A 288,358-nucleotide genomic window follows, 5' to 3' on the forward strand; every position below is an offset into this window, starting at 1 on the left:
CCTGTTAATTTGTTATCTAGCCCTTCAAAATTGTGCAAACAAGGTAAATTCCTGAGCTGTTTCTCACAGCGCTCCCCATTCCACATGAATCTCTGTCCTTTTTTCCTAAGTGGAACAGGTCAGAAGTAAAGTCCTCTACTCTCATGTACAGATCCGCAGAGAAGCATAAGTGACTGTAGACCAACACCTTTCATCCACAAAGGTAGCTCTCAGATCAGATTGAGAGGCAGCAGCCTGGGTAGGACAAGGCTGAAGCATTACCCTGGAAAAGGCAGGAGCATGCCCTGTCCATGTCCATGTCCATGTCCATGTCCATGTCCATGTCTTTGCTGTGTGCAGTTTCTAACTTGGTAGCAGGTCATGAGGAGGAGGAAGAAGGACTCTTTATGCTTAAATTCATCATTGTGGTGAAGGTGAGGAAGTGAGCCTTGTGTCCTTCAGCAGCCATGAACAGCATCCCACCTTCTTCCCACGGTCTGTTGTGAAAATTAGGCATCTGTGTCCTCAGGGACAAATTTCTAGTACCTTTGACACCAGGCAAAGATTGGAGCTAATAGTGTCTGCATCTTCAGGCCAGCCAGACCATAACTCCTGTGGTTCTTATGTCAGTTAAGTCTTGTTGGCTTTGGGATCATAATCAATCGTTGAGAAATAACTTAATAATTTTCTCAAGCTGATGAGTTCTTTTTCCCCCATGCATTACTGATTTGTACTGTCAACCATCACCATAACTTGCCATGGAGTAAGACCTTTTAGAGGTCACACTTCAGCACAAAGATGACTCACAAGTTGATACAGGTCAATAAACTGGGTCCTTGGTGCAGAGCCAGTTCTATTCCGTGCCCTGCAAAACTGTATATGTTGTAGTTTCATAGACTTGGTGCTTTTTTTTGGTCTTTGTGTGCATTTCGTATCTATTGGGGTCCAATAGCAAAAGGATGCAAGGATGGATATCTTGGGCAGTGCAAGCTGCTATAATCTGTGGTGATCTGCAGTAAAGGTTCATCTTCTAGCAGACCTTCACATTACAAACTGTGCAAGTCATTCATGGCAGAGAATTTAGGGCTGGTAGCAGCTGAGCTCATGATGTCAGCTTGGGTCAAAATTACTAATATTAAAGGCTAAAATCTACAACAGAAAAATGACATAAGGTTCCAAAGGAGCTAACTAACCTAAGTACTTCATCTCTTATTACATTTATTTATTTTATTACAGAGTAACAAAGCACCATATTGATCTCACATATTACCACAGGGCAGTAATTTATAGCATAGTCATTTATAAACTACTCGATATATCTATTACTGGGCCTTTTCTCTATCCACAACCCCACTGTCCATTGGTAGCTTGTTTTCCACTGGTACTGGTGTTAGGAATGTAGAGCTGAAAAGCTGTACAGGAGACACAAGGACTGTAGCTCCGGGGGCAGTCCCACTCTTGCACACTCAGGATAGCAGCTCTGCTGGAAGTGTGTGTACAAACATTCCAGTTAACATTTCCCACCAACAGACCATGTTTTATTTTGTCTGAGCTAATATATCAGTATTCAGACATACACTCAACAAGGCCCACCTTCACCAAACTTTATAATGGTATGGTAAGTACCCTCCAAATTTTTGTATGGCCTTTTTAGTTTGGAGATGTTGCTAGCACTGTTCTGCATGGCACACAGAATGCAGTGTTGTCTGGCCACAAAAGCAGATTCACCAAACCCCAAAATACGATGTTAACAAACCACCTTCTGCTAAAAGCAGTGGTAAGAAGCCACTCCAATGCATTGGAAGCTGACCAGCTGTCTGCATGAATGTCACAATCAAGACAGAGGAGCTGCTCTAGCAGTGACCAAACCCCACCTGACTGACAGTTGTTTTCACATTTAATTTTCCACAGCAATTTTCTTTCACGTGGACTCCAGGTGCAGTAAGACTTTTCTAACTGCCTTACCAGGAAAAAAAATCCACTGCCTCTTATAAACAAATCAAATCCTACACAAGACTTAAGTCTGAAGACTACGTGGTTTGAAAATTGGTTTTTCCATGGATTAGGACGTTCCTGACTGGCAGGTTTTGCTGTAAAAACAAAGCTATTTTTTTCCTTACAATTATATATCTCCATATCTATTTTATCTGCAATGATCATGGCAGGGGCAACTAATCAATTCATAGTAATAAAGCACAGTAATAATATAAGCACAGTTTTTACAGCACACATTAGATGCTACAGGAAGCAAGGATATTTGTGGCAAGTTGAAATGCAAGTTTTTCCTGTTCCCTGATTACAAGCGAAGAACATGATGGCGCGCCCACTGTTCCCTGTTGCACTTATTAACTTCTTTTATATGATCAGCTGTGCTAGAAAGATGAGAGAATTTCCTTCAGTTCATGGGATGATGAGAACCATAAGCTACAGCTTCAGACATTGCTATAAATATGCTTGAAATATTCCCGATCCTGAAGTAGTCCTCAGGTCTTCTCATATAGACAAAACTTTGTATCAGGCTACAGGGTTTGACTCTACTTTTCAGTCTTTGCACCATATTGAAAGGAAAATCAGGGTTCAACTAACAGGAAAAGAAGGTTAACATAAATCCAAACAGTTGATGGTTTATAGGAAATAGAGCTTGGCAACTAGGGGGTTTGTTCCTTTTTCTTTTCTTTTGTTTTGTTTGGGTTTGGGTTTTTTGAGGTTTTTTTAGGGAAATTATTATGGAAATTATTTATGAGGTTGCCTAATCTGGTACGGTCTTTCTTCCTATTTTGTTAACCCCAGGACTTTTTAAATCACAAGCTGAATTCAACCAAAATTTTTTCAGCCGTATCACGAGTTTCTTGAAAACAGCTTTTCTTCAGTGTTTTGACAGCCTGATTAACAGCCCCTTGAGTTTTGGGCCAAATGCAAAGGAGTGGCCCTGACTGCAGTTAGGTGGATATTTCTGCTCTCTGAAGGGAAAATAGAGCACAGTGCTAATAAAGCCAAGGTTGTGGGTTTGATCCTCATATGGGCCATTCACTTCAGAGTTGGATTTGATGATCCTTGTGGGACTCTTCCAGCTCAGAATATTCTGTGATTCTGTGACATTGTTTGTCTCTTGTGGAGGTCACATGGAATCCTAGAATCATTAAGGTTGGAAGTGACCTCTAAGATCATTGAGTCCAACCACTAACCCAGCACTGTCATGTTCATGACTAAACCATGTCTCCAAGTGCCACATCCACAGACCAAGAGGGCAGAAAGTGCAAGAAAGGTTTGGGATTTTTTGCTTTCTTCCTACAGAGGGGACTGATCACCTTGCAGACAGCTGCACACTATAGGGTGTATTTGCTGTTGGTAACCTGTCTAAGAGGGTCCTGGTGATTCAGCTTTAAACATCTATAGGCCTTTACATCTAAAACCCTGAGGCATCTCTTTGTGTAGTTGTGCTGCAGCACCAAGTGGACCAAGCCCTGAACAGCCCATCCAACCCCAGAGCTGCCCGGCTTCGTCAGGAGGTTGGAAAGGAGACTCCTGTAGGGACCCTTGCAGCCCCAGCAGCACTGTGAACCTGCAGCCACATTCCAAGTCAAGAGATGGGACCAGAAAAACAGAATTAGAAGGAGGCTAACATGGGGTCAAGCAGTCCTAGCCTTATGGGACATACAGCTTACCAGACTAACTTGATTTTTAAATTGGGTTTCTTTTAGCAGGTAGGCTGTATGCAGCCACATTGTCATATGCCTGCCTCTCCTCCCATCATATCTTCTCTTTCTTCTCAGCAGTTTCTGAATACAAGCTAACTTCCTTCTAAAGTCAATAGGGAGAAAAGAGCACATCTAGCATGCTGATTGAATAACCTATTTCAGGTTGGCTCAGAGACGTAACTGCTACCAAAATTTTCCAACAGGTTTCCACCTCCTGGAAGCCCTTCCTTAGGACACCACATTAATAAAGACTCACATTACAGATTCCCTTACTTTTTCAGTGGAATGATCATGGTCTTCAACCTCACTTTTTTCCTGCTGCTTATCTCTTTCCTTTTTATTGATGATCATCTTGGTGAGGAAACTCAGTCATCTTTGAAAATATCTGCTTTCCTTAGTACAGTCAGCCAAGGGATGCAAAAAGCTCTGCCTCATACATGTTCTTTTCCAAACCTGCTTTCTCCCACTGGAACCTGAGATCTGCCAAGACTACGCCTACGACTTGGGACACAAAGCTTTTCTTAGCTCTGGTGTTGAGGAGCACAATAGGGTTGTGTTCCAGACCTGTGTCAAGGTAAGATCCAGCCATGCACACAAATCTCTATGCTTCTCATTTCTGCACAAGGAGTTTGAGCAAGTCCCCTAATTTGGACAACTGGGAGAGAATAACCTCAGGACAGAGGCATCCAAAGACACTAAAATTTTTTTGCCAGTGACAGGAAGTGTGATAAATTTAAAACAGTCACGTGTGATGGCTCAAAGTGGCACTGCAGTAAGGCAACTGCAGGGAAGTGAGACAGCAAGATTCCACCATGCTGGAGACAAAAGCTAGCGGCTGGAGAGCAAGAAGACAGCTAAAAGTGAAACATGGTTCTGCTGACTCTGCATTCACGTTTTACCCACCAAGTGGACTACTGAGAAAGGAAAGTGCTGGTGCCACATTCCTACTATTTCAGCTTGAAAGCAGGTTATGAGGCCATTAGTTAAAGCTGTGAAATCACTGCCGGGCTGGGTGAAGGGGAAAACAATGGCCCTAAAAGGCTAAACTTTTTTCTGAGAACATATCCATGAGGCATCCAAATATGTGAAACTCATTCACTCTTCACCCAAAAGTCCTATCCTCATTTTTAAAATCAATGTAAGCAAAAAATCCCCAGATGATTTCAGGCTGGCAGCTGTTAGCATGAGGTTGAGAAATGCAAGTTCCTTTGCTCTTACAGTCTCAACTCCCTTTGCTCTCACAGACAGCATTTAGGAGAGGCTAATTTTAGAGGAAATGTAGGATACAGCTGAGCAAGCACATTTATGCAGAGTCTGTGTTCCCTTTCTTTGCCTTGCTTATCAGAGTGTGACTGCCTAGAGAACTGAGATCAGTGATATGCTTGTGTCAAAATGCTTGTGTACAACAGGAGAACGTCTACTTGCAGCTTACCTTTGCTCAGGTGTTACTTATGGTCTCTGTGTACCACCCAGATTCATCCTGATAGCAAGCACTGATGGTCAGGATGTGGTTCTTCCCTCAGTTCCTCCTCTGTGGGCTTTCTACCAGTGTTTTCAAAGAAGAGCCAACCAACAGTGATGCAAAGAGACAGATAAACAGACCTGCTGTCCTAATGTCATACTTAGTAGAACCTGCCTAACAGCAGAAGTCCCCAGCTTGCATAAGGCTTTGGCATGATAATGGCTAAGCAGAAGTATTTGCATGGTCTCCAGTTACTATTTAATCCAACACCTTGGGCGAAATGTCAGGCTATTGTCTTGCAAAAGTGCAGAGTGATGTCAAGGGCCATAAAATTTCTTATACAAGCTTTCTCAATTCAGGCTCAGAAAAACACAAATAAAAACATGACTCATACTCTGACAGAGCAGCTGAGGCTCAGCCACCACTTGAGCAGCTCATGAATAGGCATGTCCCTGCATATTCCTATCCCTCTCATCTTGACTACAGCAGGTCTTGTCCAAAACAAAAGTCAACAATTTTGCTTGCTACATAAGAAACCAGGGCCGGAGACCCTGTTTCTTTCTACACTCTTCTTAAAACCTTATCTCCAAAGGCTAGCCCATGGGCACAGCTTCACTTTGAAACACGTGCAGACTGATAGGAGCACAAACAAAACATGGATTCATGTATTTTCCCACAGTTACTCAGCCTAGAAGTCTCTAGGGAGTTTCTTAAATACACACAAGCTGTGTGTGCAGGTGCCCCCAGGGGAATGGAGAGGAAGACAGATACCTCCTAGACAGAAAAATCTCAAGTGCTTAGTCCTATTATATGTGCAGACAGCAAAGGAAAGCTCCTCATTACTAGGACAGCTGTAATTCACATAGCCACCTCGCACTGTCTTCCCTCCCTACTCACAGTCTTCATTTTCCTGAGGATATCATGCTCTTTAGCAGCATTTTGATTACTTTATCCATCACATAGTGGTCTCACCTATAGTTTCATCTAAACCAAACCTGGTTTGCACCTGGGAATCATTCCCACCAGAGGAGGTTTGGAGCCACACGGCAGAGGCTGCGGTAGGGAGCAATCTCTAGAGAGTAAATCATCCCATCCCAAACTAAAATCAGATTACAGCCTAGGAATGTCCATTTCTATCCACCAGGTGCCTTTAATGCTTCTGGCAACCAGCTTCCCTGACAAACCATCTCCAGGAGAGAAGCAGCTCTAATTGGACCTAATTGGTGACAGTTGCTTCAGGGTATTGCAGAGAAGAAGTTTGTTGGCACAAGCCAACACTGCATGAACAGGTATGTCTGGTGGGTCATACTGGATCAACATACTACAGGATGATGTGGCAATACGAAACAGGCTGGATTCAGGCATGGGCACACCATTCACCTTTAGCCAGAGCATCTGACAGAGATGATGTGCACACTTTTTCTTTGCAGCCTGGCTTTATGTCAGCCACAGAAGGACAGACAGCCTGTACCTGGTCCATCTCAGCATCTGCTTGTTCAAAAGAAATGACCCAGATCTTTTGGCATATTTAAAACATCTGATTGAGAGGTTTTTAGGAAAACAACACCATGTGTCATTATGTCTAAGAACTGTGAATTGGTTGAAGGGTCTCAGCATCAGATTTTCTGTACTTTTGGAATATGGCTACTGATTCTGCCTCAGGTCTTACATCATCTATTTTCTGGAGTATCAAATTCAGCATTTAAAAGGAGTTTCAGTAAGAAAAGATGACACCAGCAGAGGTCAGCACATCACCACACTCAATCTCCCTTAATCTCATCTGGTAAAAAAAGGTCAACTTGTAGATCATGGAGGGTTTTTTTAATGGGGGAAGTGATTTAAAAGATATTTTTAAGTAACATCTTTTAAGAGGAATCAGCCTATTCAAAAGGTCATCCTGAGAATAATAACAGAAGAAGAATGAACAAGAGAACTCCCTATTTTTAAAGGAAAAGAAGGAACTTCAGTGAACCTAGCACTTTTTGACATTAATTCCAAAAACCAAACAAACATTTAAAGCAGATGCTGAAAATAAACCGGAAGTTTATGAAGTTACCCTATGTAGTTTAAATTTTAAGAAAAGTCACTAACACAGTGGGAAATTTCTTTATGAATGACAATTCACTTTAAGACATTGTCTTCACACGAGCAAGCAACTGCACATGGAAATGCGGAGTTGGAATGGATAAAGCCATTTGCTAGAGTAATCAAGAAGTTTGCTTTCTGACCTACTGAGAAGTCCCTAGTGACAGCCTGCAGAAAACAGCAACTCTTTCTCAGTGACCTACTTCTTACGGAAAATCAAGAGCAAATTCCTAGGACAGCCACCCCAAAAACCGCCCCGGCAGCTTTGATGGCTGCATGCTGAGCAGAGATCACCTACACTGAAGAAGTGGCAAGGAGCTGACTCAAGTTACTCCCACTCACACTTGTGAAAGTGGGTGCAAACAGACATCATTGGCATTGGCATTGGCATTGGCATCGAGTGGGAGCAGGATGGAGCAACAGCAGCAGCAGCCAGAGGAGGAAAGATAGTGTCTGAAAGGCTTGCTGTCAGCTTTCCTGGGCACTAATTTTTGCCTGCCCTTCTTTCAGCGGTTACTCCCACTAATTCCAATTACCAACCCCTACTGCAGTACCCACGTCACCAAAACTCACTAGGTGTTAGCAGAGTAGGAGGTAGCAGATGGGGTTCTGCTGGGGCCCTCCAAATCTTCTGGAGTTCTTAAACAATCCTGTTTGTGCCTCAGTTACCCAAGAGTGGAGATAATAGCACAGATCTCTCTCTCCAGATCTTCCGGGAAGATGATCCTCGTGTATCTGTACCAAGCTTTCTTTGACAGGATACACTCAGAGAAGTTGTAGTGATAGGACAAGGAGTAGCAGGGACAAATTGAAAGAGGAGAAATTTAGGTTAGATATTAGGAAGAAATTCTTTACTGTGAGGGTGCTGAGATACCAGAACAGGTTGCCCAGGGAGGATATGGATTTCCCAATCCTGCAGAGCTCAAGTCCAGGTTGGATAAAACCTTGGGCAACCTGGTCTAGTGAAAAGTGTCCCTGCCCGTAGCAGGGGCAGGGTTGGACTAGATGGTTTTTAAGGTCCTTTCCAACCCTTAACCCTTAACATTCTGTGATTCTGTGCTAAATTGTGGGTGCCCCATTCACACTCACAGTGTTCAAGACCAGGTTGGATAGGACTTTGAGCAACCTCATCTAGTGGGAAGTGTCCCTGCCCATGGCAGGGGTATTGGAACTAGAAGATGTTTAAGGACCTTTCCAATCCAAATTTTTCTATGCTTCTCTAATCAACCATCCTTGGTGTCCTTTACACCCCACTCTTATACCAGCAGTGTAATGAACATCATGAGATGCAGAGAGGGTTATTAATCATGAAAAAGGAAGTTCTTATCAAATGAGGGGAAACAAACAGAGCAATGTCAGGCTCCAGCACCCCTTAACTGGGATGACTCCTGTGCCAACCTACATAAATCTCTTCTTGAGAACAGAGTTTAGAAAAGTCCTCCAAGCACTGGGAAGGAAAAAGTGACCACTGTCACTACCCAGCCTCACTGCCCAAAGGCACAAGCCTACGCCATCACTCAGTGATCTCACAGGTAATGTTTTAACCTTTTGGACAATGCCACCTACATCTGAGAAACAAGTCCAGGTCACCAGAACACTAAAGTGGGATTCAGTTCAATCAGCTCCATGGATACTTGCAGTGTGGATGTCTACTGATGCACTGTCCAGCTAGGACTCCTTTTACAATCAAAGGGAGTAATTAATTAAAAGGTACAATTCACCAGCCTCGAGTAGACATCTAAAATCAGTCTGCTGAGTTACACCCTAGAGCTACCTGTTCCTCTTCTCCATACAACAAAGATTTTGTTGGTTTCAAAGCAATAACCTTTCATCAAAGGTTGCTGGGATCTGGAATTGTGTCTTCCAGAGAAAAGAACCCTGGCCCAGGCAGAAGACTGTCAGAGCACAGCAGAAGTCAGGACTGGCCAAAGTTAGTCTACCTTTACCCTGTCACGCAGAATCTGGCAAGGCATTCAGGAGGCGGCTCAAAACCCACCCACTGCTTGCATTTACAGCTCTCGTGAGTCTTATTTTGATGCAGGAGGAGAACCTGACATCAACACCAACTGTTTCTTTAACTTTCAGTTTGTCAATACTGCAACACACAGCACAAACAAACTCAATAATCCGATACTTTAGGCAGTGCATACAGTCTACAGTCTTAGGCAAATTTAAGCTACAACTATTTCTGCCCTTCACAAGTGGTACCTACAGTGGCAGAACAAAGAGGTAGCTGCTCTTTTGATGTAGCATGGCTTTGCATAGTTCTCAAATCCTATTGTCCTGTTTTAGGGAGAAATAGCATGGATTTGATAATTTTGTGTTGGCTGTTGGTCACATCCTCACTGTCTTCCAGTATTAACTAACAAATAGTTTGCTTTAGCAGTTACTCAAAGCTTTTCTGAAAGCAGAAATAAAGCTAGTGGCTGAATCATACCTCAATCTTCCTTTTTCCTTATTTAAAGACAAGCACTGGTTTTTTTCTTCATGAACCTTTCAAGATGTTACCTGCCCATCACGCACTTCAAGTAAAACATTTGTATTCAATATTTCATTATGAAAGTCTTTAATTTGTTCATCAGAAAACGCATAATCCTTAGCTGATTGGAAAAACTCCAATCTCTAAATTTTTCCTTTCCCATTCAAAGTTAATATCTTTACTGATATCACTGGTATGAACTATAATACTTATCAATTGAAATTGATAGTTTTTGTAAAGACTGAGGCAAAAGAAAAAAAAGTTAGCACACAATTTTACTGTCTGAGTATCATCTAGCAATATCTTTTCCTCTTTTATGAACAGCTGACTAATTCACCCTTTCTTTTACCTTCCCTCTGCGACAGTGGCACTTCTAAAATGATTATAATTATTTACATCTCTTGGCAGACGCGTCTTGTTTTGAGGTTTGACTTTTTAAGATTTTGTTCCTGTATCTTCATGTTATATTTATCACTTGTCCTCAGTAGAATGACCTAGTTTCTGCTTCCACCTTGATTATTTCTTGTGTTTAAGGTTCATGCACAGTTCGTGCTTTAATCAAGCCCTTACTGCATTTTCTCTCTTTTCTTCACAGTGGGGTAGTATACACCTGTGGATGGATATTATGTTACTGTGTGTATTTTTTGTAAGGCACTAACCCTTTAACAGCATTTTTCTTCACATGAGATCTTGCTTACCCATTCTGTGAATTTATTGAAATCTACCTCCTATCGTCAGCTGCTATTTTTTCTTATGGCCACGCTTCAGTGGACCCTCTAGCCTCAAATTCTCAGCCATTCCTCACAATTGTCAATGAATATAAAAGTATCTCTATTTTGCTTGCTTTACTTCTTGAATCAGAAATATTTTTTCTGATGCAAACCAAAATTTTCCAAGCAATCTGCTGTATTTCTTTCCCAGCAGATATTCTTCATTATCCCCAGTAACCTTGTACCAAATATAAGGATTACTGCCATCTTCTTTACCCCATAGTTCCTTTCTGTTTATGTTGCAAACCTTCTAAATAAGATTTAATTTAAAGCTGTACCTTGCATTCAGAGACTGTGTTTTGGGAAATTTATGTCTAGTACACGTTTTTTTGACAGGAACACGAAAGTCGGTTTCGGGACAGCTTCAGTCATTGATAGCACAACACAGAACACATGAGATTTTGCAAGTAAGGTCATTTCACGTGCTACTGATGTGGCATCAGAGAGTGAATATGACAGCAAGCAAGTCTAAATAGTCCATGTGTTTGCCCACAGTTAGTCTGGAGTTTGCCTGCAGGGTCTGAACACTGGAAATCAGTGGATCTAGGAGAATTGCCAGGCTGCTGGCTGCTCATGTATGTCCTTTTTAAACTCATGATAACATCAGTGAAGCACATGAAAGGCAGAATACTAAGGAGACCTGCTACAGTAAAAGAAAGCCTTTTTGAATATGGCTGGACATTTCCCTGGAAACATGACAGTTCTTAATATCAAAATCCCAGAATATACCAAGTCTAGATGATTGTGTTAGCTTGAGTGCTATGAGCAGAAAGAACATTATATATATGAAACAATGTAAAAATGAGGTAATTCCATAACACTAAATGTTAATTCCAATTTGTTTAAACAAGCATGAATGACTTTTCAGTTCATTAAAAATACAACATAAGAATAAAATAGTTATCTAATAATATTATATTTGTCACGTACCAGCACACAGGCCAAATGTCCATAGCAGAGGCAGGTGTGGAATTTGTCATTTCAAGTTGAATAATTACTGGTCAAACATAATGCAAATGATAAAATGTAAAGCTTGCAAGCGGAAGTTAGATCCTAAGCAGATTTCTTGCATGCAATAACATAAACAAGATATATGATGTAAAACCAGGTTTCCATGAGGCATAAGGATTTTAATAGCATGAATTTAAAATTACCCTATTGCAGATTTACAAGAGATCCACCAATAAAGTGCCAATGGACAAGGTATTTCAGGGGAAGGCAATAACACCTCTCAAGCAGAAGGCAATGATGAAGAGTTTTCCTTTCCTTATTATGTATGTAGCACAAATCAGTTTTATAGCAGAGCCCAGAAGAAGCCTTATTCTCCAGCAGATCATACATAGGCCTATGTGATGATGTAATCAATATCTTGATTTCTCTCTTCATCTTTAAAGATCTTGAAGGAATAGATTTGAAAAACACAAACACCTGTAGCATATCCAGCTCCTTGCTCTTTTTGTAAAGCTCCCAGAACCACCCTGAGACTGGATTCCATCAGCTGTTGTACTCCCTCTGCACTAAGTAAAGTGCCCATCCCCATTGCCACTACCAAACACCTCAGTAACCTTTCCTTTTTTATTACTTGTTTATTTATGGCTTAAACACAATAAAGTCTTTTAGTGCCAAGAGTAAAAAGCAGAAGAGCAATATGGCTTTAAAATGGCTTTAAACTCTGGGTTTAGATTAGATATTAAGAGGAAATTGCTCACTCACAGTGAGGGTGGTGAGGCACTGGAACAGGTTGCCTGGCGAAGCTGGGCATGCCCTATCCCTGAAAATATTCAAGGCCAGGTTAGATGAGCCTCTGAGCAATCAGGTCTAGTGGAAGGTGTCCATGTCCATGGCAGGAAGTTTGAAACTAGATGGTCTTTAAGGTCCTTTTCAATCCTAACCATTCTGTGAACCTATGATTCAAAATGTGAATATCTACCCAGAGAATCAGCAAGCAGAATTGCCCAAAAAAGCCATGCTGATAGATAAAACAGTTAAACACAGGAAAGGAAGCATAGGAGTGAATAGGCAGAGTATTGTAGCTTGTCTCTTGGATAGGTATTACAACAAAATATGTCCCTATATAATAAGGAGCAAATTGATCCTTCTGTTCCTATGCTCAGAACCACACGTCTTTTACAAGTAAAGAGCTTAAGAAGCATAGTTGTTCTATAAGCAGGAAATCAAATGAAGCACAGGTCTATTAGAAATGGACAATCTTGCTCCCAGCTTCTCCTCTGTCACAAGAGCCCCAACACTTCTCGACATCCCCAGTGCATCCCAGTGAAACACAAGACAGCACTGGCGTTGCTGTCCTAAACAAACATCTGCTGAGGCACCAGCCAGATCCTTCACTTTCTCTTAGCTGGGCCACTAGCCTGGACCTCCTTTCTACCCAGGCAACAGTATTCATTACAAGGGTGGTAACTTAGCTGTCTTTGAAACTTCTGCTTGTTTTCTAGTTGGGATTGAGGTGGGTCAGCAGACACAAAACTTAGCAGGTACAACAGCTAGTAGTTTTTTCTTTTAAAAAAGGGCTAAAGTGTTCACTAAAACTCTTAAGCTTCCCCAAACACTTTTCTAATATCACAGATAACACAAACATACAGTACACAAGTACATGTAGTACAGAAGGAAGGAGTATTTTAGCACTGTCTAGAGATGGTTACCCTCAGGTAATGCATCGCTGGAAAATCTTGTTGTCAGGCTAATATTAAAAATTATACCATTAAATATTTTCTTCCATTCTTTCTGACCATTCTATGCTATTCTCAGAGTTTTATCTCTGAGGTACATGAGAAAGTTTTGATGTTATACCCTCCAGCATTACTTGGCTCTTTGGTACCTGATCTGGTCTTATAGCCTGAGAGAAATTAAATTTTGCAGGAACAGAAACAATTATAAGAGGTCTTTGGCATTCCAAGGAGATTCAAGTAGAGATGGTCAAAAGTATATGATAAATATGGTTTGTCATACCACACAGAGATATAAAAATAAAGGAGCTATCCCACATGCAAAGAATTCTGCCTTTGTTTTATTTGAGATTTGGGGATTTGATTGTGTCTAATGGCTAAGCATCTACCTTTGATCTAAGGATCAAACTTCCTCACGCAAATGAGTCAGCAGTAGAAGAAACAATGTGTTTTGAAGATGTACAAAAAGAGTTCCAATTTACCAAAAGTAAGCACTTAGTTATTGACATTACAAAATTTAAAAATTCATTTTAGTTAGAGTGGATCTCCCTCTGGAGGCCTTCGAAAGCACCTAACCTTTCTCATACATCTAGGAAGGGAAATTATTTAATATAAAAATGTGTTTGTGTATTTATTTATTTATTTGCAGAGAGAGAGAGAGAGAGAGACTGAGGGAATCACCAGGCACCTAGGATGAATATACAAATGCTGGAGCTATATAAATGGGTCTCCATGCACTATCCTTGCTTTGGGAAAGCAGAATTAGTGAAAAGTTTTTTAAGAGAAAATGGAAACAACAAGCTAGCACCATTGTGGAACAAAATAATCTCCCACTACTTTATTTCTAAACATTCTTGTCCCTAGAGATATCACTAGGACAGCAAAAAATGAAGGCAACATTAATACATTTCCAATGTTAAAGACTGATAAATGAAGTCCCAATTAAAGACAATGGTATTTACATATTCTTTATCTGAGGGTTTGCAGAACTTCGCATTTCTACTCTTATATCCACGTAAGAGAGCACCCTAAATTTTTTGTGTTAATGTTATAATACAAACAAGAAAGACAACTAACATGTTAGTCTGGCTAGTGTACATGAGCAGAGAAAGGGCTGACAAAAAACCACAGTGCCTTCAGGCAGTTTCTATAGCAGAAAATAAATGCTTGGCCTGAACTCATCTATACAGACATAATGTCGAAAATGAAGTAACTCATGTCTTTAAAGCTCCTGAAAGTCACTGGAAAGCTTCCCCAGACTTCAGATTACACTGCAGTTTATTTTTCAGTGATTCTGTAGTGAGTAAATCACTGAACTGACATTAAGGAAATGGAGCTGGTTTCCTGTTCCTGATGCAGATTACCTGCGAGAGCCTGAATCGGTCATAATGCAGTAACCAAGAGCAGCAATGCCAAGAGAGACTTGGGGGTGCTGGTAGATGAGAGGCTGGATATGACCTGGCCATGTGTTCTCCCAGCCCAGAAAGCCAATTATGCCCTGGGATGCAACAAAAGCACCATGGACAGTGGGTCAAGGAAGGGGAGTCTGCCCCTCTACTCCACACTCTTGAACTCCACCTGGTGTACTGTATCCAGCTCCTCTGGGGGTCCCAGTACAGAAAGGGCACAGACCTGTTAGAGTGAGTCCAAAAGAGGGCCATGAAGATGATTAGAGGGATGGAGCACCTCTTCTATGAGGAAAAGGTGAGAGAATTAGGATTGTTCAGCCTAGAGAAGAAAAGGCTTTGGGGTGACTTTGTTGCAGCCTTTCACTACTTGAAAGGAGCCTAAAAGTTCCTAAGAGGAACTTTTTACAAGGGCATGTAGTGATGGGACAAAGGGGAATGGCTTTGAACAGAAATAGAGTAGGTTTAGATTAGATATTAGGAAAAGAATCTTGACTGTGAGGGTAGTGAAGCACTGGAACAGGTTGCCCAGAGTAAATTTAAAGTCCCAAATGTACAAGAGAGAACACTGTTTTTTTCTAAATTGTCACAGACATCCTGTAGTGACAGCACCTCTTATGGTTATCAACAGGAGCTACAACTGTCTAGTACATACCAGGACAGAGCCCAGAGAGCTGCTATTAAAAAGTCATAGACATAAAGTCTAATAGGGTAAGAGAAGGCTATCACAACTTGTATAAATCATAAACTTTAAATTCCAAATGCTGTACTAATGTCTATTCCACCACAGTTTGCTGTATTTCAAGAACAAAGTTAACCAATAGCTGTTTCTAACTGGGGGCTTGGACCAACTTTTGCTGCACTCAGGTAGAGAATGTCACAACACCAGTCAGTCAACATCACATTTTTTATATGTTTCACAAATTGAGCACTTAACCATCGAATGACTAACTGAGAAGACTATTAGATTAACATCACCTTATTCTCCCTGTCCTGGTAGCAACATTTTCTACAGAAACAGGCCAGCCTATAAGAGGATAGACATTGAACTTTGAACCTCTATTCACATGAAAATATTCTTGGAAAATGAAAAGCCACTTGCCCCATAAACAATTAACTGGACCGCTGGATGACCTGTGGGCTGCCTTCTGTCAGCAGATGGGCCTGACCTTTTAAAGTCAACTGCTTTGTCTCTGCCCCCTCTCTCACTAGTAAAGAGGCCATCTTTACACTTTCTATAATGAAGTAGATAAACACAACAAGAACTAGATAAACATTATTATAGAAAAATTATTATATCTTCTTATCCATGATTAAGAAGTATTTTTACTTCTTTGCTACCCAGAGTCCTAGCTACAACAGTACAAACCAGTGAAGCAAACCTTAAATCCCTGTATTTACCAATTCCAGACCTGTTGAGAGCACATGGGATGCAGCAGCAATGTCAGCAAAACTGTGATGTTTAACCAGCTTCATTAACATCCAGGCTGCACTTATGAATATTTGGAGACCCTTGGTTTCAACTGAATAGGTTTTCTCAAAGACATGTCTTTTTAGAAAGGCAAGAAAAGGCAGTCAGGTTCTTCCCAGTTGAAAACCTATTCCAAACACGCACAAGGGCATGCAAGAGAAGTAAGATTTATCCAGCAAGGTATAGGTTAAATATTCATACAACATAGTAAATACTTAGAAAAGCTTGTAAAAGGCAGGATGTTCAGACCACTCCCTTAAAAGGGAAGCCAGCTCCCATCAGTCTCTGCTATCTTGTTGACTAGCTGGTTTGTGTTCTGACTGTGATCCATCAGCAGGTTACCCCTCGACAGCATCCTTCCTGTCATGCTTCTCACCATGTAGGGCTGACCCACCCCAACCAAGTACTCAGCCACCCAGTAACCACCTCAGACTCTATCCTCAGCAAGGACTATAGATACCATATTGTTCCCTACATGCACAAAAGGAATGGACCCAATCCTGTACCCCCTTCCTTCATGCTTTTACTCTCTGCCTCAAGGCAAAGGGTCTTCACTTTGGTTAAGTGAGGCTGCAGAGTAGCCCCAACGTGGTTTTCATCACCACTTAGATGTGCTAATAGTGAAAGTGAAATCACAAAACAAGGACTTCTGAAATCTGAAGAGAAGAAAAGTAGTGGGCCTTTAGGTATCAGAAAGAAATTCATCTTCAAACCATCTGTAGCTCGAGAAGCTGTGCTACAAAGAAAGAGTTCCCAAAGCACTCAGACCTTGGAGTTTGAGAGCAGCACACACCGTGTCTCCCTTTAGAGATGGAGGAAGGAGTGGCTGGAAAATTGCAAACCAGCAACCCTGGCTTGCATGCCTGGGGAAGCTCTAGAAAAAAAATTATGAGGGTATTAAGGATTTCTCAAGTGTAAATTGTTTCAAAATTATCTACTTTTCTGGCAGAGCAGAGCCTGGCAGATAGGCAATTTTGCAAATAAATGGATATTTTTTATTAAACAAGATATCTGCACTCACTTCCTACTTTTTTTTTTTATTAATTAAAGGTTAGGACACTTGACTTGACTCCAAACATCCTGCCTTAACATTCCTCTCCAGGTGGGGTAAACAGGAAATCTTGCATAATTGTCAAGGTTCCTTATACCAGTTTGGCATTGACATAGTGCCAAAGGGCATTTAACACCTTTGCTCTTATAAACCCTCAGCAGATTAATTACTATTGGAATTATGACCAGGAAAAAAACAACAGCCCAGATGCTGAGCAAATATAAGGAGTTGAACATTTTATTTCTCAATCAAATTGTCTTTGTGCAGCTCTCTGGACTCACCTCTCTTCCAAGACAAGGTAGAAGTGAGGCAGAACAATGGGCCACGACCCTTTATCTTGTTATACCAATTATCTAGTCAAGCAGCACAGAAGTAAAGTGCTTGCTAATGGCCTAAAGTAGTCATCTGGAGTAAGTGTCTAAAAAGTGTCTAAAAACCCACATAATGTGTGTTTTACAGTAAACTTCAGGTAACTGCTTTGAAATAATGCATTTTGGAAAATCCTGTTCAATGGCCAAGCATATTCAATAGTACTTAGTAAATGAAGCTCCCTTCTCAGACCTCTGGATCTCACATTTCTTTCTGGACTGTAGCCCAGTTCAACTGGAGGGGCCAAATATACCACCTAACTTTTCCCTAACACACCTACCTTTGAAACGGCTAGGGCATTTTCCTGGGATGTGTGGTTTGATCTGTCCTCTGCCTCATCAGAGCTCAGAACCAGATCTGCCTGTCAGCAGGCCAGAAGGCTACCACATAAGAGAGTTGGGCAATATGGATATTTTCAAACAAAGAAGACAACCCAGCTTGGTTCTTTCAAAACTGCCATGAGGGACCCCTGACCGGGAGAAGGATTATGGTTTTGGAGAAAACAGCTAATTCTAGAGGTAAGCTGCAAACAGCCCCATGTAAACTGTGTTTAACATTTCTGCTCAGCTAACCACAACTCCTCTGCTCCTCCACTTATGGGTTAATGGGGAGATCATCCTTGTGAGGCAGTGAGTATTTTCTCCCTGCTCAAAGAGTCTGAGGGCTAACTCAAGGCTTTGAATAACAGGGGTGAACAGGTCAAATACCTCAGAGGACAACATTGAAACCTCTAGTCTGGTAGATGATGCACGTTATTGACTTCTTTGTAACATTGTGAAGTGTCAGCATTAAGGATCTGAAAATGTATTATGTTCTGTGTATTTTTCCAGGCAGTAAGAAGATAGCAAATTCAATGCAAAGTCTAGATTTCACTGCATATCTACAGGTCTCAAGCATTCTCAAACACTAAAAGGATCGCAGTGGTTCAGTGAATCCAGGATGGGGTTGGGTCATTATTTGAACAGCCTCTGAAAATACACCTTGATGTTGTGCTTTCTGGAGGAGAGAGGAGGGGAGGATCTACAGGGAAAAAGGAGGAAGATACTTGAAACAGGAGAGGAAGAGCACAAGAAGAAAGGTGAACAGGAAGGAGGACCCATGCATGCAATAAGAAGACACATAAAGCAAAGGTAAGTCCGTGTGTATGGGTGTAAATATGACCCCCAACAAAGCAACTCTACTGAGCATCCTCTTTTGTTATCCTGGTAGCTCACAGCCTGTTCGTGCACTGACTGTGTGTGGGCAGTCAGTGTTTTCATGGTAATATCTGAATGCAGAGAAAAAAATATCTGTAAGCACTGTTTTAAATATAGTTGCGTAGTTTATTTTCAGCAGCCTAAATGGTGTCTTAAAGACAGGACAGCCTGGAAAAAGGCTAACAAGGATCTAAAAATGGAACCTGGATACTACAGATAGGTCTGATCATCAAAAACAAAAACCCAGGGGGAGTGTCACAGCAAAAACCACTCCAGTTCAAGTCATCACTCTTAAAATGTTTATTAAAATCTGCTGTATCATTGCTGGTACATCACTGTAACATGAGGAGTCAGATTCTGCTTCGGAACTGCACAGACTTGAAAATCCAGAGATAGTCGTCAGAAAGTTCAACAAAACTATGCTTCTGCATTAAGAGGTTTATGGTAAGTCACAAGAGCTATCAAGCTGTAACATAGATTAACTTTACCTCTCTAACCTATTGCATCAAGCCATGGGCCCACAGAAGAAGAAATATCTTCAATTCCAAACAAGCACACTCCTAAATGTGGGCTTAGAAATCCTCACACAGATAAATTCTGTAGTTCATTTGACTTGTCCTGGTCAGAGTTACTACAAGATGCAAGCATTTCGTCTTTGCTATTTAGTGTCAATGGTCAAGCAGCATAGAAATTCTGTGGGATCCCCTTCACACCCAGGCCTGTTATCTGTTAATAAATAAATAAACAAACAAATAACATAATAAAAGAAATTAAACAGATAAATCTACAACTGAGTATTATGAAAACATTCAAATGTTGTAGAACAAATATTATAGCAACCAACTCCTATGTGTAGGGTCCTCTGCTTCAGAGGAGCCCAAAACTAATCATTACATGGAGTTTTTTCAAACTCCTTAAGGTTAAGATCACTAAGATTATCAAGCATCACTCAGTAAGTTTGCTAATTTAACAGTTATCTGCAGCCTTTACATGTGGTCCCTATTTCCAAAACAAGTCATAGTAATTTTTAACATGCTTTGCCCATTCAAGACAAATGTGAGTGTGGTAAACACCAACACACTCTCAGAATACGAGGCTTGGCAGGTCTGATGTATATAAAGAAAGAAAGAAAATCTGCTCACCTTGAAAATCTCTCCTGCATGAGGTTCCTTAGCTAAGGTGGCCTCGTCCAGTCCATCGTATGCAGAAGTCACGTACATTTCTGAGTAGTCTTTTCCCCCGAAGCAGCAAGAGGTGATCCTCGGAGTAGGCAGCCTCACAGTTTGGATTCTTTTTCCTGGGAAAAACGTGCAATTGTTTTCTAATGTCCATTTCCTAGGAAGCATGTAATTATGAATGTACTATGAATGTAATTATGAATGCACTGTGCACAGCACAGATGTGGCACTTACTCAGAAGGCATCTCCCCTTCAGACAGAGACCATATTCTAAAGGACAGTTTGTGGGGAAATCAAATTCTTTCATCTGCCTCATCTCTAACTATTTTTCAGGCTCTCCCCCATATCTGCGAGGCTTCACTTCCATTTCTCAAAATGCAGTAATACAGTATGTGAGGCCAGGAAGGGCAGGAACATGTGGTCTGGGATGGCCATCATTCCTTAACAGCATTTCCCAGTAAAACATTTCAACACTAAGATTTTTTTTTTTTTAAATTGCAGTAGGTATGCAGTACACCTAGGGGATATTTTTAGTGATATTATTAAGAACAGTTTGTGCTGCATCAGCAAACCATGGGAGCAGGGTTGCCTGGCACTGGGAGGCAGCACAGGGAGCTGCACTCTTTAAATGATCGGGGCCTGAACCAGCGATGTTCTTGGCAACCCAATGGGGCAGAAATGGGCAATAAATTACACCTTCTTATCTCGCCTCCAAACCATTCTTCCTGGCAGCCATTCCTCTCATGTCCATACGCACATGCTGGTGGAAGTCTTACCGGTCTCCGGGTCTATACGAATGACTCTGCCGCCATCAATACAGGCCACCCAGAGCTTCCCTTCTGCGTCTATGCACATCCCATCAGGCATTTGCTCCTCCTTTTCTAGATGGTACAAAAGTTTGGGGCAGGCTGCAGGAAGAATTACAAAGCTGGTGTTATGTGGGCCGCTACTGATTCTGTACCAGATTCCAGTCTAACATCTTCCATGCTCTTGCAAACAGCTACGTTTGTCTTCTGTGAGAAAGACATGCTGCAAAATGTACATCACAGTCAGGTTAAGAGCCTGACTTTCTCGGGCAGAAACAAGCCCCCAGCAAAACCATTGCAGTTTGGGATTGTACTGAACTAGTGTTCCTATTATTTTACCTAGATAAGAGAACAAAATCCCCCCATCTCCCTTGCTAACACACATGCTGCCAGCCATAACGTGACCACTGCCAGTGCAATAACTTTTCCTGGACTTTCATTGGTCATGGCAGCCTGGATATGTCACATAAATAATGACCTGCATTTAAACATCAGTGATAAGCCATTGGTCCCAGCTAAAGATCGAGAACTTGACTTTTTAGTGGCCAACCAAGTGACCAATTTTGATTAAGCCTGAACAACAACTGCTAGTGGTCTAGGATTTAGTGCAGATGGATTGGAGGGCACGTGCATGGTCCATGGAGCGGGGCCAATGGGCAGTGGACCACCTGCACTGACCCAGCACCTTTCTGGCCATCACCCAAAAACAGACAGTCACAAGCCTAACTAAGGCTAGGAAGATCAAACACATTACATTTTTGTATTTTCAGCAGGGAAAGTTGCATTAAATCTTATTTAGAAATCTTATATCCTAAAATCTGTAGAAATAGGTGTTCTCAGCAAAATGAAATCTGAGTGAATATAGTTATTTTGTGTAATTTTCAGCTGTGATTACACAAAGTTCACGCTCATTAGAGTACAAAGGCAGTTCAGCTTTTTAAATTCCCATGGAGCATATCAGGCTGATACTGCACAAAAATATTTCACAGAATTTTGAAATAAAGTTATATCCATTATTCTTGCACCTAAATTTTCCTTTTTTGCAGATAGAATAAAAAATGTTTACCCAGAAGGTGAATTTAAGTGAAATTTGCCAACATCTGAAGGCAATTTTAATTTCAAAATTGTGAAACCTCAGTCACAATGATGACTTGATGCTCCAAATACCTTTCCGTGGTATGCATGCACGCACATTCTCCATCTGCATTTATGGAGCTAGTACAACCCAAGTGTTCCGGTAGATGGCACTCAAGAGTAAACAGCATCCTGCAAACTCTCATTCTGCAGTATAAACGGCTTGTTCCCTACAACTCCTTGAACGGGTCTCCAGATGAAAGTAAGCTGAAGGACTGTCAAAAGTTTGTTCACCAAATACACCTGATAAGTGACTACATTTGAGGAATATTACAGTCAGCCTGCTGACAGGTTGTAACCAGAAGATATGAGATCTGTCAAATAAATAACCACATCTCACAGGCCCAGGTCTTGCTGCAGAAAGAGCAATAGCGCTACTTGTCACCAAATTTTAAAAGCATGTGTACCGATCTTTCCAGTGTGCACATCATAGCTGAAGGCATGGACAGCGTATGTCAGGCTGTCAATGTGAAAGAAGGTCCTGTGGTCCAGGGACCAATCCAGACCATTGGAGATGTCCAGCTGGTCTAACTGTTTTATTACTGAGTGGTCAGGGAAAAGGGTATAGAGGGCCCCCTGTCGCCTCGCTCGGACCCCTGGGGCTGTCTCTTCAGCCATCGTACCTGAAACGGAAATGGGAGCACAGTTAGAAGAAAGTAGAAGCTTGTTCATCATGTTTGATCAAAATCCTCCTCTGAGCCTTACCAAGAGGTCCTAGGGAGAATCACAGCATTGTGATTTATTTTTTTTTCCCCTTCCTAAAAAGAAAATGTTTCCAGGAAGGAATTCTTTGCTGTGAGGGTGGTGACACACTGGAAGAGGTTGACCAGAGAAGTTGTGGATTCCCCATGCCTGGCAGTGTTCAAGGTTAGGCTGGACAGGGCTTTGAGCAGCCTGGTGCAGTGGAAGGTGTCCCTGCCCACGCCAGGGAGGTTGGAACTAGGTGGTCTTTATGGAACTAAGTGGACTTTAAGATCCCATTCAACCCAAACCATTATATGGTTCTACAATTTTATAGCTCTATGATGAAGAGTCTAACCAGGCCCTGAGAGGTTGATGAGGAGGAGGAAAAGGAGCACATCAGAAGCAGCTGTCTCCCACAGAGCTTATCCCAGCCAATAAAAGGATGAGTTGCTGCATTGCCATGAGGTTTAAGTCACAGACTCCAAAGACCCAAAGGAGCACCATGACACACCAGGGCTTCAGGTTTTGCTCACAGCAAAAGCCGAGATGCAGGCAAGCACCACGTGCCCTTTTTGTTGTTGTTCTTTGTAGGCCACTTTCATCATTTAAATGGTCTGTGATCATAAAATACAGGTGCAAACTATGTGCCTGAAAGCAATGTCCAAGCACTTCTTGAACTCTGGCAGGCTTGGGACCATGACCACTGGGGAGCCTGTTCCAGTGCCTGACCACCCTCTGGGTGAAAATGCTTTTTGTAACATTCAACCTAAACCTCTCTCTTGCCTTCAGGAGGCTGAGGATCTCTCCCCACATCCCTGTTTCCCACAGGCTAACCAGGAGAGGCTGCACATGAAGGGTGCACACTGCAGCTCATGTTCTATTCTAGAATCACAGAATATGCTGAGTTGGAAGGGACCCACAAGGATTACTGAGTCCAACTCCTAGCCCTCCACAAGACCATCCCCAAGAGTCACACCATGTGCCTGAGAGTATCATCCAAATGCTTCTTGAACTCTGTCAGGCTTGGTGCTGTGACCACTGCCATGGGGAGCCTGTTCCAGTGCTCAACCACCCTCTGGGTGAAGAACCTTTTTCTAACATCCAACCTAAACCTCCTCTGTCACAACTTTAGGCCATTCCCTTGGGTTCTGTCACTGATCATCACAGAGAAGAGATCAGTGGCTGGCCCTCCTCTTCTCCTCAAGAGTAAGTTGTAGACTGCAATGAGGTCTCCCCTCAGTCTCCTCCAAGCTGAAGCTGCATCCCTCTCTATGCCACCAGAAAACTTCCCACCTACATGAGCCTTTCCTTGGCTTTTCACCTTCCACGGATGCAGGTGTTTGGCAAACACCATCCCCCAAGTAGCAGAGCCTTCCTGTCGGATGGCTCTTGCCAACAGCCTCTCTCCTCATTTAGGTCAGAGGATGTTGGGTCCCTTGTCCTCCTTCATCAGGCAGTAACTGAGCAGAGCATTCACAAGACAGCTCATGCTTTTGACAGTGGGTTTTGTAGGGAACTCAACTGAGGAATCAATAAGAGGGAATAAAATGCATTATATAAAATACACTGTAATAAGTTTCCCTTTGCTCTGGGGGAAATTTCTACCAGGAACTTACCAGCAAAAAACCTCCCCTTTGGATCCACTTTCCCATCATTGAACCTGTTGTTGGGTTTATCCTGCTCAAGCTCAAGGATGGTGGTGACTGCCTGGGTGTCCCAGTCCAGAAAGGCAAACCTGGTTCCCAGGGCAATGACGTAGCCGCCACACTGCCGCAGTGCCACCGAGCCGACACGGGCATCTGTGGGGGAGAGGGAGCAGAAGGTGACAGGTAGCTCTGAGGCCATCAGTCAGCACTCACCAGGGGCATCTGGGCTTCACTGGGACATCCCTGACCCAGAAGGTGCTGAGCTGATGCTAGGATCCTTTTCCCCTGGGATTGTTAGCACATCTGGCTGGTGGCTCTATGTTCCAAAGATTTCCCCACCTCCTGTGCAGACACAGTCATTAGGACTGTACGTCTTCATCTGCAGGTCCCAAATGAAACATGCATTCCCATTTAGGCTTATCAAGGGCAACATGCACATGGTCCTCCACACCTGAGCACAGTCCCCTCTGCTCAGCTGGCTTGGGCCACACCATGCTCAGCAACACGCTGCAGGAGGACAGGGCGTGTAGCCCCATGGAAAGAAAGCGACACCACCATGCTGCAGGACTTCTACCAGGAGGGATGGATGGGGCAGACAGAATAGACTCTCAGGATGAAGTGAGTAGAGACTCTTACCCACAGACACGCTCTGCACCTCATTGGTGATTGGGCTCCAGCGGCAAACTTTCTGTGAATTAATGTCTACATAGACAAGTGCGTTCTCCCTTTCTTCCCAGACTGGGCATTCTCCCATCCGGTTCTTCTCTTTCACAACAGATTCGATTTTGATGGAGGAGGACATGGTCTGAGGGGAAGAGAGAGTTAATAATGGATTTAATGAAAAGCTGTCATGTTTATGTCTGTGATGCTTAAAAGCAGAGTTTGTAAATGGCAAAGCACTCCAAATCCCACGTGACAGAATAATTTAGGAGGTTTCTGTGGCATTTCCACAACCTCATGGCTGGAACTGAGCTCAAGGCACCAAAGCTTCTCCTTAGCAAAACTTTCCTAAACCACAGCTTCTGATGAGGCACCTGCCTCCTGGCAAGGGAGTGCCGGGCCATGGCCCTGAGCTGGGATCAAGCTGTTGTCTGGGGATCAGTGATCCCAAGGGTCTCCCAGAACACGGGGAACAGCACCAATGAGTCAGAAGCCTTTTTGTGGGAAAACAAGGCTCAGCCCTACCAATGCAGAAGCACTGGCTTTCTCCATGGGAAGATATATATGCACCCGCTATACCAACTGCTGTTTGCCACCAAGGCCAGACCAGGTACATGTTCCCATACCTAGTCAGTGTGAATATGCAAACTCCGAGGAAGGCTCCTGCCTTTGAAGTCCTACTGTTTTGCTTTCCCTCCAAGCATTTCATCTTCATCACCCCCCTCACCACCCCTGCTTCATCTCCAACCCCTGCTGCAGACTCTGAATTTTGCCCCATGCAAAGCCTTCAGGGTATAATTACTGCACTTGTTGCTGTGGGGGCAAAGCCTCCAGTGAAGCTCCCGTTCCATGCACCTGCTTCTGCCAGGAGTTGTTTGTTCCCTGATTACTCCATCATCCTGTCCCCACTGCTGCAGGGTGACCACGGGGACACCAGTCAATCAGCCACAGCCCTGGCATGGGGTACACAATCCACCAGGTTTGTGTCCAGAGCCCACTGATGCCAAAATAGGGATCCTGGGTTTGCCCTGCCCTTGCTGTGGAGTGGGATGTGAGCAATATCCTCCACCATTCAGCTCTTACAAAAGAAAGAGGCCCACTCGCTGCCTCAGTCACCGCTAATGGAGCCGCATCCACTACTGCACCCACCAAACTCAGCACATTTTTTTCCACAGACTGGGGAGATATTTCTTGGAAGGCAGCCAATCCCTGACATAACACTAGTCCTAGGGATTACTGTCTTCAAGCAGGCATTGTTTTCTAGTAGGTGAGCTGGTGATAAGGTTTACAGATAATTAATTAGCCCTAATGCACTTCAAAATACGTGGGAAGAGCCAGTCAATCACTGTGAGTGGAAACGCCACGGCTGGGGACACACAATCTTTCCTGCAATCAGTCACACCACCAAGGCAAGGTTCAAACGACCCATCTATCAAATATATCCCTCTCCCCAAAAAAATGGCCACAAGGGCCTGGGCAGCAAGCTGCTCCACACAGGCAAACAGCATCGGTCTAAAGTGTAAATGAGGATTCATAATAAAATGCCAGGTTTTAAACCTCCTTAAACCTGTTAAACCATGCTCGAGCTGGCAGAGTGAGTTTCTCTTGGGTTAAAGCTTTGTGTCATGTGGCTGCCATATGTGGGACCCGAGGCTTGGAGACACAATGCTGACTTTATTGTATCATGGTCTGGAAAACACAGAGTTGCTCTCATCCCTGTGGGAAAACAGCATTGAGCAGCAGCTCCGCAGCAGTGCCGTTCCCACAGAGGCAGAAAGCCTCCAGATCTGCAGCAGCCAGTGTGTATTTGTCTTGGCCATTGTTCCATTGACCCAACCAAGCCTTATTAAAGCTTTCTTTTCCCACCAGCTCCTGTTTCATTTACATCCTCCTTCTCCAACTTCTGTAACACCAAAATAGGGGCCTGGCAGATAAGCTGTGGTGAAATACTGATTCACAGCTCGTCCCACATGCCACATGAGGAGTACGCAATCACACTGTTGCCAACTGTTTCACAAGGCACAGGCAGGGGAGAAACCAACGTGCCTGCTCACCCCTCTCATGCCTCCCCAGCAATCCTGCAGAGACCTGCCCTGTCCCACGGAGCCTCCGTGTGTGTCCTCCTTCCCCAGCTGCACATCCAGCCTCAGCATCTATCCCCTTCACCAAAGAAATAGCTCCTGTGTGTCACTCCAGCTGTGGAGTTTTTTCATACTGCTGAATATTTTGGTTCAAATCTTCATCAGCCCTCCCCTTTTTTTAAGAAGAAGGTAATTGGAAGGGAAGACTTGTGCTTTGCTGGCTGAGGTTTCACTGGTTTTTACAAGCAGATGAAAATGGAGATTTTTAACAGGAAAGGTCATCATACCGTAAGAGGCAGCACTGCCCTGCAAAGGAGTCCCCACAAACTGGCAGGGATGCAGCCCTGGTTTCATCCTATCTGTCTCCCCCCTCCACCCAGTGGTCCACCTCCTGTCACACCCTCCCTGCCTGCACCCTATGGAACTTTGCAGCAGCAGTAGCAGCAACATTTCACCAAACACATTATCTCAGAGGGGAAAATGAGGTAATGACCCCAAAACCCCCGGTTCAAAACATCCCAGTGTAATCACTTCCTAGGCATCCTGCCACCTGGCACCTTTTTCTGTGGCACCTCACACGCTGCTTGGCACAACACTAACCCATCAGAGATGAGCATGCAAGGAAAGACAAGAGAAATTCCAATCAAAAAGCATCAAATCCCACTATATTCTCCAGAAACAAAATTCCTGCAGAAAAACACGTCATGTTCACCCTGCCTATATCCTCTCTCCAATATTTTGTTGGCTTTCCAGCCTCCTGGACTCATGCATAAACCCCTTATGAAGACTAAGGGGCTGACGGGTGACACCGAAACATTTTCTGTTTAAAGTTAAGCTGTTTAAAGTTACCAGAATTTGGAGACCATAAGAAAAATTTCCTGTTAGAAATGAAAAACTAATGTAAAAACATCCTGTCTGCTCTACAAACTAAATCCTCTCTCTGGTAGCTATTTGAAAATAGCCTTTCTAACCTCAGTCCATATCCCTTTTCAAATTATCTGGACAAAATTGGTCATTTCAGTACCCCCAAAAAGGTATATGTAAAGTACAAATGAATGACTGGCCTTAAAACATTCCTTTGCTGTTTCCCTCCCGCTCTCCCCCCCCGTGCAAAACACACATTTTGGTTTTCATGTCAAGCTGAAGTTTGAATAAGCAGGCAGACAGCTAAAACTTTTAATACACAAACAATTATCTGCATAAACCAAAAAATTTTAAGAACCCTTTTCCCCTCAGTCAAACAGCTGAATATTTTTACCAAGCTGGAGGACACCTATGCGAAACTCTGCAGTTCATCACATCAACGCACCTGCTGAGGACAATATTGCAAGACCTGAGTTGGTGACTCTTTTCCAGCACTGGTCCAATGAAACTGGCTGCTGTTTTCGGCGACGGTTAAAAATGTGCAACAGTTGATGTTATCTGCACGGAGCAGGTAACCTTTTACATTTTGTATTCAGTCAGCAGTCACATGAATGATGAGGCAGGGACCAAAGCCTTTCTGAATGGTCTGGTTTGCAGTGCCAGCAGCAGGACATGTGATAGGGAAAAATCCTTGCTCAGTATTTTTCTCATGTCAGGAGAGCAGGAGAGGAAAACTGAGGCGTTGCACCATTAGTTGCCCCAAGGGCTAGCCCAGTCTTCCCAAATTTAGGGTGATAAAAGGGAAGGTTAATGAAAGATATATGGGAGGGTTTTGTAGTACTCTGAGTGATAAAGAAAAAAAATATTCTCCTGATTAGGGCTTATTAGCATCACTAAGACTTGACTCTTACTCCCATCTGTGCCACAACCTTCTTGTGTGTGAAGTCACCTGCTCTCCTCGCAGGGCTCCTCACCTCGAACGTGCACAAATCCTGATCCCACAACAGCAGAGCTCCAGACTGCTGCCTGTAGCACATGTGGGGAAGGGCTTTTACCAGGGAGCCTCAGCAATTGCCATGGATGCTGCAGAACGGCAATGTCTTGCTTGTCTTTCCAGAAGATGGTCACTTTAGGAGGAGACACATCTCAAAGGCTTTGTGGATGTTGTTGATGAGTGGTGCAACCCTGCAGTAGCAGGTGCATGTATTTGCTAGGCAGCCAACTATTGTCTTAATTGTTTCCACAAAATAAAGAGCCTGGTCCTGCCATGCATTTTGTTTGTTTCTAATGTTGCTGCTTTGCAAAGCAGAAGTTTCTAGTGAAGTTGGCCAAAGGCAGCCACACATCCCTGTACCACTGGCTGACACCCCACTGCACTGTCTCCTTCTGGGGTGGCTTCCTCTTTCCCACTGCTCTGGTCTCCTCTGATGCAACTCTTATGGCTTCTTTTTATAGTCCCTAGTTTTTATCAACATAGAGTAGTTGGGAGAGTGCATCAGGGCATTAGCACAACACATAATGTGGTATTTAAGTAACTGTAATTGTCTTCTGTTACCCACAGGCACGTGCTCAGATAATAGCTCAGAATTTGTTCCTGCGGCTTTGCAAATGTTTTGTCAATGCATTGCTCCCTTTTTCCTCCCCCCCCCCTCCCCAAAATATACCCGTGTTGCTTATTCCCCTTGAGGATCCATCCCATCTTTCAGTAGTCTAGAAACTTGAGTTTCCCTGTTATTCCATTGTCCCCATCTCTTACAGTTTTTATGCACCTAGACATAGGCGCATCCTCCCTCTTGGAGATGACAACAGGCATGGTTAGAGTTAATGAAGACACAGGTATTAAAAACCCCAGGCAGATACAGGTATAGCTACTCACCCCAGCGATACCCCACTCGACAGTGTTGTTCAAAAGTGAAGCCAAGGCTTATCTTTTCGTGGCTTCTCCCTTTTGTAGGAAGGGCCTGGTCCCTCCCCTGTGCTTGAGATGGGAAGAACAGGAGCTCCCCAGGCAGTCAGTGCCGCCTGCTTTTATTTCAGCAGAGCTATTTTGCCAGCAAAGGATTACATGAGCTTTCTCCAGCTTGGTTGGGAATAACTACGTTTCACCTATGACTATAGATTTTGGTCATGAGGGTGAAGAAATCCTTCAGGGCACAGCAGCTGCTCCTCCTGATACAGCCTTTCCTGTCACTGGGTTCTTGCTCAACCCTAATTGAAATCAGTGCTGGTCTTTGATCAAAGAGGTGAGCGCCATTAATAAGCAAGGGATTAAACAAAAGTGAGGAAGCCTTCCTAATTGAGGGAACCGGCAACCGCTCAGTTTGCCAGATCCAGTGCTCTGTCATGGGACTCAAGTCAAAATATGCCAGCAGCACCAGTTTGGGCTCCTTGGGGCTGGGGCGCGGAAAGCAGCTGCAGCCTCTGCACTGGAGGCTGTGTTGAGACGCGCTCCCAGGGCATTTCGGCAACATTAAAAATACAACTCTCCTGGCAGAGTTGGCTCTTCCTGCTCATGTGAAGCATAGGAAACCAGCACGACAAAGCCCAGCAGGTGATTTTACAGAATGGGGAGGTGGCATTCATTTGTAAAGTGTCTGCAGCAGCTTATTTTACCTGCCTCTGCTCTCACGCACAGAGACATGTGTCATTCAGATGTTTGCCCAGTGCCATCCACTCATACACAGCATGGAGGATGAGGGGCTCCAGCAGCCACATCCTCCCTTGTGTCTCATGGGTGCCTCCTGGCCAGCTGTGATAAAGTAATCTTTGATCAAATCTTTCATGCCTGTACAAGCTATTGCTCTACTTTTCTAGTGCAGCAACAGCAACAAAAAAATAGATTGGCATTTTTTTGTGTTGTGTGGGCAATCAGCCTACTGCCACTGCGATGGTGTGAGGGTGAGCACAGGTACAAAACCTCAAAAGCGACAGCAGAGGGAGCTTCTCTGTGTTTATGCGCACTTACCTTCTGCTGCCTCTTCGGATCTCCATTAGCCATCAACCACAGCAGCCCTTCGGCACGGTTCCTGAGCTGCAGTGATCTCAGTTATCTCAGCACTTCAGTGAAATCAGAGCCACATTCATAATCACCCTCCACTCTAACTTTCTCAATAATGTGCTTCGAAATTGCCTTGTAGCGCAAAGTAAATGAAGGATGGTGGACATTCAAAAAAACAAGTCCCAGCTTCCTGCACTGTGTCACTCATCTGCCCTGAACTGGGGCTGCTTAAATCTCCTGTTTTTCCCAGCTGCCAAGACATACCCCTGCCTAGTTTCAAGAGGGGAAACAGTGATGTTGAACCCTCAGTTCAAAGTAGCACGGAGGCCTCAGTGTGATCCAGGGGCCAGGCAGCTGAGTTACCCACTGCACACTCGAGGACACAGCTGGCAAGCCCATCCATCAGAACCTAACTCCAACTCCGAGGCCTGCAGAGATGCACTGGCAAACCACGGTGTGATGATTCTTGGAGCTCCCTGGAGAGAGAATACACAGCCACTGGCCCTCTTTGGCAGTCAGTTGCTGGGTTACCCTCTCAGAGCAGGATGGGCACAGAGCAAAAATACAGTTTAATTTCTAACTGAGATACACAGCTGTTGTTACAGCACACATAGGCCTGAAGTTACCAGCAAAAGAGCAATCCAATATATAAGTTTTTCATTTACAACACGTGCTGTGAATAATTTGTAATAAAACTCACTTTTCCTCCACATTTGTAGAAACATTTGGGCATACAGGCCCACCTTGTTTCTCTGTGTGCTCTGGGGGAGTTTGGTTCAGGAGGTATATGCAGATTTATGCACAAATGGTCAAGAATGCCTAATGTTTTCCTCTCATCATGGATCTCCCCAGAACAGGCTGAGATCTTTAAAGGATGGACAAAGATATGGTTCTTGACCCCAAGCCTGGGTTTATATTTAACAAAATGAGCAACATAGTGACATGCACTGGGAAGAGATGGTGATCAGTTCCAGACAGTTAATTTAAGCACAGCCACAGCTGAGGGCTCTAAGAAGAAAGCTGCAGATGCGCAGTGATGGGTATTAATGTTTCAGTTGTTGAGAATACCATGGGACAAATGAAGTTACATTTAAAGCAGTGCTAAGACCACCAAAAGGTATTCTATAAGTAACTTCAAAAATGTGTAAAAGAGACAGTACAAGTAGTTTAATCAAAAAATCAATATAGCATAAGTTGCAAATGAGAAGGAAGAATAAACAATTAAAAGATATTAAAATATTTTTAATCATAAAATAAAATTACAATAGTAGCTTATTAGGATGAGAATCTTTTTAGCACAACAGCAAAAAGTACCATCACATACTTAAAGTAATTTTAAAGGGAGAAAAAAGATCAGTTTTATTCCACATATTTCAGTAGTTTTTCATGCTTTCTTAATGAAATATTATAATGGTGTTATGGTTTCAAAGCAAAGGATGCTGAACACCAGAATAAAACCTTCAGACTTGTGCTGCTTGCATTAGTCTTCTCCAATACGTTCTGAAGAGTGTGTATTTAACCTGCAAATGGATATGGTGGGACTCCTTTCACCCCCAGTCCTGTTATCTATTAAAACAGAGAGAAAAAATATTAGAACAATAATCCACCATTATCAGACACTCACTTTCCTTGCACAACTGGACATGCTTTGATTTGAACAGGACTGTGTACTCCAATCTGCCCTCCTACTTTATTTTGCACACATCAGCTCATCACAGCCAGGAATTTCAACACATGCTCTTTCTCTAAAGCTCAGTAATCTCAGGTCAGAGTCCATCCCCCAAAGGTCTCTTCTCTTAGATACTACTAAGCCTTAATTCTACAGTTCACAATGTAACCTTCAGCATGCACACACAGAGAAGAGCAGGCCTTTAAAACAAATCCCGAGGTAACAAATTTTTAAAGAGGCAATTTAGTTATATTTAACTAGAATGTAAATAAAAGAAGATCTGTCACTGATTAAGACACATGAGTATTTACCCATTCTTTCCACAACAAACAGAAAATGCAAACAGTGTTGGAAGAGTGATAAAGAGGTGATGGCACAGAAAATTTTACACTATCAGCATTGTTACAAAGTGTAAACCCCAAAGTATTTTCAAATCTCTAAATGCACTTAACTTTGTCATACTGCAACTAAAAATACAAACAATAGCTTAATGTACATGACCAGTGATGTAACAACCACCCTTTTCCTGCTTCCTACCACTCCAAGTGGCTTGCTGCCTGAAAAATGCAGGAGCAAAAAAATTACATTCTAAAATTACAGGAAAAAGCATTCACCTTGAAAATCCCGCCAGCCTGAGGTTGTCGTGAAAGCTGCTCTTTATCCATCCCATCACTGGCAGAAGTCACATACATTTCTGAATAATCCCTTCCTCCGAAACAGCAGGAAGTTGTTTTGTCAACTGGAAGTTTCACAGTCTGGAGTCTTTTCCCTGGAGGAAAACATGCATGATGTTTCCCGTTTGTCTACTTACAACAAGAAATTCAAACAAATTATTGTGAATAACCATCGTGGAGCCAAGTATTCCGCAGAAGGGGGAACCAGGGCCAGGGGAGGTCCCACGCTGACTTTCAGCATACTGATGGAGCACGAGGGCAGGGAGAAACCAGATTTCTGTGACAAAGTTGTTATGATGTATCATTCGACAAGTTTCAGTTTCAGTTATCACAAACAAATCCCACCCCAATCCCAGCTGGTTAAACACAAACATCCATGGCAGAGACCCGTATCTGAGTTCATCACCTAGACTGCCCATGGAGTCAATGGAAATGCGATAAAATTCCTTTCTAAAACAGGTCACATGAATCACACCCTAGACCTGCTGACTTTTCTGCTTTTAACTACAAAGGCAGCCTGGAGGGAGCAGACCTCGTGCAGCATTGCGGAGGCGTACCTCCTGCTACACCTCTAGTGCCTGCAGTTAAGGAAGATTAATCCCTAGAAGTTTCTCCTGAAATTTCAATAGCCTTTCAAATCAAGCTTGCATAAAATAGGGATCATGGGACATGTCTGAAGTTTACAAGAAACTAGTCCTACCATAACTAATATTACTCATTTATTACACCAACAAATAGCTACTGTCTTAATTACAGTAGTAGTGAACAGATTGCCTCCAGCCCTAACCAGAAGGCTGTCAAGACATCTTACAGCAGATTATTCTAAAATTCCTGCTAATACTGGAGTGCTTATTCCCATCAAGTTTATTTTATTTACCTACCACTGAATTTCTCTTTCTAGAAATACAGCTAAAGCATATGAATCTCCTTACAAAACACGTAATTTCTCTACTACCCCAGCTGCATATATAAAGGGCTTGGTCCCCTTACAGTAACTAACTTTACTGATGTGTTGAAATAGTAACTTTGATGTTGGGAACTCTAGAAATTGGCTGACCCCCATTCTGGGAGAAAATGGGTGGGAAGCGCATTCAAAAGGCAAGAAAACATGGACTGTGGGAGAAGAGGTGTGAGCCCCAAAGACAAGGGGAGAGACCATGATGTGTCTCAACAGATAACAGCCTGGAAGATATAATTTACGAAGCTCTGAGATGAGCAATGTCTCCATGGAGATTCAAGAAAATCTGCACCTGGATGCTCTACAATCTACCTGAAGTATTCCTCTGTGCTTAGTAGCTGTGAGAACTTAGAAGAGAAAAACTTAGCAAATCTTTTGGACACTAAAATTCAAAGGATATTAAAAATATTCACTAGAAAGAACTATAAAATATTTGGTTTAAATTGGATATTAGGAAAAATTTCTTCACTGAAAGGGTTGTCAAGCATTGGAACAGGCTGCCCAGGAAAGTGGTGGAATCATCACAGAGTCACAAGAGTATTCTGAATTGGAAGGAACCCACAAGAATCACCAAATCCAACTCTTAAGTGAATGGCCTCTGTGGCAATCAAACCAGTGACCTCGGAATTATTTAGCAGCATGCTCTAACCAAGTTAATCTCATGTTCCCTGCAAGGTTCAAAAATGTAGATGTGGTGCTTAGAGACATGGTTTAGTGGTGGACTTGGCAGTGCTGGGTCAATGGTTGGACTCAATGACTTAGAGGTCTTTTCCAACCGTAATGATTCTAGGATTCTAATCAAAAGACACAACTGCATAAGAATAGCAGGTCACCAGAAGGTATGACAAGGCTTGCCACATACAAGTTAGACGTCCCTTTTGAGCCCTTTGCAAACTTAGTGGGATCAGCCACTACAGTCTTTCCCTGTAGCATATCCTGGGTCTAAAGGCAGCAGCCACTTTGCTAAAGAATCCCAGACCTGAAAAGCTGCTTCACCCTGAACCTCAAAACCTTCACTTAGGTGAAGATGCCAAACAAACAAGTTTCCTCATCCTGTCCCACTCAAAAATCTCTCCTAAGGCTTTATCATCTCTAAAACTTGAAAATTCCTCATGTGTTTTAGATGAGCTCTTCATCACTGGATATATCTGCAACTGGCTGTCAGACATTCAAGCCACACTTAATAGCTCTTTTGCATTCAAAGAGCGGCTTTCACAGAATTCTCTTCATACCTGTCTTGGGTATCTCCCCTGACTAATTGCAATTCATTCAGAATTCAGCAAATCGCAGATTTTTAGATATCACTTTAAAACGATAGCACGAGAGGGCAGGTAAGCATGAGATATCCACAAAGAAGGTGGCTCTTTTCAGCATGGACACCGAACCTGTGAAACTTTGTACTACTATTACCTGCAGATGCTATGAGTTTTACATGGGTGAGGGGAGACTGACAGGTTCCCAAAAGACAAATCCACTGGTACCTATTAACACATCAGTATGTCATCCAGCTGTGAGCACAGTCAGAGACTGGGAGTGCACTAGGGGTATGTACTCTGCTGTCAATATTCTTAGTATCCCTATGCATCTGCTTATTGCCACTGTTCCCTCTAGCTTTCCCATAACAAAACACCTCCAAAAGGAAGAAGAGAAACAAGTGAAAAAAGGAAGAAGGTGAAGGCCAGTGAGGAAGAGGATAGAAACAGTGAACCAGAGAGGAAAGATGATAGAGTCCGCTGCTTCAGGAGGGTATTCAGAGGGCTGGAAGATGTCACCAAGGAGTGCTCTGCCCACCAAAGGGGAAGGATGTGGGACCAGAAACAAGTCCCAGAGCCACTGGTAACTCCCAGCTGGAGCTTCCTTTTCCTAGAGCTGGGATGCAGACTCTGCAGAACAGAAGTCAAGCAGGTTGGCAGGACCTTGGATGGGTAGCGATCAAAAGGTGAGGGGGAAAGCACAGCCTGAGACTCAAGTAAGAGCTTCCAGTACAGTCAGAAGTGAGGCTGCAGCCTGACCTGCCTGGTGCACATGTGCCAGTGCCTCTGTACACTGCAGAGGCAGGATGCATCAAGGATGAATCTGCAGCCCCACAAAACCCCAAGCCTTCTGCTAGACTGCAGCCCAGCACAGTTGCTCCTCTGCTGCATTATGCAAACTTGTGTTTTCTGGGATCCGTCAAAATCACACTCCAATTCTCATCCATTGGCCCCTTGCAGGCAGTGGGGTTCACTTTCCCTTAAGTGCTTTGCATATGTTTTTTACCCATAGTAAATCAACCCTGACACACCACTAAAATCCAGATGAGAGTAGGAATGAACAATAGGCTAAGACAATGGGTACACTCAAGATGTTACTGTGTGAATGACAAAATGCTGTGGAATTAATTAAATATTTTCAATTATTTCAATTGAAAAAATTGATCATGTAAACAATTTTCAACAATAAAAAAGATATTGTTGGCATCAGTGTTGTGCAGGAATTCTATTAAACTCAGTAGGCTGTCCAAAATAATACAATATGCTGAAGAAACAAGGCTCAAAAATGGCTTTAGTCATCTTTGATATTTCATGGCTTACTCATTTACATCATTTATCAATGAGGTAAACACTGGTGTTAAGTTTGGAGGATGTAAGAGAATGCTAACTCAAACAACTCACAAGTATTATGATGATCTCCTTAGCAACTTTACCTTTTCCGAGTCAACAGGTGCTGGGAACAAAGGAAGTTCATTTACAAAGGTAATTTTTGAGAGCAGGGGCATGAAAATGTTTAAAATAATAACAAAAAAAAAGTGTTGTTTTTAAAAAGAGTAGATATATAATTTCTGGGGAAGGGGGGACACCCCCTCATTCTTTGCTCTTTTTATTTCTTCTTTTTCTTTTTTCATTTAAACACAAAATCCCATTCCACCCTTTGCAAGGGCTTACCTGTCTCAGGATCAAGACGAATCACTCTCCCACCATCATAACAAGCTACCCAGAGTTTGCCTTCTGTATCAATGCACATCCCATCAGGAATGCTCTCCTCTTTTTCCAGTTTGTATATACTCCTACGGTTGCCTGCAGGGTAGAAAAAAACCACACAGCTGAGCAAGACAGTTGTTAAAATTTTTATCAGTCACAGCCCAGCAAGTTATTTGTACTATTATTTTCCAAAGCTGTGCTGAAGCCCTGAGTTTTTTTCTTATGAAAGAAATAGACTGTGTCTGCTGCTCTGTTCATTTCTCGAGATAGTTGTTTCTCAGCTGTGAAAGCCTGTGGATCAGTTTCTATCCACTGAAAGTATAATCCTTTTTTCTGGTATTATTTTCTAGTGCACCACTCATGTTCCCTACTTACAATATTAAATGAGTAACCGAATAAATTAACATTACATATGTTAATAAAATTAATTACTTGTTCTAAAAGTAGTTTGGAGCATTTCAAGTATGAGTTGCTCCAACTGGAGACTTTTCAAACAGATAGCTGCAACATGCCAATAATCACTATTCCAACAAAAAACTGACCTTCAGATCTATAAACGCAAGAGTTTATATAAACACAGAGTTAGGAAATGCATCAATTTCAAAGGCACAGTATCAACCTAAAACCAAACAGATCTATCTGAACTTTTGTCCATTGTTATTAAAGAAAATTAAACACAAGTTTCCAACATTGTTTATTTTATGCTCTGACAACTTCAATGTTTCTCATATGCAGCAATATTTTTAATGAACTTCCTTTTTGCTCCTGGGGATTGTCAGATTGCCACAGAAGAGAGAGTGAAAGAGGGAGAGAGGAAAAGCACCCTAAAGAAAAATTCAGTTGTAAGCCATAGCAGGGAGACACTGGGACAAGATGCTATGCCCAAAACGACCTTAAATTCAGTTTTAAAATTCAACATCAAATTGGCCCAATTCTTTTAAAGTAAAATACTGCAGTCCATGTACTCAAAAGCAAATTATTAGTCCAAGTCATTGGAATTTTTCTTTTGCCCAAGCTTGCAGAAGCCCTTAAGGCGTTGTTTTGTTTTAAATAAATGAAGGAAGTTTTGAGTTACTGCTTTCCCATTGTTGCCTAGTTCTTTCTGCAGAATCTTCATTTAAAAGCTTACATTTTAAAAACCAGACAGTGAAAAGTGAAAAAATATCTAGAGAAGCTGGCAGAGGTTTTCTACAAGACTACAAGATCACCTATGCTCTCAGTAGCAAGAAACATACAGCCACAGAAACCCAGACAAATGAGAAACACTTTGCCCTTTTTACACTGGAAGATCAGATATGCCTCGTGTTTCGTAACAGCAGGAGAGATCACTACTCAAACTGCCACGCAATTTAAATACTTTACAGTGCTACCAACAGACCCTGACTGGTTTGAGCCAGGAGCCTACTCAGGCACAGATGGGTGTAAATATGACTTCTGTTATTTTGCTCTGAAGAGGTTACTGAAGAAGCACTCCCAAAGCTCTGATCGTCTCTCTACAATAACCAGAAGAGGAACAAACATCACAGTCTTTAGGCACAACTAATTATTTTAGAATACAGCCATTCATACCGATTTTTCCAGTTTGGAGGTCATAATCAAAGGCATCCACCGAATAGGACAAGCTGTCGATGTAAAAGAAGGTTTTGTGATCTAATGACCAGTCCAGCCCATTGGAAATGTCCACCTGGTCAAAGTGCTTCACCACTGAGAGGTCAGAGAAAAGTGTATACAGAGAACCCTGGTGTCTTTCCAGCACAGCAGGACGAATCTCCTCAGCCATTGTACCTGTGCAGAGCCAAAGGGGAGAAAGCCGTTTCAGAGTGAATGGACTCTCCTCTGGGTTTGGTGGCAGCCCCTTGCAGTGATGATAATCACAATGTAGAAGGGAGCAGCGCAGGGGGCTTCTGAAATTTGAGGAAGAAACTGAGTTAAAAGCAAAGGAAAGTTAGATTTCCAAAGTGCTTGCTTTTAGCAAAAGATGACAGAACATATTCTTTGCGTTTTTGTTGAATTGTGGCAGAAATAGCGTACAGTATGATTCCTGCAAAATGTTTTATTCAGTCATTTGTATATTAAGAAAGGTGTGGCCAGCATTTAACTTCCACAAATCTTAATGTCTTGTAGAGCTGAGAAAACAGAAAAAAATTACCTCCTCCCTCAATGAGTCTTGCATTAAAGCCTCTTCAAAAGCAAACCTCATCTTTGCAACTTGAAGTTGGCAGCTGAGACTTGTTCCTGAGAGGCTGGGTAAATGTAAGCTAAGGTAAGCTTGGGGACTCAACTATACAGCAGATGCACAGAACAGTGTTTTTTAAAACAGGAGGACAAGATCACAGACAGCTGAGGCAGGAGGGCACCTCTGGAGATTATCCAGGATCACCCCTGCTCAGAGAAGGGTCAGACACCACACATTCCTCATGCCAGTGTTGGATCTTGAAGATCTCCACAGACCCTCTGGACAACCTGTTCCACTCTTTAATCATCCTCAGTAAAAGAGTTTTCTTACATTCACACAGAATTTGCTGAATTTCAGTTTGGGCTCACCCCCTCTGGTCTCATCAGTGGCACCACTGAGCAGAGCCTGGCTCCATCTTTTTTACTCCCTTGTCACCTCCCAAATCAGGTACTTACACCTGGGTAAGATCCCTCTGAGCCTTCTCTTCTCCAGGATAAACAGTCACATAGTTTTTAGAAATACAATCTATAAATTCTGATTTATGAAGAACAAAACACACAATATAATAACTCGCTCACTGAAAAAGTATTTTCTGTTGGCACCCTGACAGTATTGAAAACAAGCAGCCAACAGTGAGAAAGGCAAAGCTAGTGTCTTAAACTAGGCAGACTCCAAATAGTGTGTCTCTCTTTAAAAAAACAGTCCTGATTAGATGGTGCCCAGGTGACACAAATAGATTTGTAAGTGGGATTAAACTCTGAACACACACAAAAAAATCCCCACCACTTAAGTATGAAGGAAAACTTGCTACATCTACAACTGGTCACTGCATCTTATCACCAAAACCTAACCAGCACCAGAGGGAAGGAACTGCCCTCTGCAGCATACCTGCGAAATACCTCCCTGCAGGATCCACCTTCCCATCATTGAATCGGTTATTCGGTTTATCCTTGTCCACTTGAGTAAGGGTGGTTACCTGCTCCTCTTTCCACTTCAAAGCCGCAAACTTGGTTCCCAGGGTGATGACATAATCTCCAGATTTCCGAAGAGCCACAGAGCTCACAGGAGCATCTAGAAACAGAGTGAAGCGGAAAAGAGGGATGTGCTAAGGAGAGACATTTCTGCTCACTTTAGACATGCAAACTGAACTCAGTGAAACCACAGGCAAGAGAAACAACCTACTTTTCTACCAAACACATTGAAGTCCAAATACATAGAAACGGATTAGGTCATACTTAATGCATACAGCAAATTGCTATGAAGGGAATCACAATTTATTAGGACACATAAACTCAGGGAACTTAAATGTTACCACTGCTCCCAGGAGTTATAATCATTACCAGCACCTGGTTCAGCCAGGTGCTTAAAAAAAAAAGCAACCCAGGCATTAAAAGGGGAACGGGGATTTTTACAACAGGTGGGTTCCCCACACACACAAAGGAAAAATCAATTGCCAACAGAGCTCTGGAGCAACTGTGTTTGTTCAGCACAGCTCCTGCATAAATCAGCCCTACACTGATGGAGGCAAGAGTATCTCTGCACTGGGACAGGCCACACTGGGCAGGAGAGCCACCCTCCTGCACCACACTCTGCTGTGCAGTTCAAACATGCCTCCAGCAGCACCAAAAACACACTAAAGAGTGGCAGAGCTTCCTAAGAGTTAAAGGGAAACAGAAAACTCGTATATACTCCATGGTTAATTTACACTCACTTGAGTTATTATGCATAAAACCTCAATTGCAGGTTCTTATAAAGGAATTAGTAAAAAAACCCAGTGAGTGTGAAGATAGCATTTCTGTAAAAGCCTACAATCAGATGCAATATAAGGAATAATAACTTTAGGCAGGGTAATAAAGTCTGGCATAATATTTTATATACATAGGACTAATCACCAACTTACTAATTAAAAAAACAAACCACATTTCTCATATTTATAGCTTTGCAGGGATATAATTAGATAACAGTTTCACAAATACTTACTTATAACTACCACCAGCCACCACTGCTGCGAAGAGGAACTGGTACTTTCTGGCTGTTTGCTCATGGCTCAGGATACCCCTTCCCTTTGCAGCCCTGGCAGTGGTACCACCAGAAATCTGAATGCTATTTGCTGCCAACACCTGATGGCAAGCTCAACTCCAGCAGCTCCATCTCCTAGAGGTGTGTTACCCCACTGCTGAGGCTGCTGGTGGTCTGGGCTCATTTACTCTGGGTGAGTGGGTGCCACTTCTTCCCGTGCCAGCACAGAAGTCAGCAGAGTCCCCTCAGCCGTGTGTGGCACCTGCTACACGTAGTAATTTTGCTGCTCTTTGGATTGCCAGTAACCACACCAATAAAAGTGCTTTTCTGCCAGTACCAGCAGCAGGGCCTTTGCTATCAGAATGTGGGAACACAACTCTCCATCTGCTTTCCTAGGAAAACACATGGGGCCATGGCTCACATAAGCCCTTTCACCTGGGCAGCCCCCAGGGCCTTCCTCCTACCCAGGGCGTAGCAGCCCCCAAGCACAGCAGTCCACACACCCTTGACTGGCTGTTCCTGGAGGTGTCGGCTCCCCAGATGCCCCTACACAAGAGCAGTCCCAGATCTTCATGACAAAGCACCGCAGAGGAAAGGGGTGTATCAGGACACAGACACCCTACTGTTCACTGCAAAAATACAGGGCAAGCGAGCATCTCGGCCCTTGCAGCCAGCTCAGTCCACTGCGACACTGCAGGGCTTTGTTAAAGCAGCATCTGCAGGAACTGGTTTACTTGTAGCATCATTTTATGCAGAAAAGAAAACTGACCATAGGGTCTCCCCTCCAGTCACAGTTATGTGTGTAGCGGTGTTCTCCCTGTGGAGTTAAAAAGAACATTTGACATTGTTGCTAAGTATGTGGTTGTTGTAATTCTCTGTACACTTTAGTAATGAGTAATTTCTCTCTTAGTTTCCACTTTGGAAACACACTACTTGAGTATGACATTCTTTGGCTGTTTGGGGAGGGGGTGTTGTGTCTTTTAGCCATGGTATTCCCAAAGGCACAGCTATTAACAATAACTATTTTACTACTAAAGAGAGGAAACAATTTAAAATTTTTAAAAAAGGAGCTACTTCAACCTCTATCCCTTCCACATCTCCAGAGAGGCTACATGTAAAAGACTACACCTTTGAGAGTAGGTCAAGGTGAGGGGAAAGACAAGGAGAAGCACACTCCCTCAGCTAATCTAAGAGGAAATAAGTTTGGGAAGAAACATTTCCCAAATTATTATCAGGCCTTCTCTCACCTTAAAACTGCTAACTACGTAATTTGAAAGGCAGAGAAGCCCAGACCAATTTCTTGTGAATAATGAGAGCAGCTTATGGGTAGGCAAAATTGATTTTCACCAAGTGTTACTGAACATGAGAAAAAAATTGTACTGAAACCACTTAAGGAGCTGTCCTCGGCCAGACAAATATTTACATTACCACATCCAGCAGTAAATCTGCAACTCCTTCTTTATGAGAGTTAGCATATCTCTTCCTTTCTGGAATAAATACTTAGACTGCTGAGACTCTGGCTGGTGATACTGTTACCTTAAAAAATATCAACCTCTTAATTCACTATTTGGAAATCTTTTACAATACAGAGAGTGTTACAAGCATTGCTCATTCAAGTCAGAACAAAACTACCATAGAAACCAACAGCGGAACTTTACTTCTGGGACAAAGTGGAACAAAAGAGGACTTTTGTCCAACTTGCTAGCTGTGGACAACTTACAGGAAAAAGATGTAGATCAAACATAACCCAGTAGCACAAACCCATAAAGACAGTCCCCAGGACTAAGTCTGGCCTTTATCTAGTATCTGTGCAAAGGCCCAGTGTCCTCTTGGCCGAGGAAAGTGAGGTTGTAGGGAAAGGTCTCCAGAAGATGAGCACCATGCAGCTGCCGAGGGACACGGCGCCAGGTCGGAACACAACTCCCGCACGCAGCAGAGGGGTTTCCAGCGGCTCCTTACCCACGGGGATGGCCTGAGCTTGCCTGGTGACCGGGCTCCAGCGGCACACCTTCCTGCCCGAGATGTCCACGTACAGGAGCGCGCCTTCCTTCTCGTCCCACACGGGCGACTCCGCGATCCCGTAGCCCCCGTTGGCAACGCACTCGATCCTGACGGACGACATGCCTGCGGAGGGAAGGTCACTGACCCTCAACGCGAGTTCCACACCCCCTCCCCCGCACCGGCCTGCTGGGAGGAAAGAAAAAGAAAAAGAAGCAGAAGAAGCGGAGGAGTAATAAAAGGGAGGCAAAAATTAAATCGGAGGTGCGGGAGGGAAAGGCCAAGGCCGCTCCGCCGGCGGGCCCGCCCCTGCACGCCCGGCTGCCCGGGCAGAGCGCCCGGCGCGGCGGCATCGCTGCCGAGGGTGCCACCGTGCAGTGCGAACACACGGACGTGTGTCCACCGATACGTCTGCCTATGGATACGGGAGAGAAGCGTAACAATCACATAATTAGCGGTAATTAATAACAACAACAAATAATCGCAAAACTCGCGGCCACCCGCACGCCGCCGGCCCTACCTGCTCCCAGCCGCGCAGGAGAAGTCCCGCCGCCGCCGCCGCTCTTATAGCGGCGAGGGCAGAAGGGCGGCGGCAGCGCCTTGGGTACCCTCGTCTGGGCGGGGCCCCCCCCCCCGGCCGGGCCGGGCCGTCCTGCCCGGCGGGGAGGGCGAAGGCCGGGCCGTTCGGGAAGCTCCATCTCCGCTCCGTGCTGGAAAGCCAGCGCGGGGAGCCGGGAGCGGCGGCTGCCTGAGCAGCAGCAGCGGCTCGGCTCCCCCCTCTCCAAGAGCTGCAGGGAGGAAAAATAGGGAGAAGAGGTTTCTCATGGCGGTGGGAAAAGTTTCTTGGCTCCCCGAGAGGCTGATTCCCAAAAGGCCTGGTTTCTGTCTGCCTTCTTGCTGTGCTTTGGCCTTGGCCGCAACTTCCAGCACTAGGGATCTTTCTCCACAGCTCTTGCAGCATTTCCCTGGTTATCCAGAAATCCTGGGCCTGCTTTGTGCCATGCCTTCTTTTACTCCCTGTGTTCTTAAGCCCCAACGACTTCCAAGGGCACAAGGCAAACAGCTGGAATCAAAATTTCCAGATGCAGTTCTCTGTTGCACCTGCTTATCTCTGTGCTATGACCACTCCAGCTCCCAGGCCTCAAATCATAAAGCAATCCCAGCTCTTCTCTTCAGCACTCCATGACACACTGCCTTTTGACTTGGATTCGGTCATCACTGCAGGGATCAGTGATGTCAAGTGACTTCAGTCTCACTGCTCCATGTCTTGTGTGTCTCCTCCTGGCAACTCAGGGTGCACCAGGCAGGCACAGGCTGGCTCACCACTGTCCCTGCAAACGAGAATCGACGTGGCTGCTCCAAAAGTCGCTTCTCCCCCATCCAGATTCTTGTATCGAGCTGGCACGTGTAGCAGCCCCATTATTTGAGGGGCACTGCTCAGGAGCGATTGCATAGCACCCACCCTGGTCTTTTAGCAGATAAGCCGCCTGCACAACTCCTGTTACAGATTTTATCTGTTCCTTAACATACACCCTCCTCTTGGCAATTATCTCCTGTCAAAGATTTTTACTCAGTTGCCTTTATTCATAAAGCAGGTGCTCACAGCCCAGGCTTCACTTGGTCACACTTTTTTTCTTTTAGTGGTATATTTGGAAAGTTCACGGCCTACATGACCTGACCGTAGGCTTCTCTCAAGGGACAACTACTGTGATATTCATTAACTTATTGTCACCTTACCTGAGCAGCTAGGCTTCTATTTTACAGGCTTGCATGGCATTACTTCAGTGCTCAGCACTGAATTTTCTCTTTCTGTCTCTGTTGCTGTCTCTACTGACAGAAGGATTTCATCTCAAATCTGAGGCAAGCAAATTATCAGCAACTGCCAACACAGAAAAACATCCGAGAAACAAATGTCACATCCGTCCTTCTTTCATACATATTTACAACTAGGAAAGAAGATCCAGAGGTTTAAAAAAATGTATGCAAAGAATTCATTAAGTACAATGAAGCACAATTATCGATTCTTATGAAGCTTAGCCACGTTTGCTGCTCTCCCATCATTCTTGCACTGTATGAGGTCGTTTGGGATACTTGAACAATGCAACAGCTTACTGAATCTGATAGCAGCAGGAGATACTCACACCCTCAACCCACCTCACCAGTCTCTCTGCTCCTTGCTGACTTACTTAGGCATTTGCCAGCATGGTTTGGAGGCATCAAAACAAGCTGTGTGTTGGCACACACCTGGGGAGAAAATTAACAGCTTCAGCGAGCACCAGGCTACAACACAAACTGTGCCACACATTTTGAGCTTGGATCTCTAGTTACACAGGACAGTACTCCTGTTTTGTCTTCTCTGTAATGGCTAATCCAGGCTTGCTGAAAGGTAGGAGCAGGGAGGAATCCATGGAGGGGGGTGCCTTCACAGAAAGCAACAGCTGAGGTCTTCTGCCAGTACAAGTTCACTGTGGGAAAGACGAGCACAGAAGAGATGGTGCCAAAGGCTGTGCTTCCTTGAGCCTTCCCCACTGGGAACTTCCCACTGTTTCATTGTAGTCACAGTGTCTACTCTGCAGCTTCCAAATCTGACTGATAGGGAGTACACACAGTACCTCCGTGGCTTCCAAAGGAAGTGGTTGGTAGGTCAGCATTTATCCCACGAGGTAGGGCACATCATATACTTGCTCCTCCTGCTTTGCAGGGAGCAGGGAAGTGGGATCTTAACATTAACAACCACGAAGAACAGAAAGAGTAGATCTGTGATGCAGGAGGCCCTGTAAGGTGAAGTCACAACCCTCCCCCAGCCTACAGGTTCCCTGAGCCTGCCAGAAGCCATCACCCTTCTTGCCAGTCAGGAAATGCTCAGCAGTTCTGGAGAACAGCCCAGTGTGCCACAGAGCTGGAAAAATCCCCCCACCCTTAAGGACTGTAGACGAAAAGAGGTGGTGGATTATTTCAGGGGCTATAAAGAGATTGTTTTGTGCATATGGTCATTCCTGAAAAGTCACAGTTGTTCTTCTCTCCTTTTATGAGCTTGATCCTGCCGTTTCTTCATCTTTAGAGTATTCTTTCTTCTGTCACCTTCAGTCTTTTTGTTTTAATACTGTTAGTCCTCTCCTCGCTGCTGGAAGGTGAGAGGGCTTAGGCCTAGTACGAAGTGCAAATGTCACATATCAGATGTCTGTATCTTAACAGCTGCCTCTGAACAGGGAGTCTGTCAGCCCTTCTCTTCAGACGGACAAGGTGCAGCCGAGAGCAGGGACTGTGCAGCCGAGGCCAGTGGAGCCCAAAGAGCCACTACCTCAATGTAAGCCTGTTAAATCCTGCTGTTAAATCCATTTGGGCACATGAGAATTCACCACTAGCAGATGATACGGCATTTTGGGGGGGGGTAAGAGGAGGAGAACAGATGGACAGACAAACCAAACCAAAAAACACCAAGCAAGAGCAGAGGCAGAAATACAAAATCAGTCACTGCAATCAGTTGGCTGGAACGCAAGAGTTAGCACTGCCATGCACTTGTTTGCTGCCAAGTATAGTTCTTGGAATTGACTTGCATGTCCAGATCAAGTTTTTATTTGTTAGTAAGCAATAAGTAGGTCCAGGAGAAATCAAAATGCTGAGAAGTCTCAACTGTTTACTAGTCTGGATGATCACAATTGTGTGAACACTCATAACAGTCCAAACATTTGCCAAAGTACTCCCTTTTCCTGTTTGCAAATGTCTCCTTGGGAGAAGGTGGCAGCAGCAAACTTGTGCCATTGACTAATTTATGTGTCTAACACCGCTGTCACACAAGTTAATGCAGAATGGATTCAGAATCTCAAACAGGGAATCTTAAGAAAGATTGCACCAAATTACCATGAAGTCATATTGAAGTATTTAGCCTTTAAAGTCCAGTTTCTCTCACAGAACCAGCAACGGTACCCTCTACTTATCACAATTTATTATGCAAATTCTTTCAGCATAACTTATGTACTGGCTGGAAGCTCATGAAAAAACATCTCTTACTTGAGAATGTAATGTTATGAGCAAACATCACGACTCCTTCCAACGCAGCCAGTCTCTCAAGTCTCTCATGAACACCCTCACACTGTCACACATGCACCTCCAGCTTCTTTTGTCACAGAAGCACCCACAAGTGCCAGATCCTGCCACCTGAAGCTGCCTCACAAAGCTCAGAGTTCCCAGTCCGTGCCTGTGCAGGACTTTGCTCTGCACCAGGAGCAGTCGGGCAACAGGGCGCTTCAGAACGCTACTCTTCAGTGGAACACAGCCAAGATATTTTTTCATTAATGCCTTACTTTTCTGCATTCTATACCCCACATGACCTGGATTTGCATTTTGCTTGCCTCAGGTTAAAAAAAAAAAAAAAAAAAAGAGCATTGATTTGTGCTACAGCAGCTGCAGAATCACAGTCACAACAGAGGCCATGCAAGAGAGCCAGGACTTCAGGGAAGGCAGCATCTTTCATTCAGGTAGCTGATTTAGCAACAGTGCTTTCAGTGTTTGTGGCTTACAGGCATGCAAGTTGTCCTAGTCCAAATCAAAAATAATCAAATTAACTGCAGGTTTAGGGTGACTGTTCAGAGCTTAATTTAGCACATACAAACAGACAATTTGAGGAAAGTCTGGTTTATGTATTAGCCATTTGTAACGAGTGTAAACTACAACTTGCTTCTTAGTATCTTAAAATCACCTGGCTCATCAGCTTTTAGGCCTCTGTGCTTCTTTAAGCCAGGAGAGATGTCTGGCTTGTTCTAGAAGGAATAATCAGGAAAAGAATAAGACAGTGCCCCTAATCCATTTTAGAGGAGACAACAGAACAATAGCTGAGCCATCAGTTCTAAGGAAGGAAAATACCTTGGCCAGGCTTTATTCAACCAGATGCAAATGGAGCCTAAAATGCCAGTGACAGGGATTCCCAAACTACTCAGCACCGCCCTCCCTTCTGAGATAAGGGAGATGGAACTACAAAGGAATGCAACCAGACACCGTGGCTTCAGATGAAGTGGGTGGGCTAGTTTAGGGATGTTTTTCCCCCTCTGATGACTCAATCCCTCACTAGAGCCTGCACTTCCAAAGGTATAACCAGAGCCATTTTCCCAAATGGCATATAACACCTTTTGTTTTTATAGGTACTACTCCAGTGGACTCCTTGCAGTTGCTGAGAACACAGAAAATAAAGAGTGGCATATCTTGAGGATGGCGAGACACTGGAACTGGTTGCCCAAAGAAGTTGTGGCTGTCCCATCCCCAGAAGTGTTCACGATGAAATTGGATGCAGCTTTGAGCAACCTGGTCTAGTGGAAGGTGTAGGGGGATTGAAACAGGATGAGCCTTAAGGTCTTTTCCAATTCAAACCATTCTGTGATATCTTGATGTCTGTGTCACAGGCTCAAGACCTTTCAGATGACCAGGAGATTTTCTGACAGCACCTTCCTTAATGTTGTTGCTGTGCTAGGTTTTAAATCTTTCCTCAGCACACTAATTTGTCCACACTAATGTGTCCTGCCTTGCCCAGCGCTCTTCCCTGGCTGGGGTGAGAGCAGGTGGGGCAGCACCTGGGGAAAAACAACAGAAACCGGAAAAAATGTCTTCAGGATGGTTAAGCCAAAAGAAACCATAAAGGTGTCATTATGGAGCCTACCCAGAGATTTAAAACAATGTATCAGATAAGGCAGCCTAGGCGAGGCAGGTACCCAGCTCCAGGGCTGCTGAGAAAGCAATAGGAAGGCAGGGAGGGTCTGCCCAGCCTGAAACAAAAGAAGAGTCCCAGAGAAAGGGCAGGGCAAGGTGGATTCAGGAGGCTGTCCCACACAAAAGAAGCCTACTGGAAAAAGAAAGATTTTGTGGAAGCTGTATGCACAGAGGCAGAAAAACTAATGAGCAAATATCTGAGGCTGTTTCTCCTTAACCACGGAGTCACAAACCTATCGAAGCCATCTGCAGAAGGGTTAAATTGAGGAACAGAAATAGGCATGCACATCTGCTATTTTCAAACAACTTACCCCCACTGCTATGTAACATTTTCTTTCAGAAAGCTGTGCTTGCAGTCACTTTAATCCACTTCTGTCACATCCCTACGGATGTGCTGACTTGGTCAGGAGCAGAGCCTAGCAGCAGTTATCCCAGGATCAACTCTGCAAGAGGGATATGTTGCAGAACTGCACCCCAGGAGGGGCAATAGCCTGTTGAGCTCTGAAGCAGGCACAAGGTTCAGAAGCAGCAGTAGCGCAGCATCTGTCACAAAACCAGAACCCAGAATTCTGTGAGTCTTCACTTCTTCCTAAAGAAGCCGCATTGAGGCACTCCATTGTTTTCCATCTCTGCCCTTCCCCGGTGTTTTTCCCTCGCATGCCAAGCTCCCAGGTTGTGCAAGCAGCTTCCTTTTGTTCCTTAATTCGCATCAAAAGCATGTTTTCCTACTAGATGTGTCAATTCCCTGCAGTGCTAAACCTTTACAAGCACTGGGATCATCAAAATTCCCAACGATCAAAACGAGTGGTTTCGCTGGATTATCTTTGCAGCTCACAGAGGCAGGCTTTGAACACTTGGTAACACTCGGTCCCTCCCAGTATCAGACACACATCATGCGTCTGCAGCACAGCCTGTACATCCAGGCCTAGTCATCAGCAGTGCCACTTCAAAATCAAGTGAATGTTTCAGGCTTACATTTAATATCCAAACGTTTGTAATTTCTCCTTCCGTGGTTTGGAATTCACGGTGCAAAGAAAACATTCTACAAATTACATATGCAAATTCTAACTGAGAAACATTTCTCTTAGGACAGAAACACAAATGCAGGAATGACAGTGCTGGGAATCACCACACTGCCCCTGTTAGTGCTTGGCCCAAGTTTCCATCACCCAGGAACCACATTTATTTGAAAAGACTCTACAAACCAACAGCGACTGTTTCCAAAATAATGGGTATACCAATTTCCTTCCTTGGCTCTTGTCTTTCCCACTTCCCAACCACAAGCAGACTGTGTTTGCATAGGAAATTAGAAGCTGCCAATCAGAAAGTCAAAAAAGGAAGTCTGTTGCTGGAATCTGTTGCAAGATTGCCTTCAGGGAAGAAGAAATCCTGGTCCTGAAAAACAGCTGACAGTCCAACACTTACTGCTTCTTCCTAGTGCTGATTTTTCTTCTCTTCTGTCTGAATCTTTACCCCCTTTTCCCCCTTTTTTTGCCTCCTGTTTGCTTTTCAGCTGATGGACTTGAGCTCCATTTCACCCAGCCTATTTCCAGCTCCAGTCCCAGCCCGCCTGGGGCACCTGCTCAGTCACTCCTGCCCGTACACCAGGCCACAAGCACGTTGGCTGCTCAGCCTCCCACTCACTCTGCCGCTGCCAGACCCATTGCTGGCAGGGAGGGTCACTGCTGCCTGCAACACCCCGATTGCCAATTCCCCATCTCTCTTTTGGATGCTGCCGGTTGCAGAGCCGGTCAGAGCACGAGGGATGCTATGGGATCAGTTGTGCAGCTACACCCACTCCTTTCTCTCCACCTTCCTCTTCCCCTTGCCTTCTTCCCTGCTCTAGCACAGGGAGCAGCTCCTCTCTGCCAGCAAGGTACATCACAGCACCGGCCTGTGGGAGCAGGGGGAACTACAGCAAAAGTCCATGTAAAACCGACATGAAACATCAACCCGGGAACTTGCTGGCACTGATTTGCCCTTTGCACACACAGGGCAATAGCGGGCTGTGTTTAGCTATGCATGTCTGCGGGTGTACAAGAAGAGGGATCAGACAGAAGGCCTGGCTACGGCTCTTCCTCTATAACTCACTTTGTCCAGCCAGGGAAAACCAGCCATACTACAGCATAAGCAAATACATTGAAAAGTGAGGCCAGGGCAGCAAATAGTCTGCTACATTTGCTCAGCTAGGCAGAAACAAAAGCCAGGCTTGCACTATTTGCTATACACAGCAAATTAATGCTCAGCGACTCTTTTTTGGGAGGCTGAAGGGGAAGGGTTTTCCTGGATACTTAACTTGTTAAAGCATTGCCAGATCTGCAGAAATAATTTACTCCTGATGGACACAGTACTGATGAGTTTCACAGCCTGCCAGACATAGAGGGAAAAGCCCTGAATAAATCACAACAAATGAAAATATTGTTAGCAGTTTCATAATTTAATGAAAAAGTACTTGTAAAAAGGGGACATCTGAAAAAGACCGAGTCCATCTTGGAAAATTGAATATATATATATTTATATATATAAAACAAAATGCAAAAACACAAAAAAAATTGACAAATAAGGTTAAGAGGTAATACTTCAAACAGTTAGCCACCGAACGCACAATAAAAACTAGCAAATGCACTTTGGGGACAATACTTGAGAACTACATAACCAAGGGCTCCTTCATATGTTTATTAAGATCATGTAAAAATTAGCAAAACCATTGCCCAGACTGGAAACAACTGAATTGATAACCCCAGAAGAGCAGAAACGCTGAGTTTTGCTAAAGCACCATTTTCCCTCTCTTCTGTCATATGATTCCAGCCACAAAATAATATGAACACTTTGCTGACCTCCCAATAAGTGTTCCCAATAAAAGCTTCGTAAAATTTCAAGACCAGTGAGAGAGGATTACTAATAAATATTGAAGGAGAACTAAGAGAATCAGAACCAGAATACAAATTAATAGATATTTGTTTACTTTTTCTGAATGACCCATGGCTTAGAACACAAAGCATTTCCCATTAAAATAAAATATGTGGAAACCTAAAATGCTACTGCATATTTACACCAAAAGAAATAATTTTGAAGATACAGCTCTAGAAAGATCAATTACACAAATATACATAAAATCAAAAAGTAAAAAAAAAAATTAAGATGCATGAAGCAAACAGAGCAAGTTTGCCAAGTATACTTTTTTTTAATTATCTCACTACTGAAGAGTCCTCCAGCCCCTGACCTGCTAGTCCTATTGCAACTAGGGAGATTTCAAAGTTTAAAACAAATCTGAAAATGTCGTTGCCATTTCCCAAGCTAAAAGCAATAAATTAAAACCATGAAGAAAAACAATTTGCTGTTTGGATTCTGCATAGTCATCTTCACACTGGGTGGGGAACACCTTTTGTTTCCAGACAAAATTGAACCCTCAACAGAAAGGAGCTGCATGACACGCCCTATACAACCTATGGGCCATTTCAGCCAGTGATGTGGGGACAGAAGATGTTGCGTATTTATGAAATGTACAGCATTTCAGAGAAAAACAGTGCAGTTACTTTGTTGATCAACACAACATCATCTGGAAAACAAGAAGTTAAGTTTGCATTTAAACAAAAATCCCCCTGTCATTGAAACAAACAGAAAGGGATTCCCTTCCCTTCTCACTTCCTCAATACTGGCTGAAATTTAGTCACTATTTGACAATTGCTGATTTTAAAGGGCACACCAAAAATGTGTTAGACTGGGAAACAGCAACTGATCCAGAGGTTGAAAAGCAGCTTAATAAAATAGTAGATTTTCAGCAATTAAAAAACCCATATTTCAAATGATGATTGGCTAAAATTTTACAGACCTAGATGCCAGAAGGCTCCTATGCCTGTGTTCAGGCAACTAGGGTTGAAAATTTGCACCTGCAAAAAAAATTCAGCAAAAATTATTTCAAATTCTGCCGACTTTAAAAATACCAGGTAAAAACACCTCTGGATAAGAAATCTCAGTTTCAAGAGGAACCTGGCATCACCGGTGATTGCCTAAATGTAAGTGTCAAATAGCATTTTTCTTTGAAGTAGTACACCTACTTTTGTAAACACTATCCACAAAATTAGCCATCTGTACTTGTTAGCTGGGTAAAATATTTACAAGTGCATCCCACAACAAGCAACTATGTACAGAGATTAAAAAAACTGAAATACTAGAAGTTTTATATTTACAAAATAAGCGCGTTATTGTGAAGAGAAACAAAACCTTCAGCAAAAGCAGGGAACAGGGGCATGTCTAGAGGTCAGCAAGTTTGGCAGCGCCAGCGACGCCTGCTTCCACCCTCCGCAAGGAGCCTGCAAATGCCACTGCAGTTCAAAGCCTCCTGCAGAAGGGGATCCTCACTTAGTAGTCACTTAGGGCCTGATCCAGCAGAGCACACCGGCATGTGCTCGGAGATCTGAGCACAACCGTTCCCGGGGAAACCAGCAGGACTTTTCACATGCTTAACCTCCTAACACATCCGCAAGTGCATTGCTGGATCAAAGCCATGCTGCAGGTGCTGTAAGGATGCAGTGTCAGTGTGTCCGTTTGCAGTCTCTTGCAACAAATTAGAGCAAGGCAAGGACTTCTTTAAAATCTGTCCACCATCACAAGACTGACTTCACATGAACACGCTGCCTCACACATAAGCTGGCAAGGGGAAGCGGGTTCCTGAATTTATGCAAAGATTAACCGCTTCGTGCTCTCCCAGATGTTACCCTCTAGTAAAACACGTGATTTCCACATGGCTTCGTGGACAACTGAGCTAACCTTGCGAAGACTGCAAACCAATTCACAGTTGAACAGAACTACTCTGATTTCTCTCCCCTCCCCCCCATTCCCTACTGCAGCTCTTCTTAACATAGGTCCTAGAATATTTTCTGGAACCCTTTGATAACGAGCTTTGCACTGGTACACTGGACTACATAAAGGCTGAATTACCCCGTGGGGGCTTCTAATCACCTTTGTACCGAACTGTGAGAAATCATATTCTTTTTGTTTCTATTGTGACAATCTCTTCCGAAGTCCTTACTTGGGCTTTCTCTCTCTGAGCTACTTCGTCTTAACCTCACTTGCTCTTTGTTTTCATCACTTTCTGCTTCAGAGTCACTCAGCTCTAAGTCAGGACAGTACCCATCATTGTCCTGGTATGGAGCACCTTCAAGCGTCTGCTTGCTCCACAAGCGATCTTTTGTTGCAAGTCTTCTTGTTGGCTTTTCACAGCACCGGAGATCTTCCGTGGTCCTCACTAGACTATTGGTAGCCTCTTTAAAGGACCGGCTAAAATGTTCTATGGTGGATTTTCTGAAACCGCTCTGGCTGGCCAAGTGAGCTGTGAGCATGGACTCTTGTTCGTAGGGTGTCTGGCTGGAGCTGTCTCTCTGGCTCACGTCTCCAGCCCTGCCCATCAGACCGTTGGACTTGGCCATCAGCCTTGAGTTCTCCTGCTGCACCCGCCCATTCCCAATGGAAGACTGTCCATGCAAGGCAGCCTGGAGCGCTAAAGGCTTCCCGGACGGCTGACCCCGATGAAACTCCATCATCTGCGTGGGGCCACAATCCTTTGCCTCGCTCCGAGGCTTGCCAATCCCTGCCAGCAACCCATTACTTCTGCTGTCGTGCTGATACCTGGTGTAGGATTTTGCTTTAATTTCAAATGATTCCTTTGACATCGGCACGCTCCGTTTGCTGTAAACAGTGCTGTTGTTGTCAGGAGAAAGCGGTCTGTTGCCAGGCTTCAGCGAGTTATTTTTGCAGTCTCCTAGTGCTGATTTGGGCATTTTTAACTTTAGGGTGATCCTGGGAGGTGGGTAGAACAGTGTGTTCTCTAGTGCACTTGTCAGGGTATGGCCTACAGGAGAAAGAGATGAGGGAGCAGGAAAAAGAAAGGCATTTTTAAAATGGGTAATTTGGGTTTTTATCCGTAACAAGTTTTATAGTCCATTATAAGGTCATGCAACAGTAAGAAGCATTTGCAAACAATTAGCGTGAAATTATTTTAGGATATTAAAGAGAAGCTGGGGTAACAAAAACTGTACCAAATTAACCACCACTTCAGAATTTAGGTAAGCATTTAAGCATTTCCATTAAAAACAACAATGTGCCCTTTTTACAGGGCTTTCAGCCAGTGAATTAAACTAGTTTTGAGATAATGACTGAAGTAGTTCCAACAAAGCTGTAAAAAAAGGTTCATATTCATTTTTGGACGAAGAAAAAACAATGCTTCAAACTGAGCTTCTATTTGGATTTAGTTCAACTCTCCGCTTTGTATTATAAAATTCTCTACACTTGAAAAGTCTTTTCACTCCAATATATTAGTCGTTATGATATTATGCTCATACGGCACCCATTGCAAAGTAGTTATCAAGCTTTTGTAATAACCATTAAAAAAATCACTTGTGTTTGTAAAGACATAAAATAAATTTAGTAGACATTTCTACTAAAGTACATTAACACAAAACCAAAGTGCTTCAGAGTACTGGGGCTTCCACAGCGTACTAGTCTGATTTAAAACAGATCAAAAAACCTACCTTATCAGTACTAATGAAACCTATCCATGTTTCAGGGGTAGAGAAAAAGCACAAAGACTTCACCATAAACTGGTCATTAAAAATACGTTTTTTGACAGACCAGAGAGATCTTAACTGGGCACAGAAAAACAGCTGCCCTCCCTATTAAAAACCCCACAGTAATTACACTATAATGCATATTCTCCTCTTGTGAAGTGTTGTGCTCCTTATTTCAAAAAGTTGCTATAAAAGTGAAGGGCAGAGTGGGGTTTGGCACCTCATCATTCCTGAACAGTTGCTAGTCACTATTAATAACCAGAGTACTTAAACTCTTTTTGAAGGAAGGAGAGCAACTGTAGATGGTATGCTAAGAAATGCCTCTTTGGCTCATGAGGCACCATGAGAACAGTAATGATTCCTATCAGTCACTCTTCTCTCTTGCCTGAAGGAAACAACTTCTGACAGCAAGAAAAAAAAGTTTTCTCAGCTGGAGAACTAAGTACCAATGCAGAGCTTGCTGTGAGGAACCAGTGCCAGCGACCAGTAGCCCAAGGAAGGAGAAACCTAAGAGATCACCACCAGCTCCTTTCTGCTATCTGGATACCACAGTGACTAATAAGCAACAGGCATATACCAGAATCAGCCAAAAAATAAAGAAATATTCAAGTAAATATTTTAAGAGATTAAAGAGTTCTCTGTGTGTTGTTACTTCCACTGATGGAGTACTTGAGGAAAGCTTTTCAAGGCAGTTTTATGTGTTAAAAACACTACGCAGGAACATACAGAGAACACACTGTTTTAGTTTAAATACAGGCAGAATTTGTAAATATTTTACATTTATATGATTACCTGCAGCGATTTCCTGATTAATGAGTTGGACTTGCAAATTGAAGACCTGTTCATGTACTTTACTGTGGGACAACTTCAGTTTCTCTCTCCTGCTTACCATGTAGCAGAGATTTCTTACCTACGGAGGAATAAGAGGAGACTTAATAGGCAATAAGAAAATTAATCCTGACATAGCTTAAAAAGTGTATCATAAACAAAATCAAAACAACAGTATGTGCAAAATCCCTTGGCAAAGTTCTTGTGGATATTACTTAACATACATAACCATCAATTTTTTAAAAAATCCTTTTCTTTTTTTAATAAATTGTCAATTCAGTGCACACCTTGAATACATTTCACAAGACAACAGAATATATTTTCATTTTGGCTGACCCATTTACCAGTTTCTTTTTTGACTCCATTGCACTGACTCTTAAGGTTCAACAAGGCCAAATGCTAGGTCCTGTTCCTGGGTCAGGGCGATACCAAGGATCCATGTGGGCTGGGGGTGAATGGATAGGGAGCAGCCCTACTAAGAAAGACCTGGGGATAACGGTCAGTAAAAACATTGGACAGGACTTGTCAATGTGCACTTGCAGCTCAGAAAGCCAAACCTATCTTGGACTACAGCAAAAGCAGAATGGGAGAAGGTCAAGGGAAGTGATTCTGTCCCTCCACTCTGCTCTGGTGACACTCCATCCGCAGCGCTGCATCCAGCTCTGGCATTTCCAATGCAAGATGAACCTGTTGGACCAGGTCCAGAGGAGGTCCACAAAAATGGTTAGAGGGCTGGAACTTCTCTCTTCTGAAGACTGAGAGAGTTGGGTTGTTAAGCCTGGAGAAGAGAAGGCTCTGGGGAGACCTCACTGAAGCTTTCCAATATACAAAAAGGGATTATAAGAAAGAGAAACGAGAGTCTGTAGTGACAGAGAGAGGGGCAATTCTTTTAAACCGAAGGAAGGTAGGTTCAGGTTGGGCATAAGGAAGACATTTTTACAGTGAACATGGTGAGGCACTGGAACAGCTTGCCCAGAGAAGTTGCAGGAGTCCCATCCCTGGAAGTGGTCAAGACTGGATGTGGCTTTGAGCAACACGGTCCACTGGAAGGTGTCCCTGCCCAAGGCAGGGGGTTGGAACTAGATGGTCTTTAAGGTCCCTTCAACCCAAACCGTTCTGTGATTCAGTTCCACATAATTCTACTTTTACTATTTGTTTGAGTTAATAGCAACATTTTCATCTAATGTAATCAGAATAGGAAAAGGCACTGAAAATTCTTGACAAACATCTAAAAGTGCTTTCAAAACAGAGAAACAGTGTAAGGATTGGTTCAAAGGTATCTGCCAAACGTTCTTTCCCCAGCATTCAGTTCCATCTGTTCAGAATTGGTACCTCTCTACCCCAAAACAAAATTCCAAGATTCCCAAATTTATATTTATCCCAAAATAAAACAGAGTAGAAATATCTTATAACATGGGAAGTTCAAAAACTTTGAGACAGGCATTTTAAACTGTGAATCACCTCCACAAGGGCATCAATTTCAACAAGATTTGATACAAAGCAAACATTTATCAAATAAAAGCTTGAAATGGTCTCTTGAAAAATAAAAAATGACCCACCCCAAAATACCAACCCTCCATCTGAAGTACCGTATGGGATTTTAATTCTTTTTTAAAATAAGGTTCCATATCCAAAGTAGTCCTGGAAAAGATCTGAGATTGATTATGACTAGATTCAAGACAACAGTTCCACTGACAAGTACAAATCTTGGCTCCAACACTCATCTCCCTGTATTTTCATGTTTTTCTCTCCCCAGTACTGTTTCCCCTTTTTCTTACAACGCTATTACCTCTCTCCTGCTTTTGCTACTCCTCTCCTCATCACATTTAGCACATCTATTTTATTTTTTACACTTCCTACCTATCTCTAAGCACTTGAAAACTGCAGCTGACCACTACCCAACAGGCCAACCTAATTGGTAGCCTCTGAGAGGTAACAAGTCTGGCTTCCTCCTCCATCAGCTGCCAGAAAAATGCACTCTGTACACCTTCCTAATATATCCCTGCTCTGATTTTTGCTGATGGATTCCTTATTTCCAAACTACCGTCTAGCTGGCAATCTGGTAAGAACCCAGCCAGCTACTGACAAAAAAAATAACTTCCTTTACCTCCTTCTCAGTAAAGCCATGAGCAGCAGCAGCAGACACGGTGGGTTATGTTCAGACCGCTAATTATCTGTAGGACCTAAGGCAGTGAGAACATCTAGGTCTAGAGAGTGAGGAGTTACTCCGTCTGCCTGCTACCTGGGACAACCTGACACCAGAGGAAGAGATGTGACTAAGACTCCTGAACCAGATGTCATGGGAAGTGGTACGAGTACAGGCCCAGCATTCTGCTTCTGCATGTGTGGAGTCAAAAAGTCACCACAGAATTTAACCACTTAGGATATCACCTACTTGACTCCAAACCATGCAGGTGAGTGCTAAAAGACCTCATTTTTTTTAAACATTAACTCAATTGAAGTTGAAATCAGAGAGTCAGTTATCAAATATGTACATTGTGCACAGAAACATGCATCTTAAAATATATAAAGGAATAACCTCTAAGCAAATCAGGAAGCACTTCTTTCACACTGAATCTCAATGGACTCAGAGGGACAACTTCTGAAAGTCTGCAGCAGGCAGTGCAGCATATCAAAAAATGGAAGTTGAAGGCCTTACCTTTTTTAAATCTTTTAAATAGTTATTTTTAAAATCATCTCCCTTTGTTTTCCCCACTCCCACTTTCATCCACAAACAAAGACCTTGCTCACCTGCAAATAGTTTTTCAAAATTTTACCAGTTAATTTCTTACCCTCTCTAGGTCCTGCCTCAAATGCATGAACATCCTCATGCGGGTATGAATGCTATCTTCTTTTGGCTGCACCAAGCCATTTTCTTCATCCTCCTTGGGAGGAAACAATGGTTTGTTAAAGTTACTTTTTCGCTTTAATTTCCAGTAATTGTAGATGAAGTCTACAGCAAGTTTAGGAAGGCCCAGCTCTGCTGCAACATCCTCCACTTTAACTAGTGAGTAAAACTCTTCTTCCAGCTCTCTGAGTTTTTGGGCTCGTAAACTCGTTTTCTCACTCTCTGTTTGCTTCTGCTCTGACACGGTCTTGGGGTGCTCCTCAACATCAGGCAACGAATTCTGTTTGTTCTTGCTGTGCTTTAGACAGTATGACTTGAACTTGACCTCATCCCCATCATCCAGGATAGTCTTCATTTCTAAGCTATGCTCAAAGGCACAGGTGACATGAAAGGCAGTGATGCAGCTTTTCACAGAACACTGCAGACAAAACAAAACAAAAACCCTCAATTACTAACAACGAAACAACAAACCAGAAAAGAAGGACATAATTATCTTAATTACATGAAAGTCCATTCCTACAAAACCCTATTTTCTACACAGTCTTAAAAATATCTGTTGATGCCTTTGATGTTGGTTTCACCAAATTTAGTATTTTCTTGTTTGCAAAGTGTTCAACAGAAGGAGTTTTCTGTCCACCTCTGATGCACATAGCAGTGGCTCTTAGACATCTCAGCCTCATTCAAAAGAAAAGCAATCCAGGCTAATTCCTAAATCTCTGTGCTAGTCAACTAATTTGATAGAAAAGAACTATGAAGAAGTAGATATCTACTCAGTGGTCATCTGCATTGTAAAGCACCTCTGAACACAAAACGCAATACCCAAACAGCCCTTGTGACATAGACGTACCCTGCAGAGTCACTACAGGACAAGTACATACCTGAATGCAAGCACCAGTTTTCAGTTTGCATAAACTACACACTAGAGCCCATCGACTTGGTGGAATGTGAGACACCTTTGTGATTGGCTCCATCCTTTCTGGGCAAGCAATACTAACCTGTAAACAAAAAAAATCATCACGGAAAACAGTTACCAAAGCAATAAAAACAAGCTCTCTATTAATACCAGAAGAAGCAAAACACCCTCACATTTCTCTTGCTGCAAGATCTCCATGTGCTCACACTTGTCAGCAAGGAACCTCAAAAGATCTCACGTGCAAACCATAGTGTGGATGATACTAATTTAACCTGGTGGCTCAAAGTTGCAATTCTTCAAAACACTTGAGTCATCTACATCATTCTTTGTTATGAACCAGTGTCCTGGTTCTGGTAAGGACAGGGTTAATTTTTGCAGTAGTTAGCAGGGGACATGGCTAGGATCCAGAGGTTATTCTATACCACCCTCACATCATTTTCTGGGGATAGGGGGAAGGGCTCTCTTCTACTCAGGGTAAATGTGGTAGTCAGATAGCGCGCTGGTTCCTTCTTTTAATGATAGTATAGCCATTTGTTTGTTTTTCTTATTCCATTGCTGCTTCCAGTAAATTGTTCTTATCTCACCCTGTAATCTTTACCTTTGGTACCTCCAATTCTCTCCAGCCTGCTGCAGGGGAAGGGGAGCAGGAAGGGGGAGTGAGCAAGTGGCACATGGTTTGGAGTGTTTCAGTGGGAACACTTAATTGGGGAATACCATTCCTAAACCGTGACAGCCTTTATTTGGCACCCAATGTGGGACACAGAAGGTTGAGACAACAACAGATCTGCCCAGAGTGGGTTGGAAACAAAGTTTATCTAAGCATTTGCTGTATTAGGTACAGAATCACTGGTCACAATGTTGCCTGCTCTGTTCATGTGGGTGTGGTACCTAACCCTGTATATGTTTCCATATATGCAATATGAGCTCATCGCAGTGCTCTTTTTGAGAGCAGGGAGAGGGATCAGGATTGCTTTGTTGCTGTACTGTGTGATATTAGCCTATGTCAAGATAACATCAAGGACAAGGAGGGTTGTTTGGGATGTGTCTTCAGTGTTGCTCTCCTGCCCCTACCTTAGGCGCTACCTCTTGGAGTCCATTAATAATTGTACCCAGTCTGTGGGGAGAACAGAGCAGGATGATTTTTCCCAGCTTTTCACCCCCTTTTTACCTCCTTCAGACCTGTTACAACAGCTTTTGAGAAATTTTAATTTTCTTTGGATGTTAAGGAAAGCATTATCTTGTTGCTAAGTCTGCCAGGTCTCCTCAGCCCAGTCCACACCATGTTTAGAGCTACAGAAGTTTAGGAAGGTCTTTTAGAGATCTGCCCTGAGGGTGGATAGTCATAAGTGGCATGAAATGTAGGAGGGCATGGGCCAGTATTTGGAGGACTTCTCTCCTCCAGTGGTTTGAAGTTCACTCTTGACCAACTACAGGACCCTGTTAAAGTGATAAAACATGTGAAAGAAAAATGCCGTGGCAAGTTCCAGAGAGGTGCAAAGCTATGCACTGTGCTGGGCCCTGTTTACTGTTTATTAGGCACTGCTTGTTACTAGACAGCACCCTCAGAGGGAGGAGGAGGAAAGCAGACCAACAGCCACCAAAGCCACTCAAACTGCAGCTGAACCAGAGAAACAACCCAAGCTGGTAGCAGTCGCTCCTAGAAATCCAAGACCAAATCAGTTTGCTGAGTGAGGGATGAAGAGGAATCAGAGCCCTCAGAACAGGAGGAAGAGGCAGGGCCAAAGATAATCCCCCCATCTCTATCCCTGAGTGAGCTGCAAGATATGCAAAAAGATTTCAGCTGCCAGTGGAGTGAGCCCTTGGTGATCTGGCTGCTCCCATGCTGGGATATCATGGCCCACAACACAAGAAAAACAGTTAAGGCTGAGATTAGAACAATTATTTTGTTTTGTTTTTTTTAAACTTTAAGAGCATTATGCTACAGTAATTTTCACAGATTATCTCCACAGTAGGAGTCATGCAGGGACATCCAGGTTATATGAATTAGTTTAACACATGATAATTAAAGCGGTGACTTTACAAGAGCTAGTAGACAAAGCGGAACTTCCCAGCTTTTCTTTGGGGGCACATCATCAATGACTTGACGCACATATTCATTTTAAAACCTGCTTAATCCCTCAGGAGGAAAGGCTCTTCTTCAGCAGACCTCCTCAGTGAGGTAGACTTACCCAAAGATAGCAGTGCTAAGTCATAGTTGCTATGCTCAAACAGAGTATTTTTGCTACTCTCTCCTTATCATGCACTGCTTTAAAGATCATTTCAGTAGCTGGAAGAAACAGCTTTTCAAGAGATAACTTGGTTCATCATTTCCACATTTAAAAAAACAGTTGATCAGCAGTTCATGAATTAATGAATAAATTGACTCAAATAAGATACATGTTTGTTACAGTACTTCACCCTCTCATCTTCCAACTGCAAACCCACATCTTTTGGAATACAGTCAATCTGCTGTGTGGCACTTCTGAAAGTCTTCCTTAGGAAGACAGTGAGATGCTTTAGAAAGGGTTCAGGTTTTATTAGACAAGAAGGAGAACACTAGGCAATATGTGATGCCCTCATCAGGTAGAGATGAGAAGCAATTGAACCTATTGTGGCCTTCCTGTAAATTGGTGGAAAATTGACAAGGCTATCCCTGAAATGCCTATAGTTCAACAAATCATGTCCAGCACTTTTAAACATCATCAAATGTAGCTTTTTTGCTTCCCAAAGGAAAGAGCCTTTCATGAACCTAACTTCACCTTGCTCAAAACACAGCTGGTTACAAGTCATGCAGGTGTTTCTGAAACAATATTGTACAAAGACTGACTGTTACCACTACACTAAGAGGCAAGACTTCCTTTAGGAATTAAGGGATTTTATCAACTTGTCAGGTTGTCTACATTCTTTTCAAAAAGAAACCAGAATCTTCAGTGATTTTTTTCTGGAGACTGAGTAATACCAGCTTTCCACTGTGCTTCCCAGCAGGAGTTGGGAATTGACACAGATCTCTTCCCTGTCCCTCTCTGCCTCCTTAATGCTCTCCCTGCTCCTTCCCCAGAGGAAACTCATGAGGTCAAGAAACATTTATACTGGAAATACTGCCCATTCAGCTTGTAATGCTGGCTGTTTATATTACCCCACTTTGTAAAAGCACAAAGAGGCACTTACTGAGTCAGGTGCAATTTATTTATACTGGCTTCGTGCCATCTGCATGTTTCTGATACTCAGAGAAGTCAAGGCAAAGTCTGTTTGAACTTTGCTACTCAGAAGGGATCCAGGGAGCAAACAGGCCAACTTCTTCATTCCCCAAAAACTCCCACCCCAAGGCAGAAACTATCCATCTGCCATTAAGATGTAGCCGTTTTCTCTATTTCTTCACCTTGCATCAGGTTACATCTTGACTGCTATACTCTGAAGAAGTTTTAAGAGTGTGAGGAAGTGAAAACAATGGGTTGTGAAGTCTGCTATCTGCAACTGTCATGCACACGATTGTCCCCCTGCTGTCCTCTGCTTCCTTGCTAACCTGTCACCAACAGGTGCACCAGTGCACAAAGATCCACGTCAGTGGCTGGGAAGGGCAGGTCAGTGCCTTGAGTATGGCCACTCACAACAGGATAGGCAATTTTATCTTTCCTCTATCATTTTCTGCTTCAGCTAACACCACACTGACTGACAGAGGATGTAACTGTAATGGGTTATCTAAGGTAGAGAAGGACTTTGAATTTCAAAACACTCAGTATAGGTTTTCTGGTATCAGTGTTTCCTTTTCTTAAATAGAAGAATGCCTTTTAAGAAAACATGAAATAGACCACACATTTACACTAAAGGACAGTAAAGGCAGAAGAATAAATGGTTATAAACCAACAATGAGTACACTTTGGAAAGTAAAAATCTTCAAACATCCCAATCAGTAAGGGTCAAGAAAGTCTTTAAATACCACTAAATCACAAGGAAGGTAGGAAGGAAAAAAACATTTTAAGACAGTGCCACATAAATTAATGAAGGAAAATACCTGCTGCAAATGACTGCAACAATGCTAGACTACACTTGGTGACTCACAAAGCCTCTTTGAACCTTTTGGTACAAGATAGATATGTTTTATAGCCCCTTCCTTTCTGCATTCTGCCTTGTTCCACTTTGTTAGGGTCACAGGAAGAAAGGACAACTTTATAATTCATCTGTTTCTTTTGGGGAGTTCCAGCATGATACTATCTTGAGGAGGGGAAAAATATGAGAATATACATTCTCCCCTAAAGCATCCATACATAGGTCTCCAGCCTCTAGGTCTTTCTTCCCCCCTGCAGCACGTAAAGCCACACTGACTCTCCAGACAGGCACTGGCATGCCATTTTAGCAGAGATTCACAAAGGTTTCTCTGGTGACTCAATTGTTTTACAAGTGACAATGCACAAGCCTGAGAGATAGAATGAATCCAAGAGGCATCTCCCATCCCTACTGGCAGGTAGCACCTCCTCACTACATCCAACACACTTGGCATTGGTGTGAAGGGGAGGAGGTGCCCAAGGCTTGGGAGTCACTGAATGGGCTATGGAAGCAGCTGGATTCAAGTTCTTCCACCTGGGTGCTCTCCCAGCGGCTTCTCTCCCTCATCAGAAGGAGGTGGGCAGGCAGGAAGCCAGTGTGTGCTTCCTGCCCTGCTGTCACCTGCTTCTTAAACCTCACTGTTCCTCTTCTGCTAGCAAGAACAGCAAGGCTGTTCACAGGCAGAAAGGACCTTTTAGGAAAAACCAGTCTGCTCAGAGCCAGGAAAGCTTCCAGTCAAGTCACGTCCTAAGTGCAGGAGGACAAGTGATATTTTTTTTTTTTTCAATTTGAAAATAAATCTGTGGGTTTTCTTTTTCAAATTCTTTCTCCTTGAAGGTGGAAGACACGCCAGGAACTACAAGGAGGCCCGAAAGGAAGAGTGTAACTTCAAAGACAACCTCTTTAAAAAGCAGATATATACCCAAGACAGCTAGGAATTACAGATTGCATCTAGTTGCTAAGTTAAAAAAAAATACCCAGAATCCAAACATCTTCCTCAAAGTTTTACACGCATGAGGCTTGGCTGCACTTAGGAACAGAAGGTTCAGAAAATACGGTATCCTTGATGCCACACTGCTGACATATCTGGCTACTGCCTCACACCCAAATGGATTTGTGAATCTTACCAGAAAGAAAGCATAAATATTCCAAGTGCAAAATAAAGCGCAAACTCCATATACCCAAGTGAGCATTCCATTTTACAGGATTATACTGTGATGCTAAACTTGATTCAAAATTAAGTGTAAAACTTCATAATGAAGCTCTCCATATATGTATACGTAAATATATCAAAAAGGCCTTTACTTATAAAATATAACAGATAAAAAGTCACATCTCCCCCACTGTTCAGAAAAATTTTAGTTCAAAGAAACCTTAACTACAAATCTTAGCATGCGTCCTATAGAAATAATGCCAAAGGGGTTCTTTAAATAAATAATTAAAACAAAAAAAAATAAAAAAAAAAAGTAGAGGTATTTGTGCAAATTATATGTGTATCTGAGCACACAAATTTATCAAAAACAAGAGAGAATAAAGCTGCATTTTAAGAGGTAGCTTACATCAGTAACCCTTTCTCACAGATCACTCAGGTACCATAATGACACCAAGAAGTGACTGCTGAGTAAATCGAGGTGACAAAGTGACTCATTAATGGAACATAAGCTGGTCTCTCTCCCAGTCTTCACAGAGTGTGGAGACCCATCAGAGTAAAGTCCAGTATTATGCCAGACAGATACCTTAAATCACGAGAACACAAAAAAGCAGAGGAGGGAACGAGAAAGGAGGAGGACAGAGACAGAAATCAGGTTTTTACCTCTGGAATCCAAAGAGCACAGCTCACGTGTGCCCACTTGGTCCCTGTCCTGGTAGCTTTCATGGCACCTCCTCTTTTGGGACACAGGAGGCACTGAGGATGTATTCCCAGGACACAGGTGCGACACAGCCAGCTCCCTTCGGGTACTTTTAAGATTCCATAGCACGCCTTGGAGAACAGATATTGAAATCATTATGCTGAAATTATTTCACACACAAGCATTAATATTCATGCAGAGCAAAGCTTTCAAAAAGTAAAGGCACAATCTGGCCTTCACTTAATCCTTTTGTGATTTCTTCACCTTAAAATGAGTCAAGTGATCAAAGAGATCAAAGTAATCTTTTTATTTTTACCCTGGTTTCTTTTTAGAACATGTGCTGGTATTACTTGTTTACAGTGTAAAGCATATCCATTGTGACTGCACAACAGCCCCGGTGTTAAGAACCTTCTCTTTTCCTTTTAGTAATTTTTAAATTTCCAAAGCAAACAACACTGACATTTCTTTAAGTTACCTTCTGCATCTAGGAGTTTTTAAAATCACAATTTCCTACTGCTAAGAACTTTACATTCTAACATAGTTCTATTTAGATGTGAAGGCATATAAGCTGTCGGACTGAAGGAAGTTTCCTGCAACATTAACTTACTTTTGTGTTTACAGTTCCATGCATTGTTTGTTACTTCAAATATTTATATAATAATTCAACAAAAATTACAGCATGTACTGAAATTATGAGGTGTTGTGTTTTATGCCTGTTTCCCAAGTATTGCTCTTAACCATGTGGAAAATGAGAAATTTATTAAGTTTTCCTAGGTTTGAGAATGTAAAAAATTCTTTCCAATTCAAATTCCTCATGGTTCTTAATGGAATCACGATGGATCCTACTGTACATACACATACACCTATTAAGTTGAGTGTATCTGAAACAAGTGGCTGCCACCAAGGCCTAATTCCAAATGCTCCAAATACAACTTTTATCAAAAGGGCGGATTTCAGAGGAAACCTCACCATCTCTGGGAATGGTAACACTGGAAGACTCAACAGAAAAGGATCATTAGTTGTAACAATTTTTCAGATTAAATCTAGTATAAAATTTCCACACTTGCCTTCTCAGCCTTCTAAGATCTCAGTATTTAAGTATTTAATATGAAGCAATATCATAAAACACTGCACGTTTATGTCAGGCTTGTGGAAAGGGGGATTTTCCTGAATTAAATTTCGACAAGACTAACCTAAATGCTTTTTTTATGTGACAACTCTTGTAAAAGCCCAACAGGGGGAGCTGTAATCTAAATTTTACAAGTGTTTTTTTCCTCTTCTGTGGCACATTCCCACCAGAATTCTTTCTATTACTACAGCAGAAGTGGCATTACACCTAAGATCACATTTAGGGGGTTGGAAATGGACTGAAACTATTTTCTAATTTAAATCAACTAATAAGTGGAGGATGCCCAGACTACCAAACCAGTAATTTCACAACGTGTTTGAGCCAGCACAAGAAGGTACCACAAAGGAGGAATTTTCTCACACTCCTCCTGCCCTCCACCTCCTAACCGTGTGATGACAAACAGACCTGAGGCCATTTGTTCAACCAAAACTGATCCAGATTAAAAATCAAATGAGTTGTTGTTATTGTGAGGATTAGCTCTAGCCCAGACATGTTCCCCAGTTGGTTTCAGGCAGATTCAGCGTGGGGAAGAATGAGGGGCAAGCAGACCAACAGCTCAAGCTCAGCTGTCAGCAGGCAACCACGACCCTTTGACTGCAAATCCATCATTACTTCTAAACAGGCACGAGCAAGGACTGAAGCAGGCAGCCCAGCTGCCAGCCGTACTCCTGTCACTAGCCACCTTACTGGCAACTCAGGCACACGTGGCTGCTTCACACAGTGAATCAGATCAGGAAAGCAGCTGGGCTGGCAGCCAGCCACTGAGAGTAAGGAGATGACAGGTCCTTTTTCAGCCAGATATGTTTTCCGAGTACTGCTTGCAGTCAGTAGAAAAAAAAAAAACCTTCTTGGTCTCTTTTGAATTTATAGCAAAACCCCCTTGCAGAACAGGATGCACAGAAACCACAGGATTCATATCCCTTTTCTGATACCTCTGCCTGACTACACTGAGCTCAGTCAGTGTAAAGTTTTGGCTACTTCTGAAACACTATAAATGTGAGCAACATTCAGATCAAGAGCATGGTTATTGCAGGTGCTGATGCCGTCTGAAAAAAATCACTCTGTGGTTTAAGATGGCTAAATCTGGACAGTCCTGAAACAAGTGGTCTTTAGGTTTCTCACAAATAGGCAAGCCAGTATTTCCTGCCCTGTTTATCTTCATTAAGCAGGTTTAGTCATAATGGGAAAAATTGCTTATGGTCACAGAGGAAGTACTTGCAAGTCCCAAAAACACATTTTGCATTCCTGTTAGACTGCAGCTGTCCACTTATTAACTATGCTAGGCCACTTAATCTACTGTAACTGTTAGGGTCCAAAATTTCACCTCAGTATTGCGCGATCCTTCATACGTAGAAAACTACAAAGTCCTCCAATTAACATTTAATACCGGTTCAAATTCCACACTTGCCTAGGTAAACTTAGACCATGGGATGGTGTCAACATTTCTTGCAGGCACTAACCTGATGGACACAAATATTACACTTGTCACAAAACACCATGTCATTCCCATCTTCACTGTCGGGGGACCGGCACACATCACAGATGACATCTTCATCATATTCGATACCCAACCCCTCTTCAGTCTCAATGGCATGATTCATATTCTCATGACAGTGCCGTTCCAGCACTTCAATTGTCTTTTCCATTGTGTTTTCATCCAGGGGCCCACATCCTAAAACACCAAAAAGGAGACAGTCAGGTGCTTCTGATTAGTCAGAGAAACAGGAAGAGAAAAAGGACAACTTCTAGCAACTACTGTAGTAGACACAGAATCTAAAAATGAAAGAAAAATAGAAAAGCTTTTTCACTCACAGTCTAAGTGTAGCATTGTTTTATAAATATAAGCAGAACTACTACTGCAGTAAAAGTTTAAATTGTACATAAACCACAAAATCAAACCTTGAAGAAAACACCACAACATAAAAGACAGACAGCAGTTGCTGTAACTGGTAGAGACTCCCATACAGCCCTTCCTGCACCTCCATCACTTTAAGAAACACTAACGACATCCAAAACCCACACACTAAGTTCTTCTGAAGGCTAACTCCCTAAGAAATAAAACTTACCAAGAATACTTCATATCTTATAACAATACAGAAGTCGCACCACCCAGTGCTATCTAGTACACTACTTGAGTGATCAAAGTATGACAGTTATGAAAAGTGCTTCTATTTTTTTGGTCACATTTTTAAAAATAGAATAGCAGATAAATATACTGTTGCAATCCATACTATCTGTTCACTTGAACACTAGACATGCTATATACACTCACCAGTAATCAAACTTAGCATAACCAGGACCACTTAGAAAGGATTTGCTGTGAGACTGGTCCTCGGCTTGCAGTTTCAGGACATACGCTGAGGAAGAAACCCTACAATGCTCATAGCTACAAGAAATCTCCCAACTGCACCTTATGAAAATATCCGTCAAAAATAACAATGATGCTCACAGCACACAATTTACTCAGATTTTTGAATGCTGGGACATTCATGAACCATTGATAGCAGAGGCTAATATTATAACTAAGGCTACTAATTCTGAATCCTCATTACAAACAATAAACATGGAGACAGAAAAGATAAATGAATGCGGTTAAAAAGTGCCTTCTGCTCTTAAACTGTTCTCTCTCACGCCCCAGTATTTTCTCACTTCCAGAATTAAAAGAATTACAGAATCATTCAGGTGGGAAGGGTCCTTTAGAGGGCTTCAGCCCAGTCCCTGGCTCCAAGCAGAGTCAACAGTAAATCCAGCAAAGGTTGTTGCTCAAGAGATATGTCTAGTCAGATCTTGAAAATCTCCATGGACGGAGATTTGCCCCACCGAAAAGCTGACAGCTTTTGCTAACAGCATTCCTGTATGCCTGGGAAGTTTGTCCTGGCTTTTACTTCTTACATCCACATCCTTCCATACTTCAGAGGTGCCTCCCAGAACCACCTATCAGTTACCTGAATAAGTCCAGGACCAGAAAAACTACTTCCTCTCCTCACTCCCCTCAGGATCTCAGTCACCACTATTTTATAGCTATTACAGATAACACTGCAGTTGATTATCACATCACTACAGATTCTTCCTTTTTTAGTAACAGCAAATCCAGGTGATGTAAAATATTTCCCTCTTTTGTCTACCTGTCCTTCCTAAAAGATCTGCAATCACCCATGGAAGAATATTAGACATATAGGTTATTACACCATAGTTTGGTTATTCTAGTGATAATTCCAAGGTTATTTTACATAGCTCACTCCTGCTCATAGCCCTCTATACCAACAACTTGCACGGAAAAAGAATGTTTACTTAGCTGATTCTAAATGAGCTAACAAGTGTGAAACTCAATTACTCTATTGAGAACCCAGCATGCAAGCTCCTCAGAACTCTGAGTTTGTAGCAATAATGCGTTCAAATTGAAGAAATTAAAACATCTGCTTTCCTTAAAAAAAACCTTTAACTTTTGAAGTCTTAACTTCACCTGGTGTGGGCTTTTTCCCTCCCGCTTCAATCTGCAGAAGTTGCACATGATTTTGGATGCAAAGAAGTTTTTAAGCCCAACAGGTAAAATATAAAACATTAACAGATCAAGCAAGAAATTTACTTTAAGCATTTTTACCTCCTGTTTTTCTTAGCATTTGCATTCAATTCTCATTCAGCAATGGTTAAAAGATCTCACAAGCAGACTACAATTCGAACAACAGAAATTAAGGGCTGCTTTTAAAATTAGAACGTGTTGTGAAATTACCCATTTCTGTAAGCTCTTCATTTAGCTCCTGAAGCCAAAAGATGTCCATGTCATCCAAGTCATAGCGGCACACAGACTCTGCTAATTCCAAAATGTTGATGTAACCTGGTTCTGTGGGCTCTTGGCTGGAACAGTGGATGTATTTCCTCGGTCGTGTATACAGTACTTCTTTCACTTTTTCTGCTACAACCCTAGAGTGAAAATAAAACAAGAAATAGTTACAGCTTTTTAAGACCTACCCTCAAAAGACAGGAAATATTGGCTATAAGTGCAAAGAAACCTGGTGTTTCACAGATTTTAAACTATTCAGTAAGTGTAGCCAGGCTAAGGAGACAAGATTCTGTAAATGTCATTTTTTTCCCACAAAATGTTCTAAGGTTTGCTACAAACACAGAATCCTTTTTAAAATGTAAGCCTGTGCATATGATTTTCAATTTAACAAATGCTACTATTGCAATGAAGCAAGTGTTTCTGAAACCCACAGAAAGTATTATCACAAAACCCCTACAATCTTTGTTCTATATTCCTCCTAAATGATAGAAGGAAATCTCACCAACTGATTTCTTGAAAATACCAGCTTTTTCATGAAAGCTAATTTATTCTACTGTAGTGTCTGTGTGTGTGGGAAAAATCCTTGGTCTCCATTTGGGATACACAGTCTACACTTCTTTTGTAAATAATGCTTTATCCACATTACAATCCATTATTTTTGCTATGCAAGAAACATCATGATGCCAAGTAAAAATGTAAAGGGGAAAGTAAATCATCTAAGAAACAAGGCAGAAAAATATTTGTATTCTCAATCTCTCAATTATTCTCAGAGATAAAACTCAGTGTTTGACTAGTTTGATTTCGGCATGCAAAAAATAAACTAGACAAGGTCAATCTTTCTCTGAATTCAATGTAAAAGGCCCTATATAATGAAAGGAATCCAGAGAGATACGGAATGGAGTGGTGCCATGCAAGAGCAGCTCTGCATGATATCTGGAGCTAACCCTCCACAGGACAAGGAAAAGAGAAAAACTGTGGAAAATAAGGCAGTAAAGAGGACGAAGCAGCAGTCAAGCTGTATCCCACATAATTCTTACTGGACAATGTGGGCTGTCAATGTTAATACAAACAATGTTCTTCTGCCATTCTTCCTCCCCCTTCACCCTGCTCATTTTTTCCTCTCATTCCCTTGTGAGCTTTTCTTTTCTCTAGTCCAGCCAAATCTATAGCAATTTTTTCCTCTAATATAATACTGCTAGTATGAGATGCAATATATTTATTTTTAATAACTTGGTACTGACAATGGCCTCAGTGGAAATTAAATTATGATGGCATCAGCGCTTTCACTGGACAATTCATTCATCTTTGTCTTGAAGACCATGCTGGCAATAACATTTCTATGTTGAAACATGCACAGAAGGGTTGCAGGTTTACATTGATATGTTTTCCTAGTCTAGGTACAGTGTGAGAGAACAAAAAATTATTAATCTATCTCCTGAAACTGAGATTACTGAACTTCTACAACGTTAAGGAGCCACTTGTGGTGAGAGAAGGCAGAAAGTGTTAAAGCTTTGGCAACAATAGCCTAAATTAAATTATATGAACAAATGAGTAACTTTAGCAGGTCTCAGTAACTACTGCATGCCTAGTGCTCTATATTGTCAAGCTTTATAGGGAAACCTTTTAAGTAACATGTACAAGATATGGGTTTATTTGTAATTTATTCAACTCACCTTACTCAAATGAAAAAAGAGCTTTTAATCTGGAAAAAGAGATCTTTTTAAATTCACAATGTAGATACTATAAAGTGCACAGACGGAACAAGATCTGTGGCTGAAGTGCCACAGACATGTTTTCCAAACTGGCACTTGTGTGGTTTAAGAACATGTCTGAAGGCTGCTGCATTGAAGATTTAAATATAACAACAGAGAAAAGCTGACTGCATTTGGACAATCTGCTTTTGAGAGACCATCTCCTCTGAGTTGACGTTTTGTGCACATGATCTGTGTCTGATCACCATTACCTGAGAGAAGGCTGTGGAATAGTTTCGGGACTGGCTGGAACTTGAACCCCTTTCTCCCATTCTTGTTTCCACGTGTCCGCAAAGACATAGTATTCATCAGGGTTGACATGGTGAGAATCTGGTAGTTTCATGGCACTAATGAGATCCTTGCGGAACACCTGCAGGAAACACGAGAGGGAAAAGAGTGATTTGAGAAAGAGCATTGTGCTAAAGAAAGCAGTATGCATTTTTTTAATCTACGTAGAAACAATGAACATACTTGACAATTTTTTTAGAGAGTACCAGCACAAACAGGTCAATTTGAAACTACCTACATTATTAACTCTAAGCATATTAGGTGCAGTATGACAAGAAGTTTATGCTAATTCAAAACCATGCTCCTGCCCGACAGCTAATCAGAAGGAAGAAGGCTGTAACAGGTAACCAGGAAAAGGGGAAAGGATGCCTACATCTTAGTCAAGACTCTTCACCCTATCACTTTCAATTAACTTATCCTACTTGCCAGACTGTAGGCTTTAGCCCAACTTACTTACAAGGTAGCATATCCTTTTCTTTCATTCAGTTTAGCTACTTTAAACTGTCATATTCATCACGGGCTACGAGCAGTTGCCATGGTAAAACTGATGCACAGACACTTGTTCATTTATTAAAACCACTTGAAGTTTTAGTGGTTGGGATCTCCAAGATCAAAGATGAAAAGCTGCCTTTGCTGAAACATGAAACCTGTGTTGCTCTGTGCCTAAGCAGTCCCAGTGCAGGCAGAGCGACACAACCCAGCTCCAGTATCCTTTAGCAAACCTGTACAACGAGACGCCACCCTCAAACAAAGCAAACCCCCCAGTGACAAATCTCCAGCCATAACATTGGACTCTTGTCTCATGAGGATTAAGTTTTTACAAGCACATAAACATGATTATCTGTCATTTCAAGACTTATTTAGTGGTCTGCCTACTACAGGTGCATACGATTTAACTAGAGGGCATATGCATCCTTTGTGGGTTTTTGATTTTTTTCCTCCACTGCTACCCTGCACGAGCTTAATGTTGATAAAAGCAAAAGAGTGACTGTGGCTTGGTGTTAGGGAGACATCACAACTAATTAACTGAATTATCGTAATGAGAAATCATATCCTCCAAGGGCAATAAAATGAAATGGAAAATATCCCTGCAATAAGCTGTGACAGGTTGAACTCTCTTCTTACTAATTCAGTTTTATAGCCAGAAGAGTAATAAAATAATCTCAGAGCCAAATATCTTCGTGTACCCTTTTCAATTTGACAGCACCAGACCGGTTATGCCTACTGCAAAAATTCTCAGCTGTTCTTTGAAATCATCAAGTAAATATTTTTTTAAAAAGGCTCTGTACTAAAAACAGGTATTGAAATAGGCTGGTGGTGACCTGGAACTCAGTGTTACTTCATTATCTCCTACATCTCACATAGGCTGCCAGGAGAGCAAGCTGACCAAGAGAACTCAAAAATCACAGACTCAAGGCTCTCATATTTGGTACTAATGTGTTATCTGCCTTGGTTCATAATAGACTGTTCACTGCTGCCTTCTGTGTAAAACTCAGGTACTTAGGAGACCTGTATTACAATCTGAATCACAAGAGCAAATGTATTAGGACTACAAGAATCCTTTTTTTTTTCAAGCAATATGTCTACACACCAAAAATAAAACATGAAATTATTTATGCCACTTAAAAGGCATCTTACTTTTCTATGTTACAGGTACAGAGCCATGATTATGAGAAACACTAACGTGGCACAATTCCAAAGAACACCAGAAGGAAAAAAAACAGTCTGATAAATGGGAAGTGCAATGACTGGTTTAGTTATCAGAAAAGATATTCCTCAGAACTTATCTGAGCTAAGTGCTTTACAAACTACCTTTTAAGCCACTGACAGAATATAGAAGTGGAGTACTTCATATCAAATCTACTATTTTTTAAACACTACATGAAAAGTGCTATTGAAGGCGCCAGTATTCTAACTACACTGCTTAGCAGCAAGTCTTCTGATCATCCATTATGTATGTGAACTGTATCATCTCTATTTTTAGAGCACAAACTCCCTGGAGCATGGACTTCTTTTGGGTTTTTTTGACTGTTGTACAGTAGTGACCACACCATCATGACACCGCAATATTAAGTTTTCCACTTCAAATTTATAAAATTTACAATACATGAACCACTTAAGGTCAAAAATTTAACCATTAAACACATAACTGCTTATACCTTAAAGGACCCAAAAACTCAACTTAGGCTTCCTAAGAATTGCCTACCCGTACTTGTGACAAGTCCAATTGAAAATTTCTTGCAGACACTTGGAATCAGCACAATCTCTAGCTCTCATCATTCATCATTTCTTCACATGTGGCCAAGCAGGATCTTCCAACAGTAAAATACTCTCACAAGACAATGTATGAGAATACTCACTCTGTATTTCCTTTGTTGTGGAAGTAAATCAAAACACTCAGGAGACCCAAAAGAGTTATCTGACAAATCAAGTAAATTATACTTCAGCAGTCAGCCTCAAGGCTGTGAACTAAGCCATCTACACAAAGAGCAGACACACACTTTAGAATTTAGATAGCCAGCTTTTCCTCGTGGTTGGTTTTTTTTTGGACAGTTCTTTGAAAACAATGCAGCTCCTTTACTGTGCACACAGAACAGCTAGTCCACTCCACAGCTCGTACTCTCCTCTTGGCAAGGACCACCTTCACTTCCAGTGAGGCCATGAAATGTGGTTGTCATTCAGTCACTCAAAAGCAGTTCTACTTCTTACCATAACAAAAGCACAAACCTTCAACTTTAATACCTGTAATATCACACATATTGAAAATACCTAAAAAATGAACACGCCAAGTCTACCTAATAAGGTATTTCCATTCAGACACATCACTCCTCAAGAGCAGACTCAGCTCTTTACCAGGACAGAGAAGAGCCTTGCAGAGCTGAGCTACAACCAAGCACAGCTAGCAGAGCCAGCTGCATACACACAGAAGTGGGAAACACCCCACCACTGTGAGCATTCCACTGTAGTTACAGTTGTGACAGTGAGATTTTTTTAAAAATACTTTTAGCAATTGAAAGCATGAAAAGTCAGAGTTTTAGCCTTGCCTACCATTCAAGACTGCTTGGTCTGAACTTGCCATTTCATTTTGCTGCCAGGAATTTTTAGTTTCAGCTGACAACAGTGCAGCACTCAGTGAATGACATCAATCAGAAATGTGTTTGCTTAAGTCATCATTGTCATCATCATCTAATCTTAACCATTTCAACGAGAACTTCTATTACTTATTTCATGCTTTAGAACTGAGGCTTAAATCTAGAAGAGAAGACCTTGCCATTTAGACAAGATTGGCTTTTTGCTAAGCAGTAAAAGTCTGCCTGGATTTGCTGAGGAAATGAGAACTTCCTTGTCACCTCTACAGAGACACACTGCTGTCTCTAAAGCCTCTGAAAGCTAAATTCAACAAAAATTTTCCAGAAATATGCTCCCCCCCACAGCACTAACACACCAAGCAACAATGATGATCATGGAGCTGTGCAATGAAGATACGGTCCATATGTTTTATTTGTTTTTCAGACTTCTGAGTCCTATTTGGAAATTATGTTAGAAGAGTATGTGCAAGGAAAATTAACTTCTTAGAATCCATTTATAAATGCTTCACCAAAAGCAGTCTGACTTGAACTCAAACTCCTTCTGGAAGCACTCTATAAAAATCCAACATATAATCTTCCTCATAGGACCCTGCTGTGCTTACTCTGTGAATAAATCAAGACTATGAAACAAAGAACGCTATTTATAGCGTGAAGTATCCTTATCCACTAAAGATCTCAGAGAGAATACAAGTAAAGCTGTAGGGAATTACAGTAAAATACTAGCATTGAAAACAAGAGAACGGGTCTTGATGGTACAACAGCCTCCTACAAACCCTACCTTGAGCAATTCAAACATAAGATCTGCACACACTGTCAGGCACCTTTTGCTCATGACTACTGCAAAATTGAAACCACATTAAGAGAAGAAAAAAATATGAGTCAAGTACCTTTTCCAATACCCCTCTGCAAGTTTTTACTGAAGCTGACTGATGTCACTACTCATTCACCTTGTCTTGCCCAAATGCATACGTAAGGAAAAATACATGGATTGTGCCATCTTTTAAAAATGAAAAGAAAACTTGTATTTCTTCCTGTGACACTGAGCTTTCCTGTCCTCTGACCAACTGCTTACAAACTCCCAGTAAGGATAAGCCACTTGCCACGGACATCTAGGCCACGACTAGGAACCACACCTCCAAGGCTTAAGTAATGATGCGTTAATTACTCTGTTGTTACAATCAAAGCACGACTCCTGGATTGCTTCTAATTGCTTCAGTCCTGAGGCTTTCCCTGCACCCAGCAGAACCCCCAGCGAGTCAGCAACAGGTGTTTTCAGTTCCTCATGCCCACTGCTTAGGGACCAAGAAGGCTGACTACTCCAGAAACAGTAAAGTGTGAATTACACATGAGTTTTTTAACATGTTGAGGGTCAAATCATCTTTTTTTATTCTCCTTCTAAAGGATCTATTAACTTTTTATTCCTGTAAGCACTTGCAAGCATTAAAGCTTAGTCTACTATTGTAACTCTGAAGTACAGGTCCTCGGCAAAATTGTAACACATAGAGCAGCGGGTTTACACCTCAAATCACCTTTTAAATAACAAAAGTTAAGTTCTAATATAACCTATTACAAGTGTAATATAGCAACATTGTATCTGAGCAGAGTTCAATCTTTGTACGGATGTTTTACACTTTGTGCAAGAGACTGCCCATTTACAGGAGATGAAGCTCCAAAAACTGAATTTGGTGGGGTCATCCTGGAGAGGTAAAGTTTTTTCTTGTTAATACATTAAAATCTGGACATGAAGTTTCAGAAATAAGGCACCTTACTACAGAGAAGTGTGGAAACTTAAGAAAGGTTTGTTTAGGTTTTATGTTGGTTGAGGGGGTTTTGGCAACAAAGTAAATAAAAAGCAACAAAATTTTAAAATGGAAATGAAATTACAGTTCCAGGCACATATACCAACTGGACTGAAAAACTTCAAAATGTTAAAAAAAGCTGTGATGGACAGGAATAAGTGTAGCATTAAATTTGTACTTCTCAAACATTCACACAATAGGGACAAGCAATGCCGTAAATCCTAATGTTAAAATCCCTACTCCCTAAAACTACTTTTATGGATTATCCAGGACTCAAGCAAATGAAATATTGTACTTTTCTTTTAAGTAGCCATGAATCTCCCTAGCCTCCTTTTACAAGCATGTAGAGGAAAAGCCAGGAAATTGGATACTAAATCAACCCTACCTAACATCATGTCTCTGACAGTATCTCATGAGCCAGAAGAATGTGCAAGAACATGTCAAGTTTCCTTCTGCTTGCTAATCAGACATAAGCTTTGGATTTTGGGATTAATCCTAACAATCAATTTTTAAAGTGGGTATTAATTTATACAGATATTTAGAAAAATCTGTACTTGCTATCATCTGTCCAATTCCTTTTTTAATCTTGTTTAATTCATAGTCTCAACAACCTCCTGTAGCAGACGAAATTCACAGTCTAATTACATGATGCATGGAAAGGATATCCTTTTAATTGCTACAGATTTTCTAACTTTTGGCCTCATTTATCAAATCCTGCCCTGCCTCCCCCCACCAACGCCTTTCCTCCCAAGTTCCTCCATCACAAGGACAGGCAGGACTGAAGCTCTGTAGCTCTGCTGTTTCCAGACCATTCATACTTTACAGTTATGCCTGCTCATTCACTTCAAAGATAAAATAGCTCACCCTTTCACATGCAAGCTCTTCCACACCCTTCTGCATTTGGGTCACCTCTTCCTAAAGAGTTCAAATAGCCTGAGACAGTATCTCAAAATAACCAGTGAGTTTGAACCTCTCACTTACATAAAAGTATTGCAATTTATTTTTTTAAAATTGACTAATCCAATCAGGCTAAAAAGCAGCTCATGGATAAGGCATGTTCGCCAGAGGTCCTGAGAAGACTGTACACAAGTTAGTTCAAAGTTTTCTAAGCTAAGCATACACAAAAAAAGTAGCAGTCTCTTATTCTGCATGGTACATGCAAAGCAATATGATTTAAACATGTCATCCATTCATTCACAGACCAAAGACAACCACTTTCAAACTGCAAAAAGAATCCATTTCCTGCCAAGAGTCTAGTCTTCCAGGGTGCTCCTCAGAATCAAGACGTATGATTTCTGTGGTAGTTAAATGCCACTAAAAAGAGTTTCACATACCCAAGTAATGAAAGCAGACCATTTACTTCTGGAAGACAAGCTGCATTTCACATGATAACACAGCTGTCACAAACGGCAATGAGGGATTAAAAACTACTCTTGCTGTGAGATTCAGAACCCCATCTGCAATGAGAGGTAAAATACTGGCATCTTACATGGGAAGGGTTTAAAATAAAAGCACAATACTACTTCTTTACAGCTTCAAGAGGGAGACAGGACCGAAAAAAAAAGTATGAACTGGAGTGTCATTAAGATCTCTTACACTTTTGTGACCCCACTAGCATAAGGGAGAAGAAATGGTCAGTCAATCATAAAAGTCCAGCTAATAGGTTTTCCCTGCAAAAATGATTCCCATTACTCTGCCATCATTTTCTGCTGCAGCTTTCATAGAGACAGGAAACTGTTAAGTAGAGGCCTCATGCTGAGCCAGACATCCAAATGCCTCCTATCCTGCTACTCCTACACAGTCTACTGCTTAGGCTTGCAAGCCCCCCCCCAGTCTACATTTTAATACACTGAGGAGCAACATCACAAATGGCATGTGGTCAACATCTTCATATAAAGGTCTCAAAAATGACTATGACTTTATACTATTGGTGTGCCTGTAACTTTAACAAAACTTATTTATTCAAAGTAAGCGCTAAAGGTAACTGGATAACAAAATTTTTAAGTCACCATCTCATTACTTAGTGATAGATTGTAATCCAATAAAGAGATGCAGCCTTGCTTTTGACATTACGCAGAGAAGCACCATGGTCTGCAGAAGCATCATTACATATATATATGTACATACATATAGCCTTATTTTCACCTTCTTCTCCAAGGAGGAGATTGGAGTAAGTGGATGCCAGGTCCAACCCAGTAACATCCCTTCTGGATATGCTTTAGGCTCTGGGGAACAGTCTTTGACATTTGCACTGTAACACTGCACTTTTTGGCCTGGCAGTAACACCAGATGACCTCGTGCCCCACTGAGGCCATTCCCACACCCATCTCGATTCTAAAGCACCTGGAGGCAATTCAAGGCAGAGTGGTCCTCAGCTGCAGCCAGCTGTCACTTTTTAGGGCCAAGCACAAGACCATGGCATATACAGACAAGTCCTGTGAAGCAAGTGACACATACACTCACCACTTGCTTGTTGGTCAGAGTACCAAACACAAGCTTTTATTTGGAGAGGAAACCTCGGTACTCGGGTTGGGCTGGTTATGGCTGAGGAAGGGGGAAAAAGCCTATGTATTCATATGCAATTTAATTGAAAAGGCCAGGCTTGCTGGCATGAAAGAAAAATTAATGTATGAAGACCATGAACAAAAATATTCCCAAACAGCTATTTATAGCTTTGACCTTCTAGATTTTCTGCATCACTAACTCAAGAAACAGCTTGCTGCCTGGCAAGCAGAGGTGAATGAAAGGAGAGCAGCGCCAACTTGTTAAAGAGAGGCCTTGCTAAAGATGCTGTCAGCCTGAACTTTTTAATTTCTATCTAATAGATATTAACACAGCTATTACTACAAAAAGCTTGTGGGATTACAACATGAGTTTTGGGATGGTGTGTAGTGGGGTCCCTTTTCGGTCTTCGCTTTACACCCTTGTTACCACTTGGTGCATAAATAGTCAATTCAATGCTCTGCTGACAACAGCGTTTGATGCAATACACTCTCCAGCATAGGCTTTTCAAGGGGTTGGAAGGAGTGCTTGCTGATAGCCACAAGTCTTATAAGGAACAAGGGGTACAGATTATTACTGTCACCTTCCCTTCCATTTGTTTCCTCAGAGGACTTTTTTTTTAAGGGTTTTTTTAAATATTGTAGGCAGGACACTCCTCCAGAAGAGGACATATTCTAAAGTTTGAGATTTCTTTCTTTCTCTCTTTTTTTTTTTTTCCTGGGAGGTGGATCTTAAATGAAAGATGACAAAGAGATTCCAGTATTACTGAAAGGATTATGTTACGAAATACACTTTCTAAATTTCAAATGTGTATTCCAGATTTTGTTCTCCGAAATTTCTTATTTCCAGGCATTAAAGGGATCAAGATTCTGTCTTGGAACAGAAGAATAGAAAGTATCAAAGATGATCTCAAAAGGAGGAACTGAAAACACTACTAATTTTAATTGCTAGAAGGTATGTAAAGTGAACATTTTATGCTACATGCATGGACCGCATCATAATTATTGTTTATAAGGTACATATGCACACAGAGACAGAAAGCAGCATATTCAAAGAAAACTGTAACAGGACAATGCCTAAGATGAAGAGATACAAGAAGAAAGCTGGATGGCTGGGTAGAAAGGAACGATGGGTAAGGGACTAGCACTGAGGTGTATCTGAAACAGCAAGAAGTCTGGCAGTGTATGTGCTTCAATTCCCATTTGCATAGCTTGGCTAGTAACAAAGCCACTGCCTAGGCACACACGAGCAACACTTACAAGACCTCAGTAGCCATAAGTTCTTTTAAGATTAAAATTTTTACAGAGCCATAATTCTCATACCGAACATTTTAAAGATAAAAAGCACGGTAGGCTTTTCTTAACCTTCTTGGTGGTGCAAATAAAACACTATGGAGCTAGTTCTAGCCAATTTTGCCTTTCTGAAACACTCACGTAAGATTGTACTTTAGAAATGAATCAGAGAGTTTTCTTCAATTAACCTGTAAAAAAAATTAAGCTTCCAAAGAAAGGACATGTTCTGTATCATTTTCCTTGTTCTTACCAAACCAAGCCCATCTAGTTAGCAGCATTTAGAAAAGAAGAATGAAGTATGTTTGCTGAATAGGTTTCACTATATGAGCACAATCTATATACAGTTCATGCAACCTTGCACAGCAGTACCCACACAGGTAGAAAGCTTCTGGTATAGTACACAAAATAATAATTTCTGGGACTTAACTTTAAATTCTACAGAAACAAAGTGGATTTTGTCAGTCTTTATTCAGCAACCTCAGGCACCAACAGTTATACTAAAATTTTGAAGGACTCCTTCAGAGGGAATGTGACAACAAGTAAGGGGAATTAGCTACAAGAAATACTTATCCTATTTGTAGTTAGTGTCTGACTTCAGCCCTTAAGAAAGCAAGCATAAAATCTGGAGAAGGCAGCCAAGAAATCTTCCACAAAGAGAGCCTACCAGTGGAATAGCTAACAGGAGGTCTTTGAGCACTGCACTGCGCATAAATGCAAATTTATTAAATGGGTCAACACAGGTCCAGTGACAGGGGTGATAGTTGTTGGGGTTCTTACAGGTGGAGATGGCAGAGCAAAAAGAAACTTTACTGAAAGTAAAAAGTCAAAGTAAAAAACAAAGTAGCAGAAGCTGAGCCAGCACTACTTATACATATCCTGCCCACTTAAGTGTCTTGCTGTTTCATCCTAAAGCAGAAAGAAAGTATTCTTCCCAAACACAGACACACGAACCATTTTTCTGTGCCATGTTCTCAATCATAAGACCATTCCATCTTTTGCCACTTTCAAAATGATACTAAATTTCAGGGGAAGAATGAACTATATGTTACTGTCTGTAAATGCCATAAGTCATTTTGGACATCAAACACCAGAGCTCCTATAATATTCACACAGTGGGGGAAATACAGGTTCACAGAGACTTTGACAGGTGACAAAAGCAGTCACCAGCACTAGGTTCAAATCTCACTACTTCAAGGCTTAGAAACATGAAAATGACATGACTAAAAACTACCAGTAATGAACCTTTGTCCCCAGTTCTTACCTCAGCAGGCTTCTTTTGTTCATTTGCTGGTGTTTTTGACTTGCTCCTGTATTTAGAACAAGAGGAAAAGGAAGTGGAAGGACCTGTTAAAATAAAATAAAAAAAAAGAAATAAAAAAGGACCATTATAGCTCAGTTCAATTCATTTAATTTTTTCAGTAAAACACAAGGCATTCCAATCTCTTGAATTATAATTTTTTGACAAGACGTGGGCAAAAAAACTCTTAGGCAGTCTGTAGGCTTAATTACAGCTCCTCCTGTTCCACTTGTTCTTTATAAAACCACAGCAAACTGAGTTTATGGGTACATTCTGCTCTGCCCAATACAAGCAAGAGTAAACAGAAACAGGCAGGCAGACTGCTTTCCTTCATTTAGTACCCTTCTAACAAAGTGGAAGGAGGAGCAACAAAGAGGAGAGAGTTTGCAACTACTCAAAACAACCGCTAAAGAACAAAACCATTATAAAGTGTGCTGATGAGAAATGCAAAAAACCAGCGGGATATCTAGACGTTTCTGGCAAAATGTTATTTCAGTAGAGGATCCATTGATGACTCGCAGGGAATATGACAATGAATCATCATTATGTATGGAGCTGTTGGATAGGCCCAGGTCTATAAGAAACAAACAAGACCCCGCCATACAGGGTTGCTCTGCTTTGGGTTTTTTGCAGATACAAAGGGAAGATCTTCAGGTAGATTTGTGCCAAGGAACACTTAAAATGTAACTTTACTAAATTGTTTAACAGACTAAAGTGAAATAGATCAAGAACAAGTAGAAGATAATGTAACAATCAATAGACTGATTATAACTCTAACATATCAATGCTTTAATAGCTTGCCACCCCCACCTATTTTAAAGTTGAGGCTCTGCACAAGACAAGACAGCAGGATTCTTTTTAAACAATAATTACAGAATAGGATCCTGGACAGTAAAATTTCACTTGAATTACAAATTTCTCCTTGGCAACTCTGAATGGCAAGATATACAAGTTTCTCTTGAAATTCTACATAGACTCAAAATAACCCTTAGATTTGTAAGATCATTTGCCTCATTTTCCTCCTGTAACACAATTCAGAACACCAAAGACCACAAATGCAAAAAGAAATCAAGCAAAAAACGTTTGGGTGTTTGTTTTTTGTTTTTTTTTTTTTTTAAGTTACAAGAGGTGAAACGGTTTTCCCTCAAACCACAGAAGGAAACCACAAGGGGGTGACAGACCAAAGAAAAACTAGCAGGTATTACTTACTCTCATTGTCTGAACTGTCACTGGTGCTTAGATGCCTGTGGCGTTTCATCCTGACGCATCCTAAAGAGAAAAAAAAAGTTGATGGTAACCATTCTACCAGAAAACCACCGGCTGCTGGCTGACGCCAAGTAGTTCTTCACACTAAAGGCAAAGCTCCTCTGAAGAGCTCTCAGGCATAGAAATAATCCCAGTTCAGTCACAATGTTTCACTTCTGCAAGCAACTACTAGACGATGGTATTATTTGTGTAACTGAGCACCCTCAAAACGAGCATGCCTCTGCTGGGCAGAGCTTGCTTTTAATTTTGCAGAAAGAAGTGCAACCTGCCAGCTGATTCCCGGCAGGGCGTGAGCCACGCTCTGCTCTCGGAGGAGACTCAATGTCCCATCTGTTCAGCTGGAGGAAGAGTTGCCATGGTGGCAGTCACTAGCTGAGAGACGGGTGGAGGCCAGGAAATAAGGTGGATGCACAGCAAGGCAAGGATTTAGAAATATAACCCACCTTAAAAAGCAAACCAAAAAAAACACAAACCAAACCAAACACAAACCACAAAAAAACCCCCTAAGGCATCCATGCAAAGCAAAAGGCAGATTTTAAATAGGGACAATCATAGAAAATAGTGACTGATGCCATTTAATTTAATCATCTGATTATCATTTAGTTCACAAGAAATGTGGTTTTCAGAAGTTTGGGAAGTGATCAACAGTATCACTGAGAAATATTTCCGTGGCACATTTCAGCTGCATTAAAAAAAAGATACTGAAATCTGAAATTCATTTTTGAACATGTAATGTATTGCTCCCTCAAAAAAGAGTGGGGAAGAAGACATTTCTGCACCTCTACTTAATAAAACAAAAATCAAAAAAGCAATCAGTTATATATACTCTAAACAAGTGCCAACAGAAATCCACATACATTCTTATCAGTCCTGCCATTTGATAATATTCTACATTACATTTGTTAAGTAAGGTTCAATAACTGTTTACAATTAATTGCAGTAAAAACACCTCTGTTTTTAATAGTTTGAATGAGAAAACCAATAGACAAAAGAAGTAGAAAATTATTCTGCAAGAATAGATGAGAACTCTATCTTCTTTGTTTGTTTTTAAGCAGAAGATGCACACAAGTAGGTTACAGACAGCTGAACCTGAAATGCCTGCAGGACTGAGTGCCAGTCTGGCCACACCTGAAATGTAAGCAGCTTCACTTCTTAAACATAACCACATGCCATGAAAAAAGCAACACAGCTAAATATCCCATTTGGTAAAACCTCCACATTAGTTACTGTACAATGGGTCTTGAGATTATACAAATACCATGGGATAAACAAGATTTTCAGATAAGAGAAGCCTGCCCAGAAGGCTTTGAAGAAATCGAAATTGAATTGTTTGCAGCAAAAGTGTTTAATTTAGTGGAAAATTTCAGCAGTCTTTGTATTTAAGAGAGTGAGTTTGCAGAATTTAAATGCAATGATCACTCAAAGTTTAAACCAATCCTCTTGACCTGTTATAAAAAAGACATTGCCCACACTCCTGAAAGCTGAAAAAGGAAGCAATACATGCAGTTTTCAAGGAAGCAGATACAGAACTTCTGAATCAGGTATTTAAGCTGGAGGAGAAGACAGACAGAGAGAGGACTTTGAATGAGACATCAAAAGATGTCATTTGCACCACTTAAGCAAGATATAAAATTCCATTACATAACCATTATTTTCACATCAATTCACCTTCTCACAGCTCAGGCAACACAGGGGAGGCAAGGCAGCCATGCTGTATATGAACACCACTGTCCAAGAAAAGAGTGACACTAAAAATGAAAAGCCTAAAACACCACAGGACTTCACTTCCAGCTAGCAATGTAAGGTGGCTTGTGCAGATGAAGAAACTTCCATGAATCTATTGGACAAAAGCTGTTTTACAGGTAGAAGGCACTTGGGTCAGAAGGACTTGTCTTTGTACGTGTTTTGGGGGCACCAGACTTGAAGTTTACTGCAGGGCAGCAAGGGGAGGTCTAGAAGACTACTTTCATATTACCAGCTCATGACATTTAAAGGCATGGATTTTAATCAAGAGCAGATAAAACAGTATTGCCTATTTGAGAGCTTCTACTCCAGCAGACAAACTCAGCCCCCTGGAGCATACAACTTTCCCTAAAAAGACAAGGTTCTGCCCATGGCAACACCTTCTCTGCTGGCAGCCTTCAGTGCCAAAAAGCCTGGCTTACAGACCATTAGGCATCTTACGAGACCTTGGGACACAACAAAAAGATGCATCTAGGTGTGCTGAGCAGTATTCTCCACTTCCATTTCTTAGCAAGAAACACAAGTGCTTGCTGCTTGATTTGTTCTTATGTTCAGATGAATTTTTGAGCAGTTGTTAAAAGATGCTGAAAGCTTATGGCAGGTGATTCCCATCTCTTATGGTCCATATAAACATGCAGCAATAAAACCTTTTAACTCTGCACTAAAGACAGCTATCTTTAGAGCACAACATGAGCATTCAATTAAATTAGGGTCAAACATGAGGTTGAGAGAGACAACTGCAACAGGGAACACCCAGGAAGCCTGGACTTCTGCCTGGGCAATTGGGAAAAAAGAGCAGAGATGGCTACTTCAAAGACAGCTTGCTCAGAAATGGCAAGTGTAACAAAAATCTCAGAACAGAAAGCACACCTCTGTGAACAACTCCATAGGAGGGGGAAAAAAAACCCAAACCAAAACTAAACAAAATTAAAAAGCTGTTATTTCAGAACCGGATTTGTAGCAGCTCAGGAAAGAGATTTACACCTCCATCATAGCAGACAGAAGCAGAAAAAGCAGTCACTCAGAGTAAAAAGCCTTGAATAGTAATAACACTGGATTCCAGCCTGAGTTTTTTTGCAGCAATATTAACCACAATAGGAGTGAATAAAAGCCTACAGAGCTACAACAAATCACAGGTGTGCTGCATTCATCAAGACAGGTTATTAAAGTGACCAACAGGATACAAGTTCACTGTATGCCCCCACATGATGCAGGAGGAGTAAGAGCCTCAGGGCCATTCAACAGGACTGTCTCTGCAGGGGGGTTCACTTTTAACAGGGAACCCTTTTGCTGTCCCCTTGTGTACAGTGGGACTCTCGCACAACTCCCAGCTTGCTTCCATCCCAAAGCATGAGGGCTCATCAGAAAGGCTCACTGATAATGAATGATGTTTCCACTCCTAGCCACTACTGAGGGATCCCAAAGTAACATCCATTCTGTTGGTAAAGGTCCCGCCTCACTTCACCTGCCCTTGTAGAATGCAGAAGAATCAGCAGCCTCTCAATTCAGGGAAATGGGAGATGCAAAGTCAGAGCCACCCACACTGCGAAAATTGATTTCAACCTTTCCCATCTTCAGTCCAACACCCTCAAAGAGGTCTAGCACCCTTCAGTTTACCCAGGTATTTTCCAAATGTGCATGCTGAACTTCTTGTTTGAATTTCCAGAACTCAAGCTTTAGCACCTAAACGTTCTCGCAGTTCCAATATAAAAGCTACAAAAACAGAGAGTGTAAAGCAACTCAACACTGAAATGTTGTTGCAGAGCAAAAGAGGTTAAGTGGCTCCAGCCTCCTCAAAATGCCCCAAGAAAATCCTTATTTCTCAGTCACGGATTCGTGACTCTCACTACCTTAGAAGGTAAGGAGGGGTGGCTGCTTCAGCTGTGGATTTGAAGAATGCTCAAGCCTTACAGTCAAGCACAGATTACCTTAAAAATTATGATTAAATATACAAACATAATATACCTTGATCTAAAGTACTTTTTCCCCCCTTTAAAAAAGAAACCACAAAAAAATCCTCAGGGAGATTAACAGTTTATCAATCACTTGTATGACAACATATAAAAATTTCAAAGATGCCTACCTTCAGGGATTTTGTACATGAAAATTGAAATACAGAAGTGACATTAGGAAATCATCATGTCCCAAGGAAAAAGATGCTCAACTCTCCAGGCAACTACTGCAATGGAACATTTGCTGGCATCATTCTTAATATCAATTACTAGAGTTATTCCCAAACTTGAACCATATTCAACACCTGTTGCACTTCTGACTTGCCCAGCCATGGCTGCGTGGTTATCCCCAACCTGCTTGAAACAGCTTAAGACAAGAACCACAACTTGGAAAAAAGAGAAATCGACCTCATTCCCTGCTGTCACCTAAACACACAAATGCAGCTCAAGATGCCCTGAACACTTTCAGACGTTCAACTGAAAAACAATCCCAGGAAAACCTCAGCTACAGACAGCAACGTTGTGCTGCCAGCTTTCCCTGGCTTCTGGAAGGCTACTGTACACATTGGGAATTTTGCCCTGGAGCCAGAACCAATGCTTGTATCCAATATATCACTGCACTTTAAAGGAAAGCCATGAAAAAGCAACGCTGCACTCACCTGGCTGAAACTAAACATGGATCCGAAGCTAAGGGTAATCAATATCTTTGCCAGCACGTGCAAGAATCTGACTAAGAGCGCTATTTCCAAAAATCTAAGGGATATGTTGTATAATTAATGATTTCTGCAATGTTTTCTCCTTTCTGCTTATTCACAGACATCTGCACTGCTGAAGTGAACAAGAAATAGCCACCAACCTCTACCACCATTCTCTCCTCGAGGAAAATCAATGTTGTACTGACTCAAGGCACTTTCCATTCCTGAAAAGCTAATTACCACGCTTTACTCAAAAAACAAAACAAAACAAAACAAACCAGTCAAGCACCATACATAAACAGCAGATAGTTAACAAAATTTCAAAGCCAAACCCTATTTCAAATACCTGCAGAAACAGCCGCAGACTGTTCCTCTTTTCAGTTTGCATCAGAATAAACAACTAAATTTACCAAATAACTATTAAATTTAGCCTCTTTTTCTGACACATTCCTCAGGATAGCTCATCAGTTACAGCAGAAATAAGGATGAGATATTGCAGAGTCCAAATCTGTACAGCATATTAGGCAAGACATCAGTGACAAGTGCACAAAATGAATCCTTAAAGCCAGCCAAGACTTCTGAACAAAATAGTATCTCCAAGGAGTAGCAGTCCTTGCTGGCTCCAGTTTGTTGCAGAGAAAGGTTAAACATATCCATATGCTACTCAGTACCTGTTAGGACCTATACAGAAGGAAAAAGGAACGAAGAAATTCAAGGAACTGTTAAAGCAAATATATCCTAGACCTGTGAGATTTTATTTCTTCACATCTTAAAATAGCCTGACAAAAATGGAATTGGCCACAGCACTATGGAAATTTTCAAGTGGGACAAAAAATAACCTACTTTCTTTATCTTGTTAAAAAGAAAAACAGCATCTATGTATGAAAACCAAATGACAAGCTACATGCAAATCTCAGATTAAAATTCTGTACTTACATTTTTACAATATGGCTTTTCTACAAAAAAAAAAAAAAAAAAAAAAAAAGGCAGTAGGTAGCAATTTCCAAGCCTCCAAAATGTGGTTTATGTAACTGTTAAATTTAGATTAGGAAGCAAATTATCTTGAAAGGTCTCCAGGAAATGTAGTACAGTAAAACCATTTAAATAGGTCAGATTTCATAGTCAACTGCCAGGGAAATTATGAAATATGAATAGAGTTAATACAACCTTTCAAATAACTAGAGGAAGAGAGATCACTTGTGTTTGGGGTTTTTATTATTATTTTTTAATATCCTATCCAATCTCACAAAAAGGCTATATAAACTGGAAAAAACACTCACTTGGAACCTGGTTTAGCAATATTTGCGGCACTGAAAAGGCTTGAAAGGTTAAACAATTCAGAGTAAATGATGTTCAGCAAAAGGAGTAACAACCCTAAGCATTCTGTGATTGCTTCTTTATTTCATTCTAACCAGAAAATTTAAAAAAAATAGTAATATACTCCTACTCTATTCAAGAACCCTATAACAGTGACCACAACTATCGTATCCTTTCCTCATACCCAAAATCAAATATTCAATTATTCTCTGAAGATTGTACAGGGCCTACCACAAAATAAAACTTTTCTTGCTACTATTTCATATTAAGTCTCGATTACTATATTAATCTGTAATTCAGCAAAGGAGGGATGCACCAGGTTTTAGAAGCAGCAGTAACCAGCAACAGCCACTTCCGTTGTCATTAGGCAATAAATAATTGTAGCAGGCAAGGAAGCACACATTACAGAAATCTGGCTAATAACATGGATCTGTATGAAACGCAATAGCAACAAGACATAGTCTTGACCTCTATATTCCTCATATGTTACCTTTTTGTATAAAGTAATATGGCTGCTACCACAAAGGTACTGGGGGGTTAAAAATGAGAAGGAAAAAAAGTCCAAAACATCATTTTCTAGCTTAACTTATAACCTGAGATAGTACAACCCTGGACTGAAGTCAGCTGATAGATCATAAAAGCAGGATGAAGAAACTCCAGATATAATCCCCCACACACATTCATTCGTGCATTCTGGGCCAGAAGGGAATCCTGACAATATTTTGTGTACCCTTCTACCACAATGATCCATCATTCAGTCTACTGCAAAGTGCTTAATGCCCATCATTTTACCTTCTGAGTATAAAAAGAGGGTAAGTGATTCTACTTCACATTTATAACATGCTTTGACAATACAATAAAATACAGCACACCCCAAGTTCAACTGCCTATTTTTACCTCGAAAACAGAAGCGTAGCTCTTAATTTCTGGTGTTGTGTCCATGCATTAACTCACTGCGAGGGCAGGAGGGCAAGATTTACACCAGAGGTCTTCAGCTAAATTGCCTCATGCCAAGCTGCTTGTTAAAAATCAGAAATCCTTCTCAGAATAGCAAGTCACCAGCAACACGTGCAGTGCTACCATTACCTCCACAGAAACTCTCCAAGAGGCCTGAAAGAATTTAGATTGTGCTGTCTTCCCGGTGCTTTCCTGACACCCAACAGTGAACCAGCAGCACTATTTTTGTCTGAAGGAAACTGCACATGTTGGCCTGCACACAGAGTGGCCAGGTGGGCCAGGCTGACACGTAAATACTTCTGCTCATTAACAATTGCAGCTTTAGCACTAGCATCCCAAAAAAGACACTGATCTGGGCAGAATCAATTTAAAAAAAATATAAACAACATCAGACTGTCATTAATTCAAGCAAATACACCACTGAATGTGTGGTTCTAAGCTACTCTGCTTCAGTCCTCATTATCAGTTTTCTAGTCCTGAACACAGCACTGGTTTTATACCAGCTGTTTACTAACAGGACTATCGCTTTCCTAAAACAGCAGTAGAGATTTGGACACAAAAAAAAATTATTTCCTTCAAAATACCATATTGAATTTGAAAGAAAACCTGCTTTTAACATAGAAGAAAAAAGCACTTCCTTCCCTAGAACCACAACCAGTCTGGTCTCGCCTGGCATCACCACACTTGCAGTCTGAAGTGTGCCTGCCTGGCTGCAGCCCGGTGAACACTCCTCACCCACCTCCCAGCTCCTTGCTCTCCTCCTGGCATCACTCCCAGGCAGGGAAAGTGTTGAAATGAGGGCACATCCCTCAGGCAAGGGAGCCATGGCCCTCAGCAAGGTACTGTGCTCAGTATGGCCACCTGCACACCAGCGGAGTGTCGCACCCTTTTCTGCTACTCCAGCGAGGCCCATCTCACTGCCATGGGCCTCTCCCTGGGACAGCAACAAGGTCCCCAGCGTGATGAAACAAGGAGCAAGTTCCCAGCAGGAAAATCACAGTGACATTAAACACACAGGCACCACCATCTCAGTTGTCACACAGCAGTCAGCGCCAGAGGTCGAAGTGGCCGGCAGGGCAGTCAGACCCACAGGGTAGGGAGGAGCGCCATGTTGACAGAGCGAAGCCATCACAGCTCTCACTTCCTCAGGTCAGCATCACACAAACTGTCTCTTGTCAGGCTGTTGGAAACTCCACGGCAGATACATGATAATGCCTGAAGGAAATGCCAAGGAGGCAGGGGCCAGCTTGTATAAGGCCCTCTAACTATGCACCTGCACCAAGCACCAGAAAAAAGCTCCTAAGTCAGTAACAAGTGCTCAGGGTGTTTGTCTGCTTGAAAGGGCCCTCAGCAGGAGAGACAGATACTGACTGCATGTTTCTGTTTTACAGGGCTTCCTCGGAAGAAATCTCATACCAGACTTAACACTGAGGCATCCAATAACAAAGGACAAAAGAGAAAACCCCACAAGCCCACTTACTCAACAAAATGAAGCTAATGACAATGTCTGCTTTGAAGAAAGACTGATGTGGATGCACTGCTACTAAAAATGGACCAGCACCAGGTCATCACACCCAGTGTGACAAGTAGCTGGCTGCCAGGCGGTTCGAAGACTGCCGCGTGTCCTGTATCTGCAAGGAGACTGCAGTCATGGGCGCACCAGGCAGGAGCAGCACACGCTTCACCAATATGACTGAGCAGAGAAACCTCTGAGCGTTTAGCTGGGCTTTCTATTTTAAGCACTGATATGATTCACGTTACCTTGGCTCTAAGTGTTTTGCAGTCTTTACCGTATCTACCCGCACGATAAGCTCGAGTTCAGCAAGCACTGCAAGCCCTGACATTTCAGAGCTGCAGCACAGAGCAGCCATACATCACGCAGGGAGCCTCCGGCACAGCAGGCAGCTGCATCCAGGTCTCCCAAACACATATCCTGTGACCTTGCCACTCACTGCCCTTCCTGCTGATGCACATGTGGAAACAAACAGAAGAAAAATCAGAAAAATCCCTGCGATGCACTAAGTATTGTCCTGTTGTTGCACAGTGATGAAATTGTGGGAAGGAAGACAGGGATTAAAAAAAAATTCACAAAAACAAACACAAAAGTGTCATTACTTAGTTGAAAATTAAGCAATAACCAGTATTAGACTAGTTCAAGTGAAGCCCCACTTTCCTCCATCCGCTTGATGCTGCCAGCAGTTGCCCACTTGTATCTGTTTCTCTGCTCTTCAGCTGTACGAATGCATGCCTTCATGACAAAAGACAGGTAAGGAACACAGGCAAGAAGTATTATCAAAGAAGGAAGGATCTAGAAATGTATGCCCCTATCTGGGATTATGAAAAACAACTTTCCTATTAATAGCATAGGTAAAAGTTCTCATACCCTACAAGATGCTTCCTTAAAATAATCAGTTAATGTTCACTGTTCTTGTTTTGTTCTTCCCAAATCTCAAATAATAAAAAAATCAACAACGGTAGCCTGCATTAAATATTTTATGTGTTTTGACTCATTTATTTCTTACTTACAATGCTTTGAAGAGGCTAACCACTTTACTGCAAAATTTTGCTTCACTAACAAAACCTGAGGATTGTGAAAGGCAGAAAATATCAAGATGCATCTTTAGACTCTACTCAAAGCAAGAAGACAAATATTTTCACATAGGAAACATTAAGTTGATAATTTCTTTCCTTATCTGACAAAAAATTATTTTCATTTACAAGTTGAAATAAGCAGCCTGGATACTAAACTTTTCTTCAAGTAAAAGGAGTGCACTGAGGGTGCACTATCATTGGATAGAAACAATTAAAGGAAATGAACTGTCACAGCCACAACTCTAAACAGTATTTTAAATACTTTAAATCATTGGTTGAATACTAAGATACTACTATATTTTCTAGCATTTCTCATAATATGTATATATGTGGTTGCACTATTATTTTGGTTCTCCATGTCAAAACATCACGGCATGAGCAAACATTTACTCTAAGATTTCTTAAAATACTTCTTAGTTTAAAAAACTTTTTAAAGAGACAGCAAAATCTGTCCTAATAACTAATGAATTAAAATTAATTTTAATATCTGGCCAATTAATTTAATGTTACATGCTACAATCTGTAATATGCAACATGCCAAAGGACGCTGAGGAGTCTTTTAGTCAAAGATACTTAAAATGGATTTATAAAAACATAAATACCACTCCAGGTTTCTCTAAATCACCAAACTGAGATGGGAAAAAACATTATGAAAGAGATACTGTGGCTGACTGATGTTTGGCCATTTTTATGTAAAGACTAGGGGCAAAAAAATTAAATTACTATTTTTCTCTGTCATAACACAAGGTGCAGCATTGGCTAAATAAATAGCAAACTTGCCCACTGGGGATGACACCGCCCTGGAAAGAGGAACCAGAGGATGATTGTATTTGCCCAAGGTTTCTAAAATATCATGTCTTGTTTGGGAAAGCAGTCAAGAGATGCATCTTGAAAACCACATAAGGTTCAACTTCTCATCAAATGGCAAAGTTGAATTCATAGCACTTCTTTATTTTTTTAATGAGGGGATGCACTGATCAGGACTATTAACATTTCCTCTAAATTCCTCTCTCCTCTTCCTTCCTGTTGAAATAATAAACAATTTAAATGAGTAAGACTAGATTACCACTTATCTACTGTTCCTAGTAGAAAGTACGTCCTTCTTAAGCTGTGTTGAAGCTGAGTAAGTAGATGGAGGTGGCTTTTGCGGCACAGGAGAAAAGGTGCCAAACCACAGGGTGGATCACAGAGCATGGGGACTTTAACAGGTGGAGTACAAAAGTACAGGAGAACACTACCCTTTCCATCCTGTGAGGACAAGGAACTATCACAGCTGACCTTCCAAAGCAGCTGGGGTGTGAGATAAGGAGTCTGACCCCAAAGCAGATCTCTTTGTCCACTCTGCAGTCCTGTCCTGGGAAGAATGGAAATGCCTGCAAGCCACAGAAGTAGGGAGGTATTTCACCAGGACACCTATGTGTATTCATAGGTAAGAGCTACAAGATGCTGCAGCTGTTGCAACTGAATCTCGTGTTGTCAAGAGCAGTAATAAAACCTCTGCCAAAAAACAAGGAGAGAAAAGAGATTCCAACTGGAAGTACAACTATAAAATTGAACAAAACAAACCAAACTACCTCTACAGGAGTGTCACTCTTAAGACTGTGATGCAATCCAAAACCCACAGTTGATGTTTTCTACATGCAACTCTACATGGTCAGTGAGGTTTTCATAAAGCTGTAAAGAAGCTTCCTTCTCTGCAGGTTCTTACCTCACACAGACACCGGACATGGGGCAGGCTGCAGCTCTGTGAGTTATCAGGGGCTCTGCAATTGAGAGAAGGCACAGCCAACCCTGTGCTCAGACTGAGGCAGAATAAAGGCACCCAAGACTCTTCTTCTGCCATCCACCTCCCCAGCTCTGCAACAGCACAAGTGGTAGGTTGTTCACACTGAAGCTGCAACGTGGGAGCAGGCGCTGTCCATCTGCTCCCTGGGACATCCCTGCCAGGAAGGCCAAGTGCTGTTGCCTATCCCAACATGAACTATGGCTTCCAGTTAACATGTACACAGCTACACCACAGCACCCGCTACCTGAATGCCTTTAAAAATACTCGGGCATTGCCAAAATCACCTGTAGCAAAAACTACCGTAGGAAGAGAACAGCACAGACAACTGTACATTGCTGCAAGAGAGGTATCCTTCTGGTAAGGCCCAAGAGGAAAGGTGACAAGCACTAATACAAGTACTGTCTGGTTTCATTTGCTACACCCACTTGGCTACACCGAGAAAGCTTTGTGGATGAGTAACATGAGGGGATCACTCATTCGAGTGGATCACTCATTCGGGCTAAGAGCAAGGGAGCATCTTGTAGCTCCCCTCCACACCACTAGAGAAGTATTTGCAGAATGTGAACTTCCAACTACAGCTGTAAGGCAAGCATGCCATGGCCTTAAGGTAAGAGATTAAACAGACTGAGACTAGCTGAAAAAAGCAGGGTGCAGAATAGGAGAGATCTGTCATAAGTGGTAAAGAGAAGCAAACAGGATTAAGAGACTGCTCACTGCTTTTCATGGCCCAGAAGACAAGGAACACAAAAAGTTACAGAACAAACTTCAAAGGAAAGTAATCAAGTGAAGAAAAGAAAAAAAAAAAGCTGTATTGTACAAAATTACTTAGAGAAACTGCAGGCTACAGGGTATTGCAGAGGTTGAAAAGCAAACAGATTGAAGAAAATTAGGCAACTGGAGAACAAGGGCTATTAAACACAACATGTCATGCCAATCTGCTGGAAATCCCCAAGTCAAAATTTTACAAGAAACTGAGTCTACAAGAGCTTTATAATGCTTTCTTTCCCTAGGTGTCCACTGTGGACCATTATCAGAGACAGCAATTGGCCTAGTGCAATAAGGGAGCTCATCTGAAACCAGACATACTGGTAACTCCTAACTCATCTCTGTGGGATGGATTTTACTGTTCTTTAATATATCACTTCCTAACCTGACCTGTGTGGACTACAGATCAGATAGGTGGTCTATAGGACCATGATAAATACTGAAATGAGTATATTTTGATTATGATGAGCACAACTAGCAGAGATTCTGACAGTTGACATACTGTTGCCCTGAAGAGTTTGTTAATTGCTGTTCACTGTAAAGTGCTATTTTGGTAAAAACTATTAAGTAAAAGATGAGATCACTCCTAATGTGCTCGAGTTGATGATTTTTTTTTTAAGAGAAACCAAATAAACATGTTGTAAAAATATATTCTACATGCAACTTAGGGCACTACTCATTCAGGATTTTCTTTTGAGTTCTTTTCAAATCTGCAGATCTTCAATCCCTTTAATAACTAGGCTACCAATTCCACATCTAAAGTTTAAGAATCAACTACACTTTCATTTTCTTCCTTTTTTCCAAATCTGGATAACTAGCACAGTGTTCTCATGTGATTCTTACAGGTTTATTATCTCAAACCTTTCCAAGACACACATCTGAAGTTATTCTGTCTCTCTCCTCCCTCACAGGGAAATAACCCAAAACCTCCAGCCAGCATGTTGCACTTCTGCACACTTGAATTCTGCAAGATAAACTCTTAAAAACATACTTAAACTACTCAGAAGAATGTAACCATGTAACATCAACTTTTGCCTGTAAAGCCCAAACATGACAGTGATCCATCTCATCTAAGCCATTGATTTCCTCTGTCTGAGGTCATACTTTCCAACTGCAATGGTAACGCACAATGCATCGCAGAATCAGGTGGGAGGAGAGGCTGATGCTGTTTTGTGTAGAAAAGAATTGCTAAGCCCTGACCCCTTGAAGACAAAGAGATGGTGCAAGAGTAGTCAAGGCCAAAGCTCTATTTGCAGAAAATCAATGGGTTATGCACAATAGCAGCTGCACTCAGATGTTCACAGCTCAGCTGGAATCTGTAGATCTGGTCTCTAAATTCAGAGTATCTGACACTGAAAACTAAGAAAAAAAACCCAAAAACAACCCAAATACAACAAAAAACCATCCCCTCCTCTTTTTTTGTTTTGTTTCAGTTTAAACAGTCAAAGCAGAAGCAAGCTTTGAAGGAAAAGTCTTGAAATTGAGATGACTGCATCCTTCTCTTTGCCACTCCTTATGATCTTTGTTAGCCAGCCAAATGGCTCAGCTTAGCTTCACTTTCCATATCACTCCAAAAGTCGAATAAGTAATAAAACTCGTATCAGGAGAGGGCTTTATAATCACATTAGAGACATGTAAGGGAGACTGGTTACCTCGGTTCACCGGACAGCTTGAACGAGGCTTCATAATGAGGGACAGGTGTTGGCACCAATTAGGAAAACCCAGCTTACCACTGACATCGGCCCCTCAAAGCAGTGACTGCACTTTAATCCTCTAAGCCACATAAAAGAAAAGCAGAGAGTGGGCAGACAAAAAAAGAAAAAAAAGAACCTCTGAAAACGCCTCTGCAGAGGATTGAAATATTTTTGCTTACTTTAGGGAAAAAAATAGAAGTGTCACAAAGCTGCAGAAAGTTCACTATGAAGTGTCTTGAGTACATAAAAGACTCTAAACCTTCTGCACAACTAGACTTTTTAATTTTAGGAAGGGTATCACTGTGTATATTACGCATTCATCACAACTACCAGAATTTATATCCAGAAAAGAAGCACAGGATAAAAAGGAGTAGAAGCAGCACATGTAAATATTGTGGTAAGATAAAATTATTCCATCTATGCCTACCAGCCTTCCAAGTATTATTGGATACATCAAGGTAGATTTTGAGATTATTACACAGAGTTCTGCAGGCTGAAATCTTAATGTTAACAGCTTCTTTTACGACTTTCTCCCCTTTAAAAGACTTTTTATTTCTTTAAAATTCAAAAAGCTTTCATTTAAAAGGAGATATCTGAAAGCTGAAGGTACATAGGTTCAATTTACACATTGTAAACACCAACACACACATTTATTTATTTTTAGATATCAGTTCCTCCTTCACTTACATGCCAGGTCATGAGGTAGATGTTTTCGCTTCAGCTGATGACATCACAAGCTCCTAAAAAAATGAAAGGAGTGCTATTTAGGTAGTAGGAGTGACACCAGGCATTTCAAGTTTGAGCTACAACTTAATTTTTGGCAAGTAAGTGAAGGGTGTATTATCTTTTTATTGCAAGTTTCATAAGTAAATGACACATCCATAATATAAAGCTTTAAATTCCATAATTCTCACTTTAATATGTAGAAAAACAAAGTGGATCAGCCGTATTGTGCGCATACTACAATATAAATGCTTTAAGTACTACAATTAAAAATTAATTTGTAAGAATAACCTCAAAGTTGATTTTGCCACCCTCCTAACCTGAACGGGAACCAACTTTACCAATACGAACAAAATGAAACTTTAATTAGTATTTTCTCTGCCCTGTTTTGAGAACACAAAAAAAAAAAACACCAAAAAACACCAAAACCGAAAACACCAAGCACGTTCAGATAGCTGAGATAGCTGCACACTTATTCAGCTGGCTTAAGGTGTCGATTTCTCCAAATACACTGATGCTTTTGTCATTCAAGAGGGTCTTCTATGAATCAAGCATGCTTATAAATGCATAGGAGGACAAGCAAAGTAAGTAAAGACGGAAGGCTCCATGTGGCTCTGGGTTTAATTCCTCACGACATTCCTTCAGACCTCTCCTTGACAATCCCAGATAGCTCAGCTTCCCTGGCAGGGATTCTGCTTACTCACCCTTTTTAATCTAGTCCAGAGCCTTGAGCAGTATTAATTATGGGAATAGAAGGAATTTTTGCCTCCACCAACTGCCCCATTCCCTTCCTGCAGGATCCAGCACATTTATGTTTTGTGCCCTATTGTAATGTACATGGCAAAAGCATTAAAGTCGTTACACCCAACAGATTAGTTGCAGCTCCTCAGAGATGTCAGCAGCTCGACCAGGGTCTGTCCTAGCAGGCAGTCTGCCCCATGCCTTGGAGTAAGAAGTTAAAAAAACAGGACAGCTACGAGGTGGAGAAGAAAGTATTAGAGAGCAAAAATTCAAGTAAAAACCAAGGAACTGATCACTGCATATCCCACCAAAAGAAAAGGAATAAAAAACGGGGAAGATGACAATATTTTTCTAACCAAAATCAGGCAGTTTCTGGCCAGAGTGTCAGCACCATGCCCTAACATTTGTGCTTCTCCACCCATCTGCAGTACAAGAAAAGGATACAACCACCCATCCACTGAGGAGTGGCACAGATCCCATTACTTATTACAACTATTGTTGCTCAACTTAAGCTGTGGCATCAAAGGAAAACATTTCCTTACAATCTGAGGTGGGGGAGGGGAGGAGGCAGAGGGAGAAGGGGAACACACAATATATTATATCTCCTGTTTGTTGACTGTACAAAATTTTAAAGTTTTGGCTATATTAATTTTCTTTGATTTAATTTTGTCTTTGGGGGTTTTGTGTTTGTGTGTTTGTTTTTTTTCTTTTTTGTAGGGAGGCAGGAGGTGTTTGGTTGGTTTGGGGTTTTTCATTTTGTCGTTTTTTTAAATCATCCTAGATTCCTCTTCCCATCTCCTTGACACTCTCTATACACTCGCTATACCTCACATTAAGCAATTAAGTTTGAGCAATGCAAGAAGATCTGTAGATCAAAGCAGTACCAGTGCCAAGGTTGCTGAAACATGAATCATGCTACGTGGGTCGGGTTTTTAACTTGAGATAAGCACTCTGCCACCACCACACACACCGCCTGAAGCAATCCTCAGGGCCCACAAGCAGGAAACAGCAGTGCACTTGGCACCAGCATCGATGGGAGCCTCCAGGTTCCATCCAGAAGGACCCAGCTCATGTGCAGCAGAAAGACCGTGTGCCCAACAGACCCACGGGGAGTGGGGATGACCAGAGGGACTCGCTTTAAAGGCCAAACTGCTGCTCTGCCTGGCATTACTCTGCCTGGTACTCTGCCTCTACCCTCCAGCTAAGAAATGCCAAGAGCCTCACCCACAAAATGCACTGGGGAAGGGAGGGCAAGCGAAGAAAAGAAGTAAATAATTAATAAATGGCTGGCTAAGTTTCCCAAACGTGACTTTGAACAAATTTTTCTTACGAGGTGTTTGATTACGGGATAATTCTTTAGTGTTCTGATTGAACCCGTTTAACGTACATTTTCTATAGAAACACAGGCAAAGCCCTGGTTGTGGCAGCTCAAATGGCATCATTAAAATGCAACACAGCCTACAACTTTCAAGTGTGAACAAAACCACAGCTTTTGCCTCCCAGCTGAACCACAAAACTAATATATTTTTGAACTCTTCATTAAAAACACATTTATTTGCTCCGTTAAATGCCAAGATGAGCTCTGAAATACTGAAAGGTTGAGCTAAAAATTTTTTTCTTCTCTAATCCTTACAGTATACAGTCATAATCTTCAGTCCCAACTTTGCTTATTTCACAAGCATGAAAAAATATACAAAATAGGATGAAAAAGTATAGTTTCCCCGACAAAATACCATTTTCCCCCTCCCTTTTTGAAAACTAGTTTTAACATATCAATTGGGAAACATTAAACTAAATTACCTCAAATTAATGATCAGAGGGGTCTTCCCCAGTAGACAAAAAGAAAAGGAAAGAGTGCCCCCCAGCCTGGAATGGTACCAACCTCCCCATGAAAGCAAGTTCAGAAGCAGGGTAAAGAATGTACAGGAGATGCTCACCCTTCCCTCCACACACACTGTGTCAAGAGACACCACACTTGTACTCTCCAGGTGCATTTGAAAAAGTAAGGGGTCGGCAACAGAAACTGTGGTATGAAGAAACAGAAAAACAAACAAATAAAAAATCACAGGAACTAATGAACAGCGTAGACACAGAAAATAAAACGTAGAAATGCACAGTAGCTTTTCATAAATACTGCCTGGAAACTAAGCGTCACCAGGGAAAAAAGCATCAGCAAGACATATTTCTTAAAATACAACTTTTAACAACAGAAGGCCATTTGGAACACAGATCTATTTTTGCAGTTATCACTACTGTTATACTATCACTCTCTCTGTAATTTACCATAGTACTTACCAACAGCCAAGCCACCAAAACAAGAATTGTGCTGGTTGAAAACAACACTTCATGTTTTTCTCTTCAAACCGTCCCACACACTATGCTGCGATTTTCAAAAAACAGAGATGGTCACAGAGAAAAGATCTGCCAGGGTCCTGGAAAAGGGCAGCTAGATAGGATCAAGAGCTCAGACTGTGCATAACAGAGGCTCCACAGACTCTCAACAGGAGCCCCCTTCCACTCTGCGCAACCCTTACTGCCAGAAAGCTTGTCCTGGCACTTAAAGTACCATATCTCCCTCTGTGCAGCTCAAGCCCTTTATCAAGTCTCCCTCTGCACTGGACTCTGAAGAAATAATCCTTTTCTTCTTTCCACAGTTATAACCTCATGTTTGAATACTAATTCGTCAGTACATCCCTGTCTTTTCTCCAGACTAAATAAAACCCAGTTCTTTCACGCTCTGCTTAGATGGGTTTTAGAGGCTTAGATGGTTACTTAGGTGTAGTTTTCTACATTTCTGATTCTTCTAGTTGCTACTCTCCACACAAAACCAGTACGAGGTGATGCCCAAATCTGGACAAAGTGTCGCAGCTGAATCCTTCCCTACACGGAAAAGACTATTTTCTTTTTACAGAAGAACATCCTTTACTCTTCCATGAGTCACAGATAATAATCCTACATACAAACTCCAGTGCATTTGCTTTTGCAACAGGATGACTCTTGCTTCATGTCCTGGCTGTGAGCAGTGGTTGCTGCTGGGCCCACTGTGTGCAGTCTGCAGGCATACAGCCAAAACTTCCTGCCCCAGAGCTGCCCCTCCACCCCGCCCAACCCCTCCTTCCAGCCTCCTTCTCCAATCTGTCAAAGTAACTAAGTTCAAAGCATCTTCTCAAATAGACACGCAGCTCCACCCATCTTCATCGGGTATTGAAAGAACAGAGTTCTCATTCCTTCACCTACATCAAATAATAGCAAGTATTAATTCTCCTGTCTTATTTGAAACTCATTAGCAACTCTCAGTTTTTCTCCGACTGCTCATTTAGCAATCCTCTCAGTTTTTCTCAGCAGCTGCAAACATTCCTGAGAGCATTTCACGTAATCCATATTTCCTTAGCTTGATTCTGATAACATGTGTTGTCTGGTAACTCGAATCATCTACTGTGCAATTCCTACCTCACAAATGACTTTGAAAACTGAATTAGAAAGCTGGTCTTGTGATGTTTCACATCTCCTTCCCTATAAATAATCCCATGGATATAAAACTGCTTATGTGGGAAAGGTTTAAGAAAATAATTTTATTATTTCCATTTTTTTTCAGACTGTTTCAGATATCTAACACATACAGACAGCTCCCTGTGGACTACCAGTAACACAAGACAGACCTCTTACAAAAGACAGATCAAAACTTAATACTACCAAGACAGCATGGAAATAAAGCCAGAAGGTTTTGACATTACAAATATAGTATGAAGCAGGGAGGTAATGGTACTCTTCCCTTATAGTTCTGGAAAAAATCATAATAGCAACAAGTATCCAAATACCAAAACAGTATCCATCATATTTAACTGAAGAGTTATTTCCAGGCCATACTTATCCTACAGGGACTAGAAGAAGAAAAAGCCTAAGCTTTAAGAAAAGTCTTCTAAAATCCTTACTAAGCCTTCATTGCAAATAGTGTTGGATTCTTCCTTGTAATAGACTGGGATTTGTTGCTTCTTCACCAACTTCTAACAGGTCTAACTACAGTGACTACTCTGCAGCTTCATGATTTTTACCTCGCTTGCACACTGTCTTAGCCAAAAAAGAAATTCAATATAAATTCACAATTTCACTGTAAAAAATCTAAAGATAGTCCACCTCATCTTCAGGTAAGTCAGAGACATGGAAAGCACCTAGTAAAGCCTGCAACTCTCTAGCACCTTCACTTCTTCCCACCGTCACAAAAATATGTCATTATACCTTTACACAGCAACAAGCCTTTTCTTAATAATAGCCAGTGATTTAGTAATTCCCAGCAACCAATTAAAACTTGCTGGGAAAACAATTTCCCACAGCAGCTTACCCCACTTTCAGACAAACAATGCAGCAGGATGTCTAGAAGGATAGGTTTCATAAGACGACTAACAACTGACATCAAGACGTTTTATGAAATACTCTGAAGTCCTGGGCCCCAGGCATTCAGATCGTGACCCAACACAGCAGTAGTTATTTAGCGTGAGTGTAGTGCCAGCCATCCTGCAAAATACTCCAAACTTCTTATTCATTGCTTGAAATTGCTTGTTACACAACATAATTAACATATACACGCAAAAACGTGAGTTGGGGCTGAAACAACTACCCTTACAAAGAAAGGCTACCAATACCAACATACACGCAGGACTTAAACACCTAACCTAAGGTGTAAAGTTGTTAATATTCTTCATATACCAGTAGGATATTAGCATTAGTCAAAACAAAAGCATGGGTCTGTAAGAGCTGAGATGTAATGGGATAAATTTAACAAAAAACAGAAAGTTTAAGGTTAGCATTAAGGAAACGTCCTGAGAGTCAGAACTGCTGACCCACGTCCCCAGGGGAAGGATTGGAGGCTGCAGCTCTTGACGTTTAAACAAAGATTGGACAAGAGTCCTGGTTGCTGCACTGCCAAGACAACATGCTCCGTGGAGTTCAGCTTTTCTCAAACCAGCCAGAGGGCAAGGCAACAATAAATGGGGCTTGAGTATAAAGACGACTGCACAAAGCGGTTTGTTCAGCCTGTCTGCACTGAGCACTGCACCTCACTATGCAGAAGTGTTGCTGTGGAGCAGCAAGTACTGTGCCTCAGCTACTCACACAGCACATGCACATATTGCTGTGCGCTGGTGAGAGCAAAGCAAACCCAGGTAGCTATTCCACTGCTGTGTCTCTCTTTTCTGCACTAGAAACTGAGGGATTTATATCCTGACGGATGCTATGGTGTACAGCTGCATGTAAGGATAGCTAGTTCACACCAGCTCAGGCACCTGCTCCTCTTTTTAAGGACAAAATGTTAAGGAGATGTGTTACTTCACTCTGGTGCAGGGTGCATCTCTCTCTGAAGAGGGGGTATTCCCTGCAGCAGGTTGCATTTCAGGGCAGAATAATGTAACAGAAAGAGACCACGAATGGATGTGACAGAAGGCTGCAGAAGGCCTAAATTGACATAAAAATATCAGGAACTGGCAAAATGCTTCCTGATCCACAAACCTGGAATGAGGTACAGGCAGAAACAACAGAAGTATTTTGGTGATACCTACTACCAGGACTTTGAAAACAGGTCTGTGAGCCACAGAGCAGCAAAACCAAGGTATTTATGAGGAACTGGAGCAAAGAAAAAATAGATACAGTTCTTGAGGAAGGGGAACATTATGTGTCCTGCTGTTAGCCACAGCCACATGTTGGCCAGCTGGATTTTAACTATCAACCCACCTCATTCCAATTGTACCACCTGTACTAAACAGATGTGCTCATGTGCATTTCCTGCAGCTCAGTGATAGCAGTACTATGTCATGCTATTTTCTGAAGGGACGTTCAAGTGAACATTTCAGAAGCCATAATCTAGATGACCTAGAAGCATCTTTTTCCACAGCTAAATTCCATTATTTAATGCAACTATATTTGTGCAGCTACAGACCTTTAGTGGAGCTCTTAAAGTAGAAAACAGAACTATTCACCAAGTGTGAGAACTTCTAAAGTACGATATGATAATAGATCTTTCTGATGGCACAGCCATGCCACTCTCATACTCTACATAGAATGTCCCATGATCCCACCACAAACACAAGAAAGTCACAAATGCTAAAAGCAGTGTGTGGATCCTCCATACACTGACAAAATATGAAGGGACAGATTTAAACTTCAGACTGAAGTAACACCAAACTGTGCACTTCAATGCCTTCAAGTTAGATCTCTGGCTCAGGAACAAGAAACAGCAAACCCCATAAGGCTTTAACTCCCCATGCATCAGATGGAAAGGTCTTTACAGTGAGATTCCAAGTGCCCAGTACGTTCAGGACAGACAGCTCACAAACCAAAGAGGGAATGATGCCAGAAATCTCTCCTCTCACAGATTCAACTGCTGATTTGCAGCCCTGTAAATGGATACCTTCAGGAATCAGATACGTGCTTGGACCTTTCTTCCTTCTCTCCTCACATGCACTCTTCAGGCATCAAATTCAGCATCACGTCAGTGGCTGCCACACGTGCAAAGGTTGTCTTTTTTCCACCTCATCTTCCCAGCCCTCTCCCATCCACAGAGATTCAGCCCCAATGCTTTTTCCCTTCCCCTCAATCCCTTTCCATCACAGGACTTTGCTGCTGCCTACCTAGAGCATACAAGCACCTATGGTCATTCCCATCACTTCCGCCAGAAGACGGGTCTGTGCAAGCTTTTCCTATCTATGTTGTGCTATTTTCCTTCAACCACTTACTTGCAGAATGGCCACCAGCTGCTGGGTAGTGTCAGGAGCAGCTCCTGCCTCAAACCACCACCAGCTTTTACAAAACAAGTGAGCCTTCTGAGCTTCTGTTCCCATCACGGTCAATGCAATTAGGAAAAAGAGAAAACTACAAACAAAAGCAAAAATCCACAAAGCAAACAAACAAAAAAAACCCACCACACACACACACACACAAAAACCCCAAACCAAAAATGCCACCTACAACTGATTGACACCTGCTACCTTAAAAAAAAAAGCATTAAGAATAATATATGTCTGGATTACAGAAGGACAGTTTTATCGCACAGTTGGATGACAGTAATCAATAAAAGAACTTGTCTCCTTTTCTGGCTATATTAAGTTGTTACACTCACCAATGTACAACACAGGGATTCACACAGACCACAGAGCATGCAATTTCAAGTTTCTTCAACTGCTTTGGCTATGCAGAATTTGAGTAAAACAGTGTGGATATACTGAATATTCCTGGCCCTGAAGGGAGTCTCAGTGACCACAGAAAAATAACCCTCATTAACAGTTCACCTCACACCAAAACAGTTCCCAGAGAAAAAAAGCTACAGGGCAAGAAAAAAGTAACAATGTTAGCTTCACTTGCTCATTGCAGTGATTTAAAGTACTATTGACATCCTTTATGAAACTTGAGACATTGATGTTCGTGAGATTTCATAAGGAAAGTTCCTCTGTTCCTTCTTGGTCAGACATCACACCAAGACTCAAGCTGTCACCTTCCCCTGCAAAGAAACTCTATAAATAAATAAAGCATCCAAGCTTTGCACTTAGACCATAAAACACAAGGTTTGGAGTACAATTAAATGACAATTAATAAAGCAGCAGACATGAAAACACAGTAAACAAGATTTCATCAGCTTCATCCTTTGTGGCTGCCAACTCCATAGCAGCAACCAAAAATGATTTCTTCCTTGAAGATGATCTTAAATGGTTGGAAAGGGTTGCAGTTTTTTTATTGCTATGAAAGAAAAACCTGCATCAACTAACTAATCCTTTTCCAAAGCCATTCCCACTCAGTCAGACAAAACACATGACAAGCTCTGAGAAACAAGCAGACAAACTTTGGTCTTGGTGGAGTCAACAGGAATTAAAGTCAGTGCCAAAACAAGGCCAGAAATCAGCAAAGCATTTATCTGATGAATTTGTGAGCAGAACTTTTAAATTACAAAACTGAGTTTATTTCTTCTCAAAATTTCCTGATGAAAATATATTGGGGAAGAGTGAGGTGTTGCAAGATTAAGTTGTATTGTAAGAGAACTATTCCTTTATAAAGCACCTGCTGCCAGGAAAACTTACTGTCAAAAGGAAAAACATGACCTTTAATAGAATAGTCTAAAATACTCAGACCTTTATGATTTCTTGTAGTTTATTAAATTAAGACTTCTACTACATAAAGGTGATGCCTTTATGGAGACAAAGCTTTTGACACTGTTTAGCAAGGGGTAAAAATAAGATTCTGCCACTCACATCATTATGGATGGGTTTCCACCAGTTCCAAGGAGGACAGCAGGTAACGCTGCCTCTCACAACACACTGGTATTTAATGAAAAAACAGAAGAGAAAACTTACTTTAATAGGTTTGCACCCTGAGAGTTTTACATTACTTCTGCTTACCTGAAGCACAAAAACCTCTATAATCCTCTCAGACCTGGAAAACTTGAAAGCAAAAATAAACAAAGGAGCTGAGCTTTTTTTCCTTCGAGATTTGCCATCATGCACTTACACCCACAATTCTGACTGATTAAACTTTTACAAGACTGTAAGAGACCTCGAACAGGCAGAGGTGCCATAGAACACCCTAATGTGGCATTAAAACCTCTGAAGATAGATCTAAAGATGCTTTATTATGATCAAATGAGTCTTGAACAGGAGTGAAGCAGGCTCAACTTCTACAGTCCTTGTGCAAAGACCTGGTACTAACACCATTTCTTCAGAATTAAACATATAGGACCACTCAGATCATTATAACAGTTACACCAGAGCAACACCTTCGAACTGTCATAAAAGCTGGCTTCTTTGATAGAATGAGCTTAACATATACTCCCTGAAATTATTTCAAGGAGGAAAGAAACAAAAGCATTTTGTCAAAAAAATTATCATAAGAGTATCAAATGGCTAAAAAAAGATTTGATAAAAGTAACCAGGATGCACTTAAATGTTTCAAAATCCACTAAACCAATGCTTTGTCACTGTCTTGCTTTTTCCAGCAGTTCCTGGATACATAAAAGTAAGTTTGCTTTTGAAACATACTTATCATTCGTACAAAAATAAATACAATTGATGATGTGTGTTTGAGTCAGACACAGATTCAACTTACTTAACCAAGCACAACTTACATATGTATAGGTATACTAACACAGAAGTTTTTTTGTTAAACACTAGCTAAATAGTCATCACACCAATATCAGCATTCACCAGAAAAATACATGTTATATCAGGAATACTTTATTTTTATGAATATTAAAAATACAACCTAATTTTTCAGTGGATGATGCTTTTATATTTACACATATGTAAACTTCCACAAATGTACCAGCCAGAAAAAAATAAACCTCACATAAAAACACCAATGAAGGAAAAGGTTCCCTTCATCAGACTGAACAAGCCTACACAAATCTTATTAAAGAACAAAACCAACCCAAAAAGTCCGCCAAAATACGTTCAGGCCAACTGCAAATGATGTAAAGTCTATACTGTCTGTAGTCTGGTATAGGAGACAAATTTAATTTGACCTAGCGGATTTATTGGGTCCCGAGGAACTCACTAGAAATGCTGTTTTCTCCAATAACAAGGACAAAATTGAAAAGTTAAGGCAAAAAGAAGAGGGGACAGCCAATGGGAGACTACAAAGGCATCAAAGACAGGGCTGGGAGAGATAAGTAGGAACTACAAATCACATTCAAGTTATCATCTGCAATTTAGGCTTTTTTTCTTTTTTTTTTTTCCTTTTTTAATTTACTTCAGAGGTTTTCTTCCAACTCAGCCCATTCATACCTCTAAAATGGACTGTTTGAAATGTGGAAGTCAAGCACACAGAAGTGAACGCACAAAAAAAAATTTGTTTCAATAATCTTAAAAAGAGAATAAAATAACATCTTCAAAAGTTATTCCACTTCAGTAACTTAAATTAACACACATCCCTGTTTGCTGCTACATATAGAGGCTTCTGAAAATCTAAAACAAGTACACAGAAGATGCTAAACAAAGCATCTAAGACAGCACTTAAGTCAGATTAATCCATTTAATGGGAGTCACGGGGCTCTGACTGATACTGAGCTGATTCGCAGGAGTGTAAGCTTTCTAATAACTTATGTCCCACCTCTTGAAGTTTTATGGCTTTTATAAAGGAAGAAAAATGAAAACACCACACATCAAATCTAGCAAAGAACCATATGTATTCAGTTTTAAGCAACAGAGGAAAGACATAATACTCAGTACTGAAACAAAGTAATTTTTAATCTCTTTCTCTTCCATAGAGCTCAGGGCAGAGTCTTGATATTCTACAGTACTTGTACCACAGCTATTCTGTCTCTGTGTAAGTGTATACAACCAAATAAGACAAGTCAGATCTCTATCAAAACTGCAGAAACATACATGGATGCAACCTGCCAGTCACTGGCAAAATCTCATTCAATTGCCACTGTAAGTAAACTCTTTGTAGCCAAGGTGTATCAATAAGCATCTGCATCAAAAATATGCTTATTACTAACTTCAACAAACTTAGGCATCTGAAAAATACCTGAATAAAGAAAAATTTTAAAGATTTCCACAACTGTCATAGAACGTCACTGGAAATCACAGTATATTGTAAAAAGTATAAAAACAAAAAAACCCAAAATGAAACCACCTAAATTGATGGATACCAGTTGCAAAGAATACACAAAATCATCTTGCTTCATTTCTACTTATATAAAAATATGGAATTATTTTATCCCACAGGTTTTTTTCATCTTTTTTCCTTTCTTTTTTGGCCCAGAAAGGTGAAAAAGCACTAACCAAAGAAAGTGAAGAAAATTAGTATCTGTAACCTGGGCAAAATATTTTGAAAAAATAATTTCCATAAAAGAATCAATACCATTAAGCAGGAGTGAATTTTACTTCCTATATATGCCAAAGTCATTCCAATATTGTTTTTCCATAAATACGCACCTTGTGTTAAGATCAACTTTTTGGTTCCTCCCTCACTCTTAGCACATTCTGTTGCAAAGCTGCAAGTTCAAATTTGTCAGACAAAATGCTTCACTTACTTCTTAAGATTGCTCATTTCATGCTACGCTGGAAATGATTATGTTGTTAACATAAGGAAGACTGCAACTTCATTATCAGGTTTAAGTATTTGCCTTTCAGTTGCCTAAAGGACAGGCAATTTGATTTTTGTAAAAGAACACAACTGCTCTCTAATTAGGCCAAAGCTGAAGAGTTTCTAGAACTCCCCCAAATAAGGTTAATGCTATCAAAGCATAGCAGCAACACTGACAACCAGTAACCTTTCCCTTTTCAGAGAAATGGTGACTCCTAAAAAAAAAAAAAAAAAAAAAAAAAGCTATTCCTGTGCTTGAAATGAGCATTTCTTCTCCCTCCTGTCAAATAACATCTAACAAGATTTACATTGCACTGCTGAGTAATCACCATATCAGTCACTACTTTCCTGCTGGGAAAAAGTCTATTTGTATGAAAGCAGGAAGAGAAGTACCAGTTTATTACTCCTCTTCCCATGCAAGTACTAGTAAAAGTGATAGAGGTATTATGCTACCTCTCCTTCTGCTTAGGCTCCTCCTCAGCAGATAGTTTGCTGAGCCTACAGTTTTCCTGTGCGTCTCTAACTCGCTCACATACCGAGGATTTTAGCTCCACAAGGTCTTTGGTTTGGATTTTTCTTCATTAAAGCCAAAACCTGGGTGGGACATGGCACTATTTCCAATGATGGGTCCTCTACAGCCAGTTTGATATCAAAGCCTACAGACTGCCACTGAAAGATTACTAAATAAATACAAGCAGTTAAAAGCAAAACAATAAAGAGAATTAACACAAGTAATCCCAATAGGGCTGGTTTCTTCCTCCCTTGGAAGGATACAGATTTCTCCTGTACATTTTCACATCCTGCAGTTCAAGATGTCAGGTTCTGTACACATCAGCAGATAGAAAATACTGCCATTTTATACTGCTATACTTGATACATAGGGGAAGACTTAAATATTTGCACACTAAAAGTAATAATTTTCTCAATACCACCATGGTCTTCAGAGAAAGCATTATTTAAAAATTGTCTGGTCTGTTAAGCCAATACCTATATTTTTTTAAGTAGAATGAATGAAAGCTCATATCTTAGTTATAGTTTTCAAGCACTTGTGAACACTCATGTTACTGTATCAGCCTACCAACCAAACTGCAGCGATCTAACAACCAAAATATCACCAGCAAAAACCACTTCGGTCTAACATTTGTAGCAATACATAATTTATTTGCATATTTAAAGAATTTCAGTCATCCAGTATTATGCGATAAACTATACAGCACAATTAAAAGCTAGTTAGCACACAGGCAGAACTTCTCCTGTGCAGAAGTTTTCCTCTCACTCTTCTGTCAACAACCCAACAGCATACTCCAGATCAAGAACTGCCCGAAAATTTAAAACACATCTTGGAAAACACTTCGTAACACAGTCGCACAGAACTATTTCCCATAAATGTTCCTAGTCGGTTGTTTCACTTTGCAGAGCTTCATATGTGGGGCACCACCCATTCCTTTGGAGGATCCCAAGCATTCCCGCCCTCTACTCACCCACTGCACACCGCTAACCCTCAAAAGCTGTTGGACTTGCTGTGCATCAAACCACTTGTGCAGGCGTGAAACTGCTCTCTAGGACATGAGCAAGAGCCTGAGCCTTTCACCAGCAAAGGCTACCACACAGTCAGGACCTTTAAGCAGGTAAGACAGACCCTCAGAAAATTCAAGCAAGAATTTCTTAGAGTGAGGTGAGAAGAAGGTTTAGAGCGAGGTTGAGAAGAAAGAGGCCTTGGGGAAGCCCTAGACAGTAAATTAGCAAAATACTACACAATTCCCTCAAGACTGTGTGACAAGCATATTCAGTTTAGCAACCAGTCAGGCATGTGTATAAACCTGTTTTTTAACATCTCCCTAACAGCTCTAATTAAAACACAAGGAGGCATTAACATATACGGTATGTTATGTTCAGCATTCAATTCAATAAGCAAGAAACACAGCTCCATAATCTAATGCTGTAACAGGTGCACTTTAAAGAAAGAAAGCACTCCAAAGTTTTCAAAGTTTTACAAGCTAAGGCAAGCATCCCAGCATTTAATCCCGGAGAAAGTTATAACAAATAGAATCAGCAACCATGAGATTATCCTCCCACCTTCTCCTACTCCTCTGAAGAGGGCAACTTAGCAAGTGCCAGTGGAGCCTCCACAGTCATGCTCACAGCTCAGGGCCTCTTCCACTTCTTTACATCCAAGTAAAACTCACATTATAGCTCTACAAATGCAGGAGCTTTTGTTAGGTCCAAGATCACACATCCCAAACTGCTCTAATCCCCAAATTCTTGGTCTCCTACACACTGAAATAAAATATTAAATGCTGGAAAAGTTCAGATGTCATCTAGAAAGAGCAACTTGGAAGCAAATAAATACGAAAGTGTGAACAGCCCAGGAAAACAGGGAGGTGCTTGGTAATTACATCAGCATCTTTACACAGAAGGCAACACCCGGCCTGTCACACCACACTTCCAAAACTTCTTTGCCAGAAACCTTCTTGTAGCCAAAATAAGTCAAAAATACTATCTATAGACACACTTTTTAGGGGTTCTGAACATCAGATGTGCAGTTGTAGCTAGAAGATGCTATTAAGAAAAGTAATTTTAAAGTGACAGGTGTAATTGATTATTCACCATGAATAAATATATAAGAAATCAATTATCACACATTTTAATAGCAGTGATTAATTAAAATCAGCTGTGTGCTAAAATGCAAAATTTCATATAGTTATCTCACTTTCCATCAAGCCCTGTAGATCTCTGGCATCTCCCACTCCCACTGACCCAGCCTCTGCCAGCACAAAACCTGCCAGGGCACTGATATAACATTTTGTACATCAGCTCTTCAAGATGCAAATAACATCTGTTGGCTTCCATTATATAAATATCCCCGATAAGAGCTATTATTAACTTCTGAGTTTCCATTTTAAGTAAAGTATGTAAAAATTGCATTTATGTCTCCAATTACACAAAGCCTCAAGTGCTATAGGCACTTCAAGTCTTCAGAAAAGAGAAACACCACATGATTTCAGAGGAAGGGTTCCCCTCTCCATGGAATTTGAAAGCCCCCACATCCACTTAGCTGTAGCTCCCACAAAAATCGTAGGAGTAGGGAGAGATTAGGCAGCACATGCAAATAGTGAGTCTTGGCTTAGTCTATTTCTGTTCATAATGCAAGAAGTCACCAATCAAAACGCAACACCACCACTGATCTAGACAAAACAGCAAGTTTTTAGTTATAAAATGCATTGAGAGAATGACACCCATACTTAACAAAACATTAACTTTTAAATTTCAGTTGAGTAAAACATTCTTTGCTATTAAATTGCCTGGTATTTTCTGAAAAGTGGGTATAACACTGCACTACCAAACCTATTCGGGTAATAGCGCCTCAAACCACACACCACCTTCTAAAGGCGACTTCTAAGGACTGAAGGAGAAAGACAAGCTACAGAAACAGACGTTAACATGACATTTTCATCCACAGATCGTAAAAGGTGCAGTACAGAAATGGGTACACATTCTCCAGATACATCCCATGTCTTGCCAAGCTAACCAAAGATGTCCAGACACCATGCCACACTCCTCACCCACTGGGCCATAATGGCCAGAGATTAATTTCGAAGATTGAAATAAGCTACCTAACAGACCCCAGGGTATCAATTTCAAGTTCAAGGTAGCCTGTACAGGCTTTAACTTCACTTCTCATCAACAGGTCTAACAAATCCAGCCATTTTCCCCAAGGCCTTGCACGCTTGCCGTCACACCAGCCGAGTTCAGGTCACCAGGCAAGACACCTCCAGGCCACCTGCACCAAACTCTTTGGGAAAGTGCTCTACAGCACTCAGCACACGGTACCTACTACAGTGAGCACACACGTGTGCCTGCCCATGTATACATATATAAAGATGGACACATAAAAATAGCCAATTGGAGCTTAAGAAGCCTTTGTAAATTCTTCTCCGTTAGTGAATCACCCAGTCCTATGAAAACTATGTGTATTTTGAAAATCAAAACAAAAAGCCCACAACAACCTCAGGTATTCCAATAAAACCCAAACATAAACTTCCTGATTTTCTGCTGCTGAGAGGAAGTCCACAGAATGACACAGAAGGAAAAAGCTGGGTTTATTCTAACACTACACTGAGATCCTCTGTCCCAGACTTTTACATTCACAGTGGGTTTTCATGGTTTTAACAAGATCCCAAATGAACGTGCATCCTTACCAATAAATGCCACTGCCTGTGTTCCCACATCAGCTCTCTAGCAAACCTTTGCGGGTATCTGCTACACGTACATAAGCAAATAAAACATAAAAAAGACCTACAGTCTGACCTAACTCAGAGGAATTTTTCCTGCTGGTGGAGGGAGGGAGGCCTGTTCTGTAACAGGAACTTAAAAAGATGAAACATCAAACGAAGGACAGGTAATAGAAACAGTTCTCATTATTTTGATTACATTTACTGCATCTAAAGTCCAAGTTTTGTAAAGAAAGCTTTCTTCTCCTCCTCTTTGCAATAAAAACAGGGCATGTCACGTCTAGTCTGGAAAGAGGTCAGAAGTTCAGTTAAAAAAAAAACAAAAACACAAACTTTGGATACTAAAAGTACTAACTTGACTTTAATTTGAAAAGGAACTTTCTCAACTAAAGCAACTTCAAATTGCATTTTCTCCCTTTGGTAAAGTACAGGTGAAGGCTCTTCTGATGTCTCCTTAAGGAACTCTCTGGCAAGCCTAAAAGTTATGAAAATGTGCCTTCCTTCATCCAGGCTACCCTTTCCTCTCTTAGGCCATCCAGCTCTTGCGCTTTCAGGTTAGCTCTCTAACCATCACTTAGATACAGTCTCGCTGTGTAGAGATGAGCAGGTGTCTTCAAGATGCTCTACAGGAACAGCTCACAACAAGCACCAACGTGACGTAAAAAGTTGGCTTCTGATAAACATTTTGCAAGCACCATGACAAAATATAGTTCTCCTAATCTTTCAGTTTTAGTGCAAAGGCTCTTTTACATTAATAGAGAGGCACAACACCTTTCAAGTATCTAGTGTATCTTAATCACAGGTTTTCTAATCACAACTGGATGTTGTCTCCAGCACCCCATTCCTCCTGAACATGAAAAAAACCATAGGGCTTTAAAGTACAGTGCTAATTTAGTGATATTTTAATTAAACTACACAATCACTCATTATAACAATTTGCAAACAATAGCTGAACTCCTCAAATAACTACAAATGCCTTTCATAAAATAACTGTCGTAAAAAAAAAGGAAAAAAGCGGTGATTATTTACCTGCTAAGATGTATTTTAAGGTGCCCTGTACCCAGTTCTCGCATTAATCATTCACACTGTTATTTGCAAGTGTTACTTATGCCACATCCCCGGCCGCTGTATGTCCGTAGGACGAAGTCATGCCGTTGCAGAGAGATGTGCAGCATTAAAGCAAACAGGATGCGATTGAGGAAGGTTTGATTTGGAGAACTGAAGTCGGGACCTTCCCGTTCCTCTCCCTACAGGCACAGGGGGCACTGGGGCGCCATCCGCCCCCGCTGCCCAGGATAAAACTTACCTTGGCGGCGCGGCGGGCCGGGCCGGGCAGGCGGGAGGGCTGCGCTAGAGCTTCATTGTCAAACTCAGTTCTAGCAAGTTCCTCGACACACACCGGCGGAGCGGTGCTCGGCGGCGGACGAACACCCAGCTGTCTGTCTGTCTGTCTGTCTGTCTGTCTGTCTGCCCGCCCGCCACGCCCAGCCGCGCTCCGCAGGGCCCCGCCGGCTCGGGCACCGCCGGGTCGCCGCCTCTCCGGGCTGTGGCGAACAAAAGGGCGCTTAGCCGGGGGCCGCCCTGCTCCTGCCGCCCGCCGCGGGCGCAGCGCCCGCCCTGCTCCGGAGCCGCCGCAACTTTTCCCTCCGGACGCGGCCGGGGCCGCAGCGCCCACGCCGGACGGGCTGCCCGCCGCGCCGCCCGGGGAATGCTGCCCGCCCGCCCGCCGCGCTCCGCCGGCGCTCCACGTACCCGCAGCACCCGCCGCCTCCCCGCGCTCGTCGCCGCCGCTTCCTCCTCCCTCCTGCCCGGCCTTGGCGCCAAACGCCGCCGCCGCAGGCCCGGCGCCTCCCCCGCGCACAGGCCCGGCGCGGCGGCCCCGGCGCCCGCCCCCCGCCCCGCCTCCATGCGGGCGGCCCGGGCCGCACTCACCTCCGCCGCCGGCCCGGCCGGCGCGCCGCCGCCTCCTCCTCCTCCTCCCCTGCTTCTGCCGCGCTCCCCGGCGTGGGCGGCCGCGGCCGTCAGGGCTGGCGCTCCCGCCGCGGCAGTGGCGGCGGCTGCTGCGGGTGCTGCTGGTGCCGTCCCCCGCCGCCGCGCATCGCCCCCGCCCGCCCGCCCGGGCCCGTGGCCGGCGGCGCCTCCCGCCCTGCGTGCCGGGTGCTCGGCGCGCCCGCAGCCCGGCCCGCTCCTCCTCCGGCGGCAGCGGCCGCACAAGAGCCCTATTGTATTATTGACACTGCTGGGCTCCAGGCCCCGCCTCTTCCCCTTCCCTCCTTGCCCGCGCCGGGCCTTCCTGCCAGCTGCGCCGGCAGAGCCGCCCCCTGCCCGGGGAGCGAGCGGGAAGCGGCCCGAGGGGAGGGAAGAACGGCAACAGAGCTGGTGGAGGGGCTGGAGCACAAGTCCTGTGAGGAGCGGCTGAGGGAGCTGTGGTTGTTTAGCCTGGAGAAGAGGAGGCTCAGGGGTGACCTTATCGCTCTCTACAAGTGCCTGACAGGAGGTTGTAACCAGGTGGGGGTTTGATCTCTTCTCCCGGGCAGCCCGTGGCAGGACGAGAGGACACAGTCTTAAGCTACACCAGGGGAGTTTAGGTTGGACATCAGGAAGAATTTCTCCACAGAAAGGAGGATTAGATATTAGAATGGGCTGCCCAGGGAGGTGGTGGAGTAACTGTCCCTGAAGATGTTTAAGGACAGACTGGACATTCCACGTAGTGCCATGGTCTAGTTACATGGTGGTGTTTGATTATAGGTTGGACTCAATGACCTCAGACGTCTTTTCCAACTTAATTCATTCTGTGAGTCTGTGAAGATGCCCCAGGGGAAGGCCCCAATCCCAGCCTTTCCAGTGTACATCAGGGCTGAGGAGAGGGAACCGCGCCTAGAACTGGGTGACAGGCTGGAGCTGGCTCCTGCTGCGCCTGGGTATTACTTCTCACTTCGAGCTGCCCAGCACAGATGATGAGCCAAGGGGCAATGCCTGATCTGCACCCCTGAAACCACCAGCTAGCAAGACCCAGCTTTGGGCTGGGCAGCTGGCAGCAGGGGCAGAGATGGTTAGGCACCTCACCACATCCCTCCTGCCTTCCAGCAGCTTCCAAGGGCACAGCACACCCATCTCTGCCCAGTCCAGTATTAAACTGAGAACATTTTGTGTAAGTGGCACAACTTGTAAAATTATGAGAATAAAGCTTATCTTAAGGCAGCTTTTAGCCAAACATCAATGTTAATCATCTGGCCTATGACAAAGTTTCTCATTAAAACAGTGTTTGATAGAAAGCACAGTAGGCAGCATCAGAATAAAGGAAAAATTCAGCAAACCTCCTTTATTACTCCCCACACCCACATTCATTTCCCATACTGCTATTATCAAGTATCACTTGTGTCAAACACACTGGAAACCCCTTTTGCTTTCCTTCCCAGAAAAACTGCTGCAAAAAGATTTAGCTGCAGATGACTCTTCAGCTGCTGCAGCCCCATTTCTCTATGCACAGAGTTACTGGGGCATGGAAGGGCTATGGAAACTCGGCAGAGAAAAAACGGAACCCAGGGACTCAAATGTGGGGTACATTCTCTTTAGGCCAGGCACAGAGAAGAAACAGTGAGATTATAGTAAGGAGTACAAAGGAAAAAGAATGAAGAGATGAGCAGCAAGCATGGCAGGGATAGTTTGGCATGCCTGAGCTGCACTTCCGTAGTGTTTCCAGACAGCATCCATCAGATGAGGAGAAATAGATCATGAGAAAGGAGGCATTGCTTCAGGCCAAATGTTCCATCTAGCTCCTACCTGTTCTACCAAGTCACAGACCCCCTGCACTGACTTCCTCCTGGTCCAAGTGGGAATTCACAGTAAGATGCTTCCCCCAAGTACTCTACAAACCTCCAACTACTTAATCAGATTTTTCAAACAGGAAGTGATGCATCTGCTTAGTAATCCTCAACAGATCACTTCTCCAAGTTCTTGTCCAAGTCAGCTTCTGCCTGTAAATCACTGTTAGCAAGGACTTCCATACATCTACTACCTGCTGCAAAAAGAAGAGTCTTTTTTCTTTTGAATAACTGGTTAATATTCCTGAGTGTAATATGAAATGTAGCTTTCTACAAATGCAATTAGACCACAACCAAACAGCAATGCTGACATGTATGACTTCCTTCACACACCAGCAATCACCTCATTTGCCTTCTGTTCATTAATACTTACCTGCCAAGAAAGCACTCTGAGCAGCATCAGGAAACCACAATATCGAGTAAAATACCAAGAATGCTCGCCCTACCACCGCCACTTGTGGAATCCTCTACATCAAACTAGATGGACCAGGCAGCAGGGCAGGCAACACTGATTTTTAGACAAGAGATTTGAAGTCCAAAATGAAGGGACTTCAGGGTGATAAAACCAAGTTCATGCACTAAAGATCTGTTTTTTACTCATAAAAGAAATAATCTCCAATTGATTTAAACTAAGCAAAAACCATTTTCAAATACCAATATCTTCGATACATTCAGATTTTAAAACAGTTGCTATTTTTTTGTGTGTCCATGAAACGTATGGTGTTTAAAGTCTCCATGATTCAGAAGCACAATAAAGAATGTATATTCCCATCAGTGAAGGAAACATTCCTATGAGAAGTTTCCTGCCAGATTACTTTATATATGAATGACCTCATCAGGAGCAGACACAGCCCAACCCAGGAAAGGTGTTTAGCAGCTATCTTCATTTCCCATGCCTGGGATCACACACACCCTGCCCTGGCTCACACATGTCAGAAGACGACGACACCCAAACCTCTAATTGTATAGTAAATCCACAGCTGCACACGGTGGGCTCATAGCCAAAAGATAAGTGACATAGGAAAGCCCATGGCAGGAAGTCGGTGAGGCTACAAATTTTAATAAATGCTTTATTTTTACTGTGCATTTCTATAGGTTCACCAAGCAAGATGAATAAATAGGAAGCAGATTGTACACTTTTGTTCTTTTTAAAGACATATGCAACACAGTTTCCACATTTGCTCCCGAAAGGATGAACTACAGATGCTCTTATGCACCTGGAGAATATAAGGAATTTACAAAGCCAGATGTTAACATGTTGATAAAATATAGCATAAACAGTAAGTCTTCCCAAGGGTGGAATGCTCTGGAAACTAGAAGAGGTATGATCAGGGTAAAATATACACGTATGTACACGTACACCATACCCAAGCTGTACTAAGTCCTTATGCAGCTGCACAAAAGCTGCCCGTGGTATGTTGGGATATTAAGAAAGTTACACTGAAGTAGTGTTTAACATTTGCAAAGTAGGGTCATGTAGAGTTTAACATGGATCTGAGCCACAAAAGAAGCATCTCTAACTGAAATATCTGAAGTATTTCAGTGGATTTCAACAACAACAACAAAAGTATTTTTTTCTACTACTTCCTCTATCAATGATCAGATGCTAGAAAAGCAAAGGAAAACAAATACGCCGTAGTACCAGAGAGGAGCAGTAGGGGGAAATAAGCACTGCAAAGGCCTGGGAGGTTAATTCACATGCCTTACCTTCAAGTCTTTGTGGCATTCCCAGCCTGCATGTAGAAGCCTCCACGGCCAGCAATTCTAGTTGACTCTGATAAAATACACAGGGACCAAACCCTCCCATACCACCTTTCTTTAAAATGTGTAGCTGCTGCATAGAACTTCAACAGCAGAGAAGATACCACTGAGGAAATCTTGATACAGCGTCCTTGAAACCAGACCAAGCACTGGCAGCTACTGGCAAGAGACAGGAAACCTTAACTCCCTTATTTTCCTTTTGCAGTGAGCAAGGTTATTGAAGTGTTACCATAAAGCACAAACACGCACCTGCAAACAAGAGCGCTAATTATCACCGCTGAGAAACTTTCATTCTTCTGCAGAAAAAAATGCAAAGCAGAATCTCAAATAACTGACTAAAAACGTTACTCACTATTAGAAATAGAAGCAAAGAGCACTCAGAGCTTCAAAAGATTTTCTTCAACACCGAATCCAGTCCTTCAGCACCTGTTGGGGCAGCTATCAAAAGATGCCCCCGGGTCATAGCACAGCCCTTCCATTTAATCTCCAGGACCCTTTAAAAAAAAGCCCCTGAAGTGGTTTTGTTTTTTTTTTTTTTTATGTGAGGGACTTCAGAAATGGGGGGGAAGGTCTACCTTCATAAAAAGATCAGCACATTCAGACCAAAAAAAAAGTACTTCCACAATTATGAGCCATTTACACTCTTAAAAGCAAAATGTGCCAGCTTCACTTCCCAGGATCTGACAAGTTCAAAGTTTAGTGCTTAGGGAGATCTTTGATTTATCTTTCTCCTTCTAAGACAGTAGCACAGAATGGAGAGGACTGCCAGTAACTTTCAAAACAGATTAGTATTATAGCTCTGTACCTTAAATGCATGGAAGGAAGTACCTAAAAAAAAAAAAAAAAAAAAGGAATCAGAGAATACATTTTATGCTTGTATTAGTGAGAAAAAAAACTGAGTATCTTGCCTAAAAGACCTGGTAAGTTACTTGCCTCTATGGTTCTGTACATGCAGTTTGGGGGAAACTTCTCATACAGCACACAGCATCCATGTAAGTAAGAGGGAGTAGGGCTGCTGCTCCCTTCAGTGCCCAGAAATCACAGCTCAATGGTCACTCCACCTTTCCCCATTCCTGAAAAAGTGGAAGTGTGCATTCCCACATGACTCTATGAACTGGGATTTCATTACCACAGTATTTGTGATAAAATGGAGTTGGAAAAGCAGAGACACACATACCCCTGTCATCTAGACACAGAATCCTTTGAGATCCTACTACTCCAGAGATGCCTAGCCTTAAATTTAGCCTCATCATTTGGACAGAATTTTAAACATCACATTGCTTTTAGCCTTTGCAATTTGGGAACATCAAACAAACACACATTTAAACACTGTCCAAGAGCCTCTTAACCTCACTGTAATTTCCTATCTATCAACTTTACCTTATGTTTTAAGGACAAACTTTCTTTAGCTGTTTTAGCTGTTTTAACAGTGAAATCCCCATGTATTTCAAAGATCTCTTAGACTCTTGCAGCACTGGCAATTCTAAAGCCTTGAGCAATCCTTCAGAAAGAGGATGACTTGTATCTGACAGATGCTGGTCACATTTTTTAATACACATTCTGGGAGAGTACTCAGATACTCTCCCTGGCCATGAAATTGTACATAGCTGTGGATTATCAGTAAATGCATAAAGAAAAAAAAGGAAAAAAAAAAAAAAAGGAATGAGCAGTTGGACATTTTTCTTTATGTACTCAGAAAACTTCAGAGCTTTTTTAACAACTTCTCTCACTTCCCCCTCCTTTTCTTCTCTCTTACTCAGAAGCAGTGGTGAGTACCTGTGCACCAGGAAGACTCTGTGACCACAAATACTAGCAGCAACAGCCTTACGGAATGCAGGCATTCTGAAGACATGAAAGCAATGAAAGGCATTCTTCTATCAAATGGGACACACACCGTGACTCTCAACCATTTAGTTAATCCTCCTGTATATCCTGCTTTTACCAGGTTCAATGCTTGCAAAGTTTGTGTTGAGAGACAGAGCTCAGACTTGATAGCTTTAAGAAAAACTCCCAGGCCAGCAATACAGCAAATGATTATTTTTCAGAAATTGTTATCCTCAGAAAATTACTATAGCTTTTACTGTGAGCTCTGCAACCAATGTCCAGGGAAAGGGGTGGACCACCAGAGATAGCTGCCTTCCAATATATATAGCAGCAAAATGCAGTATTCCAACGTGCAGCTTAATGAAGTGCTACAGCCAGTTGCACCATCCCACTCAAATCTACGCATACTAGAGACAATACTTATAATCAGAACTTATTCATAGCTTTTAAAACTGTTGGACTAGAATTTACATGCTTTGGATCAGATTTAAACATACCTTGGAAGAGCAGTTCCTGCAGACCTCCAAAGACTTGTGTCACCCTTACGGATTCAAAAGGCTTGCTCATTAATTCGAAAATCAAATGGCACAAAGATCCAAAGAAGTCAACATGGAACTTGATAGCAAAAGACACAGAATTTTAGAACTACTCAGGTAAGCACCTAGGTTGCTACTAGGTCTTAAAAAGATTAATTTCACAATGATTTGCATTAAATCTTAAGGAAAAAAAGCCTGTGAAATCAACACCTTCTAGAAGATATTATCATCAATGCTAATTTAAATTTGTGCAGAAAGCTGAATTCTGTATGGATAAACCTAAACACTTAAAAACCATCCTTTAAGAAAGTATTCATCCACAGAATTTTTACTCATGCTTAAAAAAGTGTAAGTCATTTGTTCGCTTATTAGTCAAAATGACTGATGCACATATTTTGTAACAAAAAGTTTCAGGCTGCTTTTAGGAATTGAAAAAAAAAAGATAAAATCTGTCCCAGTTATGAAAGTGCAGCCTGGTATGTGGATTACTTTTAAAATCATGCATAAAATGCATGTACATTAGATATGACTAAAAAAAAGTGGGTGATTTTCTAGCAATTGGGGCACAGATACAAAGCTTCGGCATGTTAGTATTTGAGGATGTGATTGGTAAAAGTGGTGAAAATACTCAAGAGCAGCTTTGCTATGACTCAGACACCACATAAAAAAAACTACCGAGGAACCTGGATACAACTGGGGTAACAGGAGGTTTTTTAAACGGTAAAATTGTACAATAATAGTAAGGGTGAACCAAAAGCTCTGATTCTTTACAGCTTCACAACTTAATATATTCAGAAGAAAATTACAGTGATACAGTACTTAATGTTCTTTCCAAACATTTACACTTCCTGAGGGTTACCCCAGACCATGTCTACTTGGAAGATTCTCATTTCTGACCAGTTTAAAGCCGAGTTTGGAAATTTATTAAATGTTTACCTGTTTTCAGATGTTATATGGGATATACAAAGGAATTGCTTTCTAAATGAACAACTATACTAATATAACCACCACAATCTGTTTTTGCTATGACCACATCACTAGCATGTATTTGGTACCCAAAGAGGTAAGCACATTTAAAATGTATAAGTTAAAAAAAAAAAAAAAGAAAAAACCACAAAAAACCCAACAAAAGAAAAAGAAACAACCCCATGTAAACGGAGATCAGGGAGAAGTCCTTTAACAGTCTCCATCCAGGAATATCTGTATCTGTACAGCTTGATATATGAATGCCTTCTATATTTTCTTAGGAAAACAGAAGTGTACAGTTAATCATATCCTCAGTGACTAAGGAAAAATCCCTGCTGTCAAAAAAAATCACTTTTTTCAGAGGATGGATGACTACAGAGTTAATGTTTATTTTCAATACACTGTATCTAATTAAAGTCCCTGCTTAAACATGGAAATCAGGTTTTACACTTAATATGATTACATTATGTTTTGCAATATACTATAATTTTAAAAAATCTTCCAGAATCCAGAGTTTAGATACTTCCCATATTTATTATGAATCACATTCACAGTGCAATACAAATTACATAAAAAGTTATACAAATGACAAGTACAAAGACTACATGAAATGTACAAAGACTACATGAAACACGTACCATTCTGTAATGCACATAAAACCTGACTCTTAGGATAAAAGTGTTCTTGACACCTGTTAGCAAAAAATGGAAGTCAAAAGATAAATAACTGGATTGAGAAACTCCTTCATTATTTAGGGATTTTTATCAAAAATTCTTTATGTTTGTAAGCAGACTATCAATATTTTAAAAAAAAGCAACGCTGTGCTCTTTCCTAGCATGTAGACAAGTTTTTCCATGGTTTCAAGCCTAGATTAATTTTCAATTAATCATCCTGTTCTTCAGTAAAAATAGTCACAAAAATCCATTTAGTACTTTGTTTCCAGAGCAATGATGATATAAAAAGTAAACTATAAACATAATCATGTGTCAGAGTATAGCTTTGGAAATATTATATGTAAAAGTTCAGAGACTAGAACAGTCCAATATCTGCACTGCTCAGATAAATTACAATGACAGCTCATTAGTACATTACAAAATTTTTATGTACTGTCCATACCAAAATCATACATTTACCGTATGTGTCTAGATTAATTCTAGAAAATGTTGACTGATGAGTTGTGCTAGTACTTTGGAGATCAATCTAAAATTTCTAGCTCTTTTCATAGCCTTTCCTCAGACATATAATAAAAATAAATTAATCCTCGCTGTCTAAGTTCAAATAAGTGATAATTTCTGCTACCAGTTGGATTCTGGTAGTGGTTTGATTTTATTTCATTTTGTCAAATAAAACCATTTCAGAGAAGTGGCATTTTTCTTACCTTGGTTTAGTTTATGTTTATTCAGGAGATATTCTTCCTTATTTAATCGATGCATAACTGTAATGAGAAGTCCTAAGGACATATTTTCTAGTTTAATAGCAAGCATTTGCCTAGTAGCAAGAAAACGATAGTTCTGAACCTCTCTTCGGCATTACAGAATTATGAATTTCAGAAGAACAGATTCTTCCATGTGCCTATTCCAAAAAATTAGAGATGTGTTTTTAGCCACCCACTGTGGAGCTCCAGAGCTGTGAAACCGATGAGTCAAGACTCATTTTCAGCTAAGATGTGCAAGATCTTCCCTTTTGAGAGATGACCATAATAAGGAAATTGCTTTAGCACCTCAACACAGTCCCAATCCATTCACTGAATTGTAAAGGCTATGCAAACTGGCAAGCCACTGTTTTAATTACGAAATTTGGTTTTGTGTGTCTGCATGCACACTCTGTTCAAGTATTGCAGAGGGCTTGTAAACCTGGACATAAGCTTTAAGTTCATGTAGAAAAATCAGTAAGGATATAATATGCAAAAATAGATCAATCACATATTTAATATCCATATAGATTTGCATTCTAATATGCACTATTTAGCAATAAGCATTCTTACTGATCACTACTCAAATGCATCTTAAAAAATGCTAGTAGTACTTCTTCAGTCTGTTTTTAGAATTAATACAAAATAAACCCTACAGCATTGCGTAGCACTTTACAGCCAAATTTTCAGTATTACTGAATGTAAAAGCCTTCTCTTGGGGTATAGAAGAGGAGTTTTTTAATGCCATCAGAGCTCTTCTCCGACTACTGATTACTGTGTGTCCCTTCTAGCAAGAAACAATGGTGCCAGAGATTTATTGCTCTGAGTCCAAGGGAACCTCGTGTGTATCTCATACGAGACTTGGGAATGCCAGAGGGAGCTGTATTGCCAGAGAGCCTGAGTGGACCTTAGAATAGCTTCAGCAGAGCACTCATGCTCAGAATTCATCTCAAAGCAGAAAATTCAGGCGAGTGCTCACTTACCAGAATGCTTTTGTGACAAGGCTCGGCATAAATGCTGCTGCAAACAGCATTTATTCAAAAAATATGCTGAAGCAGAGAAGCCAGTCAAGAACCCTTTTTGAAAGTGTGCTATAAGGACAACTCATTTCTAACTAAACTTTCAGAAAAAGTCAATAACTACAGCTTCCTTCCTGGACCCCCAGTGAAGACAAATTTGCATGTGGGGAAGTTCTGAATGTCACGTTTTACATAAATACACTTTCTAAACAATGTGTCTGAGTTAAAGGTAACAATTACTACTGCATCAAACTTGGATCAGCACTTCACTTCTAAACCGTTAGATGTTGTCAAGAAACATTCAAGAGTCGATAGATGTTTAGAAACCACTGTAAAAAAGTTAGTAGAAAAGCTCAATTGTTTTTGGAGTTGAAACATAAGTTTCAAACACAATGCACATGGAGAGCTATGCCATTTACTCCAGTTCAGGTAATTTGGTATTAAAGCCACCAGTAGCTTTATAAAAAGGATATATGAGAAATACAAAACCAAATGACAAAACTACTTCAATATTCAAGCCAAATGACATCCAAGTGCCAAGACAAACTTTACATGGACACCTTCATACTAAACTTCACATTCCCATCTGCATGTCGGCAAAGTTGTAGAAATTGTCTACATCTCGAGATGCTGACTCCTTGCTTTCCGATACAAAAACCTGTTTTGTTGAACAAGAAAATAGTTATCCATCACTAAAAGCAGTCTTTGTTCATTTGGAATCAGTAACGCTAATTTTTAGTTTTGCATTTCATGAGGGGCACAACTCCGTTGGTTTCCACTGTATGACAGAACAATCCTGGAATTCTCTCAGCCCTGATATTTGTTACCATCACCCCTTCCTAGCTGACATGCATTAACTCTTGCCTTGTACTGATTAGAAGTTTGAGGCTTGATTATTCAGGGGTCACAGCTTCAGCTATGTCAATTTACTTTGGTTGTTAAAGTCAACTCTGCCCAGGAGATGTGCTATGTTCCCTTGTGCTATATTCCTCTTAAAAAACCTTAGTTGCTTCTTCAGCAGATGACTATTTTTTTGAAATAACTTCAATTACATTTGCATTTTTCAAAATTTATCAATGCATGTGAAGTCCAAGCTCTAAGACAGTTACCTTTGAAAGCTTTCAGCAGATCCAACTACAATTCTCTTAGGCAATACCCAAACAGTCTAGTTCCAAGTAAGTCTTTGAAAGGAACCAAGACAGCAAGGAGCTGTATTGGACACTGTCTCAAAGACATTCTAGTGTTCTTTGAACAGCTGCCTGAAAGCAAAGGGTTTGTCACTTTAAGTGGAAATTGTCTATTCTTTAATGGATATGGGGATTTAATACTCACTTTCCTAGGACAATTTTCTTGTCACCAACACATAACTTGAGTTTTGAGTACAAAAAACCAAAACAACAACAACAACAGGGTATTCAGATTTTACTACTCATGAACCTAAAAAGATTTTTTAGTATGTCAACACTACATCTTGCCCATGAAGTAGCTCAGACATTCTGTAATATTTTCTGTCAATAAAGCAATACATCAGCTTACCTTGGTCCCACTAAAAACTTCATTTATAGTACTTCGACATCCTTCCACAGCACCATCTCCATTGAACTCCAAAGCAACCACTGGACCTAGAAAATAGTTTCATCTAAAATCAATACTACTTTTAAGCTTGGCATTGAAACAACAGATTTCTCAACCCATAGGGAATTGTAAAGCTCGCAAGAGGCATTTTATAGTTTTTGCTCGAGCAGCCCCATAATAGTAGATAAAGAACTGAAAACACTTAAACATGTTAAAATAAAAGGACAGTGTTATCTGAGAAAAAATTATCAGCAATTCCATGCTCATTTTTTGCAGAGATTTTGGCAGGATTCCAGTTTTACTTCTTGAAAGACAGCAATAGCACAAAAACACTAAGGAGCACTGGGCACTGTGGAAGTGAGTCAGACTATACTGCTCAAATAGTGAGCCATTTCACAGACATCTGGAGTAGGACTGAGTCATTCAGGCATTATTGCCTCAGCCCCAAGATAGCAAATTGCCTGATTTTTAGACTTCTTCTCACTCGCTGTTTGCATATCCCCTTTCTCTGGTTTCATTCTGAACATGGCATTTCTTCCCACATGACTGTGAAACAGACCATAAACTAGACTGTCATCTCTTGTCCTATTCTTGCAATGAATATCACAGACCCCTTATCTCACCATGAAAAAACCTGCAAGCTGCTGCCGAAGTTTGGGAGTGAGTATTGATTTTTAACATATAACAGATAACAAGATGTCAGTACTTCTGCAAGAAGAGACAAAACCCAATTGCAGTCAGATCAATAGAAAGGCTTCTGAAATACTCTGACAGTATACCAGTTATAAACAGGAATTTAATGCTTGTCTGCTCTATACACATCTATACTGATTTGTTTAAATATTTATACAGAAATGCCACAAAACTCTGAACATCTCAGTAGTCGAGCAGGAATGGTGATAAGTTAGAAATACTCTAAGAGCATGAGCTTCTTTTGACCACTCCATGCAGACCTGCACTGCCACTGCTCCCAAGCTATGTGTGGGACCACTAGAGGGGGAGCAGAGCCACAAAATACACATTTCTGATGCCTTCAGGAGCTTTTGCTGGTTTAAAGCCTCACTGAGGCTTCCAGAATTCATCTCAACAGGTTTTACAGTATGACTTTGAAACACAAGTTTCTCCTTCATTTCTCTTTCTTCTCCAGAACTCTCTGCTGACAGATTTCTATATTAAGAGGAGAAAGAAAACAATACAAACTCACCTTTTTCAAGCAGTGGAATGAATTCTGATGCATGCTGCTGGAAAACTCTGTGAGCATCCTCTGCCTTCATTAAGACCTCTTTAGTCTGTACCAGCTGAAAGCCTTTACCAGTCATCTGTTACCAGAGAAAGAATTCACGATAAAATGCTGCTAAGGCAGAGAGTTCAACTTGATCATCCACATTACACTGGACTATACTCAGTTTTCCCATACATATTAAACCACAGAGCAAAGGGACCCTTTTTGCTCTTTTCAAAGACCATTTGCTTTTTCTACATTTCTGTTTATTTTCATTCCATTCATCCAGATTTTCTCCCCTACCTTAGTGCACCTAAAGGAATAAATGTGAATGGTTTTGTTTTATATTATGGCTCAGGGTTGTGTGTTTTTCCTTTTTCCCCACAATCCCTCAGAAGCTGAAACTAATGGGAGTTAAAAGCATTCAGCATCTGGAATCAAGCAGTTAGTTCTCATTAGTCTGAAATTGTTCAGTCAAGCATTAGCTCAACCTCTCATCTATCCGCTGTGGAAGTTTTCCATTTTGGAAAAATAGTTACAAATTTTTGAAAACACATGCACACATCGCCCACCTCACACACATTTTTACTCTAAATCTAATATGAAACTAAAAGCATGCGGAAAAGGAGCAAATACATTCGTACATCCAAAGCATCCATTAATCTACAGAGCAGTAAGATTTCCACAGAACCTCACTAACTAGTCTTTTAGCATCGTCTTAACTCTAATTCCTAAGGAACTACTAACACGAGAGAACACATCTATTATCGTCTTTACTGTAGCTATTGCTTCTCCAGGGAAAACAAACAAACAAACAAAAAAAACAACAACCCACAACAACAAAAACAAACAAACAAAAGTATCATTATCCCCCTTCATTCAAGAAGCTGTTAGTACCCCAGTTCCACAGAAGTCCAGCTTGGCAGGGGGGGAGGCAAGGAAACATTCTGCAGCTAAAAACCCAAGGGAAAGAGCTCCACCAGTTGTTTAGTGGATCACACAACACTGCGATCAGCAACTTTTGCAGATGCCTCTCTCAGATGCTGTAGCCCATGGTTACTTGGCTACATGGCTACCATGGCACTTCAGGGTGCTAAAAGCAGCCCAGCCACACCCAGATCTTAGCCTCAGGAAAGTACAAACTCAGCAAAGCTTGGAAGCTGCTGCCTCACAGAAAAAGGGGAAAAAAAAAAAAAAAAAAAAGACCACACCAACTATTTAAGGAATCGAAGACAGCTGACCAGCTATGACAAACACTCACTGCCTCTTACAGAAAAAAAGTTACAACATTGGATGTCACAGGAGATACATTTTAACATGTTATTTTTTTAGTCTCTCTTAGTACAGAAAAGCTTTTAGGACAGACTTTTGTTAGCTGTGACTTTTGGGGCAGTAAGCTAACAAGTTAATCAGCTACATCCCTTTCACAAGCACTGTCAATCACTTACTAATTTGACCAAGTTCATCAAGTCAACTACACATTTTCTTCAGAACATCGCTTTGCTGTGCCATGATGGAAAAATATACTGGAACTATTAGAGGATAGAGGTGCCACTCACAGGATGTCAGCTGTAAAGCAACTGACTGATCAAGTGAGATTCAGTCTCTTATCTTGCTTTAAGGTTCTAAACAATGCAGTTGATCAGTATGGTCAGTAAACAGAGCCTCTGTGTTCCCCCTCCAGGGAGCATTAGAGGCTGTCCAGAGGAAAGTTTAATGAAGAATTCAAAAGGCTGGATGAAGACAAAGCTTGCTTACCTCATCAATTAACTTCCTGGCATTTGCAGTTGTGTAGTCACCAGCAAAAAACACAGCCAAACATGATTCATCGCTGCTTTTCTGTCTCCGCCCTCGAGTTATTGGTATTATGCTCTTTGTAGCATCAGTAGAAATTCTGACAGCTTTCAGCTCCTCAGAGCTGGGCAGAGGAACATAATCTTGGACTACAGCAGTTTCAGGCAAAAGGCCCCAATTGTTTTCTCCTGACACAGGGGTAAAGTCGTGGATGTTGCTCCATGTGTTATTGAAGATACTCAGACCAGCATCTTTAAATTGTAAAGCGAGCTCAGGATAATAGTACTGGAAACATCCAAATTTCATACCTGTGGAGGACTCGATAATGGGCTGGGTGGCACAGCACAAGAACACCTCCAGCTTTCTGCAGTCCCGAGTGCGAAACTGTTGACAGGCAACTATGCATTTACAATCTTTGCAGTCACGAAAGAACACACTGCCTTTTATTGGTCCTAAAAAGATTTGGCAATTTACACAGTCATCAATAGTGATTGTAGCAGAATGGTCAAATATGTAGATACTACAGTTCTCACAGTCCTGAATGACAAATTGTTGTCCTGCTACTTTTCCAGGCAGTCGACCCACAGTTTCATTTTTAAGTCCAGAAAAAGTGTAATCTTTGGGGTCAACCTGAGGGAGGAAATAAAATAAAAAAAAGAAAAAGAAAAAGAAAAAAGAAGATTAAAATCTTCACATACAGAGAATATTATAATGCAAAATGCCAACTGACTTCCATTCATTGACATACCACTGAATTGTGCAGGATAAACTTCCAGAAGACTCTTCAAAGAGTGATGAAAGATCAGAAGCAGCCCTTTTAGCTTAACTAGTGGAATACACAGTACTGAAGTACAACAAAGAATTGAAACTACAATTCTGAGATGTTCCAGGGGTAAAAAAAACCTCGAAACAAAAAACCAATAAAACAAACAAACAAAAAACCAACAACAAAACAAAACACCTAAATCATTTTGTCCTTTAATAAAGAAAGGGGGTGGGGGAGAGCTAGCTTTTTCTGTGGACTCTGAACTGTTTCAAGAAGGATGACAATTCTGGGTTGTAGAGTAATAACTGTAACAAATAAATTGTCCAAGATACAGATTCATAAAGCTGGAGATACACAGTATTTCCTTTTCGAGTAACTTTCTCGATCATATTTAACAACATAGAAACACTGTTGTTATGTTTGCAAACTACAGAGAGCTTGCTTATCTAAAGCACAGCATTTTCCTGTGCTAATAATGAAAAGATTTTTGTGCTAACAAATACTATGAGATTCTGTGTCCTGAGAAGCAAAAATTGGCAGTGGTGGTGCAGGGGGCATGTTTGCAGACCTCTCCTCCTCCACACTCCAGCATCCACCATGCTAGAGAGAGACACTTGAAAGAGGCTGTGGCTGTCCCTGGGACTCTCCGTTGGGGAGCAGTGACTCAAGAGCCACACAGCGCTCAGGATGGTATGTGATACAGGTGGAAAGCATGAATAATACAGCCCATGTTGTAACACTGCAGGAATCTGAGTTGGCTCACTTCTAGTTACACATTAAGCCTCAAGACAACTACAATTCCTGGAGCAAATTCTACTCTGCCCTCTTGTGAAAGCTTATTAGAATAGCACTTGGAAGTATACAGGTACCTGTACGAGCCTGACAGAAGACCACAAACATGCTATTTGATTATCAGCCTGAGGGCCCTAAAGTTTGCTGCACCATGATCAGTTATCATGCATTACAACAATTTCTGTGTAAGAAACTCCTCCTCACCAGCATATCAAACATTCAGACGATACTTAGAGACCAGCAAAAGGCATAAACCAGGACGGGCTAGTGCCAAACATTCACTAAACCAGCTCAGCCTATGTAGCTTTTGACCAGAGCAGCTAAAGGAAGCCAGAAGTCTCCAGCAACTGATAAAATGTACTTCATTGTACACGACATATCCAACCTCCAGACAGGAAAGGAGGTTTTCAGCTGATCAGTCTTCCAAATAAAAGGGAAGTTGAGACAATGAAGATGGCTTCCTAGAATTCTCTCCTCACTAGTACACATGCAGGAAAATTAGTTGGAACAGTTACAGATAGAACTGGGAGACACGGCATGGAGACGCGGTCAAACAGTATGCTTAGGATTCAAACTCTGAGGTCTTTAGCCTCATGTAATGTTACATATTTGATCCATATACAAGATATTTACATTCATATTCTCTCATCCCTGAGAATACAAGTATGAAAACTGGTTTTGGACACCTTCTTCCCAGGCAACTCCTAGAACATTTATGCATGCTTGTGTATGTCTGTATGATGGAGATTTTTTTAAATAACCCTAGAAGACAGGTTTAATCGCTTCAAAACAGGGTACAGAGGAACAGTTCCTTCTCTTCAGAAGGAGAAGCTCAGTGTTTCCAGAACTTACAGCTTTTTTGAAATTTAGAGCCTAAGCACGTCCTTCTAAATTGCTCTTCTCCACGTAGCCTCTGAAGCAGCACCAGCTCATCCTACAAAACGATGTAGGAATAGATACATTTCCAGAAGAATTTATTTGTAACAGAAACTTAGAACTCGGTTTTCGCTAGGAAGGCTTTCTGCCTCAATGGTAACTCTTTCTCAAAGGCGATTTCAACGCTTCCCCCACCCAGCACAGCAAGAGAAGTTCTCAGCCTTGCTCTCTGGAATGTGAGAAGAGAGAGATAGCCCTAACAGACATACACAGAGGCCTTGGGAAGGTGGGGGAGAAACAGAGAAAATAAAAAGGGCCCTGAGGGGGAGAACTTGCCTTTTGCCCCTGAGGCCTGATGTGTGTAACATCGCAAAAAAAAATCCTTGCATCTGAAATAAACCTTTTTTTAATCCTTCCACTGCCTTGGCATTTTTGGGAAGAATACCTACATATGTTTACTTTACAGCAGCCTTTGCAGATATAAGCGAAACTTCACCTTCACTTTGCATTTTTATTTAGGTCTAGGTGAAAAACACTGGTTAGTCAGCAAACTCACAGCTTACAGTTTCAAATGAGAGTTCTTGAGAAAGTTAAAGATAAAAATTCAGTTTATTATCAGATTCAGGAGCTTCCTAAAGCTTTTTTTTTATTTTATTTCCCTGACACAAATTAAGAGTTCTGCCCTGATGCAACTTGAATGATATGTGAAACCTGATGAAATAGATTTAACGCTCTCCCTCCTCATTGGGTTACTGCCCCTGAGATGAGGGGGTAACCCAAGAGAATGTAGCAGATATGAATATTTCACTTCCCCTGGGTAGAAGAAATAAGGCTGTGAGAGAGGCATGAAGGCAGAACTACGATTTTGAGGATCCGTCTAACAGCTGTTAACATGCTCATAGAATTATAGAATAGTTTAGATTGGAAAAGACCTCTAAGTCCATCAAACCCAACCATTAGCCTAACACTGCTGAGTCCATCACTAAACAAAGTCACAAGTGCCACATCTACACATCTTTTAAATACCTCCAGGAATGGTGACTCTACCACTTCCCTGGCATGCCTGTTCCAGAGCTTGACAATTCTTTCCATGAAGAAATTTTTCCCAGTGTTCAATCTGAACCTTCTCTGGAGCAACTTGAGGCCTTTTCCTCTTGTCCAATCACTTGCTACTTTGGAGGAAGAAACTTAACCCCACCTGGCTACAACCTCCTTTCAAGTGGTTGTAGAGAGCAATAAGGTCCCCCTGAGCCTCCTTTTCTCCAGGCTGAACAACATCAGCTCCTCTGGCTGATCCTCATCAGACTTGTGCTCCAGACCCTTCACCAGCTCCACTGCGCTTCTCTGGACACGTTCCAGAACCTCAGTGTCTTTCTTCAACTGAGGGGCCCAGAACTGGGCTCAGGATTCAAGGTGCAGCCTCACCAGTGCCAAGTACACCTCAAGGCCCTAGTCCAGCTGGTCACACTATTTTTACTACAAGCCAGGATGCCATTGGCCTTCTTAGTTCATGCTCACCATCTCCGAAGTCTTCATGTATCATCAACAGGTTAATAAAAAATCACTGCAACCACCTTCTTTCTCCTGATGGTCAACACTATCTGCTTCTTAAGCTTTATCTTAACAACATAGCAAAAAAAGGCAGGCTAGGAAAGAAAAAAAAACAAAAAACTGCCCCCCCAAAAAAACCCACAAACAAACAAACAAACCAACACCAAAAAAAAGGTAACATTTGCAGTCTCATGTAACCATAACCAGGGCTATGTACACGTCTCTGCCCATTCATCTGGTGCACCATTGGCTGTAAAATCTTCAGCAGTTGGCAGGTCAGCAAAAATCAACTCTTTGATAACTCATCTATTTGTCCTTTGTGTTTGGATAAAGTTTCAAAAAACGTTGTCCAAATTCACCCAACTCACATAGATGCTTTACTCTCCAGTCCTTGATAGATTTTTAAATGCCTTTTTTTCTCCCAGACTGGTATAAGTTCAAATGATTACAGGATTCACAGAGGCAGCTTTTAATGCTTTCAGATGAATTTAAAGAGTTTTTGGAGTAGGGAAGAGTCATACATTAATAGACATGGGCACAGCTAAGGATTTGAAACCTTCTAAAAGAAGTGATTTTACACAGGTTCAGAAATTACTCCACAGAATAACCTAAAATAACCAGATATGATGATGAAAAAGTTAGCCCTGCTTACACAATATTCTTCCCTCTCAAAACAAGTACTGAAGTCTCATCTTTGGTTATCAGCAGTAACAATGGTGAGAAGTCTGTTACAAAGGACTAGAGGACAAATTGTAAAGAGCAAGGATTTCAAAGAATAATGGAGAGAAGTAAGGGTAAATGAGTTTGTCATGGTTGCTCTGAACTCTAGGACACCCTGTTGCAAGAAGCGCAAGGTGTATTAAGCAGCTTTTCTTCCTGCAAATACTTGCCTTGCAAGAAGATCAGAGGCTAGACGTGAAAGCTGCACATTACGTATACCTCTTCATCCACCATCATCCAGTTTACTGGCATCAAAATTAGGCAGTTCCCATTTGGAAGAAGACTTGGGAGTACTAGACCTTCGGAGTTTTTAGTGGTAAATGTGCCTGGAATCGCCAAGGATCCCAACATCTTGAACTCTTTCTGGTATGAGTTCATGTTTTAACAAGACTTTTTCACAGAGTCCATCAGGAAAGGAGTTTCAGTTAACAATGATACATCTCCACAAATATGAGAAGGTACCGCTGGTTCTTAACAGTTTACAGTTCTCCCCTAGCTACCTGTGTCTAGGCTGATAAGCAAACAAGAGTTTGTAAAGTATTTCTAAACCACTTACACTAAGGTCTTCCCCTTAAAATACAATTCTCAAAAAATCATTCCCTATCTCTCTAAGTCACAACAGACGGTAGTTCAGTTATGAACTTATATACTGATGATAACATACAAGAGTTGGCTGCTGACCCAATGACATTAAAAGCTGCAGCTATAGGGCAGGCAAACTTAAGAAGCTTTAAGCGTTATTTTTGTCAGCAGGGGAATTAACTGAAAGGAAATAAGAAAGCAAAGTGCATTCCCAGGCCTAGACACTTCTGCAAATTCATACTTGCACAGGTTTGGTGCCCTGAAGTAGTGAGTTGCAACATCCTCTGGAGACTGCTTGTTGAAGTTACCCTTCAGTAGATTTCAAGATTCTTGCACAACAAGACAAGGTGGAAAGAGTAGTGCAGGTTCCAATCACTAGCACACAGTTTTTCATCTTGGAGCTTCTCCTGCACACCTTGACTTTAAATGTGGCCAATACAACAGTCTGAACCACATTTCATTCTATTCTTAGTAATCTTCCTGCTCTTTCAGACTACCCATAATAGCATAAAATTGTCATACTTTTCTGAGCAGCAAACCATTGCCAAGTATTATAGACAGGACAAGAGGAAGAAGAAAGGAAGCTATTACATGCCTACACCTGACTTAACTGGAAATATCGTTAATATGAACCTGTTGACTGTTTCTCAGTTGATAGACTGAGTTTTGAGAAATACTGTGGTAGTTCTTCTGGTGCACCAGGAACTGGATTTAAGGACAAAATATTTCACTGCTTAGTTAGAGAAAAAAAAAGTTATTTTATTCATATTCCAAAATCAAATACAAAGTGACTACCTAAACAATATCTAGACAGTTCAACATGCCCAAGTCAGTTCAGACCACTCTTGAAGGATCCTCAAATGTAAGGTAACTAACAAAAGACTATCTATGATTTATGTAGAAGGTTAAACCTCTGAGTTTTTTAAACCATGTGAATACAGTCATCACAGCACGACATAACAATGATCACTGCATGTTTCCTATCAACTAAAGCAGTTAAGTTACAACTCAGTTGACATAAAACAAAACTTTACTTGTTCCTTCTAACAGGAAAAGTCATCTGGGAAGGAAAGTCCCTCTAAACCCTAAATGCCATTGTGGTCATAATTATTTTAATCCTAATTCTTTGAACATGAGACAGCTGCAAAAAAGATGATGCAGCTATCTGTGTTTCTTCTTGTGAGGAGAAGGTCCCAGTACATGAGTGTATCTGCCATCACAAGACAAAATCCCAGTTCCTGTCTGCACATACCTGTATTCAGTTACTGCTGAAGTTATTGCTCTGGTCACACATGTAAACAATGTTAGTCATACAGAAGGCAGTAAGGCAGGAAAGGAAAAGGGAGACCAGGAGCAGAACAGTCTTACATTCCAGGTGAAAATCTAACTGAAGAAGGCTGAGAAGAGCTGAGCATCACCAAGTTCCTCTCTCACACTTGGTCAGAAGGGGACTCACATGATGGCCCAAAGACATCAACAAGACATCAACAAGTCCTCAGGATGTAATGCAGTAATAACAGACTGGAATAAACAATGCTCTACTTATTCTCATGGACTAAGAATCCCAGAGCAGCAAGAAATTGAATACTCATTCTTTTTCCTTCTGTTTTCAAGATAAACTGATCCTTTGGTTCTTCTACTGCACCATAAGTAATCTTCACACAGTTCTCAAAACCCAAGGGTCAGCAAGCATTACAGAGTTTCCAGCAGATTTGCAATGAAGTCTAAATTTGATTAATTTTTGCACACTTTAAGACTTCTGTCCTCACTTATCAAAGTCATGCAGAAATCTGAAAAGGCCCCTCAAATTCATATGCTTTCCTTAACTTCAGTTCAACTATCAGCATTTTATAATGTTTTCTATTTAGAATTTTCGACAACATGGTCCATTTTTGGGACTATTACACAAGAGTTATATGGTCCCTAGTATATCATTGTATGACTCTTTGTTTAGGTCTACACTAGCAGACAGCATAAATAGTAATTACATTTTGCCATCAGAACATAATTAAAATAGACTCAACTAGTAATGGTGTTGAGAAGCGGAAGAAGAAGAAATAGAAGCAGAAGAAATAGTTTTGTTGGAGGAACTCCTCTGTTTCAGAGCTTCTTCCAGCACAGCTGTCACTGGCAGTCACCTCTCTCCACATCCCTAATCAGACAAACATCCACACAAGTGTGTCTATGTTTTTCTGCCTACAGTGAGAATGTCAGCATGGCATTAGTTTACAGGAAGACAGCTGGAGTGTCTGAGAAGCAAGATGTACCCACCTGTAAGAACACACAGAGGATAGTTTACAAGAACTACAGACAATTACCAAACCCGCTTGCAAAACTGCACTATGTAACCAGAACTGCATCATTGAGTAAGAAAGCCTAAAACTAGAAACACATCCCCAACCCAAATGGTGGAAATTAACCACAAAAGACCACTTAGCACATCTGTTCTCATAGTTGAGGTTTTCAGGGTTCAGGATACAATTCAAAGCACTTGATGAACAGAAAAGAATCTTCATGGCACAAGTTTTCCAACTGACTTCAATTTAACTTTGTGTTCAAACACACATTGTGAAATAACCAGGTATATGTGATGCATCAGAAATGAGAAAACAACAGACAACAGGACATAATAATGTATCAGAGACAACACTTAAAGCTACTACATTAATGTTGACTTAGTCTCAATACAAACTGGAATCAACAAATTTAGTGTACCAAATGCTCAGTATTCCTTGACCTAAGATGAGGTGACTCCAATGCTTTCCTAGTTTAATTTGATGGCTTACACAGTTCATTAGCACAGCCCAAACTCACTGATTCTTCTGGTTTCTAAGAGTCTTTTATAGAAAAGGAAGACGTTTTATACACAATGTATGACATGATTTTTTTTACTCTAGAGAGATAGATTGTTGCTGCTGTAATAGCCTCGACTGTTAGCTTGAGCCTACTTCCACCACATTAACAACAGTCACCTTAGCAACAAGGCTGGTTATTCTCTGAATCAAGTCTTTCTATATCCTGGCTTTCCTTCTTTTAGTTTTCTAAGTTAGTGCCACACAAGTAGACTGAGTAAAAAGTCTCATACCTGTCGAGCTTTAGCTGATGAATTTGCTCTCAAACTAAAAAATATTATTCCAAGTGCTGATTTAGTAATTTACTTTTAGACAGACTAAAATTTGTTCTGCCACTCTAAATTACGGTTTCAGTACAGCCCTCTCCCTCTGAGAATAGTCTCCATGTAAGTGACAGGCTGCCATCCTCCCCTTCTCTCTCTGCATTGTAAATATCCATATCCAGTCAAAGCAACAAGCCCAACACAGATCACTCATCTTTATCCTCAAGGAAACGATTCCTTCGGGCCACATGCACAATCTCTAGCTCATCTACATCTGAGCTTGTCTTAACCTACTTGGAAGACTTAAGGGACACCCTAGAGCACCTGGCAAGTTTAAAAAATAAGCAAGCTAAACATTCAAATAAGTTCACACATTTTCTTTTTCATACCTGTAAAATATGGCCTAAAGGTTTGGGGATTTTGTTTGTTAAAACCACATCAATTAAGTTTATGGTCTGCCCCAGTTTCTCCTTCCTCCACCCGAAAGCAGCTGGAGAGGAGAGGAGGGGAGGCCTAACAGGGCTATGATGTCATGATATATTTAAGAAGTGAAACTTGAAATGAGGCTAGGAAGAAACACATTTAATCCAGCATTTAAACACTTTCCTGCTTGAGACTTCACGACTGCCTTCAGCAGCTCAGGAAAAAGCACTGGGAAGGATTTGTCTTCATCTGTCATTTTAGGGACAGATAAGCTAGTTCTACTTCCTCTAGCTTTAAAACAGAAAAAACCCCAAACCACCACCAGAGGAGTGTAAACAGCCAAGCAGGAAGAATCAATACTGACAGTCAGGACACAAGGCACGAGTTTCATGCCTCCCCTGAAATGCCAGGTGTGGGGACTCCAGCTTGCCCAGGAACAAGCAGCTCCCTGCCAGCTGCCGGTTTGCTCGTGTGACGCACACACTCGGGGGAGTACACTGTACCGCTGTGTCAGACACCCCGAAGGCAGGCAGACACCCTCTCGCTGCCCGTGGGGACTGCCACAGCCGAGCTGTCCGCCCGCAGGGCGCTGTCCCACCGGGAGGCAGCGGCAGCCGCACCGGGGCACAGCCGCTACGGGGACCGACTCAGTGGCAGCTCCAGTGCCCGCTTGCAAAGCCTGAGACTACCTGGTAAAATCCTTAGGCTGAACACTTTGTTGCTGTTTAAATAACCGCACTGACTGCGCGGACCGAGCCGTGACAGCGGGACCGGGGAAGACCCCGCTGCCACCGTGGCGAGCGGGGCCCTGTCCCGGCCACAGCCCCGCAAAGCCCGGGTGGCAGGGGAGGGCGCCGAGCCAGCCCGCACCCCCAGCCCTGCCCCAGCCCTGCCCTGCCCGCGGCCGAGCGGCACCAGCCGGGGCGGTACCTTGGCTCGCTGGTCCCAGCTGTATTGAGGCGCCTTCTCCTCGCCGGCCGCCGCGTCCTGGCCGGCTCCCGCTTGCTGCTGCTGGCCGCTCTGGGCCGGCTTCCTGCGGCGGGAAAAGAAACACCCCATGGCGCTGCCGCTGCCGCCGCCGCCGCCGCCCGGCGGAGAGAGGCTGGGAGACGGGGAGTGCCCAGGAGATGAGAAGCGCCCTCCGGAGCCGCGCCGCCCCGCCCCGCCGGCTTCCGGTTTTCCCCCGTCTCCCGTAGCGACCGCGACATTTCCCCCCGCCTTCCCCGTCCCCGCCCCGTCCCGATCCGGCCATCCCCGCAGGCCCGGGGAGACGCCTGCTCAGCGCGGTGCCTGGCAGCGGGAAGGACGCCGCCGGAGGCAGCGCGCCCCGGTCATGAGGGAGCCGGGAGGAAGCGGGAAAACGTGGTTTTCCAGTGACTGCGAGGGTTCCCCCGCGCCAGTCCCGCGGGAGCGACTCCGGGGACGCGGTGGCTGCTCGTGAAGCCTCCGCCCTACCGGGGTGGGACGCGTGTCCCGCCCGGAGCCGTGCCGGGGTTCATCTGTGCAAGTCGGAGGCAAAAATGTCCGTTGCGGCGTTTTAAATTCAAACGGACTGACCCTCCGTCACGGCGAGTCCCGGGGGTGCAGGGCCTGGGCCCCTCGGCACGCCTGACACCGCCGTGCTCGCCCTGCTGGGAGGGCTGCCCCAGAAAACCCGGCTTCTTGCAAGTATTCAAGAGCAGCAGCAGTGGCAGCATGAGAACCGCCAGCGCCCTGCAGCTTTGTGCGTCTTTTTGCAAGTAGTCGGCCTTCCTGTGTGGGTTGGGGTTTGTGAGATTGTTGATTGGTTTGGTTTGGTTTGGTTTGGTTTTTTCACCAGAGGTAAAAAACACACAATTTTTTTGTTAGGCTGTGCAACCATTCAAAGGCATTTTCCCTAAGATTTTATAGATTTGACTCTTGCGGTTGAGAGGAAAGATTTCAAAATTATCTCTGATGCTTTGTTACCGATCGGGGGATTGGGATTGGTCAACTGCCCGCCCAGATATTCACTCACTGCCCCTCTTCAACAGGGCAGGGAGAGAACGACTGGAAGAGCTCATCGGACAAAATAAAGACAGGGAGATCATTTGCTATTTACTGTCACAGGTAAAATTAACTTGTGAAATTAGGGGTTTTTGCCAATTAAAAATAGAGCTGAACGGTGAGAAACAAATACTAAATGAAAACAAAACCTTCCCACCACCCTACCACTTTCATCCCTCCATTTACAACTCCTCTACCTGTGCAGCACCACGCCCCAAGCAGTGCAGAGGAACTGGAGAATGAGGGCTGCAGCCAGTCCTTAATAGTTCCTCTTTGCTCCTCCTTCTCCTCATACTTGGCTCTAGTGTAGGTTCTTCCACGGGCTGCAGTCCTCAAGAACTACTCAGGCATGAGCTCTTCATGGATGCAGTTCCTTCAGAAAATATCCATCTGCTCCATTTTGGGGTCCTCTAAGAGCTGCAGTGTGGATATTTGCTCCACTGTGGTCCTTTGCATGGGAAATCCTTGCTCCAGCACCTGCAGCACCTCCATCCTCTCTTTCTTCAACCTTGCTGTTCACACTGCTCTTCCTCACATTTTTCCCCCCTCACTCCTCTCTCATCTCACTCCTATGTAGTTGGTTTGCCCTTCCATAAATATGTTTTCCCAGAGGTGCTGGGAGCTCAGCCATGCCCCATGATGGGTCTGTTGGAGCTGTCTGGAAGTGGCTGGAAGTGTCCAGCATGGGGCAGCCCTGTTTCCTCACAGAGATCACCCCTCCACAGCCCTCCACTGCCAGCACCTGGCCAGCCACACCCAGTACATACCCACCAACAAAACTTTAGAGCCATTTTATATTAAACAAAGGAGGGCATTCCTGCTGTAGGAGCAGAAGAAGAGAGGAGAAGCCCGGGAAAAGTAGCAGAGAAATGCTACTTTTGCATTTAGTTGAGCAGGCTAAAAGGCTTGCCCAGCTCAGAGCCTTGGGGACAGCAGAAAGGAGGAAGTGAGACTAATTGCTCAGACATGGTTGCTAAGGAAGAGGGGTGACCGACACCATTTTTGGTGTCAGCTGTACTGTGAAACTGTATGCCTGGGCAGATGTGAAGGCTGCTCTGAGCTTTTGGAGTTGCAATTCAAGTTAATAGCTCAGTCAGCGCTACCCACAGCACCACTAAGTACAGTTTTACATCTCAGTCACAAAGTGGATTTGCTCTATGAACCATTTGTCTGGGTTTCTTGGGTACTGACTGTCTGGATCCTGCTCTTTCATTGAATTCTCTGTGCACCAGCTCTTTCCAAAATGTGTTCAACTAGGACAGTTTGAGACAGTTTGCAAATGCAGAGAGTCTAATACACCCTCACCTCTTCTAGCTCACTCTCTGAAAGTCTACCAGTCCTCCTAGACCCCTGTGTGTTTCATATAGATTAGCTAAGTTCTGCAGTCTTTTCACAACCAGGCTTCCCTTTCTGTTGCACATCCTTTTAAAAAATTGATAAAAAGAATAAAAAATAACATTTGATGCATTTTTGTTAAAAGCTAAAATACCATTTAATTAATCTTCACAAAATCTAAAACTACATTACCAGAATATTGTTACCTCACATTAATTAATGGATCACCTGTTGTAACAGAGAACTTTTTACAGTCTGTGTGTGTAAAGAGACTTCTTTCCCTGCTGAGATGCACACAACTTTACAATAGAAATACCTCACCACTCCTGTCAATAATGCTTCAGAAGGTATTTAAATGCAAGACAAAAAAAAAAAAAAGGTACTTTTACATTTTTAATGAGAAGATGCAAGGCAAATGCAAATTTCTGAGTTACAATTTTCCCATGCTGCTATGACCAATATACTTGTCTTGCAAAATTATCCATCCCATAGACATACAGGATTTTTAGATCACTACAGCTTATCAGGAGAGGCCATAGGTTTTATCTCTCTGGCACAACACAATCTCTCATGCTCCAGGGTGTTTCCTGACAGCAAAGTCCCAGAATAATTAATTATTCCTGAGCAAATTAATATGACTTGTGATTTATGAGAAAATGACTTCTTAAGAAATTACTAATGCCTAGTTCAGTTCTTGACTCTCTCTTCTTATGCCAATCAGACCCAACCCTCTTGGCTTCTGAGATTTGGTACAGTCATAGCCTGAAGTAAAGTAATACAAGATTGCAATAATATCATAGTCACTACCAACCATCACTATACTTACCTTAACTTCAGCAAACTGCTGTAATTAGTGATTTCCCTTGTGGGGATGTTGTGAAATATATCTAATTACAGTGTAATACAGAGTTTTGTGATCTCCAGACAGTGGTTTCTAGGTAACTGAAAAGTAAACCATTTTCATTGTAAAGGTTATATTCTAAAGGTTTTGGTGAGAGAGACTTGCCATATCCATACCTTCTGGGCACATGCAGCTTGCAAGGAGCCTTTAAGATCCTTGCTGTCCTTCTCAGGAAGGCAGTGATTCTGTTTCAGCAAGAAAGGAGTCCTGCTGGGGCAGATGGACAAAGCCTGTATATGGGCTATGTCTCTCTATGGGCTGGCTGTTATCCCCACATTGCTTGGTAGTGCTTGCATGCCCGCAGATAAGATCCTAACTCCATTTCCTCCTTCTCTTGTTTGACACTCTTGTGCATCACCCAAAAAGCACGGGGAGGGAGCTGTTCTCAGTAAACCTCAGGACCTGGAAACCTGCCCAGGTCTTGAGCAGGTATGGTAGGGAAGCAAGAGCTCACTGTGTGTGCATCTGCACTTCTCCAAACACAGATCAGAATCAGTTTGTCTCAGTGCTGTTGGAAGCTTGACAAAATGCACAAAGCCAAACTTTCACAATTTTCTTCTTAATGAAGTTCATTGTATTCTGTGTGTGTCTCTTAAAGCTCTTGAAATCATATCTTTGTGACAAAATCTGAAGTGTGTCTTGTTTAAAGCAGGTTTTTAATCCTGTTCGTTGTTGAGAAGACTTTGAAAATATCATCTCTAAGACATGACAATGAAAAAAATATCTTAAATGTTCTTACTTTCTAAAAGCTCATTTCATGTTTTCTATCAACAAAGTATATAAATCCTGTACTCAAGACCCTAGCAACTTACCTAGAATTGGCATAAAGCCTTGAAAAGGATTCCTTGTTAAAATTAGATTCCCCCATACTCATACAAAATGTGAATTACAGATGAGACAAATCCTTCCACAGTATTCAATTCCTTACATAGTATTAATAGAGAGGAAGGGAAGGATACTTTACTTCTTCTGTGAGGCCATGTTCTGATAGAGCAGAACTGGTACAGAGAGCATCTCTTGCTTCGAACTAGTTATTTAAGTCCCCAATCACCTATGCAGTGGGACAGCCCAAATGTTTGTACAGACATGGTAAACTGTGTTGGGAAACCAATGAACGTGTAAAACAACCATTTCAATCAGATATCTGTGCATTTGGTCTCATAGAGACAGACACTTTTTTTCCTCCTTTTTTTTTTTCAGAAGCAGATGAAGAATATACGGAATAGTATTTTCACACAGCAGTCATTCACACATACTGTGTGACCACATTGGCCTTTTTTGGTCTTTGTAGCAGATTCTTTACTACTGGAGGCTCTTGGCAGACTGAACACCAACAGAAGCTAGTCTGGAACTTATGACCAGGTGGAAAAAATAACATGGTACTAGAATCTATTTTCCATTGCTAGTAGTGATTTGGGACCAATGTCCTCACAAGTTTTTGAGCAATATATGGCTTTTCAGCATCTCCTTGCAAATAGAAATTATCCCTGGTCACCAGTAATTTTCTGAATCAAACTGCTGCTGCTCAACAAGGGAATGCTTTTTTGTAGTTGTCCCCAGCGTACAGTCTGTGATACACAGCTTTAATGCTGGCATTCTTTGAGTGGGAACAATGGACAGGTGTGCCCATGTCCCAGGTTACTGTGAACTATATGCTATGACAAGGAAAAGCACAAACAGTCAGACTAAGTAGTTCATGCTTGCTAACTTGTTTGTTCAGAAATTACCTTCCACATATTCCCAACATGAATTACCTTCCCTGTAAGGAATTATATCATGTCTACAGATCTTTTTCTGTTCCTGGTGTTTGGGTGTGCTGATTTTGTCTGGGATAGAGTTAATTTTCTTCACAGTGGCTGGTATGGGGCTGTGTTTTGGATTTGTGCTGAACCCAGCGTTGGTAATGTAGAGATGTTTCTGTTATTGCTGAGCAGTGCTAACACAAGGCCAAGCCCTGGTGAGGGAGTTGGGGTGTGGGGAAGGTTGGGAGGAGTCACAGCCAGGACTGGTGACCCAAACTGACCAAAGGGCTATTCTGAAAAATATGACATCAAGCTCAGTATATAAGGCTGTGGGGAAGAAGGAACAGGGGGGACATTTGGAGGTATGCCATTTGTCTTCCCAAGTCACCATTAAACATGATGGGGCCCTGCTTTCCCAGAGATGGCTGAACACCTGCCTGCCCACATGAAGCAGTGAATCAATTCTTTATTTTGCTTTGCTTGTGTGTTTGGCTTTTGCTTTCCCTATTAAACTGTCTTTATCTGGCTTTTACCCTTCCAGTTCTCTCTTGGATCCTGCTGGTGTGGGAGTGAGCAAGTGGCTGTGTGTGTCTTGGTTGCTGACTGGGGTGAAACCATGACAGGAACAAAGGTGAGCAGAGTTCTGTGCAGTACATGAAACACAGACCGACAGCACAGTATTTAAAATCATTCTTAGAGGACACTACAAAGAACCACAAGTAACTTCAGAAGGTTTTTTATCGAAGATCTAAAGAGTCAATACTTTTTAAAAGGTATAAATTAAATATTTTGGCCAAAGGAATGAAAGAATATGTCCTAATAGTAGCATAATGGACAACATAATGCATGATACAAACCCAACATTAATTCTGAACTTTGCCGTAAGCCATCTCTGTGACAGAAATTCTGCAGCTGTGAAGGTCACAATCTGCTTAAGGGCTGCTAATGTATTGAGTGCACTTACTCAAACAGGGTACAATTAAGTTTTCAGCTATAAAGCATATTCTTATTCAGCAATTACAGGTTCATAGATCTTGCATAAGAGTCTATATCCTAGATCCTGTTTTGTGATATGAAGAGCTGCCATCATCAGGGTGTTGCCTGACATTCAGTTTGCTTGAAAACCTTGTGTTCCACCCAAGGCTCTGGCTGAGGCAAACAGACTCTTCAGTTTAATGTTAAATGAAAATAAAATGTAATGACATTAAAGTTTATGAAGTGTATCTTTTTAGTTCATGTTTAATAGGGCAAAAATTCAGATCACTGGCTACAGTGCTGATTCAGCAAGGCATGTAGGCACATGCTAAAACCTACCAGATTTCAGTGGGATTTGAGCAAGTGCAAAGAGTTAGTCACATAGATAAAATTAAGATGAGTTTTAACAGCTTGCTGCATCATAGCCCAGCAGCCCTTATATTCTTCCCTAAGCTCAGAGGATGTTTTTTGTTCTAAAGAGATCTCTAGTTCCCTGTGTATCCCAGTTAAAATTGACAGGATCATCTGCCGGCATCTGCCTCCAGTTACATCTCTTTATCCTTTATCCAGGTCTCTAGCACCTAACACTGGTGTGCTCAGTGGAGCACTGTTCTAAAAGTAGTGTCTGTGAAAGTATCCCTCTGTCACAATCCTAATGTGGGAAAGTCAAGAAAGCTCTGAGTAAATGTGGTCTGCTCTGAACTCTTAATACATTGATACTTTTTAGAGCCTTTTTGTCTGTAGGAGAATAGAGTTTTATTTGTTGAGGTTTTTTACTTGCTTAGTGTTTGACATAATACCAATCCTCTTTCACTGTTGGTTTCAGCTGTTGCTGTGACACAGAGGAACAATTGCTGAGACCTGGGGTAAAGACTGTCTTCCTAATTCTAGTGCAGAAGACCATCACGAATGGGTAATTGCAGGTGGCATGTTAATTTGTTATTACACAATTTATCATAATTTGTCTATCGGAAATTTTATTTTACATTGTTGCACAGTTCACTGATGTTTTTCCAATTTTAAAAGCTCTTAATATTAATTTTGTGGGATGGCTTTATCTATGGTGCCAACCTGCCATGCATATTGTCCTTGTGGGCGTAACAGTGGCTGCCTGATGCTCCCAATGTGACTGGCAAAAAGTGACAGAAGTAGGATCTTCAACAAAAATGTAGAAGACATCACTGATCCGACCCTTGTTGAAATCCTGGCAAAATACACTCAAGAACTACAGCAGTGCTGTACTCTGCTTACATTAACTTTAAGGAATTACACAGGAATCTGTAACCCTGAACAACCCACACATAGGTCAAGACTTTTATCAAACTTCATCAGAACAATAATGAGACAGTGAATCAGATCTAAAATAACATATAAATATTCAGTGTTAACTGTAAAAAAGTCCTGTTATTAAAGTAAACAAACACAGGATTCTATTTGTTTAACCTTTTCTTCCCTTTCTGTCTTACAACATAACATGCAATAAACATTCTGGAGACACTGTTTTTGGGAATACTGCTACGTCACTGTAAGACTCTGAGGAATAAATTAGTTAAATTGTTGATAACACATAATAGCAAGGGATACTGCAGAGACAGCAGATGGAAAGAAAATACTGGAGTAATTATTATTTGGAAGAGTTTAAACTCTAAAGCTTGCTTGAATGTTAGGAAGACTCACATTAAGGCTGGTTTTCAAATAATGTGGTTTGCACCAAAGGAGCAAAAATGTTCCATATAAAAATCAACAAATTGCAACAAAGTTGTTCTCAGACACAGAGCAACTGGGATGGAATAAAAGACACGTTCTCTTGCAAAATAAACCAATTCACATGTGGAAGAACCTTCCTCTCAATCCATACAGATTCTGATATTGTAAGGTGAAATCCCAAAGGAAACCTGTGATCATAAACAGAGGTAAATACACCCCACATAACCTACATGTAATTAGGCAATGTGATCCTGCATTAAAGGTCAAAAGAAGGGAAGCACAGCCACGTCAGGATAACCCGGTGCAGAGCTGACCAATAAACAGTGTGAAAATGCCTTTGATTTAAGGCAAATGAAGTCTTTTCTCATTCAACCCCCTGCTGTTTTGATGATTTTCAATCCTTCTCTTCCTAGGAGCTCAGGGGTTATTCAACCTGCAGTAATCTCTCTAAAATTTTTTCAAGAGAGGCATCAGGACAAGGTCAAATGAAAAAAGGAACTGAAGTCCAATAATGATAAGTGACTTTGGGGCTCACACTTTACTCTGTTTCAGACCTTTTCAGCACGATCTATGTCCCCAGAAGAACAGTCTAATAATTGCCTCTGGTTTTAATCACATAAGGAAAAACCTCTCTCTCCTGTACTTCTGCTAGTGGTTGAACATCTTCAGTACTGGCAAATTATCAAACAGTGCCTTTTTTTTCTTTTTGAGTTCACAATATACACTGGGATCCAGTGCTGGCAAACAAATTAGATTCCTGGGTAGATTTCCTAGTATGGTAGGTCCCCTAGTTAGATATGGAACTCTGAGTTTGTCACCCAAAGCAATCTTTTTGTAGGCAGTGGGAAAAAACTTTGGGATGGCAATTGCACTCAGGTAAGCACTTTTGGATGGCAGATAACCTGAAGTACCTCAGCTTTCAATTTTTCTTTCTTAGTAAAGTCAACAAAGGGTGATGAACACACTTAGACACCAAAACTTTAGACAAGGCCGTTTTAGGTAAATCACACTTTTTGTGTGCAACTGTTTATCATGTATTATTTTCAGCATTGCTGTACATAAATGAAACCACAGTCCATTGCCTGAAAGGGCTTACATCTGGAAAGCAGCTAAGCCAAATCATCTCACACACACAATAAAAGGTCAATTCAGCTCACACACACATTAAAGAGGTGCCCACTATAACAAACCTGCTTCACACAACTGGCTAAATTATACTCACTTGTTATTTATGAAGTTATTAATAATATATCTATTTAGATAAATATAGTGAATAAATAACCCTGAATTATACCCTGAAATAAATCCATTTAAAATCTTATTCAGGTATACAAAAGGGTTAGAATTTAAATGCTTTTTAAAGATAAGGTAAGCACAATATTAATTTTCTGGATTAAACTGTTTTGTGGTCAATTTTTTATATTGCCTATTTAAAATTACTTGCTTTTAAAATAATTTGCTTTGAAGTTCCTCTCTCTATTTTGCAGTTATTTACACACCAAAGGACTAAAGAGGAAATAGTAGAAAGCAACAAGAAAATCATTAGAAAACATCAAAAATACAGCCAGGTGCCATGAATGTGAAAGAAGCTCACTAGAGAAAAGCCCCAAACCACAGAATGTGAGCGAAACTGAACTTAAATGTAAATAAAACAAAATATGTCTTCCATAATGAGACACTGCACTTTGTTGAAATGTCAATGCATCTCTCTCGGCTGTGGCAGAGCACTGAAATACTTTCCACGGATGGGGTGTTGGGCACTGACTCATTGCACAGCTCAGGATGGCTCAGAGGTCACAGAATATGATGGGATAACTTGTCTGTGTCATGATGTCCTGCAACCTGCTGGCTGTTCTGCCGAGAGGCTGCATCAGCAGCTCATGGGAGAAGGCTTGGTCTCCTCCCACCATTCCTGTGGGAAAGCCTGGCTTCCAAATCACACAGTCAAGTTCAGTGTTTTCCGTTGTTACATTTGTTGCCAGTTCCACCTCATCTTCATGCCAGTAGCTTCTTTCTGAAAGACCTGCTCCTGACTGTCCCCTGATGCCAAAGTCAGTATCCCAGGCAATAGGTCGTTTCTAGTTTCCTTTTCTTACTGTGGGGACTCCAAACCCTCTGAGAGGATGTCAGCAATGATGGTTGCACCTCTTCAAGGGAATAGGAGTCACAAAACCAGGAAAACTTCTGACATCATTTTTTATGATATGCATATTATATGCTGAGGTTTATATGCTCAGCATATAAAGTTAAGGGGAAGAAATATAAGAGGGGGAACATTCAGAGTGGTGACATTTTTCTTCCCAAGTCACCATTATGCATGATGGAATCTGGCTTTCCTGGAGATGACTCAGTGGAAAGCAGTGAATTAATTCCTTGATTTGTTTTGCTTGAAGGCATGGGGTTTGCTTTCCCTATTAAACTGTCTTTATCTCGAACCGTGAGTTTTTTTTGCTTTTACCCTTTGGATTCTCTTCCCCATCCCGCTATGGGGGAAGTAAGCAAGTAGCTGGGTCAGGCTGAGCTGCTGGCTGGGTTTAAACCATGACAGCAGGAAAGATTAATGATGATGTGTTATTAGTTGACAATGAAAAAACTGCTGCAAAACATTTGTTCTGCTGTTTGGAATTTCTGCTAAATTAAAAATTTTCTCAGTCTTATCCTGGCAATGGGACAAAAGTTGGGCTCACATAAAGCTGGCAGTAAGGTGGGGTACAGCAGCATTAAAACTAGCATGTATGTGATAGCTCCTCTGTGACATTGGCTTTTCCTCAGCCTCATGAAACTGTGACTGACTTTGACAGTGCCTTGGGCTTAATACCACTAGAGGTCATGCGGTGTCCTTATTATCTAAGCTGCTTTTGAAAAATGCTCTAATACCCACATCTAGTAGGTGTGTTTGTACTGCCTGTATTTGCAGACACTGCTTTGGCCTCTAGATGTCCCAGCTTTGTATGCATGTAATAACCACGTCACAATAAATCACCCCATCTATTCTACTGCTCAAACTTGGAATTTATCTTGTCTAGCACACAACAGGAAATTGGGAATATGCAAATACTATTAACATGAAAAACCTTCTCCATAGAATAAAGTATTCTATTCACTAAGATAAGGAATAAAAAGGAAAGACAGTTCAGCATAACATCAAATCCTTTCCTACAATACTTTAAGTTGTGACTGTCCTTACAATACCAGTTCTGTCTGACCTGACTGCTGTGATGCTGATTCCACTAACATGTTTGTCTTGGACCTTTCCTATCTTGAAGTTACAGCTTGAGATTATATTGATTGCATCTCGAAGCAGCTGACAACTACTCTCTGTCTTTTGATTTCAAACCTTTTGTGTCTTTCTTCTCGCTGTCTTTGGCCAGCAGCCTAGAAGTCAATAAACAACAAACACCTTACCTGTATCAAGCACATGAAAGCTCCGTATAGAATAGGCATGATTTAGGAAGCTGTCAGACTTCACATTCTGTCACAGCTTGGCCCAGCCCTACTATCATAATTTTTCCTGTAGATGCAGATATGTCGTGAGAGGGTTCGACTGTTGGAACCAGTGTATTTCTCCTTAGAGCTTGCCAGTGGTATTAGCCAGGGTCCATCAGGAGCTAAAACTTGCCCAATAGCCCTGCCTTCACTAGCCCAAGTTTGCTTATTTTTGGAAAAGGGCAACCAGTTCCCAGTACTGGCAGCACCTGGTCTTATTCTGGAATAATGTCTCATTGTCATCTTTCAGCCAGGCAGACCCTCCTGCCTCCCGGCCTTGGGATGCTCACCAGTAGTGTGGAACTGGCTATCTGCGTAGCCTTTTAAAAAACATGTCTACAAATTTCCTACTTGATTTGTCAGACTCTGCAAAATGAGACAGTATTAGTCAATCAGTTCTTTAGTTTCCACAGTAATAAAAATTTACAATTAAATTGTTCTCATCCTTTTGAAACACTAATCTCTTAGACTTTCATCAGTCCGAAAAACTCTGGAGATAATTATTGCTGACCCTCTGGTAAGCTCGGTTGGTTAGAATATTGTGCTAATAACAGAAAGGTTGTGGGTTTGATCCCACATGGGATGGGCCATTCACTTAAGAGCTGGGCTTAAAGATCCTTGAAGGGTCCCTTCAAACTCAGAATATTCTGTGAAATTGTTATTAAACAATGATGTTGCATTCATAATCTCATAATTGATAATCTAATCTCATTCTATCATACATTGATAATCTCATCAAGGTACATAAATATCTGAGGGGAAGGTGTAAAGGAGATGGAACCAGGCTGTGCTCAGTGGCAGGACCAGAGGCAATGGACACAAACTGAAACACAGTACTTTCTCTCTGACCATCAGAACACAGTTTTTACTCTGAGGGTGACTGAGCACTGGCACAGGTTGCCCAAGGGGGTGTGGAATCTCCATGCTTGGAGTTGTTTAAAGGCTGTGTGGACACGTTTCTGGGCAATTGGCTCAAGGTGGCCCTGCTTGAGCAGGGCAGTGGGACAAGGTGGACTCCAGAGATCCCCTCCAACCCCAACCATCCTGATTACTGGCCAGTTAACTGACATTCTGTCAGTCTCTTAATAAGTTATTTCTAATCTATGCGGGAGATTGCTTAGATTGTAAAAATTGACTGTATTATTATATTGTTAATAGTTCAGCCCTTTCAGCAGAAATAGAACCTATGGCAGGTAAGTTATACCTTTGCACCTCTAGTTATACGTCAGACCTCTAGATGTTTATTCAAAACTGCAGAGCACAGTGTCCAGCATGATGGACATTTATCACTCAAACTCACTCTTCCATGGATGTTTTAGGGTCTCACATTTTTAGGAGAATGGTTGTCCACACAGCCTTTAAAGAACTCCAAGGATGGAGATTATTTTCCTGTAGAAAAAACATGAAGTTTTCTGTTTGGTTGGTCGGGGATCCCTCCCCCCAGAACGAAAGCAAACTTATGCAACTTCAGATATATCTTCTCAAGACGGATCTAACCTCTTTGCTTTGTATGTATAACCATGGCTCTGAGCTGCCTAGTTCAGATAAACCCAAAATATGTAGCATAACTTTGCTTACAAGGATTCATTTCCTAGCCTATGCAATGCCCACAGATGCACATATCAAGCAAAACCAAGATTTAATAATTTTGAGTTTCTGTTTCTCTGTCAAGAAGATAACAGAGGCCTTCTCCAGGAGAGCTTTGTCAGAAGATTCTGTATAACTGTGCAAATATAGAACAGAAATATTTTACAACAAATTTGAATACCAAGACACTGCACCCACATTTTTTCCTAATCTTTCCTCCTTTACGCTTTAGAACTGCATTTGAGTAAACCTTCCAAAGGCACTGTTTCTGGTAGTGATCAACTGACAACTGACACTAACAGAGCATCTATGTGCCTGCATGCAGTTTCAAATTATGTTCACATTACCCCTCATGAGTCTAGACAAGATAAGTTTTGCACAGAAAGCTAAGTTGTAATTCACTTTCCTCAACTGAGGCTCATTTACTCTTTTCCAGAACTTTTTTCAGACTCTCCTGGGACAAGCTGAGCTGTGGCACTAGGATATTCACTTGTTTTAATATTTATGGGGAATATCGCGGGAAGTGATGAGTGATGCTAAGAGTGATTGCTTGGATGCTTCAGTGAGCAATTGCAACACTGAAGGTCATAACTGTGATTTGCACCTGCAGAGGGTAATGAACTGCTTTCTTCTGAGGAACAAGAGACAACCTGCTTTGTCCCTAGTGGGATGACACTTCCTGAGATCATATAGAGCTAGAAGGGGAAATAATCCTCTTTGGGTATAAGGAAAATGGCAGAGCACCCTTTGATAGATAAAGCTTCTAGTCATATCTTTCTCAAACACTTTAAAAGCTTACCACGAAATAAAGCTGTGAGACATGGCTGCACAGTGCCAAACTCTTGCACCTAGCATGGAAGAGCTTTTACTCCAGCTAGACTTTTCTCTACTGGAAAGGCTAATTATGATTTCTGCACTTGCACTGATGGAAAATGAGAGTTCTGGTGTTTCTCAGCTATCTGACACCTCTGAGGAACTAGTACTAGCAAAGAAATGTGTCACAATTGTTAACATTTCCAAAAAACTGGAGATTCAAACAAATTTGTTTTTCGGTAAAAATATGACATGTTCTTCAGAATTTAATTGCAGAACACTTAGTTGTCTTCAAACTCACATCTCAGTGGAGCATGTTTTATGGGATCCTGGGGTGTGCAGATATCTTATGCAGGCACACAAGAGTAGCCCACAAGATATTCCCACTATTGCCAGAATTTGGCTATAGGTTCAAAATTGGTTGCCATTTAAATCACAGTGACAGGAGAGTTTGATTTTCAAAGGGAAGAAAGGAGAAAGAAGGCAAAGAAAGGAGCGTGGCTGACAGGCTAGCTGCTCTGCAAGGCTGACCTGCCTACTAATCAACCTGTTACTGCACTCTGGATTAATGTGCTAGAAAATGTGAGTGTGCAAAGGCAGTTGCATAAACATGTCACATATTAAGATAAGGATTTGTTTGATTTTCCGGTTTATTATAAACCCAGGTGACTGTGAGGCCTTTCTGTATCAGAATCAGTACTACAACGGCATGTTAGGTCAGTGAAGGTTTCAAAATTGCTGCTTTCAGCAGCAGAAAGGGCCAGCCTGAACAGACTTGTGTAATACCAAAAAGGTCTTGATAGAGTGCAAGCTCTCCAGTGTGACTGACAAGGAGTGGACGATGTTACTGCCAACAGCTTGGAGAGAGAACAGAGCTTTAAAATAGGACCTTGCATTTGCTTCACATGGCATCATTCAACTCTGGGAATAAGAATAAACCTGAAGTGATATATTCATTCATGTCGTAAGAAAGACTTTCTTAACAAACATATAAAAATGCAGAAGGTACTATATGATTGTGCTTCTAGGAGAATGAACTTTTAAATAAACAAAGACTGACAAGCAAAAGGAAGATTAATCCATATCTATCTTTGTGGTGTTTTGGTCAGAGTCCTGTGATTCAATCCTGCGAGTCAATCATCAACTACTTGCAAATGTACATATTTATTAGCATTTAATACTAACCAAAATCCTCCTGCATCCCTCCAGGCATGGCTGAACTCTGTTGAATGGCTAGATTTTGTCCTTTGATCTATTTCAGTGCAATCTCATAACTTTAGTTTGAAGCTTTTGATAGCTCTGTTATTATCCCACTTGGCCTTCCATCTTCCAAACCACACCTCATTGTTTCTGCCTAAAGCGTGGCCTCTCAAACAGCAAGCAGATCAAAGACCTCTGCCTGGCACCAGATCAAAAATAACAAACAGGAAGAAAGGAGGAATAGAATAAAATGAGTTTTGCTAAGCAGGCAAGCTGACTTCTGCAACATACTTGGCGACTAACAGGCGGAGGTCCTACCTGTAGAGAACATGAAGGAGCTTTAGTGCAGAACAGCTTGGGAAGACAGGTGGAGGCCTGCCAGAAAAAGTCTGTAGTGCAAACTGTAACCTCAGGGTTATTACAATGACAGAGCTACCCCGAGGTGAAATTACTGATGTTCCTAGTGAAGTGAAAACACCACAGTCACCTGTTATCTACACCACTGCAAGAAACTGAGCTATGTGAACACAGCTCTCTTATAACGATGCAATCTGGTTTTCAGAGATACACAAAGAGACTCAACTTTTAACTTTTTTTTCTTATTTGGTAGCATACACTCTGGATGATCCAGTTTAAATACGTCAGTTTAAGTATTCATGCACCATGATACCAATCCGTAAGCGTAAAGAGGCAGCAAACTTTGGTCTGCATGAACCAAATATAATGTGCATATCAAGTTCCCTGGCAACAACATTAGATAGAACACAGTGAATTGAGGAGAATTCAATTACATAACTATTAAACTTTGATGTTCTACACAGACAGAAACAATCATGCTGCCATCACCATTTTGCATATGGGATTTAATTACATCCACACAGTCCAGAGAAAGGATAAGTTGCATTTGATTTTGCACACAACAGTGGTGAACGCTACTTTTTTAATTCAGTAAAAGTATTTAGGGACAGATTCCTAGGATAAGGTGACACCTGTGCAAAGGCTACAGGGACAAGGCAATAGTGAAAACACCTGGCAAATGTGAATGTGAAATTTCAAAGCTTGAGCTGATGGTAGCACTGACATTATGGTTTTCTCCACAAACAGCACAGCTCAGCTGAAAAAAAAAAAAACACCAAACCTCCCCCCCCCAAACTGGGATATTATACTCAAGTATTGAAAGAATTACCTAGATATTTCTCACTGTTGCCTGGAGAGTAAGGGGCATAGTATTTAGCCAACTGTGTGAATGTTGAAGAATAAACACAGGTTACTGGTGAAAGACTTTGCAGAAAGTAATTTAAGACCCTGACTGCAGCTCATCTGAGAGGTGGATGAAATTACAATATACATAGAAGTTGTCTTCTTAAAAAGAGGCAGTACTTAGCTACAGACTCTGCCTGGCACTATGCAGCACACGAAAAGACCCAGAGCAGATCGACAGAAGAGAGCCTGTTATTGTCATTTAGCTTTTTATTTTACAACTTTATTGGCATTACACATATTTAGCATGGTATTGCATATCTGTAGTCTGCTTTGAGGCCTGTAGGTGGTTATATCCTAAAGATATACATTATATTGTATGTAGATTGTATATCCTAAAGACACACAATAAAGATTTAGTTGTATAATGCTCTCATTACACCAGAAATGTTAATTTTGAATGTGAGATTTAACATAAGGCAGTCTTGAGGCAGAAATTTTTAATGGTTCACATAGGTTTAGGAGCTAGGTTTTCAGGGCAAATTACTGCTTTTCATCTTTAAGAGGGTTACAAATGACAGCACTGTCAATGTAAACTTTCAGCCCTGCACAATCAAATATTTAAAGATAATTGCACATAATTGCAATAGATTTTCATGGTTGTTGAGAAGAGTTTGCATAAATAACATATTTAAAAGAACTACATATAAACAGAAATGTGGATTTACATAGCTGTAATCTTGAAATATTTGTAAAATGGAGCCTCCCAAAGAATAATACATATCACAAGACAATTCCAGATGCACTAGCAGGAGGAAAGACTCTTGTATCTAGAGCACCCCAATAAATAACCACAGAAAAGTGGCAACAACATTAAGAAAGAGCACATCCCTAAAGGAAATAAGACCTGGCATGTAACTAATTAAAGATGTGGCCTAAGGTATTGTGCTTTCATTTTATGCAAAATAATGGCTAAAATACATGTTAGAAGTTATGACTGAAAATAGCTCTGGAAGAAATGTCACACGAGCAGAAACGTCAGCACTGCTTACACCACCACTGGAAGCTGTGAGGGAATTCCCCTGGCAGCCAAAGGGAAAGCAACCTCCTGCTGAAGCTAATTAAAACAAAACAAACAAACAAAAACCAAACAAAAAAACCAAACAAAAAGCTCTAAAAGAGAACACAAACCCGCCTTCTACAGCATTTTGTATTTCTTTAAAGGCAAACATATTAATTACTCAGAACTCCATCTTTTAAAGGGGTTGTGATTCATTTAAGAAAAAAAGCTAAAGGAGAAGGTGCTGATTTTGGCTTGCTTGCAAAAAGCAACTTTTCTTTCCTTCCCCTAAGGCGAGATGAGTTTAAAGCAGTAAGGATATATTCTTTTATTTTTCAGCAAAAAAAAGGGCAAAATAAAAGTACTGACCAGCTATCTATTCATTTCCTACAATTGTCTTGCTTCCTAGAAGCAAATCTCCACTGGGATGTATTTGGATGGAAACCTTCAAGTTAACGATTTGTTTTTAGTAAGTTTTCCTGTGCCTTATTGGAAGGAAAAGAAAAAAAAAATAGAAAGGGAAAGAGGTGAGAAAGAGAGAAGAGAAAAATAAACAACAAAAAACCCCAAACCAAACCGAAAAAAAAAAAAAAAAAAAAAAAAGGAAGAAGAAATGACGGTGCTTTTTCCTTTCCAGGTCTCACGGAGATCATCAGCCCTTGTCCCAGCTCGAAGCTGCCTAAGGGCAGAACGGGCTCTGGGGTGATGATTTCCACCACCACACTGGTGTAACAGCTGACCACCGGCTCGCTCTGCGCCGCAGGGAGAGCAGCGCCGGCACCGGGAGCGCCGCGCTGCCCGCGCCACAGAGGCGACACTTGGGACTCCGGAGCAGAATCAGCCTCACGGCGGGGCGGGCCGGTCCTCAGCCATCCCTGCACCTCCGCCGGGCGGGGGCAGCCGGGCCGGACACGGTGGAAGGAGGAAAGAAAGACACCGCGCCCTCACGGTAGACGAGCCTTCGCTGCCCGGCCAAGGCGAGCACCGGCGGGGCTGCGCCTTTAAGGGGCCGGGGGAGGCGGCGGGCGGGTTCCTGCGCGCCGGGGCCGCTCCCTCCCGCCGTCCTTTCCCTCCCCCGCGGGGCGGGCAGTGGGCAGTGCCCGCGGGCCGCGCCGCGGGAGTGGAGCGGGGAGCTGCGGCATCCCTCCCTCCCGCAGCCATGGCTGTGCCCCGGCTGCCGCTGCTCCCGCTGCTCTTGCTGGCGGCCAGCGGACTGCGGGCGGCGGAGCGGAGCGGCCGCAGCAGCAGCGCCATGGAGGAGCTCGCCACCGAGAAGGAGGCGGAGGAGAGCCACCGGCAGGACAGCGTGAGCTTGCTCACCTTCATTCTGCTGCTCACCCTCACTATCCTCACCATTTGGCTCTTCAAGCACCGCCGCGTCCGCTTCCTCCACGAGACCGGCCTGGCCATGATCTACGGTGAGTCCCGCGGGGCCCCGGCACCGCCCGCGCCTCAGCCCCGGAGTCACCCCCGGCAGGTGCCGGGAGGGGCGAGGCCCCTGTGCCCCGCTGTGCCCCTCGGAGGAGCGCCGAGCCCGCGGCGGCAGCGCCCGGGTAGGCCGAGCCCCGGGCAGGGGCAGCCCCGCTGCCGCAGAGCCCGACCGCCCCCGCCGCTGCTCCTGGGTCCCCTCCCCTCGCCCGCGCCTTTCCTAGGACAGAAGGAGACTGCCTCCCGTGCGGCAGCGGAGCGGTGTCCTGCGGGAAGGTGCGTCCCGCCGCCGTGGCAGCGCTGGCGGGGACAGCGTTCCAGTGACCCTCCCGGCCGCAGACGGGCAGCTCGCCGGCCGTACTTGCAGCAGTGTGGAGCACCGGGACGTGCAGGTCATCGCGGTGATGACTTTGGAAATCGCCATCCCGGTGCCCTTACCGTACTGCGGCAGCAACACGAGAAACGGAGCGTGTTTAGGCTCCGGGGTTTGCTCCCTGGCTATCGGCGCGCTGCTCTCCCCGGTGGCCCGCGTTTGCGGGTACCGACTGACCGCAGTGACACCACGCACCCTGACAGCGCCCGCGGCTCATCCCGAGCCCTCCTGGTTTTCCTGAGTTGTTTGCTCTCTTCATCCCCCTCTTCTTGGTGAATGTGAGCAAAGGGAAAGTAAACCCCTCAGCAGAACCTGTGTTTCCTCCCTGCGTTTGTGGGGCTGATGTTCCGGAGGACCCGGGCTGGGCTGGTTAGTGTTCATGGTGCTGATCTGGTCTCTCTGGTGCTGTGAATTGCTGGCGCAGAGGGCGGCAGGTGAGCCTGCACCGGGGACGTGGAGCTCTCGCTCCTCCGGGAACTCGAACGGTTGTATTTGGTGCGCAGTTTGCTACGCAGAGCATAATCGGTCGCGATGAGGAGCAGCCATCCATTTAAAAAATGATTTGTCTGCTGGTGATTGGCTACTGCCATAAGCGCCGGGAGCGCTTCTTTTCCTTCGTGAGCGGAATCGGTTCCTGCTGAACCGTGTGAAACACCTGCCCCATGTTGTCGGGATGAGCATATTGGGGGTAACCATAGATGAGAAATTCAGCACTTGAGGGGATGAGGAAAGTGAAGTGTTTCCTCCCCGATGAGAACTGCTGCTCTTGAGAGCTATGTGATTACTTGCAAAGCAGTGGAATTTTCCTCTGGTGATGCTTCTCTTAAACCATCTCAATTTGCTCTTAGTCACTGATCTCTTTTGCTGCATTGCTGTGTACTTCACATATGCTCGTTGCTGAAAACCGACAAATTAACAACTGGGTATGTAAGTAAGTTATGTAGAGGCATTATAATGCTTAGGAGGAGACAGTGGATTAATTGTGTGCTGATTGGAAAAGAGGCGCACGGTAAGGTGGTATTGAAGATGTTGTTTAGATATTATCTCATTTTTTGCCCCTTCAGGAAGTTCATTTATGTTTCATGATTATTTCAGCGATTTCAGTGGCTTAGTTTATGGTGGAAATCTTGTTTATGTGGGAGTGCTAACGCATGCAACACAAATACCAGGGCATCAAGGGCATTTGGGTTCGTGTTTTGATGAGCTGTGTGGGAAATGAGAAATTGTTCAACTGGAGAGCTTCTGCCTCTCATTAAACTCAAACTCGTTTACTCTAACATATTTCCTGATCTGTGAAATGGGTGTTAAGTTTCCAAACTGCTGTAAAAGTGTCCAAATTCTGTCTTGGGAAAGTCACTTTGCTGTAGCTCTTTCTGCCCCACTGACAAAATTGCCAAAAGAATGATTGGCTCAAACCATTCTATGTTCTTTGTGTGCCAAAAGTAATTTTTTTTTTTTTTTTGGCATAAATCATTTCCCGATGTGCTCACCTTCTAAATGACTCCCTTCAGTATATCAAAAAACATGGTCTTCTTCCTCTTAAACAAACCAACTCTTGCCTTGTCATAGCAAACATATTAGGAAATGTGTTTAGTGAGTTCAGTTCCTTTCTAGCATGGTTAGCCTTCAAGCTGGCAAAGCTCTGCTGAGACCTGGCTTCACTTAAGCATTTTGCAGACTTTCTGTAAGGCAAAGAAAACAACATAGCATCATAGTAACTTTCTGGTATACTTCTGGTAATCAGGCTTAATTCTTCAAATAAGAGTTTTTCCTTTTCCTTCCTTGTCTACTTAAAGGACAGTGGTTAAACTAATAGATGGGTTTCTATTTTGCTAATAATTTGGGATCTGAGAATTGCACTTTTAAAAAATATGTATATATTTGAAGTGCATATGTTTGATAATATCTGTTTTGAACACAAAATCATAAGTCAATATTTCAACCAAAGAGCTTGAAGTTCTAAAAGCACAAGTATTTATGTAGCTTATGAAGTGCTAAATACAATTTAATTCAAGTCTTGAAACTGTAAAAAGTCTGTTGCTTGGTTGAAGTTAAATACTTACAAAGGGCAGCTGCTCCAGCAACAGTATTGCTAATGAAAGCCATTATGGAGCAATTAAGAAACCCCAACACAACCCAACAGCACTAATCCACAATAGAGCAACTAAGGAATTGAGGCTTTGCTGAAATATATATTTCAACTTGTGATGATGAAAGTGATGCTTGCTTTTATTTGTGTTGGTCTGAGGATAAACTATTCTGAGATGTGTTTTTCCAGAAGAGGTTCAGTGGCAACTTTGGCGTGTTTCTTCATTCTCTGCTGAGAAGCATTACCATTTAGTAGGGAGCAATAGTACATGGACCACGCATGCCAAGAGCTCAGGATAGAGCTTAAGGGTGGGAAGTGATGGTGGCTCCCCAGCACTCTGCTCCTCAGGAAGCAGCTGTCTGGATATGTAGATGTTTCCCATCAGATCCAGTGCTATCACTCCCATTATGCAATTAGCTTGTCTCTTTTCATAAGTGATAATTTAGGTACACTGGCCACTCGTGCATCAGCACAGGTGTAAGTCCTATCAGGTCACCTCCTTGATGCTGGGGTTGTTCTGGAACTGTCTGGGGACCACATGTCCTAGCACTGCAGATAAAAGTAAAAGCAAACCAGAGTTGGGTACAGAGAAAGAAAAACAATCCATGAAGAGGTATATAATAGTTCAATTACCTTTTGTGGGTCAGAAGTGAGACGTAAATGTTCAGGATAAAAACATTATATCTGTTCTGGAATACTCTGTATCAGACTAAGGTTCTGTATCCACAGAGTAGATACAGAAAAGGTCTATTTTTAGCTCATCTGGCTACAGTGTTCTGTTACCATTCTAATATCTACACATGCTAGAGATGACCTAACACATCTCCACTGCCAGTAAAATAATGTCCGTGTTGGTATTTAATAAACCACTTTGACATAAGCCTCGTAATACTAGATGTAGGATCATAACTGAGCACCCAGTTTTGATAACGTTATCCTTTCTCTGGCAACTTGCTTGTTCTTCCTGAAAATTATTTTAAATCACTTTGTTACAGGCTTTCAAAGTGAGCCTTGCTCAATTTTTTGGCTACTCAGTATGTTTTAATAGTAACACAAATCTTTTCTGTAAGCTTGCCTTATGGCCTGTGACTGGATGGAAAAATTACAAATTTATCTTTTGAGAGAATTTTAGAAGAAATGCTGTTTATATTTTTCATATATCATATATATACTGTTTATATATTTCAGATTTACTCTTCAGGTGGGGTAGTTGGATAGCTCATAAATTGCTGGTGTTTCTGAAGTATCTTTGAAGTACAATTCATCTGTAGTCCTCAAAGCAGTGATTTTGGGTTTCTTTGTTTTGTCGGTGTTTTTGTGGGTTTGAGGTTTTTTTCTGTTTGGTTGTGGGTTTTTTGCAAGGGCAGTGGTTTTAATAGCAATTAAGATAAATTGGTTAATTTTAATGTTTGTGAACTTCACCTTTGTGAGATGTTCTATCAAATCAGCACCAGAATACTCTCTGATCACTAGGATGAACCAAAGAGGAGAGAAGTGGACATGTGGATTCCTTTTGTGTGAGGAAGCCTTTGGTGATGTACCTGGCTGTTAAAGCTGCTACTGATCTGCAGCACCACGTGGTTGTAGGAAACAGTCAGAGGCTGAGGGGGGAAGGTGTTCCTCTGCATATACTCTAATTCTCATCTGAAGTAGAAAGTTGGCATGAACAGATGCCAGTTCTGTAATAGTGCAGAGCCCAGATGTCTGCCTGCCTTCTGGCCCTATGTGAGTGCTCATTGACTGGTTGTGTTGGTTGGAGTGTGCTGAGCTGAGGGGAGGTAACCTGATGTCTAGTGCGCAAGCTTGTTGTCAGTGAGGTGGTTCCATGGCAGGTTGGTGTTGCACTTGTCTTTCAATTTTTCTTTGCTACTTTGCAACAGAAATATGTCTCTAAACAGATCCTCTGATAAATCTTTCTGAAGGAGCGCAAGGACTGAACTGCTCTGTGGATGCAGCTACTTGAGTAGCTTCTGCTTTTGGTGCTGATGAGAAAACTGAAAAGAAGATGCTGATTATGTAGCCATCTCAGTGGTGCTTTACTTAGTTACTGAGGCTCTACGTTTTTGGAAGAAGGTGAATGGGAGAGATCAGGCCTGGGTTTTCAGCTGTTTCCTTTTTATTTGGTAAAGTAGGCCTTCGTTTTACAGATGGTCATAGAAAGGTGACAGGGAGCATTTCTGTGGCTGTGTTAATAAAAAAATCTATGTAGCAACTGGTGTATAATCTTATCTCTGGATTTTAAAATACTGCATTGTAAATTTTCTGTAACAAACTGTAATTGTTCATTCAAACGTAATGAACAATTCACGTACTGTTCTTTCTGATATTTAATTAAAAAATTAAGTTATGTTGAAGTGGTTATAGCTGTGTCTTCTCTTGCAGTATGTCTTTAATAGACCTTTCTCACTTCCTGTGCTATAGAAAGACTAGAGCATCTTAACACTGAAACTGCCTTCACTCAAAGCAATTACCCACAGAGCAGGAAGTTCTCCTGGGTCAGCTGAGCAACCAGTCCTGGGCAGCATTTAGGTGCATCAGTGCAACCTGTGAAACACCTTTCTAAAGTACTGCATGTCCTGGGCTCACTGACAGAGGTGGAACTCTAGACTTCTGCTGCTCCCAGCATGACTGGAAAGAGGCGTGAGCTTTGCCTCTGACTTGCCCAAACTCTTGGGTGACTGGCCTTGCCTCCAAGGAAGAATGGTTTTCTGCAATACATACATATAGCTCTGGAAGCAGTGATGGGAAGCTCTATTCCCTGTGACACAAAAGTGTCGTGGTTCAGATACTTATGATCCTCTTGTATCCTCAGTACCCACAAACCTCACTTTGTGGGTGCATAGTAGCCCTTTCCCCCTTTCCTTCCTTCTGAGAGTTGACCTCCCCTTACCAACTGACTCTGTAGAGTAGTTCAAGACAACATCTTAGAAAACTGGGTGAAACCTTTCCCTTGGTAGGGACATCCTTCTGCTGCTATCTGAACAATCGTTCTCTTCATTAGGTAGCCGTGGCAGTTTTACCCTGCACCAATTTAGAATCCAGAAGTCTGAAGCAGGAACATCATTCAAAAAAAAAAGAGTAAAGTTATAGGACACATTCTGCAGTCTAGAACTATGTATCTTGGCCTCTTAGGGGCCAGAAGTAAAAATATTTTGCAGTTCCTATCTAGGTTTCTAACAGGTGTTGTGTATCATGGATGTTCTCTCCTTGTTCACCTGCTGACTGCTGAGAGTCCAGCACTGAGCTGCTGAATTGTTCCTGTGTGTTCAGGAGACAGCCTCAGTATTTAACTCAAGTCTGTTGTTTCTACACTGACAGCCAGAAGTACCAGCTTGTAGGTTTGTTGGTTTGTTGGTTTTTTTTGTTTTTTGGTTTTTTTTTTCCCCCAATAGAGAGTTCTTATTTGTGACTCAGGATTAAAGCTTTATCCTGTTTTAATACTGAATATAGTCTTTCTCCCCCTGCTTTAGACCAAGTGGTGTCTACATTGAAAGGCGGTGATACAAGCAATTATTTTTTTTTAGAAGGGTATTTATGTTGGAGGGTTTTTTTTACTAGTGTTAAAAAGAATACATAGACATTCTCAGCAGTTCAGATCTTCTCTGTGTCTACCAGAGATGGGTAATTTAGCTAAAACGCACTGCTTTTTTCCTCCAGTTTAAAAGCACTTCAGCCTTCAATTAACTGAGTGTGAAGAGAGAAAAGAGAAACTGTATGAAACTGTTGTTGTTTTTTTTCCCTTACCCTGAAATCAGACAATTCATTTTGCTTTAAAAGCACCTAAGGGCCCTTGAAAGCTATGTTGGTATGAGCTAGGGTTTTTTTTTATTGGGGAGAAATAGTTGAAGGCACCATCTAAATTAGAGTCAAGAAGATGAACTGTGCTCTTAGCCAGGGGTGGTGTGTGGTTTCTGTACATTCTTCCTGGCTTTGGTATTTCATGTTCCCTTTCAAGGGCTGGATTTAAGCTCTGCATTCTTGATACAGATGTAGGTGTGGGTGATGCATGGAAAAAGATAGCACCCTTATCCTGGCAGAGCTCTTGTGGGTTCAGCACTGCTGCCAGCAGTGTCCATGGGCTTGGCTGCTCTGCTACCTTTGATTGCTCAGCAGTGGGGTAGCTCTGCTGCCACTGGAGAGTCCCAGCCCTAATGCCGTGCTGGGGGGACTTGCAGGTCTGCTGTAGTCTGGGCTGCTTTTCCACAGCTACCACTTTCTTCACTTGCAGGTTTTTTCAAAATGCCTTGTTGAAATAGGTCTGTAGTAAATGGTTTTAAAGGCAGTTGAGGCCACCAAAACACCCATTGCAAACTTTAAGTACACATTATGAGTGTATTTCTAATTCTTCCTCTGTTACCTTGTAAGCCCCTTGGAGGGGGAAGTTTGAAAAGCAGAGCTGTAGGTCTGATGAATGGATACCTTGGTGTGATGGCTTTGTGGAAATGTTTAAATAAAGAGGTCTGCTTATTCAGAATGCTGTGTGTCTCCATAGTTGTCTTCACTTCTCACTTATGCTTAAAAAAATAAGTTAGGACTGAGGAGATTTTTTATTTCTTTTTTTTAAGTGGGTTTGACATATTCTCCTGCTCTTTCATTATGAGGTTGTGAGACTCTTCTTAACAAAAAAAGGATGGAAACAAAGGAGCACTGTATAAATGCACTCTAAAATGCAATTAACTTGTCTGTGCATAAGATGACAGTCTTCAGTGTGTTGGCTGTTTGTGGATGCATGGTGTGTGCACGTGCAACTCTTGCCATCGGTAGCTAGCTAAAGAGAAAGCTGCTTGTGTGGCTTGGTGTCCCCTGCATGTGAGATTTTTCCCTGTGTCAGCTCTGCAGCTGACACACCATGTCCATGATTACTACCAACACACTGTGAGTGTAGTTATTCCTTCTGAGGCTCAGATGCTGTCCCATTAATTCAAGAATTGGATTAAATATGAAGACTGCTGTTAACCTTTCCCACTGCTCTGAATATGAGATGCTAATAGAAAGATGTTATAACTGATGATAGTTTAAAAATATGAAGTGTCCTACAAAGATATGTCTGTTTTTTGATCTGGGTCCATAAGGATGGATACTGTCTGCTTCCACTCTAATTCTGAGAAATTATTTCCCCACTACGGCACACTTCTTGACATTTGATATCAAGTCCTTCAACAGTGAAAGGGGATCTGCATTTAATGTACCATGTGCTGTTCTGCTGTTGTTTTACTGGTGCAGAATCCTTTCTATTTCTCAATCTTTTATGTCAGTCTTCATTGTGCTTACTGATTGCATAATGACTTTTCTCCTGAGAAGAGTCCTCTTATCCATGAGACAACTTGACTCTTCTTCCTTAAATTGCCTTCTTAGTGAGCAAATTGTTAGTGTTTAGCCACATAATCTTTGCTCTGCTGCAGCTCCAGAACTTGCTTTATGGTCTTTCCTGAACATACAAGTCACACTTATCCCATCCAAAACTCTGCTGAGGATGGAGATCATGTATTTACATTCCCTGTGCACCTAACACCCCTATTTGGAGCCTTAGGATCTGACTGGTTTTGTAGGTGAACTACAAACTCTAGTCTTATATACTGTGAAGTATTAAAAAAAATTATATTTGGAGAAGTAGAGGCTTTGTCTGGGAATCTTTGAGTGATCTGGGTTGGCTTTTTGATGTAATGGCAATTCACCAAAGACCTACATAGGCTCTATCTCATTGATACTGTATTTGCTTGTCTGTGTATGAACAATGAAGTTGATAGCTTTACGTGGTTGAGAGAGAGAGAATACAATTCATGCTGTATTTGTTTTTGCTACTAGATATCATATTTGAACTTGTTAGTCATGACCTGAAACACCAACTTATTTCAACTGTCTTTTAGCTTTGCTATGTAATTGGTGCTTTCAAAGTAACCCTTAGAAGTTGGGCTCCATAGAGGAGTTTGAACTGGCAAAGACAGAGGACTCCCTGGCTAGTTGGGAGGGATATGGTACCTAGGTGGAAAGAGCACTTACAGGAGATGTGAACCAGCGCATGGAGTTGGCAGCACTGGCTACACTGCAGTTCTGCCAACATACCTGGAGGAAGAAAACTGGTGTAAAGGCTTCTTTCTGTCATGGAAGTGACACCTGATTGTTTCTCCTGGGTTGTCTTTGATATTTCCTCTGTATTAAGACCAAAGGAAGCTGACTGTAAGTGACCTTCCACAGACATGTCTGGCAGGGCTAGCTGTAGCATCCTTTCCTGGCTCACAAAATTGAAGTGAGCACTTCTGCTTGTTCAGTTTGTCTTGAACCTTTTACTTTGACAGTTGTCTTTGTACTGCTGCACAGCGTAAAAGGTGTGGTTTTGTCATACCTATCTGCAATACTAGTGTCTTAACGGGGAATATATGCCCACCAGACACTATTTGTTCACCTTCTTCCAAGAATGATTTGCTGCATTCTCAAGATGTGATGCTGTGAATGAAGCAACCTTCATGCTGGAATAGATTTTACGTAGGCAACTGAGTGTCAGTACACAGTTTCAGCCTAATCATTATTGCTTTTGATCTCCACACAGCAGTATGTCTGACTTGGCAAAAAATTGTTTATGAAGTTGATTTTTTTGCATCTAGAAACTTTTAACCTTTTCTCAACTGTGTTTGTGTGTATTAAAGCAATTCATACACACACATACAGACACACACACACACTTTACTCTCTTCCTGATCATCTTTTACAGAGATTCATGGACATAAAATTGATCTTTTCCTCAGCACTGCATGACTGAAGAGCTAGTGAGTGATTTTTTAATGATGACCTGCTAGTTAAGCTGCAGTAACAAAATATAATTGCAGCATACTCTGTTTATACATGTGCCTGCATGAAACAGAGAAACGTGAGCATAGATATCTTGGTGATATGTAGTACTTGATTATGTCCCCTGTTCCCTCAGGGAACCATAAAAAGGGTTTATTGCTTTTGCTGGCAAATGCTTGAGTATAGTTATTGAAACATACTCGGTTTTTGATCCTAATGGTTTTGGGATCCCTTCCAAAGTGTAAAACTTGGAATAGTTCTGTGTACTTCAAACACAAATACCTAATCTTCTCACTGCATCAGGTGCTTATGATATCAGATGTGTATTAGTGTTTTGTCAACCCTAATTACAGATAGGGGAGACTTTGCACTGCTTATACACTTTTATGTATAACAGAGCCCCTCTCCTAAAGGGTAGGGCAGGAGGTGTAAGTACAATCTACTTTGCATTTATAATCACTTTTTTCTTGTTGAAGCTAAGGCCCCTCATCAGAGCCTCAGTGTTTTACATACTACTTAAACCTATAGTTAAGTTCTTAAATGGAAACCAGAAAAACAAACCCAAAATCTGCCTCTGAAGCATTTGCTTTGCTATGCTCCCTAGCCAAAGCCATAGGTTGTTTTTGCTTTTCTGTTACCAGATCACAAGTTGTTTTTCTGCATTATGAGTTACCTCTACCACAGCTTCAGGAGAAATTTGAGACACCCAGAATTTTTGGAGGATGATGTCTATATGAATTTTAATAGCCTCCTTTTGCTCTTCCTTCCTCATACACATGATGCTGACAGAGATAAATCTTGCTCTCCGATGGTACCCGTGGGTTTTGTTATTCTTGTCTTTTAGCTCTCCTAAATGAAGTACTATATTTATGCTGACTGCATGCTTTTTTGTGGGAATCACCTAAAACTCCTTCATTGTTACTTCACTTCTTCCCAAGTGCATCCAATAGCTTATTTTAATGCTGATAACCTGCATTCCTCTCCACAGATCAGACCTACTCTTTTCTTCCCCAGTCTAAACTACAAATCTTTGCTCAGTTCCCTGCCTAATGGGAATGAGAGGATTGGCTCAATATCAGAATGGTTGAAATAGCCTGTAATTTTTATCTTCCTCCTGCTACCACAGTCTTCTCCATTTCTGAGGCTAGTTCCCCTGAGCACTAATGAAATTATCTGTACATCGTCTTCACTGGAGAGCTGTTACCTATTTCTAGGTAATGTATATATAATATATGAATTCTTATGTCTCCCTTCATGCCTACAAACCCAGGCTTCCATTGCAACATTGGCTCCTTTGATGTTCTGCTTCTCAAGGCACAGGAGAATTGTGTTCAGATTCAAATTTTGCTGTTTGTGTTACAACAAACTTTTTCCCTTGGCTGTCTCTTGCTTTCTTACTGTGTTCTCAGCTGTCCTCCTGGTTCTGTGGGTATTGTTTTAGACATTTTTTAATCAATACTTAATGAATCAGTGTTTTTGCAAAGTGAAAAGTAAAGATGCCACTCTCTCTAGAAATATTTAATTATAGCAAGAATCAAACTAACATTTTTTTAACTTGCTGATAGCCTGTGTTGAAAGCAAGACCTACTTTTCAGTCATTGTACTTCCAAAGAAGGCCTAAAGTTTGACTCATGAGCAAAGTATGGATTTCACAGCTATGATAAGAGACGTTGGACCACAGGCAACTATTTACCACCAGGGTTATCTTATAAATTTTTCTTCGAATAATGAGTGAGTAAATTTGAGTTAATTTGTAACATTAAGTTATAATGAGTTTGTAAAAAAAGTCTTTCACTGAACCTTTCTTCTGAGATCTTCAGAACCTTTAATTGCAGAAAAGGGCAATGCTTAAGAACAAAAGTTGGAGCTTTTGCAATGATGCCAAAGTGCCAGAATACAAATGTGCATGGTGTTTTCCATATATTGAGATCCTTAAACTGATCATATTTCTGACCCACGTGTGTGCACCCACACACAACGTGCTCACCTCACAGCTGAATTGCTCACTTTCCAGAATAGCCTGTTCTTGTGTAATACTCTATGTGAGCACAGAGACAGATTTCTGATGCTTCACTTGATTAGAAACAGTATTTCTTTACATTTGATTTAGTATAGAAAATATTTTACATGTGGAGACGTTATTTTTTTCTAATGAAACCAGAAAGACTTGTCAACTAAAACTTAGATATCCTCTTTCTATTGTCCTGAAATATAAACTGAGTGTATGTTGCATGGAGAATATAAAAGGTCTCTGAAGCATATGTGAAATAAATGTATGATCAATGGCAATCTGATGCACCTTAAGTAATAGTTAAGTATACTCTTAAGTTTGACAACTCTTACTATAGGTGGTTTACATGTTACACTATATTTGCCTTACTGGTTGAGAAGCTGGAAACAGCAGCTTTTGACAAATACAGAATTATGGGAAATTCCCGCTCAAGCAGGATTGTTTTGTGGTTTGGAGGGGGTGGACTGGTTCGACCAGGAGGGTGTTCTGGGGCTGGTAAAAAGGATTGGGAAGACCTTACTGATTCCTGTTAGCAGTTGTTTGCCAGAGGTTCATTCCATAATGCTGGGCTTCAAAGATAAGGAAAATTAATTTGAGAGCAATATCCATTTTAAAATGTCTGGAATGAAGTTTGCTTTTCGTACTGTAACTTGAACTGACCAAGTTCCATGGACTAGGGGTTACTACTGTCATATTTGCAGGACATGTTCAGGACATGTTCTGCTGAACAAGAGGTTGTCTTGACCAGGAAAATTTATCTGTTACTTAGTGTTTGATGGGCTTGAGGATCAAGCAGGTTTTTTGTAAGCTTCAGTGCATAAGAGGTCAACCAGTACTGGAGGAGTCACCTAAGCTGCCCAGCAGAAGTCCCAGAACAAATTCCTGTGGCAACAGGTACCCAAGGAGAAATGCTTGGCTGAATTGTATCTGCAGAGAGAGATGTAGCCAAGGAAAAGGCAGAAGATTCTGTCAGGTTTATTGAAATGTGCTGAGAGACTGGAAGACAGAAACATTCTGGGGGAATAAGTGTTTTGTTTTTTGGTGGGTTTTTTGTGTGTGGTTTTTGGGGTTTTTTTATGTGGTTTTTTTTTAGGAGTGACAAAACAGTGGCTGAAAAACTAGAAGCTATTCTGCAAAGAAGAAAAATATTCTGATTACTACTCTAGAGCTTTCATTGTTATATTCCTGTGCTATTTGTCAGACCTTTCTACGCAGTTTATGGGTCACAATCCAATAGCCTCAACTCTTTGAGGTGATAAGTAGGAAATCCTGAAAAAGGACACTTCCTCTTAAGAACTTAGCTGAGGAGGGAATTTCTGGCTCTGACTGGGGTTAGGCTGTTGAAGTATATAGTGGCGAAGATTTTTAGAAGTCAGTGTTGGTAGCATCACTTCTGAACCACCTCAAGTAAGTTGCTTAGCCCTTAAAAATGTTTTTAGTTACCTGTTTATGCTGCTGCTTTTTTTCTTTGTACTCTTACTTGCTTGGCACACCTAGAGGAATGGTATGATAGCAGGGAGCTGGGGAATAGTTGAGCTACTGCTGCTCATCAGCCTGAAGTTAGAACCCAGTTTTTATCACTGCCTGTTTATATGGGATGGAGAAAAAAGTGTGTATTTATTTACAGCTCCATGAAATACCAATTTTGTAAAGTCTTTTAATTTTGTTCTTTGCCTTTTAGAGACTGGCAGATAGTACTAGACCTGAAGTATGCAACAGGAAAGGTTTGGTCAAGGTTGTTTGGGAAACTCCCTGCCAAACTCAGATCATGAGCTGTGATTCTGTCCTTACTCATGGATTTCCATCAGCATCATCTTTACTGTTCAGGGAAAAGCAGAACCTCTGCTCTGAAGCAGTGGATGCTGTGCATGCTCTTTGCTCTTGTAATGGTTATACAGGGCCTCAGTTAAACATGATTTGACTTCGCACATTTGATCTGTTTCTAGAGCATGTCCATATCTTTTTCTTTATAGTAGCCACACAAAGCAGGCAGGCTGCCGTGTCTTATGGAATAAGTGCAAGTGCTAGAGAGTATAAGGGTGCTGGAGTGTCCCTACCCCATGGCTGAGTCCACCTGGCACAGAGGCATGGAGAGATTTCTTGTACCCTCTTTTCTAGACAACACTTATAAGGAGAGCTGACTAATTTTTTTTCAAGGATGCCTGACTATTGGTAAAATTGGTAATGGGGGTTTCCCTGGTGTCTTGTGGGGTTTTTGGTGCTTGCCACAAGTGCCTTAGTATCGGGCATTGTGTGCATAACTCATGTTGCAAGATCCTCTCCGTCCTTTATTTCTGTCTGCTTTGGTGCAATAGTTTTAGTTACTCTTGTAGCAGAAGAATAGTGGCACACCATGTCAACTTTCAATTGAATTTAATTAGACTTAGACTGCTGGAAAAGACAATCTTTTGCTCAGAGAGTAATCAAAACTGAATCCAGTGCTCAAAGCAAACATTTTAGCTGTGCCCAGTCATTAGACTGGCTACTGAATATCTAGATTTCTTATTTTAGTGATATTATCTGCCAATTTTTTTTATTGTTTTGTTTTTTGGTTTAAAACTTGGCAGCCTGACACTGAGTGTTTTCCCAGTGATCTGGCATTCCAGTCTGTCAGCATTTAGCATGAGCAATTGGGCACACCTTTTGTCAATGCTTTGCTATTATAAAAATTATGACACTTTGTCCTGCACCCATCTGGATCTCATAACCTGCAACATTATGGTAACAATGATAATGCTGTACTCATCCTCAGAGTTCTGTTCCTTTTGAAATATTACAGCTGTTTATTCCAGAAGAAAATGGTAGGCTAAACAGTTTACTTGCTTTCTTAGGATAATTAGCTTCAATTCCAAAACTGGTGTGCTATACCTGTGAGTCTAAGGAGTAGTTATCCAATTTGATCTTCCATTTATTGTTGCTTAACCTGCTTATATTTCATGACAAGTCCTCTTCCTTAAATTGATACAGCTTATTAGAAGATTCACAAAAACAAAAAAAAAAAAAAAGGCAATGAATGTGTATTTACTGGGTTGCATTAGCTATTGTGTAATTTATTTTTAGAATCTGGGAGACAATTTTTCTTTATTTGCACTGAGTTATAGCAAAAGCACTCTGCAGCTGGTTTGCCTGCTACTGAGGAAAGGCTCACTAAAGCAGTAATTCTCTTGAGGTGCTTGGCATGAGCAGGCATTGCAACAGTAATTTTTCTTTTCTCAAGAACTATTTTAATTGCTACGGCTTCAGAATACATCATTGTCAGGACCTACCATGAACATACTTTTGTACAGCAGCAGCAGAGAGTTCCACAATACCTGCAACAATGTTTGAACGTATCTGTAGCCTCTTTTTATTTTTGTCATTTCTTCTTTCTGTGCGTTATGGATCCCTAGACAAAAGGGAGTGGGGAAAAGTAGTCTTTCTGTGTATTTGGGAAGGATGATACTGTGGAACAACTTTGTTCATACAGAAGCCCTTTGCAGTTTTTGAAATACAGCATTTAAATGATGTAGTGCTTCATAAACAATTTTGACTCAATTTTCACCATTTCCCTGTTTTGTTTGTAGTGTGTATGTTTTCTAGCTGACCGCTGTGCAGATCGGCAAATCTTCAGTGCATGCTCTGAAAGCTTGGATTTTCTTTGGGTGGATTTTCATTATGGCCCTGTTGCCGTTCTTTACAATCTAAAGAAAGCCTGCATTCATAAGGATTACTGCATCTGCGAAGGATGAAGAATAAATAGGAATGATGAACTCTAGTGGTCATGAATAGGTAGATTGTCTTGGGCATTTATTCAGTTTTCAGTGTATTGTGGAGTATTTGGGCTGAAAAAAATGTTTGCACTCATAGGGTAACATACTCATTTTATTGAAAGCACAGTAGAGTACTCAGAGTGAGTATTCCAAGACTGCATGTGCTGTACTAGTGTATCTCCCTTCCTAAGTGTGATTGATTTATTTATTTCTCACTAAAAGCTTGTAATTTTAGATTTTATTTCTACTTTCCCTTGCTAGCTGTCTTATCAAAAAGGTGCTTGCAATTCTGAGTGGGATGCTGCATTGTGTTATGTCAGGAGCACTGAAGAAGGAATACTTTGCTGTGCTGGCTGAAGATCAAAGTTGATTCTGGAGCCTGAAATGTTCCCTGTATTTCTCAAATATAAACAGTACTGTGACCAAGAGTTAGGTGCCTTCAGATTCCAATTTGCCCTTAGTGTGGTGGGTCATACTAAATGCAAATTTTTTCAATGGTGTTCTGATAAAGCACTTAAGCAGTTCTATCCCCAGTGATAATAGTCTCTTCTAAATATGATGTTAATCAGAAGTAAATGGCCACTGGGCAGTTGCTGTACACTTATATGACATGCAGCACTTTGCAATACTCTGTTACTGGAGCAACTAAGTAACATCTCATGTTAACAGTTTGCTCTTGATGGAACAATCCAGTTCAAGTACAACCAACACTTTAAATAGATAAAGCATTAGGAAGTTACTACAATACAATTTAAAATAGAGAATTAAAGTGAATTTTTTTTTATTAAGTGTTTTGCAGTGTATGGGTACCTTGTGTATCTGGCACTGAGGCCGTGGATCAGGACATGTCTTGACTGACTGGGGCTTCTGATTCCACTGGGGGTAGCTGTTTTAGCAGCTGCACAAACCTGTTAATGCTGTATAAAAAACACCAGCACTTATGTGGGTGTCATTTACTACACACAGTATTAATACTTTCTTCTGAAGAAGGTTTTCTTGCCTTTGAGTTTTCACTATGGAATCTCCTTTGGCTGAGTCAACAAGCAAACCTACAGACTTTGGCACAGCTGCTGAAGTGGTAGATGTTAGTGGTGCTTTTTGAAGACAAGTCTTTCCTGATCAATATTTTGATAGTGGCAGTTTGCTGTCAGCTCTTGCATAAAGAGCCTTTGAATAGCAAAATCAGAGCTTGAAAATAGTAGCTATTTCAGATATACATACATATATTTAGAGGGAGAGAAGCAAGGGGGAAGAGATTTCCTCTTGATGAAGATATATCTATAAGCTGCCTAGGCATATATTTTGAATACTGTTTTCTTTAGATTTTTCTTCAGTGAAATCATTTTGTGTAGTTGCAGTCTTTAGGGTCTTTGCTAGTACTAGACTTGAGTACACAGTGACGTGCTTTTTTGCAGATCTGTGCTAATGTATGTGTGTTCCCAGGTTTGACGGGAACTGGTGTGACTGCATTTCCTGACATCAGGACATCTGTGATTATTGCTCATAGATGTTATTAATTGAATATTTGCACTTCTGTAGGCACCATTTGCCCAGCTGTTATCTGTCAGGCTGGATTTGTATTACTATAGACATATCACAGATATTTTTTTTTTTCATGTTCCTACTTGATAATTTTGACAGGTCATACTGAAGGAACTGGTCTGTATAGTACATTTGTACGAACCAGCTTCCATGCTATTTCTGGCAAAGAAAATTAAAGAACAATTGTCCATTATTACTATGTTCCATGCTCTTGTGGACTTCTAGGATATTTCACCAGCTCTATGGAAACTACAAAAGCCATGACTTGAGAGTCACTACTCCAAAAGTGTACCAGACCAACCTGTGCTCTGCTTCTGTCCTCTCTAAGAAAATGCATCATCATCTCTGTGTCAGTACCTCACCCATGCTTCAGCAGTGCTAGCTCAACTTTTGCTCTACCTTGTGCTCCAAGATAGTTTTTCTAGCAGCAGTGAAGGTCTTTTCCTAAATGTTGTTTGAGATAGTGTACCCAAACCAGAAAATTACCTAAAACAGTTGACTTGAAAGGTCTACTTAACCCCTGGTGTTGCCTCTTCTAGAAGAGAGGCCTCTTCTGAAGAAAGCTTATATATGGAACTGTTATCATGTAACATGTCTCTGTAAAGTTTTCTTCCTTCCTTCTGCTATTTTTTGGAAATATTGATTGCTGCTCTCCTGGAGTTCACTCAACCATTCAACCCTAACGATGTGTTTGCAGGGAAGTGCTACGACTCCATCTTGCAGGTGAGGAGTTGTGGCAAGCATCAAAAGCACTCACTGAGTCTCTTTTAGTTGTCCCTTTTTGATGCCTGCAATTAGGATTTTCTTTTCTTTATGCTCCCTGTTATGCTGTCATGTATTGGTGAAGTTTTGAAAGCCCACTACTGTGGTAAACTAAACCCCTAAATACTTACTTGTTCAAAAATGCCAAGTCATGCCTCCTTGTAAAAAGGGACTTTTGGTTGTTTGCATCACCTGGAATCAAACTCAAGACTGGAATCTAATTCTGCAGACAGCATGGCTTTGCTTTAGGGCTTTGTCACTCTTGGAAGAGAATCACCTTGCTGATATCCTTAACAAATCTTAGCAAACTGGATGGGATTCTAGTGCACAGCAGCCTCCTGTGGGTTGTATCAAGTCCAATCTTAGAGTAAATCTAAGAGGTATTGAAATGAGGCTGGATTACATATTTGAGCTGTCTAACCCAATGCAATATTCTCACATTCTGTCTGCTGATTTCTGGGAGTGGAAGGCAATTTTCTAAACTGAAATGAAGTTTATTGTGCTGCCTGTGCAGAGTGGAACACTTCAGTTTGCTTTAGAAAATTGTGTTCTGTGCAGAAACATGTTTTGGTTAGAGCTTCTTTGCACTTTGCTTCTTGGTGAGTGTCTTTGCTTTATTGTCGGTCAGTGTGTCATCACCCAGCCTTTTTCCTCCCTGTCTGAGCTATGTCAGGGTGCTCTCCCTGCTCCAGTGTGTGCGTGTCTTCTGGTGTCCCATGAGTTGTACTGTAGTTTTGATCAAGGTAAATGTGGAAGCCTAGCTAAATATCCACAACTGGTTATAATCTTTTATCAACAATGACAGAATTGTGATGGAAGCCTCTATGGAAATACTCATAACTTGATTTGGACTTTTCTTCCTAATATAGTAAGGGATTATTTTAACAGCTAAAATATTTTTCCCCACTATTACCACTTTTGTTTGATTTTTTTAGAAGTTTTAACTTTATTTTTTGAATCCCCTTTTAAAAAAACTTTGAGTGTCTCTAGTGAATCTTTTACAGTAAATTTGTTTTAAAGCACAGGCATTAATAAGGATAGGACTTCAGTTTAGCAAAATAGAATGATATAAATTTTATTTGACAGAATTTGCATTGCTTTTATGAGACATTCTCTCAGAAACTGGAACTGTGAAATGCTGTTCTGATGGAAATATCTTCTACTCCTTGTCTGAAAAAAAAATCAATTTACTTTCATGCAATCACTCCTTTTACAAAATCTCTAGCAACATTAGGTGAAGATACCACAGAGACTACTCAGTCTGTCAGTGTTGGATTGCAAAGTCTTGAGTCTTGTTGACAACCCTGCAATTTGTCTGGCCTTAATATTTAATAAGCCTGATACTCTGCAACCTCAGAGTGAGAGCAGTTCTTTTAAAAACTACCTTGAGCTTTTGCCAGAGCTCTCACCAGTCTTTTTAAAGTCCAAAATGTGCTTGCAACACTGTGTCTGGAGGGTAAAGCAGTAATCATCCATTTTATGGCTCCACGCTCTTATAGTATTAAACTTCTAAACAGTTTGCAGAAAGAATACTTTATATGGCACATGTGGACCTTGTTTTTGCTCCTGATTAGTGGGAATTACTGTAAGTCTCAGGTTGCCTTTTTAGGAGGGTGAGTATTAAGAGGTAAGTGTCCAGTAGTGCTGCAGCTTGCATGTTCTGCTAGTCCACTTCCACTTCTTGCTGAGTGGCTCACTGGGACCTAAACTTTTCCAGACGGGCTGGTTGTTGAATGTACAGGAAGTGAATGAGAGGGGCAACCCAGACCTGCCAGTGAAATGGCAACAGTCAAGGCTGCAGATAAAGGTCTGCTGATATGTTAGGAAAAAGCAGCTGAGGCTGCTCCATGAAGACAAATTTTTATTGTTGTCTCCAGCTGAAAACCATGGGGAATCTTGAAAAAATATAATCTGAATAAACTGGCTTAGGCAGCATCTGTGAACGTAAGGGTTCTTTCACGCCAAACTTCTGATTTGAACTTTTGTTTGTCTTTGGGTCAATTTTCTAGATTGCTAATCATCTGCAGTTTTCTACCAGTTGGGCTTACTTGTGAGAGTGTAAAGTGCTCATCTTGTACTCTAAATTTGCTAGGTCCTGTTGGAGGCTACTGTTGAAACAGCTGCCTCTTCTGTTTTTTGGGCAGCCTAAATGAAGAATCTGACTTTCTTCTTTCTCTAAACCCTAAACCAGTAGAAAATAATGCACAAATTAAAAGTATTTGTCATCACATTGGCATATTTCACCGAGGAAATCCATGCTATAGTTAATAACATTTTGAATTACTTTTGTGTAAGAAGCTGCATAGCTGAAGTTTAAAAACTCTGTTACGTGGTTTGGGAGGCTTTAAAACTTCTCCAAACACACTGCAGTCTCTAAACCCCCGGAAGTGGCTTTTTTAGGTCTCAAAAGTGGTTTTAGCAAGTAACATTCAGCTGACATCTAAAGGGAAAAAAAAGAAGTGATTCTTTTTTTTTTTTCCTTCTTCTTTTCTCTCTGGGGGCTCAAATCACTTTTTGATCATTTCCTTTTCTCTTTAGTCATGACAGTTGGAGTTGCAAATGCTTTGTCTGAACATCTCAGTTTTGTCCTAGTAAGTCTCTAGATTTTGAACATGAGCTTGAACTTTTAGATTTGCTCTTCAGATTTAAGTTGGTGCTTACACTTCAACACTGTAATTTGTTTTTTTTGCAACTGATTACTGTTATTTTTTTCCCCACCCATCTTGATGAACAACCTGCAAGACAACCTCCCTGTGTGGGAGCTCTTGCAAACTGCTAATGGCTTTGAACAGGCAAATCATTAAATCAGAACTCTCTTCAAGTGCACCAGGGACTTTCAACATCTGCAAAAAATGAACTTCATTTATAGCACATCTGTGGCTTTTTTAACATGAATTGCACAGAGGAGATTCAGTGTCTGCCTGCAGGGTGTGTATTAACTCAAGTCTAATACTTTGAGGCATATTAAAATGTATCTTCTGAAGGGTGAAAAGTATCATGTTGGGCTGGAAAGTGCTCAGTTGAGCTGGAAGCCTCAAGCAGTGGGATGAAAGGAAAAGTTACTTGTCTTGTGACTTGGCACTTGGAACAGCAATGGGAGAAATGGGAAGGCCTAGACTCTGACCGGTTTCTCTTTGTTTTAACGCTTGGCTGCTTGGAAGAGGAAGAGATAACAGCTGTGTTTCCTGCTGGCTCTGGGCAAGAGCCATTCACCACTCCTGGTAGCTTCCCTAAATGCCAAGGTATAAAGAGGTATGGTAACAAAAATAAGCTTGATGCAGAAAACATAGGAACTTGCAATGAATTCCCCTAGATACTTACCCCCACTGAAGTAAATCTGCAGTCCTTATGTGTTAGCTACTGATCCAGCTTTTGTGCTGTGTGGGTATTACTAAGTGCACATATACTGCCCTTTAACCTGCATATTTGTATAGTAACAAATCTTGGAATACATACTTAAAGTTTCAAGAGGTATTCCTCCAAGTGTCTAATCCATCTTTTAACTACGTTGTCCAAAAGCAACAGTACTGGCACGTAATTTTTAAAAATAAAAATCTAGTTGTAAAGACTTCGCATGTTCTCGGAGGGTAGCTCTCTCCACAAGCGTGTTGATGGATGTAGCACTCTCATCACTGCAGTGCAGGGTTGAGTAACCTCTTGTCTAGACATACCGTTGTTTCAGGGGTTTTTTGTTGTTAGTTTCAACTACTTATCTGATACCAGAGCCCTAACAGTCATGTTGCTGTGAAATGAGGTACTTTCTTTGTGGTATGGGATGGCAGTTGTAGGCTGGACAAAATACATTATGTTGTCTTGCATGTTGTTGTCACTGGCACTTACATGATTCTGTCAAGCATTTTATTAGTCTAAGAAAAGAGCAGCTTTGGAGAAGTGAAAGTGAGTTGAAGCCAGAATTAGTTGATAATGTATTTCACTTGAAAAATCTAAATGAAATAGTGAAAAGAAAAGGCTGTGAAGGTTATACCTGAGCAGTAATGTGGCAGGTTACCTAAACTGCTGTATGCAAAAATGGTAAAGGATATGCATGGTGAGCAGCAGTGCTTGGTTTCATGGCCTGCTATACTCTGTGCTACCTCATGATAGCGGGTGTGAGTCCATCCCCTGTCCTCTAGTTCTATACAAAGTGGGATGTATAAATTCCCAGGTTTTTGTAAGTACCATGTACAGTTAATTATTTAAAGAGCAAGCTGACTTAAGCAATTTTCTAACTGAACTAGCTAGACATAGCTGTATTGATAAAAATGGATATTTTTTAACTGATATGTATCATGAGAAAAAACTTGAAGTTTGGAGGCTGTTTTCGTGATGCTTATCTTATACAGTCCTGAGAGTGCAGTGGTGTGAAGCAATTGAAATGAAGATCCTTCTTTTGACTTGGTAACTTTCTGACAGTGTACTCATCTGCCTTGAGATGCAAGGGTTGCTTTATAGAGAGTATTTTGCATACATCCAAACCCAAGATTTTAGTGTGGGGCTCAGAGCTGTTGTTTTGAAAATGTGTGTGTGGGAAAACATGCTGTCTCAGCATCTCAGAATCTCTGATGTTTGTTCTTGAAGTTGTATTTGTTTGAGAGAATATGCAAGGGAGAGGAATGAATGGCCAAAAGACAGCAGAAATAAAAAATATGCTGTATGCACTTAAATGTCTTGGACGAGCAAGCTCACAGGGTGCATGGTGGTTCTGCTAACAGCCTTTGGAAGGGAGTTTACTCCTTACCTTTTTCTGCCTGTCCAAGGAGTCTTGCACCAAACCCCTGTGATGGGTCAGATTATTCCATGTAGCAGCAATTGGCTGCTCTTCATCTCTAATAAATCTGATTTTATTAGCACTCAGCTGCCACCTTTGGCCTAGGAGGAGACATGAAACTATTGGTTCCTACCACTTCTCTGCCACCCCATGCTGGGGTTAGAGTTGGGGTGGAATGCAGAGGGTGTGATTGTTTGGGCAACATGCTGTGACCACTGCTGCTAAAAAAAGATGTAAGGGATGGCAAAAATGTCAGACCACAGCAGCACCTGAGATCTGTCAGGAGCAGTCAAGGAGGCATCAGTCTGTAGTGGCAGCAGAGCAAGAAGTTAGTGACTAAGAACTGTAGGGTATGCTCAACTGTAAAAAGGTAAAGCTTGTGCTAGTCTAGGAGGAAAGAAGGAGGGTGGTAAAAGGCTGTATAGAAGGTTGGGAATTGCAGCTGTGAGACCTCTGGACAGTGTTGCTGCTTGTAAGCAGGCTGAGCTTTTGGATGGCTTTTCTTGTTGCAAGTCAAAGTGCATTCTTTCTTCTTCTCCTCTAGCTCATGGGAATCAGAAAAGCAGAAGTGTCATGCAACTGCTCACGCACCCCAGGCTGTGGCTGCAGTCTTTGTTGGCTTCTGCATTTAGTACTAAAACAACTGCTTAAATTTTGCACTATATAGGAAAATAATAGTACATGTCTTTGATCCTCTGTTCAACTGTTCATAAGGTCCTAGAAGATTATTTACTTGCTTTTTTTTTTGTTCATAGCATATAAAGTGGGATGGATGTCAGAACAGCTACACAGTGGGATTGAGAATTGTGTGTTTGTGGGAAGGCCATGGTCTACTGAAGTGCCTGTGCTCAGAGCAGTCACCCAAAAAGGTGAAAAAGAAGGGACATTTGGCTTTTTTGGTTCTGTCTGGGAGGTGTCTCTAAGTAACAGGTTTCTTCTGTGAGATGGGATAGATCTTCTGTTGGCTTGTGTGTGTTTGAATGTTGTAATACCAAGACTTCTACGTTCAGATATAATGATCATAGAAAGCCAGAGTTGTCAGCTTGCTGCTATTTCTGTCTTTGGTTTGGTACATTTCTCTGTAAGTCCCAAACCACTTTATTTACAAGTGCAGGTTGGTTTTCTTCCCACAGCTACAGAGCATGAGGCTTGCCTAGGCAAAAAAGATTTCCTTGAAAATTCAGTCAACACAAACCCTTTGGCCTTTTCTACAGGTAGAAGATTGTGTTATTAGTAAATATAACGGGTTTGGTGCAAAAAGACCTTTGGGAAGAGAGAAGCACTGGAAGGTTCCCTTGAGTGAAAACCTTTCTAATGCAGATTTTACTTCATTTACCTTGCTCAAAATTCTTCCTATTCTTTTCTTCCTAAGACTTTGTTTGGGCCCCTGTCCTAATCAGAAGCTCCCAGACATGGTTTTTAAGATGATGGCCTCCACACATATCCATTACTTCCTTCAAACAAGTGAAGGCCTGAGGCAGGGATATCGAACTGTTCCTAGTAATAAAACAGGCTTATCTGTAGTTAACAGCACTCCTTGTAGCTATTGTGGGGTCTCTGAGCTCAAAGCTGTGCCAAAATGAATGTATTTCCTACCCATTCCCTCTTCATCCTATGCTTAAGTCAAACCTTCAAAATTAAATGACAGTGTCAGCAAGGAGATTGCTGCTGCTTAATGAGTTTCAATTGGGTTACGGATTGAAGCCTGACTCCTTGCAATGACAGATTAATAACTCCTTCTTCTGAAGCTTTACAGCACGTTTAAGGAGGGGGATAATTATTTTCTGGGCTTTTTTCTTTTAAACTGGGAAACTTCATTTCTTGCTCGTGCCTGAGTCAGGTGAAATTACTGTAAATCTTTTTGTATCAAAAGACTTGACATTATTATTTTTCAGACTCTGAGGAACTTGTGACCTCCTGTTTGAGATACACCAAGTGTTTCTAACATGCAAATGGGGGGAAAGCAGTAACAGAACACAAGGATTAAATAGAATGCTTTCTATTATATGCCATAGAACTGCTACTGCTCCTGCTGTTTGTTCTTCTCACTGCCTGCCAGTGTGGTCACCAATGTGCCAGGGGGAAAGAATCCCAGTGTTTGGGGATTTCCTCATCTGGCTTAGAAGCCTGTGTTGAAAGAAATGCTTCAGCTCTCCTTCTGTGTCATGGGACTGGGACCAGTTGCAGTTAGGGAATCACTGCTGTGTGAGGCAGGGAAAGGGAGCCACTGTGGGTCAGAGGTTGGTGTCTTTGCAGTGGCCCATTGCTGCACACATCTCTGGGAACACATGTGGTATTAGTATGTGTATGGCTTTCACTGCTTTGGGTTGTATACCTAAGGAGGAATACTTATATTTTTGAAAGTATAAAGAAGCTTTTCAAATGTTAATTGTAAAATGTTTAACAGGAAATGCTTTGTTAAATCTGTGTTGCATGAAACAATGGCTATGTGGTAAATGAACCTGAAAACACCTGAGTTGAGATTACAAACGCCTATGCCCTTTATAACTGTGGTATCTTATTTCTAAGTTGAGATTGTCTCTTTAAGTTGTCTTCTGTGGCTTGTCCAAGTTCTACTGAGTCATTATTAAGGCTGGGATTTGGCTCAGGAGCCTTGACTCATAGTCCCGTGCTTGGTCTAGAGGCCACAGGAGCTTACCACAGCACAGCAGTTTCTTCCAGGGCTGAGCTGTCAGTTTAGGCTATTTGATATATGGCATGGGGTGTTGTGTTTTGTTTGTTGGCTTTTTGGTTGTCGTTGTTTGTTTTGTTTTAGCTGTCTTTTCTGGATTTTTGATTCCAGGGGAGAATACAGGAAACAATTTTTCTTCCTGGCTATCGTTTTGTTTCTGTGGTTGCTGTCTTGCTAGTAGTGTCTATTCATCCCTACAAATTATTCAGAACAAATTAATTTTTCTGGAGTTATAACTCTTCTGTGCAAATGTGAAGCTACACGTGAAACTTAATAATTCTTCAGAAATTAACTATTGAAATTCCAAAACAATCTTCTGTTTAAATCTCTTGATAGCTATATTTTTAAATTACTCCTTCTGTACCTTAAACCTGTTCTTTAACCCCATCATCAGTAAGAATAAAGCATACCTGCCTGCTTCTGTAGTTCATAAGTTTGTGACCGTTTCACTATATATAATACGAGTATGTAAATCACACTAACATGACACAACCTGAAAAAGAATTAGTTCCCCTAGGAAAAAAACAGAGCAACAGTTAATGAAAAGGCATTTTTGACCATCACAGATGCTTTTGTGAGTTTTTTGGAACAAAAGGCTTGCAAGAAGGCAAGGGTGTGCACAGTGCACACTCGTCTGGCAGCGAGAGCCAGCAAGTTAATTTGACATTTGGTTCTACACAGTGTGCCAATAACTTTTTTTGCATAATCTTTTATTTAAATTGAAAACTATGCTTAGTTTGGCTTATTTTAAAGGTGAATAAAATGCTTATTACAAAGATGCCCTTGATAACATACTGACTGCTATGTCTGCCTACAAGGAGGAAGAATTACCCACTTGTTTACTGTCTTTTAACTTCCTTATCTAAAATAGCCCTAGGACAATAACAAAGCATGACCTTGAATATGTTATTCGGCACTTTAGGGTTTGGATATCCCCAAAATTTCCTTCAGACTTCACCTGCCTCCATTTCCTGTTTAAAAATGTTTTTTCATCTCTTTGTTGTTTTGGTTTTTTTTTTAAAACTATTTGTCGTCTTGTGCTTGTGTTGCTGAACATAAACTGCCAAAGATGAGGATTGATTTCAAAACAGGCTTCCCATTTTATTTCTGCAGTGATGTGACAGGCTGATGAATGCCTCACTGGCAGCATTGAATCACTGAGAAGGTAGCTAATAGATCTGCCATGCTGAGAGCAACACAGAATCATAGAATCACAATTAGGTTGGTAAAGACCTCTGAGATCATTGAGTCCAACTCTTGACTGAACACTACCTTGTCAGCTAGACCATGGCACTAAGTGCCACATCCAGTCATTTCTTAAACACCTCCAGGGACAGTGGCTCCACCACTTCCCTGGGCAGCCCATTCCAACATTTAACAACCCTTTCTCTGAAGGAGTTCTCTTGATGTCCAACCTAAACCTCCCCTGGTACAGCCTGAAGTTATGTTCTGGTGCCCTGTCACTAATCACCTGGGAGAAGAGGCCTACTCCCACCTGGCTACAACCTCTTTTTGGGTAGTTGTAGAGAGTTATAAGGTTTCCTCTGTGCCTCCTCTTCTCTAAACCAAACCACCTCAGCTCCCACGGCTGCTCCTCACATGAGTTACCCTCTAGACCCTTCACCATCTCCATTGCCCTTCTCTGGACATGCCAATCTGGGGCTCTGCAGACACCTTCTTAACCCTTCTTCAGTGGGTCATATGGTGGTATTCCTCTGCATTCCTGTACAGAGTAGTGAATGGCAAGCAAATGGTATGGAGAGTGAGTTGCTGATGCTTCTGGAGATGGTATGTAATATGTCATCTGATTTTTTAAAGTATGCAACATTACCAGCTCCCTTCTGGATCAGAAACAATGCTTGAATTATTTTGTAAAAGTTTTGAAACTTTTACAAAGTTTACAAAGGTTGACCCTGTCATAGGAAAAAATACTCTCTCTGTTGGTGTTTCAGGCTATTTAAAGTAAAACTTTCAACCTGTGGTATCTTGATGCACACAAACATCCAATAAAACAATTATTTGTGTGATAAACACTGTGTATTCCTATTGATCCCTTACCTTGTAAATACTTACGGGAATTTCTTTTATCCTTCTTTTCAAGTTTTTATTAATCTTTTTTTCTTTGTCCTCAAACTGGTAAAAAGTTCAGTCTGGGAATAAGGAGAAAAATATCTAGACTGTTAAATGTAAGAAATCCTTTTTATACATATTCTTTATGTGTATTTTTAAAAGCATACAGGTGTTTTACTCACTATCACCTTGCACCATGAGGAAGCTGGCATCCCAAGTACCCAAAATGTGCTATTCTGCCTGTCTGTGTGGGCTGTACTAAGACAAGGCAAATGCTGTGCTGAGGTGAGACTGGCTCTTATTGCTGACAAGGCTGTCCAGCTTCACAAACCAGTCCAGGGTTTGCTGTAATGTCACTTCCAAAACTGACTACTATTGCATAAAAAAAGAGAAAGACCACTGGCAAGTGCTTTCTCTGCTGTAGCACAGTATCTGCTTTCCTATACTTAAGCAGCGTTAGTTGAATATCTATCTCCTGGTCACTCCCTTTGCCTTCTTTCCAAAGGGTGAGTCTTGGCCCAAGACAGGTGGCAAGTCAGGGTGGATTGAGGAAGTAAAAGCCGAACCTTCCTAGCCTGTTGCATCTCTTCGATTTTTATGATAAGACTGTAATATTGCCACTTTTTCTCTGATTTACAGAGTCAGAAGTGCAGTCTCTCATTCAAACAAAACAAAAACACAACTTCAAAGCAACAGAAAGCCCCAGGACTGATCCAGAAAGCAATTAAGTTGATTTTAAAGAAACTTTTGCAGCATACAGGACCTGTCTGGGGGGTCCAAATGCTCATGTGAAAGACTAGGAATTGCAGGGTAATCTAGGCTGAAAAGGACCTCTGAAGGTAGTCTTGTCCAGCCCTCTGCTCACAGCAGGCCCCCACAACTTGAGTCTCAGGGCCATACTCACGGGCAGTTTTGGCTGTAAGCATGGAAGGAGATTATACAACCTTTGTGACAGCCTATTCTGGTGCTCAGCCACTTAATTGTTTAAAAAACAAACATTGCTTAACTCTTTTCACCTGCAGTGCAACAAGTTTGTTGCCTTTAGTCTTAATCATTGTGCACTTTGCAGGAGATTGTCCTTCTCTTCACTGTGTGCCCCTGGATAGCTGCAACCAGCAGTAAGATCTCTGCTGAGTCTCCTTCAGGCTGAAATGTAGTTGACAGGGAAGGACCCCCTTGGACCTCTTCTCTTTTCATACCTATTTCCTTTAACGACTGAGCTGTGGGAAGCTTTAGCCACTTGACTGTTTGTGATAGCCTCTTGCCTAGACACTGGACACCCATGTCCATGTGCATCCTGCTGCAAGATAGCAGCCTGGCAGCAGGGATCACATGTTCCTGAACTGTCATGCTCAGTGCAAAGCTCATCCTGTTTGGTGTCTTATCAGTAGGATGTGTATGAACATTCCCTGTAGCTGCATTACTGGGCCATGAGACACTGGGAGTTTAAAGAATGTTTCGCTTCAAATGCTAAATATCAATTATGGATGTAACCGACACATAACTGATGTATTTTACTGAGGGGGGAAGTGTAAAAGTGGATTATATCCAGTTGTATAGTGCAATCACCTCCTGCTCTCCAGTGCCTCTTACTAATACAATAGCAACGGGATTTCCCATCTGCTTTTGCAATGAATTCACTAAGGACAGTCTCTAAGCCTGAGAAGTTATTACATCTATCAGTGTTTCCCTTTCTGTTCTCAGCTTAGTAGCAATATAGATTTGGCTTTATGCCACTGCTACGTATAAGCTCATCTGTACAGCTTTCATTCTGCCTTCTGATTTACTACAGGATTTCTGGCTGATGTTGGTTAGATCAGTTTTTAATGCAGTCAGTCTTGCTGATGTATTCTGTGAGCCTAGCTCTTCCTAGCTGTGAGTGGGGGGAGAGCAGCAGAAAGCTTAGACTGCTTGCCTGGCTGGGTTAGTGATGATGTCTGTAGCCATAACTCATAGCAACAAGTGGCTTGGAGGTGACTGGCCATAACCTGTCACTTTGCAGAGCTGTGTTTCTGCCACATCTGTCATGTGTAGCTGTAAAATGCTCCAGTGGTGTCAGGAGAATGCTTGTATAAAATTCTGTATTTGAACTGTCAGCATCTGAAATGTCAGTGAGTAGATTTCTCTTACTAGGGGGGTTTCTTCCCCTGTATTCTCTTTGAGTGTGTACTTCTCTTTTCTAAATAAAACTTAATCTTCTGATTACTTTGGAATGATCTTGTTGCTGCTATGTCCTCTTGATCGCAGAGAACAAGGGCTGGAGGTGAACCACTCACTAATGTCACAGCTGCTACCTGCTGTACCTTCGCTTGCATTAAAATTATTTTTTCACTGTGAACTTGAAGAGAGTGAGGTGTGTTCTTTTGGTTGGCTTTTTGGGGTACACTCTGGTCACCCTTTACACTATGCCATAATGTCTGCTTGGGGTTTATGTGTTGTGCGGTAGAATTTCCTTTGTTTTACCTCATTTATTCTCTGGTTGTTACCTGTCGGCTTCATTTACTATCCAGGGAAACAGATCTATGGATTCAGAGAGAGGGTCACAAAGAGCAAAACCAGCATTGATTACTGATTTGTCAACAGAAGCATCAGACATTCATCTTCATCTTGGTGTTGTCTGGAACAAGGATTAAATTGCAGATCACCCTAAGGCAACAGGGGAGCATTTAGTAAGTGGGTATCAATTTGGGGTATCAATTTGTTTACTTGCCAGATCAAAACCACTTTGACTGTTCTTGTATGTTCTCTTTGCAGAAATGGAGTCTTGTTCTTTTCTTAGTACGCTGTAAAAGGAACAGTTAAAACTTCGTGCTTCTCCAGCCTCCTGGCACAGCCCTTCCATTAGGTTACAAATTATTTTTGTCACTATGTTTGATGCATCCATTATTGATGTCATTTTGTGGTTGCATTTATCTGGGCTGGCTAATTAGTCTTATGTTCCTGAATCCTGGATCTGTTATGATTGCTCATTTATACCTTATTTTTCCTTATGTGAAATATGGAAAATGTTTGCAAACGGCATATAGCTGGCTTCTTTGTGCATGTCATCTGACTTTTAGTTTCAGTTTGTGGACTACACAGGAGATTGTGCAATGAGCGTTGTTTACTGCCTTAGGATTGTAAGACTAAAAAGCTGCATCCTTGCTGCAGCCATGAAATAATAGGGCAAACATCACCATTTCATCTCAGTTATGGTCACGTGTTTACAGAAGTCATTGTCTTCTGGCAGTGGTGTGTATGCTCGGTTCTGTCCTAACGCAGGCGAAATGTATTTGAGGTGTCCTAGTGTTTAGCCTCTCAAGTGTAAACTAGAGGTTTACACTTTGAGGGTGAGGAAGATAAAACTTGAAATGGAGCCTTTTGTTTGTCCCTTCAGGCAGATATCAGATTTTATAAATTCATTGGTAGTTTTGATGTGCTCAGATCCTCTCTTCCTCTGCAGGAAACCGGTAGTCACAATTCACTGCAACATGTTTGTGATGCATGTATGGATTAAGGCTCATGCATTATACCTTGGATGTTATTTGAAACTAGGAAAGGTACAGGAAGAAGCAAATCAGCCTAATGGATTTTTAACTCTCTTCCAGGACTCATAGTTGGTGTGATCTTGAGGTATGGGACTCCCTCCAGCAGTGGCCATGACAAACCGTTCAGCTGCTCGCAGGAGGACCGGCCGTTCACAACCCTGCTGGTCAACGTCAGCGGGAAGTTCTTTGAGTACACACTCAAAGGGGAAATAAGCCCTGGGAAGATCCACAACGTGGAGCAAAATGACATGCTGAGAAAGGTGAGGCTACATCATCTCTTGCACTTGCCTGAGTGTTTCTCCTTCATCTATGCTTCCCTTCCTCCTCCTTTCTCCATCCCATTGGAATGTCAGCTAGTGTCAAGTGTCAGTATTGCTGATGGTAACAGTGCTTCAATGCTTAATTCAAGAGCACCTTCTGTATTATATTGCTGCTGGCAAACTGTGCTCCGTTGCATGTATGTAGTGCTTTCCTAAAGCCCTTGGTTTGAAGACTTAGTGTATGTTTCTAACATCTGTAGAATTCAAAATGACCAGCTGAACAAAAAAACCCTGATGTTGCCTTGTATGAATGCAATATAAGGAAAATGATAATTAGTGGAAAGTGTTTGGTTCTTATAGTTTTTTTTCCTAGGGTTTAAAAAATCTGTTTATTGTCAGGAAATAGTTACTGCTTGTGTCCCTGTAATTTACCAAATGAGGTAATCTGGTATTGGAAGTGAAATTCACCTATCAACTGTTATTCAGATGTGCTATTTAGCTTTTTATTCAGTGTTAAGAATTAAGCACCTTTTATGTATATAAAATTTAGACTTTGAAGTATAGGATTGAGACTTTAAGGTCTGTAATCTAAAAATACTTCTTTCTGCTAACTATGAAGAGAGCTGTTGGTATATACCTGTCTGCTATAGATATCTAAAATTAGCTGAAGAGAATCCTATTCTGAGAGGGCACACTTGTGTTTATCTTCTAACCTGTGCTTAGGCAAGGGGTGAAAAGAACCAAGTTATTTTCACATGTGTGCGGGTCTTGTTTGGATTTTAAATGTTGGTTTTTTTCCTTAGTGTAGTGTAGACTTTCATGGATATCTGCAACTTCTGCTGAAATATATGCAAGTGATGAATGATCCGAATTCCTGAAAACCAGTCTTGTATCTGACTTGTTTGGCTTAAAATAACTGTATAGTGATTCAACTTTCAAAAAACATAAGCTAAAAAAAGCATTTCATTTGCAGCTGTATGAAAATCATGTGTTGTAATAAGAGAGGTCTTCTCCAGCATAATTTCTACTAGAAATGTTTAATTTAAAAAAGGGGACTGTGTTTGGGATTGCTGCCAGATTATCATCGGGGATGGATGTAATGGATGTTTTTCCTAGGTCTTGTTTACCAACAAGAGCTGCAGCTTTTTGCTGCTGTAGATATATATAGAGATGGCCAGTGTTTTAGAGAGTCAACTTATCTATTTCAACAACCAAAAATAGTAGTTGTGAGAAAATGAAAGAGGAAAAAGACCTAATGATTTGTGTATGTCTGTTTCTAATTGAAATTTCATATTTTATTTTGTAGGTAACATTTGACCCAGAAGTTTTTTTCAACATTCTGTTGCCTCCTATTATTTTTCATGCTGGTTATAGCCTGAAGAAAGTAAGTGTAGTAATTTCTGGAGACAGTAAACTCTTTTGTGATTTTTTTTTCTTTTGTGTGTGTGTTTTTGTTTGGTTGGTTTTTGGGTTTGTTTGTTTGTTTTTAATGTAAGACTAATGATATTTTCAGGATTGCAGTCTCTATTTCAAGGTGGTTTTTGTTGGTATTTTTTTTAGGGCAGGAAATAAAATCTTATTTCCTCCATAGATGATTAGGCCCTATGGTTTTAATAGAAAATACATGTATTTTTTAGTATAAATGTGTTAAATGTCTATTTAATCTTACTGATATGTTTTTCTTTGAATTTAGCCAGAGATTAATGTCAGTTTTGTTTAAAGTAAAAGATATTCTGCTATGAATGGTTTTGATCCTTCTCAAATGTCCAAAATGCAGTAAATTACACTGAAAAGTAGACCTAACCCTAAATACTGGTGGGGATGTGCCAGACACCGAATGACAGAAGGGCCCAGATTCTGATTTTGCTTGCAGATACCATGAATTTATGCTGGTTTTTACAGCTAACTCTTACATCTTTTAAGAAAATATCTGTGTGGAAAGCTTCTGTCAATAAGTTACGTGTAGAATTTAATGCATGATTCAGAGCTGGTTTATTCCATTTATTGAAGTTAGATAGAGTTTACATTGCAGTGATTGAAATGTTTCTGTGGATTAATGCAATTGGTGTACTATATGTTTTTGAAGAGGTGCTATAATTTTTTTAAAGTAAGTGTATAAACCTCTTTTCCTACGCAGAGACACTTTTTCAGGAATTTGGGCTCCATTTTGGCTTATGCCTTTTTAGGAACAGCAGTCTCTTGTTTTATTATTGGGTAAGTGAACTCTGATATCAGTTCTTTTCTATACTGAAGTTTAAGTTGATAAAGTGCTCTCTCTCTCTCTGCATGCATAGATATATCTTATGTGTATATGTACACACATATTTGGTTTAAGATAGCTAGTCACTTTGGTTTGCCTGCATACAATATCTTCTGTTGCTAATATTACTGTGTCTTGTGTATGGATATTCTGAAATACAGAAGTCTTGAATTGCATTGGTGACCTTGGTTTGTCTCTCAAAGAATTTCACTAGAGAAATAATTTGAAGGCTATTCTTAACTGAGAGCTTTTGGCCCATGTACTATGTTGGGAAAAACAATACTGAAGGGAATTTTGATCAGGGAAGTGTTCCCTTTGGTGAAAAATGGGAGCAACCTGTAGACTTTCTGTGCTAGTTGTGTGAACAGATTTCATGCGTTGTTTACTGGTTTTAAATAATGTCTTCTGGATAAGGTATTGCTTGACTGTTCACAGGGCAAAGAGGAGAATGCACGGTGAGAGCTTAACATTACACTGTGACTGTCCCACAGAGCTGTAGCATAACCAAGTCCACCTGAAATACTGTTGCTTGTGCTTTTCCTTTGCCTGTCTGAAGTACACCAACTTGTTTGACCTGGACTGTTTTATCCTTTTTCTCTTCAGGAATCTTATGTATGGGGTTGTGAAACTAATGAAGTTGGTGGGTCAGCTCTCTGATAAATTCTATTATACAGACTGCCTCCTCTTTGGAGCGATAATATCTGCCACTGATCCAGGTAGCTTGATGAACATTTTTCAATAACCTTCCAAAATAACCCTATTGCTAGGATTTTTGGCTACATGTTAACAGGACTTAAATTTCAGTTACTTCATATTAGTATCTCTGAGACTCCTCTCTGAAATGCATGCAAATTCTAAGTGTTTTAAAAGCTGTTCTCTGTTGATTTGGTGCTGAACTGGCATGACATCATGTTGTATTTGGGGAATACTTTAAATAATCAAATACTTTAAATAATTTAAATACTTTAAATAATCTTTCCGCCCCACCCCCAGTAGGTTTTTTTGCAGGTTTTTTTGTGAGGTTTGGGAGGAGGGGAGGGTTGGGGGAGTTTTTTGTTTGTTTGTTGTTTTTTTGGAGATGTATGTGTGTGTGTAGTGGGCATCAAGTTTAAGACTGCAGATAGATGAAATTATCTGGATAGAGGGACTTTGTCTTCAGCTACATTGTTTGGGGCTAGGTAATTTAAGAGCAATATTTGAGGCTTTTAGGTTCTTTAGGTGGAAGATTTTTCTCTTTCAAATGAACTTCATGTTTTACAAGTTTAAGCAGAAAAATGCTCTTCTGGCTAAGTAATTTGAGCTATTGCCCAAATAGTGTAGTCATTCTTCAGGGTCACATAGGTGTCTCTGCTTGACTGGTCAGTTTGTAGGGCTAGTGTATGTCAGAGGTCAGGGAAGGGAGTGGTAAAGAATGAAACTTGACATTATAAACAGCTTATCTGAGGTGCTCAGTGGTAATTAGTGTGCAAATGGGAAGTAACTCCTGTGACTGAGCTGAGCTCTGAACAGCTGCTGGTTGCACACAATTTATTCCAAAAATCACTATGTGATTTTTGAAGCTTGTATATGGGAACATCTTCAAGCTCATGGTCATTCATCTCCGACTGAATTTTCTTGAAAGGATGTTTTAAAATATTTAGCAGTCTTGCCCTTTTCAAATCCTGTGCAAATGCACACTCCTGTGGCATAGTGTGTACTTTGGGGTACACTTAGGATTATGAGCGCTATTTTACTATGACTGAAATAATAAACCTATGTCAACAATCAATACAGCTTTTGAAAGTAACAGGAGCTGCACAATATTGTGTTGATTATCTTATATGGATCGTGTTCTAAAATAATATCAGGACTTTGGTAGAAGTGCTTTGTCTGTTCCATGCCCATTAATCATGGGGGCCTTCCTATAAACACTGTGCAGGTGGGAGGACAACAGAGCCACCTCCTAACAGAGCAGCCCTAAGACTCATGGGGGAATTGCTTACCCATAGACAAACATGACTAGACTGTTTCCCAGTTTAATTTTGATCTTGTACTTCAATTCCTGGGTTTTGTTGCTTATAGACAAACTGGAAAGGCTACTCTGTCTGCTCACACTGTCGTTCCTGGAGTCAGCCAGTGTTGTTTTTCTCCTTTCTTTCTGTAGTTACCGTGCTAGCAATATTTAATGAGCTGCATGCTGATGTTGATCTCTATGCCCTTCTGTTTGGGGAGAGCGTGTTGAATGACGCTGTTGCCATTGTATTATCTTCGTAAGTAACTTCATGAATTTCTACTCTGAAATTTCTTAATTGCTTTTGGTATTTGTCTAAAATAAATGCTTTTTCTGAGAAATGTCATTTTAAATTTAAATGGATTGTCTTGGATTGAATTAATCGCTATTGCTAATGTTTTCCAAGATCCCTAATGCATATATATGCCAGAATGACATACGTGCCTTCAGTATGGGATTGTCTCTGTTGCTCAGGTGGTGTTCTTACAGAATAAAACTTTTCTGATGCCACTTTTAACTTCTCATTATGTTACTCTCTTTCTAGATCTATAGTTGCCTACCAGCCAACAGGTGAAAATACCCATGCTTTCGATGCAGCAGCGTTTTTCAAGTCCGTTGGTGTTTTCCTGGGAATATTCAGTGGTTCTTTCATGATGGGAGCAGTGACAGGGGTTGTGACAGCTCTGATATCCTTTTTCACATTTAGCTCCTCTAGCTCCTCACATATGACATATGTGGGTATTATTTCCTGTTTCCAGTTATAGCAAAATCGACTCTAACTTGTATCCATGTGACTTTTTTTCAGTGGAAAGACATTACAGGTACCCATTGAAATCAACTTTTCCCAATATAACCGTGGCCATGCTAGAAGAGTTAGTGATGTTGCTGCACACTAGAAGCTAAGGGGAGGCCCTAAACAGGCATGTCCTAATGATGTTTAGTTTGTTTTTATGACATTAAAAAACCTAGTTATTATTATTAGGCATGAATGGCATATAATAACCGGTGTTTGGTTCTACCTTCAGCAAAATCTGTAATAGTTATTTCTGACCCCACAGCATTCTGTGAGTCCTGCATTTAAACTTTCTGCCGGAAATCTGATGTCATATGCCCTGGATAAGATTGTATCTCCATGACAGTAAATGTCATAACATGATGCGCTTTGCATAACCTGTTCTGTTCTCTTGAAGCTTTCTACTGCTGTTTGGTTAGATCTCTGAGGTGCTCAGCAAGAAATTTTTGTGGGTTTTGTTTTAGGCGCAGGTAGTAGATCTTCAGCCTGACCTCCTCCAGAAATCATGACTCTTCTTCAAGAAAAAAATTAAGGGTCTTTGCTTTCAAACTGGTCAAAATAACCAGTCTCTATACGTATCCCAGACTGCTTTAATCTACCTAGACTTCTGAACACTGACTCAAAAGGGCTAAAATGTGATGTTTTAACCAATAATCATGACCCTGTGACTTTCATATTAAGTCTCAACTGTACTTTGTTACATATACACTGTGCACATTTGTCTAACATAATGGAACCCCTTTAAGTATAAGGGGGAAGCTGTGCTGTTGATGCTTTAGTGTTGGGTCTTTCAGTTCCACTGATCTGCAATCGATGGGAGCCAGGAACATGACTCTTCATCTGGCTTTTAGGCAACCAGCCATCCATAGTTCTAACTGCTCAAATGCAGTTGCTGTAGTTTTTGGCTTGCTGACTGAAATGCATTTGGATCTACTTTGTAAAATCATGCCTCTGAAGCAGCAACTGGTCCTTGCTCTTTCTATTACTTGTGCTCAGGAGGTTGATGTGAGGCTGTGAGAGAGGAGGTTGTTCAGGACAAAGCCTCTGTGGTAGCATTTTGTGTGTTGTTTGTTTATTTGTTTGTTTTTCTCTTTTCAAAAATTTTTGGTGGGTTTTTGTTTGTTTGGTTTGGTTGTGGTTTTTTGGGGAGTGGGTTGCTCAAAATTATACAACTTTATGTATTTATTTTCTTTTGGAAACATCCTTAATGTCATGCAATACTTTAGAAGCAAACTGTAAATTTGTATTTTGTGCTTCATAGCTGATCAGAACCTCTAAATTATGAATTTTGACTCTTATTCCCATAACTGTGAAGTACCTGGAACTGTACCTCCCTAAGTAAGAGGTTTCATGCAATCATGCATTGTCCTTTGAAAATAGACAGAACACCTAGTTTCCAAATTATTTAGATAATATACAGGGACTTGTTCTGGCTTTCAGCAAATTGTCTGTGGTTACTTTTAAAACAGTTGAAGTATTGTATCACTTTGTATCTTTGTTTTAATTGCTAAATCTGCCTATTTGGAAAGAAGTAAAACAGAAGGCCGTGTCTAAGGAATAAAGAAAAAAGGAATAATAATTTACTTTCAAGTTAACACCTCAATTTAGTCAATTGTAACAAAGAATAAAATATTTTATTTTCTTGCCTTTCCTCCAAAATGATGAGTACAGGTTTTAATTCCAGATTTAATGAAATGTTTTGGTATTCTTGTTTACAATAACAGAAAGGGGAATAAACAGTTTGACTTACAAAACTGCCAGAAAAGACTGCAAACGAGAAATTCGTTCTGACAAGGGCCCGTGCCAAACTTTAGTGGAAGGTTCAACTTCTTCCTCTCCCATGGAGTGACTGTGGCTATCCAGTTTCCTTAAGCATCCATGAATACCTCTTGACCCAGGCACTGGGATTATCTGAGCGTTCTAAATGTTGCTGTGGTGGATGTTGCTGCTTCCGAAGCATGACCTTAGAAAATAGGTCTGTTTCAGGAGAGTGTGGTGGGGGGCAGAAACCCCGCCGAGTTCAAAAGTTTTAGAGGTGGTTTCTGTGGAGACTTAAGTGCCCTTGCTGTCCTCCAACATAGATTTCAGAGAAGATTATTCTAGTTGTCAGCTTTCAGATAAAGGTTGTGCATAGCTATCTACACCTCAGATAGAGTGTGCTGTTCAGTGTTCACCTGCTGCCAGGGTAGTGCTGAGGAAAAAAAAACCCACCAAAAATAATTCTATAAGTATTTGAAAAAAATTTTGTAGTATTTGAAAAGCTAAATTTAACACTACTGAGATCTGCTCTACTTCTTCAGTAGCTGCCTGAATTGTTAATTCAGTGTTTGTTTTGATGTTCCTCAAGTTTCACTCTCCTCTGCAAGATGAACTTTTTTCTTTCCATTAAAAGACTGAGCTTCTCTGAGGTGGCTTTTCCTCTAAAACACATCAGCACAGGGAGAGGTAATATATTTTGTAGGCAGTATTTTTGTTTTGCCTCAAAAGTACTGAAATAACCACGCTTGCTGGAAAAGACTTGTTAACAAATCTGAGCAGAAAAATTCCAAAAAATCTACTTCATCTTAGGGTTGCTGTAGTCAAGAACAGCCCCGTGAATTAAATTCTGAATGTATTTTATGCTTTATTCAAAGATGGCAGGGGAACTCTTTATTGGGGTTTGCAGGGGGAACCAAACATCATTCCCTCACCAATCCCCTGAAAAACTAAGACACACACAATCTAAAAAGGAACGCCAGGTATATATCCCTTCCCTGCTAGCACTTCAAAGGGAAACATGGAGTAGGATAATATTACCTTTAAGAGGGGGAGCCACACCTTATTCCATGGATATGCATGAAAGATATCCAAAACTGATTGTTGCAAGGGGATACCTTGATTCTGGTTTGCCTTGATGTGTTGGAATTCATGTTTTTCAGCATGAAAAGTGTGTGTGTGGGGGGGTTTGCAACTAGCATTGGTTGTGAGCACATAAAAGTGTTTTCCATAAATACTGGGTACAGAGAAGCCAAAGTGTTTTTTTGATCCCTTAACAAGTGACTTAACGTAACGAAGTTTACCAAGTTGCACTGCTTCCCCCTGCTGGAAACAGCACTCTTCTTCTTGATGTCCTGGAGCACCTTCTTACTTGCAGAAGCTTGTGGATTTACTGGTGAGTTGGGATTCAAGCACACAGAGACAGTAGTCCTGCCCATCTCAGCAGCCGTTCTTTCACTTTCTTTAAAACTTTTCAATGAGAAAAAATATGTTTGTGCTTAAGGCTTTTTTTTTTTTTTTTACTTTCTGTTCAATGTCTGTTGAAGGTGCAGCTCACTGTGTAACAAAGGCTTTTAAGAGCAATTGTTTAGTTCAAACACCACCTGCCTAACCTGGAATCTCACTCACTTGAAAATAAGGTTCATAAAATCTCAAGGTTAAGGATGATGTATAAATTTAATAGAACTTGGGAAGAGAAAATGTGATGAACTATCAGTAAACAGGCTGATTTTCACATGTGACTTCATTCACAGGTGTGGTGGCTGTCCTCTTCTGTGGGATTACCCAGGCACATTATACATACAATAACTTGTCAGTTGAATCAAGAAGTCGCACCAAGCAGGCAAGGATGTCTTTTACCTTTTGTACAGTGTATTGCTGTAGTAGTCCATACTGTTGTTTTGACAGCACCTTTTTTTACTTGGCCTTTAACACGGTACTCTTTTTCTCCCTAGCTCTTTGAGGTATTGCACTTCCTGGCTGAGAACTTCATATTTTCTTACATGGGTTTAGCACTGTTTACTTTCCAGAAACACATATTCAGCCCAGTTTTCATTATTGGAGCTTTTGTATCCTTTTTCACTTTGTGTGATGTTTCTCTATTGTCTCATGTGCCTGAAAACTTGTGATGTCTGTTGGTTTCACCAAACAGAGAATGGTGGCTGGCCTGAGTTTTCCTGATGTCTTGCAGCAACAATAATTTTGAGAACAATCTTTGGTTATGCCTTACATCAAAGCCCTGAGGCCTCTGTACCACACAGTTGTTGTTCTGTACCTGAGTAGTGTTAGAAGTCATATAATTTCACTAGATAAATAAATGCTTTACTGTATCATTTTGTCATTGGCAGCCAACACTGTTTGGGTTGCTTTTGTATTTCAACTTTGGAGGCCTTGAAAAGGATGCATTTTTCTCTTCACTTCCTAGGGTCCCTTGAAAAAACAAGCAAAGTTCAAGTATATAAAGAGGATTGTGGGTGAAGAGATTATATTTGAGCAATGTCCCAAAGGTAGAGGTCAGCCTGCTGTAGGCATAGGGCTTTTGGCAATGGAGATAAAACCCAGTGAAAGCATATACATTCCATAATCTAGGATATACTTATTTTCTCTCCTCCTTTCTATTGTTTTCTCTCATCCCTACACTGCTTCTCAGAGTTTATCACATTTGTCTTTTTTTTTCCTTTGGCCTTTTACTTTTTTCTGAAATAGTAATAAATTTTCTCATGTGTCACCTCATGTCCATTTTTCTGACCTAAAAAAATAAGGATGTGAACAGAGTAGTTGTGTCTGGTATACTAAGCATTGCTATTTTTCACCTTTGGTGTGGCCTTCCATGTTCTCTCAGGTTATGCTATGCGTCTTGGGTTTTGTTTTCAGTATTTGTTACTTTCTTTTCCTACCCACTTATCTTTTATTATGTTTTCCACATCTTTTTCTACCATTGCACTTAACCTCTGTTACCTCTTTAGTGATTTTCTACCTTTGTGAAGAGGGCAGCTCTGCATTTAAAAAGTTGGTTATATTAGCTAAATATGTATCCTGTGCAATGAGTTCTGTGTTCACATAATTGGTGAAAGTCTGCTTTGGATATGTAGATATAGCAAGAACACTTGCTATCATGATGTAAACCTCTCACAAAAACAAAAGCTTTGGATTAAAGCCAGGTACCCAAGAGTGCATGCCTCAGGAAAAATAAATCCTTAACCCTCAGCTGTGAACAGATTGCAATCTTTTTGGGAAGAGCTGCACACATCTACCCCCTCTCCTTCTTGTTGAATTTGGGCAGAAGGCATAAGATCAACTGGAGCTTTCAGCACATGATGATGTTCTCAGGTAAAATGCTTGGTGATGCAAAAAAGCTTATTTTTAACTCAAAAGAAATTGATAGTGTTACCTTCTCCTTTTATAATCTGCTTTCATTCATCCTAAATGGAAGGCTTACTGATTGTTGCAGGATGCCATCATGTATCTTTCAACCTTTACAGAAAGCGTGTCATGTCTGGGATGAGCGACATCTCGAAATGCTTTTTGCTTGTGGCAAACAGTACCTCATGTTGGGAATGGAGCATTTTCATTTGAAGTGTATCTGAAGGGGATGGGGGAATTGGGATGTATCTTTCTAGAAGGTTATTTCCCTAGCTGAGATGAAATGTTGTGCGGAAACAGACACTTCCTGAGCAAACGGAAGTGTATTTATGGATGCCCTCTCCCACTTAGTTGGAGAAAGCAAGGTATTTGACTTGAACTCCCTTATGATTTCTGTCACATGGGCAACTGTTCAAGTTTGTCATCTTGAGCAAATTATGGAGTGTGTGTCTAAACTTGTTCATCCTCAAAAAGTTCCAGAGAATCCTCTGCACACAAGAGGGAGTAAAGAGGACAAAGCCAGGCTGCTTCCAGTGGTGATCGGACAGAGGCAATGGGCACAAACTGGAACACAGGAGATTCCCTCTGAACATCAGGAAACACCTTTTACTATGTCCAAGCATTGGCACAGGTTGCCCAGACAGGTTGTAGCATCTCCATCCATGGAGATATTCAAAAGCCATCTAGACATGGTCCTGTGCAACTTAGTGCAGGTTGAGCAGGGGTTGCTTGAACAGGGAATGTGGACCAGATGACCTCTAGAGGTTCCTTCCAGCCATAACCATTCCATGATTTCCCTACATAAGAAGTCTGTAGGTGGCCAAATGCCATGGCTTGCTCTTGCTAGTGAAGTTTCTCCTGGGATGCAGGGAAGAGGGGGAGCATATAGTTTGCCTGTGAACGTGTTATTAACTAGAATATTTTTCAAGTGATAAAAATTTCATATCAAGAATTCACTATTCAATTATGGATTCGACTGGGAAATTGTGCATTTTCATCTGTATTCAGGATGCTGCTAGATTTCCACAATATGTTTTGCTTTTGTCCACAACTTGTTTGTCTCTGCGTTTCTTTCCTATTGTTCCTATTAGTATCTGGGAATTTTTACACCTTTTCTTAGCACTTCTGGATTCTCCAAGTTACAGAAAACCGAGAGGGCAAATTAGGCTGTGATATCATGCCAGGGCATAATTTATCAGGAAATCTGAGGAAATCAAAACCTGCTGGAGCTGAGTGCTTTCTGTCTGTCACTTTATGCTTGGGTGGCAGGGATGGAGCAAGGGAAGTTGCTGTGTTACCGACAAGCACAGTTGCACTTCTAAGCTCTGTTATTTCATTTTTTCCGATAGGTCTCAGGGGAGCCATGGCATTTGCTCTGGCTATACGAGATACTGCTACCTACTCACATCAAATGATGTTCTCCACAACTCTCCTCATCGTCTTTTTCACTGTGTGGATTGTTGGTGGAGGTACAACTCCCATGCTGTCATGGCTGAACATCAGGTTGGTATGCAGCTGTGTGCTGGGGAGACTTTGCTTTTCTAGAGGCAGCTCTGCTAATTTGGCATAGTTCTACAGAACTTGTTTGATGCTTACTAGAGGCATTTGGAACGTGATATTTTAGATACATCTATAAATATCTGGGTACAGATATATGTAGGTATTTAGAACATGATATTTTATAGAGGAAGGTGATTATGCAGGCTGGTGAAGAAAATGTACTGATGCTGTTGGGATTTAGCCTAAAGCACTCTGACATACCAAGTAGGTATCTAGGTCCTTGTCAGCCCATGGAATAATGTTGCCTGATAAAGCGGCCCTATACTGGAAAGAAAGAATTCATCTAGTCCCATATAAACTTCTCTTCATGTTATACTAAGACAGTTCCGTGTCTTTTGGCTCTTGGTAATGGCCTTATTATGGTTTTTAAGTTCAATGGAGTCTTTAGTGGGTGGTGCTAAACTGAATGTGCTTTAAATATCATCCAAACAAACCTGATGTTATCTAAGCAACTGGAATAAATGGGATCCTGCTAGTCTTCTGGAGTGTTTCCTCCTGTTTTGAGGAGATCTGTGAAAATGGTAAGTTGCATGATTTATGGCTGTTTGACCATAAATCATGGCTATTACTTAGTACTTTGGGGCTGCAAGTACTTTCATGTTTGAGAATACTTATCGTCAGAAGTCCTGGAGAATCATGAATCAATCATTGTTAAAGATGACATACATTGTAATTCTGAAATTTTTGGCAGTTGGGGAGGCACGGACAAATAGAGTGGAATTAAAATAATACAGGCTGTATAAACCCTGAAGTGCATTTTTAATATGTAAACTATTTGTGTTCTTTGAGGCTTGAAAGCTTTCTTTTTCTTGCTTTCTAATTTTGCTGACCAGGAAAAAAACATCCTATGTTAAACCATCTACAATCTTTAGAAGAACTGATCATTCTTAGGGACTTAAGTTCTGCTTTTGGCAAATTTAAGTGAACTGCTTGTGGTAGGTGCTTTCTAGGTCAGAAAAAAGAAAAAGGGGATAGGACTCTCAGAATGCTTGTGAGTGAACTGTTCTCATAGAAAGCAGTATGCTTCTAGCTGGACACAGACATTTCAGCAGTGATTTGCATTATCAGCTCTGACTGACAGCAAACATTGGGAAATCAGCTTTTTTCTTCTTTTTTTTTTTTTTTTTCATACCAAATGAATTAATTTCTGTCCTTTAAAAATATCTTTAAATGTGAGTTCCAAACGCTTGGCTAGCACACCAGAAAGAAGCAACACTTCATGTAGTCATGCTCTCTAGAGGTCACCCAGTGTCAGCACAGTTGTATCATTAATGATTGTGAGATACCAAATCCTCATGATACTTCTGAACCCACGTGAGAGCTGTGTAATGACCTCTTAAAAAGGTACCTGGACTAGGTGCCATGTGCAGCCTTCCATCTGGCACCTCTGACAACAGGAGGTGTCTGTCTGATGATAGTATATAAGAAGTAACTCTACTGATGTGGAAGCAGGGGAGGTGCAGTGCCTGTGTATCTGTCAGTGTGCGTGGACTCTCCAGGGCGTGGGGTATAAGGAGCAGGAGATGAGTTCTGGCCAGCAGTACACAGGTAAAAGTGCTGCTTGTGGTCTGCTTACAGTGCATGAGCAAAGTCTGCCAGGATCACCCTGCAGCCTCTGCGATGGCTGATGTGAGGATATTCCTTGTCTGATCACCAATTAAGCTGATTCCAAAGCATTTTCCTAAACATAGATGCAACCAGGTAAACAAAGGTTACTCTAACAGCCCTCATCATAAGTGCTACTGATAGCCTGAGCTACCAAAAGGCAGTTTGCCAAACCATAGATTTGAGTGATTGTATTTAGGTTTGGGGTTTGGTGGGAGTGGGGTTTTTTAGGGGGCTTTTTTTTTGAGATTTACCCACCCTTGCTAATAAGCAGTAACTTCAATTGCCATTTGTTTGTAATAGTTGACAGAAAATAAATTATTCCTCCCTTAACAGGGAAGTTAATAACATATATATAACAAGGGAGCTCTATGCAGAAAGCATTTTAGAGAACTGGCTCGATAGGCACTGCCCCAGGGCACTTTCAGGGACCTTGTGAAATCAGCTTTGTGCCAGGAGGTGGCGGCCGTGTACAGCTGATCGAGCATTAGAAACTGTGCTGGTGAAGCACCCTCTGCGCTAGAGCCCTTTCTGTTGGAAAACAAGAAGTCCTGTCTGACACTGCCAATTTAAAAGAAGGACAGATTAGTTTCCAGATGAATTTTAGAATTATGACACTTTTCTCTTTTCCATCCCTCTATAACCAGCGGAAAAGGTAGGCAGGAGGAGATGAAGATAAGATGCTGTGCCAGTGCCTCACTCAGAAGTATGATGTGTAGTGCTGGTGCAGTCCTGAGGCTGCACAGGGATGCTTTCTGAGTCTTGGCACTTGCCCATTAGGCTAGATTGTCAGAGAATGGAAATAAGTAGTCATCACATACAGAATTATTTTGCAGAAAAGAGGTTAAAAGATAAAAGGTGGTTTGCTTCTTAGAAAAAGTGAAGGGATGTAGGAACCCAATGCCATTTGTATGTTGAACTTCAATGTCAGGATTTGTGTGGACTCCTGAAAGTCCAGTTCTGGTGTGAAGTTCATACCAGTTGTATACTGGTTGACTTTCGCCTTTCTGGAAGGAAGAATGGAGATCTAGTCAGCCATTACAAAGTCCTCATTGGACTGTAGTTGGCCTGGCTACAGTGTAGATGTGAATAGAAGACAAGGACCTGCTTTAAAGAAGAGTCACCCAAGCTGACTGAGCCTTTAGTCTGGTTTATCTTGCCTGGCCACAGCATGGCAGAGCGACATCACTGTCATGTTGTGGATAGTGGTCTTCTCATCAGGGGGGTTTCTGGGTGGCCCCTTTAAGAGTTCCTGTGGACTGGGATGGGCTGAGCTCCTTCCCTGGAAAGGCAGGCACATATCTGTTGTACTGAGCAAGTCAGAGGAGCTGAGGCAGACATCAACACCCAATGGTCTTATTTGTGGTTGTGCCTGTTTGATTTAAGTAAATAGTACAGGAGAGCTGACTCCAGCCAAGACTTTCAGCATGGCTTGATACCACCATGTTCATGGGGAAGCAGCTGAATGCACGCAAGGGGCAACACCTACACAAGGATCCAGAATTGCTTTGCTGTGGCTTAGAGGCAGAGGCACATGTTTCTGACCACACTTCCAGTTGTGTGGCAAATGGGATGCACGCTCTGTTCTTTACTTGCTGTTTTGTCCCTTCTTGCCCATGATATGCAGTATTAAAAGTAGGTAAGGGGTAGAGAGGCTAACACGAAAATCAAATTTTGTAATTTTGTAAGTAAAAAGCAGCATAAAGAGGAAAGAGGCAAAAATATTCTCTTCCTCCTCTTGCTGTTCTGAATGTCTCGAGCGTTTGGACAATCAGGTATCTTTCCATATAGGATATGTGACCAGTGTACCCAGGGCCCACTGATCAGGCTTTAATGTACAGCTGAGCAAAGGACCTATGGTTCGTAGCAGAGACTAAACTTCAGTTTCCTGCTTAACTGGTTGGAAAATTGAGATCATGACAGCAAAATCTTAGTAAAAAAATAATGGAATCTTCAGATGCTTTTGACTTCTGCCACTTGATGCTGAGCAAATTAAAAATTAACACCAGAAACTGGAGTTAAAGTCATGATGTCATGTGTTTGAATTTGTTGGCTCTCTATCAGTGAGATGTACCCAAGTGTTTGGGTGGTAAACAATTATATTTTCCTAGTAGTAGATGTTTTTTTCCTTAGAAACTAAAACATGATTTGGATATTAAAAATATAGTCTCATCCTTTGAGACCTAAAGGCAGAAACAATTTCCTGACTGAAGCTTTAACAGTTTCAGCAAACTTAGAGCCCTGTAAACCAAAACCACTGACAAAATCCCTCTTTTCTAAGAAAATAGCTGACTTCTCGTTTCACTTATCTGTCAGGGGGAAAAAGGGAACTCCAGCATTTGTATTGCAAAACAATGTGGTTTCCATTTTTCATTAAAGGTTAATTACTGGGTTTTTTCATGTTGAATGAAGCAACTCGTAGATTAATGCCTTCTTCTCCATAATCTGCTGAAAGTGAGGAAGTTAGTGCTTATTTTAATTAAATAATTTCAGTTGTACTTAGCAATCTTTTTTCTAAATCTCAAAGCATTATACTTACAATTTAAAATATTTTAGATATCTTTTTACCGTGAAAGCTGAAGTTTGTATAGACAATGTCAACTTAGATATTTACTGCCTTATGTCTGACTTTGCATGTCCAATATTTTGAAAATCTTTCTATTTAAAGCTCTTAAATTTAAATTTATTTCTATTTTCTAACTCTTTTTCTTTAAAAGAGCAAACTGAAAAAGAAATCTGGAAACACTAACTCTCACGCAGTTACTATGTGAACTGCCTAATTATCTGGGTTAGTGGTAAAACTGTCAGCTTGCTGGAAGTCTCAGGTTATACTCTATCTTACCCAGGGTGGTCCAACAATAAAATGTGTATCTCTTAAATACCACGCCTCAGCGTGCTTCGATGGCAGGAGGCAAGTGTTGATGCTGTGATCCAGCCTCATGCTACATTCCAGACTGATGTGGGGGATGTCTCACAGGAGGTTACATCCTCCTGTTTTGCAGCCTGTTTCTATTATTCTATAACTTAGATCTTTCAGTGCCTTCTCGCCACTCTCTGCTGCCTTGAAAGGTAGGTTCACAGGCACAGGTGTTGTCCCTCGCCCTCTGTTGTGAGCTTTTTCCTTGCTCATCTCTTATTCTGGACTGTTTTTCCAGTCTTCCTGCTTCTTTCCCAATCTTTAGTTTTTCATCAGCAGTCTTAAATCTCCTTTAATGGCAGTGCAGTGCAGCTTCCAAACCTCTAGCCTCACCCCTCTGGGCCTTTTCCTCTGGAAGTCTGGAACTAAGCATGGGAAACGTTTCCTCATCTTTATTTGTGTGGTCTGAAACATAGCAATTGACACCAGAGGAAAAAAAGTGTGGGGAAGGGCCAAATGCTGTAGGAGTTGGGTTGAGATACACATGGATCATATGAGTTTAACTGTGAAGCTCTGGCAAGCCTCAGACAGAAGTTTTATGAGTCATTATCTTGGTTAGATCAAGAAATACCAAGAGACAGTTGCAGGAGTCGTTGGTTAGGTCAAGTAAACAGACACCCAAAGGCATCCTAAAAACAACCTGAAAAAACTTTTCTTAATTTCAGGGTTTTTTAGTGGTTGGAGAGGGGGTGTTTTATTTTATTATTTTTTTATTATATTTTATTTATTTTTTTATTTTTAACGTGGTGATGGGAGTTCTCTTCTTCCTCAGTCACCTTCTGAAAAACAGTTGAATTCTTTGAAAACAGCTAAAATTTTCCAAAAATGCTGCACTCGTTATAGATATCTGGGAAAACTTTAGTATACTAACTTGGCAAAGATACAGCAAAGAGAAAGAAGTCATAGAAGGGAAGTTATTGGGCAGTTTTTAATTTTAGTTTTGCTGTGCGTACGGAGCCGTCTCAGAGTTGGCCTTTTGGAGCAGAGTGCTCTGACCTGGAGTGTATGTTGGTATGAGAGAAGAGCTATTGAACCTGGAATCCAAAACAAATCTATCGAAAGCCTGGTATTTGCCGGGACATTCAAGGATTACATGAGTACCTGCTCATTGTATCACAAGCTATGGCCTTAAATATTTGGTTTGTCAAGATGTCAGTCTGCAATCAGGGTGTGCTTTTTGTAAAGTGAGGCCTCTGTGGATTTCTGATCATATGGGCTTTTATTTCACATAAGCCAAGTTCATGATGCATGGAAAAATGGGAGGAGATGGGGCAAGGAGGAAAAGCCCCACAAGCTGATGAGGAATTTGTGTGGAAAATACTAGAAGCCAAACATGCTCTCATTTGTACCTAAAATACACACACACACACACTAGAGAAAGGTAAAGCAAGGAGTAAAAACACTCTGCTATGACTAGAGATTGATTATGTTAAAAATTGTTAGTTAAGTTTTAGTTAAACCAAGAGAGTGCTTTAGAGCTTATTACCAGTTGGTTTGGACTGCTCTGAGACTAGGCAATATTGGTGACTCCTCTCAAAAATGCATAGCTTCCCATGCTTTTTCTGATTACCCTTTCTCTTTCAGACCATGTGCAGGTCTGAAGTGGTAGGAACTGTCTTAGATTGGATCTGTCTCTGTGCAGCAGCTCAGCTGAGGGCTATTGAATCTAGTTTTCTGGGGGAAGTAGTCTGTCATTAATGCAGATGTTTTTCCATCCGGAATCTGAACCAATGAAGAATATTACTGGATACATCAATCATAAATTGCTGCTGTTAATTTTTGTTTTGTCACTTTGTTATTGCTCTGTCATTGTTGTTCATGTATGGTTTGTCTTATTTGTTTGGGTAGAGATTTTTTTGTTGTTGTTGTTGGTTTGCTTTGTTTTGCTAAAGAGCTCTGTAAAGCACACATCTCATGAGCATTTTGTTACTCACATTGCATTCTTGTACTGTACCAGAGTTGGTGACCATGTTCCATCGGTGGAAGAGATGAGTGAAAGCCGCTGGCTGTATTTCAGGTGACACCGTGCTTTCCTTGATACCAAATTAACCTGGTGCTTGGCTTTCTTCATCTTTGTAACACTAAATGTGTGCTCTTTTTCTATACTGTGGCATGCTGCTGCTGCTTTTTTTTCTGCAGAGGGCTGCACATGTTCCTCAATTATGAGTCTGTTCTCTTATTCTGAGCTGTGAGTGTGGATCACACATTGCCTTTAGTTTAAAAAAATGAAACCACAAAACACCACATACTTGAATTCTGTGTATGGGTATTTAAAGAAGCAAAACTGGCATCTCTGGCCTTGGATGGCTTGAAAGCTGAGAAATCACGGATGTGATCCTATGGTCCCTAATCCCACAGGTATTCTTAAGCATTCCATGGGGTTATTTTATATAGCTCTTCAGGCTGGAAAGGACTTCATAGATGATTTAGCCCAGCCTGTTTGGGGATGTATTTTAAAAGCTGAAGGTTTTCACATTGCTTTATAGGAAGATGCTAGTAAGAGTGAAGATAACAACCGGAGAAGATTAGGGTTCTGGTTTCTTTTTTTTTTTTTTTTTTTAACTGGTTAGAGAGATAATTTAAAGTTAGATAAATCTCTAACTGACATCTATAGGAGGATGACAATTTGTATGTACATGTATGTGTATACATATAAATATAGAGAGAATATTTATGTAAAGAAAGCTCCTTGGAACGGGGCAATGGTAAGCTTTTCATGTATCTTGCCACACTTGAAGGTTCCCAGCAAACTGCTAAATTTGCCAGAGATGCAGTATGTTAGCTTGTATCGAGAATCTGAGAACGAATATCTATTACAGTCATTCTTGGCTGTTGCCACAGTAATTACATATGCTAGAATGTGATAGAGCCTGGTGTTTTGGTAACTTCGTCATCTGTGTGGTGCAGGGTCTCTCAAAGGTTTCTGAAGTATCAAAAAAATGGTCCTACCCATTAAAAAAAGATGTAGTAGAGAACTTCAGATAGTTTTATTTGGGGTTGTTTTTTGTGGGTTTGTTTATTTGTTTGTTTTTACCATTCATTTCCATCCATTTAGTTTCCATTTTGTGTGTCAACCATTTTCTACCACGGTGTTTAAATTACTGAACTGTACATAGGCTTAGCATTTGAGGGATCAAATCCAAGTAACTGCTTCCCTAATGTGTGATGCTGGAGTAGTAGCTGCAGAATAAGGACCAAGAAGGTGGAGTCAGTTGGGGGCAGAAGTGTGGTGCTTTGATATTGGTCATTAGGAGCTCTCATTAGGAGAGCTCAAGATTAATCTCTTTGCTGTTACAGAGCTCTTAAAGCATGAAAAAAGTGCCTTTTGTGCCTTAAAAAATATTTTCATTAGGGAGGAGTGAAGAAACATACTGGAAGAGGATTAATTTATAAAACTGGTTAAATATATGGGAACTAATATTAGCCTTTACAGCACATTCAAATTACAGGAAGCTTTTTAAATGTGCCTTAGGATGTGAGATGGATTTCTTTCTTTTAGCCACCAGAAACAAATCAATGTTGAAGATATATTTGCATCAGCTTTACACTCATAGTTTTAATTATGGAAGTAGTTAAGTAAGGATGAAGTAACTAAATGTTTTCTGTGCTCCTCTTCACTGTAAAGGAGGTCAAGAGAGACTGAACTTGGTTTTGGTATTGTTTTGCTTCAGGTGATAAAGATGAGATCTTAGAAATCTGGGGACAGGGTCTGCAAAAAATGTGGTGCCAGTGTGTATATACCTTAAAAATTAAACAGGTCGACTTGCCTGTTTAAAAGCAAAGCTGCCTGCACAATTCATGCTAGAGAAGAGGATAAGAGACAGCGCATACAAAAATAGTTGTGAGAATTCAAAATGGAAATGTATTTTGTTAGTCTGTGAACTGAGGAACACACTTCGAAAGTGAACTTTAAAAAAAAAGGTGATTTATGAGAAAATTATTTAGAAATACTAAAAATATAAATTTGCCTGAAAAATAACTTTGACAAAAGTTTTTAATTTACAGGTCTATGTGGATGTACCATTTCAATATTGAAAGAAACATCTGTAGTGGGTTTTTTTCTAAAACTTAAACATTTTAATATAGAAAAGCTCTCTTTTCCTCTTCAGCACAACAGTGAAGCCAAACACCTGGCCTGTGATGTACTATGACTTTTCACTGAATATATGTTTGTCCTGCATTGGTCCTTCATTAAGCCCCCTTTTTCTGCCTAAGGGCAGTTAAAATCCTCAAAACAAATGCACAACCTTGTAAGTGAAGTAAAAACTGAGACACACTGAATTATTTGGTTTTCTTATGTACTGTGAAGTGAACGGGTAGCCCAGGGAGTAAAAACTATTTAGAGAATGCAAGCTATGTTCATCTTTTGGAACAAGCTTCTTGAACTCACTATTCACATGAGTCTGGTTGCTGTGCTTAGCAGATTAAACCTTCCCCAATGCACAGCTGGAGTCAAGAAAGCCACAATTATTTTTCTTTTACTTTCATGCATAATCTTATATATATATATTGTTGTATCAAGTTGATTTCCTGATGTTGCTTGTCATCTTTCTGCATGAGGCTTCATTAGGTAACTAGTTTGTCTGCAGAAAACTCTTCTTCTCTGGTGATAGCCTAAGCAGTAACATCTCGGCCCTTGCAACCTCTCAGAGCTTGTGTGTTTTATTTCAGCATGCGTTACAATCCAGTACTCAATCTGTCTATCCAGTGTTCCCTTAAACTGATGTTCCCTTAAGCTTTTTAGTTCTGAGGCTGGTCAGTGCCAAAGGATTCCCAGGCTAAATGTGCCTAAAGTTCAAGACAACTCTATATGTGAAAAAAGGAAGTTATGAGGAAAGACAAGAGACTCAGAAAAAAATCCAAACCAAAACAAAATACCAAGCAGAGGACTGGGTCAGCACTGGTTTTATACAAGGCCTGCTGCAAGGTGGCCTTCTGGATTTTCTCTGAACTACATTCAAGGACATCTTGAGCTGACTGTGAGTCCACTGGCTGTGCATCCACAAGGATGACTTAAAACTTTAGTTCAATGTCTACTTTTCTTCTTCTGTTGTTCCATTAGAAAATGCTGCCCTGCAAGTTATTTGAAGGATGTTCTCTGTTTGATCCATCCTTATGCAAAGCATCGTGTCCCTGAGACACACAAATGGTATGGTCTTACCATCAGGGTTCTGTTGGTTTCTGGTGATCCTCAGGGCTGTTGCATAAACACTGTGTCTATAAACAGTTTACACAAAGTCTAAGTAACAAGGAAATTGCACTAAATCGGCTCAGTCCATTCTAAAAGAGGAGACATGAAGTTAACAAAACTTTTTGTCTGAAAAGGCTATTTCATGAGTTTTCCCACACTTGCTATGCAATGTGGTGGGACTGAAACAACGTGTTTGAGACTGACAGTCTTATCTAACTTTTGAGGCTGGAGGTTTAGGTTCTCTCAGAGATGACAGAGATTAAGTCATGAATAGGATTTAAAACTAGACAAGTCAAATCTTAACAAATAGCTACCCCCAAAACAGACCAGAAAAACCTGAACATAATTGCAAGGATAAATACCCATCTTGGATAGGAGCCCTATGTGAAAGCAGGGTTCAGTAATAAGATGCTTGCTAACTATGTAAAAGTGAGTAGACAGCTTCTTCTTAATGTATTATTCTGTCATCACCCATCCTCTCATTACACAAACAGTGCCTCAGGTGGGAGGCTGAACTACAGGCCACTTGTTAATCCACTGTGGCTGCTTTGTGTTAGGTGAATGAAACTTGCAGCAAATTAAGGTTGTGAATATTTATAAAGTATTTGTAATAGTATTAAATAATAAATTAATTTTATAGTATTTTTGGTGCTTCCCACAGGGTATTAAAACTTTTTGAAGTCATATATTTTAGCCATTCTCAGGTTTATCTGGCAGTTATTTGCTGCGTCAAATATTTAGGTTGGGTTTTATCCTTAGTTTCTGGTTTCTTCCTGCTGGATATGAGGGATGTTCTCCACTGAAGATGGTGTCACCCACCTTTTAAGCCAAAAATAGAGTTTTCCAGTGTCCTGAAAGAATTGGCAACAAAGGTAAGCAGTTAAAATTGATGCCAAGATGGAGTTAAAGCTGTTGTCTATAGGCAGGTGCTTCTTGAGTAAAAAAGTTTCTTGTTTATAGCTATGTAACTGCAGGGGAATAATGGACAACTCTTCCTCAAACTATTCTTGTAACCTCCCTGAATGCAGCTTTGCTGGGTGCTTAAAGTGCTTTTAAAATGCATTCTGCCCAACTTACAGCATTTGCAACTCTCAGTAACACCTCTTGCTTTGTTTTCCTAATGTTTCTGTAGGGTTGGGGTTGACCCAGATCAGGATCCTCCACCTACTAATGACAGCTTTCAAGTCTTACAAGGAGTAAGTAATTACATAACTTCTCTATTAGGCTGATCTAACTTTATAACTGAGATGATAGAGAATTGCATAAGTTGAATGCATGGATAAAACCTTTCTCTTCTAGCTGGCAAGTCAGTAATGGATTTCACTTTATAATATTCAAGTAGTGCCCACTGAAAAACATTGTGGTATTGGGTGTAAGGCTGTCATGTTCAAATTTTTGTGTATATGTATCTACATACGTATACAAGCCTTCCCAAATACATAATACACTCTGTTTAACAATGTGCTTTCCTACTGCTTCTCCCACCTACCCAACATGCTTGCTTTTTAGCATGCTACTGCATAAATAGTTCTTCCCAGTTCTGACCCAGAGGCTCCTGTTCAGTAACTGATGCCAAATTTTGGTCCTTGGACTTGCTTAGAATCAAAGATGATGTTTGCTAATCCAATTTTAGCTGTAGCACAAGCCAGCTGGATCCTGCCTGTACTACCTACCACCTGTATGAAGCAGAAGGAGCACTGGAAAACTGCCATTCATATTCAGCAAACTGTTGCTGTGAATCTTTAGAGAACCCTTCTATACATCAATAGCAATCCAAGAGTTGGCATATTTCCCTGAAATATGCTGTTGGCAAACAAGATCATTGGAAGAATGTTGTTCAAAGCAGACATTTTAGTTTTGCTCATCTGTAAACTCAGTGAATTTGCAGGAGTGAAGGGTCTGGAAAAAAACAAAACAACTCAACATTTCCCAAGGATTAACTGGGAGTTTCCTCTGCCTAGTCCCTAGTTTGCATTCTCCCAGAGTTCTGTTTAACCGAGGTTAGGAAGTGGTACCATGGTAAGATGGCTTTGGCCAGTTCAGACTAAGTTTGTCAGTAACTGAGGAATAGCTTTAACAGGAAACAGAGCTTGGGTTTTCTGTTCTCATTCAGTGTCTGTTGTGGAAATATCTTGTTTGCTTTTTTCCCATGTAGACATAAAGAACTTACCCATTTTTTCCCTTTTTAACTGTGCATTGCATTCCTAATGGAGCCTGTTAGTTAGTTCCCTTTGGATTCCTCTTTCTTTCACCAAGCCAAGATTAGCAGCATGTCACAGTTAAAGAAAATATATCATTTGGGGAGGGGAGGGAGTGAATGTGTACTAAGCTTTAACTCCTCATGTATCATGGATTTTTTTACAGGGCAGTCCTGTCTTGTTCTTTTCACTAGTTTGGAAGGTGATTCATACAAAGCATCCATCTGTTTTCCTGTGTTTAGCTCTGGCCTCTGGCCAAAAAAAACCCCAAACAACCAACAAAACAAAAACAACAAGCAAAATAGCCAAAAAAACCCCAAACCAGTAACAAAAGTAAAAAACAAATGCAGCTGCAGACCAGCTGGTGTGATGACTTGCAGCACAGCTAGTTATTATATTTAACACTGTTAGCACTTCCAAGCTTGATCTAGCATTTCTGAGATTGGCATGGCCTCCATCAAATGTGATTTTTATATGCATTTCCTTTTAAGCATGTTTATTTTAAATGTGATATATTTCATCAGGTTTCTAAGAGTTTTTCAGGTATGGTAATTCAGTTTCCTTTGAAACAACAGGCTTAAGGAAAGAGAAAACCTAGAGTTAGACCTAGACCTAAAGTTAAGGGAGCCAACCAAGCAATAAATAGGAATCAGTCTGGAATATCAATGAGGTTTATTTTTCAGTTTTGGAGTTATTTCTATATCCATTACTCCACTAACAGTGCAGGTGCTGCACTAACAGTGCAGAGGTTTTAGGCTCCGGGAAACTTGGTGGGAGAGGGCTTGTTAAGGTAACTCGAGTGCAATGAAAACAACCTGCTTCTCTGCAGTCATTTGTGGTCTTTCTAGGGAAACTAACCGTCTCAGTATAAGCAAGACTCTAAATAGCATTCTTCTGCATTCCAAGTACAGTATTGAAGTAATTTGGGTTTTTTGGACAGGAAACGTTGGAATGTAACATTTGGAGTTTTTTCTGTCTGTAGTAATTGAACATGTTTTTATCTTTTAGGATGGCCCAGATTCTGCAAGAAGGAACAGGACAAAGCAGGAAAGTGCTTGGCTCTTCAGGCTATGGTATAGCTTTGACCATAAGTATCCTTTTGAAAACACAGCTTAGCTTCAAGGCATGAAATGTTCACCTTGTCTCTTATGTAGCCTTAAGCACCTGATCTTTCTGTTTGACTCTCTCAAGTATTTGACAGGTTCAAGACATAGAATCGAAGACTGAACTCACCGGCTCAGTAGACAGACCTTTCCTTTCTCTAATGTATGTATGTGACACTTGCTGGAGGACAGAAACCAGTCAGTTCTAGGAGCTGAAGTGCCTTCCTAAGCAATAAGACAACTAATTAACTATTTCAGGTCCTCTGATTTGTTCTATTAATCTGTTCTCATCTTCACTGATGCTCAGAGCACAAACTAGTTTTCCAGTTCATTGTACATGTCTAAGACTCAACTCCCAAATCTGTGTTTGGTTTCTAAAGAGGATGTTCTACATGAGATACAGCTTATCTCCCTAAGTATATCCAGAATTTACTACAGGTGTTAAAACAGAGGGTCCCTTGCATATATGGTACAAGCCCTGGTAGTGTGTTGAGATCCTAACAGCACTTGCCTCTTTGAGATAAAATCCCATTGTGAGCAAGGCTTTCAGATGCAGTAGTATTGGTTCAACGCCCAGAAGGAAGTGTACTGCTAGTTTAAATATTCATAAATGCTAAGTAACTTCAAGTTAACCCTTTAGCATTGCAGTGGCTAGTGTCAAAGTGCAACAAGGCAAATTTCTGTTATTAAAAAACAAACCAACAAACACACAAACTATAAAACTTTGGTGTTAAGAGCATGGAAGGATCTGGCTGTGTCTGACTGCTTCTTTTTTGTCTTTAAGGAAGCAGAGCTATCCTCTTCCCCTGAATTTACAAAAGCGGATGTGCCTGATGAAAGAAGGAGTAGTTGGCACTGCTGACTTCCCTCAGCTGACATTAGCACGAGTGCAGTCCCCAGCTGCTGCAGCAAGGGCAGGGGGAGTGCCTGGAGAAAAATATAACCTAACTACCTGTTTCACAGAAACTTAAAGAATGCTGATAGTGCATTTGCTTCTTTCGGTGGTCACTAGCAATCTTTAGGGAAGGTTGCTGTGAAGTTTGTGCCAAGGAAACTGACATCCAGAGGCAGAACTGTATCTTAGAGGCAAAAGTCTGTTCCTTCTGTTGCAAGGAGGCATTCAGATAAACATTGGCTGGGTGGGCTTAAATTGCACAGACGGAATGATCTTCAGAATTGCCACCTCTCTATCCATGGCTAAATGTCAAAATATTTTTTCTGATACGTTCACTTGGTTTCTGGGTAGAAAGGCAGATTATCTCAAAATTCACTCTTTGCAAAGGAACTTAACTTGAAAGAGATGCAAGAAAACGATGGCAGTGTGCTCCAGTGCTGGCTATTGCCTGCTGAGCTCTGGATAAGCAGCAACTTCATTCCTGTGGAATGCAGAGTTCATTTAATGTCATGGGCTGTTCCCTGGGTTCACCCACAACTGTTAAACACGAAGAAAACTGCAACTTTGATGAAGTACCAGATGTCTTTTACTGGGTTTGTTTTCTTACAAGTGACTTGCTGTGGGTTTGTCTGCCACAGGACAGCATAGAGGCTGGCAGGTTAGTCCAAGGGCCAAGTTTGTTTCTTTCCAGGAATGGGTGTAACCATGATGTTAGTGAAGGAGGAAACATAACTGTGCTCTAGCAAAGACACTGTGCCGGGCTCTGCTAAGGAGAAGCGATAGCTCTCTGCTAGAACAGCCCCTTTTTAACCCTCTCTGTCCCCTAAGTATCTTGATCTGTTGGGAGGATCAAGGAAACTGTTATATTCACAAATGGATTTGGTTCTCTCTGTGCTTAGAGTCCGAGGAAAATAACTGGAATACCTACAACATATATATTTACATTTAAAATAATCAGACTGACTTGTGCGCCAGTCAAGACCAACATGCTGCTCTGTAGCAGGGACACCACTTTTTGAGCATTTTTTCAGGCATATTATCAGTCTGGAGTACTCATATGAACAAATATGGGTTTAACTGGGAGCAGACCTATGAAAGGAGGTGTAAAGACACCTTGCTTTCCTGCCCCCATGTCCCCTCAATGTAATATAAGTAGCATTGTTTCCTTCCATGTTGTGTTACCTGGTTCTTGCCATGCAGTTTCCCCTTCGCCTCTCTGAGGCTGTGTGCAGTGTGTGTGTGTGCACTGAAGAAATGTCTTTGAGCCTTACTGGTTGCACCTCTGTGGCTCAGTAAGCAGCTAGTAGATCAGTTGGCTATATTGCTTTGAGGATGTTGGATGAACAGCATTTCTTTATTTCCCTGTGTTGAGCCACATAGGAATGTCACCTTGTTACCTCTAGCTTGCAACCTTGACACCATGCTTCCATCTTCAGAGCACAAATAGTCTTGGACCTTTTAACACTAAAGCACTTGTACCTTTACTTGCTCCTTTACACTTTAGAGAACCTAGAAGCTCGAAAAATCGGAACTGTGTGAAACCTTCAAGAAGAGAGGTAGCTAGTTATCCTTACGGAAGATGTGTGAGTAAGGAAACTGCCCTTGAAAGGATCAAGGGGAAAATGTTGGGGGGACGTTTTACGTACAGTTATTGAGTAGCACAGTTCAAATGCAAAACCACATTTATGTACATTTGTCTTTTTATTTTCAATAGTGGCTGTTGAGCACTGGTGTGTTTTCCTTAACTACTTAAGTTATTTAAAGCCAATTCTCACTCACAGTGGCCCTCCATTGACCACAACTCTACCCAGCTGGTGTGGCCTGATAGCCCGCTGTCTGACAAGTCCCCAGGTTTATGATGTAAGTAGAACAACTCAATACTTCTGTGTTTTGTTTTTATTTGTTTAACTACAGCAAATCAATATTTTTCTTTTTAGGTATTTTCTGGTTTCAGATAATTTGATAGATATACTGCAAGAAAGTACTGGTTTGTCCTAGGCAGAAAATATTTAAGATTCTCTCCCCTGAGGCAACAGCTTCTGTAGGCAGAAACCAGAAAGGATCTTGTTTTTCAAATACCACATTTAAAAAATAACATTTAAAGATATTGGGAAATTACAGGCTGTGCTGGTTTAAAACTAAACCAGTGGGAGAAGTGAACCCAGCTCAAGGGGATTACAAGTCAGAGCTACCATTTCCTAAAAAGATTACAATAAACACAATGATGCTGAGAAAACTGGTTTTAACCCACAAAATCAGATGTATAACCCTGCACCGTGGGACAAGAACCAAACAGTGTTCACTGGCCCCTGTGCTGAGCACCGCGTGGTTCCCCTGGGGACAAAGTAACAAGAAAGGAAACCTGTTGGTCTGAATGATGGTCAGGGTTCTGTTGACGTAATGATCGCAGGCTTGTGGAGAGTGGCAGTAGCAGTCCTGTTGGAGTTCTGGTCCTCGTCTGGATCTGATGTGTGGTACCAGAAGTCCCAAACCTCGAAGATTATATGTGCTCAGGTTCAGGTGGGAACGCCCAGTATCTCTTGCAGGGTGGGAGTTTCACAGTGGGTGATTTAACTCTGTGAGTCATGGGGTATTTTTGGAATCTTTGATGTCTAGGTGTCACGGCTGCCTATTATGCCAGTCCATTGTGGCCCATTAACAGAGATGACCCCTCAGGCTGGGTGTAAAGGTGCTAATGCCTCCATGGAGGGGAGTTATCACAACCAAGTCATTGGTATGAAGACAAAGAAACACTCTCCTGCCTCATGGTGTTCTTTAACACCCAGCTTGTAGCCTGAGGCTTGTAGCCTGCTGCAAATGATCCACTGTTAACAGTCCAACAGAAATGACACAGAGAGTGTAGGATACACAGTTTTGGTTATACCCACATAGTGATAAACTGGTCCCAGCCCTTGTAAGTAGGACACAGGCTTAGTCAATAACCCAGTTCAGTGAATCACTTCAAAATATTCAGTCCCTTCTCAACAGTTTTGCTCAAGGTTCTTTCCGTGTTACCACGAAGCTTTGAGGTCTCCTTAGAGAAGTCACTGACACATATACCCATGCCAGAAACAAATCTGGTAGAGCTTCCCTCTATTGTTTCCACTGTGAAATTTGAGATCGCATTTCAGGAACCGTTAATCAGTTACTTATCTCAGTCTAACAGGTCACTCTCTTCTTTACAGCCATGTCTTGCAATAATTAATGCTTCGTTCTCATATTACTCTTGTAGAACCATGATACGTGTCATTCCTATCTGTACAGTGCTTCTGAATTCTACAACTTTTTTATGAGCCACTTGTAAATAAACCAATGTGGGATGTCTCAAATTTGTAGGTTCTCTGGGATGTTAATATCTCTGCTATGTTCAAGTAGTCTTACACCAGTTTTCTATTAATCCTTTCCTAGACAGTTATGATTTCCACCTGCAGCTTTGAAATACTTTGCTGCATCTCTTTCTGGGTATTATTAGCAACTTATTTGTACCTGACAGAAAAATTTCAAAGAACTTTGAAATTTCTGTTGCCGATTTGCAGCTATTAGTAATGCAAGAAATTGGCCTTATTCTCGTCCTTGCAATGCCACTGGAGGTCTTAAAGCAGATCTAGGCTGGAAGGCATCCATCAGACCAATTTTCCTACTTGTGTGTTGCCTGTGTGTCTGTCTACATATGATCTTATGAGAGTAATTGTCCACTGAGGATCTAACCAGAATGAACATGCAACTTTTGCCTTTTATTTTCTCTCATAGTTAGGCTCTTTTTCCTCTTTACTCATCGTTGTTAGCTACTGCTGCATGTGGAAACTTATTCTTTAGTTAGATTGGTTCTGTGACAAACACACATGGAATGTTAACTTCATTAAAAATGCTTGCAAGGTTGCATACTTTGTTAAGGTGTATAATTCACATTGTATTGTCTCCTCCTATTTCAGTGCATTGTGAATTAGTCTTAGGAAAGAACATAATTTTGAGGGGTTTTTTTCTAGTTTCTTTTCAAGATTTCTGAACCCTGCATTGCTTTGTTGCTTTTTGTCTCTTTGTATGGCTGACTTTGCTACAGAACTTGGCTATGCCATTTTATTACTGGTTAAAAAGCCATGGATTTTTTTTTCCCTTTCTATTGAAGTGCAGGTGAAGCAATGGACAGAGCCATGTCTTTGTGGGGACAGAAAATGCTTGGAATAGTTGTGTCTTTGTGAGGTATTTCCAGGAAAACTGTGTGGTACATCTGTGAGAATTAAAGACTGAAGACTTTAAGTTAAGCAAAAAAAATTCTGTAAATATTCACTAGAGTATAACATAGCTGGAAAATAAGTTTCCAAAACAAGTATTAAATCCTGAATCTCATTCAGGTGCATGTCTGAATTATGACATCTACGCAGAGAAGAAAGCATACACCTATGTGTATATACTGATTGTGTATCGATGTCTTGTTTTCAGCTTTTATTGTTTTGGGGTGTTTTTTTCTCCTCTGACTTTATTACAACATTATTTAGAATTCACTTTCATTTCCATGAGTGGGAGTATGTCTTTTTAATTAGATACCAAAAGAAGGTTTGAAAGTCTGAAAGTCAAATGATCCTATTACATAGTCCACCCACAACTTATTTTTAAGTATGAGATCGTGTCCTCTAGGCTTGAATTTGCATGACATACATGTCAGGCTGTGAGTCAGCACACAGAGGTGAGGTACAGTGGATTTTTTTCCAGAGGTGGTGTTACTATTCCTTGTGGATGTTCTACCACTGTTTTAAATCTGTGCCACTAGGCTCACCATGAAGTGTTTCCCACAGACACACCACAAGTTGGAACTTAAAAACATAAAAAGTTGCTGCAGTTAGGAGTGAAATTTTGAAAATTGTAATTTTAAACACTATTTTTCTCTTCTGGTGATGTTGTCTTTGGTGCATGAGCAGGTGGCAGGGCATTCCAATTTATCCCAAACTAACGTAGGTCAGTTTTTTATCTTTCCTTTTGACACGTCCTATGAAACTTTTAGTAATTCTCGGTTCCATCAGTCATTTGACTCAGCTGGAAGAAGCATTCCTGCTTCTTGGGGGTTTTGTTGTTTGGGTGTTTTTTTTGTCCAGGGTGTGTTTTTTGTCTTTCACTCTCTCCTACACTTTTTTTAAAAGTTTAGTTCTTACACCATATGTAGCATGACAACTTGGTATGAAAGTAGAGGGAATTGAATTGATTTATAAGTATGCAACCTCAGTGAAGAAACTTGCTTTGCAGTCTTTATAAATCTTGTGGGATGTAACTCTCAAAATGGGTAAGAAAACTGTTCAGCGATGCTTTGCCTTTCCCTGTCCTTAGTGGTTCTACCTTCGTAGCAAAAATTGTTGACTTTCCTTGGTGAATTTAAATGCAGCTGAGAAACAGAGAAACTGTAAGCGAAGCATCAGATTCAAGTTGTGATATATTTTGTATGCACGCTACTTGATGCTTTTGTTTTGGAGCCACAAGATAAGCAACTTCCGATGCAAGTTTTGTCATCTGTGATGCCTGTGTTGTATTCAGCACCAGCATTTGTAACTACTGCCAATGCACTCTGCTTGTTCTTCTTTTTACATTGTCTTAGCAGGCAATAAAGACAGGCTCTGTAAGCAGTAACTCACTTTAAATAAGCTTTAATATATATCTATATAAAAAAAAACCAAACAACATTTCCAGCACACATGCTTAGGAACATGAACGATTTTTCCACAAATAGGACAGAGTGCAGTGAGGCCCCTCGAGGTTATGGTCAGCACATCAAAGCAAAATTCAGGCTTTTGCAGAGTTTTGTATTTAGGTATTTAGCCACTCTAATCTGTCAGTTTAAGTAGTGAAGTTCAGACCTATGTTTTCTGAGCGAATTGAAGCTATTCCTACAGAACTGTAGGGGATTGCAGAGGCCTGTTTAGGGTTTTTCTTGGAAGTATTTCAAGTCTCTGGGGATCTACTTGGATACATTTCCTGTCTTTCTTGAAAGAATTGTTCATGCTGCATGAAGCACAGTAGGTTTATTCACCCATCCTCTTTGTTTGCAAACATAGTAAATCCGTATACTACATGGGATTGTTCATGGATGTTCTCTGGGGAAATATATGAAATAAATTGCCTGCTGTTTGTAGTGCTATTCAGAAGTGAAATAAATAAAAGGAACTTGGCTCATACAAGGCAATGTTTATTCACTATCTTGAGAGAAAGCTAAGTGTTTTCTCTGGAACTGATCACGTTTATCTCCATGCAAGTATAGCCTGGGACCAACCAGCAAAGACTGAGTTAGGACTTGCCACATAGTATAAAGCCAATGGCCCTCTCCTTTCAATATCTTGCTTCCAAGAGCTTTTCAGCCTTTTGGGAAAGCTCAAGCATAGTGTGTTTTTACCAGTTTCTTATCTGATAGGTGGCTGCAAGGATTTTCTGTTCAACAGCTTTGTGGAGACAGGAGGTGCTTTGAGAGCTTGCTGCAGCCACTTCACATGTGGCCCTGTTATGGCAATAGCTTCTGGTTCTCTGTTAGCCCTGCCTTCCCCTCCTTGGTACTTCTCCAAGGGCAAGGGCCATGAAAGGGTAGATATGATAGAGCTTCTCAGCTTCTTCTGCTTCTTAAAACATAATCAGTCAACAGTTACAAACTGCCTGCTTCTTGCTCGTTTTTCTGCTTTTCATTTTTATTTGAATGCCTCTTCTTCAAAACAATATATATCTGGGTATCAGATTTTCTTACACAGATTACTATTTGGAGTGTCTTTTTTTAGGCACATCTTGGCCTTGTCCCTCAGACTTTTACTTTTTTTGCAACTAAAAGCCCATAAAGGCTGTTTCTGCCAACTATAGTCAAACCCTTTAATTGTTGCCTTTTCGCTTTTTAAGATGGTGCCAGTAGTTCAGTGTTTTCTTTGTGATCAAAGAAGGCAAGTGTTCTAAACTCTATTTGCTCTTTGGGAACAGTGCTCTCTATCACATTAACCCTGTCACTAAAGAGCAGTGATAAATTTGGATGCCACGAAGTTTCTGAGAAATTAGCATTCATCCTAGGTAGGGCTTGTCTTGAACCCAATGCTGAACTGCACCATTTCTTTCATCGGTTTTGGCAAACTCCTGACACCTCTTCCAGTCCTTGTTAGTTAAATATTCTGTATCATCTAGAGGCTTCTGCTGCTTTATTTTGGCTGATTATCGTTATGACATGAAGATAAGAAGCTTTCCCAGGAAGTTTCATTTAGCCAGGTGCTGCCTTTTTCATCAAGGACAGGTTAATCAGCATTTTCAATCACCAGTGCCCTGAACTCTTGTTCTGCAGTAGAGGCAGGGCTTTCTGTTCAGGCTGAACACAGGCATCCTATCTCACATGGCCTATGCCCTCCTTCCTTTGCAGCAATGGAAGAAAATAATGTATTTTGAGAGCATAGCCTGATCAGTGTCCAGCCTACCAAGGAGAACAGTAATACACAGACTTACATTTCAGCTCTTGCTAAGCAGTATGGAGCTATTCATGTGGAGAAATAATTGCTTTCAGTTGCAAGAAAGCAAGCTGATAGTACCGACAGAATTTTCTTTAAATATAAGGAAAACCCATTTTCTGACCAATTCAATTGTTTTGCCTTTTACCAAGACCATGTTAAACTCGAATGGAACATGGCACAGTTGCTTGCTGTTGTAATTATGCTGTGTAGAGAAATTAAGTGTTTTGTTACACTTCAGCAATTTCTAGTCTCTGACCATATATTTCATCCCATCTCTGATAAAATAAAATCACAGGGTTTCGTGTGCCACTTTCTTAAATGATTTTGAAAAGAGAACGTATGAAAACTAGTTACAAAACTATGAAGCAAGCACTTTTCTTGTTTAAATCTTTTTTTATGGCTCTGTAGCATTCACGAGAACTAGGTCAAGTAATTCTCTGTTTAGTAGCAGGTAAAAGTAAGCAGATAATTTGAAAGAATATTGTTAGTTCTTGATGTATAACAAAAAATTTTTGAGGAATCCTTGAAATTGAAATGAAAATTTTGGGCCTAAAATTTCTAAAATTCTTACCAGTTCACATGAAACTTTTATTAATGAATTTGACTAATTAGCAATAGATGCAACTCTGACTTTGTATCTGAAGTGCCCCAATTGTTCTTGGTCTCCAGTCTTTCTCTTGTACTGCCTCCTAAACTGTCATGCAAAAAACAGTGTGTACTGCTGATCTCTCCTGTACCCCTGGTATACTTCCAGTGCTACTAAATCCCAGGTTACCCTTTTCATAACCCAGTTCTTGGCTTCAGCTCCCCTCATCATCTCTCCACAGTAGCAGTAGTTATACAGGGATTACTAAGCTGATTTGCAAACACTGGGTTCAAGGTTATTTTTAACATTTCTTAAGGTGAAGCCTTACCTCTTACTGCTTCTGCATTGACACGTAGGTAAATTCTTCTGTTTGGTTACTTTCTGAGCAAAGCAAGATGCTGTGCACTGTACAAAGATTTTTCTTTTTCTCTCTTTTTTTTTTTCTTTTCAGAATCAGGAGCAACTTAGAGAAGAGGATTCTGATTTTATTCTGAATGACGGTGACCTTACCGTGACGTACGGTGACACAACAATAACTGCAAATGGTTCATCTGGCCCCCATACAGCTACCACTAGCCTTGATGGCAGGAGAACAAAGAGTAGTTCAGAGGAAGCACTGGAACGTGATTTGGGAGCAGCAGATCATGAAGTTACAAGCAGGGGTACCCGGCTAGTATTTCCTCTGGAATACAATGCATGATTACTGACTCAGTAAAAATAACTCTTGCTCTGTGAATGGATCAAGGAAGACTGCAGGCCACTGTGTCACTTGAGGTGGGGAAGTTTATTCAAACAAGTTAACATGCATAAGTGGTTTTTCTAGGGTCTGAAGATGTCACCTGTTTTTCACTCAAGAAGCTGACAGTGGGGTTTTCTAAATGTCTGAAGATAGACAAATGAGAAAACTGGTCATTCTCCTCTTTTCAACCACATATTGAATCCAAGTATAACTAGCACGCTGCAATTGTCTTGTTCAGCTGCAGCAGCTCTCTCTCTGAAGAGAGGTACATGAAAACATTGTCATAGAACTGAGTTTGTCTTGACTTAGCTTGGGAATGTGGAGGAAGACCTATAAACTTGATAATTATTATGAGACAAAAAAGGATGTGTGTTATCTGAATGTAGAGAGATCCATTGTTAACTTCTCTCCTGAGGTTGAGGAAACTAAAGTGAAATGGGACAGAATACAATAGGACTACAGACGCGTGAATGAAAGACTGAGGAATCTGTTACTGCAAGCTGTACTTGAAATATTTCAGGGAAAAAAGGGAAAAGAAGATTTCTTCGCTGGCCAGCTGTTTAAATAGGAAGGCAATGAGAGCTATTTGTCCCTTTAGCTTTGGGCAACTTGACTATTACTATTAACCTAACTTCTAGTGCCTCGAATGAAAAACATCCAGCTTCCTGTGGTCTAAGATGCACCTGACCCAACACAAGCCTGGAGCCAGTCTCTCTTGGGTAGCAGTCATGAAATAAAATTTTCTTTCCCTTAAGGTTCTTAAATCGTACGACGATAGTTGAAAACTTGGGCATGGGAAAACAACAGATAGGAGGAGAGAGAGAGGCAGTATTGAACTTGCATGGAACCATGAGGTTTCATATTGCTCAGAAGAATCCATGGACTCTGCTTACAGTTCTTGTGTGTGATAAACAGCAAACATCTAATTAAACAGAAAAACAAATACTACTGGCTTTACCATTCGTGACTATCCTAAAAGAATGCTGTTTACTCTTATTCTCTTTTGCAGAGTAGATGTGAAACTTCAGTGGGGCATTGCACAACAGCATATAAGCTACAGAAGCAATGAACTGTACTATCATCTTAAATGTGAAAAGGGAAAAATCTCTGACTAGTATTTAGCCCACTTACACGTAGGCTAGCTTTAACTTATTGCTAAATGCTTTTTAATTTCCAGATGAAGAGATAATCATTGTCTTTGCCAATAGCTGAAAATGTATGCTTTGAAGAGCAGTTCAGCTATTTAAAGCATGCTAGAATGTGACTTCATTCTCATGTCTCAAAAAGATTTATTTTTTTAAAGAGTTCTGTGGCCCACTAATGTGATGTAATATCAATTTGTCCAAAAAGTGTGTTTTTTCTTGATGACATTTCAGTTGTTCCTCTCATAAAACTGTGTGTGAGTAAATACCCACTCTGTTTTTCCTTACCTATTAAACTTATTGGGCTAACCTTGGTACATGAATTTACTGCTGCAAAGAAACATTGCAGTCGTGTTGTCTAGTCTGCTTTCTTTCACATGTGTCCTATGATGAGTGATGTACCTCCTCATCTGTCCCTCCAAGGTAAATTTGTGATGGGCACTGATTGATCTGTAATGACTGTCTCACATTATTAAGAGACACAAGGAACCCAGAAGTCTTTCTGTGGAAAAACAAAGACTGATATAGTCTGAGCTCTGTTCTCAAATGGGGAAGAGTAACAGACACTGAAGATCTCTGAGCAGAACAACTCCTTTTCAGGGTTCCACATGTTTTGCACAAAAAAGTAAGTTCGCTTCCCTGGGACTACAGGCAGTTTATCAATTAAAGCTGGGGAGCTCTGAGCAGATCCTGTGACTGCTAAGAGCAGTCCTGTAAACAGGATTTTTCAGGGTGCTTTCTGTGAGAGGTGTTCAAGGCGCCACTGACGCTGGCTCTGGGAGTAGCTCTGATGCTCTCATCTGCAGTTATCAGAAAGGGGCAATGCTACGATGAGTGTTTACGCTGTGCGTTACATGTCTGCTATGCAGTGTAAGCTGGCTTTTCTGATAAAGCCTGAGCAAGGGTGAAGTATCACATACTTGGTACCTGACCAAGTCTAGCCCTACTCCAAGGATGCAAGTTTTATGGCCTAGGAAAAGACAAAAAAAAATTATTTACTTTTACACTGAAGGAATTGCCTTTGGGGAAAGGACTGCAGGAGTTTTGGCTGGAGGAGTGAAAAAAAAAAGGTTTTTTTGGCTGAACTCCTAAAGAGCTGATCTGAAGTGAGTAAATAACAAAAGTTAAAATCATGTCTACTATTAACTAAATGATAGCTACTATGTTTTATTCCTGGGGGGGAGGGAAAGACATAATAGGAAGTCTAGCAACTTCAATAGACAGCACGAGGAGCTTACAATAGCTAGGAGGCCAAATCCTGTGATTTTCAGTCTTTATAATCAGATTGGTGTGGAAAGCATTGTCCTTCTTGCATAATTTCAATTAAAGTCTCTCTTCAGACAGTATTGGTCAGAGGAGCGTCTTTCAGTCTGATTCTGAACAGTAAAACCCTAGGAACTAATATGGTTCACATGCCTTTCAAAGAAAGGTTCAGTGTTCCCTTTAACTCTGAAGCAGCTCAGTGGAATAACATGCTTGACCTCAGCTTTGGCAGACATGGTCTCTGCTTCTGCACCAGTGTGGGAATGGAATTTGGATACTCAGAAATCTCAGCTTCATGTGCTTTTCTTTAACATGTGGGGGGGAGATCTTTGTAGGGGAGAAACCAGAGAAGTTACAGATGCATCAGCTGGGAGTATTCCTCTCCTTAATTACTGAACTCATGACCCACTGGAACTTAAAAGCAAGGGAAGACAAATCATGACCAGGAGGCACACACCATCCAGCAGAAGAGAAGCCAGTTAATCCCCTGGACTGGCTGCGAAACAATCTTGGTCATAATCAGAATCACAGAAAGTAGGACTGAGCTGCTGAGTAGGTTAAACACATTCCTAAGAGAAAAACCTGTAGATTAACAAATTCAACTGCCCTATACTGGAAAATGCTCTTTGTAAGAAGCAGCCCATGCAAACCTTTTTGCAGTGCAGGAGCAGAGTCTTGCTTCCCAGGTTTGGGGAGGAGAGTTTAATACAGTGCAGTGAGAAACCACAGATTGCTTCTTGGTCTGGAATTTTTGGGAGTGCCCTTCTGAAAAATAACTTCCCGTAGAAATAAGCCTGCAAAGTGAAAGAGGAGGAAAGTGTAGAGGAAACAGTGAATTACAAAGCCAGGAAATGGCTTAAACAGGCAGCTTTACTGTGGGAACAGCATTGTAAACAATTCCTATTCTTAATCTCACAGTCCTAAATGCTGAGACGTTATGTAGGCTTTGCATACCTTACCCTAAAACAAGGGCAATGGGACAGTGCAAAAATAATAAAACCACCCCATCTTAATTGATCAAAAATCAAAGGCTTATACTGACTTGCTTCTACTCCAGAGCAAGGAAAGTAACTTCTGAACTCTTTTTTTAAGGTAACCTCACATCACTACAATGTTTTCTTGACTCTGGAATGCCTTCAGTAATTTTGAAAGCAGTTCTAGGGTAACGTTAGTGTGACAAATGTGGAGGTGCCTTACAAAGCATGCATACAAACAAACAGGATGTAAATGCTTGGCCAGTCATATTTGAATCTGTGCTGCAGACTCAAATGGCATATCTTGTTTTGTTACCAGTGACTTACATAAGCTTTTACTACGGAAATTAAACAGTTGTGACAAAGTGATTAAATATTAGAATCAGTTCAGATTTTCAGGAAATAAAATTATCTATCTGGTTTGGCTGCTTCATTCAGTATGTCTTTATTTTCTGCTACTTTCTTGATCATAATCTATTTTGCACCACCCCATATGGACTTGCAGACCTCCAAAATGCCAGTGGGTTTGAAACTTCATCTAGGAACTGGATGTTAGCTGGGAGAGACAGCTACTGGAATGGAATTTCTACTGGAATAGAACTCCTTATTAGTTGCCCATACTGTTTCTATCAAGGAACTTCCTAGGACAGAAGCTCTACCTTTTTTAATACCTGGCTAAGCTGCTGTGGATAAAACCAATGCCCTTCCCAGGTTCATGTACAGTATTACAGATCCAGAAAGGGCTTATATTGGTGCCTGCAAAGGAACAACAATCTTTGTCCTAGGAAAACTAAAAATATTTGGGTTACTTCTAGCTTTTCTTAACCTAATTTTTTTTCATTTAATTTTCTGATGTCCCTATTTTCCTGTGGGTTTTGAAAGCACCACATATAAAGACATTAGATATAGATTTTATAAAAGAAGGGAGGGAGACAGAATAGGCAGACTTCACTTTTGTGCCTGAGCACAATTTCAAAGCTATGCTAACTTATGCAAATTCAATTAATTAAATGGTAATAATTTGAAATACTGGAATTAAAGGTCACTTTTCCACTTTTAATTGGAAAAAAGTCCAGATTTGTATTCCCTCAGAGAAAGTGAATACTCAACTTAAAAGGGTTTTGCTGCAATGTTAAAATACTTAACTTCAGGCTATGAGAAATAAATTGGATTTATTTTTTAACTAGTAAAGTCTCTGAAGTTGTTATTACAGAGGCAGAAGTAGGTCATGCAGTTCTATGTTGTAATATATTTATGACTTTTGTTTCCAGATTTTAATTTAATCAAGGAGTTTATCATCCACTGCCTGATTTTGAATTTCAGTCCTAAATTGCTTGGCTTGAATGTCTTAATGTTGACACAGATTAATACCAGAAAGCAGAATACCAGAAGACGGTCTTCTGGATCGCATCAGCCGATTAGTAATAGCTGTTGTGAAATAACAGCTTCCAGCACATGGGGTCACTTGAGGTAAGTTTGTCTGATTTGAGTTTGGGATATCAGAAGCAAAGGAAGCGAGGTAGAACGATAGGATCCATAGCTGGTTTTGGTGGAGCAGGGAGACAGGCTGCTGTGCCTTTCCTTTGCAGTTACAGGATAGGTGCTACATGTTTCCTTTTTATTAGTTCTGGTCTGTTCATAAAGCTCAAAATCAGAAGCAGCATTTAACCTGATTCCTATCAGTTTACCATTCTCATAATTCTTGTCACTTAAGGTGTGAACTTACCAGTAAGGTTGCAGGAAGTGTCTTAAGGTTACTTCAAACATAAGAACACAACAGGTATCCAAAGCATATCACACTGCTCTAAGCCTGCTGTGGTAGATGTCCAAAACTTCTGGCACTTCAGTTCCCTTGAGGCACCTAAAGCCTGCATGGCACGATAGGTTCAAGTTGGGGTTGCATCACGAATGCTGTCAGGGAGGACTGTAATTATGAGTCCTATCCTGAGAGATAAAACACTGTTTCTTGTAAGCAAGAAACTGGGTCCTGCTACCCCACATGTCGTTAACGATGCTGAGGTAATTACTGTAAGCAGAGGTTTGCAGAAGTGGTCTATAGCACTGTATCCCTTGATACAGCATCTTCATCGTGTTAACAGCTACAGCGACAACCGTCCTTTCGATCTTTGCAGTTGAAGTGGTGAGGATTTAAGGAGGACAACAACTCTCTGCAGTGCTAGGGTTTGATTTCTTGGTCTTCAGCCCACCAGTGGTGTGCAGGTGCTCTGAGCCCTAGTTTGGGAGCTTAGTATCCTAACGAGGTTACACGGCAAGCGATGGGGAAGAGAGAAAAAACCAAAATACTGTGAAAGCTCTACATGTTGCAGGGATAGTAGTAATGGAGGATGGAGAATAAACACCTGCTAGGCTTTCTGCCACTGGCTGATTTGTGTACACGCTTGGCTAAACGTTCTTTCATGTGGATAAGATACTGCAATAATTTCAGCCTTGTTTGAGCCACCTGAGGCTTCACCCAAGCATCCCTTTCTCAAGAGAAGAAATGTTAGTGCTGTTTGGAGTCCCCGCTCTGTCAACAAGTTCCAGGTTAGGTATGAACATAGCGTTACTGTTACATGTCAGTGAAGTATTTTATCTTTCCATTTCTTCTTAGTGAGGTGAAGCTTAGGCAGAGTGCCAGTTCCCGTGCAAGATACAAGAGGACTTATTTGTCTTGCATAATCTTACCATGTATTTTACACCAAAATCTCACTAATTGCATACAAATTAAGAAGTTTTCTACTGTAGCAATCAGTAAACACTGGGGCTATTTTTCAGTTTAATGAAAACAGGAACTTACACCTCAGGATAAATATTTCTCTTGTGCCTTGCTCTTTTTCCGTAAGAACACTGAAGAAATCAGCACTCCTTGGTAGTTTATTGAATTATTGGCAAGGCTTCTACTCATAGTGTGACCTTCTCTGAGTGTGAACAGTCCTCCTCTTCCCAGTGATGCAATCGGAGGGCTTTGTTGTACTTCTCATGGAGTAACTGGCTTCTATAACTTCTGATGGCAGTACAACTCACAGAGTCAGCAAATCTGAACATGAAATATTGCAGTTCCAGTTAAAGGATGTGAAACCCATCTTACACCATTCTTGTTGTCTGATTTCTGTATGAATAGTTGGAAGCAGTGTCTCTAGTCATTAAGAGTTGTTGCATTTTGACTGTGCTTTTCTATTCTCATCAAACTCACTTCCAGTGAGAGTGAATTTGTTTTAGGAAGTAGATCTTGATCCTTTCCAGGCAAAAAGTTTGGCTTAAGGGCTCCACATTTGGTAGTGATTTTGGTGTGATTTTGGTTGTTTGCCATCATACCATATATGCAAAGCATGCACCTGCCAGTGAGGCAGCACAGGTACCTCTGATTGCTTTCAGGGAGAGCAAACTGCCACCTGCTCTGAAGTTCATCCTCTGGTCAAGAAGGGAAGCTCTGCAGTGAGCCTGAAAGTGAGGGGCATATTGGGCTCTACTGGAAGACTGGCCATTAGGTTTTAGAATCTGTAAGGTTGTAATCAGGGGAGTTATGAAATTCAGAACTGTTATTTAATGAGAAAGGGACTCTTCTTCAACATTACCAACTGTTTTCCTGGAAAACGGAGATCTACAAAAGTATAGTTATTTCCTGTCTCAACCACAGGGCACCCGAAAAAAGCTGAATCGGTGCTTTTAATGCTACTTGCTTTCAATTTATTTTTCTTTCTGTTGTTCAATCCAAGTAAATCATTCTTCTTTTGGTTTTGTAATATGTTTTCTTTAAATATGTAGGACCTTCCCTCTGAAAATAAAAATTTTTAAGGAGTGGTTAGTAAATTTTCAGTATGCTAATATCAGCTGAATATTTGAACCAGATTAAACAAGGGAGGAGAGGAAATAATGAAAGGAGATGGTGATCAGAACTAAACTCTGCTTGAAGAGCTACAGACATTCTGCACACTGACTTCCTTTGCCCCTGTCACTCTGTGTATTCTTAAATACAATCAATAAAGGATGTTTACCTATCTAACATTGCTTCTGTTCCAAGACTAGGACACCTCTACTATGACTGAGTTCAATATTCTCAAAGCAACTGAATTCTGTTAATCTACTTATTTTTCCTAACCAAGAGCGAGTTCACAAAACAAAAACCATTCCTGCCAAACTAATCCACACTCTCGAACAAAGTGATTTCTGCAAAGTATTTGAAGTAACATAAGCCTTGTGTGGTTTTGAAGTTAGGAGTTGGGTTTCTTTTTAAAGAAGAATATATTCAGATTTGTGTAGGGTAATGCTTGAAAATGCAACTGTTTCTAAATACACTACATATCCTGAGCCATTTGATCAATGAAATTAAATTATCAAATCCGTCACTACTAAAAATCTTAAACAAAATCAAGTCTACTCTCTTGTTATGGGACAAGAAATAGAATTTAAATACTAAATGATTACATAAGATCCAAAAAATGGAATCGTAACACGAGGTAAGACTACAGCTATCTTGAAAACATGCTTTATTCTTGAAATGATAAGTAATTAAACACATGCCCCACCTAGAGAGAAATGTGGTTTATCCCACTGAAATTTTCAATACCAAGCCTAGTACTGGAATGTACCTGTCTTTTTCCAGAACTTCCAACCTCGTCTTTCCAGCAGTGTTTTTAGTTTTCACACTACGATGAGGGAGAGAGCTCTTCTCCGTGCTTCACCATGCCCCACCTCTCGCTGTACGCTGGTCATCCTGTACAGAAAACTGTTTCTGTCCTATTACACTGCTGAATTTGTCTTGTGTGGTGATGGTGAATTTTAAAAGAGCAAACAGGAGGAAGCAGAGCTTTCCTAGTGCCCTCCAGTGTGCTGGAGGTATTGGACTAGACAGATGCTGCGGGGTTGGATGTGGGTGTGGAGCTCCAGCCACCTGCTTGCACCCGGGTCCCTCAGTACTCAGACCTCGAGAAATCAAGTGCTGGCTGGGTTAGCTGAAGAGTGGAATTTGAACTGTGTGTATCTGTGGGTCAGTGTCGTGGTTTAACCCCAGACAGCAGCTAAGCCCCAGACAGATGCTCACTTACTTACCCACAGTGGGATGTGCTAGGGAACTGGAAGGGTAAAAGGGAGAAAACTTGTGGGTTGAGATGAAGACAATTTAATACATAAAGCAAAAGCTGTGCACACACCAGAGCAAAACATGAAATTCATTCACTACTTCCCACGGACAGGCAGGTGTTGAGTCACCTTCAGGCAAGCTGGGCTCCATCAGGCATTGTGGTGACTTAGGTAGACAAATGCCATCACTCTGAATGTCCCCTCCTTCCTCCTTCTTATCCCAGCTTTGTATGCCAAGCATAACACCACATGATCTGGGATATCCCTGTGGCCAGTTGGGGTAAGCTGGCCTGGCTGTGTCCCCTCCCAGCTCCTTGAGCCCGCCCAGACTCCTCACTGGCAGGGTGAGGAGCAGAAAAGGCCTTGACTCTGTGCAAGCACTGCTCAGCAATAGCAGTGTTATCAACACTGTTTCCAGCACAGATCCAAAACACAGCCCCAAAGTAGTTGCTCTGAAGAAAATTAACTCTACCCCAGCTGAAATCAGCTCATGGGCCCTTCAGCCAACAGCAGGAGCTTAGGTTTAGACCCCAGAGAAGCAGTAGTGGTGTTGAGCAGCCTCAGGCAGTGAAAGAGAGGGGAGCCCAGGGTGCACAGTGCAGTTTCATCTTAACTGATCATGGGAGAAAGTCTCCTCAGGCACAAATAACACCCATACTGGTAAAACCCTACTGGAAAAATAAACAGGACGAGATATTATTTACCCTGGCTATTGGTATTTAGAAAGGGAAGAGAAAGGAATGCCAGCAAATTTCCATGGTTCTCCCTTCACTAGCAGAGAATTAGCTGTTCCAATGAGATGGTCAAATGTAAACAAAACTACCCTCAGGGTTCTAAAAGCTATCCATAGCTGCATGCTTCAATACAGATGCTACAGTTGTGTGAGGCAGAGGCAGCAGTAAATAAAGAAAAAAAATATTCAAAAAGCTTCAAAAAAGGAAGGTGGTCCATACTGGGCCTTTAATCCACAAACTCTGCAAAGATGGGTGTGAATTCTTTTCCTAGCTGAGTTTCACACTTTATTTGGAGAATAATACTGTGCACGTAAGAAAGCACTTGGTTACAATATCAACCTAATTTTACCTTTTGGCTGTTATTCCAAAACCTGACTGTCAAGTCAGGATATAAAGGAGTTCAAAGGATGCAAATTACTGCTTACAGTTAGATACTTCTAATACTACAGCTGGTTTAGTTTAAGGAGTAACTACCACCTTCCCTAGATGGTTTTTACCTTCACTGGTAAAATTGTAATGAAATTGTAATGAACATTTCACGGGCAGAGCAGTGATGAAGACCTGCAGGCATTCAGAAAGAAGTCTCGGGAATTATTCTGTAGGGCCCTACACTGCTTGTGCATTCCCCAGATCAAAGCATCGTTAGAAGATGAAAAAGTTTTATTAATTAAATGTCTAGCTTGAAATTTTTCCAGCTGTTCTGTAACAGATCACAAGAGACTTCTCTCCCACTTGTCCCTGGACCTTTTCTTCCATGCAATAGTAGAGATTTTTAAAATAATGTTTGTTAAAGGCATAACCTAACTCTTCTGAAGGACAGGATTTTTGCCACGAGGACTGGGGCATCACTCACCTGATCTGCAGCCAGTAAAGGAGTTTTTTTCTCTGCCTCTGCCTGTTGAAGAGTACTCTGGGGTCAGCCCTCAGGAACTCTGTGTCTCCATACTGGAATTATTCCCGGAGGGAATTTGTGAAGCTGTAGATACAGGCATGACCAGACACACTTTGGCAGCTCCAAGGAACCTGAAACTCAGTTTAGAAAGAAGTCAAGTTTATGCAGTCTTAAAACTGCTCACTAGCTGCTTCCTTCAAGGTTAGCATCACCAGTTTACAAGCAACACATTAACACATTATGGTGGGGAGCTAAAAGCACCAGGATGGCCATTTTCTAGTGCAGAAGTATCAAGGCAGCTACACATAACCTCTACTACTAGTCAAGATTTTAACTCCTTTTCCATTAAAGAACAAAGTTTTAGAAATATTGGCTAGATATTATTATTATCATCATCATCCAATCTGAATGTAACTGCTTTAATTGTAAGTTCTTAGAAGAGCCAACTAGCACCACTAGCACAAGTACTTTACAAAGAATTTCAGAGAATAAATAGGAAGATATGGCCTCAAATGGACAATTTAAGGTACAAAATGAAATTCAAGCTAAAGCAGCTTCTCATTTACTACAGAGTATAAAACCACAGTCACTCACTTCATCAGAAATAAGCAAATCAAGGCTGGGTCCTGCTTTCTACCATTTTCCACATCTTGGACAAAAAATCCTTTGTGAACATTCAAAACCAATTTTCAGGTAAATAAAAGCACCTCTTTCTATGCAAGAAACTGAGGTTATATAAATGATTGAAATGTTTATCTGGTCTAGTTGCATCAAGACAGAACTAGGGCTTGTGTATGGAAGTTGATCAATATGATGATGGATGAACAAATCAAAGTGCTGTATCAAAACAAAAACTGTAAAATTGAGACCTGAATTGGAAACGAATGGGCTTAAAAGCTGAATAGCTGGGAGGGCTTGTTGTGTAAAAAAGGAATCCTACAGTTGTTTGCTTGTGAGAAGAACAAGTTAGCACAGAGCAATGACAATATGCTGTTTTCTGCATCCAGGCTTAAACTGAATCAAGAATGATTCAAACAGAAGATTGAGAACAGTTTTTAACAGTGGATATACTGACATAATGGAGTAAATGACTAATGGAGGATATGAAATTTTCATCATTAATGATTTTAAGGACAGGTTGGGACAGGTAGCAAATGTCCCATCCTGTCCTCTCTACATCTGTTTGAGATAGAGCTAAGTATCACTAATTATTCTTAAACTGGCTTTATTAAAAAAAAAGAAAAAAAAAAGGAGAGAGAGAGAAAAAAAAAAGGCGGGGAAACACCCAGAACAACTCACTCAAGTCATCCTTGCTCAAGCAGCAGCTTAAATGACTGTGAAAAGCCAAGGAAATATTTCCAAACCTTCCATCAGAGAGGCCTCTGCTGTACTTGGCCTAATCTCCTACAGCCCTTTCCCATTATTTTTAACAAGTGCTGCACTTTAAATGCTATCCGGAGCACACCTGAAACTAGTTTCATGCCTGTGCATAAATAAACGAGGGGCTAATCATTTCACAGCTGTATGGCAAAGCATTAAAGACATCTCAACCACAGCGAGATCAGTGCTAGGGCTGTGTGGCCTCACATCCTGCACTTGCTGGCACAGCTGGGATTTCTAACCATTGCACGTGAACAACCACACAGCCTTTGCTTACACAAGCACACCCCACCTCTCCTTTCCCCTCAGCTCCTCTCACCTTAAAAAAAAATGGGGCAAAAATTACTGGGTTAATGGTGTGGGGTTTGTGCTCTCTTGATTTATTCTACAGCTCCAATATTTTTTATTCAAATACTGGCAAAGGCACAATTACCAGATTTCCTCATAGGAAATGTTATGAGACACTAATCTATTGCAGAGTACTCCAAAACAAACTATTTAACAACGTTTCCATGGAAGTCAGCATTGCCTCTTTTTCACAGAGCAAAACCAAAATGTACAAAGCATCTTTGGGGCTCGAGTCTTTTTGTACATTAAAGCTGATTTTTCAGGAGACTTCAGCACTCTGCACAGAACTTTCCACAGATTACAGGACTCCTGGACCACATAGCTTTGTATCTTGCCATAATATGATAGTGTATCATATTGGTTCCTTTCTGTTTCTAAATTATAGGAGCTTGTCTTTTAAAATGAATTGTGTCTTTTTTTCCATCCCTTCCTGCCATGCTGTTCTCATGGTTAAACAAATCCCCATCTTCTTCCAGCTTCCAGGCTGAAGTGATTCACTGCTGATGTACAAAAATCTGTTCTTATGCCAGTATTGTTCATATCTTGATTACCTCTCTCCCACACTGCTGTTCTTGCTGCTGTGCACTGCTGTCCTCTTTCAACCTTGATTTGGAGACTAAATAAACCACACGTCTTGGTCTTCTCCAAGACAGAGGGCTGTTATTTCACTTGCCATTTCTCTGTATCTCTTAAAAATAAGAATTCATTCACTTGGGACTTGGATGGCTAGGGCAGAGAACATGTTAATGCCACTGCACATTTGCCCTTTTCACAACTAGCTCACTCAGGGGTTCAGAGTCACTCGGTCCATGAGCCACTGCTGCCCCCTGACCAGGCACACCTGCACAACTGACTGCTGCTACAGCAGTTCTGCAAAGCCAAGTCCTGCATACCAGAGGTGTCGCTCAGCTTTGGTCAGCCTGATACGGACTTGGCCTCTTCAGAAAAGCTAACTTATTTGTCCAACATCTCACAGACAATGTGGCACCAGGGACTGAGCCCAGTTCCTCTGAGAGCTTTTGAATACCTCAGCCATGAGATACTGCCTCCATCCTTTCCCCTCCTTCACTCTGCCACCAGATTCCTGCACGCTTTCTAACTTCTGGCACAGACCAGGCAATGCTCGTGGTGCCAGACGTGTTGCACGATCCAGTCCTGCCCCAGGCATGTCCAACCTTGAGTGTTGACCAAGTGCTACAGTGGAGAAAAAAAACCAACACAATGACGGACAAGGAGTATGAAAAGGGAGGCAGCAGACACTGACTCCTTCAGCGTTTGACTTTGCAGATGTTGATTGTCTCTGTAACAGTGTGCATATACAAGAGGTTTCCTGGCATTTTTTGAAAAGCTCATACTGAAAACAATAGGTATCAGTGATATGCACATGAGTCACTGCTAGAACTGGGACTTTTAAATCCTGTGTGCAAACATCTGTCACTTGAACCAAGGACATGGACAAGGACCTCCTCCAGGCTCCTCTGTTCTGGCAGCTGCAAAGGCACTCCCAAATGCAGCTCAGGCAAAGGCGGATGGATGAGACAGCTCTCACATTACCCCTTGTGCTCCCAAGCTGAGCCTGACAGTAGAAGGAGGTGGGCAAAGACTTTATTTTTACAAGTTTAAGCTTTAAAACTTCCATTTTTCAAGAGAGCTCTTCTTTCCATGCATCCCACTCTGATGCTGCTAGGAGAGCGGGGGGAGAGGTAATAAATTCCTTACAGAATTCAGGGAAAGAGAAGAGTCTGGTTTGCAGGAGAAATGTGTTTGTGTGGGCTGAAAAAGCTGTAGCAGAAGGCAAGTCACCATTGCCCTACGGACTAGCACTCCACCCGGAGGGCTGGTCCAGTGCCATTTGTCTGCACAGCCATTTGAACTGAGACATGGGAAGAGCTACCAGTTTTCCCCCTGCGGTTCAGACTCAGACTCACCCCCCATCCCCCTGAGGTTTCTCCCTCTGTCTCCTCAGCAATGCCCTCAGGCAATTCCCAGCACTTCACTGCAGCTCTGCAGTTCTTGGTCCCTTCTTCTCCTCCCAGCTTGCTCTCCCCTTGTTCCTTCCTTCCCTCACACATACTCCTAGCTGCCTTTTCTAATTAAACCAGTCACAATTTATAGCTGCTCCTACTCATCAAATCCCAGTTCCTCATCCCTCTCACACCCAAGCTATCCGCCCAAAAAATCCCACTTTCTACAACTTAAAGGTAATTCCTTTCCTCATCCCCTCACGTTTACCCCATCTGGCATCAGTGTCTTCTCTCTCTCACCTACAGTACTTTACATTATTTAAGCACCAGAAAGCTGAGCATTTGCTTTGGGAACCCTCCTTAGGAATACCAACAACAAGAAAAGTGGGCTAGGGGAGAAGGGATCAGTGGGAACCAGAAAAGGCAGACTCCTTCCTGCTCAGCCCCAGTGCTGCAGCCCCTGCCATAGCCACATGCTTTGGATTCCCACTGCCATATGTCTTGTACCACACCGAGTGTTCTACGGGAAAGAAAGAGGTTTGTGCATGCTCAGTGGAGATAAAACCAGTGCAGACTTTATTTGGTATAAAGTAAAGATATACACACATACCAAAACCACTTTTACTGAACGCATGCTATCCATTTTATACAAACGTTAATATATTTGGCCAAATCAGAATAGAAGGCAGAGGTAAAAAAAAAAAAAATAAAGCCAAACCAAAACAAAGGGGACATCCTCTACACAGAGATCATTTCCCCTACCCAAACTGGAGTTCCTGTCCCAAAGCACTGAAGTGACAAATTATTTGAAAGAAGTATCTTCAGGAGTATTTGAACAGACAAAAGGCCACCACATTCTAGACCCATCTTAAGTCCAAAAGAATATGCACTGTTTCAACTGAAATTCCCTTAAAGAGCCTTTAACCTTAAGCCCATGACAAAAAGCTTCAGCCTATGTACAGGTGAAGCTGGACAGTTAGGGCAATAAGTTTGGAAGTGCCAGGGAAAGCCTGGATTCCCACTTAACAACACCAAGAAATGGTGCTGCAGGTGCCGTAGGTTAGCAGCAGAGCTTAACACCTCGGTGCTGGAAGCAAGAATTTCCCAGTACTTAATACCCAGACAGATTCCAAGTCCTAAAACATTAAAATCAGCTTCCAGCTTGTTGTCCAGAGCTAAGACTGCCAGAAGAAATATGCCTCAGCAACAAACAACAGGTCCCTTCATCACTGAAACCCACCACCTCAACGAGTTAGGATCTAACATTCATCTCTTTAAATTACGGCCAAGGACAATCTGGACCTTCTCCCCTCACACACGCTCCACCAATTGGGTGTTAAAAACTGCTAGTGCAAGGTTTGACAATTGTACTTTTCCTGTATCATTCTCCATGGCAGGAGGTGTCGTGTCAAGTTAAACAGGAATGGTAAAGTAACACCTAAGGTAGTCCCAGTGCTGCACAGACTGTATGGTGACTCTGAAAAATGACATGCACCATCAGAGAGTCTCAGTGACAGCTCTTTGTGTTCAAGAAAGGAACAGAACACGCTGTTGGGCTTGCTGGCTCTCAGGGCTTTAGTTGTTTATTTGCATTACCATAATAAACCCAGAAACTCTGCACGTATTTCTTATCATTGGTCTTTACTGAAAGTGGTGATATTGAGAACTTAATGCAGAAACTCGGGACTTTTCTTGATGCACAAGCTGATGGGGGGGATGGGGGGTAAAATGACCCATGCAATACTGAAATTGTTAAATAAGTAACTCCACAACCATCTAACACCTCTGTTAAATACTGCAACTGATACTAAACTATTTCTATTGCATCTGAAGTATGCAAGTATGTACTGTGGATATCTACAAGGACTCCATCAGTAATGTTCTAAGGAGTAAAATTAAGGCAGAGGCCAAGTATTTCTTGGCCCTGGACTTTCAGCACTTCCCACAAGTATGTCAGTATAGTTTGCCTCCTTGAAAGAAACAATTTAAATAACAGATGATGTTGTAAAAGAGCAATTAACAATTCCAGTGTGGAAATATTACAGCCTTTTATGAATAATTACAGTACTCAAGTTTCTACCTCTCTTAAGGTAGATATGCGACAACTAGAAGTAAAAACATGACAGAAATAAGTCTTGTGAGGAGTTGTCAGTTTTGCACCCATTTCCTACAATGACTTTTTAATGCCTTAAAGTTGTTAATCCATTATATGTAATGTAGCATAAGTAGGTAATTTTCACAAATCTCAGTCTGAACTACTACAACTCTATGGCAAAGTCCTGCCCTCTAAGTTTGCCAAGTTCAGACTGGCTATAAAAATGTGTTTACTGTTCTTCCCTTGCTTACCATGCCATCCTCTGCTCTAAGAAAGAATTAGAGTTCCGTTTCCTACATCATTTAGTAGAAGCGTGATTTTACTTCAAAATGGCCAAGCCATAAATGTCTAGCTGTTCTCAAAATGCAGTCTAACCACGAGTGTCTTGCTTTCAGCAAGTTCTACTTACTTCCAAAGACCTCTGCTAGTGAAACTTCATGCTGGTCATCCTAATCAGATCTTTTCTGTCTTTTCAGGTAAGTACCAACACTGATATTTGACAATACATTTGTTTTTCCCTCAAGGTCTGAGTTTCAGGACCAACAAGTATATGCTGTAAGCATCCTGAATGATGTTTTCTAATGCCATCAAAACACCCTGAAGAGTAAAATGGGATGCATTTTTTTGGTGAGCCCTAGCTGTCCTCCTTGGGTAGAAGAATTTTAGAAAGCCTTCTAGTGACCGAAGCACACATCGCACCATCAGTCATTAAGCGCTTAATTGTCATCCAGCCTTATATACTCTTGCAGATACTACTCTAAGATGCCACTCTGGGCTACTCACTCCTTTTTCAGCTTCGGATATCCCCTGTGGATTTTTTAGAGGAGTTTTCTAATGAACTCAGATGCCCTGAATACAAACCACAAATTGCACTTGCCATATTTTGTACACTTTGCCCAACAGAGCCCTTTTTGCACTATACAAAAATTAAGAAAAAACAACCTTACAAGAACAGCTTGGGGTGAAAGAAAATATTAATCACTATTAAAGAGCAATTGTGCTAGTGAACAACATTTGTTGATAGAAATAATTTTTGATACAGAAAATGCATCTATCATAGAATCATAGAATACCCTGAGTTGGAAGGGACCCACAAGGATCATCCGAGTCCAACTCCTGGCCCTTCACAGGACCATCCCCAAGAGTCACACCGTGTACCTGAGAGCATTGTCCAAATACTTCTTGAACTTTGTCAGGCTTGGTGCTGTGACCACTTCCCTGGGGAGCCTGTTCCAGTGCCCAACCACTCTCTGGGTAAAAACCTTTTCCTAATATCCAACCTAACCCCCCCCATGACACAGCTTCATGTTGTTCCTTCATGTCATTTAACTTGTCACCACAGAGAAGAGATCAGTCTCTGCCCCTCTTCTTCCCCTGGTGAGGGAAGAGATAAGCTGCTATGAGGTCTCCCCTCAGTCTCTTCTTCTCCAGGCTGATCAAACCAAGTGGCCTCAGACACTCCTCATGTGGCTTCCCCTCTAGACTCTTCACCATCTTCATAGTTCAAATATGGAAACTGCTTCAGAAAGTACTGAATAATTAGTGGATTTCTTTCCAGCTATAAGAATCAAGTTAAGCTAGATGGCCACACTTCTTTCTTTATCACGATGAATGATTGTAAGTGAAACTAAGTGTATGAAAGACATTTACCACCCGAAACAGCGAGATGAGATTCCCTGCTGAGGTGAAGCAAATGTTTAATAGTTGCATCATACAATTCTGTGACTGCAACTAGCTAAGAACAAATCAACAAGATATACTGGATTTTAATCTCCCATCTAATGTAAGAAAATAAGTACCGTATCATCTTTTGGCATGCATGAAAATCTTATTTTTTTCCCAAACCTGTCAGTACAGGCCAGGCTGGGTGTAGTCTCAGAAAAGCTTTCCAAAATAGGTTACCTGACACAGGTTATCAAGGCATTAATACAAGTATTGTCCATCTACACAAATACCATTACTAAATGCCACTAGAACAGCCAGAGACAAATTTGGTGTCACAGGCACTGTGAGAAAATATAGAAATATTCCTTAGATAATACATAAGGTTGTTCCAGCACACAATGAGCCCCTGTAATTTTTACTTCAAACAGAAACCGCAGGATGCAGAATCATATGAAGCACGCTACTGGAAAATGGACAGATTTGCTCAAACACATTTTTATGAGTACATTTTCCCGTTATAAAATGAAAGAAACCTGCTTCTTGTGCCAACATACTCTCAGGTGGGAAGGTCAGGAAAGAAAAGGAGCTAAAATAAACGTTCATCCTAACTACGGACATGCTTTACAGCACAACACTCAGCACAAAAACCTACAACACAGTTGAAATGTTTACTCCGAGATAACATAACATCTTTGAACTGCCTTTATTTCCAGCACTTTATATAAATGCTGCTTCTTTCCTGATCCTGGATTATCCTCAATTTGAAGTTCATGTTCTCGGGTTGTATTTGAGGACTGCATGTAAACATCCCTATAATCCTGTACACTCTCGTGGGGCTGTTTAAACACTGACAGACTCTAATGGACTCAAAAGCAGCCTCTATGAAGTTAGGAAACATCATCCCTAAATTACAACTGAACCTTCTAACCACATTAAGAAATTAAGAAACAAAGGTACTCACAGATACACACACATGCACACCCTTCTCATACAAGTTGCAGGATATTTGCAGGAAAATGTAATTTTAAAATCTAAAATAAAACTAAAACTTGAGGGTTTTCTTTTTTCCCTTTTTAATACAGGGTTTTATTTGGGAACTTCATGATTGGTTTGTCTTTGCCTCTTAGGAAACATTTGCTTTTGTCCAGGCGTTGCCAGCTGAGAGGATGTTATTGTTCAGAAGGGATGTGACCAGGAGGAACCTGTACACGGCACAATATGTCAGCCCGGAAGCAAGGGAAGAAAAGTGATTCTCTCCTCTGACTGAGAAAACAAAATGGAAATACGAAGCATTTGTTTTCCAGTTACAGTCACCCTACACATGTCCCAAAGAAATATATTAGTCACTTGTATCTCACATAAGTATCACCAAACTGTATCAGTACATATTAAAAAATATCCTACTTTCAAAAGAATTACAGATTGCTTTGGAAAAGGAAAGATTTCTGCCACAAACATCTTTGAAACATGTAAGCAGGAGAATGCTCACCCTCTCTGCACAGCCGGTTACCCTGCTGCTCAGAATGCTGGACAGAGTTGGACACGGTTCCCTGTCCCTCAGCAAGCGCCCCCTCCCCACAGCATCAGCAACCCGCAGGGGCAGAGACCGTCCCCGCAGAGCAGGTTGGGAGCAGAAGACCCCCAAGTCCTGCCCTAAGCAGGCACCGTCCTGCCCGCCCAGGCCTCCACTGACCCCTGCAGCGACTTCACAGAAGCCTCTTGGTACGTGTTTCAATAGCGGAAGGACAGAGCCGAGAGTGCTTCAGCGCTCAGGGAGGGCAATGCTCTCACAGCAGCACCCTCTAGGCCCTATTAGTTCCTCGCTGAGAGTCTTCATTTGGGGGATTTTTAAGTTTTGATGCAGTTTTTTTTTGGAAGCACATCTGTGCTTTGTACACGATCACAGCTTCAAGTTGAAATGGCTCCAAGACTGATGCCGTACTCGGAGGCACCAAAACCAAACCTTTCTCTTAAATAAATCATCCCCCCTTGCCCTGCACAGCCCCACTGAAGCTACAGCGGGACGGAGGGCCTGGACCCTGCCGCGCTGCCTGCACCCGAGGCGAGGCAGGTGTCCCTCAGCCGGGGCTGCCCCCAGGGAGCGCCCACCGTGCCAGCAGTGAACCCCCGCGCTCAGCTCTGCCCGACAGCACCCGCCTGCCCTCGGGCCCGTCCGGGACGCGGAGCGAGGGCGCTACCGGGCGTCGCCGCCGCTGAGGGGGTAGGCGAGGATGCTCATGGCCTCGCCGCACGCCGCCTCCACCTGCCGCACCTGCTGGCGGCTGAGGCGCTCCCGCCAGGCGTGCACGGCCTCCCGCGCGTCCCGGGCGGAGATGAGGAAGGGTCGGTCGGAGGAGTAGGCGGCTCCGCGGGTCATGTTGAGCACGAAGTCCTCCAGGGCGGGCGGCACCGTGAGCCCGGCGAAGCGCAGCAGGCGGCGCAGCTCGGCGCGGGGCTCTCGCACCAGGTCCTCGTAGCGCAGCTGAGTGTAGCGGCGGCGGAGCCAGCCCGGGGCGCGGCGGGCCAGGAGCAGGTCGCGGAGCCAAGCCTGGCAGATCACCTCCAGCGCGCCGCCGAGGAAAAACTCGGCGCGGTGCTGCGGCTGCGACGCCCGCCCGCCGCCCAGCAGCCCGGGCGGCAGCAGGAGATGCTGCTGCTGGTGGCGGGGCGACCCCCGCGGCTCGGCGCGGTGGCGGCTCCGCAGCACCTGGACGCTCTCCCGCAGCAGCGCCTGCCGCGCCTTCAGGCGGGAGTTGTGGACGGCGCGGGGGTCGCGGAAAAGCTGCACCACCCGCAGGTTGAGGCCCGGCTCCCGCAGCAGCGGCAGCAGCGCGCCCAGCTCCAGCAGCCGCACGTCCTTGATGACCACCACCGGGTACTTGCGGCACTCGGCCTCCAGCTCCCGCAGCGCCCGCGGCGGGCACTTCTCCTCGCAGGCGGCGCCGTCGACGAGGCCGATCTCCCCGCGGGGCCGCGGGGCGGCGGGGCAGAGCGGCGGCGAGCAGATCACCTTGTTGGTCCGCCAGCCGAAGATGCTGGCCGTGGTGAGGTTGTCGGCGGCGGGCGGGGCGGGGGCCAGCGGGTCGCGGGGGGCGGGCGGGGCGGCGTAGAGGCGCAGGACGGAGAAGTCGCATCGGAAGAGGGCGCGCAGCATGTCTCGGAGGGCGCCCTGCAGGCTCAGCGCGTCCCCGGGGTAGAGTGCCTGCCACAGGTGCCACATGGGCTCGTAGAGGTAGAAAACGTCGGGGTGCTGGTTGAAGAGCTCCCCTAGGAAGGAGGAGCCCGTGCGCCAGGTAGCGTGCAGGTAAATGTGCCGCTTCTCCACCGCCCCGGTGCTGCCGTTCCCCGCCGCCCCGGCCGTGCCCGCCTCATCTTCCTCCTCCTCTTCCTCGTCCAGCGGCGGCCGCTGTTCCCAGCCCCACTCGCTCAGCGCCTCCTCCAGGCTGGGGCAGCGCCGCAGCAGCGGCTCCTCGTCCGCCCGCCCGCGCCTGGCCCCGTAGTCCAGCGCGTAGGGCACCAGCAGGAGCAGCAGCAGTGTGTACAGCACCAGCACCGCGGCGAAGCGACGGTGTTCGCCCCGCCACCGCCGCCGGCCCTTCATTGCGGCGGGCGGCTCGGTGCCCCGCCGACTCTGGCTGCCGGAGGGCGGCTTTTTGCAGAGAGGCAAAGTTATCGGCGGCGGCGACGGGGATGTGGGCGGCGGGCGGTCCTCCCCGCCGGGGAGCACGCCCACGGGCACGCCGGCCCGACTCGGGGCTGCTGTCCGCGCTGCCTGCCCGCTTTCGCCGCCGCCTCCTCCTCCTTCTCCTCCTCCTCCTCGCAGCGCGACGCGGAAGCGCCCGCACCTGCCCCCGCCGCCTGAGCAGCCGCCGGCGGGGTGCGAGCTGCTGCTGCCGCTGCGCCGGGCTCCGGGCCGCCTTTCGCCCGGCCTCCCTCCCTCCCCCTGGGCCGGGCCGGGCCGGGCCGGAGGGGCGGGCTCGGCACGGCGGGAGTCACCCCCGCCCGGGAAGGGGCGCACCGAAAAGGAGGTATGTTCGCCAGGCCACGTACCGAGCAGCCGAGGGTGTCCCGAGGAGGAGCGGTTGGTCCTGCTATTCGCCGGAGCTCCGGGGAAAGAACACGCAACACGCCACAGCAGCACGAAGCGGTGCAAATGTATTTTTAGGATGGATGACAGCTATTAAAATCTGCAGTGAGTTTCAGGAGTGCTGCGGTTTGGCGCTGTAGAGAGCTGCGGGGTTTCTCAGCCACGCTTTTGTCTACGTGTGTGTGCTGATGGGATGCGGACATCTTGATCATGACTCATTGCTCCAGTTTATACATCTAAAAGTTCCGTGTCTGTCTGAACTGGTCACCCTTTGCAGCTGGTAGGAAGAAATGGGCACCCGCAGAGGGACGCTCAACCTGTCTTGGATGTCTGATAGCTTCCTGATAACCTTCCTCTTTATTAACTACAGTAGGAGCATAAAGTTACCAGCTCAAACTTAGACTTCTAGTTTTTTAGACAGCTAAGATTAGCTTAAGTAAGTCTCTTGTGGGGTGGAAAGTAAACAAGATGTTGACTTCAGGTGTTTAAATGCAAATGTATAGTCTCAAAATCTCCAGCCCAGCCTGTGCCTGGCCTTGAAAGTTGCTCACAGAAAGAGATGGACCACGATCCTGGGTTCCTGGTAAAGGCATCCAGCTGTCAGGAAAATGAGGTCCCTATTCTGCTAATGGTGTAGTGGGAGCTTCTGATTATTCTGACCTTTAGGCAATAGGTGGCATCCTCTGTAAAATACTACTAATATTTAAGCATGGTAGGCAGAGTGAAATTTGGAGAGGATAACACAGTTCTTGCCCTTGGTGTGTGATGCTTTGACTCTCAGAAGAGTCTATGTGGTATATATGCACCTGTGGTAAAGCACATGACACAACCTTTGTCAATCACACCACGTGCAATGGAGAGCAGAAACAACCCACTAGCTACATGGGTTCTAAAAATGCTCCTTCTTTGGTACAGATATAGAGATACACAGTCTGAAGCTGCTGCACATAGTGTGAATATCCAGTTATTAAAGAATAATCCTATTCCAAATTTGTCAGGCAAAGTACAAGAAGCAAAAATCAATGTGAGAGAAAAAGCATGCTTCTGTCCAGGTGGTGAGCCAGCAGTCTGCCTGCTAATGCTTTATTTGACCCCTGTTAAATAAGTGTTAAAGACTGGGCTTCTTGCCCTTAATAGTATGCTGAGTGAGTCGATGGTGCCAAACAAGACTTGTAAGCTCCTGAGCAGAAAAGTGTGGAAATTATAGCATTGGAAAGGAAATTGTGCCTTCATACTCGCCAGTTTGAATTTCACCTCTGACTCCTGGTAAATACCAGGATGTCATCCAGACCCTCAAGCAACTAAAGGAGGACAACAGAAAAAAAACCACAGTTGCCAAAATTAGGTCATAGTCTTGTCAAAAAAACCCTTCCCCTATCTAAAGAACAGGCATATCTAGTATTTTGAGAGGTGTCTCCGGTGTAGTTGACTTCTGTGGCATCACACAAAACAGTAATTTGGGTAGATTTACCAAGATGGGATTCTGAGAAGCGCAGATGAGAATGGATAGCTCTGAGATGCTGGGGTTTCCCCTTTGTGAGAGAAAACACTGAGTTGGCAGTAGCATCAATGCCAATTCTGACCAATGAGCCATGCTGTTAACAGCGATACCTTAAGCTAATTTCATATTGGTTTCTATGACACATAATTGTCTAAGAACTAAAATCAAGGTCTTAAAGCTACCTAACTAAAGATGTCTCGAATCAAATGTCTCATAGAGTAAGACAGTGTCAGACAACTGGAAAACCATAAAAATAAAACTATGTGCATATTATGCTGATTTTTTTTCAGACAATGGAGCTACAAACTTCTGTGTCTATTCTCCTATTCTAGAAAAAGTGAAAGATGCAAATCACTTTACCACAGGTTACATCCGTTAGTAAAGATAAAATCACATTTGTTAAAAGATTATCAAACCAAAAAAGAATGACAATATAAATGTTTTGTTCCGCACCTTCACAATGGTTCCTCTACTGCAAGAGGATTAGGCTGTGTTTACTTCAGTTGTTTTGGGTTAGAGCTTTTTTGGCATGGGGAGATTCCAGGACAGGCAGTATTTATTCTGCCACCCAGCAGGTGCCTGAGCTAGGTTTGAAATTGCTGAGCTCCAGCCTTCCTGAGGGTTCACAAGAAGTACCTAATTTGAGCATTGAGGAGCAGATTGCTAGGCTGAATAGAGCTGGGAAGAGACCAGCTTTATTTGTTTGGTTTTCAGTCTGTACTAATGTATTCTCTCTTCAGCACAGATAAGGAGGATAATTTTCTCCCATTTGGGCTTTTGCTATAAACCATAAAGATGCTATTTACATATACATGTACATATACAAATGATCTGTACCTCCTTCTGAGATCAGGACTATTCTGTCTTCTGAGGGAGACAGGCATGTTCTTCTTCACTGATCTGCGAAGCAGTCTGCCCATTTGGCGTCTAGCTCCTGCCATTTCTTGATGATAATTCTGTACTTAATGTTATTTTGTAAAGGGGGAAAACAGAATATAGGCATAACATGCTCTGCATACTTTAGTATTGCAGTATTTCCTTTCTAGTTTCCAAGCTTGTCACTGAAAGTACTGGCTGTTTTATATCTAACATAACATTGGCTTCCTGTGTATTATCTCTAACTTGATTTTTGCTCTTCTGTCTCCCACGGTGCTTCTACTGACAAGAGAAACAGTAAATGCTGGAATACAGAATTTCAGCCTGAGAATAATTTTTATCTTCTCAGGAGAGGCTTCAAAATAGAAATAGTTGCCTCTATATCGAGCCATCCATCTTTCAGCTCTCGCATACTCTTGTCATTTTCAAAGAGTGCTTTGTGATTAAAAATAGCTTGATTAGCTGATAAAATTAAATATGCTTTGCACAGGGAGCACCACCCTCAAACATCCTGACTGTTAATGAACTCTCTGCTTGCACATGTTGTCACTCACAGGCTTCAGCCAAGAGGAAGTCCGTGGATAATGGCAGCTTAAAAACCTTCAAGAAGCCAACAAGCTAGGATGTTGTATTTATTTTTGAAGTTACTTTGTCATTAGATGTTTCAACATGTGCGACATCACATGTTTCACATATGAGACCAGACTTAGTAGCTTACATTTCAGAAGGGACATGTTGGGAATAGCAGAATGGGGAAGCCGGTCCAGGCGAGGTAGGTGGAGCAGAAGGGATTTTTTGCAGTGGAGTTTCCCCCAAAGCGGAACAGAGATTGAGTGCCTACAAAAGGTCAAAAATATCAAGAAGTTCTGAGAGATTCAATAGAAATTTAGCAGATCTGGAGAAAGTGGAAAGTGAGACAAAACCAGGAGACTTCTAACACAGGGGCTGGTGAGCAGCTGGGTGGAAGTGGCATCAGATGCAAAGCCACATGCATAAGGTAGTAATCAACTTTGCTCATACACCCAATGTCACTCTTCAGCACTTGCAAGAAAGACAAGGAAATGATGCAGGAAAACAGTGGAGTTCACAACTCCCTTGGTCTGTGTACTCCTTTTGTTTGTTACATTGGCACAAATCCAGACCTCTGAGTTTCTCTTAAGGCTGATTCGAGAGAAGCTAGGTGTACAGCTTCAGGTTTTGGTTAACATAATCACACAGTCATCATGCAGATCACACCATCCAACAGCTCTGCAGAAGAGCAGGGGCAGCAGGAAGGCACGAGACTCCTCTGTGCCCCTCAGACTGAGGGGAGCTGACAGTTGAGTTTGGGAACCAACAGCATATGTGGAGTCAGAAGGGAGGGGATGCAGTGCTCTTTTCTCTCCCAGATTTCTCCAGTTATTTCTGAGAACTGGCAAAATTGTGAGGTTAGGCATGCTGCTGCTCTCTGCTGCCTGACATAAAAGCTGGGCACAGAGCGTGAGCTGAGGAGGTGTTCAGATGAAGCCAAATCCAGCCCTGCAGCTTGTTTTTGGGCTAAGGGATGCTTGATAGCACCGTTCAGCATCACTGGACCAGCAAGCTGCATCAGCCTGATGTGTACCCAGCTAGGGAAGCTCTTTTGCACTCAGGAGAAGCAGAGGCATTTTATTTCCATTTTTGATTTTTTAAAAAAGAAGATATTACTAATATACTGCACTGTAAGTGTCAGAGTGGGAATTGTCTGTGGCTTTCCAATATGTGGCTTTTCCAAAAATGTGAGATCTGAGTATTGGAATGGAAGAAAAAAAAAAGCAGGTGATTTTTTGTTTTTTAATTTGAAACATGGCTCCTTTTATGCCATCATTGATCTTGTCGGCTCCTCTGACTTCCTCTAAGAAAGGAAGCTAATGCTGTCATTGAAGATGATAGAAAATGCTACTAGGAAATGCAACAAGAAAATGCAGGAGGTGGAAGGCAGAGCAAAGCAAGTTTATATATTAGCTGAGGTTTGAGAGGAAGCTCAGAAGGAGAAATCTGCTATTATTTATAAAAATGTAAGTTCAGATAGATCATCAACAATGAAAGAAGAAAGCATCTATTCTGTGATCCAAGTCAAAGCTGATGTAACTTGAGTCTTCCTGAGTTACGCCAAGGATGACTGTGATCTGAAGACTTTAAGCATCTCCCCTGCAGAGTGGGCTGTGTTGTCCCATTAGCAGAGAAATGGGCTCCTCTCACAGCCCAGAAATGGGCTTACGCTACACCAATAGCCAGCACCTCTGTCGAGCCTCCCCCTGCCTGGTGATTAACAGTAGCTGCCGAAAAAAAAGTTATTCTGATGGTAAAGTGTTTGGGGTCTCACCGCTTTGAGTACAAGATGTGTGGGAAATAATTGGTTTTAGTGGCAGAAACTGTGAATCGTTTTCTGTTTTCTCTCATTGTCACAGGCTGAATTAGAGATGCTGATTAAGAATAACAGCAAGCTTTCGCAACTCAACAAGTTAGGCCATTGTGTCGGCATAATTAGGGAACTAAATCTTTCAGAGTTCAGTCAAGCAAAGAAATGAACTAGAAAATTTGAGACCTATTTTTAACTGGGGATTTTTTTTCCCCTCAAAATAACCCCTTAGACAGCCATTGTAGCAAAATACTTGCAATTCTCCTGTGCCTTCCTAAGGCAACACTTTCACACATAGAATATAATTTTTGGAGTGAGTATCTGCCTTTTATTCACTTCAGTCATATATGCAAATCTGGCATGTGCAAATGAAAATGCTGAGGGCTCAGTCACTGCACCTACTTAATAAATATGTCCAATCAAGTTTTCTAGAGATAGTTTTGTAAATGCAGAATTTCTGATGCAAATTATTCCCACAAGACATTACTGTGCCTGTGTGGAAGAAAGACAAATGCCACAATGTATAATTCACTTGAAATTTCATCTTGTATATTCTTATGCGAGATTATTTACCTTTCATAAGGAAAAATGTTAGCAGGCAAAAATATAGTGATTCTGGGAAACTTCCTGGAGGCTCCAGGAACCAGTTTAACTCCCTGGCTGTCATTACTGGTTATTAATGAGGAAGTCTTCTCTGGGCTTGTTATGCTGTTAATTGGGGGTTTCCAACTGGAATGGTAGTCAGCAGTCCACAATTTCTTTTTTCAACTGTCTAATGAGAGCAGGAGATTTCAAAATTGGTGTTAGTCTCTTGCTTTGGGCCCTCACTGCAAGTTTAACAAAATCTGTCCAAAGCAACCATTGCACAACTACGCACCTGCAGCACACCATTTCTTTAGTGATGCATCCATATGCCTGCATCCATATGCTTAAAACACTATATGAAAACCATTATGGTTTGACTGTAAACATCCGTCAACAAAGAACTTCTTGTACCCTGCTTTCTGTAAAGGGGAACTGCTTAAAATTACTCAGGGCAGTTTTTGTTATGCAAATGTTAATTGTCATGCTCTTTGCTACTTTAGCTATGTAGACAATTTAATGCAGCTTTAGATTTTATATCACTGTGAAAATTCCCTCACAAAATTTACTAAAGCTATAGCACATAAGTCATCTGCTTTTCTTCTCTCATAGTAGCTTCACTCTTATGATACATATTAGAAAATCAAAGAGAAAACCCTCAAGCCTAACTCATAAAACAAGTGGGTTAATAGAAAAAACCACCACAGTAAAAGGTCATTACAGGATTTAGAGGCTGATTTACAAAGGAGAGATAAATACTGTTGTATCTGAACAACAAAAAATTTTACATGTAATTGCAGAGCTGCTGCACAAATTTGTTTCAACCATATAGCTCAAACAGAAAATATTTAAATGCATCCTGAAAACTTTAAGCTGATCTTAGTACAGTTTTTGCAATACTCCTCAGGTTCTCCCAGAAGAAATTCCCGCCCATTCCACCTATTGACTTTGGCCTGACTATGGAAATGTTCTGAGAAAACCTGAGTTCTGCACCTCTTGGAATTATCCTCTGTCCAAATACATTTCACACACAATTTATTAGCTGCTGGGCTTGGCTATGTGGAGAAGAGCATGTAGCCATTGCTGGTGGTAGGGCCAAACAGGTCTAATCAGGCTGCTCCAGCTTGCTGGACATGAGGAATATGCAAGGCTGGAGCATGTCTTCAAACTCCCTATACCTCTGCTCTGCTTACAGAAGAATTTATTGTGGTTTTTTTCTGCTGTATTTGTTGTTGTTTGATATTTCTTTTGTCCTTCCTTCACTGTATTCAGTCCTCTTACCTATGAGGCTTTTTGTTTATCCTCTTGCTGGATAATCTGGTCACCCAACCTCCAGGGAAGAGTATCGTTCCATTTGAAGCTGAAGCAGCTGCCTAGACAAGAGCTACAGAGGACTGTTCATGTTTGTTTTGGTACTGTGGTGAAATGCCCCTACTTTACATATTGTTTTTACAGATTGCCATACTTTGTGGTTTGACTGGGCGGGGAGTTTTTTGTGTGATTTCTCCTTCAACCTGCCATTGGGAAACACCCCCTGAAAACACTGCAAGACTACTGGTAAAACAGGCAGAAAATTCTACTGAATTTTCTAATATTTAAAGCATTTGAAATTGTTGCCATGGCTGCCTCCATCTGAGTTCTGATGAAGGTAAGTTACCTCGAGCAAGGTAACTCTGACTGGGACCTTTCCTGACTGATGGGGCTGGACTGGGCTGAAATGGGATCCTGGGCCATGGGAGAGTGGAGGGAGCGCTGTGGGACTGGGAAAGGACAGTGGGTGCCCTTAGGGGCTCAGCACTTCGTAACTGACAATTTTATGCACCTTTAGCTTTCATTTCTGCCAAGAGTCACTTTGAGGAACGTGCTGGACACCCACCTACATCTGAGCTGACTTGCTGCTGTAACAACCAGGCTCTCCCACCTGTACTCACTCATAATTGCTAAAAGAATAGGGCCATACAAGTGGGTTATTGTCTGTATATCCCCTTGTAAGCATAACACAAACATGGCAAGGATGTATCTTGTCTGAGTCGCTTCGATGCACACACAGCTATTTTGCGAAGTGGAGGGTGTGTCCTCTTGAGTACTGGGTCTAAGTCAAATAACTTCACATGAAGGGTCACGTCTGCTTCCAAACTGAGCAGAACCAGGGAGCTAAACAGCCCCTTTACATTTCAGGTATTTGGGGTTTTATTTACTTGGTCTTAGTGAAACAGGTTTCACCCAAGTTCACTTGAAATAAAGGTGTTTCTTAGCAGTGGTATCACCTCTGCTGTAGAGTAACTCAGCCATAGCAGACTTCCATTTGATGAATGCTGGGGACCTTTTTTGAGGCTGTGGTTTAAATCATCTCCTGAGGGACACCTCCTAGAAACATAGACTCGGTAAGGAGTATTTGGCCCTTTTCCACCTGTCCTGGACCCTGGTGTCCTGACTTACTGACAGTCTTCAAGGATATCAGTCAATCTAGCCATGCCTGGTACTTCGAGAAAATCTTCAATGTCACTTGCTTCATTCTTGATCCATTTTGTTTATTGCTCTTATAAAATTGGGTTTTTTCTTTGCAGTATGAACTGCCTTCATCCAAGAGTATCTTGGGCTTTGGTATACCAGGCCTAACAGTACCATCAAAAAGGTTTTGTAGCAAAATCTGAACCAATGCTTTTCACAGTAGTTTGGCTTTACTGACTTCAAGGCTTCAGATGATGCCTAGAGATTGCTCAGTGCCATCCCTATTCCTCTGGGGAAGCCCAACAGTTATTCTGCAAGGAAGTAAAATAGATCAGTTTGTTTAAGTGTTTTATCTGGGATCTAAGATGCCCTGTGTCTGTTTACTTTGTTACTTTCCCTTTATCCCAGGGGAGTCCTAAAAATTGAGCTTCTCTTTAAAGGGCTCCTGCAAAAACAATTAAAGTAATTAGAATTATCTGTGTTTGTGTTAGGAAACCTGTTTTCCTTCTCTACATGGCCCATATAAGAGCCGTGATCTGAGTTCCAGCTCAGCATGTTGCAGGATGGAGTTTTACTGTCTCAGCCACAATTCCTTCTGTCCAACAACGCACTCAAGTAGAAAGCATTTAATGCCTTTTCTGATTTAAATAGCGATACCTCCAACTGTCTCATTATGAAAGTAAAACTGCTGTCAATACCAAACTGTGTGGCTTTGCTGAATGCTGTCTGTCTCAATTTCTGCTGCCATTGAATGAGAAGACAGCCAAGAAATTTAAAATAATTTGATATGTTTAATAGATTACATTGACGTCTCAAATTTTCAAATAATGGATGTTTGTCAGTCATCAGTACCCTCATCAGCAGTCGGTAGGTAAATCAAAATCTCCTCAGCTGCAAAAATACATAGATTTTCACTGTAATTCAGAATATCTTGAACAGTATTTGAATGAAAGGAAAAGTAGGAACAGATTTTAAAATAAAAAGTATGTTTTTCTGTTTCAGTTTAGGAAAAAACAGGACAAATTAAACAGCACATGGCTAATATTTCAATCGCAATTAATTTGCCAATCAAATTGAACTGCTGTCTTTCTGTGATCATTTTAAGATGCATAATTTTGAAGTTAATAAATAAAAAAATAACTAATTTTCTCAGTGTCTCTTTGAATAATGCAAATTTTAAAATGGACTAAACCAAATTGCTTAAAACCAGAAAGGGTATTCCTCATCTGCACCTTGCAGTTCTGCTCGCATTAACTCTGTCTGCTCTTATCACTTTCCGTGTCAACCTGCATCAGTCCAGAAGCAACATCCTTGGAAGGGTTCACTTCTGGATACAAAGTCTGTATGCACCTGCAAGAGTCATAAGCTTATCAACAGGAAACAGCTGTGGTTTCAGTTTGGTAGAGTGGTGTATTTGTTTTACCTGTGTTACCTGTTGACAGAAATGTGATTTGTTATGTATTTCTGACATTAAAAGATGTATTTAGAGGTTGAAACACAATAAAATTAAATCAGTTACAGATCTCCCTTTAGTCTTTGTTATGAATATGGGATTATTCCCATTATTCTCACATTACTATCACAAAGCCTTTATAAGAAGAAGATGTGCAAAACAGTTTCAGCAGATGTCTTAAAAAACATTAATTAAACAAAATCAAATTACAGTCTAAAATCTCTAGGTTATTTTAGGTGCATATAATAGTTCAGAGGCTCTCTTTACAAAAATACTTAGGATCATCTTAAATCTAGGGAAGATTTTCTCACCTACACTTTTTCTGTCACTGGCTTTACTGACAGCTTTTTTTCTCCTCCCCCAGCCCTACAGCATTCAAGTCTAAAAATCATTCTGTGCAACTCAGGACCTCCCTGTAGCTCTGGCTGGAGCACTGCTGATGTACTCGGAGCTTCTGCACTCTCTGAACTTATGGTGGCCCACACTGTTGCCTCTTCAGGCATCCTGGATAAATTTAAAATGGTTAGTTGGGCTGATGCTTGCTGGACACATGAAGACAATTGCAGTAGCCCAGCTGATCTGCATATTCACAGCAAATTTGACAGGTCTGAAAGTCTGTGAGATTTTTGTGGCTAATCTTTTTGGCTGTGTCTCTTTGGCTGTTGATGTTGGCTGGGCTGCGTACAGACATGGGCCTCTTAGACCTGGCATGCACAGAGCTGTCACTAAGAAAGAGTAACAACAACAACAAAAAGAGTAAGAACACCGGAATAGATGTCCCTTTGGCAGTGATAATAAATGACTAAAAGTAAAAGATGGGGGAAAGATGGGAGCTCACCAACTCTTTCCCCAACCCTCAGGATTCTGGAAGGGCAGAGTCTGGCTCTGCAGACAGTGAGCTCATCATATAAAATGATGTTTTCTGTCTGCCTCAGGGTGAACTGGAGAGCATCTGGAAGGCTTAGCTGTTGACACTGAGATGTTTTTCCATGGTTTTCTGTTCTGGAGAGTCTGGAAAATCAGTCTTTCCTCAAACATCTGATGTCTCAGACTCGCTTGATTATTTTTTAGGAGTTTTACACAATCCAACCTCCAAGATTTACAGATCAGTCAGGTACGTATGAGAGTCATGGCCACTTGAATTTGAAGCAGGGCACTAAAAATGCAGTTATTTTTATGCAAGCAACTGAAAAAGTGCCCACAGTTTTCAACATTATAGACTGCTGTTCTGAAATATTTCTTCAGAAAAGTAGTGTTACACATACAAACATGTTTTTAAATTTTCAACACACCCTTATCACACTGAATGGTCTTAAAACCAGATTGCCTTTGTTTTAGTAGAAGTCACTACAGAAATCACTGTTAGGAAAAACCTCTAACACACAATAAAGCTAGTTGCTCAAACATCAATTCATTGAAAACTTACCACAAAGAACAAATTATTTATTTAATCAACTCTGCTTCTCTTTAGTAGTACTTAAAACCAGATGACTATACTTGCTCATAGTAACATAGCAGGTTGGGGTAACTTTCCTTTTTGAAACTCGGTCATGGATCACCTGACTCATTTCTGAAATCCTGATAGGGGAAATCTGCACGAAAGCTTACTGAAAGGAAACTGTTTGACATATAAACCTATTCCTAGGACAGCTTTTCTCACATAAGCCTGTGCCTCAGCAGCTGCAGGTGACTTGCCCTCCTCCTGCTGTGGCACTCACTAGCCAACAATGCTTTTACAGCTGGTGCAGGCTGATTGTCATTGGGATTTTGTCTGACTTGGCCATGTAGCTTGTAAGCCCACATAGGGGTTTGAGGGTGTTACGTTGGTCATTTAAGAGAATTACTAAATTAAAATCCCACTGCTTAATTTGAAAAATCCCCTGTGCCAGCAGCTTTCTAATTTGTTCAGGCACTTTGGCAGAAAAACATCTGCTGGAAGTAGCTGGCATAAATGAAGGAGGGTATCAGAGCAGACTGCAAAACATCGCCTGCTACAGCAGGGTGGGGTTTTTCATATTTAAAAATACATGAATATGCCAATGTGTCTCATTGCAATTCTGATATGCCCCAATATTTAGGTGAGTTTCAGCTATGAAATGCAAATGATGATAGTGATTTTCTGGTTATTTAAGTACCAAAAACTTTGCAGTGATATTCCAAGCACCTAAGCCTGGAATATCACTGATATTCTCCTAACTGAGACCTGAGCACAGTCTCAGGTCTCAGTTGTGTGCCTGCTACTCTGTCATCAGTGCTATGCACAGCATATGTAACATTGCAAGTATGTAATGGCTTCATCCTGAAACAGACTGAGCACGCTCATCTCTCTGTACCTGCTGAAGGGGAAACATGGTCCTGCCACACCAGAAGAACTCATATTGTATTCCCTTGGATTGAGTTTTATATTAATCTACTTGGTTGCTTTTATTTTAAGTGCAATGGTGTAGTCCATCAGCTATGCAGCCTTATAAAAAAATAAAAGCAGGCTCCATTTAAGAGAATAAAGACTGGGAATGCCAGTTTTGTTAATTAATTGAAGTTCATTATGGGGAACATTTAGGATTTAAATGTCCTAATATAAAGTGCTAATTCAAAGAATGGTAAATGACAGCCACTTAGCAGATAGTGTGTTGTTACAGATGAAGCATTAGAATAGGATTTGGGCTGTCTGGATGCCATCATCTTTTCTTTTATACTGAATTACTTCATGGCCTGGGACCAGTCTGAGCCTTTCAGCATTTGTTTGTGTTGATCTTGACTGAGAATACTACTGTAATGAATAAAATACAGACAAATACATAGCTCTTGCAAAAATTGAAAACAGTATTATCATTAAAAGGACACAACACAAACATCCAGGTTTCAGGGTAAATTGGAAATTCAGTGCTCCTCTAGTCACACCATCTGCTCAGGCCTACAGAGCAAGCTTGACTGGTGTAGTATCTAGAGATAAAACAATTTGCAGCACAGGGGAATAAAAGTATCTCTGCAGCGAACAGATTAAGCTGCTTTTTTTTTTTTTGCATTCTAATCTGTTAATCATGCACAGGGCTTAAGTATAGCTCAAGGCACACCAGACCTTGAATGATTTAATTTTGTGCTATTTATTGAACTGGATTTAATTTGAAGATATGCTGCTACCCGCTGCTCACCAGTTCTTGAAAAAAAAAATAAATGTCTATAATGAGATTTCTGCTATGAATCAGGGATTGTGTGTTTAAAATGGGTCACAGGTCTGGGTCTTCCAGGCTGCTGTGGCAGCAGCTGCACGTACAACAGTCATGCAGGCTAACCTTTGCAAGATTCACGTGAGGGGCAAATCTGGGGGCGCTCCATTTAAAGTACCTACCATCCTTGGTTTTTTATTTTTTCATTTGCTTAAAGCAACTGCAGCCAGCACAGAAAGCAGAGAATAAAAATTAAAAGAGTGAGTAATGTATGAAAGGGAGGGGATGGAGTAGTAAGTCTGAGCCCAGCCAAGAGGAAGCTGGTGGCTGTGCAAGATATGGGACAGTGTATTTCAAAGTGATTGGTGTCCACACCACATCCTTGCTGATGTTGTGTACAGAAGCGCACATTTATAAGACTTACTCCTGGCTCACATTGGTCATGCTGTGACATCTGCTTTGCTCCTTAACTCATCTCACACATGGGACTTTGAAATGCTGACCAGGAGCAACGTCTGTCTGCTCCTTCAGTGATTGCTGGCTGTCGTGAACATGGCATGTTCCTTTGGCTCGGAACGTGAGGAAATATTTCTGTGAGGAGCTAAAAATCAAGCAGTACTATCCTAAAATATTAAATACATCTATTAGATCATCTACTTTCTTGTCACGTAAGTCAATTTGCTTCATTTAACACAGTAAAAGATACAGGTTTTACCTTCCATGATTACCTGATTTCAAACTGGATAGCAAAATGGAGAATCAGATCCCTTGTGAACTGACTATATTAGGAAAGCAATAACAAGGTTGAATATAAAATTGCCAATGTCAACCTAATCATCCATCTTTCTCTCTCTACCTATTTGGGAGTCAGACTAGGAGTAGTTTTAATAGTCAACACGAATGCTGATGTTTTGGTTTTCCTTCTCTTTCTGTCCTCAATTTTCTCTTAGTCATTTTCCTGGCGTGGTTAACAAAATTTCCTTGCTTAGTAAATGTACATTTTTGATATATGAATTGGAAAGGAATGCTAACCACCAGAAGGAAAACTGTGTTGAGGGAGGTGAATGCACCTTGCAGCCCAGAGAGGGCTATAGCTCTTGAGCATGGTAGGTGGGTTTGATGGGGTGGGAGAATCAAGTAAACAGATTCTTTATTCATTGTCACTGTAATCCCAAATGTTTACCTTGGGTTTACTCATAAAGTCCTCAGGGCACATAAAGCAATATAAACTCTTACTCCTTTGTGTTAATCTATTCCCAGAAACTAGTGGCAGAATGAGGCTTTCAGGCAAATAAGGTGATCTTTTCCAAGTTAATTGCTTCTTTGGCCATCACAGTCTTCTCAGAAACATACAATTTTTGTTGCAGGCCTCCATCTTTCCCTTTTCCTATGGCAGCTGCATGTTTATTCCCCCCAGCCTAAGGCACTTTATATTCCTCAGTGGCTTGGACTTGGACAGTTCAGCATCTGTTGCTCTGGTCACAAAAGGATAAAAAAATTATTATTCAGTAATTGGCTAACTCTCAGAAAATAAAAAGTTGTTTATTCTGTTTCCAAGAGTCAGTTTCAGAAGCTGATCTCTTCTTGAAAATGGCCAGTGGCACACAGATCAATATCTTAACAAAACTAGGATTGTCTCTAACAGGACAGACCCTTCAGTAATTTTTCCTTTGCTTTCCTGAAAATCACTTAATGAACCTCTGTATGTCCTATCTTGTCAAAATTTGCATTTTTTCACCCAGATGAGTAAACTAAGTGACAGTATCACTGACCCCTCATGACCATCCTGTTTTCATTTCAAATTCTGCCAAGGACTGGACTCAAACAGCTAGTTTGAGTACATGCCCTGAGTGGCAGCTGCTTTTTACTGCTCCAGTTTTACATGTTGGCACTTAGCCTGGGCTTCACAGGATCAATGAATGGTTGAGGATGAAAGGGACCTCTGGAAGTCTTCTGGTCCAACAGCCACTTCACCTTCTAACTTGCTTTTATACATCTATGTTGGAAGCATTTACAGCTGAGCAGATCACCCTGTCTACCCTCCTCGGTCACTGGACAGAAAGTGGCAATCTTAAGGTGCAGTTTATTTAATCTAGCACTAGTACCATGTTTCAAATGGGATAAGTCATGCCCAGAAACACCTGTTGTTCTCAGTTGAGTACAAAGACAGACCAGTGAAAAAACAGAAGTCTACACTGGGAATGTCAAATCTGAGCAGATTTATCCTCATGTCTCATCTTCGTACTCACATTTTAAACTCTCCTGACACAGCTCTGTACTCTCTTTGTCATCTCCTGGCTTACTGCTGCACTTGAAAATCTCATCCCTAAGTACTGGGTTGAATCTGCTTTGCCCTGTCTGAACTAGTTCACATTTTATAAGTGTTTTGAAATTGCAACTAAGTGATGATGGCAGACTATTCCCATGCATCTTCAGATCCAGTGTTTGCTTACTGGGAGTCCTTAAAGAAATCAAAAGGGCCCCTGTATATTGTCCATATATGTCAGAGAGGACAAATACAGCACAGGCCAAGAAATCTCTTGGGGGAAAAAGTGGAAATGGGATACTATCAGACTTCAGGTATATCCATTCCTACTTACACTCAGGCATACCTTCAGTAATTTACTTGCCTCTTCCAGCCAAGTCACTTTTTTCTGACTGATGAAGAGCAGAGTGCAGTGCTTCTTCTGTCACCCTTTAAATAAGAGCAATCTGTTTCTATTTCTATTTCCTTGAAAGAACTTAATTTGCTAAATACACCGAGCAATGTCCCCGTCCCAGATGCAGCTTGTGCACTTAACCTGAGTAATTGCTTTCTGGCAAAGAGAGAGCATATTTCCTGTTCGTGTGAGGAAGTGCCCAGTATTTTTAACTGTAAGTGTCCCATACTCTTACTCTGGAGGATGCAAGGTCCTCTTCCTGCCCCCGGGCAGGCTCCCTCTGACTCTCGCCTACACGGAGAGCAGATTCAGTATGAGATGCACGTCTGGGCCCGTGCAGTGTGGGCTGGGCTACTGCTGGTTTGTGCTGGAGATCCACCCTCAGTAAAGCAAAGCACTCCTCAGCTGCTCTGTGCTTCTTGTCCCCCCCCCCTTTTCTGTTGTTGTAGCATTAACTTTAATGTGTTTTGTACACAAGAATTCAATTCTTGCATTTGTTTAAATGACCAACTCAAGGTTTTTTCATAAGAACTTCTTCCAGTTTTGAGTACCTGGAAAAAGTTGTATTTGCCTTCAGGTATCAAATCATTATATTTCTCAGTGGTGAGCTTCCTTATCTTAGTTCTGTGATTCTCAGAAGCTGCCCTAATTTATTGTTATCTGCTTGTTGGTCGACAGCTTCGTTGGATTGCTGGCTAATTTTCTTGATTTTCTTGCTCTTTCTTACCAACACTTTGTGTGTGTGTGTGTGTGTGTGTTGACATTTCATGTTTTATCTAGCCACTATTAGGATGGCTTCTCTGCTGGTTTGACTTGCTTAGAAGGCAACGGTTCTTTCACAGCTTGTAGCACAACTCCCTTTCAGAAGGTAGCTGGACAGAGTCTAATTTAAGCATGTGTGACTTAATACATAGGTGTGAATTAGTGGGTGTTTGTTATATTGCTCGCCTCTGAAGTCAGGCCACCTGAGCTATTGCCAGCTCCTGCTGAAAGTATTTACCAAGCCAGGTGACAATTGCTAGACGACCAGATGAAAAGTAATATAAATTAAGAAAGTAGCAAGTAGATACACAAAACAAACAAAAAGAAACAAAGCAACCACAAACTTTATTGGCAGGCTGTGTTTGGGGTAATTCCCAAAGCCCTCTCCTTATTTTGTTCAGCCAAGAGGTGCCAGGGCATGTCTGCAGCTGGATGGAGTCATGAGCTGATTCCCTTGACAAGCTGTATGCCCTGGCACTATCCCCCAAACTACAACTTGCTGTTTACAGCAAAGCTTTTCTGATGAGTTTCTTTGGCACACTGGCAATTCAGCTGAATATAAACACATTTCTGGAGACATCCTGTATCCCACGGTCATGACACTTCAGTTCTAAACACAGGCCTAATTTATGACTCCCCAGTTTGTGAAACACTATCTCAGATAGCATTAGCTTGTGATCTGCCATGGGGCTTTGGAGAGTCCGGGCTGGTCACCTGGCCTGCCCTCTCTTAGTATCAGCTTACCAATAGACAGGTCAATTACCTTGTGCAAATGTCTCCCTCATGACAAAGAGCTTAATTAGGACCTGAATTTATGAGACTCTGGGCACATAAAGTTTCTATATTGCAGGCCTCAAGAGCTACTTATTTTACAACCGTTTCAATGCGAACAAGAAATATAGCTCATAACTAGCTTTAGACAACGAGTAATTGTGATAAGTTGGGGAGTACTCATGACTATACCTTGTAGGTTCCTGTTTTTGCTGACAGAAAGATGACAAGTTTGAAGGGGCTTGTGAATTTGGAAGTGAAAAAATGAGGTGCCCTTCCTTAAAAGGATTAGAGTCTCATCCCAGTGTTATAAAGCAGAACTAAGTCCAATGAAATTACCCAGGTGTGCCAGCCTCAGAAGGAAATTCATGCATATGCAATCAGGCAGGGCAGGAATGACTTGTCTTCAGACAAGTTAAATACTTGTATGCCTTGTGGGACCTATAGGAGCACAAGTTACTAACGTATACCTGATCATAAGAACAACCTGCAATATACTCTGGAACCTGCAAATCTTTTACAGCTTTTCTGCTGTTTATTGCAGAGAAAAAGGTGCTCCAAAATTCTCAGGATACATCAAGGCAAACAGTGGCAATGCCAGCCAGCTTAAAAACTTTCTCTGAAACCTTGCAGAATTAAATATTCACTCCCCCAAAGCCCTCAATTCTCAGAAGTCCTCCACCTATAAGCGTGCTAAGACAGAAACTCAGCAAGTGAATTTTTATTATATAAAAATAATCACAGCTAGAAAAATTTCACACAAAAAATAGCAGGAAAAAAAGTATAGATTAACTTTGACAGAAGCTCATCCATATCCAACTCCTTTTCTGTGATTTCCAGATGGCATCCATATTATCACTTGTTATGGAAGTCATGTTGATGGTGTCCTAAATCTGTCTTTCAATTGTCTTGCTGTGCTTGATGCTGATGTGGGCTTGTCCTACTTACAGTTCTTGACATTGTAAGAAGTGCCTTCTCTAGAGGATTTTCTAGGAGCATTTATTTTGGAATAAGTCAATCTTTTTTAATAGAAACCCTAGAGGTTTTCCATGTCCCCTCACCAAAAAAGTGTGAAATCTGCCCTGAAAGCATGTATTTCTGAGAGAGATGTTCTTAATTTATGAAGGTGGTCTGTTGCTTAGATATTCACTGCTCATTGCCTGTATAGATAAGTGAAACTATTTTCTTCTTGTTCTTTCTGTAATATTTCTCTATGTTTTCAGGTGTTTTGGAATGCATTCAGCAATATACTTTGAGTTCTTGACTTGAAGAAGAAATGTCTTTTGCACTGAGTAATATATCTTTAACAGATATGGGCATTCATAATAATGAAGATATCCAAAGAAATCCAGCTCCCCGCTGTAGTAACCCTCTCCATGGCTAGGAGTGCAGAAATAATACTGCAGTTTCAGTGAGCTGCATCACACTTCTAATTCTGGAAAAGTTAACAGTGGCAAGTGCCAAGCTCTGTGAAAACAGCTTCTGTCCAAGCTAGGAAGTCCTACCAGCACTTAAACTGCCACACAGAGCTCACTAACTTAGTCCATACGGAGGCAGTCCATAAGTGGAATGGAACGATGCGTGTCATCTCTAAGAAGAAGTTCTTCAGTGTGGTACTTCTGGACTCCTTACAGCACTGTCCTCCTCAGTGCAGCTGGAGGTCTAGACACATCTGCATGAGCTAGAGGTAGAAATCTATATGAACCAGACATGTTTAGGTTATTCACTCGGGTTCAGAGTCATGGTAAAATATCTATTTTGTCTCTGGACTTGGATGCCCAAAGCAGTGTAGCTACATTCATGCTAAGGGTTGGACTTGATGATCTCAGAGGTCTTTTCCAACCCAGTTGATTCTATGGTTCTAAGCAAGACACACAAGAAACCAACCTGTATGTCCCTGCACCTGCAGCACTCTCCTGTGTCAGACCGGTAGAAAGTGGCAAGCAGACTATTTACCTTCCAGCCACTCCTGGTGGTGGGCTTAGCTACTCTGTACAGAGCTCAGGATATTTTTTGAGAACTACTTGTCTCTTCACTGTTTTGCATTCATGAAGCTTGCTTCAGTCTTCTTTCTTCTGCTGCTTCCTGTTAAGCTGTTCTGCTATTGTTGTTATTCTCCCCGCTTTATCAGTAGTTCTCTCATGTTTTTACCTATTTTGCTTTTCACAGCTGCTGTTATGAAACTGAAGCAGCTCTTCAGATGCTGAAACATTGAGTGTTTCTGTGTTTTACTGGTGGGCTACTGAAGAGATGTCTGTTGGTTCTCTTCATTTCAGTGAGATTCCAGTGCCATGCTGGTGTTACGGCTACGTTTGGCAGCCAATAGGGAATGTACCTTTGACACTAATTGTTAGATTTTCCAGAAATGGCTTTGTGCAGCACGCTCTGGAGAGTATCAAGGCATTTTACATGTAAGTAGAGTAAGCAGAGGTCTGTGAACCAATTATTCACACAGCAAAATCTGACTTAATCATTCACCATTTTGATTAGATTCAGAACCTGTCCAAACATGCCCAAGATTTTAATATAAGTGTAAATTTGCATTAAAATTGCTACCTAGGCACTATATGTCATCCCTAAAGACCTCAAGGAACACATCCTGTAGCAAGCTATCAAAAGAACTTTCACCTTTACTGTTTTTAAAATAGGTTTTCAATACTATATGTTTGCTTTTTATTTTTCTGGTCTAGAAATAAACTTCAGTAGTTCTTTCACTGAGTTTCACTCTGCTTCCAGCATCACTGAGACAGCACTGCCAGATTTCTGTCACAAAAGTTCTGGAAATTAACAACAGCGATTTTTGATGTATAATTTGCTCAGACTGGGCCACCTGCTAATAGTAATTTTAAGGATATTAAAAGTTCTCTTTTTACCAGACATTTTGCCAGTTTCTCACCTTAATTTCACAGTTTCAATTCAATTTTCATTACTGGTGTGATCTACAGGACTTTTCAGGACCTGGTTTTCTCATGTGCTTTGTGAGAGGCCACTGCATTCTTCAGAAAAGGTTGATCTCTTGTTGAGGCCAGCTTGGCTCTCAGTATTTCTTTAAGCAGTGAGACTTGTTTTATGCAATGGGTAATCCTCTGAGCATGGAGGTGGTATTACACCTTCCCTAGCCACAGAGCTACCTGGGGTTTATCAGCTGGGAATGACCAGCAAAAAAAAGATTATTATTCATTCCCAAATCCTTCCTCCTTGATTATGTCTTTTTTGGGAATGCTCTGAAAAGTCATGGTGGGCAAAATCTGGTTAGTCTCATAACTCTCATGAAAAATTGTAAAAGTACCCAGATAAACATTCCTCCCCTGCTGTTCCCCAAATGTCCATACTTGTGGTATCTCAGCCAAAGATCAGCTGGATTTTGCTGGGTTTAGCTGGGACATGGTTAGATTGCTTCAGACCAGCTAGTTTGGGGTTGTGTTTTGGATTTGTGCTGGAAACGGTGTTGATTACTTGGGGATGTTTTTATTATCACTGAGCAGTGCACAAGGAGTTGGGAGGGAACAGCCAGGACAGCTGACCCCAACTGACCACTGGGATATCCCATACTATACGGAGTCATGCTTAGCATATAAAGCTGGGGAAGAAGTAGAAAAGGGGTTTCTTTGGAGTGACGGTGTTTGTCATCCTGAGTCAGTGCTACGTGTGGTCGAGCCCAGCTTTCCTGAAGGTGGCTTAACACCTGCCTGATGATAGGAAGCACTGAATGAATTCCTTGTTTTGCTTTGCTTGCATGTGTGGATTTTGCTTTACTTATTAAACTGTCTTCATCTCAACCCACGAGTTTTCTCACTTTTACTCTTCCAATTCTCTCCCCCATTCCACCAGGGAAAAGTCAGCGAGCAGCCAAGTGGAGCTTAGCTGCTGGGTAGAGTTAAACCATGACATAGATGAAGATTCCTAGTTCCCTGATCACCTAGATAAAAGGGCTAGTGAAACCTTCATAATTTATAGAGTTTATGCTATCTTAGCGTCTCCAGAGGGATGTATTTGCTAAATTCAGCAAAATGTGTAAGCCAGCTGTACTGCAAGGCATAAAGCAAATGCTAATTTTCCTGTAAAACTGCGGTCATGATCTAACGGAAACACTGTTTTTTCTATAGTGATGTGCACAAGATGTGGGACTAAACTGTATGCAGGCACAATTTCATCCCCGCTCAGGCAAAAGGTTTGTGCAATATGTAAGTGTGGGATTTGATAAGGAAAATTCATGAAGGATCTTCGTCTCCAGCACAGTTCTTCGTACAAAAAAAAAAAAAAGTACAGAGTTCTGCTTTCTTGAACATGCAGAGAATCAAACAAATTGATACAGTTTTCATCACCCAGCTCCTTCTCACCAGGCACCCCACAAATATCTCTTCTCAGGGTTCTATGGCTAAGTCTGCTTAGACTGCTCTGAGGTCTGCCTACCTCTTTCACCACCTGGACTCTCTCATCCTTCCAAATGTTACAGGATCAAAACAGTTCTTAGAATGCCCATGGTAATTACTGAGAAACTTCTGAGCAGCTATCATTTTTCTTTCTTTTAGGCAAAGATATTAACAGTGTTTTGGGTAGAAAGTTGTCCTAATCTCTGCTACCAGCACAGATAAAGGAACTTGCAGTTTTCCTGCAATTATCTCAAACAAAAAATGAAGGTTGCTTCTAATTATGTCAACCTGTTTTAATCCAGTTTGTAATCATATTAAATTACCAGGTTTCCTGCAATTTAGCCTATTATATATCAATTACATAATTTACTCTATGTTCAATAGAAATCTGCAACTCAAGGACAAGCCTAATTAACTTTCTTGTACTTAATCTTTTCTTGAATGTCATCCTTACACTGTTTCTTCTCTTCCTGGAAACCAGATTCAGTCCCAGCTGCCACCACTGGAGCCCCAGCTACACACTGCAACTCCATTACTCAGCTGAATAGAAAGAAATGCCCTTAAAAACACTAATGTTGTCACAGCTCGGAATGGGAAACCTCTCCAGCCTAATAGTCAAGGCATTGCTCATTCCAGCATAACACCTGAAATTATTTCAGATTTGCTGATTACTTGTACACCCAAGAGCTAGAAATAGCTTCCCCTAAGTATAATGTCTGGAAAGAACTGAGAACTATGTAGGCTTTTCTGGAGACGTAGAAAGGGGTGTTTTGCAAAAAGCAGCCCTTGAAAACTTCTGAGGGTCGTTCAAGTAAACTGGACTGGGTACTACTTCATTCCCCTTTGCATAGTTGCAGATGACTGCAGAAGGGGTAGAAGGCAGTAGAGAATCAGGATCAGGTGACTGACATGCTTTTGGGTACTAGGACCACTGCTGCTTATTTGTTTCAAATAGGACAAGGAGTGCTCACTAGTACCATAATATCAATATCAAATCCTAGCTCTTTTATTGATTCATATTAGATTCTTCAATGCAGACAGGTCCAGGAGCCAACACATGCTTTTAATTTCTGACTGGTCAGTCTACCATAACAGTGGCCAAGAACTTAACATTAGTGTGTCAGCTAATGTGAACTATGAGGATCACAAAGCTACGGAGTTTACAGGAGTTGAGGATCTCTCTGGAGCTCTTTTGTTCCCAGGTGAGTGACTGGGCGTGTCCTGGCATGCTGTGCTGCAGTTCCAGCAGTGAAAGTATAACTTAAAACGATATGGAAAAAGCCTAGTGAATGTGGAACAATGCTAGAAGATAGGAAGGGGTCAGTCATAGATAGAGGTTATAATGGGTATAGAATCACAGGATGGCTGAGGTTGGAAGGTACTTTGGCAGGTCAGCAAGTCCAACGCTGATGCTCAAGCAGGGCCACCTAGAGGTAGTTTGCCAGGACCATGTCCGAACAACCTCTGAAGATCTGAAAGGATGGAGACTCCACCACCTCCCTGGGCAGCCTGTGCCAATGCCTCAATTGCCTTCACAGTAAAAAAGTGTTTCCTGATCTTCAGAAGTAATCTCACATGTTTCAGTTTGTCCGTGTTGCCTCTGGTCCTGGGCACTACTAAGCAGAGCCTGTCTCAATCTTCTTTACTCCCTCCATCAGGCACTTACCCACATTGCTAAAATCCCCCTGAAAATTCTCTTCTTCAGGCTAAACAGTCCCTGCTACCTCAGCTTTTCTTCATAGGAGAAATCCTCCTGTCCCTGGATCATCTCTGTGGCCCTTTGCTGGACTGTCTCCAGTATGTCCATACTTTGCTCATACTGGGGAGCCCAGCACTGGACCCAGCCCTCCAGGTGCTGAGTAGAGGGGAAGGATCCCCTCCTCAAACCTGCTGGAAACACTCCTCCTAATGCAACCCAGGACACCCATTCACCTTTTCATGGGAAGGGCATATTGGTGGCTCGTGTTCAACTTGGTACCCACTAGGACTCCCAGGGCTTATTCTACAAAGCTGTTTCCTAGCTGGGCAGCCCCCAGCCTGTATTGGTGCCTGGGGTTGTTCCTCCCCTTCGCACTGGTCGAATTTCAGGAGGTTCCTGTCATCCCATTTCTCTGGCTTGTCGAGGTCTCTCTGGATGGCATCAAGACACTCTGGTCTATCAGCCACTCCTCCCCATTTTGTGACATCAGCAACTTGCTGAGGGTACACTTTCCCATCATCCAGATCATTAATGGAGATGTTGACCGGGACTCGACCCAGTATTGACCCCTGGACTAAGCTGCAGGCTACTAGCCTTCAACTAGGCTTTGTGCCACTGATCACTACCTCTGGGCCCAGACATTCTGCCAGTTTTCAACCCACTTCACTGTCTGCTCAACCAGCTCATACTTCAAAAGCTATTTTTATGATGACCTTATGTGGGATAGCCTTAAAAGTCTTACTGAAGTCCAGGTAGACATTATCCACTGCTCTTCTCTCATCTACCAGGCCAGTGCATATCTTAAGAAACTTTTGATCAAGAGATTTTGAAAGTCAGATGCTCAGCTATTTCATAAATTGAGGAGTTTTACAAAGAAAGCTTATATGGCCAGATCCCTTTGTAAATAGGAGAAATTTGTGTTTAAATCTGAGAATATTTTGATGATCTCAAAAAGGTTTTTTTTTTCTGTAGGAGGAAAGAATCTGCTAACAAACTCTTGTTTCTCTGTAATTTAAGAGACTGCATATCTGTGCAGCTGACGAAGCCAAGCAGCCATAGCACCACACAAGTTGTAACATTTATGCACATAAGAACAGCATAACAATAGGCTTCCAGAACGATCTGTCATGGGTGGAAGCTTAAGCCAGTGCATTTACAATGAAAAGAAAAATCAAGACACTTCTAGAAGAACAATGTATTTTTACTTGGAAAGGGTACAATAAAAGAAGAAAGCAGCTTTTTTTTTTTATTTATTAAGAAAAAATAAAGCAGCATATGGTAAAACTGCCTAAGGAAGTTTAATGGGTGGGAAAAATGAAGAAAGTGGAATCAGAACATAAATGGCTGTGACAAGCTCCACAAGCTGAAACACTCACTAGCATTTGTGAAGGTCAAGCTCACTTCCCATGGAAGACTAAAAGAATGGTTTCTCAGCTCCATTTGCAAATAGGTAAGAAAACTCGGGGCCAGGGCAACTCTACTCACCTTTTGCAATTATATTACTGAAGGAAAATGTACTATATCCAATTAAAAAGTCAGAGTAAAGCATCATCAATTCAGCAAAGAGGCAAAGATCCAGTTTCACTAAGCTACAGCCTGACTGTTGAAATGTAACTATTCAGTAACACTAGAGATCACAGAATCATAGAATATCCTAAGCTGGAAGAGACCCACAAGGATCTTCTTGAACTCTGGCAGATATTTACAGGTTCTAACAACTTGCTGCTCATGGTGAGATAATGATTGCTGAGATACAACCTATGACTTGGTCTTCCATGGAACCAAACAGCACAAGGTGTTATTTCACACATTCACCTAACAGGAACATTTTATAATGGTGTGAACCATTATAAAGAGCAGTCTCAGCAGTTTTTTAAATCTGTCCTACATTGTATTCAGTTGTGAAACTCTACCAGATGAAGAATTGAGAGTAAGAAGCTATAGTGCACTTCAAAAACTATTGTAGTAGAAAGTTATCAGATGGCCTTCTTCCTGTTAAGGATGAAGACCAGGTATATCATCTTCCTGTTGCTCTTCAGAAGCAATTTTGTGTAAGTTGTGTTGTAAATTATGAGCTTATAGCCTTCTCTGGTATTCAGTCATCTGGATTAATTTTTGCATGACCACATAAATGTAGGCCTTACTTTTTACTCATAGTTCAGCACATTAGTCTCATATATCCCAAAGTTGGTGTTAAAGGAAAGTTAAAGCTATGACATTTTTATGATAAATAAAAGTGTTCTGTAACCCCCTTCAGATAATTATTAAATAACTCTATAGATACATTGAAAAATTAAACAAAAAAAACCACCTTAAAATCTTCTTTAAACACAGTGTTTTAAATATACTGTCCACCTGTTCTGTGGAATTTACCCAATGCTTTGTTGGTAACAGAGATGGCTGATGAAAGTGATGGGAGACATGATTGGTCTCATGCATGAAGCATGACCCTCTGGTAGCTGTCTTGTTTAATGGTCCCCTTCAGCTTGATGTGTTTCACCCCAAACATTCCTTCTTCTACCTTAGAATCCTGCTGAACAAATTGACTCATCAACTGGGATTGAAAAGTGGAGGAGAGGTTGCTTGCTGAGAGCAGTTTCTCTAAAGGACACACAGTTCAGCAACAGATTTGCATTGTAATTCCTCCTCCAACATGCGACTAGACGTAGGTGTTTATATGACATTACAGAAAGGGACACATCTCCCAGATATGACCTAAGACTATGAGCAAGGAAGACTTTAGTTGAAATACACCTAGTTCATAGCAGTGTGACCTGGAAGGACAGATGGGTGGGAAGAAACAGTTGCCACACGAAAATCAAGAAATATAAAGTAAACTATAAAATATAAAGTAAAAACAGTTTAAATCTACTTTTAAATCTTCGTGTCTTCTCCCTGCCCAGTGCTCTTTCCCCCAGCTGAAATCAAATACCAAGCCTTGCTACTGTAAACTGGTAAAACAAAAATAGAAATGAGGCTTATGATGAGGGGAAAAAAAGGAAACATTTGTAGCATTAAAGACTTTTATGAGTGAGGCAGCACAGATGTTATACATTTCTTTCAGCCCTTGTATCCTGTTTTTAAAATCAGCCACAGATTTCTGATTCACCAGTCACAGAGCGTGTAGTTTCACTGCCTGGGGGTTTTCAGTGCCTGGAAGTGTGATTCTTCCCTCACTTCTTGACACCTCCAAAGGAAAGGATCAGTGAACTGATCAGGGTTAAAACTCCTGGCAAAACAGAAACAAGAGTATTTTTAACCTGATTTGTTTCAATGTGCCGCTCACTGCCCAGCTGAGGGCGTGGTGTGAGGGGAAACGGACTTGCACAAGGCAGTAGGGAAGCAGGAAACTTTTCAGACAGTGCTGTTGTTAAAGCCCGTGTTTCCCAATACTCAGCTTGTCATGAGGCAGCCGTTAAGATCTGGAATCCTTCATATTGCATAAATCTCTCTTATTTTTATTTTTATTTTTTTCTGATGGGGTGCTGAAATAGGTAGCTGCCAGACTCCTTTCACTGCAAAGAGGCCAGGTGACACACACATGTTCTCGTTGTGCTGTGAATCCTGGAACTTCCCCTCTGAACAGAAATCGAAGTGGTAGCCCGGGTATGCTTAAATATATAGGAGTTAGGTGATAACCACAGTTACTTTGTATAAAGAACACTTGAAGTCTTAGTATATAAAAACTTTGTTTAAATGCAAGCACTGTATTCCAGTTATTAATTACTGTTGGACAGACCATTGGAGTGTCTACTGACTGTGCAGACCTTCAGTTAACATCTAGAACAACAAATTATGGCTCAAAACATTGTTTGGCTACATCAACTAAAAAGTAAAGAAAAAAGACTGCTCCTAATCTAAAGTAGAAAACACAGACAACATCAAGAGGAGATTTAGGAACACCAGTAAAGTCTTACAGATTTTTCCTCTGAATGCTTTTTAAGTTAAGTCTTTCTAGGAAAGGCCCTGGAGCAGAGCTCCTCTGAGCTCATGTTCATGCTGAGCATCCTGCCTGCAGGTGCACTGAGGCTACCACTTTCTTGCAGTTCTGCATCTCAACCCTATGGTGAGATGTAGCCTACCTGGGTAAAAACCTACTAGTGCTTCTTAATACGCCATAACTTATAAGAATTTCAATGTTATTTTATACTAACCACTATATTTTTCCATAATTATTCACATTATGTTAGTACATTAGATATATTTTAGCTTCAAAACGACACTTCTGAGACTTTCTTCCTACCTTCCTGATCTATTGGCACTCCTGTGCCAATACATTCTTTAATGCAGAAGAGGAAAAAATAAATTGGTGGGGTGTATTACACCTCAATAATTGTTGATGAGATCAAGCAGGACAAAGCCCAACAGTGAAGGACAGGACAACTGCAGCAATGCAGAGATTGTTTCAGGAATTGATCGATAATACCATTTCCCATCAACTTGGTTAGTTTCTTTCCAGAAGGAATCTCATGGCCAGGCTGTTGTCCTTCCAGCCCTATAAAACAACATGGAAGGACGGAAGTGTTTCAAGCTGCTCAGCAAAGGTTTGACATGGAACTGAGACAAACTGGTTTCCCACTGCACTCCTGACTGGATGCTCAGGTCCCATGTGCTGAATATACACTAATGGTGGCTTATCCAGCAGTGCAAAAGCAGGAATTCAGTCAGGAAGGAACACACAAGCCCTTATTTGGATGGGTAATCGTCCCTTGAACATTATAGACTTAAGCTGTGCCACGGGAGGTTTAGGTTGAACATAAGGAGGAATTTCTTCACGTAAGAAGATGGGTTGCCCAGGGAGGTAGTGGAATCACCATCCCTGCAGGTGTTTAAGGAAAAACTGGACGTGCACTTAGTGCCTTGGTGGTGTTCGGTCATAGGTTGGACTCCATGACTTTAAGAGATCTTTTCCAATCTAACTGATTCTGTGATCTATCAGTAATTACCAATTACTGATGCCGAGTGACCCCGCCTTTATGGGGACGCTTCGGAAGACAAGTGGCATTCCCGTGACAGGGGGATGCCTCAGCAGCGGGGTGGATCGCCGCTGCCTCTCCAGGCGACGGAGGGTCCCGCAGGATCCCTCACACCCTTTCCCCGCACGGAGCCTGATGGCGCGGGCACCGCCCGCCCCTTCTCCCCTCACGGCGCTGCCCGCCATGCGCATGCCCCGCACCGGGAAGCCTCGCGAGAGGAAGGAGGAGGCGGCGGCGGTCCCTGTCGGCAGCCCGAGGTGCCGCCCTGCTGTCCCCCCGTGTCCCCCCCGTGTCCCCCCGTCCATCGCGGCCATGGCCGCACCGCCGGCCTCGCCCGGCCCCCGTGGCCGCTTCGAGCAGGAGCAGGACCGCGCCGTCCGCGCCCTGGTGCGCTGCGTGACCGGCCTGCCCGAGGAGGAGCTGGGCGGAGAGCGCTTCCAGGCGGCGCTCAATTTCGCCTGGTCCAACTTCAGGTGAGCGGGAGCGCTCGGGGGTCGCCGTGCCCGCGGGGGTGGGACGGGGCCGTGCCCCGCCGTGCGCCGCCTCTGGGGGAGCGCCGGGGGCGGCTGCGAGCGTCTGTCCAGGGGTCGGTGGCTGATGCTCCGACACGTACAAATCTTGGTCTTTTAGGGGTTTTCTCCTGCCCTGTAAAAAAAGTGACTTCCAGCGTTTTCACGTAGGCGTCCAAAATTTTGTTTGTTGGAGGGAGGTAAGCTATGGTTATACATAAAGAGCGAGTAAAGAGGACTCTACCAAATCGAGATAAAACTTCCGACCAAGAATGCTGTGCTGCTTATGATGAGAGGTTATCAGTCTGCAGAAGAGAATGTGTTTGGTGTGTATTTGAGCTTGTCAGAAACGTGGTCTTTATTAACCTGTAATATATATTGTCTGTATCCCTTTAATTACACCACCACCTTAAGTGTCCTTACTCAAGTTTTACACACTGTTTTCACTTATCACGGTTATTATTTCAGTGTTTTCTGCCAACTTGAGCTGGACTCGATGATCCATTTGGGTCCCTTCCAACACAGAATTTTCTGTGAAATCTGTGAAACTTTTACACGATCTATTTCTAATTACCCATACTGTCACTAACTGCTGCCTCTTCAGAATCTTCTGTGTTTGTGTAAGTCGAGGCAGCAGGTGTCTATCTGTATACAATCGATGCTGCTTTACATTTTTCAAGGTGATGAACTCCGTTTTTAGGGGAGCGGTAGCATAACTGCATTACGTCTGCGAATCCTAACCATTAATAGGCTCAAATAAAACTATTTTAATATGCAAATCTCACCTTCTGTTTTGGTCACCCAGTTGCTTGTGTAGCTGGGTTCTTTTTTAGATTGAGGAATTGGGTTTTTTTGGTTTTGTTTTTTCTTTTTATGTTTGAAAACAACATTTCAGGAAAACAGGGTGCAGAGTGAACAACAAACTTTTGACAGGGAGGGTTGGGAAGAGGAAGGGTTTTTAATGCCAGAATTGTTGTTCAAGAAATGTGCCTGCAACATCAGCCTGAGATTGTCTAGAATCATATTTCCAAACAGTGAGACCTTAAGTTGTAGCAGAAACTCTCTTTAGTTTCAAGTTTGTGAAACTTGTGGTTTGTATTACTAAATTTGATTATATGTCTGTGCTGTAGTTGTCAGAGCCATCTGTTTATTTCCATGCAGCATACTAGTTACCTCTTTTATCATGATGTTCACAACTTGCCTAAAAAAATTGACAGGTTTTTTGTGTGTGTGTGTGTTAGGGTCATTAATTAAAGCTTTAAGTAATAGACTAAAGAATTTTCACTAATAACTTCCCTGTAGCTTAGTTTTTCTTTTCAGTGCACATCCTTGGTTTGGGTTTTTTATTGTCTTTCTGATAGGCAGTTCTAAGTCTTCCAGTTCTTATACTTACCACCATTTTTCATTTTAATTAATGGTTTCTTATGTAAGCTATTGTACTATAATAAATGACATAAGCTGTATTTTCTTAACCTAAATGCCAGCTACCTGGTCAGTGATATGTTTTATCGTGCTTTTATTCTAAATCCTAATACATACACAGCTGAAATCAGACTGTCCAATTACAGACTGGGTCTATAATTAAGAAAGTTTTTTTTTTCTTTAATATTGGCCTATCTTCATTTTGCAGTGATACTTGAGATCTGCCTACAGTTTCATTTTCTAGTTCATTACGTTGACATTGAGGTGACTTTATATTGTCTTTCCAATTTCAGTTTATTTAGCTTAACTTTTGCTCATGATTCCGATGCAGTAGTTTTCATTTCCGTTTGTGGTCACAAGAGATTTAGCCTTGTGTTCTATATAGTTGATGCTGGAAAAATTACATTAATAGCCCACATATAGAGTGTCTTGACCTTGTGCTCTCTGCTGTCACATCTTACTCCCTGTTCTTTTTCTGTCTGTATCTGAAGAACCTATTCATAGCCTGATTTATTCTGCAAAGTCCATTTTAACTTTCATGAGTTCTTGTTTTGTCGCTGTACATATACCATTGTTGGTCTATCTGTTTTTATTTTTGATTAAACTCCTTTCTCCTAGGCACTCTCCTTTAGTCTTTACAAAAAGGAGCTTTTTTGGGTTTAGATGCCTTCCCATGTGGGTGTTTGTTTTGTCTGTGCCTGTGATGCAAGTCCCAGATAATTTTGGTGCCTTTGACACCAATGTCTTTGACAACAGAGTTCTTGATCTCCTTGCTCCACTTGACTTAGGGGACAGCATACTTTAATTGCTTAGTTTGCTGGTGCAGTAGTAATTTTCCATTCAGCTTAAAGTGCTGGTTAAATGTAACCTGCATTCAATTTTTCCATCTTTCAGGTCAGTTGTAGTTAATCCTTCTTGAGCTAAGAGACACCAAGAGTAATTTTTGTTGACACTTAATGCTGTTGCTGCATTAAGTGTGCATTTTAAAACAGGTAACGTCTTCATGTATGTAAATCAGCTTTATTTTCTTCCTTACTTAAGCTTCCTTTTAAACATATTCTAATGCAGATTTCTTACACAGATTTCACCGTTTTCTTGATGTGAACAGTCATAAAGTAGAGAGGACAATAGAAGGGTAAGTTTTATGCCTGTATGCTAATTATGCATTGGTTCTCCTTTTTTTTTTTTTGAAGCATTTTTTTATACTATTTTTATTATTAGAATACATGAGAAATTGATAATTCATTCTGACCTTGGAAAAGCTGCAAGCTGGAAAAGGCTAACAGAAAAATTTCTGAACTTACCACTCCCAAGTCTTGAAGAAACAAAGGTATGTATGTTGAAATTGCCGTGTTCCTTTTTTCCCACTCCTCTTGCATTTGTACAGACAATGGGGCTTCAGTTGTAACACTGTGTTGGAAATTTCAGGTGACTTAGCAGGGGACTTTGCAGTTGCTGTTCAGGTCATGGATTTCCAGAAATGCAAATGCATTTATTGTCTTTTCAGGGTTTCAACGTGTGCAGTTTCATGACTTTAAAGGACATGATCTCATTGCAGAGCAGATGTCTTAGGGTCAGCATTGTGCAAATGTTGTAGCTGGAGTCTAGGTGAATCTAGATTCCTCTGTGTTCTAAGACAGCTAATAACTGAGCAGTTCTTACTGTTTGCCCAATTTTTTTAACCTTAAGTAATGCATCTGGATGTTTTGTGTTCCCAGTTAGAGTGCTCCTGTCCTGCCTTATTGAGACTATGTATGTGTTTAACCATCGATACACTTTCTGTCAAATCAGTTTAGGATATGGAGTGGATGAATATGGCAAAAGTTGTCTCAGATGTTTTCCAGTGTAGCAGTGTAATAAATAATGAATTTGATCTTCAAAAACTGAAAGTTCCCTCTGCTGGGAAATTTAAGCTTATGATTCAAGAGGTGGTGCTCCATACAGGGATATTCTTTAATGGGGAATAGCATAATACAAATCTCTGGACCTTACCAATGTTGGCACAGTATTGTAACCTGATTAAAGGCCTGTTCCACAACTGCATTATTGCAATACTGGAGTTTAAGATTTGTCCTTAATGATTTGTGTAGATTTTCAGATGCAAGAAGATAATATGAACATAATATTAAAATGTAGTTATTTTAGCTAACTTCACTTTAGCCTCTATTTTAAATAATCAACCATATGAACAGGGGAACCTAAGACTTGGTTTCCTGTAGGCCCATTGCCTGTGTTGTTCCAGCTCATCCAAGTTAACGTAGCTGTCCAATTTCCGTTGTCCTGTGACTTTCATAGTTCTTGCATCTTTTCCATATTCTCTGATTATCAGCTCAGTAAGAGGTAGCTAATGTTGTGACTACTTTTGAGGTATTTGTATACTGATTGGCTAATTAGTAGGCAGAAAATTTATGTGGCAGATGTTATTTTTGTAATTCAGGACTGGGGAATGGGAACTAATGGGTAGTATTCATGCAGATAATAGGCTGAGTTTGTTCCTAAAATCCTTTAGTCCACTTACAGACTTGCTTTTTTTTTTTCACTATGTCTTAAAGACAGATACACACTATGCTATACTATCTCTTCTGTTGTGTTTGTCTGATTCTCCATCCAACACCACCTATGTGGAAAAACCAAGAGTCAAAGAAGTGGGTAAGTTTACAAGATGTTTATACTGCTAATGAAAGATACACATCTGTTAAGGACATTTTTGCTCTCCACGTTATGATCTCCTTCACTTCACATTGCTTTATTGGTTGTCTTTTTTATAATTTACGCATTTAAAATGGCTTGCAAATCCTTCCTACCCCTGTTTATGTTACATCACCTGGTTAAGTTTTCCAGCCATCAAAGTACCTTGGGAACTCTCTTTGACTTGTACCGCTATCAACAAACGCTCTCCACCTGTTCAACAGTGATTACGTGCTGAAAGACAGACAGTGGGTTTCTATCCCGAGTCTCTGTCTTGCACCTCAATAATAGATCTGCTGAAACAGCTTTGGTGACGTAAATTCCTATGTCCCCCGTATAATCAAGGAAAGGGAGATAATTTGAAGGTTTCCAGAGGGAGATCCCAGCTGCGTGCTTTCTAAAGTAGGGCTTTTTCACTCAGTGCCTGAAAATGAGGCTTGCGCTTGAGTTTGAGTGGATACCATCCCCCATTTGTTTACAGTGTTGTATCATAGACTGAAAGAATATTTCAGACTAACCTAAAGAAAATCTTGCGTCTTAAGATTCCTTTTTGAATGATCTCTGCACATTCCCTCGGCGGTGTTTTGAATGCACTTTCAGCCCATTCCAGGAATGTGAATATGAAGAGGTTATCTCAAACAACACTAATTACAGTTGAGTAAGCTTCATGTTTAAGATATCATATGTTGTAAGTGTGATTGTTACTTTTGAAGTATTGCACATCACATCATGGGTATGTGGTGTCTTTTTTTGGAGAGTAAGAGAGTCCTTGGTTTATGTTGTTTACAGTCCAGGATCCATGTGCATATGTAAATCGTACGTTTAGAATGTTTCCATTGAGCTAAATGGGACTAGTCACAATAAGTGATGTGTTGCATTCTTGCATGTTTTTCCAGGATTGAAGTGTTGGGTAGTGTAACATAATGCAGATAAATGTGGCAATGGCACATGGTGTTGCATATTTGGAGTGTTTAAGCAATAAAATTGAGAATTAATAAGGGATATACATGGTGAATGCATCACAATTTATATGTTGTGTTGGAAGTGCATAATCTTGTTCAAGGAACAGTGGTGTAACCTTAAGTGGAAGGGAATGCCTTCTATTTTAGGTTGAGGGTATTAAGGTAATTTTAACTTTGGAAGTGTTTTTAGAGGAAAAGAAATTCAGAGTTGTGAGATATTTACTATTTTTATGTTTATACTTCTCATAGAAAAGGAAGAAGAATTTGATTGGGGAAAGTATCTGATGGAAGGAGAAGAAATTTACTTTGGTCCAGGTGCAGATACACCAGTAAGTAATTTCTTAAGGTAAAAAACCCAAACTATATAAACTCATTTGAAGTATGTTAGAGATCTGGTTGAGTTGTCCTAGTTTGTATGCTCTGCATGTTGATTCTTGTAGGATTCCCCAATATATTGCTTAATACCATGAAATACACACAGACCCAAGCAGAATAACAGTAATGAAAACACTTCTGTTTTTCACAATGTTTTGACTTAATCCTGCAATTAAACTGGCTGCTTCTGCTGATCCCTGCTTCCACCTCATCAGAAATTTCTGCAGTTCTATGATCTTTTCCAGATCTCTCATTTGCCTGATTATTCATATCATGTATAACCTAAATCAGTATAACCTGTTAGAGAGTTATGCTAGTCTTAGTGTTCTGAATTTACTTTATAGTGGAAGAAAGAAGAGAACAGTTTGTATTTGACTTGAATAGGAGCTGGGTATAAATCTGTCTGCCATGTTGTACTGAAGTGTTCTGGGGTTTGTTGCACTTAATAGGATTGGTCTGGAGAAAGTGAAGAGGAAGAAGACACTCAGCCCTTGAGCAGGGAGGACTCGGGTATTCAAGTAGACAGGACACCTTTAGAAGACCAAGATCCAAATAAGAAAACAGTACCTAATGTTTCCTGGAAAGGTTAGAATAAGCTGTAATTTTTTTATATAGTCATACATACTGAAATTTAGCAAGCTAATGCAGCTTTATTTATTGTTCTTTGATGAGGTATTGTGTTTTAGATTTATAATTGTAATATAAGGTGCACCTTACTGTTCACTATTGATGGGGTTTTTTTACAGTAAAGAAGCAATATGAAAGGTTTGATCTGATTTCTGTTATTGCTAAAGGAGAAGAATTCTGTTTCTATGGAAATAGATGTGGATATTCCAATATAGAAGTGAAAACTTATATAGTAAATGTAGCATGTAATTGTATGGATATAATGTACATTTTTATTATTAAGTGTGAGAATGTGGAAACAAAATTTGGTTGAGAACAGAAATAGTTAACTCAGTTCTGGGTATCAAATGTTTCTGAAAAATAGTTTTATGTAATTAAGACACAAGTGGCTTTCTCTTGAGTAGCTTCAGGGAATATTAAATGTAGCTGTATATTTTTTAAATAGAATTTTGTAAGATACAGGTTACCTTTTATATGACAACTGCACAAGCAGTAGCTATCTTAACTGGGATTAGGTAAAGTTCTCTTAACAATCACATTTAAGAAAATAATTTTAGGTAGTGTACTAAAGAAACATAGTGGTGAAGATGATGGTATTTGGCAGTTTATTTTTTAAATCATCTTGGTTTTGTGTATAGCACTTGAAAATTGCCTGAGGCGGAAGCACGTTTTCTGAGAAAAAAATGGAAACCATATAAACCATATAAATTTCTAAGATTATAGAATCATAGTATATCCTGAGCTGGAAGGGACCCACAAGTATCATCAGCTCCTGGCCCTTCACATGACAGCCCCCAAATGCTTCTTGAACTCTGTCAGGCTTGATGCTGTGACCACTTACCTTGGGAGCCTGTTCCAGTGACCACCCACCCTCTGGGTGAAGAACCTTTTCCTGATATCCAACCTAAACCTCCCCTGACACAATTTCAGGCTGTTCCCTTGGGTTCTGTCACTGGTCACTGCAGAGAAGAGATCAGTGCCTGCCCCTCCTCTTCCCCTCACAAGGAAGTTGTAACTGCAGTGAGGTCTCCCCTCAGTCTCCTCCTCTCCAGGCTGAACAGACCAACTCCTCATGTGGCTTCCCCTCCAGAGCCTTCACCATCTTTGTAGCACTGCTTTGGACCCTCTCTAATAGCTTAATATCTCTCTTATGTTGTGGTGACCAAAACTGCATACAGTACCCAAGGTGAGGGCACACCAGCACACAGTAGAGCTTATTTTTTAGGACTTTTGCAACATTTAGGAGATGTGGCATTTCTTTGTAAATTAATTTGCGCATGATGGTGTGATATATATGAGTGCAGTAAAGTGTAAATAGTTGTGCATGGTAATTCATTTGAAAAGATCTGCAGCTGAGCAGACAGGCTTATTAATAACTTTTTTCTGTGTTTTATAAACATTTTCTGCATAAATAAAAATGTGTTATTGACTGTCACGTGTTTTCACAGTGGTTGAACCTGATGCCCGCAGCTGGCTGGAGCAGCATGTAGTTCCTCAGTACTGGACAGGAAGAGCTCCTCGTTTTTCACATAGTTTGCACTTGCATTCCAATCTGGCTGCAGTCTGGTAAGAAAAATAGTGTCACTTACATATTCCTTACTGGCATACAGGCTAAATATTGACTTTATTAAGCATCTTTTCCTGGAATCATAACAATAGTATAGCTGTTATAATTCACTTAAAAACAGAATTGAAGGGGTACAAATTGCTAAGATCAACAAATGAGCTGTTTATTGAATAAATGAACTTTATTAATAGATTCCTGTGCTTTTATTTAATTTTTAATAAGTTTATCATGTCAACTTTAAAAGAAGCAAATCTTACTGTTGAATTTTGTTTGGCTTGACCCTTACAAAGGTCTTGAGGTACTAATGTTGGTGGGTTGAAAGTGGTTCTGGAAGTGAGGAGTTCCCCAAAGTTTTTGTTTGTTTGTTTTTGATGTCTCCTTTACGAAGTTAGTCTTAAACACAGATTTTGTGTGGGGAAGGAATATGAAACAGTATATTGCCATGATCTGCCATGGTCTTGGAAAGAAAATGAGAATTGAAAAAATTGAAAAAAGGCCTGGTTCTTTCCTGTCCCAAATTCTGACATATCAGTACTGTAGTAATAAAGTTCATTAGGTTTGTCTTTGGTTTCCTTAATTTAATCATTTTTTTAATCAAGGAGCTGCTTTGGTGTAAGTTGGTTATCTAGCCACTTATAACCCAAATTTACAATGAGTATTAGAAAATCAGTAACACAAATAAAGCAGCGCTGCAGATGTATATTATATATATGTGTGATATATAACCAGTATTACTTAACTTGCACTTTTAAATTTTGAGCATATGTACATAACTATTGCCATTGATGATATTAATGAGTAGAAAGACTAAATATGTAAATAGTGGTTCTATACTTTGCTAAAATATGAAAAGTAGTGTGGAAGGTTACAAAGAATGGTGTGAGACAGGATCATAAAAGAAAGTTCTTGGGTGGCTATGAAAGTTTCCATTTCTTAAATAAACTTTTGGGCTAAAGTGTGAATTTCCTTATATGGATTAGGGCAATTGATATTTTACTTTCTAGCTTAGTATTTTTCCCAGAAGGTAAAGATAACTTTTCACAGTGTTGAATGAAAAAGAATAGAATAAATAAGGATCAAGAATTAAAAACCAAAACCAAACAAACCCCAAAACCCAGTGAAAATCCTCCAGGTACTTTGGGTATTTACTAGTTAATTGCTTGTCTTGCTATGTAAGACTAGATGATATTTGTTTTCCATAGTATCTTGCTTAACAATATGAAAAATAACTGCTTTTTTTCATATACTTAAAATGTCCCCATGCACATTGAATCTGTTCAGATATGAGTAGAACAAAAGTGTGTGTTAGGATTATTGCTTCATTCTTATTTCCAGGTGATTCAGCTTGTATTTCAGCCATTAAATTGTTTTCATTTCCTTTTTTTCTAAGGGATCACCACTTGTACACCAGTGATCCATTGTATGTGCCAGAAGAGAGAACCCTAGTCACAGAAACTCAGGTTATACGTGAAACTCTTTGGTAAGAGCAGCATCACAAAGCTTGTGCTTTAACTTTTAGTATTTCTCTCAAGAAAGTGAAAGATCTGTCTCTGAAGACATGTTTGAAGAATTATTACTGAGCTTTTAATTTGCACTGTTTCTGACAATAGGGATGCTGCATATGTGTGTTAACCATTCACGTTTGAGGCACTGGAACAGGTTGCTCAGAGAAGCTGTGGATGCCCCATCCCTGGAAGTTTTCAACACCAAGTTGGATGGAGCTCTGAGCAACCTGGTGTAGTGAGAGGTGACCCTGTCCTTGACAGGAAGGTGGGAACTAGGTGATCTTTAAGGTCCCTTCCATTCTGTGATTCACAAAGAAGGAAGTAGTATACTACCTCTTATTTGCATCAATTCTTCAGATCTAATTGTTAAGAAGAACCAATTTGTTCTTATCCTGCCCCTATGGATTTTTAATATAGTGTCCAATTTTAGAAAGGAGGTAGAGTCATCCTATAGCTGGGAATTATCTCAACTGGAAAGAAACCTCAAGAAATGTTTGCTTCGTGCCAGTGTTTAAGTATTGTTGTTTTAGCAACAACTTACAGTACCAATACCATCATACTTGATCTGGGGTCTCTTGTTACTCGAAGAAAATAAATTGTAGGCAAGGGAGGGTTACTCCTTTTATTAATTATATCATTATAAGTGCTTTAAGGGGGAAAATTACTGCTCTCTTTGTTTCTTTTCAAGGCTACTTTCAGGAGTGAAAAAGCTTTTTATATTTCAGCTGAATGATGGAAAAGTGACTGTGCGGAGTGATATTATTGTAACTCATTTAACCCACGTAAGTTGTTTCTGCATCTCAGCTGAATATATCTGTCATTAGAAAGATGTAATTTGGGGGGATAGGAAATTAAACTACTTGTGTAAAAATCACATTTCTACAATGGTGTTTTTTCTAAATTAAGGACATCTGGCATAATAAAACTGAAGGGGCTGTTCCTGTATCTGAGAATGTGATGAAGCAATAGCAATTGCAGAATTTGAAGTATTTTAATTTCGAAAAGATAATATTGTAATTCAGTTTTTAGGCTTTATAAAATACAGTTCTTATTAGATGATTCTAAAAAGTATGGGTTTTTTTCAGAATTGCTTGAGATCTGTATTGGAGCAGATAGCAGCATATGGTCAAGTTGTGTTTAGACTACAGAAGTTTATTGATGAAGTGATGGGACACAGCCCAGAAAGCATAATGCATGGAACAGTTTCCACTCCAAAGAAGACTACTGAAGCCCCGTTCAGAACCTACCAAGCTTTTATGTGGGCCTTGTATAAATATTTTATTAGCTTTAAAGAAGAACTTACTGAAATTGAAAAATGCATAATCAACAAAGGTACAGTGTGAGGGAATTTTTACAAGAGGGGGACACGCAATAACACTGAAAAAATTCGCTTTTCTGTTGGATGTTCTTTTTATACATCTTGTTTTGTTGTTTTTTTTTTTCTAGATAAAACAGTCACACTTTCAATAGTAATAGATAAGCTGTCTCCCAGACTGGCCCAGCTGAAGGTACTTCACAAGGTTTTCAGCACAGGCGTAGCAGAAGTGCCACCTGACACCAGAAATGTTGTACGAGCATCTCATCTGCTTAACACTCTCTACAAAGCTATTCTTGAGTATGACAGTGTTGGAGAGGCATCTGAGCAAACGGTAGGGGAAATAATTCCTTCCTTGATAGAGCAACACACTAGGAGATTTACTAATTATTGATTTCTGACATGAGTTCACTCAACCTGGACAAAATTGGATTTACGAGAAGATCAGCAGCAGTGTCTCTTAGGACTGAGGGGAGGAACTGTGGGGAATCAGAGGCCAGGAAACTGTTTCGAAAGGGGAACTCTGGAATAGCTTTTGCTTCTGTTTCTACAGCTGCATAATTCAATTACTGCTGAAATGTGGGGGTTTGGATTTTTACATTAACTTGCTTATTATACTATTGAAAATATAGTCCGTGTCATTATGTCTTTTTGTTTTCCTGTTTTCTGTGTTACGAAATCACAGAATGTTTTATGACTACCCCTTACTGTTTAAGAGATGTTAGAGTGAAAAAGTGCTGTTTGGGTGTAACTGTGATTACAAAAGTAATCACAGGGAAAGGGGAAGCATGAACAATACAGGCTGTTGTACAATTGAGAGATTAGGCTTTGCCACAAAAACATTCAACCATTTTTATCTTCTTCCTTTGAATTCAGGTATCCCTTTTGTTCTCTCTCTGGGTTGAAACTGTGAGGCCATATTTACAGACAGTGGATGAGTGGATAGTCCATGGTAATTTATTTGATCCTGCAAAGGAATTTATTATTCAGAGGTAGGGATGCTGATACTAAACACACGTAATGCTTTAATGTTTTTATGTCCTCTTTTGTGGACGTGTTTTCAGTGCTAGTAACAGTGCTGATTTCAACTTTTATTTATGTTTCGTTTTAGTTATCTAATTCAGGTTGTTTCCCATCTGACTTCAAAGACCAAAAAGTGTGTGTCTGATGTAAACAACACAAAAAACCAAAGTGAACTACAAATTTGGTTTCACCTAATCTAGAATTTTTCAGTTTTCCCAGTAGTATTTGCTTCAGTTTTGCATTTTAAATAAATCTGCAAGTCAGTCACTCATCATTTTGACAGTAAGGATGCATGCCACTGCGAATAGTTAACTTCCTGGACAAATTTAATTATAATTACTGTATTTGCCTTGCTTTGGGGGTTTATTTGGTTGTGCAGTTGTTCTGTGTCCTGTGACCTGATTGTTTATCCTTCCAAAGCAACCATCCATTTCAGAGTGTCTAGATAGTTTGCGATATGAATGAGCTAATTTTATATAGTTTTAAAAGTGCTTCATGACTGTTTAAAGACAAAGGCGAAGCATAGAACAAAGATGTTATTTGTCTCTTAGTAATGAAGTTTCATCTTTTGAAAAGGGAAATACTCAACAGCTTTTTATTTCCTTGCAGAAACAAAAATGTTCCAGTTAATCACAGAGATTTCTGGTATGCCACCTACACGTTATATAGCGTGTCAGAAAAGACAGAAAATGAAGAGAAGATGAGTGATAATGCCAGTGCCAGTTCTGGCAGTGATCAGGCCCCTTCAAGCAGACAGCACACCATGGTCTCTTTTCTGAAACCTGTGCTAAAGCAAATTATCATGGCCGGAAAATCCATGCAGCTGTTGAAGAATCTTCAATGCAAAGATGGCTCTCCACAGCAAGCGGCGTCAAGAGGTGAGAGTCAGTTTGTACCCTGTCCTGCCTTAGGGTATCTAACAGTATGGGTGTATTTTTGGTAAGAGTGTTCTCCTGGCTTTAGAATAATACAACACTCCATGCTGAATGTCAGTATTATGGTTGGTAACTTCAGGTCTTATGGAAAACATTCTTCCAATGCAAGCAAGTGAAAAGAGCAAAGTGAATAAAGTTGAGTGTTACATTTTCTTTTTATTGCTTTAATTTTTTTCTTAAACTTCATGTGCTTGCAAAACCATTTTTTTTATTATGAAACAAAATATTCTAGCAGTAAAGTTTTTTTAATAAATAATTGTTTTCTATTACTAAGTGGTTCAGTAATTCTGAGATAGCATGTGAATTTTTTTTTTTTTTGGTAAAGCTTACTCATAAGTAGATGAAAGGTATTTGCATATCTAGGATATTTATCTTGTGTGATTGTAAAACATAATACAACACTGTAATCAGTGTTGGAACTTTTTTAGGTGCTTTTTTTTTAAGGAAACAATATTTTTAATTTTGCTGCACCTTGATGTGTAAAAGTAGAGATAATTAAATTATTTTAGAGACTCACTCGGTTTATTTCCCCCTTTGATGTGAGAGTATCATCTGTTCTAGTGAGTAGTAAAGGGTTGTTTCCAGTGCTCAAAATTAACTGCCTTTGCAACTGAGGTAGGAAGTTCTTTAACAGTCTCAGAAATATTTCATATTTCAGACACCCGTTCTGCAATCCATTTGAACATATGCCTGACCTTAGGCATTGGACTAGTCCTGTCATTTCAAATATGTATTTGGGGGTTGGGTTTTTTTTCCGAATAGTGGCCTAAATTTCCTATTTTAAAAGTTAGCTGGTGAATGCTGGACTATGGAGTTCTTCTTTTAGTTCAGATGATGTTTTCTCTTTGAAGAAAGTCTTACTGAGGAATGTGTTGCCCAATTCAGATGCTGAACGAAAGAGTTTATACACACTGTTCTTGGAATCGGTACAGTCTCGCCTGCGGCACGGGGAAGAGTCTGTTCCTGACACTATTACAGAACAGCAGGCCACAAAGCAGAGCCTGATAAAGATGCAGTCTATAGCAGAAAGACACTTGGAACTGGATGATGTCCATGACCCGCTGCTGGCTATTAATTTTGCCAGGTAAATGAATGATCTTCCTGCTGCACATTTGAGAGCAGTGTTCTGCCTGGCGACATTTGGTAGACCATGTTTTCATTGCTGCTGCTTCTGCTGCTGGAAACAAGCAAGTGCAGAATAAAGAGGAGCATCAATAATCAGTGACAGAAGCTAAATAGGCACTCCGCTTGTGCTTGGTTAAATAAAAATGTGCTATTTGCAATTGGTAGCAAAGAAAATCGGAGTAGTCTTTATCATAACAGGCTTTTAGCAAATAAGTGGTTTAATAGGGAATGCCATTGTAAAATCTGAACTTTTAAATGAGTTTGATTGGAATTTGTATACAATGTCCTTGATTTGCACCAAGGATATCCTTAGAAGAATGCAACTTCAGTTGTGCTGTGTTTAAATCATTTAACTGTAAAAGCTTTCCAAAATTCATGTTAATTGCATAGAAATTCTTCATTCTTCGTAATGAGGGAAATCCTATAGAGGTTATAATTGTCTTGGAAATTAGCAGGAAAGGCAAACTCTGAAAATCTCATTTATTTTGTGGTTATGAATAAGAAAATAGCTTTTTATGTTTTTCCTAAATACTAATTGTCAATATACATGTTTTCATTTCAGTCCTAGGAAGAACATGTTGTAAAGAAATCATAATTAATAGTAGATAAGAGTTTATTATTTCCCTTGTTCATTGAGCCTATTCTTTTTGTCAAAACTGCTACATTAATTTAATGTCTGACTCTATCAAGGCAAGAGCTGTTATGAGCCAGACTTCCTCTAACAGTGGGTACAGCTGGCAAGTAGCTTTTTACAAAATATTATAAGAATTTTATTCTCTCTGTGAAAAAACAATTAAACTTACCAAATGTAGACTACAGATACTCTTCTTCCCATCACATACTATTACAGATAATATACAGGGACACCATAATTAAGATGCCTCAAACCAGTTCTCCATCTATGGGGTGGATTTAGGGTTTTTTTGTTTGTTTGTTGTTTTGTGGTTGTTGGTCAAATTTTTACTTTCTTTAATTTTATTTTTCTTTCTTGGGAAGCTCATCTGACTGCTGTATATGCACAGTAGAGTTTTAAAAGTTCTCTAACAATGGGTTTGCTTATGAGGCTGTACAGTGTTTGAACTTGATGTTTTTCAGAATTGTGCCTTAAGCAATTGTGACCATAGAATGCTCTCCTTTTTGATATTCTTATGTCTGGTGATACACAAACTGTACGATGGATAACTTAATAGGCTTGATATGTAGTCTTGTTATGAATCAGCTTTTAGTACTCCTGCAGAATGTATTTCAGAGCAGAGGATGCAGTATTGATCAAAAGTACGGCATTGCTTTATGTATTGTATCAGTAATGAGCCTTCTTCCCTAAGCAGTTTGTTTTATTTTGAAGACTGTATTTGGAACAGAGTGACTTCCATGAGAAGTTCACTGGTGGGGATGTCTCTGTGGATAGATCCTCA

General features: G+C 41.3%; 7 protein-coding genes and 1 long non-coding RNA gene across 15 annotated transcripts in view; 3 read left to right on the forward strand and 5 right to left on the reverse strand.

The window, feature by feature from the left end:
* Positions 1-18,926: 18,926 nt before the first annotated feature.
* On the reverse strand, positions 18,927-28,182 carry LOC126649091 (regucalcin-like). The gene is made up of 7 exons (XM_050332926.1): positions 28,149-28,182; positions 24,735-24,903; positions 24,069-24,251; positions 22,176-22,391; positions 20,605-20,736; positions 19,793-19,947; positions 18,927-19,376 (listed from the first exon to the last, which is right to left on the reverse strand). The coding sequence occupies exons 2-7, from the start codon at positions 24,898-24,900 to the stop codon at positions 19,326-19,328; spliced, it is 903 nt and encodes a 300-aa protein (XP_050188883.1). The 5' UTR covers positions 24,901-24,903; positions 28,149-28,182; the 3' UTR covers positions 18,927-19,325.
* Positions 28,183-31,922: 3,740 nt separating this feature from the next.
* On the reverse strand, positions 31,923-43,569 carry LOC126648530 (regucalcin). The gene is made up of 6 exons (XM_050331601.1): positions 43,117-43,569; positions 40,027-40,209; positions 38,532-38,747; positions 36,927-37,058; positions 32,985-33,139; positions 31,923-32,267 (listed from the first exon to the last, which is right to left on the reverse strand). Exons 1-6 carry the CDS (start codon positions 43,277-43,279, stop codon positions 32,217-32,219), a joined length of 900 nt encoding a protein of 299 aa, XP_050187558.1. The 5' UTR covers positions 43,280-43,569; the 3' UTR covers positions 31,923-32,216.
* Positions 43,570-43,862: 293 nt separating this feature from the next.
* JADE3 (jade family PHD finger 3) lies at positions 43,863-116,155 on the reverse strand. 5 transcript variants are annotated; one of them, XM_050331596.1, is made up of 13 exons: positions 116,112-116,133; positions 98,287-98,339; positions 84,042-84,101; positions 82,797-82,879; positions 72,778-72,935; positions 70,764-70,954; positions 68,494-68,705; positions 65,868-66,035; positions 59,976-60,092; positions 59,042-59,515; positions 56,214-56,331; positions 49,167-54,706; positions 43,863-48,719 (listed from the first exon to the last, which is right to left on the reverse strand). In XM_050331596.1, the coding sequence occupies exons 3-12, from the start codon at positions 84,088-84,090 to the stop codon at positions 53,814-53,816; spliced, it is 2,463 nt and encodes an 820-aa protein (XP_050187553.1). In that variant the 5' UTR covers positions 84,091-84,101; positions 98,287-98,339; positions 116,112-116,133; the 3' UTR covers positions 43,863-48,719; positions 49,167-53,813. The 5 variants fall into 5 exon arrangements, with proteins under 5 accessions (XP_050187553.1, XP_050187554.1, XP_050187556.1 ...); XM_050331597.1 differs by lacking the exon at positions 116,112-116,133 and adding an exon at positions 101,001-101,534 and having other exon boundaries at positions 98,287-99,145; XM_050331599.1 differs by lacking the exon at positions 116,112-116,133 and adding an exon at positions 101,001-101,016.
* A 7,629-nt stretch (positions 116,156-123,784) lies between these two features.
* RP2 (RP2 activator of ARL3 GTPase) lies at positions 123,785-140,213 on the reverse strand. Its single transcript, XM_050333604.1, has 5 exons — positions 140,047-140,213; positions 130,256-130,921; positions 128,480-128,594; positions 127,237-127,322; positions 123,785-126,358 (listed from the first exon to the last, which is right to left on the reverse strand). The coding sequence occupies exons 1-5, from the start codon at positions 140,173-140,175 to the stop codon at positions 126,275-126,277; spliced, it is 1,080 nt and encodes a 359-aa protein (XP_050189561.1). The 5' UTR covers positions 140,176-140,213; the 3' UTR covers positions 123,785-126,274.
* A 274-nt stretch (positions 140,214-140,487) lies between these two features.
* On the forward strand, positions 140,488-149,420 carry LOC126649452 (uncharacterized). Of its 2 annotated transcripts, none has more exons than XR_007631043.1 (4): positions 140,488-140,839; positions 145,661-145,750; positions 146,921-147,007; positions 149,289-149,420. It is a non-coding gene; the product is annotated as an uncharacterized LOC126649452 (long non-coding RNA). The 2 variants fall into 2 exon arrangements; XR_007631044.1 differs by lacking the exon at positions 140,488-140,839 and adding an exon at positions 141,172-141,204.
* An 8,840-nt stretch (positions 149,421-158,260) lies between these two features.
* SLC9A7 (solute carrier family 9 member A7) lies at positions 158,261-227,418 on the forward strand. 2 transcript variants are annotated; one of them, XM_050331405.1, is made up of 17 exons: positions 158,261-158,565; positions 189,005-189,204; positions 190,511-190,588; positions 191,342-191,418; positions 192,068-192,180; positions 193,608-193,713; positions 193,999-194,145; positions 197,298-197,398; positions 197,757-197,845; positions 197,958-198,071; positions 199,221-199,332; positions 200,715-200,868; positions 207,405-207,464; positions 211,771-211,834; positions 213,845-213,927; positions 216,589-216,694; positions 223,329-227,418. In XM_050331405.1, exons 1-17 carry the CDS (start codon positions 158,307-158,309, stop codon positions 223,575-223,577), a joined length of 2,112 nt encoding a protein of 703 aa, XP_050187362.1. In that variant the 5' UTR covers positions 158,261-158,306; the 3' UTR covers positions 223,578-227,418. The 2 variants fall into 2 exon arrangements, with proteins under 2 accessions (XP_050187362.1, XP_050187363.1); XM_050331406.1 differs by lacking the exon at positions 207,405-207,464 and having other exon boundaries at positions 158,263-158,565.
* Positions 227,419-237,941: 10,523 nt separating this feature from the next.
* Positions 237,942-244,957, reverse strand: CHST7 (carbohydrate sulfotransferase 7). Its single transcript, XM_050331407.1, has one exon. The coding sequence runs from the start codon at positions 244,751-244,753 to the stop codon at positions 243,347-243,349; it is 1,407 nt and encodes a 468-aa protein (XP_050187364.1). The 5' UTR covers positions 244,754-244,957; the 3' UTR covers positions 237,942-243,346.
* Positions 244,958-273,073: 28,116 nt separating this feature from the next.
* The window catches only part of TUBGCP5 (tubulin gamma complex associated protein 5), a 22,754-nt gene continuing 7,469 nt past the window's right edge, over positions 273,074-288,358 (forward strand). The window contains exons 1-16 of one of the 2 annotated variants that reach the window (XM_050333027.1): positions 273,074-273,363; positions 275,903-275,956; positions 276,043-276,151; positions 277,374-277,470; positions 278,052-278,162; positions 278,721-278,800; positions 279,296-279,431; positions 280,922-281,039; positions 282,431-282,520; positions 283,234-283,327; positions 283,631-283,877; positions 283,992-284,194; positions 284,737-284,852; positions 285,493-285,761; positions 286,704-286,902; positions 288,289-288,358. The exon at positions 288,289-288,358 is cut by the window's right edge and continues 119 nt beyond it. In XM_050333027.1, the coding sequence (XP_050188984.1) occupies positions 273,074-273,363; positions 275,903-275,956; positions 276,043-276,151; positions 277,374-277,470; positions 278,052-278,162; positions 278,721-278,800; positions 279,296-279,431; positions 280,922-281,039; positions 282,431-282,520; positions 283,234-283,327; positions 283,631-283,877; positions 283,992-284,194; positions 284,737-284,852; positions 285,493-285,761; positions 286,704-286,902; positions 288,289-288,358 (2,283 nt within the window). The remainder of the gene's footprint in view (positions 273,364-275,902; positions 275,957-276,042; positions 276,152-277,373; positions 277,471-278,051; positions 278,163-278,720; positions 278,801-279,295; positions 279,432-280,921; positions 281,040-282,430; positions 282,521-283,233; positions 283,328-283,630; positions 283,878-283,991; positions 284,195-284,736; positions 284,853-285,492; positions 285,762-286,703; positions 286,903-288,288) is intronic. The other variant, XM_050333028.1, reaches the window with a different exon arrangement.

This window comes from Myiozetetes cayanensis, unplaced genomic scaffold, assembly GCF_022539395.1.
Source record: "Myiozetetes cayanensis isolate MyiCay16 unplaced genomic scaffold, myiCay2020 scf5-8, whole genome shotgun sequence".
Lineage (NCBI taxonomy): Eukaryota > Metazoa > Chordata > Aves > Passeriformes > Tyrannidae > Myiozetetes > Myiozetetes cayanensis.

Bases quoted from the DNA above. Each gene is read 5' to 3' on its own strand.
- LOC126649091 (XM_050332926.1), bottom strand. From the start codon at position 24,900: ATGTCCTCCTCCATCAAAATCGAATCTGTTGTGAAAGAGAAGAACCGG. The intron at 22,392-24,068 runs GTAAGTTCCTGG...TTTCCGTTTCAG, and splicing joins AAAGGGGAGGTTTTTTGCTG to GTACGATGGCTGAAGAGACA. The intron at 19,948-20,604 runs GTAAGACTTCCA...CGTTTTTCCCAG, and splicing joins TCGTATAGACCCGGAGACCG to GAAAAAGAATCCAAACTGTG.
- LOC126648530 (XM_050331601.1), bottom strand. From the start codon at position 43,279: ATGTCGTCCGTCAGGATCGAGTGCGTTGCCAACGGGGGCTACGGGATC. The intron at 37,059-38,531 runs GTATGAATGGCT...TCTACCCTGCAG, and splicing joins CCTCCAAACTGGAAAAATCG to GCAACCGTAGGAGTATATAC. The intron at 32,268-32,984 runs GTGAATGCTTTT...CTGTTTTAATAG, and splicing joins AGGCTGGCGGGATTTTCAAG to ATAACAGGACTGGGGGTGAA.
- JADE3 (XM_050331600.1), bottom strand. From the start codon at position 84,090: ATGAAACGCCACAGGCATCTAAGCACCAGTGACAGTTCAGACAATGAG. The intron at 82,880-84,041 runs GTAAGTAATACC...TTATTTTAACAG, and splicing joins TGACAGTTCAGACAATGAGA to GTCCTTCCACTTCCTTTTCC. The intron at 72,936-82,796 runs GTAAGAACTGGG...TGTTTCCTGCAG, and splicing joins AACAAAAGAAGCCTGCTGAG to GTGTTCCGCAAGGATCTCAT.
- RP2 (XM_050333604.1), bottom strand. From the start codon at position 140,175: ATGGGGTGTTTCTTTTCCCGCCGCAGGAAGCCGGCCCAGAGCGGCCAG. The intron at 130,922-140,046 runs GTACCGCCCCGG...TTCCTCCCTCAG, and splicing joins GCTGGGACCAGCGAGCCAAG to GTTGACCCCAAAGATTACAC. The intron at 128,595-130,255 runs GTAAGCAAGCTT...CTCTGGTAACAG, and splicing joins CCAGGAAGTTAATTGATGAG to ATGACTGGTAAAGGCTTTCA.
- SLC9A7 (XM_050331405.1), top strand. From the start codon at position 158,307: ATGGCTGTGCCCCGGCTGCCGCTGCTCCCGCTGCTCTTGCTGGCGGCC. The intron at 194,146-197,297 runs CTTTTTCACATT...ACTTAACGTAAC, and splicing joins GTTGTGACAGCTCTGATATC to GAAGTTTACCAAGTTGCACT. The intron at 211,835-213,844 runs GTAAGTAATTAC...TTTATCTTTTAG, and splicing joins GCTTTCAAGTCTTACAAGGA to GATGGCCCAGATTCTGCAAG.
- CHST7 (XM_050331407.1), bottom strand. From the start codon at position 244,753: ATGAAGGGCCGGCGGCGGTGGCGGGGCGAACACCGTCGCTTCGCCGCG.